This window comes from Ochotona princeps, chromosome 2 (assembly GCF_030435755.1).
Source record: "Ochotona princeps isolate mOchPri1 chromosome 2, mOchPri1.hap1, whole genome shotgun sequence".
NCBI classification, from domain to species: domain Eukaryota; kingdom Metazoa; phylum Chordata; class Mammalia; order Lagomorpha; family Ochotonidae; genus Ochotona; species Ochotona princeps.
Window position 1 is genome coordinate 122,771,703 of NC_080833.1, and position 288,358 is coordinate 123,060,060.

The 288,358-nt window shown below is 41.4% G+C and overlaps 7 protein-coding genes across 10 annotated transcripts; all 7 read right to left on the reverse strand.

The window, feature by feature from the left end:
* Window positions 1–22,683: 22,683 nt before the first annotated feature.
* On the reverse strand, window positions 22,684–84,518 carry F5 (coagulation factor V). The gene is made up of 25 exons (XM_004589313.4): window positions 84,028–84,518; window positions 80,538–80,629; window positions 75,822–75,944; window positions 68,355–68,567; window positions 66,770–66,913; window positions 64,276–64,497; window positions 63,384–63,549; window positions 61,848–62,025; window positions 59,336–59,435; window positions 57,474–57,685; window positions 55,860–56,010; window positions 53,639–53,851; window positions 50,815–53,044; window positions 48,150–48,324; window positions 45,713–45,949; window positions 43,867–44,077; window positions 42,159–42,338; window positions 39,010–39,126; window positions 38,101–38,172; window positions 34,207–34,310; window positions 33,526–33,681; window positions 30,632–30,776; window positions 28,595–28,746; window positions 24,303–24,485; window positions 22,684–23,183 (listed from the first exon to the last, which is right to left on the reverse strand). The coding sequence occupies exons 1-25, from the start codon at window positions 84,183–84,185 to the stop codon at window positions 23,037–23,039; spliced, it is 6,081 nt and encodes a 2,026-aa protein (XP_004589370.2). The 5' UTR covers window positions 84,186–84,518; the 3' UTR covers window positions 22,684–23,036.
* A 2,530-nt stretch (window positions 84,519–87,048) lies between these two features.
* On the reverse strand, window positions 87,049–128,354 carry SELP (selectin P). Of its 2 annotated transcripts, XM_058660612.1 has the most exons (19): window positions 127,879–128,247; window positions 123,564–123,654; window positions 121,652–122,038; window positions 119,973–120,080; window positions 117,902–118,087; window positions 117,167–117,352; window positions 114,185–114,370; window positions 109,655–109,840; window positions 106,665–106,850; window positions 104,929–105,114; window positions 102,446–102,631; window positions 100,924–101,109; window positions 97,960–98,145; window positions 97,113–97,322; window positions 96,012–96,197; window positions 94,748–94,867; window positions 90,435–90,465; window positions 88,354–88,409; window positions 87,049–87,406 (listed from the first exon to the last, which is right to left on the reverse strand). In XM_058660612.1, the coding sequence occupies exons 1-18, from the start codon at window positions 127,987–127,989 to the stop codon at window positions 88,355–88,357; spliced, it is 2,973 nt and encodes a 990-aa protein (XP_058516595.1). In that variant the 5' UTR covers window positions 127,990–128,247; the 3' UTR covers window positions 87,049–87,406; window position 88,354. The 2 variants fall into 2 exon arrangements, with proteins under 2 accessions (XP_058516595.1, XP_058516594.1); XM_058660611.1 differs by lacking the exons at window positions 97,960–98,145; window positions 127,879–128,247 and adding an exon at window positions 128,295–128,354.
* A 33,642-nt stretch (window positions 128,355–161,996) lies between these two features.
* Window positions 161,997–164,752, reverse strand: LOC101532782 (protein-associating with the carboxyl-terminal domain of ezrin-like). The gene is given in 3 exon segments (XM_058656312.1): window positions 161,997–162,779; window positions 162,782–163,079; window positions 164,717–164,752. Coding segments are annotated over 3 exon segments (1,116 nt in total). The 3' UTR covers window position 161,997.
* A 3,658-nt stretch (window positions 164,753–168,410) lies between these two features.
* On the reverse strand, window positions 168,411–189,330 carry SELL (selectin L). Of its 3 annotated transcripts, XM_058660624.1 has the most exons (10): window positions 189,186–189,330; window positions 188,350–188,431; window positions 185,939–186,325; window positions 184,487–184,594; window positions 180,879–181,064; window positions 179,531–179,716; window positions 177,951–178,079; window positions 173,929–173,977; window positions 173,196–173,214; window positions 168,602–168,655 (listed from the first exon to the last, which is right to left on the reverse strand). In XM_058660624.1, the coding sequence occupies exons 1-8, from the start codon at window positions 189,186–189,188 to the stop codon at window positions 173,946–173,948; spliced, it is 1,113 nt and encodes a 370-aa protein (XP_058516607.1). In that variant the 5' UTR covers window positions 189,189–189,330; the 3' UTR covers window positions 168,602–168,655; window positions 173,196–173,214; window positions 173,929–173,945. The 3 variants fall into 3 exon arrangements, with proteins under 3 accessions (XP_058516606.1, XP_058516608.1, XP_058516607.1); XM_058660623.1 differs by lacking the exon at window positions 173,929–173,977 and having other exon boundaries at window positions 168,411–168,655; XM_058660625.1 differs by lacking the exons at window positions 173,929–173,977; window positions 180,879–181,064 and having other exon boundaries at window positions 168,411–168,655; window positions 189,186–189,328.
* Window positions 189,331–207,038: 17,708 nt separating this feature from the next.
* On the reverse strand, window positions 207,039–259,113 carry LOC131478190 (E-selectin-like). Its single transcript, XM_058656326.1, has 12 exons — window positions 259,026–259,113; window positions 258,275–258,354; window positions 257,317–257,700; window positions 256,707–256,814; window positions 256,202–256,387; window positions 255,407–255,592; window positions 253,821–254,009; window positions 253,438–253,614; window positions 252,805–252,915; window positions 252,033–252,054; window positions 251,854–251,923; window positions 207,039–207,181 (listed from the first exon to the last, which is right to left on the reverse strand). Exons 2-11 carry the CDS (start codon window positions 258,309–258,311, stop codon window positions 251,869–251,871), a joined length of 1,455 nt encoding a protein of 484 aa, XP_058512309.1. The 5' UTR covers window positions 258,312–258,354; window positions 259,026–259,113; the 3' UTR covers window positions 207,039–207,181; window positions 251,854–251,868.
* Window positions 207,106–214,592, reverse strand: LOC131478186 (E-selectin-like). Its single transcript, XM_058656321.1, has 10 exons — window positions 214,524–214,592; window positions 213,566–213,949; window positions 212,955–213,062; window positions 212,450–212,635; window positions 211,654–211,839; window positions 210,074–210,262; window positions 209,647–209,867; window positions 208,273–208,294; window positions 208,093–208,162; window positions 207,106–207,181 (listed from the first exon to the last, which is right to left on the reverse strand). The coding sequence occupies exons 1-10, from the start codon at window positions 214,558–214,560 to the stop codon at window positions 207,106–207,108; spliced, it is 1,479 nt and encodes a 492-aa protein (XP_058512304.1). The 5' UTR covers window positions 214,561–214,592.
* LOC131479528 (E-selectin-like) lies at window positions 227,503–235,325 on the reverse strand. Its single transcript, XM_058660622.1, has 11 exons — window positions 235,257–235,325; window positions 234,299–234,682; window positions 233,687–233,794; window positions 233,182–233,367; window positions 232,406–232,591; window positions 230,820–231,008; window positions 230,437–230,613; window positions 229,802–229,909; window positions 229,030–229,051; window positions 228,850–228,919; window positions 227,503–227,955 (listed from the first exon to the last, which is right to left on the reverse strand). Exons 1-10 carry the CDS (start codon window positions 235,291–235,293, stop codon window positions 228,865–228,867), a joined length of 1,452 nt encoding a protein of 483 aa, XP_058516605.1. The 5' UTR covers window positions 235,294–235,325; the 3' UTR covers window positions 227,503–227,955; window positions 228,850–228,864.
* Window positions 259,114–288,358: the final 29,245 nt, after the last annotated feature.

The window sequence follows — 288,358 nt, forward strand, 5'->3', positions numbered from 1 at the left end:
CAGGAACCTGGAGGAATCTCTTGATTTAAAATCAGACAGAAAGGCCAGCTTGGCAGGGTTTTCAAGGGCAAAGCCTGGCAAGAATCCTGAATGCTTTCTTTCATCTAGAATGCTGGCTTTTTATCTCCGTAATGCCTCTTTCTGTCTGGCTCTCAACCTGACCTGACTAGTCCTAATCCTTCAGCAAATGCCACTTTGTACGAAGAGCATTAATAAGAGTGTTCCAGATAGAACAGGATACTAGCACATGGAAAGAATTATTTCTACATGCATAGAATAGGATGCACTAAAATTTGTGATGTAATTTATAAAGAAATATAATAGTTGGGATTACATGTTTATCAGTCTCAAAGCCATGGGTGTCTTTGGGACTACTTCATAACTCCTACAAGGTCAAAGCCATTTTCTTCTGTTTAAAAAGATTTCTTAAAAAGTTAGATATACAAAGAGGAGGAAAGGCAGAGAGGGAAGACCTTCTGCCGGTTGATTCACTCCCCAAGCAGCCACATTGGCCAGAGCTGAGCCGAGCTGAGCCGAAGCCAGGAGCCTGGAGCCTCCTGTGGGTCTCCCACACCGGTGCAGGGTCCCAAGGCTTTGGGCCATCCTTGACTGCTTTCCCAGGCCACAAGCAGGGAGCTGGATGAGAAACCGGGCCAGAGGGATACGGAACCGGGACCCTTATGGGATCCCAACCTGTGCAAGGCAAGGACTTTAGCTGCTAGACTACGGCGCCGGGGCCCAAAACCATTTTCACAATAAAACTTTATTTCCTTTTCTTTCCAAGATCTGAAATAACATGCAGTGGCATCATCAGTCTGGGCTGAAGCGTGGTTGTCTCTGCATTTTCTGCTGTCTAGAGGAAAGATAAAAATTGAAGTTAATTCCATTTGTCAAACTGAAGATTCCTTTCCAGAAACAGTCCAGTGTGTTACCTGAACTGGCTGTTCTGCAAGCTTGAGTTTGGTTGTAAATTTAATGCTTTTCTTAACAGGTAAGAAAAGGTATTGCATCAGGTTGAAGCAATGCAGCTGTGGATCATTAACAGTCATATTGAAAATCCAAGAAGACCTCCTTGAAAGTTGCATACCTGATAAAGTCCAGCAGGCTTGACTGACTACTGACCTGGAGGTAGATAACATTCCCACGTGACCTGGTATATCTATATTCAGGGAGAGAAAAACATGGAGTCATTAATCACATTTCTACCATGGCAGAGGAGGCAGATTTCACTCCTCCTCGAGACACAGTAAATGTTTCCTTGCCTGTTGGCTGACATTTCCCAGGTAACAGCAAAGGTTCCTTGCAAGGTCCTGTTCTCAGCGAACCAGTTCCAGGGTATCTTCAAGCAAAGGCAGCATCCTGGTTGGCTACAGCCTCTGTACAATTTAAGTTTATAACTGTTATGTTTTAAAAAAGGTTGCAGGTTGTATTAATAATATGGCAAATAGCAATATGTTAAAAAAACAAAACAACAACAACAGATATACCAAAGGTCATTAAGGTGTTCAATATCATTCCGCTTCTGGTCCAGCTCCCTGCTAAACATCTGGGAAAACAACACACAGCGAAAGATGGTCGAATTGCTTGTTCCTCTGTGCCCACAAAAAGAGACAGCTGCTGGCTTCCTCTAGTCTAGTCCCAGCCATTGAGGCCATCTGGGGGGTTATCAGCAGCTTATGGAGGACTTCTCTCTCCTCTTCTCTGCAACTCTGCTTAAAAAAATATGTCTTTGAGAAAATACTACACTTGTATCAGATATCTTACTTGCAAATGTGTTTTTCTCCTAGTCTGTAGAAGATGGGGGAGTAGAAGACTATTGAAGGAACTGTTGCTGCGGCATCTAGGTTAAACATCCACCTGCCGTGCCAGCATCCCATATGGGCTGGCTGGTTCAAGTCCTGACTGCTCCATCTTTGAGTTCCCTGCTGATGCTCCAGGGAGAACAGCTGAAGGTGGTCCAAGCCTTTGCGACTATGTGGGAGACCCGGAAGAAGCTCTAGGCTCCTGGCTTGGACCAAACCAGCTCTGGCCGTTGGGACCGTTTGGGGAGTGAGCCAGCAGCTGAAAGATCGGTGTCTGTATCTCTCTCTCCTCTGCCTCGCCTGTTTTTATTAGTCTGTCTTTCTAATACAAATAAATAAATGTTTTTAAAAATTGAAACTTAAAGAATGTTGAGGAATATAATTCTCTTCATATAAAAACATGTAGGGTGTATATATTTTGTAAAAGTTAAGATTGAATAGTGAATTACATTATGCATTCTTTTCTTTTTAAACGATTTATTTGTTTGGAAGGTAGAGTTATATAGAGAGAAGTGAGTACGGAGACAGAGTGGGAGAAACCTTCTACCTGTTGATTCACTTTTGAAATGACTACAACAATCAGAACTGGAGTCATCTGGGGCTAGGAGCCAGGACCTTCTTTCTTTTTCAGGCACATTAGCAGGAAGCTAGATTGAAAGTGGAAAAGCTAAGTTTTGAACTGGCATCCATATGGAGATGCCAGCACCTCAGGAGGCGACTTCATTTGCTTTTGCCATAACGCGGGCCATACATCCCTATGGCTCGTGATTCTCACTAAGGAAAAATTTTATGGAAAACATTCCATGTATTAAAGTATATCTCCAATTCTTTCTAATGCCTGCATAATGTCCCATATAGTGGACTACAATTATTCAACCATTTGGGGCACTGCCAACGTGTTGCAATTAACAGCCTAGCCCAATATTTGTTTATGCATTTTAATTTTACTTGTATAATCAGGCTTTTAAAAAGTTCTGCTTGTTTACTAGATGTAAATTAAAGCTCTTCAATCTATCGTGATTTCATTCCATAGTAGAAGCTGACAAGATCTACAATCATTTGTGACTGTTGACTGAGTGTGGGGAGGGACAGGTCTTCCACCCACTGATTCAGTCTCCATGTGACTATAACAGCTGAGGCTGTACCAGCCCAATGCCAGGAGATAGCTACGTCCAGATATCCCAGGGGAATGGCAGGGGCTCAACGGATTTTGACAATATCTTTTGCCGACAGTAAAATATTGCTGTACGTCATAAAATAATGTCTGATTATAAATGGTCATACTATGTCCCTGAATAGGACAATAGTACCATAAAAATGTCCTTTTGCTGAGCATGGGAATGTATTAATACAGTTCCAGTGGGAATCCAAACAGTACTCAATTAAGAATACATAACTGCCTTACAATTTATATATCATAATTAAAATTCCAAGAATAGAAACACAATTTAATTTTAGTGTGAGAATATTTGCCTCATTGGGTATCAGAATAATACTTTAAAGGCCCTAAAGTAAAATCTATTGGCAATAATTTTAGAATTGACAAATATATAAGTTAAACAGACCAGAGTATCCAGAAAATTTCTCATTGTATATGAAAATTTAGTAAATAACAGCTATTTTTCTAATTAAAGGTAAAAGATGAGTAATTTAACAAATGGGAAAACTGCCTATCCATATGAAAGAAATTAAATTTGGAACAATCTTATGTATAAAAAGAAATTCCAGAATTACAAGTACAATTCCCCAAATTTAGGGGACTACAAAAATATCTTAGATGTCAAAAAAGTCCTGTAATAATAAAACTCTACTAAAATAAAATTAATCTACCAAAACAAAAATGGTAAAATGGTCCTGTTTATTAATTTGATCATATTGAGATTGGAAAACTTTTCTTCAACTTTTTTGTTTTTCTAACACACTGAAGTCTAATATATCTTGGTGAGTGAATTTTTTTAAAGATTTATTTATTTTTATTGAAAGTCAGATTTAGAGAGAGGAGAGAGAAAGATCTTCACTCCCCAAGGGACTGAAATGGCCAGATCTGAATTGATCTAGAGTCAGGAGCAAGGAGTTTCTTCCAGATCTCCCACTTGGGTGCTGGATTCTCAATATTTGTGCCATCCTCTACTGCTTGCCCAGGCCACAGTCAGGGAGCTGGATGCGAAGTGGAGCAGCTGGGACATGAACCCGTGCCCATATTGAATGCCAATGCATGCAAGGCTAGGATTTAACCACTAGGCTCTGTGTGTGAACTTCTACTCACGACATCAATTTCTAATTGCCTTAATTGATCCATTATAACACCTCCAGGACAGCTTCATGGGCTGTAATAACCCACAGAGCATGACAGTCAAATATTTTTTTTAAAGATTTATTCATCTTATTACAGCCAGATATACACAGAGTGGTGGAGAGACAGAGAGGAAGATCCTCCGTCCGATGATTCACTCCCCAAGTGAGCCGCAACGGACCGATGCTGCGCCGATCCGAAGCCGGGAACCAGGAGCCTCTTCCGGGTCTCCCACGTGGGTGCAGGGTACCAAAGCTTTTGGCCATCCTCCACTGCTTTCCCAGGCCACAAGCAGGGAGCTGGATGGGAAGTGGAGCTGCCGGGATTAGAACCGGTGCCCATATGGGATCCCGGGGCTTTCAAGGCGAGGACTTTAGCCGCTAGGCCACGCTGCCGGGCCCGACAGTCAAATATTTTTAACCCGTGAAACAATGTGGCCTGAGCAGGAGTGTTGGTCAATACTCATTGTGTTACCTACAGAATTTTTAGAGTAAAGAATGAATTAAGATCTGCTTATCTGTTGCATTGTTTTTCAAAAGAAGACTTAAAGATACAGAGAAGTAAAGGGATATAGAGATGATAAATTGGAAACATGCATGTTCACCCAAGTTAGAACTTTGTTCTATACTAGTAACGACGGAATGTAAAAAATAATAATAGACAAATATTGACAATTTGAAGAGTATAGTTAAGTTGAAATCAAGAAATGTAAATTAATGTATGAGAGAACTAATGGCGAACTCAGGATAGTCTTTGGTTGTAAAGACTTCTAATCCAATCCTATTCCTTCATGCCAAACAACCTTATATGGTCTCTCCTAGATACTATTGACTTACTTTCAGTATACAGCTTGGGCTCCACACCCATGGGTATCACATCTGTGGGTTCAATTAAATATTTTTTTAAAAAAGAATTGCATCTGAACTAAATGTGTACAGACTTTTTTCTGATAATTTCTCCCAATCAATATGGTATAATAGCTATCTGCATAGTATTACACTGTATCAGGCATTGTAGGAAACCTGGTGATGATTTACATGAAATATTATGATTCTATATAAGGGACTTAACATTTTTGGTATCTGTTAGGGGTCCTGGATCCAATTTTCCATGGACACAGAAGGACAGTTGCACTGGACCACCAAGGGTTTTGGAAAACAGTTCAGAAATTCCTTTCAAATGTGTGTATAAGAGCTTGAATTCTTACTACTGTCTTGAAAGTTCATAGGTAAAATACATCATTCTCAGCTTCTACGCGAGAAATCTTGGGATTAAAAATCTTCGTACTTTATCACACAGGTCTCTTTATTAACAGAAGTTCTTTGTGCCTGTAGTATAAGGCGTTGCTTTTGTGTCATAGGAAAGAGATATCAGACATTCCGCAAACTGAATCAACAGTGGACCAGGAACCAAAGTACCACTCCAGGATTGAGAACCAGATATCCTTCCATTGATGCCCTATTTTACAAACAAAAGCAAAGTGTATATTGACAATACAATTTACTAAGCTGTGCCATCTAGTCGAGTGCCACTCAGCTCACAAGTTTCTTAAATATTTGACCCAGAACCTGTATACAGTCATCAAGACATGACTGCCGAGCTCAGCTGGGTCATGGTGCAAGCTTCCTAAAGGGCTGCAGACTCATCAGCCGCTCCGCCCCTGTGGGCTGGGAATGTTGCTCCATGTAGGCACCGCACAGCCACACCAAAGCCCTTCAGGAAAGTGCTCTGGGGTGTGGCCATCATTCCTTCCTCCTGACTATGCCTCTCCTCCACGTTGACACCTGAATTAGAGTGCCACCTTCATTCCTGAATATCAAGCAATTGTATCCTGGGTAAAAAGTTACTGTTCTCTACAAGAACCAGTCTGTTGTTAACTGTAATTCAGATTTCATTCAACTATGCTACCAAGTTTGCATTTATTTAGTTGTACTCTTCTTGCCTCTCTCTAGCCTCTCCCCACCTCAGAGTGGAATTCCTCAAGTCTAGCATTACCTTAGTCCTGATATGCTTGTTCAAGAATGTCTTGACAATAGGAGGCTGGACTCTGCCGTTGTCCACACCTACAATGTAAGGTACGATAGAATGATGGACATATGACTGTATGTGAAGGACTATACTACTGCAATAATATGGGGGAAATCAAAGGCCAGGGCACTTGAGGTGGGGGGAAGGGGAGACCCCGGAGCCTATGGAACTACATTGTAAAATAATTAATAATAATAATATTAATAAAGAATGTGTGATACTACCCAATAAAGTATAAGCAATTCTTCCTGATATTGCTAACCCTACCAATCTCATTCTCCAGTAATCTCCACTGATAACTGCTCCAGTGATGGTAGAAGTCTCTGCCAAGTCTCCTTTTTTTTTTTTTAAGATTTATTTTATTTTCATTACAAAGTCAGATATACTGAGAGGAGGAGAGATAGAGAGGAAGTGGAGCTGCCGGGATTAGAACCAGCGACCATATGGGATCAAGGCGAGGACCTTAGCCACTAGGCCACGCTGCCAAGCCCTCCAAGTCTCCTTTTATTGCTTCTTCACCTCTCCTTATATACTCTTTCCCCAAGTCCTAATTTAGCCAGGAAATTGGATACAGATGAGTTCAATTAGTCTCAGTGTTTTTAGCCACAAGCCCAGTTCCTGTTCCTGCCCAGCTTAAGGAGCACTAATCAACTCCTTAGCTCACAACAAATAACCAGTCTCTCAGAGTATCTTTCAGATGTTTTATCCCCTCTACCAACCTATTTGAAACCATCATTTTTCTCCAAGCTGCTAGATTCTCTAGCTCATTTTTTTTCTCTCTACCAGACTTCCCTACCACTTTAGTCTGTTTGTACATTACAGAAATTCCTCTAGGGCTTTTGCAACAAATTTGGGATTAAGTTTTAAGTTGTTACTGTGGACCATGTCTTAGTCCATTCCCTATTGCTACAATCGGATAACACAAGGTGAAGTGTGTGTGTGTGTGTGTGTGTGTGTGTGTGTGTGTGTGTGACTTAGCTCATACTTCTGGAAGTCAAAGAGCTTGGTGCCAGCATCTTCTTGGCATCTGGTGAAGGCCTTCTTACTTGAAGCAAATTCTCATTTTCAAGGCAGTATAGGTCATTATATGGTAAGAGGAGTACATTTAAGAGACAGAGGTAAATGGTTTTATTATTATTATTTATTATTATTGTTGTTATTATTATTCGAAAAGCAGATATACAGAGAAGAGGAGAAACAGAAAAATCTTCCATCTGCTGATTCACTCCGCAAGTGGCTGCAATAACTGGAGCCAAAGTTGATCCGAAGCCAGGAGCCAGGAGCTTCTCTCGGGTCTCCCACGCGGGTGCAGGGTCCCCAGGCTTTGGGCCGTCCTCGACTGCTTTCCAAGGCCACAAGCAGGGAGTTGGATGAAAGTGGAGCAGCTAGGACATGAACTGGCAACTAAATGGGATTCCAGTGGTTGCAAGGTGAGGATTTAGACACTAGGTTATCACATTGAGCCCATAAGCTGGCTTTTAGATTGATTTTCGTGTAAATCATGGATCGATTAGTTCATCAGGCTATTAATCTATTCGCAAGGCCTTTGCAATGTGATCATCTCTTAAAGCTCCACCTGGTTCTACCTCTTAATAACTCACAATGATGACTAAATCTCAACTTAGGATATGATGGAAACATCCAAATCCGAACAGCCTGTGAGGCCCTACCTGCTCTACTCATTCTTACAGCCTGCTGATGCTAGCTAGCCACACTGGCTTGCTCCTTGTCTCTTGTATGCACAAAGCAAACTCATACCTCAAGACCTTTGTACTCACTGTTCTCTCTGCCTACCATGAGCTCTTTCTAGACATTTACATAGTGCCCTATGTCACTGCTTTCAGATTTGTGCCTACTTATTCCTTTATTCTACTTAAATCAGCATACATCACCGTCCTGGCTACCCTCTGATTTTCTGCTGTACTTTATCTGTCCCAGCAGTTGTCCCCACTGGCTACCTTACATATTAATTCGCGATTGAATATTTCTTGGAATGAGCGCTAAAATAGGAGCTCCATAAAGTGAGCATTTCTATTTTTGTCTGCTGATTTAGAGCAATACCTGGCAATATATTCATACTTAATATGTGTATTTTGTTGAATGAATGAATTAAACATTATTTCTAGGCACTTCCCCCATTCCTCATGTGCATTCATTCTGCTCTCTGTTCACTGGAACTATGTATTTATCTCTGTTTTTTGTATATATTTTGTTATAACTTTTGTCTCTTAACCCTTGAAGTATATATATAGAATCCTTAAAAGTACATGTCTTGTTCATGTCCTGGCTGCTCCACGACCCTTCCAGCTCCCTGCTTATAGTCTGAGAAAGCAGTGGAAGATAGCCAAAGGCCTTGGGACTTTGCACCCATGTGGGAGACCTGGAGGAAATTCCTGGATCCTAGCTTCAAATCAGCCAGGCTCCAGCCATTTTGGCCTCTTGTGGAAGATCTTTGTCTCTCTCTTCTGTGAATCTGGCTTTCCAATGAAAGAATAAATCTTTTTTTTTTTTTAAGCAAAAAAAAAAAAAAAGCGCATGTCTTGCTCATCTTCATATTCTTTCTTGTATCTAAGTACAAATTTGGTGAAAACCAATAGAATGAATGAAGTTGAAGAATAATAAAACCACATGGAGATTCTAGTATGTTCATGTGTAAGCTCTTCATTAATCCATCTTCAGGATGGGATGCTACTAAATTCTGGCATTTTGTCTGATCAAAACAAAAAAAATTCCTTCTAGTCTAGTACTTCCCAAGTTTCCCTTCCTACGGATCTTTGGCCTTTTCTAACCTTGCAAAAACTACTTGGGTGGTTATTTCATCCGAATCTTTATAAACAAACTATTGTGTAACTATTATGCTACAAAGGTCATATCATGAACACGTATAACCTGTGGTATTCAATAAAGAAAAGACTTAAGTACATAGACTGCACTTGTATGGCATGACTCTATGGAACTTGTAATAGCCTCTAGGGACCAGTCCATGCAATAATATAATTATTGTAGTAAGAAGAAACATTAAATTTGGAGTTGGGAAACAAATTTTTACTCAAATATTGTTACAGTTAGACTTCATGGCTTTGAGTAAGTAGTTATGCGTGCCATCTGACATAGGGGCTAAAACAAAATGATTCATTAAAGCTTTTCCAACTGTGAAATTCTCAGGTTTTATGGATTAAACTGGGAGCTTGAATTCAAAGGGCAAGAACATGGATGGTGAGGATACAGTAATGAAGTCTGACACCTGGTAGAACCAGTTTTCAAATGCGAGTTTTATTCCTGTTCCGATCAACATGACCGCTGCCTTTCTTCCTCCTTTGCCTCCTCCTCTTCTTCTTTTTGAAGATTTATTTATGTGAAATGCAGAGTTACAGAAAAAGAGATTGGGAGAGATTTATTTATTGGTTCATCCTTCGAATGGCCACTAAGTCAGAACTGAGCAGGTTTGTCCAAAGCCAGGAGCAGGAAGCTTCTTCCAGGTTTCCCACATGTGTACAGGAACCCATGCACTTGAGCCATCCCCTGCTCTTTTACCAGGCACATTTGCAAGGAGCTGAATTGGAAGTGGAGTAGGTGCCGGCACCCGTATGAAATACCAGTGTTGCAGGCCATACTGCCAGCCCCACCACTACCTACACTAATAGCACAAAAGTTGTGCATCAACCAAGGTTGGAGAAAAGAGGGAAGAGATTAGAACAGTCCTCAATCCAAGTTTGAGACATATAGCTGAGAAGGATTTAATGGTGTATGGCGAATTTCCCCAACGCTGCTGTTGAGTTTTTCTTGAGAGGCAGAATCATGGTGGCCCAGAGTTTAAGGAATTCCCAGTGGCATTCCGGAGATCTTCAGAGGCACGATTGGAGCAGACATTGGGACACCAGTGGAACAGCCACCTTGGAGGAGCATCGTATGACTCAGCTGAGGCAGCTACAGATGTCTTCACATCAGACGGACTTCTACCCAGGATGGGTTTCATGTGAGAACAGAAGTGACTGGGCTGTTAGCCGTGCTGTGTGCTGAAACAATTCATGCTTTGATTTAATTTACGTCTTATAAGATGGAAATCAGAACTTCTTGGGAGAATGAACCAAGTCTTATTTGGTAAGAGCATAGAACCTCTTACACTAACCACCAAAAGCAAAATTCACAGTCACATGTGAATGAGTCAGACACTCTGAATAAACTAAAAAAAAAAAAGGCCATGTTGATTCTCTCATCAAATATTCATCTGTAGCAACATAACAGACCTAAGGTAGAGGACTCCAGTGCTTTAAAATTCTCAAAACCACAGAGATAAGCTGCATATATTAAAATTGTTCTGATCCGTCACTCTCGTCTTCCCCTCTTAACAGTGTATTAACACATCACACACTTATTTTCTCTCTTCCTATGTATTCTCCACATGGATTTGTACTTCAAAATACAAAATACAAAATAACTAAGGGTTCAAAATACTTAGTGTAAAGCCCTGCCAGATAAAAGAGCTTGGTAAATGTTAATCATCAAAGTTAGTTTAGGACCCCCTCCAGGAGGATCTTATAACTTTTTAAATGGAAAGCAAGAACCCACTATGATATTCAGCTAGTGTCTCTTTCAGTCATGACTCTGAGGGTGAGGGATTTCAGTGAAGCACTCAGGTATTATGAGAAATTACTATTCAAGTGTTGGGCTCTTGTTATATGCTGCTTGGTTAATGATTTCTGGTTGTTGAATATGTAACACCTCTTTCACTAACAATGGGGGCTAAGTATGAGCCGTACCCCTTCCTCTGTTTCCACTAGTATTTTGAGCTCGAAGATTGCTCAGTTCCATTATCTATGTTTCCAAGTCATCATGAGTTACACTTTCAATCGATAATATTACCATACTGTTTTAAGTAAATTTGCAAGAAATGTAATATCATCATATTTAGCTATAAAGGAAGCGTTCTATGTTCATAGTTGTTTTTTTTTTTTTTTTTTTAAGGCACAGTTGAGTGAGAGAGAGATAGTCCATTCACTGGTTAACTTCTCACATGGCCTCAATGGTGAGACCTCATCTGGTCCGAACCAAAGGAGCCAAGAGCTTCTTCCATGGACCAAACATTTGGACCATCTTCCACTGCTTTCCCAGGCACATCAACAGGGAGCTGGTCAGAAATGTAGTGGCCCTGACTCTAACCTGTGCCCTTATGGGTTGTGTGCGCTGTAGGCAGAAGCTTCCACCTCCTATGTCACATCATAGCCCAGTTCTTCTATTTTGTTGTAAAGGTCTTTAAGAGAAATCAACATGAAATCAAAACTTTAAATATTTGTGTAGGCAGCAGATGCAGATTGCATTTCTAAATTTAGCATTTGTTTGTTCTGTCAGAGCGTAGAGCGTATTCATGAACATAGGGAAAAGGGACAGAAGAAATTCTGGATTAAAAAAAAAAGATTTACTTGTTTTTATTGGAGAGGCAGATTTACAGGGAGAAGGAAGGACAGAAAGAAAGATGTTTCATCTGCTGGTTCACTGCCCAAGTGGCTACAACGGCCAGAGCTTAGCTGAACCAAAGCCAGGAGCCAGGAGTCTCCTTCAGTTCTCCCACATGAGTGCAGGGTCCCAAGGCTTTGGGCAACCCTCTACTGCTTTTCCCAAGTCACAAGCAGGGAGCTGGTGGGACACGAACTCGTACCCTTATGAGATGCTGCCACTTGTTGGTGAAGGACCCGCCTGCTGAGCTACTGTGCAAGCCCCTGGATATTTTTTAAGAAAGAAATTTTAATAATTTTATTGAAGTGTAACTTTCACTCAGTAAAGATCACTCATTTAAGCTATATGATTTAGTGAGCTTTGACACATGTATACCATCCCATCATTACCACTGTGAGACTCAGAGGTTTTTGAAATAGGCCTCTGAGGTGTGGAAACTGGAAATGCAACACAAGGTTTGGCCTTGACTAAGAAAGGGGGATCTTAAGATTGCTTTTCCTCATGGAAGGAAGTGAAGTAGGTAGAAATGTAAATAAATAGGCACTGAGTGGGAATAGGGTATTCCCTGATGCTATTAGAAAAATGGTAAATGAAGGTGGGACAAGTTCTGTCAGAGAACAGGGGAATAGCTTATGTGGAGAGTGAGTGATACGGTATGTTTAGTCAGTGTCCAACTAAACCTCTCTGTATGCAACCCATGCGTGGTTACGGAAAATGCAAGGTGTGCGCTAATCCGTGCTTGGGAGTTTCTCAAGGGGTGGAGATTAAGGCAGAAGGACACAGACAAGGATTTCTAAGGGACTTGTAAATGATGCTAATGAACCATGGCTACACTGCTTATGAGGAAGGAAAGCCAGGAGAGGAGTCAGAGGTACACCACAATGGAGGGGTTGACAGAATTCGAGCCCTCAGTGAGATCTGTGAGTGGCTAAAGAGAAAGTTTATGAAAGCCAAGATGCACAAGGAGTGTCTGCCCAGTTGGGCTTAGCACTCCACGAAGACTTGTTCTAAAGATGACAGCAGGGCGTGCACACAGGAACTGGCTGCTAAACCTGAATGGGACGCAGAGTCCTGTCTGCTAACAATCGATACAGAAGACACAAAAGAACTATCACTTAGACAATGCTGGGCTTTTAAGAATCATTGCTGGGCCTGGTGTGGTAGCATAGTGGCTAAATCCTAGCCTTGCATGTGCTGGAATCCCATATGGGGGCCAATTCGTGTCCCAGCTGCTCCATTTCCATCCAGCTCCCTTCTTGTGACCTGGGAAAGCAGTGGAGGATGGCCTAAAGCCTTGAGATCCTGCACCTGTGTGGGAGATCCAGAAGAAGCTCCTGGCTCCTGGCTTCTGATCAGCTCCGGCCATTGTGGCCATTTGGGGAGTGAACCAGCAGACAGAAGATCTTTCTGTTTCTCCTTCTCTCTGCAAATCTGACTTTGCAGTAAAAATGAATAAATCTTTAAAAAAAAGAATCATTGCCAATGTTTCAGTAGAGAGGATTTTGAGTCACAGTCTTCGGTGGACAGCTGCTGCCCATTTCAATGGCAAGCCCTTTCTGTTGGCTTTGCCTTCAAGTCAAGCATCTTCCCACGCTTCCCACCTTACTGCTCTCCCTGTGTATGTGGGTATCTGCAATGGCGTTTGTGTTCCTGTTTCTGTGAATATCCTTGCCTTTGCTGTAGTCTGGGCTCAACTTGTCACTGTCTGCCTTCTAATAGTTTCCCACCTCATTTGGAAAGCACAGGGTTTTCTAGATCTTAACCGCCTTCCTGTTTCACACCGCCATCTCTCTCCAGCCACTTTATTCTTTGATCTCATCATTCACTCTTTGCCTCGTTCAGTCTTTGTTTTTCCAGGATCATCTTCTGTGTTCTTTTACTGCATGAACTCTGTATTCTTTCTGAGTGCTAAGTTTTTCTCCACTTCTGTGCTGTTTACTTTCAATTTTTATGGCCCCTGCTGAACTGTAGCTTTCTTTTTTTTTTTTTTTTAAGGTTTATTTTATTTTCATTACAAAGTCAGATATACTGAGAGGAGGAGAGATAGAGAGGAAGTGGAGCTGCCGGGATTAGAACCAGCGGCCGTATGGGATCAAGGTGAGGACCTTAGCCACTAGGCCACGCTGCCGAGCCCTGAACTGTAGCTTTCTTACTCATTTGATCTTGACCTCCTCTGCTTTACAAATATCTCGTACTCCCTTTAAGTTGTTTTTGCTTTAGTACATATTATGTGATATGTCCTGCTTTCCACCTAGCAGAGTAAGAATTTTATTTCATTCCCTTTAGTACAGGGGAGAGTGCTTAGCACTTGGTAGACAATCAATAAATGAACTGGCGAAAGAGATATTTCTTCATAACGGTGAAATTTTAATCGAATGTAGGTTTAGATAAAGAGAAAAAAATGATAAGACAGTGTTCCCAGAAAAAATGCAAAAAAGAGGAAAAGTTAAGCTGTCTCTGACGTTTCCCAACAGATCATTCATGGTCCAAAGACTAAGACCGTTTAAAGAACAGAGATAGAAAATAAAGGATAGAGTAAGAAGTTAAAACATCAGTTGGAGTGATGAGAATGAAAGCTCATCTTGGTCAACTCTCTTGGCATATGTACATTGAAGTGAGTTCCTCGGTTTGAGTTCTGCCTCCACTTTAGAAAATTTTTTTTTTAAGATTTACTTATTTTTATTGGAAAGGCAGATTTATGGAGAGATGGAGAGTCAGAAAGAAAAGAGCTTCTATCCGCTGATTCACACACCAAATGGCCAGAGCTGAGCTGATCCGAAGCCAGGAGCGTTTTCCAGTTCTCCCACATGGGTGCTGGATCTCAAGGCTTTGGGTCATCCTCAACTGGTTTCCCAGGCCACAGGCATCAGCTGGACGGGAAGCAGAGAAGCTGGGACACAAAGCAGCATCCATAGGGTGCTCTTTTGGGGGCAGGGATCTACTTATTTATTCGAAAGGCAAAGTTACAGAGAGACATAGGGAGGGACGCACACAGAGATATTGGCCATCCTCTGATTCACTGCCCAGATGGCCACAGTGACTGGGGCTAGGTCAGGTGGAAGCCAGGAGCTTAAAGCAGGCCTCTCATGTGGGTGCGAAGGCCCAAGCACCTGGGCCATCTTCTGACGCTTTCCCCAGGATATTAGCAGAGAGCTGGAGCAACGCGAAGCAGCTGGGATTTAATCCAACAACCACAGCGGATGCCAGCCTCGCTGGTCTCGGCTTTACCTGCTACCTACAATCACTGGCCCCGTGACACCACTTCTGATCCCAGATCCTTGCTAATACACACCTTGGAAAGCACCACGTGACTCTAATAGTTTGATTCATCCTATCCATGGGAGATCTGGATTGAGTTTTGGGCTCTTTGACATGGCTGAGGCACAAATGTTGTGGATATTTGGAGAATAAAGCAGGAGATTTTTCTCTATGTACTTCAAAAAAGAAGAAACATTACAAGAAACAAATTAGGAACCTTTCTTGAATGTGCTTCTTCACACCTACGTTAAGTGCACATTCTGGGGAGAACCTTTAATTCAACATCTCTCCACATTCATACCAATTTAGATCATAAAGAACTGTTCATGGAAAAGGGTGTATTTGAAAGAATCACCGTAAGATTAAGTAGGAAAGTACTTTAAGGGGGACTAAACAGAAGAGGAAGAGGTCTGTTCTTGTAAAATATGTAATGAAGGTTACTAATTTAAAGAACTTCCGTTAATATGAAAAAAGAAAAGGCTTATACTTGTATTAGAAAATTATAGTAAAAGAAACCTTAGAGGAATTATGTATGGAAAGGAGGGAAAGGGGGGAAGGGGAATGTAGTTAAATATAAACCAGGTTTTATTTACAAAGCTTTCCTCTGGATGAAAGGTATCTTCTAAAGTAAATCTCTTGGTTAGGAAGTTCACAACATATTTATATTTCAAAATCTGGGTTATAGTCCAGATGATTTCAAATCTGGGAAGAACTAATTGTCTTAGAGTCTGCGGCACTGAATATATTCCAACAAACAACTATATAATAAGAAAGTAACTGATAAGAAGAAAACACGTGGTTACTAAAAGCAGGCCCTAACAATTGAAATGTGGCAAGTTTGTAAATTCCTTGAAGGCTCTACCAGGCATTGTTCTCCTCAGTATCTAAAACTTCCTTTTTCATAGACAATTAACCATAAGTGCATAATTGCACTGAAAGACTACAAAATAATTACATTTTTTCCTCAGGAAATAGTCTTTGTCGCTGTTTCTCCTTGATTACGCACAAATCAGTTTTAATTACACACTTGCCTGTCACAAGATTGTGACATTATATACTTTCAAAAAGGCTTTTGGGTCTTCAAGGAAGAAGTTCAATACTAGACTGTTGAGATAAACAGACTTAATTTCAATAACAAGGAGATAGAGGTATGGCATTCTCTACACCTCATTTGTGAAACATTGAGAAGTGGCTCCAAGTGTAAAACATGACAATGAAGAATAGGAACTCAATGTCATGGTCCAAACATCAGCAGTATTTCTCATTTTCCCATTGGTCAGTTTTCCACATACTTTTGCGCATATTCACGCTACTCCAATGCCATTCTCCTAACCCCTTAAGAGAATTGGAATCCTGTTTAAAGTGGACATTTACAAAAGTGGTTGTCTTATTTTTTTTAAGATTTATTTATTTTTACTGCAAAGTCAGATATAGAGAGAACAGGAGAGAGAGAGAGAGAGAAAAGATCTTCCGCCTGATGGTTCACTTTCCAAGCGGCCTCAACGGTTGGAGCTGAGCTAATCCAAAGCCAGGAGTCAGGAGCTTCTTCCCAGCCTCCCACGCAGGTGCAGAGTCCCAAGTCTTTGGGCCATCCTCAGCTGCTTTCCCAGGCCACAAGCAGGGAGCTGGATGGGAAACAGGGCTGTTGGGATTAGAACAGTGCCCATATGGGATCCTGGCATGTGCTAGGTGAGGACTTTAGCCACTAGCTACCATGCCAGGTCCAGTGGTCATCTTTCAATCTTGTCACTATCCCCTATTGTTCACAATTTTCCAATCAGGTGCATTTTTTTAAATCTATGTGTTATCCCATCCTCAGATCATAGATACACCAAGTGGCTATTATTTCTTTTGACATTTTAGACATGTTGAATTTATAGGCATAATGCAGTTGATGGAGGGAGATGAGTGGGTAAGTTACTATCATATTGTTTAAGAGAGCAGTGAGGGGGCCCCGCGGCATGGCCTAGCGGCTAAAGTTCTCTCCTTGAAAGCCCCGGGATTCCATATGGGCGCCAGTTCTAATCCCGGCAGCTCCACTTCCCATCCAGCTCCCTGCTTGTGGCCTGGGAAAGCAGTCGAGGACGGCCCAAAGCTTTGGGACCCTGCACCCGCGTGGGAGACCCGGAAGAGGTTCCTGGTTCCCGGCTTCGGATCGGCTTGCACCGGCCCGTTGCGGCTCACTTGGGGAGTGAATCATCAGACGGAGGATCTTTCTGTCTGTCTCTCCTCCTCTGTGTATATCTGGCTGTAATAAAATGAATAAATCTTTAAAAAAAAAAAAAGAGAGCAGGGAGAATGGATGAGTATGTTACAAAGCAGTTACAGTATCCTGAATCTGAGTATGAACTTCTTATCCTTCCTTGGTTTTCATTGATCCTTATCCCAATCTCCATTTGTTGTTGTTGTTTTTGGAGAATTAACATAGATAGATTGTTGATTCATTTAAAAGGGAGAGATATGAGAGAGAGATTCCATCCAGTGGTTCACTTCCAAATGCCTTCCCAGGAGTGGGCCAGGTTGAAGCCAAGTCAGGAACTCCCTTCAGATCTCCCTCATGGCTGGTAGGAACCCAAGCACCTGGGTCACTTTCTTTTCCATGCATATGCATAGAAAGCTGGATTGGAAGCAGAAGAGCTATGTCTCCAACCAGGTCAATATGAGATGGAAGTGTCCCGAGCAGTAGTTTAAGCTGCCACAACATTTGTCCCCAAACTGCATATTTGGGATTCTGCCCTAATTGCCTTCCTAAAGGTACAGTCTGCGTTCCCAAGTCGTCTAGGTTTCAGCATCTGTGAAAGCATTCACATTTCTTTTCCCACCTTGGGATAGTCCCTTAGTTTGCTTTTTCAACCCTGAATGTATACTTTATACCTACCATCTTCATTGTCTCTAATAATTTTTGTTTGTCTTCTCTTTTCAACTGTATGATTGATGTATTTGAAGACCTGCAGAAGTGTCCTTTATTTCCATCTTTAAACTTTCCTCTATAAGGCCTTTCATAGTTCCGTGTGGTCACAGTGACTTTAATATTAAAATAAATACGTAAATAAATAAAGGTGGTGAAGTATCTAAGAATGCTATTATTGTCTTTTAAAATCCGTTTTCTATTTTGTTTGAAAGAGAGAAGAGACAGAGAGAACTTCCATCTGCTCGTTCATACCCCACATGGCCACATTGGCTGCAACTGAGCTGGTCAGAAGTCAGGAGCCAGGAGCTTCTTTTAGATCTCCCCATGGGAACAGGGGCCCACGAACCCAGGCCATCTTCTGCTGTTTTCCCAGCAAAGAGCTGGATGGAAAATAGAGCAGCTGGAACTCAAACAGACACCCAGATGGGATGCTGGCAACACAAGTGAAGGCTTAACCTACCATGCCAAGGGATTGTACCATATTATGAAGTTTTAAATGCATGCCAAATATAAAACACATATATAAATTTTGGTGGGAATAGTTTATACAAACTAGAGAAAGCAAGATCTTAAAGCTCTGCAATCTGTCTCAGCAAAGAAAAACTCCCTGTTATCTGGGCATTGGCATTGGCATTGGCTTTGGCCAATGGGCATTGGCCACACACAGGGCAAGCAGCAGGACACAGATAAAATGATTATCTCTAGGCTATGAGGACATAACAACTTTGGAGAATTAGAATTTTTGAAAATTAGTCATTCAACATTTTCCATATAATACCTTTTAGAAAAATTAATAGAAAATGGTAACAAAAACTCTCAAATATTTTAAATGTCTAGTAAGTATACTGTATTATAGCTATGCTGATTGTAGAATCAAAATCTGCAGGCCTGGTGGCGTGGCCTAGCGGCTAAAGTCCTCGCCTTGAACGCCCAGGGATTCCCTATGGGCACCGGTTCTAATCCCGGCAGCTCCACTTCCCATCCAGCTCCCTGCTTGTGGCCTGGGAAAGCAGTCCAAGACAACCCAATGCTTTGGGACCCTGCACCCGTGTGGGAGACCCGGAAGAGGTTCCTGGTTCCTGGCTTCGGATCGGCGCGCACCGGCCTGTTGCGGCTCACTTGGGGAGTGAAACATCGGATGGAAGATCTTCCTCTCTGTCTCTCCTCCTCTCTGTATATCCGGCTTTCCAATGATAATAAAATCTTTAAAAAAAAAAATCTGCTCCATGAATTGCTACTTCTTGGTTCATCAGAGAATTTGATGGTGAGGTACTTATTGGTCTTGGGAGGACCATGATATTTGGCTAATATTTTCCCCCTGAATTTGTCAAAATGGTCATGAACTCAAAATAATGGTGATCATTCAAACTTATTTTGAAAAATTACAAAAGTTTGTGATTTTTTTCAAAAATGTTTCATATCTATTTAAAAGGCACAGTGATAGAAATGGAGACAGTTACTAAGAGATCTCCTGTCTGTTGTTTCACTCCCCAGATTGTCACAATGGTCAGCAGTGTGCCAGGCTGAAGCCAGGACCCAGGGGTGCCATCCAGGTCTTCCACAGGGGTCACAGAGGCCCAGGTAATTGGTCCGTCTTCTGCTGCTTTTCCAGGTGCGTTGGCAGGAATCTGTAAAGGAAGCAAATATCTGGGACTAAACACAGTGCTTTGATTTGCGATCCCAGCATCACAGGTGAACTGGACTCACTTCACCCAGCCTGTTATTTCCTTTAATGACTGGAAAACAGTTCTGGAGATAGAAGTTTATGTTTCTTCTGTCCTTTTTCTATTTATGGTACCCACTCAGCCACTCTTTCCCAACTTTTTATTAGAATGACTAATAATGTTTGGGATTTTGCCCGTTGTTTTCTCCAAGTCCATGATTCTACTGCGAGTCATTTAACTGCTTTCCATAGCAACCAGTTAGGAAATCACAAACAATGAACTCTTTCGCTACTGGAGAATATACTCTGTAGCTAAAGCTAGTGACTTCATAGAGAGGAATAAAAAGTAGAAATGCTTTTGTTTTCAAAATAACTTTTTTTGGTAATTAATTTCTGCACAGTGTTAGATACTCAGCAAACCAATTCCAGACAGTATGAACGAGTAGTCATTACTGATTACATTCATGTCTACCTGTGTGGAAAGATGAATCATAAGCATAAGTTCCATATTATGGGTGAGCAACGAGACTGAAAGAGAGGCTGGGGTATGATTTGGTTTCCGGTTTCAGCTCTGGCAGTAATAAACAAGTTGCTCAACCACTGATGCTTTCCCCCGGCCCCCACATACAGGCTAATAAATTGGCTTGGATCTTGTGTAGTTTGTTGTCTCCTCCCTGACCTATGACTACACAGATTTTCTTGTTCCTGTTACGCCTCAATAGATTCTACCCCTTAGAAATATTATGGCCAATTCTGTAGTAGAAAGGCCCAGAACCATCTGCTTAAGTTGTGGGCTTCATAATGAAAAGAAAATGCTGGATTCTTTGCCTAAACATTATTAAGCCTTTCTAGAGAGAAGAGCAGAGCACTGAATGAAGCACAGCGTGTTCTGAGCATGGTTAGCCTTCTGACCATGACACCCCCATGAGGACAGCCCCAGAGAGACCAGGGGAACGGCCTTTTTTTTAACCTTCAGACACCTTTTGTCCCTTAACACAATGAAAATCTTAGGCAGGTTTTGGTGGAATGAGGACACGAATCACTAAAGGGAGGAAATAATGGGAACAGAACTATGAGGAAGCCAGTGTGCTTGGATGCTTGGCTAGCTCCATAGGGCTCACCTCTCCCAGAGGAGCAATAGATAACTTCTGATAATTCTCAAGATGCTTCCATTGAACTGTGTGTCTACATTTGTACATAATTCCCTCCTACACTGATCTAGGCTTGTCTGTAACTTGTGTTACACATAGCAGCAGAATCCAGTTTCGGGCCTAACCTTCAAGAAGACTGAAAATATTATATACGTTACACTATACCATTCTCCCGTCTCTAAAGATCATTGTAACAAATCCCATGTAGTGTGGTATTAATATGTGTTTTTAAGAGAAAATTGTATATATGTATTTGTACATAACAGCTATGTGAAGTGGATGTGGCAAAAAGTTAAAAATTATTAAATCTGAACTTATTAAAATGCTCTTGGAAGACAAAGAAAAAACAGCAATATCACAACATACCTATATAATATATATAATAATTGTTAACAAAATACTTTTAGAGAAAAAATTTGGTAACTTCTGCTTCCAATCTCTTGAATACTTGCTTTTGGAATTCTAAATCGCCATGTAAGACATCCAACCTATCCCACTGGGGATGTCAAAAGGACAGAACACATGGAAAATTCTCGTAGTAAGGAAAGGACCTGAAACAAGCTGGAAAGAGAGAGAGAGAGAACAGCAGTTGCCTCTGGTCCCTGGAGCATCCGGAGAACCCTGGCACAGCCCTTGTCTGAGTGTAACTTCCTGAACTGCCAAATGGACCAGCAAGAAATCCATTCAGCTGAACCCAGTCAACCCGCAGCACCATGAAGGATAATAGATCTGTTGATAATACTGACTTTACGTTTGAAAAGCTCACCTAACAAATAAGGAATGTGTATATTTGGGATTACTGGAATCTTTTTATATACGCATACACTGTGGAGGCGTAAGATCATGCTGCCGGACATTGGATACGAAGTTCCCAGGGAAAGGATCAACAAAACAGGAAGTGCTTAGAGGTCGAGGTTCTGGAGAGAATGCAGTGACACAGCCTTCAACTACTTGTCAGCGTGGACAGCGGCCAGCTATACAGCAAACAGTTTTGCTTTGGGGCCAGCAGCTCCAATGCTCCATCAGAGGTATTATAGCGAGGTGAGGTCGGCAGCTAGCTCAGAGTCACAAGCTTGGAAGCCACTCCCCCCACCACCTAGGTGTTCCCTTCTGCCCACCTGTGACTCTCGCCATCATCCGAGAGGGGGCAGTGTTGCATTGCTGTGTAACCACTCCCCTCACAAGCCCCTATAAAGGCTCAGGATACAGAGGGGCTCGTTTCCTTGGTGGTGTGCTTCCCTTGCTCTGGCACTCCGACTCTTGGCCTCCCCAGGACCTCTGAGGACAGGTATCCCCTGAGCATGGCCCCTGTGTGTCTGTATTCCTCACCCTCTGTTTACTGCTTGGGTGGGACAATGAAGATAGCAATGTTAAGATGCTTGTATTCTGGTTTGTGTGCTGTCAGGAGTTCCAGGAGAGGTGACGCCTCAGTAGTGGTGGAGTGAGGCAGGCAGGGGTGCCGGGAAAAAGTGAATTTCTGCAGCTTTGTAGGTGTGTTTGGGTTATTCATTGCATGTCTCTTAGGATAACTTATATTGTTGGGGAAGCTGGGACATAGGTCTTCAGCTTAATGTATGGACTTGTGGGTAATGACCGTTTGTTCCTCTTAGGGTTATGATTGATTGGGTTGCCAAAAGGATTTGTGATTTGCTGTTTCTAGTGGGCCCTGTCATCAAACCTTAAACATGTCTGGTGTGATCTCATACCCTGTAACAGGATGAGCCAACCTTAGGCGAACGTGTATGCCATGTAATGCCAGCTAGAATGAAACACACACTTTGAGTCCATGTTCAGTTTTTCCTGTAGTTATTTTGGTTTTGTTTCATATCTAATGATCATTAACCTTAAGCAAGCGTCTGTGCAACCAGCCCCAAAGGAGACCAGGATGATCCCCAAAATCAAAGGAAGTACTACAAATGTGCTTGCTTGTCTGTCTACCAATGGCAACTCAGAAAAATAATTTTAATACCAGAAAGATGGAGCATTTTAAGAATTTTCATAACATTGTTTTTTCTCCCTACTATAAAAAAAACCCCACACAAATCTAATGTTTTTTTCCTTTGCTCTTTAATAATGGTTCTTTTAGAGAAAAGGTAAGAATGAAAGATACCCAGGTTTATAAGTGGTTTTTAAAAAGTAATATATTTTTATTAACATTTATAAGATTTTAAAAAGCTATAATAAAACATGGTAACTACATGAATATTATTTAATCAAGCATTTTAAATATCATGACTGATAAGCCACTTTCTTGTTGCTTTGTTATTTTTCATCTATATTTCAATTAATGTAGATATAATATAGTTGTCATCTCAGTAGTGCAGCGAGTTATACAATGTCTCTATAAAATTTTATTCTCTAGTAGAAGAAAAGAGAAATTGGGGAAAATCATTAGCATTTAAAAAAAACCATAAGATACATTGCCCAATCTAAATGGCTCGAGGGCTTAACAAGACTTCCTTTGGAATATTGATTTCTAGTAAATATCACAGCCAAAGAGTTCCAAGCGAAGTGCGATACTTTGATTCCATGTTTTAGGAATGATGCGGATAAACCTGGAAATGATCGGTGGGTTGAAAAAATTCTTCACATGTCCTTTGGAATTGCTATTTCCTTCAAAAATCTGAAATCAAAATATGAGAAAAGCTTTAATGATGATATCATAGAAATAAAAAAAATCTTAGTGTATTTTATCCTTTTAATTCAGAATGCATCCAGGATAACATACGGGAGCTGGTTCGGATCCCGGCAGCTCCACTTCCCATCCAGCCTCCTGCTTGTGCCCTGGGAAAGCAGTCAAGGATGGCCCAAAGCCTTGGGACCCTGTACCCAGGTGGGAGACCCACAGGAGGCTCCAGGCTCCTGGCTTCAGATTAGCGCAGAACTGACCATTGCGGCCACTTGGGGAGTAAATTAACAGATGGCATATCTTTCCTCTCTGTTTCTCCTCCTTTTTGTAACTCTGACTTTCCAATAAAATAAAATAAATATTTTTAAAATAAATAAATAAAGGGGGGTGGTGATTTTTGTCAGCCAAAATCCAAAGTTAACGTCTAGTACTATTGTTTGTGACAGTGAGAAATAAAATAAATGGGTTACCCAGCATTTCGGAAAGTAAACGATCATTTCATGTTCATTAATTATGATAAATGTTCATATCTGAGGGTAATTCAATAAATACAAGTTCCTTCCTCTATGTTGCATCTCCTACATCTTTAGTTCAATTCCCATTTCTTCAGTAACTAGGTTTATCAGCTTTGTCACTTCTGGCATTTTTTTTTTTTTTTTTTGACTACAGAGCCAGCAAGTATATGGATTTCAAAAATGGAGTTATTTATCTTGCAGGAACTCTAGCCTCCGTCAGTAGTGACAGCAAATGCTTTCTGTTTAATAACAAAATGACCAAAAGGCTTGTGGTCTCCAGTGCTTATCCATCATGATTAACCAGTATATGTAAGGCAATGCTAGTATAGTGGTACGTTTCCTGGATCCCCTGGCTAGCTTTCTCAATAAAGCTAATTAAGCCTCACCCCTTCCTTAGTGTGTTACCCTCCCTATTTCACAGATGGCTCAGTCAAGCTGGAAAGGTCGTGTGCCAAAGGCCGTGTTCCAAGACCAGGCAACTGTAAAACTGGGATTTGGAAGCCTGAAAGAGGTGGTCCATGTCAGGGCATGTCTGTCAAAGTGAGTTCATCAGAGTCACTTTGACATTGCTGTCTCCTTGCCACAAAGCCAGCCTTACCTGGTCCACCATGGAGGACTTCTGCCTATAGGCTTTCCAGCTCACTCCCTGGTCGCTGTAGTGAATGCTGTAGCTCTTCACAAACATTTCAGTGGAGAGAGACACGCAGCCTTGGGTTGCTATTGCCGTTATCTTCTTAATTCTGAGCAGATCAATTTGCAACCACTGTTTGTTGTTGTTTGCCTGTGGAAATCATTTTTAAAAATGTATAATAAAGGTGTTAAAGCCTGTTTTTTTTAAGATCAATACATCTCAGAAATGGACAAAACCCAAAGGCTTTATTTTTGTGTGTTTTTGATTTACTTCTGTCTTACCCATTAGAATTCGTTATCTTTTAGAAACCTTTGTTGTCTTTTATTGTTTGTTCATACAAGATATGTGTTGAGTTTCTTGTATTTTATGCATTATGCATCTATTGACTTACATGTTTGTATCTCATACTGCTGGCGGGAAGAGGCTCATTTAGTTTGTATCCTGGTCCTCATCACAGTGAAGGGAATGCGGTTGGTGTTCAATAAAGATTTGAAAAGAATATAGGAATTTCACTTGGGAAGATTATTAAGTTGTCAGATTACCAATTAATTTTAATCTCTAGATCTCATCCTGTAAGTTTGTTTAAATATAATGCTGGTGCAGAGTTTTCTGAAAAAGAATCAGATAGCATCCTCTTTCTATTTATTTTGGAAAAACCTGTGCCTAGTGCAGTGGCTTAACGGCGAAATCCTAGACTTGCAAGCACCGGGATCTCACATGGGCACCGGTTCATGCCCTGGCTGTTCTACTTCTCATCCAGCTCCTTGCTTGTGGCTTAGGCAAGCAGTAGAGGGTGGCCCAAAGCCTTGGGGGCCTGCACCCATGTGGAAGATCTGGAGGAGGCGCCTGGTCCCTGGCTTTGGATCAGCTCAGCTTTGGCTGTTGCAGTCACTTGGGGAGTGAACCTGTGGATAGAAGATCTTTCTCTGTCTCTCCTCCCTGCAAATCTGCTTTGCCTTTCCAAAATAAATAAACAGATCTTAAAAGAGAGAGAGAGAACAAAAAGAAAAATATCCAACTTCCTTCTCTATTCTTTCTACTTCTAATATCAAATAGCAGAAAAGTCTAATTTCTTTCCTAGGATTTCAAATGTAGCTTTGAGAGAAGTGCTAAAGAAATAGGGCTTGGCAGTGTAATTACCCTGTCTCTGGCCTAGCAGAACGCCTAACAATGTGTTTAGTAGCACGCATTTGGACGAAGAAAATCAGCAGGTCTAATCGAGCATTGGAGGTAATCTGAGATACATCTTCGCCTTTGGGGGATTTAACATGCCTCATAGTCTCATTCCCTTTATGAAATAATGACTATTCAAATGCTGTCTCGGTGATTTCTCAGTTTATCTTTAAATCAAGGTTGCACCAGTGATACAGAATATAGGGAAGTTTTCTATAAGCATAAAAGAGTTTGAGACAAGTTAGGCACACCGAGAGATTAACAATCTATATGTACACCTGCATGTATGTCTGGCTGCAATACTCAGCCTTCCTAAAGAAATTCTACAAAGACATTCTATGAAAGTCAAGCAAAGTTTATTTGACTAGCACTACATATTTTAAATAATAGCATTAAAAGTTAAGGTTGGGGGGCTTGGTGCAATAGCCTAGCAATTAAAGTCCTCACCTTGCACATGCCGGGATCCCTGCTTTCCATCCAACTCCCTGCTTGTGGCCTGGGAAAGCAGTTAAAGCCAGCCCAAAGCCTTGGGACCCTGCACCTGGCTCCTGGCTTTGGAAAGACTTAGCTCCAGCTATTGTGGCCACTTGGGGAGTGAATCAGCATACAGAAGATGTTCCTCTCTGTCTCTCCTCCTCTCTGTATATCTGACTTTGCAATAAAAATAAATAAATAAATAATATTTATAATACATAATTTATTTATTTTTATTGCAAAGTCAGATATACAGAGAGGAGGAGAGACAGAGAGGAACATCTTCCGTCTGAGGATTCACTCCCCAAGTGAGCCGCAACGGCCGGTGCTGCGCCAATCTGAAGCCGGGAACCAGGAACCTCTTCCGGGTCTCCCACGCGGGTGCAAGGTCCCAATGCATTGGGCCATCCTCGACTGCTTTCCTAGGCCACAAGCAGGGAGCTGGATGGGAAGTGGAGCAGCCGGGATTAGATCCCGGGGCGTTCAAGGCAAGGACTTTAGCTGCTAGGCCACGCCGCCAGGCCCAAAAATAAATAAATCTTTAAAGAGAAAGTTAATGTGGGGACCTTTATTGCATCATTCAAGCAAACTGTATAGAGGAAGCCTGAATTGGCAGAGCGATTAAAGTGCTGCTATGGCTGCTTGCATCTCCTATTGCCTATCTGGTTCCAGCTGTAGCTTCACTCTTGCATTGCTGCTTCCTGCTCATATGCACTGGAGCAGATAGGCAGTGATGGCTCAGGCACTTGGGCCTCTGCCACCCAATGTGAGAGACCTGGAGTTCTGTTTCCCATCTTTGGCCTGGCCTAATCTAGAAGGTAGGGACCAGGTGGGGCATGCACCAGTAGTGAGATCTCTGTTTTTCTCTTACTGTCAAACAAAACAAATAAAACGAGGGGAGCAGCATTGTGACATAATGGATACAGTTGCTGCCGACAATGTCAACATCCCACATGGGTGCCAGTTAGAATCCTGACTGCTCTAATTCTGATCCAGCTCCCTGAAAACGTGTCTGGAAAAGCAGCAGCAGATGGCCCAAGTCTTTGGGCCCCTACACCCACTTGAGAGGCTTAGGTGAAGCTCCTGGCTCCTGGTTTGGTCTGGCACAACACTGCCCATTTTGATCATTTGGGGAGTGAACCAAAATGACTAGTAGAAGATCTCCCTCTCTCTTTCTGCCTCTCCTTCTTTCTCTTCAACTCTGCCTTTCAAATAAATAAATCAATCTTAGTACCTAAGTGCATTCATAAATAATATGGAGAACACATTCGTTTTTAAGGTTGTAAAATAGAGGCTAGGGAGATAAGATTACACTATGAGAAGGTTTAATGTGTCACCTGGGAAGGAAGTGGGGAAGTAACTAGATGATATCTTCACTTACATAATTATACAGATTATACAAATTTATTTTAACTCCTCTGGATGTCAGTTCTCTCTCTTGTAAAATTGCACAATGGGGTATTTGGACTACTTCCAATGGTGGAAGGAACACTGGCCTATTGATTGGGAGAATGGAAGTGCAGCCCAGATTCTGAAGTCAAGTTAATCTAACATCACTCATCATCCTCTGCATTTAGACTAAAGGGGCAAGTGTGGCCCAGCTGCTTTGGCAGACCCCTCAGCACACTAGCATTCTGTGACCTCGTGTTGGACCAGGTGAGTCTCCAGACACAGGCTTCGTTTCCCATGACTATCTGAGTGAGGTCCAGGTTCTTCTGTCTCCTCGACTAGTGGCACAATTCTCTTCTCTTTGCTAGTGGTCTAACATAAGGACAGATTCTAGAATTCTGTAGCTAATGCAGGGAGTTGCAGTGAACATAACTTGAGAGAGAAAGGAAAGTAGGAAGTTGGGAGTTTGGGTTTAGTTGGGTGACAAAAAAATTCTTCATTTCTTAGGCCAATTGAAGAATGAATTCAAGTAAATCAACCGTAGTATTACCTTGAAATTAAGTCACAAGAATTACTCCATGGACTAAATATCAGAGGCAACAGAACTCCCTGGAAGATGTTCAACTTCCATTATTGATTTATAACCTTGAGCATTTTATCATGCTCAAATTGTCTGAAGACATCTCTCAACGTTTTTACAAATAAAAACAAAAGTTGAAATGATATGATATTTTCAAGGGAAGGAGAAACTATTAGGTTGTGACGGAAAAAAATGAGATAAAATCATTTGCTTATCACTAACATAAGTTGTATAAAGAAGGAATTGGCAAGCTACAGACCATGGGCCAAATCTAAGCACCAATTGTTTGTATACAAAGTTTCATTGGAGCACAGCTGTGCTCATGCATTTGCTTATTACTCATGGCTGCTCTTCTAGTACAATGAGAGAACTGAGCAGGTACAACAGGGAATGTATGGTTCATGAAGCCTCAAATATTCATTATCTGGTTCTGCAAAAACCATGCTTAATCCTTGTAAAATCGAGTCCCTCTGAGCCCAAGTAAGAGCTATGGTTGTTGAATCAACAGGCATCCTAGACTCTCAGATTTAGAATTTTAATAGAAAATCGCTTCCCAGACCACCTGTACTAACGTCCCTGTGGAGAGGGACTTTGTTTTCTTCTGGAGGGCTATGAAGAATTCTATTCATAGGGCAAACTTCACCTCGGCCTGCCAGGCATTCACACGACCCTGGGCATTAAGGCGAGCGAGACAGGGTTCCCAGTAATTTCCCCACCAAGATTTTTTAAATGAGGAAGCTGTTATTTGCTTGTTCTCTATCTTTCCATTTTCCATTCCCAGTGGTGTGGAGCATCCTGTCAAAAACAAAAACAAAAACAAAATTCTTGATTACCTATCACCAACACACCAACATTACCGGAATGGCATTTTGTACCACAGAGAGGGCAGAAACATTACAAGGTAACAACAGAAGTGACCATTACAACATCATAACAATGTAACAAACATTATTCTTCAGCTGTACATCTAATTCAGTGCTTATAATTACAATTAACTGGTGGGAAAATGGAAGTAGAGCAAGAAACAGTCATTTACCTAAAGTAGTATGATCAGAAATTGAGTTTGAACCCAGTCTGATACCAGTCACACACTCCAAACATTTAAAACTCTTCTCTACTTCAGAGACATGGACCCACGTGGTCTTTATGTTGAGATCTACAAAACTCTTGAATTATCTATAGATTCACAAAAAAATTATTGCTGCTTCTCCCAATAAAGATTTCGAAGCAGTTGCACTGGATTCCAGGTAATCACCACTTACTTGCTTTGCCAACTCTCTCAGTGTGATCCACTTTACAGCCTCTGGAATTTTGCCATGATATGTTTTGAACATTGTAGGAATCAAGGCTGGTCTGTGACTGTCAAAAATACATTTAACTAGCAACTGAGCTGCTTTGCTCTGTGGCTGTCATCTTCTGACATGGTTCGGCCAATAAATCATCTGGAAACTTTCTTGAAATGACACAGAACTTGGCCTATTTCTAATGTTCATTTTAGAAGTTATTAGGCAAGTGGAGTAAGAAGAAAACAGTGCCTCTGTATAGCAAACAGGTGTTTTGAATAAATTAACGGAGTTTGAAATTTAGGGTAGCTTGACTCCAAGATCTAACCACATCTGCCATTGAGTCCACGTATTATGTTTGAAAGAAAAGAAAACAAAAACAGTGACTCATGAAATTATTTCAAGTAGTGCTCCTGCCTAGGTAACATTTGCATTTCATGTGGGAGGTATTACAATATTGCTTTCCACATGCCGGCAAAATGCACACATCCATACTTTCATGTATGCTAAGGGAATGCTGTACCATCATTTGTTTTGATAGGAACTGCAGCCTGAAGCTCAGCTGTGTTTTCTGTTGTGAATCCCGAATCCTCTCCACCCCCAAAGAAGCTTGTGTAGCTCCCCAGCACTGTCCCACAGCAAGCGCCTATGCTGGGATATTGACACTTCTACCCTTTAGTCCTTGGGCTGCTGTGTAGTCTTGGACTGACCAAGCATTAAGTCCATTGTTTCATTCTTATGCCTCTAAATGCTTGCGTGATGTTTCTCATATATGCCTTGAAGTGAAAAATAATGGAAAGCACCGCTTTAGGAATCAGAATCATTGCTGTGACTATGAAACACTCTTGCTGCATATAGTAGGATTTTATGATGGCCATTTATAACTGCTCAGATTCATTTTTATGACAAGATACATTACGTTCCCTAAAAGGCAGCCACTTACCTAGAAAACACAGAGGATGCAAAAGAGAATGCAATGTATAATTATGGTTTTAAGAAGATTCAGATTTCAAAAATGTTCGTTGGATAGAAAAAATATGATCACAATTTTGCTATAATCTTTTATTCCATTGAAGTCTGAAAGGCCTGAAGGACTTTAGAAGAGGCGGGCCCTGTTTTAATCTCCCAGGTGTTCTTATTGAGAGTGGACTAACGGAGGGTCATGCTGATGTCCACATCAGCCAGGCATTGTTCGGGGTGTTGGGGCCTCTGCTTGGCTGGTCGGACCAGTCTGAGTATGATAGTATAATGTGTGCACAGGTGCGGGCTCTGTTTCACAAAGGCTCTCTTGGCACCTGCATCACTGAAAGCACTAGGACTTCTACCTGTTCTTCCATGTCTCCCACAGCATGACTGTCAGAGGAAGGTTGAGAAAAGAATGCATCTTTAGTCCTTACCGTTAACCTCACAACCTTGCAGCTCCATTCGAAGAGCAGGTCTGTTGTAGGACCTAGTTGGGGAGATCCTAATATACCTAGCCATGATAGGTGGGTCGAAATGATTCTGTTTTATTGTAGAAGCATCCAAGTTGCCATCAAAGTACTAGAAGAAAAGAGGAAAGTTTAGTTCTGAAACAATTTTCTGTAAGGTGATTTTTATGACACACTTTGATCTGCTTGAGTATTGTGTTATTACATATTCGTGAGTCCTGCATCAAATAATTTGACCTTCAATAACAACTGGGATACTTGCAGAGATGACGTAGATGTATTTTGCCATATTCATCCTGATAAAGATAATTAGGAACAATAGTCCTTACACGTAAAAGAAACACAGGAAGACCCTAAAGAGTCTACTAATCCTTCTCTACTGAAGAGTAGAGAGAAAATGGTTAACTAGCCAGGATTCTTGCGCCCCAGGCAACCTGGAACTACACCTCCTACTTAAAAAAAATTTTTTTTTGTTTTGTTTGCGTCAGATATCATAGTCTCAGAGATTCAAAAATCAGCAACCTGGAAACATCGGTAAACACAGGTGGAAATACAGCATCTTAACAAAAGTCACATTACCCAGCCAAAGCACTGGGAAAGAGCAGGTTGGCTAGACAGAAAACTTGTAAACATTAAAGGCTCTATTTTTGTAGACAACTGTGTCTCCTTTTCTACCCCAGGCAACAGAATTGGGTGGGGAGGTGACACGTCTGTTCCCCCAAGGCTGAAGAGGTCCCCAACATCACTGCTGGATCTGGGAAGGACAAGTGGGGCCTTGGGATCTTCATCTCTAGGCTCCACCCACCATGTTGGTTGGAAACCATGTGGGGAACCCTCTTCTCCACTCAGGAGAAAGAGAAACAGCCCTCCTTAAGGGGTCAGAAAATGCTCAACAGAAGACCAGAACCTTGACCTTCACCTGGCAGAAATATAGGTAGTTCTCCTTCCCCACTAGAACAATGTCAGGAAAACAGTGAAAAAAAAAAAAATCAGTGAGAGCAAGAACTGATTCTAGAAGATTTCAGAAAGTTGGCGTATCCATAGCAAAACAAAGAAAGGGCCAGCAGTGATTGCATCCCATGTGAAAACTTGGTTTACTGCCTGGCTGCTCCACTGCTGCTCTGGCTTCCTGCTAATGGCGTGGGGAACGCAGCAGGGATGGCCCCAGTGCTTGGGCTCCTGCTACTCGTGGGGAAGACTGAGATGAAGTTCTTGGCTTCAGCCTGACCTAGCCGACCTTCTCCCCACCCTCTGTCTCTCTCTCTCATGTGCATATGTCTCCTTCTCTCTCTGTAATTCTGACTTTCAAGTAAATCAATAGACTTTTTTTTAAAAGCTAACAAAGAAACGAAGAGATTCAAATTGCAGACAGTACCACCCCAGACTTTATAGGTATCCAAAGCACAAAATGGGGCTTCTGCAAGTAGCTCCATTTACATCAGCTTAACACCTAGAAAAAATGGATTGCTTTATTTAAAAAAAAGTATTTCAATTTACAAAGTATGAAATACATAATTCGAATAGCCCTATGATACTCTTAAAAGAAATTGAATTTGTAATTTTTAGAATCCCCGTAAAGAAATCCCCAGTCCTAGATTTTTATCAAATTTTTAGATTTAACATCATATTGTATTATGAAAATACTGTTACCAAAACAAAAAGCAGAAATAGGTATTAGAAGTTAAAATGCAAAAACGATATCTGTAATGAGTGCAAAAATCTTCAGGGTATGGCCTTAAATTACAGACTGTTTTCTCTCTCTCCTCATCCTGATTAGTAAGAACTACAATTTAAGATTTTCACAGCTTGAGGGCCCAGTGTGGTGGCCTAGTGGTTAGAGTCCTCGCCTTGAACGCACCGGGATTCCATATGGGTACCGGTACTTATCCCGGCATCTCCACTTCTCATCCAGCTCCCTGCTTATGGCTTGGGAAAGCAGTCGATGATGGCCGAAAGCCTTGGGATCCCGCACCTGTGTGGGAGACCTGGAGGAAGTTCCTAAATCCTGGCTTCAGATCGTCTCAGTTCTGGCCGTTGCGCTCACTTGGGGAGTGAATCATCGGACGGAAGATCTTCCTCTCTGTCTCTCCTCCTCTCTGTACATCTGACTTTGCAATAAAAAATAAATAAATCTTAAAAAAAAGATTTTCACAGCTTGAGCTAAGATATACTGAAATAAATTTTAGAATTAGCTAAAGGATAAAGTAGGAAAAATAAAACAGTAAGATTTCTGTAAAACATAATTGAAATACATTCAAAGATATTGGCATAATAATGGCGAAACAGATGTCTTTTGGTGGGGAGGGGTGTGGATGAGAAGGAAGGAAAAGTCAGGACCCTTGGCTGAGCCTACAGAAACTCCAGCAGGCCGCTGTCAGTCCTCACCTGCGGGCCCTGAATGAGTGTGTGATTCCCACTGCCTCAAAGAACTACCAACTCCAATATTAGCATTTCCTTTAGATGCACTGAAGTGAAGAACAAAATACAGCATAACAGTAAATTCAAAATTCTGGGTTGCCAATTTTTAACATAAACTCCTTGCAGCAGAACACCAGGTTTTCTAGTCGCCTTTGCACCCTCTGGCAGTTTGAGAAGTCTGGTATTTTGTTTGATGATAGAGTGATTTTGTTTTTCAAGTGATGTGCGTTTTTGAAGCTTCAGTAATGCTGCTTTTTTCCCTTATATTTATAATGTGCAGACTCAAAATGTTTCCGCGTTCCTCCATTAGGACCTTAGAAAGCTATTCGCATTTCCAACACCCAGAAATATGTAATTGTGATAACGAGAGACTTAGTCACAGCCATGGTTACAGTAACTCTAGGCTGAGTTGTTGAGGTTCAGAGAGAAACATGGACACGAACCATGACATTCCCCGCGCTGTTGCCCTTGAAGATCTGCCAATGGGTCTGGTCAGAACTGTAAGCCACGTTGAACTCGGTAACATAGTAGGACTTCAGATAGTGTTTTGCACCTTGGGTCTGGATCCCCGTGATCACCACCTCCTTCTGCATGTCCACCTGCAGTAAGTAGACAGAACTGTCTGTCAGCAAGTCACGCACATCGTTGCGCCTCAAAACTATCGTATGTACTTCTGTTCTTTGTTCATTGCGGTTTTTTTCCTTTGTATGTTAGAAAATTCTTTCCTCATATTTTTAAGAATATTCTAGAATTGCGTAGTCAGCTTCCTTTAGAACTAAGAGTTGCACCTATGATCTTAGCAAACTCTTAAAATGCTAGCTCAAGAGTAGAACACAAAATATCTGGACCTGAATCATTGTGTAACCCTAATTACCGATGTGTTATTTTAGGAAGTTACTAAACATCTTCATGCCTTGTTCTTTCTTCTATTAACTAGATTTTTAACACTAGAACCAACTTCAGGAGGATGATTTGGAAGATGTAAAGGATTGAGAATAGTATTAGGCATCTAGTAATTGCTATCTCCCAACAACATTGTAAGGGCAACAACAATAAGAACTTAGTAAATCACTGTCATTTTTACTGTCAATAGCAGTAGCTACTATCAAGTTAATAAGACATACTTGGATCCAAGGTCTTGGGGCATATTCTGTAGCAGGTTTTTCTACACTCCAAGCATTGTAGGATCCGACATTGTTTAATCTTGCTAATCTTGACTTCCAATAACCTACATTCAAAGCAAGATAAAAAAAGAAAGCTTGTGATTATTCTGAATTTAACAAGACACAAACAAACAAACAAACCCCAGAAAATCAACAATTTCTCCAGTGAGTTTAGGCCAACTAAAAACCAGGTCCTTGCAACATATGTGTTAGAATTAGCACATCAGGCAGCTGACACAGCCATGGTTGCTAAGCCTGATTTCGATGATGATGAATACTTCATGTCTATGTTTGGTCAGCTATCAATCACCCCACCATCCACTCCATTTCTGTACACTAGTCATGTGTATCTTTCTGAGTAGTGTTGTTGTATCTGTTGTTCACTGTGGAAAGGAGAGATTAGAGGAACGGATGGGAACTCCATGGTCCTCCCCATTCAAGGAAGGGCTTTGAGGGAGAGTGACTAACATTGGGAAAAGTCCTGTCATATACCCAGAGTGGGTGATCAGCGGAGTTTCTTGAATAGATGAATGGTTGGCGTAGGCAAAGTTCCTTATTCACTGGAACCACCATGCTTGGCTTATGAGGCCATGTGAGGGACTCGCATTGTGGCACATCAGATTAATCCCCTGCCTGTCATGTTTCCATCTCGTATTGGAGCAGCAGTTCAAGTCCTAACTGCTCCACTTCCAATCCACCCATTTGCTAATGAACCAAGGAAGGCAGAAAAAGATAGGCCATGTACTTGTAAATCTGCCACTCATGTGGGACTATTGAATGAGATTCTGGTGCTTGGCTTATGGTGAAGGTCCAATTGTTGGGAGTGAACCAATAGATGGGAAATTTTTCTTTCTAGCTCCATCTAATTATATCTTTAAAGTAAATAAATACAACTTTCCATTAAAAAAGGGACTCTGCTGGAGAATCAAGATGGCAGAATAGGGCAAGGACACATTTAAAAAGAGAAACATTAACCATGGTGAAGCAGAGAGGGCACACTCGAGGAAATAGGAGAGGACAGACTGACAGCAGAGAGGCACCTGGAGATCGACAGATACAGGAAAGCAACTGACACAACAGTGTGCTGTTGTGATGATCTGATACCCAAGTGACATTCAGCGAGCAGTGATCTGAATTCTATCAGTGACCTGAATTCCACCACAACCAGGTGGGAAGGGGAGTTCACTAGGAGCTCAGGAGGTGAACCCAGACAAAGAACTGCCCATCAAGCTGGCTTGTTTGATTTGACCAGGAGCAGAGACATAAAGGCAGATCCCAAACAGGCAGTGTGGGAACAGGGTGGATTTCACAGTCCAGATACCTACCAGAGCCGAATTGGGCAACATCTTGTGCAAGGGGCAAAGGCTACAGGACAGGACTGTGCATGCACTAAGCTGGGAGCAAACTAATATCCAGCTCGGTGAATTGCAATGACATGGCATGCTACAGGAAAAAGGTGGTACAGACAACAGTGCAACAACAACACAGTATCACAGGAGGTGGACAATGGTGGGCCAGGAGTTGGGGCTATAGAGATGGTGGGGGAAGTCTACCAAAGGAGCCCAGATCTGGAACTAGCTGGAGGGAGTGGCACAAGTGTCTGCAAACAAAGAGCCATGTACCACCCACAATAAGTAAAATCGAACTGTAGACCTGTGGGTAATACAGCTTAGAAACCTGCCCCAAGGAGAAGAATCTGCTAACCAGAAGTACAATGACCAAGAGCAAAAGAAAAGACAGAGCCTGAAAAAGGAGCAAAAGCTTTTGCCAACCTCAGAATTAACTGAAGAATACATTGAGAAAATGGGGGATACAGAATTCAGAAAACTCATTATAAATCTTATCGACAATGAGAAGCACATACAGCAGTTCAAGGAATTTAAGGAGTATGTCACACAGGAGATAAAAACACTGAAACAAAATCAAGCCAAATTATTGGTAATGAAGTAAGCAGTAGAGCTAAGTTAAAAATATCAGAGGAAAGTCTCCATAATAGAATGAATGAAGTAGAAGAAACAATCTCAGTTTGGAAGATATTTCCTGTCCCAATGGGGGAACAGTCAAAAAGCTGGATGCAGAGCTGGGTCAAGTTAAGAAAAGTATTCAAGTATTAAGAGACTGTTAAAAGGTCAAATATAAGAATTTTGGGAGTTCCAGGAGGCAAAGAAGGAGAAGCTGGGTTTAAAAATATATTTCATGAAATAATAAAGGAAAATTTCCCTAATCTGGAGAAAGAATTAGGAAACAACATCCAGGAGGGGCACAGTACTCCCAATAAGACTGATCAAAAGTGATCTTCACTAAAACACATGGTAATCACGCTCTCTTCAATCGAACATAAGGAAAAGATCAACTGACATATAAAGGAATGCCAGTTAAACTCACAGATCTCTCACAGGAAACTCTACGGGCCAGAAGAGGATGGAGTGACATATTTCAGATTGCAAAAGAAAAAAAAATTGCAATAATTCAACCTAGGATAATATACTCAGTGTAGCTTTACTTTGTCTTTGAAAAGAAAATAAAATGCTTCCACAGTAAAGAAAATTAAAAACAAGTTGCCTCTTCCAAACTTGCCCTACAAATGACATTTAAATATGTTCTCTGGACAGAGAAAAGGAATAGCACCAACCAAAACAAAAACAAATGTGAAGAACATTCCAGTAAAATAACAACAGAAGACTAAATCAATGAACAACCCATTGTTAAAATGACAGGACCAAATTACCACCTATTCTTATTAACCCTGAATGTAAATAGCTTAAATTCACCAGTCAAACATTATAGATTAGTAGACTGGATTAAAAACAAAACCCATCTATTTGTTGCCTACAGGAGACATATCTCACTAACAAAGACCAGCAGAGATTATATCTCATGGATTTTAATTTTTTTTTGTTTCATCTCTTCAAAACACTTTCTTTCTCATTAAATTATTTACTGATTCATAGCTCATACAGTAGCATCATTTTCTTTGAGAAGATTCTTGATTTTCTTCATTTTTCCTCAGGGACACATTAGTCATTCAGTGGCATGTATTTAACTTCTATTTAACTTCCATGGCATTGTGAATTTCTATATTTCTTCCTGTTGTTGATTTTGTATTGTGGTTTTTCATTTAAGAGGATGTAACTTTGTATGGAGACCATCATATCCAGATGTGAGGATACAATGCAGTATACATCTCTACTTCCAGACCAAAGATGGACTCCCAATGGAACTGTTTACTATATCTTGACAATAGGATGCTGGACCTTCTGCCGTTGCCCATGCCTCCAATGATGGACTTGTGGCTGTTTATAAAGAACTATACTATAGCAATAACATAGGAGAACTAGGGGAGGCAGGCGGAGGGCACTTAGGAAGGGAGTAAGGGAAATCATAGGGCCTATGGAATGGCATCATAAAATGATAATAATAATAAAGTCAGCGGAACATTAAAAAAAAGGACTGCAAATCTGATTGGAATGTTATATGAGTGATCAAACCCAGAAACGACGAATGGGAAGAGGTAGAAATGGCCACATGTCATAAGAGCAATCTGTCTACTTCTTGACAAATCTTTCCAAAGAGGTTGGACTGCATGGGTCACGATACTAGCCACCCCATCTCTTGGTTTTCCCTGGAAGACACTGTTTAGGAACATTTTACACTTGAGCGATGCCAATGACAAGATCATGCTGACAGGATTAGCACCTGCTCTGGTCTTCCTTCCCCTACCAGATAAGTACTCCAGATGGAACTCCTTGACTACCTTGTGGTAGAGAAAAGCCTAGAGGAGAAAAATGACCAGGCTGTTTCATAGGATAGATGCCGGACCGTTGTAGGTGGTGGGGTTCATCACAGGTTGCTTACCTAGCTCCTCAGAAGCTTTGATCTGTGAATCAGATACGGTTCCAGTGCTGAGTCCCATTGGCTGATTGCATTCTAAGAAATAACAGAAAATGAGTTCTGATTTAGAAAACACAAATTAAGTAAAGGTTCCATTTTAGAGATTATACATCTGAAGGTTGAGTAACTAAGTATTTTCACCTCCCACATGCGGCATTAATGTAAGTATGTCTGTTGATAAAACGGTAAATTTTCAAGACTGATACTTCAATAGAAATGGTGATACTAGAGGGAAATAACTGAAACCTTAAAATGCATTTTAACTCATTTCCATCTGCTTGTCCAAAATAAGCACTAATATATTAAGTATCATCCCTCCTAGTCTATGTTCCAAAAGCTTGGCTTGAAAACCACAGCTTAATCAGGGAAAGAAAGACCACCAGGCTGCCTGAATGTTGGCACAGTGCTTGCAACTGTAGGGACACTGACTGCAATGTGGATTGAGGAATGGATGGTTGGATGTATGAACAGTTGGAAACTGCTTCTTGTATATTAAAATGCAAAAATTCAGTGACTAAGTGATTGTGAATTTATGATTACCTTTAACTTCCTCTGTCTTTGGAACCTGGAGCATTTATCACCTATGCTTTCCCATGGGTTATGAGTCCTGAGAAGGGGTGCTTTAGATTGTTTCCCTTACTGGGAGGAATGCCTTTGTCTTGAACCATCTGGGTTAAATTTTCTCAATGACTGATAGTTTCCAGTGTGATCAGACCATTGGCCAGCATACAAACAGAAAACAAAAAAAAAAAACAAACAAAAACCATAGAAACCACGATAAAAAATTATGCCATTTGTCACATCAGAGTTTGGAATTGAGTGTTTCCAATCTAAACGCTGATCATAATAACAGACACATTTCTGAGACAATACCTTTGTCTATGATGAGAAATGGTGTTTGCATCCCCATTCTCTGGTTTTCTGCGACCGCTGTGTCTAGGAGCCACCAGCCAGGTTTTGATGCCTTCATTTCAAGGGTCTTAAATGAGCCTAAAGTTGAGAGTTTAGGACTGTATTACGTCTGCATTGATTAACAAGGACAGCTCTCCAAGAATCTGGAAAGCTTTGTGTCACAAAACACTTTAGAAAAAAAATCTAAGGGTTATCCATTTCTCTTTACATAGAACTAGAAGAGTAGCAAATTTGGAAACACACACACACACGCAAATTATTAAAAATAAGTTTGAAATCTCTACTCCCCTTATTAGAAACTCCGATTCATCTAAATACAATGTTGCAAGGTGATCCATACACACATAAGACTCAGTTTAACAGTCCGAAGTATTAAAGTGACTTTGGATCATTGGGCCAAAAAGCTACTGTATGCCTTTATATTCTGTCTTCACTTCAGTTTTTTCCTTTTTGTGGATGAAAAAAAAAAAAAAAACATTCTTCCCCCTCGCTTTTTCAAATGTTTTAAAAATAGCATTTATGTGGATAAAGATTTACATAAATTGTCTCTAAAAAGTTAACTGGAAGAATGGTATTTATAATCTTTGATGACCTCCTTAATATTTTAACAGTATCCTTTGCCAGCTAATAGTCTAATAATTTTATTGACTCTAGTCTGTGACCTTTTCCCATATTGGGATTCAAAAGTAATAATTTAATGATCATCTTTAAACAGATTGAATAAGACCTCCAGGGGGCCGTGTTTGTCCCCGAAATTAAGGTGCTGTTGAGGCACATGTGGTTCAAATCAGAGTGCTGGCGTGAAGGCTCGGCAGTTAGGTCCCTGCCACCCATATTGTAGGTCCAAATTGTAGTGTCAGCTCTTGGCTTCAGGCGGGCACTGCCCAGCTATTGCTAGCATTTGGGAGCTGGATCAGCAGATTGAAGAACTCTGTGCTTTGACAATAATTTTTTTAAAAAAATCTCTTTCTTTTGGGATTGGCACCATGATATAGTAGGCTGGGGCTCTGCCTACAGTACCAGTATCCAGTGTATGTGCTGTTTCGAGTTCCAGTGGCTCCACTTCCAATCCTGCTCCTTGCCAGTGGCCTTGGAAGGCAATGGAAAATGGCCCATGTTCTTTTCCCTTGCACCCACATGGAGACCTGGAGGAGACTCCTGACTCTTGGAGCTTGGTTTAAGATTGGTCTAGCTCTGGCTGTTGCAGTCATTTGAGGAGTGAACCAACAGATGGAAGAGCTCTGTAACTCTACCTATTAAAACAAAAATCTTTCCTAAAAATGCTTCCAGCTTTTCTCCTTTTATTGTGGATATTTAAGTGTGACAATTTCAATAGACAGCCAATGATAATTTCCTTTTTGCAAGAACATAGGAAGGATGACTTACCTGCTAATACTTGGGGCAAAGAAAGTCCCCTCAACCTCAGAGAGTAATAAAGTGGGGTTTTCTAGGTTTATTAGTGAGTCATTGGCACATGTGAAAGTAACAATTATTGTGGCCAGTGCGATGCCCAATTGGCTAATCCCCTACCTTGTGATGTTAACATTCCATATGGGCTCCAGTTTCTGTCCCAGTTGTTCCACTTGCCATCCAGCTCTCTGCTTATGGCCTGGAAAATCAGAGGAGGATGTGCTAAAAACTTGGGACCCTATATCCATCCATGTGGGAGACCTGGAAGAAGCTCCTGGCTCCTGGCTTTGAATTGGCTCAGCTCCAACTGCTGTACCTATTCTGGAGAGTGGACCAGCAATTGGAAGGTCGCTCTGCTTCTCCTCCATTTTGTAAATCTGCGTTTTCAATAAAAACAAATAAATCTTGAAAAATAAAAGCAAGGATTCCCTTCTTCCTTACTTTTAACCAAACCAGATGCATCTGGATGACTTCCTCTTCTTTTCTTCTTCTTCTCCTCCTCTAAGATGTATTAGTTTTCCTTGGAAGGACATATTTACATTGAAAGGGAGAGACATCCACTGGTTCACTTTCCATACAGTCATAATGGCTGGAGCTGAGTCAATCCAAAGCCAGAACTCAGGAGCTTCTTCTTGGTCTCCCACATGAGTGCAGGGCGCCAAGCCTGTGGACCATCTCCTCTGCTTTCCCAGGCATAAGCATGGAGTTGGATGGAAGTGGAGCAGCTGAGACATAAAACAGCACCCATATGGCAGCCCAGCACTTGCAAACAGGAGGATTAACCAACTGAGCCATTGTGTTGCTCTCCCCACCCCACCCAAAATCTGGACTTCCGTGCTTGCATTTGAGGCTGACTCACAAGATGACGTCCCTGCCCAAAGTTCTATCAGATGACTGCCTCCACTAGTTCCTCAGACACCATTTATGGTAAGGAGGCTGCTCATTATAAATGCAGATTCCTACCCAAGATCCATGCTGTAAAATCTCTGCTTTAGCTGTCGTGGTTGAACCAGCTTCATGGGATTTTATTATAGCCTCCGGAGAACGAGAGTCAGCAGATTCTAGCTCACAGACACTCATACACAGGAAGACACATCAACCAGTGACTCATTGGCATATTCAAATCTTTTCTGAAAGTTGGAGTTTATGCCTCTCAACCTTTGCATTTATTTTTCTAGAATAGCTCTAAACACTTTTGTTATTCTTTAGCTTTGCAATCATTAAAATATGTTTTTCTCTTCAAATAACCTCATAAGTTAACTCAAAATCATAGTTCCTGGAGTCACTTGCCACAATGTTTCAGGTAATAGAGTCAAGAAGAGTTCAAGAATCTAGAAATGCTAGAAAAGTTTTAATCTCCCTATAAATAAAAAAAAAAGTCTCCAGCTGCCTGAGCCAGTGGGATTTACTTTGCCATCTGTTGAGCCTTGGTATGTGTGACAAATAGTGGCTTGGGAATACCTGCATGGACATAGCAGGTCATGGCTTTAACCTAATGGTAGGCAGACAATCTGAACTTAGCTGACTTTCTCCACAGTCTGTATAAAATTCAGGGATATGGCTTTTCCTAGGACCTAGGCCAGAAACCTGTGTTCTGACCCCTTGGCAAATGAATACACAAACAGGGGCATTAGAGATGCTAAGATTTCTTTACTTCACTGAAGCCTGGAGAGACTTCTCGTTATTACTCAGATCCTTACCAGGCAGAAGGGGCCAGACCCCCAACTGGTGCTGCTGAGTGCCATTTTCCAGCAAGGTCTGGCCATGAAAGTGAACCACATGTATGTCTTTGGAGCTGCCCATGTTCATCAAGTATAATCTCACCCACTCTTGCTCGTACATTCTCAAGCCAGGCAAGTTGTAGATCATCCCATTAATGGCTGAAAGAACAAAAAATTGCAATCAATCAAACATTTGTATAGATTAGAGGGGAGGCTGGTAAGAAGATATGGGACTATCCCTCACCACCTATATTTTTAATTGTTTTGCATTCCTAGGCCCACTTCTTGCCTAGAAAGGACTTTCCAATATATCACCAAGCCAGGAAAAGGCTGAAATAGAGCCCCCAGCTCCTCCTGATGTCACTCCTAGCAGCCCCCAGAAGACGTACGGGTGAGCTCTGGTTCAGGAGTGTCACTCTTTCTTCAGATCTTACCCTTTGCCTGCTCTGCTCTTCCCCCAGGTGAGTTCATGTTACAAAAGTTGTTTTCCAACAAAAAGATGAAGACCAACACAAGCAGATCAAGCAAACTTCAGATGAATAGGATAAGCAAACCAGTGCTGTAGCATCCTACTCCAAGGCCTGCTAAATTCAGAGATCATTCCAGCCAAGATTAGGTAGCCAGCTCTGATCTCTGATACACGAGCCATATGTTGGCACCTCTTCCTCTTCCCAGATTAAATGGCCACCTGGGGACCCAACACTGTGCAGTGTCTTCTTTATTGTTGTTGTTGTTAAGCAATAGCAACTTCCTTCCTATTACACTGAGTCGTTGATCGATTACCCAAACCACAAGTCCTCAGGGACCAGAACACTCCCTCCCAATCATCAAACTTTACAAAAAAGTATTTCCTACTCACTCCACTTATTTTTTTTTAAGTTTCTACTCCACTGACACTTTTTGTTACCCACCAAATCCTATTAAAACTATTTTTGCAATTCAGTGGCCAATGTGCTAGTCAAATTCCTGAATGGATTTCCAAGTGGGCTTTTCCCAGTATAAACTCCCAAGTCTTCTCTTGCTACCATCTTCTCATTACCTGTGACCTAGTTTCCTAGTGTCCTGCCTCAGCTTCTCCTGCGTTCTGGTTGTCGCCTTGTAACTGCTGAGAAAACCATTTTGATTTTGGAAAAGTTGCAAGCTTATTTTGAATTGCAGGATTATGTGGATTGTGTCAGTGTAGGTTAGCGGCTGAGGCACACAGGTTTTTCTGTGTTGATTGGTTGCCTTGGGAGCAGCCTCTGTGTGCCACCTTTGAGACATTCCCCTCCTCCTTTCCCCTGCAGGGTCGCCTGGCAAGTTTCAGCAGTCTTCTGATGGGCCAAGGAGCCAATTTTAATGGCAGCTTCGGCTTCCTCAGAGGATCCGCCAGAATCAGAGATTAAAGTGAACTGGGATGATATTCTACCAGCTCTAACTTTGGACCAGAAATGGTCTCCCAAAGAAACTGTTCAACCCATCTGGACAATAAGTAGCTGGACTCTATGTTTGGTATATGTTTGCAAGGAAAGAATCTTGATTGAATTTGAACTGTAATACTGCACCAAGGTGGAGGAATCCACCAGGGGGGAGGGGCGTGGGGAGGGGTGGGGGGATTCCCAGAGCCTATGAAACTGTCACATAATGCATAATAATTAATAAAAAAAAAAAAACCAAGAAAAAAAAAAGTGAAGTCAAAAGTAAATACCATGAAATTCATGGGAGTTTCTTGCTTCTGAGGAGGTGACTCTCCAAGACCTTTTGGACTTCTTTTCATAGTACCAGCTTTTCTTTTCATCAAAGGTCATAAAGAGTAAGACAAATTCCCTCCTGTCCACAGGCATATTGCTCGACTTATGAAGTGTTCCTTTTCGGCAGATGAGAAGTGGCCCTATCAAGCCTGAGTGGATATCTTTTTCCTGGAAGACAGCAAGAGCACAATATAGGCACCTGACAAAGTTCCTGGAAATGGAATTAAAAGCTTATTGAAATTCATGCATACTTTTTTTTTTTTTGCAAAAGTACATTTTTCCATGAATATTTAAACATCCAGATCTGGCCCAGTCCAAAAGCAGGCACCAAGGAATCCATACTGTTCTTGTGTGTGCATGGCAGGAGCCTAATCACCTGGGCTATCTTCAGGTGCCTTCCCAGGTGCTTTAGCAGGAGGCTGGATTGCAAACCAACACTTCAGTGTGTGACGCTGGCATTACAAGTGGAGGCTTAACCTACGGCACCACAACCCCAGCCCCCTCCAGGAACTTTTCAAAGAACCCTGGAAGTCTTTCCTGCTCAGGATTTTCCTTGCTCATGTGATAAATATGAGACAGAATTAGATCTACAGATTATAAAGATCCAGGAACGTCTTAGAGGTTCTCAATTTAAAAGTTACAAATGAGTAGCCTAAAACTCCTGGAGAGTTATCATCTAATTTTGCTGCATTAGAGTCGTTGGACTTGTTCTTCTGTTTTTCTTTTGAACTGCATTACAGTACTGATGATAATATTATTGCTAATATGATGGGCACTGATTATTGAGCATCACTACTGTAATAAATACTTGGCCTATAGCATATAATTAAATTCTCTTATACTATGTGTGTGTGTGTGTCTATATATACATAGACATCATTCATTAAATAAATGTACTTGGGCCCAGTGTGGTAACCTAGTGGCTAAAGTCCATGCCTTGCATGGGCCAAGATCCCATATAAGTGCCAGTTTATGTCCCAATGGTCCTGCTTCCCATCCAGCTCCCTGCGTTGTAGCCTGGGAAAGTAGTCGAGGATGGCCCAAAGCCTAGGGACCCTGCACCCACTTGGGAGACCTGGAAAAAGCTCCTGGCTCCTGGCTTCAGAGCAACTCAGCTCCGGCTGTTGTGGTTACTTAGGAACTGAATCAGCAGATAGAAGATCTTCCTCTGTGTATATCTGAATTTTCAATAAAATATAAATAAATCTTTAAAAAATAACTAACTAAATAAATAAAGTACCTTCTATTATGCTTAGTTTTCCCAAGGTCATGTCACTACCTAAAGACAGAACAGAAATTTAAATCTATGCCTTGCTTTTCCAAGTATGCCTAAGACAAAGAGATTTTCCTGCTGGGAACAGAGAGGGAAAAGTGCATATATTTACCATGACCAATGTATTATTTTGAAATATAAATAATAAAAATAATTAGTAATTAGAATACACACATATAGATACACAGTATGCAATGAAACAAACTCTCAATTTTTCAGAAGGAAGCTAATACTTGTTCAAGACAATTGCAAATAACTGCCTTCTTTTACAAACATGGGCATTTAAACTTAGGGCCAACTATCTGAATACTCCTTCCTCCTGTTCACTGAAGAGGTGTTTGTCTCTCTGTCATTGGAAGAGATGAATAGACAGTCTCCGGTTATGGTTGTACAGGTGGTTGACCACAACTATTGCGCAATTCTCCTGAAGGACAAGACAGACACTTAACAAAATAGCCAGACCTTTCCATTTGATGGGTCCAGGCTATCAGATCAAGACAATGGCAGAAACATTCAATGGAGGTTCTTACCATGTTCACTGCTGAGTAGTAGGCCCAGGCCCGGCAAGCAGAACCAGGGCTTTCGGGTCCTGCTCGCTCCGTGGCATGCCATACATACGAATAGCTATCATTTGGCTGAATAGCATTATCGCCCTGAAACCAGTCAGGAGATTCATCTTCATAAGTTTTTCCCTCGGAAGATTTGTCATAGGAAAGACCATGGACATGAAGAGAATATGGTCTGGATGCTAAATTCTTAAAACGAACCTAGAAATAGGAATGATCCAAACATATAATTAACACAAATTCAAACCCCAAAATGTCAGCATTACCAGACCAAAGTGGGAACTAAAGAAATTAGCACTAAGATATAGTGACTGTTTACAATTATAAAATAACTTTATAGAACATTGCTGTAATGTTTCCTTTAATTTTTTATAGCCATCTCATTATATCTCATGATCCAAGTACCTTCGGAAACATCAAAATACGTTTATGCTTAGGCTGAAGGCTGGAAAATTGACATTGTCTATAAATGAGATGTTAGTGACAGGCACGGGAGGGTTGAAAGAGAATGAGGCTTGGTCGTGGCTCCTAGGAAGCTTCTAATAAGCTCCAGATGGTGAGAGATTTGCATATGTGAACCCAAGCTTCAGTATGTAGACAACAGGTGCTATTAAAAAAAAAATCCAAGGTGGGATTATATGGGGAAAGATTGGAAGAATTAAGGAAAGCTTTTTGGGGAAATAGAATTGGCCTTTATGAAGTGAATAGAAGTTCAGCAGAGACAGAAAAAGGAAAGCCAAAGAAGAACCAAAACATGCTGTGGGGAGGGATCAGCCAGAGCTGGGGAACAGTAGGGTTCTGGGTGTAGGGAGACGATAGAATGCACAAGGGTGGCTGAGACTTGGTGACAAACAAGATTGGAGAAGACCAGGTTGGAACCAGCTGCTGGAGGGTCTTAAAGGCCAGGTGAGAAGTTTTTATGTCTCTGTACCACCAGACCTATGGAGAAAATCCTTCTAGTTCTTCTTGTCAGTGACTTCCAAAGTTTAAAAACCCCATAACAAAAGAGAAAGAAGATTGTTGCCTCTTGTTGTTTCATGAATCAGTTACAATAATTAATTCTCATATCCCTATTATTTCACTTTTAAATGACAACTGCAAAATTTAGCAATGCCTCAAAAATGTGTTGGGGTCTCTAACACCTTATTTTAGGCCCAAGGTCATTTCCCTATCTTTTTTTTTTTTTTAAGTTTAGAAAGAACGATGAAGTCCATTTTTGTTATCAAAGCCAGCAATATACCTGGAACTGGATAGGAGACTTTTAAGAAAATGACCTGGACTGGAAGGACACTTAAGAAACTTGCTCAGGCTTGGCCCAATGGCTCATTGACTAAAATCCTTGCTTGTATGTGCCAGGTTCTCATATGTCCCAGATGCTGCACTTCTCTTCCAGCTCCCTGCTTGTGGCCTGGGAAAACAGTAGAGGATGGCCCAAAGCCTTGGGACCTTGCACTCATGTGGGAGATCTGGAGGAGGGCCTGGATCCTGGCTTTGGATAGGCTCAATTCCAGCCATTACAGCCACTTGGGGAGCAAATCAGTGGGTTGAAGATCTTTCTCTCAGAAACTCCTTCTATCTGTAAATATGCCTTTCCAATAAAAATAAATAAATCTTTAAACACACACACACATAGTTTGTTCATTTCTGGAGTAACGTGGAGACACATTTGCTTACCTTATTTATTTTCTATAAATTCATTTCTTTCTGTTTAAGGAAAACATCAGGAGATATTTTTAAATTTTTAGAGCTGCCATAAATTCATTTGTCGCTGCCTCTGTTGTGATGAAATCTAACTGAATGGCTCCTGAACATGTTAATTTTCTTATTCGATCTTAGATGGAAGTCACAGTGTGACCTCTTCTACATTATATTGTTTTCAGCACTTTTTGTTTATATTATAATAGATTCGGAGAGGCAGGGAGGGAGTGAGAGCTCCTCCATCTGCTGATTTACTCCTTTGATTCTTCCACACTATCTGAAGCTGATTCAGAAAACAGTAGAAGGCTAGGAATTCAATCTTGGTATCCCAGGTGAGCAGCAGGAACCGGAGATCCTGAGCCATCACCCACTGCCTCCCAGGGTGAGAAGTGGAAAGAAGCTGGAACCAGGAGTCACCGCTTTATGGGATGTGGGTGTCCTGGCAAGAACAGTCTTAACTGTGGGGCCAAGCACTATGCTCCTAATTTTCATCACTTTAAAAAAAATTATGAAATTTCGTAGGGGGGCTGAAGTTTATTGATTTGCTTGGCAAGCAACCTTTGAAAATGAATGGAATCATTTGTTAGTTCAAGAAAATAAATAAATCACTCCTAACTCTCTTGCTACTTTCACTCTCACAACCTGTGTGTTGCTTGTGGAAAAAGTCCCATGACAATTTTGGTAGAGTTCAAAAGATGCTTACTTGAATAACATCATCCACTTCAGCTCTAATGACAGGACCAAGAATGCCAAGATGTTCTTCATACTCTCCCTGAGGATCGCGTTTCGTAAACGTACTGTCTAGGTACTTTCGAAAAATTACTTTTTTATACACAGTATCCTTTGGAATATCATGCGTGTCTTCATTATCCATGTCACTAAAACGATAGCAATAGTATTTGCTTAAAGGAAGAAATCAAAGATGTAGCAAATCGACTCTGAATACAATACCTAATACAGAGAAAGTTTTTAGTGAGGTCTGGATGGAAAATGAAAAGAAACACAATCCAGTAAATATCTTCCAATGCCTCGCTTCAGTATCATTTCCTAGGTAAAGCTTTTTATCATTATTTGTAATAACAGATGTTATAGAGTGATAAAGTTATTTCTTTCAATACTTCTAAAGTGTATGTGGTAACTAAGAGTTTTGGCAGTTATCTGATAATATCTAACTCTTCTACCAGAGTATTAACCTTTTGAGTTTCAGCTGTTGTGCCTGTTTTCTCAAAATACCTTTCCTGCCTCAAATTATCCCGTACATAATACTTATATATTTTTTTACCAACATTTAGATTAATAAGTAAATATAATTGTACTTTAACAGAGAAAGCTAAAACATCAAAGGCATAAAAATGACTCAATGAGACAGTGCCTAAGTTTAGTTAACAAAATTCTGAGACCAATCCTGCAGTCAGATAAGGCACTTTCCTTATATTTGCTTTTGCTAAAAATCAAATTCCCAAGATTTATGACATTGCTTTGAGCAAGGATACTTTAAGAATAGCCTCAAAGCACAAGCAGGAGAAGTAAAAGTAGACACATGGGATTGCATCCAAATGATACATTTATGGAGAGTGCAGGAAATAACGGGACCACCTATGGAAGGGAGAAAACATTTTAAAATCATATATCTGATAAGTAATTATTATCTAGAATACAGTGAACTCAACACAATAGGAGAAAAATCCCAAATAGCTCAGTTAATAAAAGAGGGCAAAGGCTTTGAAAGACATTTTTCAAGAAATGAGATACAAATGACCAATAAATAAATGAACAAATATTCAATATTACCAATAATCAGATAAACAAGCTAAATCAGCAGGAAATACTTCTATCTCTCTACATCTGTTAGAATGGATGTTATAAGAAAGGAGATTTGTGTTATAAGAAAGACAGGAGATTTTTGAGAAATAGGAACTCTTACACACTGTTAGTAATAACATATGGGGGGTTCTCAAAAAAATTAAACATGGACCTACCTTGTGACAATCCATTTCTGGGTGTACAGCCAAAGAAAATGAAACCAGTATGTCAAACAGAAATCTGCTCTTCCAGATTCAGTATATCATAATTCACAATAATAAAGATATGGAATAAATCCAAACACCAACCAACATGAGCAGGAAAAGAAAATGTGGTACACCCTTCTATGGTAGAGCTAAATTTTAAGAAACTTAAAAATCAAAAACTTAGAAAGGAATGTTTATATCAGTATTACCGCAAAAATGGGTCTGACTCCATTTCCTCTGTTAAACTGATGTTTAAAAATATTACACTACTGTGCTTCTAATGATTGGTGGTTGTTCTATGTGAAAATGTCGATTTTTCCATTTGATTTTTGCTTATAGCCATTGTCTGCATTTTCACTAAACTAGGGGTTTTTGCTTGTTGAATGCTTTATTTACGGTGGCGTTAAGCCCTTGACTGCAATTTAAATTAATGGCATGTTATCAAAAGCGAAGGGTGAAGGAAATAGAGCCGGGAGAGAGAGTGGGAGGAGGGGAGGGAATAGTGTTCCATTCTCAGAAGTATATCTGTGAACTGTTTTGAATCTAAAAAATTTTAGAAATATTTTTTTAAAATATGTATATATACAATAAGATACTATTCAACATTAAAAAAGAGAATTCTGTCATTTGCTGCAACATAGATGCTCTTGGAGAACACGATATTAAATGAACTAAGCCAGGCACAAGAGTACGGGTACTGTATGAGCTCGCTTACACAGACTGAGTATCGAAAACACTTGGTATCGGAAATGTGTCAAAATACAGAGTTTTTCGTATGTTGGAATACTTGCATAGTTTTAATAGTTAAACATCTCTAACCTTAAAATCTGAAAGTCTCCAGAATCTGAAACATTTTGTGTGTCAGATTTCAGAACTTTTCAGATTTTGAATTTTTGGATTAGGACTGCTCAACCTGTTCATGGAATCAAGCGACATTGAACTCATACAAACAGAGAGCAGAATGGTGATTACTGAGGATAGCAGGTGAAGGAGGCCAGGAGAATGTTGGTCAACCAAAACAAAATTTTATGTCCTCAGAGATAGATCTAACATACAACATGGCAACACAGCAGCAATGCATTGCAACACTTGAAAATTGCTAAATGGTTAGAGTTTAAGTTCTTGCCACAAAAAATAAGTATGTGAGATAATACATATGCTAATATGCTTGCTTCAATCATTTGACAATTCATATCTACATTAAATGTGCTGTACAACTTCAGTGTACACAAAGCAAAACCCATGGTACACCCATACTGTGGAATACTTTTCAGCAATAAAGTGAACAGACTTGAGAAGCATGGCGGGATCTTGAAGAATTACACCAGTGAAATATAAGGCTATAAAGGGAAAAATTACCTAAATCTTCGCGCAAATTTTGAATAATCCCAGGATATTTCTTCAGCAGCAATGTAGTAATATCTCCTGTTTCCATTTTTGCTGCGAAGGAGATACCATGCTGCAATGTTGTCGGGATTTCTGGAGGAGCTGGTATCTGTCCTAACATCAGTTTTGTAAGGGTCATCGTACGTCACATACTCAGTTTCAGAATAGTCATATTCACTGCTCTGGACCTCCTGCTTTGGAATAATCTCAACATAATCTCCATTATCTCCACTGACACCCACCACAACCAGTGGGTTAAACTCACTAGACGTAGAAGTCTCATCGAGTGTAGGAGATGAAGGAGATGGCATGTGATCAAGGTCTGGATAAGGAAAAGCCTGACCAGATTCTGGAAGAGGTGATGACTGATTAAACTCGGAAGGATAGTGCATCTGATCAAAGTCTGGAAGAAATGACGGTACAGGAAGGGTGGTCTGACTGATGTTTGGAGATGGAGTCGCCTGCTGGCCAAGATCTGGGGAGGAAGTCATTTGGCCAAGGTCTGAGTATGTCGCCTGACCAAGGTCTGGGGGAAGGGCCACCTGGCCAACAAGGTCTGGGGAAGAAGTTATCTGTTCTGTGCACGGGGAAAGAGGCACCTGGTCAAACTCCGGGGAAAGGGGTATCTGGCCAAAGTCTGAGCAGGAGGAGGTCACCTGACCAAGGTCTGGGGAGGTGGCTAATTGGTCAAGGTCTGATGATGTGGTGGTTGTCTGTCCTCTTTCATGTCCCAAGGAAGGGGACATTTGACTATTGTCAGTAGGAAAGGACTCAAGACTAAGGTCATACTCAAGCATCTGTGTGACTTCTGGGGGAGAGGACCTGGGACTGGAGACTGTAGTAGAGTGTTTTGGTTCAGAGTCTTGAGTAGGGAATGTGGGATGGTGTTCCTCTGGGGAAACTGTGTGATGAAGATCTTGAGGGGAGCTTGTCTGCCCAATGTCATTTGGGACATGTTGATTTTGGTCAGGAAGTGTGGCTGTCATGTCAAGGTTCACAGAAGGGGATGTCTGAATGAGGTCCATGGGAAAAGATGTTTCTTTGGGCTCATGAGGCAACAATGAATGACCAAGTCTTCTGTCTGAAAATGTAGCGTATTCCTGCCTTCGAGGGTGGAATCCCCTGGGAGACAAAAGCACATGATGTACCAATTTCTCTTCCCTTCTCTTTTTTCGCGTCTTGATGGAAAAGGGGCTTTTCTTCAGTCCTCTGTGTCCATCCTGCTGTACTGGTAGAGATGTTCGTGGGACTCCAGAAACATTTCTGTGGCTGCTGTGGCTTCTAGGCTTGCTTGTGAGAAGGGTGGCCTCTCCCCCAGGCCTTGAGGCACCCTGGGAGCTGTTTAGCACTTTGTTAGGGGTCACGTCTTCATCAGGATCTTGGATTATTTCATAACTACCTTTCTCAGAAACCAAATGCCATTTCCCATTCAAGATCTTGGATGGAGTCTTTTGTTTTAAGAGTAAGGGATCACCAGGAAGCTTCTCCCAGTGCTCTATTCTGGAAGCAGACGCATTATTTTGGTTTACATGTCTCTCAAATTTATCTGCTAGTAATTTCTTCCAGAAGAACCTATGCTTTGTTGTGCTGTTTCTTCCTGCCTTGGATACCTTATGTTCAGTATGTTCTTGACGTTTGAATTGCTTTGCTTCCAATGGAAGTAACTGTATCCCTGTGATAATTGACTGTGAGTGGTTTTCCATAGGGTCTTCGGAATAAGGGCTGGCCTCTTCAGCAGAAGAAGTAATGGGGTCCTTGTCTAAAGCAGTATGGGGTCCCAGGGGGGACCCAACTGTAGTAGTTACTGAAGGGTCTGTGAGGTTATTGCTCATACCCGTAGTCATTTTATTTGTAGAAGAATTTGAACCAACAGCTATATTTGTGCTTGGAGGAATTAACTCAGAGCTATCCTGTAGGGCTAGGGCAGTAAGATTAACATCGTCTTCCTCCTGGTTCAGCGATGAATTTCTGAATGACCTAATTCCTAAAAGGGAAGCCAGATGATCAGATTCATCCAAATCCTCTTCATCTGCGTTTTCTGTAGAATCATGTATTTTCCGTGTATCCATGGGTGTAGCTGTTGGAGGCCGATAAATCTCATATGAGTCTGCATCATAATCCCGGATGCATTTAACATCCCTGAATCTCAGTCTTAGGTTTTTGCTTCTTGGACTGGAGTTCACAGTAGTTAACATCCAAGTTCCTACGTAAGAAGAACAAAAAAAGTAGCTGAAAGTCTGGGAAAAGTTAAGAAACACCAAGATTCGCTTGGTAAGTAATTTCTGGTGAGTTAGAATCAGGGATATCCAAGTGTGATGTGTTGTAGACTGCTCATCTATAAACTCCACAATTACATAGATGGAGCAACTGAAAACAAACATCTTGAAAACCTTTTATGCTCTTTGCTGTCTCCTCCTTCTCCTCCTCTAAGGTCATAATCAGAATAGTAATCTCATTAAACAGAGCACAGATCAAAGCTATTGTTCAATGGAGATTAGGGAGGCAAAAGAGCTCTTTCAGCACAGACACTCCACGCTTGTTAGAATATATAAACAGTTGAATCAAGAATAAAATGGACCTTGATAATCGCACATATCTTGTTAGCTGCAAGAATTAGAGGGATAATGGGCATATCTACTCCCTCAAATAATAACATTTAGTTATCCTGCAGCGACCAAGGAGATGAACTTGGGAAGCAATGGTACTCAGCAGAGCTGAAGCAGAAGTCCTTGTCAGAATTCCCTGTTGAACACAGAAGAGATTCCGTATCAGTGGCCTCTCCATAGTCGGTTCTTACCAACATTATCCATTGTGACAGTCACAGATTCTCCACGCATGGGGATGAGGGTCAAGGTATCCTCATGTCTCTTGTTATAGATGAAGGAGTGTCCAGTAAAATGAATGGTCAAAATGTCATCTTGCTTCCCCACACTGCAGAAGTGCCACTGGACAGTGTCATCAAAGCAGAACCCCAGAATGGGTATGCTCTCCGGCACATAACCATTGATGGCTGAAAGAGAAGGATGCGTTCAAGTGCCAGGCCTGTGTCCACAAAAGGGCATATGCCTGATCATACCTAAGATAATGTCCCAGGGGAAGTTGGGGATGTGTCAAAACACTGCTTATGCAAAATTAGCTTTCCCAGACCCAAAGTGTTGACCAAAAGATCAAACTTCCCAAATGAGAGCTTGTCTTCTTGGTTAGTAGGAAACAAATGTGAGTCTAAATATGATGCCTTTCACTTGTCCACATTTACTCCGTCCTGTGACAAATGTACATCAAATATTTTGCAATCTGTATTCTGCTTTTAAAGAGATGCTGAAGATTGGTTTAGATTATTATCGAGAAAATTTTATCTGCAGAAAAAGCACAATATGTAGAATTCTTCTTGACATATTAGTCATTGAGTAATGAAAGATGTCCCTAAAAATGAAGATTATTTAGCGTGTTTTCACATCTGTATATTTTAATCTAATCTATACCTTTTATTCAAGTGTCAAATTCATAAATTTTTTCTTTATCCATAAAGAGATACTGCGTTAGGCAATATTTTCACTTAGGTAGCAAGCAAGATAATAAAATCAGAAAAATGAGTATGGTATTTGACATAACAAATAAAAAGTTGACATATGCAATTTCTTTATCCTGTGTCAAAGTACTTGAATTTGAATTCTGACCACTCTGCCTCTGATCTAGCTGCCTTCTGATGAGTACCCTGGAGACAAGAGTAAAGACTCAAGTGCTTGTGTCCCTGCCACCCATGTGGGAGGTCTGGATTTAGCTCCCCGCTGTGACTGAAATCCTGGATGCTACAGACTTTTGGGTAGTGGATATGTAGATAGAAGATCAGTCTGTCTCTCTGATTTTACAATAAAATATGGGAATACTTTTTCTTTATTACAAAGTCAGATATACAGAGAGGAGGAGAGACAGAGGAAGATCTTCTGTCCGATGATTCACTCCCCAAGTGAGCGCAATGACTGGTGCTGTGCCGATCCGAAGCCAGGAGCCAGGAACTTCCTCCAGGTCTCCCATGCGGGTGCAGGATCCCAATGCATTGGGCCGTCCTTCTGTGCTTTCCCAGGCCACAAGCAGGGAGTTGGATGGGATTAGAACCGGCGCCCATATGGGATCCTGGTACGTTCAAGGTGAGGACTCTAGCCACTAGGCCACCACGCCGGACCCGGGAATAAATTTTAAAACATGGAAAATATGATGCCTGTGAGGGCATCGCCCATGTCTTCCTGGGTCATCACTGGAACCTTATCACCCTACAGTGTTGATGATTAACAAATATTCAAGTGGGAGCTTAACAAATGCAGGTTGGATCATAGATGTCTCATTTGTGCATTATCCTAGACACCTTCCTAAACAATTCATAGTTTCACTGTCCACATGGTGCAAGAGCATGTTGAATACTTCAGAAGTGGTTAGACAGGTTTGAGATGTGATACAAAGGTGAAATACACACTGCACGGAAAATGTACAAGATTCTCTTTACTTTTCAATGGGACCGTAAGAAAATTTAAAATTACAATTCCTCTAGCCGGAACTTCTTAATGCTCCTCTCGACTCTTTTCATGCATTGCCTTGCTAAGACTCTTGGGTTCCCATAGTCATTCCATTGGATTTTCAACTAACAAGCCTGCTTTGACTTAGTTGTTTTTTTTCCCCTGTCATAAAAAGTATTCTACCTGATACCCAGTTGAAGAGTTCCAGATACCCAAAACAAGACACTTCTTGTTCTGGCTCACCTGTGCCTTCATATACACACAGCAACACATATTTGGGTTAGGATACCAAAAGGACTCCAGGGATAATAATTTTGACGTCTCGTGTAGATCACAAGCCTTAGGTGCTACAAGGTCATTCAGGGGGTTGTGTCATCTAGCCCTTGGTTTGGAATTGAAGACGAGTTGATCTGTGCTGAGCATGTCCTAATCTACCCCTCGGCGAGTGGGCTCAGTCATTACTTCAACTCCAGGAGTGAAAAGTGACATGAACTGTATCAGACTTACTGCTCATGATATTTGATTCATAAAACTTGGGGTTGTCACGTTTCACCTCGTCAGGATTTTCACAAAACTTGTGGATGTTGTCCTCAAGGTACCAGCTCTTGTTCTCATCAAACACCGCGAACACAGCCTGCTGCTCAATGTCCGCCGCTCTCTAGGAAGTGAGAATGCTGTCAATGATTAATGGCTCGTGAGATTAGTTATATCACTGGGTACGTCTCAGAAACTAAAGGGACATAGTCTTTGAGTTCCTAGATGTCACATCAGGCAGTGATGTGAGTCCATTATGTGCTAAAATTCAAGGCAATATGTAAAGGCAGACAATAGCAGAACAGATCACTCAAAGACAAAATAAGGCACAAACAGAAAAAACCCACTTCATCACAACGAATGTGAAGTGTGCTTATACCTATAACTGGGCACCTTTCAGCACGAGCAATTCACTGACTAAGCTTAACATGTTTACAAAGAGGGCCTGGCGTTGTGATGCGGCCAGATTCTTAAGCTCTAGCTTCTGTTGCCAATATCCCACACCAGATCCCAGGCTTGAGTCCTGGCTGATTCACCTCTCATCCAGGTTTCCTTGCTAATGTTCCTGGGAAGACAACAGAAGAGGATCTGAATACTCCAGACACTGTTCCTCCTGGGAGAGGCAATGATGGAGTTCTCCACTCTCTGCTTCGCTTTGGTCCAGCCCAAGTTGTTGCGGACATCTGGGGAGTGATTCAGTGGATAGAAGATCTCTCTGTTTCTCTATCTCTGCTTCACTAAACACTCTGCCTTACAAATAAACAGATCTTTAAGGAGTTTTACAAAAATAAGAGTTGCAAAGAACGATACAGAAAGGTACAAAGAGGAGGGGCCTGCCTTCCTACTCATTTCCTTTTCTTGATAAATAAATCTGAATATTAGAAAAATCCATTTGAGATTAATCCAGGTGAATATTTGTATTGCTTGCCTTAGGATAAAATCTCTTTGATGATCATCTGGCCTAGCTGGAAATTTTAGGTTAATAATAGATTACTATTTCAATGAAGACAAACACACACCTAAGATCAGTACCTTTGTGCCTAATATTTATACAATTTATATCATTTCTTTTGTGATTTAGTCTCATTGGAAGTGGGTCACTGTGTGGATCTGGCTTCATTAGACATTATGTCTCCAAGTACGATGGTTTTCATGGTATCTCTCCTGTTGAAAACCTTTAACGTTTGCAGGTACATAGCTTGACACATTTTCTAGGGATTATTTCACTGAACCCCCAAGAATCCTTGTAAAAATTTGGGGGGGGGGACATTTCTCATTTGATAACAGGAGGGAAAATGAAGAGAAGTAATATGACTTGCTCATCACATAACTGATACCAGAAGACCTGGAATTTTCAACTAAAAAATGCAGTCATCACATTAGAGATCTGCCTCCTGCAGTAAGATTTCATACAGAGCCGACCAACGATGTAACCAATACAATAATATACAGTATCATACGCTCACCAAAGATGATAGATTAGTGTTTACTGTTATCTAGCAGGAAAAGCCCCATTTTAAAAATCAGACATATCTAATCTGCTCCATTCATAAGAAGATCACATGATGGCTTCCGGGATCCGCTCACCTGTATGCCTCGCTTGTCCAAGGATCTGCTCTTGCAGATGAGTAGCAGCCCTATCAGTCCCGAGGCGATGTCCCTTGTGATGTCCACATCGCTGTAGTACGGTCTCGTTAAACACTGAGCATCCTGTTCTGAGGGCTCATCAAACTCTAGGATGTTCCACTTGTACACATAGGTTTCCCCTGGTTGAACTGCTCTGAGCACAGTGCTATTGCCTAGAAGAAAATATAGTCAAGAATGTTTTCATTTAGAAAGGTATTTAATAACAAATTTCATGGAGGAAGGGATGGGTAAATGATAGATAAAATATGAAATTTCATTAGAACAATTAATATCAGGATAGGAATATTTTCATATTAAATGCCACTTGAATTGGGAAACAACCTCCAGGAGGGGCACAGAACTCCCAATTAGACTGAGCAGCACGTGATCATCAAGCTCTCTTCAATTGAACATAAGGAAAAGACCCTTACATGTGCACATGGAAAAAATCAATTGACATACAAAGGAATGCCAGTTCAACTCACAGGAGATCTCTCACAGGAAACTTTACAGGCAAGCAGAAAATGGAGCGACATATTTCAGATTGCAAAAGCAAAAAAATTGTCAGACCAAAATAACGTACCCAGTGAAGCTTTCCTTTGTCTTTGGAAAGGAAATAAAATGCTTCCACAGTAAAGAAAATTTAAAGGAATTTGCCTCTTCCAAACCTGCCCTACAAAGGATATTTAAAGATGTTCTCTTGACAGAGGAAAGGAATAGTGCCGCCCAAAACCAAAAGCAAATGTAAAGAATATCCCAGTAAAATAACAACAGAACACTAAATCAATGAACAACCTATTGCTAAAATGACAGAACCAGATTACCACCCATTCATATTGACCCTGAATCTAAATAGCTTAAATTCACCAATCAAACATCATAGATTAGTAGACTGGATTAAAAAACGAAACCCATCTATTTGTTCCCTACAGGAGACATATCTCACCAACAAAGATCAACAGAAACTATATCTCACGGATTTTAATTTTTTTTTTAGTTTCATCTCTTCAAAACACTTTCTCATTAAATTATTTACTGACTCAGCTCATATAGTAGCATCATTTTCTTCAAGAAGATTTTTGATTTTCTTTTTCATTTCTTCAGTGACACATTAGTCATTCAGTAGCATGTTATTTAACTTCATGGCGCTGTAAATTTCTATTTTTCTTCCTGTTGTTGATTTTGTATTGTGGCTTTTCATTGAAGGGGATGTATAGTAACTGTGTAATAGAGACAGACTATCATATCCAGATGTGAAGGTTCAATACAGTGCACATCTCTACTTCCAGACCAAACACAGACTCCCAGGTAAAAACCGTTTACTATATCTTGACAATAGGATGCTGTACTCTCTGCCATTGTCCATGCCCACAGTGATGGACATATGACTATAGTAATAATGTAGGAGGACTCGGAAGGGAAGAGGAGACTGAGGAGGGGGTAAGGCAAATCCCAGGGCATATGGAACTGTATCATAGAATGATGATGATGATGATGATGATGATGATGATGATGGTGATAAGAAGAAGAAAAATTTTTTAAAAGGAAAAAAAATTCCACTTGAATTCGAAATTGATGCCGTCATTTAATCCTTTCCCACTAGAGGGCGCTATTACATTAATAAAAGACACCGTATTTGAGCGGATCCAGCAGGATTCCTTCCGTCCAGAAGGTTTGGCTGTGTGACCCAGTAGACTGGATAGTCCTGCATGTCTACTATTGATTGCACTGCTCTGTCACTAAGGAACGAGGACTGCAGGAAAGCATGGGGGGTGGCTCTCAAAGCTCACCAGTTCCGTTCAGTAGAAATGAAATGTGCAAACCTGAGGTGAAGGAAGAGTTGACTCCAGCTTCATAGGGAGACAGTGTCACTCCGTGAGGGTAAATGCTATAGGGGCGGCTGGCCATGTTTTTGAACACGATCTACAAAGTTAAATCGAAGTTGTTATTCCAGGATTTAAGGTGGATTAGGACAGCTGAAACAGGAATTAACTTGGCATATCTGCTTATTGCGCTGGTAGGTGGTGTAGGTATGTGCACGCACGAGGCCCCTTATGTGAGTATGTGCAGGCTCTGGGGAGATTCTTTTCATTTGCATAGCAACCTCTTGCCATTCCCTGACAGGAGTGTCTCCGAGGGTCGCACTCACACATCAGCTGGCACTCTGATGGATAAAAGTCTTTGCCTGCGATGCTGCCATCACATATGAATACTGGTTCAAGACCTGGCTGCTCTATTTCTCCTACAGTTCCTTGCTGATGCACTTGGGAAAGCAGTAGAAGATGGTCCAAGGGCTCCTGGGACTCCTGCCACCCAGGAGAGAGAGGCCCAGAAAGGAGTTTCTAAATCCTGGCCATTGTAGGCATCTGGGGGTGTGAACCAGTGCAGGAGAGATCTCTCTCCTTATCCCTCCCTATCACTCTCTGTGTTCAAAATCAAGAAAATAAAATGTATTTTCTAAAAAGGTTGAAATAGAGGAATCTGACAAGAGAATAGTGATGGGTTGGAATTGGTCCCCTTCCTAAAGTCGGTCTCCACTCTCCGCCCGTTCTCTCAGCTTGAACTGCCCATCGCCTTGCATCTGTTTCTTCATTTTGTAAATGACCTCCTTGGCCTGCAAGCCACATCTCCTTGGACCGCTGTCTAGTGGGCCATCACAACGAGCTAAGTCCCAAGTTCTCAAAAGGAGATTTAAACCAGCCAAGAACACCTTGGAGTGGTTGGAAATAGGTTGGTAGCAAGAGGCATAAAGAACGAATGTTTTCTCACCTTCTTAGTTTTTTTTAATAAATATATATTGTTTAATTTGAAAGGCTGAGTTATTAGGAAGGAGTGTTGAGAAGGAGGGAAGAAGGGAGAGAGAGAGAGAGAGAGACAGACAGACACAGATAATTCTTCCCTATGCTGGTTCACTTCCTGGATGGCTCCAAAGGCCAGGGCTAGGGCAGGCTGAAGCCAGGGTCAGGAGTTTCACATGAGCACAGGAGCTCAAGCACTTGGCCCATCTTCCACTGCCTTCCCAGGCACAATCCAGGAAGCCGGATTGGGAGTGGAACACTCAGGATTCCAACTGCTGCTACGACGGAATGCTGGTGTCCCAGCAGCAGCTTAACCCGCTGTGCCATGACCCTGCTGCCTCGTTTCTTACGTTAGTTTTTAAATGGACAAAACTGGCCGCTTCATCATCATTGCTGACACATGAGTCTTAGTTAGATCCTTTAATCTTCAAACGAGAAATTATTACCTTCTGCTTTTTGATTGCCAAAGCATTGAATCAGTGGGTTGTCTGTATTCTAACACCTTAAGTTTGCAATCTTTAATTGTCTGCAGTGTAGATCTTGCACAACATGGATGTCCTAGAACATTGAAGGGGAATTGTAGGAAAACTCCTGGCTCCTGATAATATATTAAAAATTTACCTTCCTCAAGAATCAAGGATTAGAGAGCTGCAAAGGCAGCCCCATTCAAGAAATGTTTTTACCCAGCAGCATTTACTGTTACAGTCTCAGCTATGAAGGGAACCAGCAAAGAGCTATGCAGCTTTATATTATTGGAGTGCGCATGTGGCATAACTGCTAGAACATCTTTTGGGATGTCCACACCCCAGACCAGAGAGCCTGGTTGGAGTCCCAGCTGCGCTTTTCGTCCAACTTCCTGCTAATGTGCAGCTTGGGAGCTAGTCGGTCATAACTCCAGTACTTAGATACCTTTCATGTGTGCAGGAGATCCATATGGGATTCAGGGCTTCTGGTTGGGGTCTGGCCCTGTTGGAGCTGCGCTGGTCCTTTAGGGAGTGAACTTGTGAACAGGAAATCTCTGTCTCTTCCTTTCAAATTCAATGAAAGCGAATTTTGAAATTAAAACTCTAGCATAGCTATTATGGAAATTTTGGCAAGAATATCATCTGTTTTGTCACATAGCATCCCTTTTTGAAGCCTTAGGCCTCAGTGGAGGGAAACTTTCTTTCTAAAGTAGATATTGTAAATATTGCCCCTGTATGTTTAATTTTTCACCACAGCATCTGGCAACATCTGCAGATAGTCTTACACGAACACACGACATATATGAGTATTGCATAATATTTTACTTTTTTGTGACTTTACTTTTTCCACATATTATCTTTACCTTTGATTACACTCTTTTCTTTCTTTATATGTGATAAACTGTTTATATACACCATATTATTAGGTAGATTAAAACAAATACAAAGAGTTAATAAAATCTAAAGCTACATTTCTGACAGCTTTTCCACAGACGATTAAACCAATAACCAGGTACCCGTGGTGTGTCTTTCACAGCTTGGTCTCTGCCTTGCTCTGTATTTCTGTTACTTACTCTGAGTGTGTCCCTGACCTGGGCTCTGATAATAGGGCCCAGAATCCCATCTTCTTTTAGGTTGGTATTTTCCATGCGTTTGGTGAAGTTCTCATCTTGATACTGTCTATAAACAACTTTCTTATAAAGTTTTCCAATCTGGTTTGAGAAATTATCCAAGTGCATAGACCTGTATTTTCTAAAAAGGAAATGAATAACAACAAAATTAAAACACTTCCTCTAGCAGAATCCCTGGCAAACCCTGGTGCTGAGACATGGCACTTTTGCATTAGACAAAATGCTCTTTCTCTGCCAGAGAGAGAGAGAGAGAGAGAGAGAGAGAGATCCTTAGAGAGTTGCATTGTAGTTGTTCATTGAAAAAGCCACAGTTCATTAGCTAGAAGCAGCTACTTAGATCTTTCTAATAATCACTGAACAGCTGACTTTAGGTATCTTGAAGAGAAAGTCTCTTCAGGTTTCAAGGATAGGAAACAGTGCAAGTTTTCTAAAGTCCTTTCTATTACTTAATCTATGATACTCTTTCCAGATACTATTTCCAGATATTTCTCCATCTTCAAAAAGCATGCCATCCTCTTTTCATTCTCTCTCTCCCTCTCTCCCTCTCTCTCCCTTTTGAATTAAATGAACTACATCTTAAAAAAAAGGAAGGGGCACTGTTGTGGTGTGGAGGGTAAAGCCACCTCCTGTGGCGGCACAGGTAGGTACCAACCCCAGTCCTAGCTCCTCTGCTTTTAACACTGCTCTCTGCTAATGTGTCTGGGAAAGCAGTGGAGGATAACCGAGTGCCTGTGTCTTTACACCCTTGTGGGAGACCTGGAGGAATTTCATGAAAGTTAGTTTTCTATTGAAGGATATTTTGGGTTGTTACCAAGCTTCTGCAATTACTAAAAATGTGGAAGTGAATACCCTACAGATAAATCATTTCACCTTCAAACAAATCTATCTACATACTTAGTCCCAGAGTGAGATTAAGAGGAAACAACATACATATATTATAAATATAATTTTGATACATATTTCTGAAAGGTTTTACTCCTCAATCAAGAATGTATGAATGTTTTGCGACAATCATTTCAACAGATGATGTATTTGAACTTGTGATCTGATAGAAGAAAAACAGTATTCCAGTTCAATATGCATCTCTTTTAGTATGAGCGAGCTTCAGTTTCTTTGCAAGTGCTTAAGAGCTAGTTGAACTTCCAAATTTGTTATCTGACATATTCCCACATTGATTGTTTTTTTAAATGTAGCATCAAATGTATAGAACTGAAATTAAGCATTTAGAAATGTCTAAAACAGTGCTTGGTATGAATATATGCAACAAGTACTGACTTCTGCTGCTGCTGTTTTGTAGAATGCAGTATCTTGGCAAATAGAGGGTAAGCGAAGAGTAATTTAGACAAGAGTATTATGTATCTGTTAACTCATGAAATCTTACTCCTATACTTCTGGCACCCTAGAACATTTCTAGTGTATTTGTTCTGGACTAGAACGTGTCTAATGTATTCGCACAACAGTATGAACCGAACAACTCACCTGTCTATATTGGCTGGTATTATCGGTGCATAGTCCCAGATGACTTCCTCTGCAGCAATAAAGTATTCCCATCTCTTAATATACCGCCTCTGGTCACGAGTTAGTTTCTTGGGACTCCTGGTTTTCTTTGGGCAGTTCTTAATATTAAGATATGCCCGCATCCCAGCTGAGATAGAATACAAAGACAGTGAAAGAATTTGTGATTATGGCTGATCAACAACGCATTTTTAAAATATTCTTGTGAAAGACTTAAATAATTACAATGAAAGTAATGCTCAGGCAATTTTTACACCTTTTGAACACTTTGTGGAGTTCAGAATAAAAAGCTGGAAAAAAGGAAGAATTAGTGGAAAATCTTGGGGTGAGCCCCTTGGTTGCTTTTGGAGTGGGAAGATGTCTTCTGTATTCAGAGTCTTAAACCCTGTCTTAGCTCTTGATGAGTTTTCATTGTTTATGTTACCTATCCTTTTGTCTGTGAAATGAAGATAACGCTAGCACTTTGTGCGTTTGGTAACTTGGTTTCTCCACAAGTTTGTAGACATTTGTCTTATTCTAGCACAGGACTTTTCTCTTATGTCACGTATGCAGTTTCCAAAGAAAGATTAACTCTCTCGATGCACTTGTTTCCTTCCCTTTCCCCTCCTTTTAAGGAAGTAGAGGTTTCTTCAACTTTCATTTAATCAAAAACAAGTTTTGGCAATTCCTCTGCTTCCTCCACCAATAACCAATGTGTCATAAGACTCAGAGCAGTCTTTCAAATCTGTTTTTAGAATACAAAGCTTGATTATTTGGAGTGTTAGTGGCTTGAAAGGACCAAGGAGAAGGGTAGAGGTGTTACCTGGAAAGAGCAGATCCTGTATTTAGAATTCTGACTGTCAGAAGAGTTACCTGCCTTGGAAATGCTTAGTGATGAAAGAAGAGATGGTCCACCTTCCCTCTGAGCTCACAGTCATATTAGCAGTGGTAGAGGTAGCACTGACAAGAGTGATAGCTGAGACTTTGTGATGGTTCTGCTCCAGGACCTGGCCATTGAAATGAATGGAAAACAACTCTGGCCCCGAGCTCATGCCAATCAGATGCCAGCTGATGTGGTCATGGGCACAAACCGTTATATCTGGGGGAAAAAGAAGACGGTAACAGAAACAGGTTCAGTGCTCTGTAATCAAATTGTCATGCATCAACATGTATTGAACACCTACTATGTGCAGCAGGCACTGTACATTTTTTTCTTTTTTTGGAGGAGAGGCCAGTGAGGGTGGGGGCAGATGCTCCAGCTGTGGTTCTCGCTCTGCAGAAGAAGTCATCTCTGTGATGGGCAAAGAAGCATTCACAACATAATACAAGAAACGGTATGATAGACCCAAAAAGTGGCATTATGGAGATTCAAACAAATAGAACCAAGAGATCGGGGCATAGATTGAACGCATGATGGGATTAACGGTGTCATGACCAACCATACACAGGCTTGCTCAAACCTGAAGTATTTCCCAGGATATAGCACTTTCAGTGTTGGAACTGGAAAATCCCAAGACAAAATCATCCCAGTATGGCCACCCCAATCGGGCTTGGCGAGGATCACTGGACTCTCCAGCCCTAAATTCACAGGCCTAATCCTCTTAACACAGATCGAGGTCATAGGCCTGCCTAAGAGGAGACGTGAAGATCATCTGAAGACTTCGTGTTGCTTCTTTGGCCACACGATTTGGTTCTAGTAACAAGGCAATGAGATAGCCTACGGTTTATACCCTTAAAATGCAATGGACAAGTGTTCCTTACACTGGATCACTGGAAGCTTTTCGTGCAGGGAGTAATGAGAACTGAGAACATAAGCTTGGGTTTGTTATTTCTCTGAGCTGACAGGGACTGAAACAATGCCCACTGGGTCAGTGGTAGAGTAGAACCTTGTCTTGGATTTCAAATTTCAGATCTATTGTCTCAAGACACTCAATAATGGGGCTGAGATCACTCCCTTATGCTAAAGGGGCTTGAGAATACTTGTAACAAGGCATAAATTCCTGTTGTTGGTGGTGAGAACAAGTAGCTGGAAGGCAGAAAGTCTTCCGTTATACAAAGAAATGTTCATGTTTACTCCATTAATTTATGCATTTCTATTGGCATTTACCATATGCATTCAATCTGCACTGTCCCATAAGGCAAAATCTTATAAACATCAAGTAATATTTTCTTGGCTGACATTTCTCTACCCTATCCCACTTACTCCCAGTTGTTCTTTTTTTTTTAATCTAGAAATTCGTAAACTCTCTATAATGATCAAACTATTTTAATTCTTGCATAAACAGCTTACTGAAGGTTTTTTCCTTCTGAACGTTTGCACAATTCTTCACTCTGCCAGGATGCAGATATTAGGATAGGTGATCAATCAGTTCCTAAAAATAAGTGTGTTGAAACAACTAATAGCCAAGTCCTCTTGGCAACGTAGAGAAGTAAGTGAAATTGGAATTCTGACCTGTCAAGGTGCACATCAATTAACTGAGTCCCTACCATGCAATCTCCCGATTTTGGAAATTAGAATCAACGCTCACAGTCATAACCCAGGTAGGAGATGAGTCAAATGCAATAGATAGATTGCATAATTAAAGCAACATATGGGCCTCACCCCTTGGTAGTTTGTATTTTTTTAGTAGATGAAGCCGCTTGTGATTTTTAGTCATAGATAATGTATCTGAGAAGCTTTGTGTTTTGAAATGCAATTTGTTTAGCAAGTGTTTTTTTCCCCCTCAGATCATGCCACATGTTCTAGATTTTTAGCCCTAAGTCAGTTCTATTACAAACAGTACAAATGGTGGTCTAGGTGGAGTCTGTTCCTTCTCACCCTCAAGAGTTGCTATCACTCAGTTTTCTCACAAGAGACTTTCTACAGACACACAGAGGTAGCACACTCTGTGCCTTGGAAGGAAACTCACCCATCACCTTCCAAAGTGCTAACAGTATCTTTGTATTTGGGGATTTCTCCTGATTTTTTACCCATATCCCTTGCAAGTATCTTTATTTCATTCCTTCTCAGACCCTTCCTGCTGGGAAATGACCTTGAATTTTAATAGAAAAAGGTATGGTCACAAAGCAGCAAGGACTCAGCACTGGACGAGGCAGACTGAACTGAAATCTTGGCAGGTGTAGGTTGAGGTGAAGCACTATACCCGACAAGGCCGCACAGTTGTCTCTTGCCTAGCTTCTAAATGGTTGTAGTTCCTATTTAAGACAAGAGATAGCATCCTGGGAACTATTGCACCAGATGACACGATTTTCTTACTAGGAACTGAAAAAGGGTGGCTACTTTCAACTTCCCTAGCAACTTGAGGAAAACAACAGAAACAAAGGTGCTGGTCGTTCTACTGCTGTTGGGTGGTGCCCAGCTCACGTGTTACCTGGCATTGTCCCATTCACATAGCCATTGACTGTGTACATTAGGGATGATGAGTTGTTCCAGCTCTTGTTTTCATCAAACACAGCAAACAGCAGCACGTGTTGTCTATCAAACATCTTCTGAACTCCATCTTTAGTTAGAGTGCCTGTCAAAGAGAAGATGGACTTTCCAATAGTCTCTAGAGGAAGTATCATTAGTTATTCCTAGATGGCAAAGAGTGTAGAGCAAGCAATAATAACCATAACACTTGTTAAAGATAATATCTTTGCCAAACTGCAATCACTGGGGGCTTGGTAAAATCATTGTGCCCTATTAAGTAATTCCTCTCAGTCCCTACTGCCTTGAAGAATGGGACTTAAATCCCATCTGACAAAGAATGGAAACATTGCTGACAATCAAGAATGCAAAGGTATCCATTTCTTCCAGTTTCCATGGGCAAATACATAGAGATCTTAGCTCAGGTAGCAAAAGCATCACTCTCCAAGTTGGATACAATCATCTCGATGATTTGAGAAGTGGAACACTAGTGAATTGGTTGGAAAGACCAAAATTAATCCATTCTTACTTGAGGAAAAAAATTCTGATGGTGAGATGGAAAAATTCACTATTATAAGTTTTAAAACATTTTTCAGTGTCATCTCACTATCTCCTATATACCAGACCAAAAGAAGAAAAGAAAAACCTGTAATATGAAGAAATGAATTGACATTGGAGGTAGTTGATCCGTTTGTGTGGTGAACAGGTGACAAATGTATCCTATGGTATGTTCACTGTGGACATATAAACAGACGATGAATCCATCAGAGTAATTCCCATGGAATATTCCATTGTCTATTTTAATGAAAGGTTCTTGATCTTAGTATACAACCAAAATCCAAACCTACTCCTTTAAAAACCCTAACCACTGAAATGTCAAGTCGTGTGTGTGTGTGTATGAAATCTACTGCTCAAAGTGTTGACAAACAACAAAGTGAAATTTCTTATATTTAGAAATCAGATTACCACTCTGACCCTCAGACTTGTAGGCTATCTTATCCAATTTTTGTTCAAGAACTCTCTCAGCAGAATATAGGTTACTATATACTTTTTAAAAGGCTTTAGCATCGATATCAGTGTTGCAGAGCTTATAAGCATGGTATCAGAACAGACTTTCAAACAGTTTTACTTGGGAGAAGCTTTCAGAACTGAGATAAGAGTTAGAAGCAAGGGCCCAACGATGTGGTCTAGCGGCTAAGGTCCTCGCCTTGAACGCGCTGGGATTCCATATGGGTGCTGGTTCTAATCCCAATGGCTCCACTTCTCATCCAGCTCCTTGCTTGTGGCCTGGGAAAGCAGTCGAGGCCAGCCCAATGCTTTGGGTTCCTGCATCTGTGTGGGAGACCCTGAAGAAGTTCCTGGCTCCTGGCTTCGGATCGGCACAGCACCAGCCATTGTGCATTACTACTTTTCCTCTGGTCAAACAACGATCTGGACTCTGCACCTTTTCTCCCTTTTGGATGTACAAGGAGGTATCAAGATGTTCTGAGATTCTTACTACTCCCAACTTTCCTGTTTTTTTGTTGACTCTTTTGTTGTCATCTTTTTACCTTTCTTACAGATAAGCAGAGGTCCAATCAGCCCAGAGTTGAAGTCCTGTATCAGATCTTCGTAGGAGTAATAAATGTGCGTGAGGCATGGAGGGTCATCATGTGTGGGCCCACTGTCCTCTGTGATGTTCCACTCATAGATATATTCTTGGCCTGGGGCTACAGCGTCATCCATCTTCTCCATAGGGAATGTGTGGTCTTGGTAGGAAGCACCTGGAGAAGTAACAGCCATGAATACACAGGACAAGTTTCTGGGGACTTCATTATTTTCAAAACTGGGGAGGCCCAAGATGAGCTCTCTGAGTTGTGCAGGTATGTCCACAGTGAACCTACAGTTTCGAAAGGATTGCATAACATGTGCTTCTATCCTATTGTGGCTGTAAAAGTTCTGATACCACAGTACTCTGAAGTACACAAAATGGCTAGTAAATCAGTAAAAGTTAAAAAACTTAATTTTTTGAGTCATCTAAGCAATAATTATTTAAATACAGAGAACTGAATCACTTAGATCAGTCAAATATCAGAATAGGAAAAAGGATTCTCTTTTTTGTATGGAATCCAACAAGACATACTTCACTGCCTGCTAGCAGGGATCATGTATGCAGCTGTTCATGTAATGTTCTATTTACCCTATATTAACATTAATGTTTTATTTGCCGTATCTTCCCAACTGCTATCATCATCAGCCAGGTTTTATATCTTAATGACATTTATAATCTTGATTATTCTAACTTTCCCTCTCGAGTCTCAACTTCTAGCTCCAGTAATCAGTCTAAATGTCCTTGGGAGTGTGAAATGCATGCTGTAAAGTTGGATATTCTGCTTCTATACTGTGAGCATTCAAAGGCTCTTTCTTTCATGGCAGGAAGAGGGGAGGATGTTAAAAAATGGGAACTGAGATGCCAAGCATGAAATGCAGAGAATTGAGTGTGTTGATTAAAAAAGGAAGATGTGGAAGAGATGGAGCAATCGAGGGTAGGAGAGAGACATGTTTTTGTTTTTCTAAGTCTATCCTGTCTTTAGCCTTAACAATGTTCAATCCTCTCTATATTTTATTTTGGACACGATGTATCTTAAGTGTTCTCATGTTCGTATCTGAAAGTGAGGATTGTCTTAGTTTGAGCTACTATAACACAGTGCTCTATACTGCACAGCCTCTAACAGGAGACATTTATTTTCTTAATTTATGAAGTTGGAACTTGGAGTGAACTCTACTGAGGGCCCTCTTCTCTGTGCAGACTAGCCCATATTGTGTCCTTATTCACAGAGAATGAGATGGGAAGGCACTGTGGCACAGCAGGTTAAGGCATGGCATTCCTCATCAGAGCACCAGATAGAGTCGCAGCTGCTCCACTTCCAATTTGACTCTCTGAGAATATCCCTAGGAAAGAAGAAGATGGCTCAAGTGCTCTGACTTCATCCACAAATATTGGAGGCTGTGATGGAGATCCTGGCTTCTGGCGTCAGCCTGGCCCAGCTCTGGTCATAGTGTCTACTTGGGGAGTAAACCAGTACATGGAAGACCTCTCCCTCTGTCACCCTGCCTTTCAAACAAATGAACTAAATCTATTTTAAAAACAGACAGGGTCGAGGAAATCTCTTGGGTTCTTTTAACTAGGCATCATGCCATCATTAGTGTTCTATATCATGGCTTACGTACTCCAATAGCTTCATGTTGAAGCTTAACGTTTCAGTTTGGGGGCAAGCACAAAGGTCTTTTCCATCACAGTAATGTAACTTTTAAAGGTAATAAAAACAGGTAATAATATAAAGCACCTGCTTGCAACCACCAGCAAAACCCGTAAATATGAGAGCCAAGGGGAAAATAGCACGTGGGCCTTTTGTTCTGGCCCAGTCCTCCATCTCAGTTTAATTCATTAACTCCCTCCATCCTAACCACCACTGCCATCACCATCATGTCTTAGGTTCTGTGCTGGGGGTCAGGGTACAAATCTCTGGGGAGACCAGCCTCACAGCAGGCTGATGGATGTCACACCTGGATTTCTTCTAGGCCACTGAGGGAGGAGGACATAATTAGAACATTGTTTCACTGGAATGGGAACCAACTGTAGGAAAACATCTAAGAAAATAGCTAAGCTTCCATTATGCAAATGCTAGATACACCATTGTGGCTGGTTTTCCAGTGGTAATAAAAGTATTTGTAAACAGTGTTTCACATTATTGCTGTTCCAACACATACATGTTGCCACAATCTAACAGGTCAGTGGCGATCTAGTTGATCAAAGCACATTACTCAGAATTTCGTAATTAAATATAATTTCCATCTATCAAAACACAGATGATTTTCAAATAATGGAATACATTAAGCTTCCTACTTAAACATGATTTATGGATATTAGTTTTTATAGACATCTTGAAACAACAGTAAACAATGCACATTTGCACAAAGGATACATTCCATAATTATACTGAGTGAGGACTACTAATGAGTGAATTGGGGAACAACTTTATTAAAGCTTGTAGCACCCTGTGTGGTAGCCTAACGGCTAAAGTCCTTGCCTTGCACATGTCGGGATCCCATATGGGTGTCAGTTCTAATCCCAGCAGCCTCACTTCCCATCCAGCTTCCTGCTTGGTGGCCTGGGAAGATAGTGGAGGATGGCCCAAAGCCTTGGGACTCTGAACCCGAGTGGGAGACCCAGAAGAGACTCCTGGCTCCTGGCTTCAGATTGGCTCACTCTTGGGGAGTGAATCAACAGATGGAAGATCTTTTCTCTCTATCTCTCCTCTTTGTATCCAATTAAAAAAATAATAAAATAAATCTGAAAAGAAGTTTTCATTCTTTTGATCAGAATTATTTCATTTTCCCTTTATTTAGAATAAAACAGCCATGTCACATCTTTGATTTTGCCATCTGCATAATATGAGGTAGGATCCTAAGCAACAATTTGGAGGAATTATTTGTGAAATTTATTCTTGGTGAATGCGGTCATGACTTTGAATTCAAAATCAATACTGAAATTCCAAATCAAAAGGATGAGAAAATGGATAGGAACAACCATTGTGCCAGGACATAAAAAGTCCTTGTTGAACGTCTTGCTAGAATAAATTCTTTATTCAAAAGAAGTCCTTCCCTTCGTATTTACTCAGTTCAGTCTGCTTCCTGCTCAGTCCGTGTCAGCCTTGTGTTTGCTCATGCCCTGATGTCCTAATGATCTGCCAAAGAGTGCTCAGGATTCTGTCTTGACATAAAGTGCCTCATGCAAGTTATGGGAAAGGGAGGTTGCATAAACAGCCTTTTTAGTCACTCATCAGGGTGCTCATTCATTAAATCCTCCCTTGCCACTTACTTTTATGAACAACTCTTCCTCCCTCCATTTAATAAACTTAATGAATGCTTTAATGCTCCAAAGATCCAGAACATTCTTTCAGAAGCTATAATTTAGGCAGTGAGAAAATTAAAACACAGATGTTTTCTTAAGAGTCTGGTCCTGTGTGCACTGGGCATGCAAGTCACTTTTGAAGGGGAAGTTCAAGTTTTTGCGATTAATGAGAATTATTCTATTCGTCAGTACTATTTGTTTTGGATATTTATCTCTTGTTCAAGGAAATATCTTCATGCAGCCAAAATACGCAGTTCAAAAGTGAAAAATAAAACCACCTACATTATACCAAGTACTGGGAAACTTTGAAAAAAATCTTAAAAATTAGGCTTTCCTATAGAGAATTTGGCTACATCAAGATGCAAGGAGCAATTTCCAGTGGAAATTGTAACTGTTACTTGAAGAGTTAATTTACCAGCAGATGGATAAATATTATGAAACGAATTTTTCAGTAAAATGCTTCTAATGCCAATTATACATTTATGATATGAAGAAATAAATCAAGTAAAATAACAGTGCTAAGACTGACTATGAAACAAAGTTGGTGCAGATAATGAGCCAGCTGCTCCCGCCGGTGAGTGTGAGAGCTGAGATGGGGCAGACCAGGCCAGGCAGGGTTACCACACCTGCTGGTATGCATGTGAACTGGGTTGGGGTAGGGCTACGCTGGGCTAACTGACTGTATCCACTGGCGCACGCATGAGCCCGAGTACGTGAAGGCTCACTGAGCTTTGCCACAGCATTGGCCTGCAAGTGCTGGAACTGGGGGCAAACGCTGTCAAGCTAGACTGCAAAAACATCTAATGAGTGCTGGACCACTGGACTCAGAACTCCAACCAAGGGGAGAACGACAGGATCAGTGAACTGACCGTGGAGTGCATGTGTTGGAACTAGGCCTCCTCAGTGAAAAAGATGGAGCAGTGGCCCGCATGCCCAGATGCACATGGACGATACGGCAACCTATTGGAGCTTGCAAAAGGACATCTGGCACCATAGCAGAGGAAGCAGAACAGAACAAACTGGCCAACTACCCCAGCAAAGCTTGACAACAAATGTTTGGGTGAATGCAGACTCTAAGGTGGACGATGTCAGCCAATGGACCTTGGAAGGATTTCCTTGTATTTGGATTGGCAAGACCGACAGCATTTCAGAACCATAGAAACCACTTAAATAGAACCCTCAGAGCATGCTCCACACCGGGGACCCTGGGCTGATACCGGGTGGTCGTTCCCCATCCCTGGGTGCTGGGGCTGTTAAGAGGCTTGGTGCGGCTTCTCCAAGTGTCTCCCTCATTCTCCCAGATATAGAAGGAAGAAAAAGAAATTTTGGAAACAATGATCTCACCCGCTTTCCCATAATGCTCAATCCTTCCATCCATGAGCAACTATGTAAACATTATAAAAAGAAAAAGAAAAGGACCCAAATAAGCTTTAAAATTAACCAAAATTCGTTTGAGGGTTAACTTTTCAATAAACAGCTCAGTGTACATGCTACAATTTCTTAAATTTTGACCTCAAATTGAAATCCTTTTAACAGCAGAAAATTTTATGGTAAGGTATCAGTTACAGATTTAATTTTCTAATTAAAAAATTTATTTTACTTAATACTCTTACATTTCTAAAAGAAATATAAGCACTCTGTTTTTCAAAGTGTCATTTGGCCATCCTGCCCCATTGTGGGGTCTCAACATATTCTATCGTCTCAATCTCTCTACACTCATCTCCCAGCCAGCTAGTCTAGCACTGTATTCACTCCTAAAAAAATAGCTCAAATCTTAGAGGGCCATTATGGGTGAGGATGAGTGTCCAACATGAAAATCAGACATGTTACTTTAAGAGAATACATAATGAAATTAACAGAAGGCTTATCTTTTATGAAGAGCACTTTTATTTACATGCATTTGCCTCTCGTTATCATGATTACATTTTACTTTCCCTCCTCATCTGTATTTACCTTCCAAGGGAACTGGCGGCACTACACGTACCAATGATGCGCTCACCAGTGGAAGTGGTTGCAGCACATGAAGCAATTTTCTATAAATGATTGCTGGTTGTGGGGAAATATAGAGGCAAATAAACAGCAAAGCAGGAGGGATGATGTTGCGAAGGTCACTCCCTGTGCAAACAGACTAGCTGGGGTTCAAAGTTCTTAGTCCTCTCATCACTTCCAGTTTTTCAAAAGCAGTCTACCAGTAACATTTTGACATGGGGAAGGTCGCTTCCCTACTGTCCTATTTGTTAAACTCCTGCTGCATTGGCCTGAAATCCTCATAGATAGGCTATGTGGCTGCATTAAAAGGAACTACATGAACTGGGTCACATGAGACATACACCTGCGTGTGCATCTCATGAAGCTTGTCCAACTGGCTCTTGACAATGCATGAAATATCATACTCAATGCTATTTTGTTTTCTCTCAAGGTAAAGACTAGGTGCTGATAATATCACCCCTCAGAAGGCAGTTCATTGTTACCAGTCACCTTTACCTTGGTAGGAATGAATCTGACAATTTACATTAGAAGTAATAAGTGTAAAGCCAATTTTCTATCTCACAATTCATAACTATTAAATTATTTGAATATACTTCAGTTGAAGACTCACCTCTACTATGATAGCTCATATTTGTAGCTCTGACTACATGCTGGGCAGTGCTGCAAGATTTCATGGTGACAAACCTGTATGATTTATATATGACTGTTATGCTTAGTTTATAGATGAAGATGAGGCTCAGAGACCCTGTAGAGTCTTGTGAAAGTTACATAGCTGGTAAGTGTCTGGACTGAAATTTGCATATAACAATCTAGGTCCAAAATCTGTAGTACAAACCACTCAGCTACTTAATTCCTTTCTTCTGAGGTTCAATGGCTGAAACATGTGAGAGAAAGAAGTAGAGAGTTTGTGAACTGTGAAAAATGTGGAGTTATTAAAAAATGCTGCCATACCAGCAACAGCTCAACTGGAGATACCAGCTTTGTAAAAATACCAGTCTCTAACAAGGCTTGACTTTGTTGACTGTGGTTTGAACATCAACAGAATGGGAGTAATTAGAACATTAGCAATAGGGACTAAGTACCCTGTGTCTGATGCAGTCACTTTATCATCATCATCTTCAGAATTATTGTTATCATCATCATCATCATCAAGGGCTTGTCAGGTTCCAGGGACCATATTATTGCAGCTTTAAAGTTGCAGCAGCAAATTTATAGGGTTATTAAAACAACTCTTATTTTCATTGATGGCAAAAATTTGGGATCAGATTTACTAAGGTCACAGAACCTAAAGTGATGAAGCCAGAATAAAACCCTAAATCTGTCTTCAAAACTTATGTTCTTAATCACTTCATTATGTCCAAAATTCTTTTTGTACTTCCAAGTATCACCAACAGTCTCACAACCGAATACCACTCACTGAGTCTCATCCATGTGCCAGGTCAACTGTTTTGCCAGACTAGTGTTTATGTTAGTGGCTCATGGACCAAATCCGGCCAGGAGCTTCTTGTTGAAAATTAAGGTTTATTAGAATACAGTCATGGTCATTCCTTACACATTATTATCTCCAGCTCCTTCTGTTCTATAAGACAAAATTGAGTAGTTGCACAGAGCTCCTATGGCCATTGAGATGGAAAATATTTACCGTTTGGCTCTTTTCTGTAGAAAAGCTTGCTGACCCCTGATTTATACAATCAGATCCTAAGCTTTCAATTCTATAAATGTTTCAGTGATATAATATTTATCTCAGTTATTATCAGTAATATATTTGTCATTGTATTTTACAAGTGTCCTATTTCTAGAATAATGGGACATCATAATTTAAAGCATCTATCATTCTTCCTCCTTCATTTTAGAATGATCATATTGCAATTCAGAAATATTAAGCAATTTTTCCATCCAGTCATTAAGAAATAAGAATCTAGCAAACACCGAGGTCTATGTGACTGCAGAAACTCATTTCAGGGACCCTGAAACTTCCACATGAAGAAATTTTTATAATACAGTTTTATAAACACCAGTCACAGGAAAAGAAATTTTGTCAATGCTGGATATGGAATACCATTTTAAATGTTCTAAAACAGTGTATAAAAATTGCATATTTTCCCTTGTGAGAAGGATAGTTAGTTCCTCTTACCTTCTGAAAATTTGCTGTACTTAATTCCTTGAGGATGAATGCTTAAAGGTTTGTCTGCCTTGTTCTTAAAGTGAACTTTCATGATGTCTCCAACTTCGGCATATAAAGTAGGCCCAAGAAGTCCTGTGGAAACAAAGGTTTAAAATATGTCTGTAAAATAAGTTTTTTTTTAAAAAAAAATAAACCATATCTGTATTCAGAATTGTCAAAGGTAGAGCTACAAAGTAGAAGAGTCTCCATGTCATTGTCCTATCTCCTTGTCCTGAAGCTTCAATCTAGAAGATTTTATCAGCTCATTATTTCTACATTAGCTTAGTCGCAAAACAAACAACCAAACAAACAACCAAACAAAACACACACACACCCAAAAACATGAGGGCGAGTGCCCCTGACCTGGACCCAATAGTTCTGATTCTGTCATTGACAGAAGGCTTTCCTTAGAGACTAGTTCCTTTGGTCAAGAAAAGATCCATTTTCAATTGGATTTCTCAGGGTTTCTCAGAGGAGAGAGACGTCAGTGACTTAATGTAAGAGAAGAAATATCACAGACCTGGCTTTCAGGCAAGTTCAACCCATGAATCAGGAGTGACCTCAACATAGCCAAGAAGCAATAAGAAAAACTGCATGGGCTGAATGAGAAAAGGTGAGGGGCCTGGCATGATGGCTCAATGGCTAAATCCTCACCTTGCAATCACCAGAATCCAATATGGGTGCCAGTGCAGGTCTCAGATGCTCCATTGCTATGGCCTAGGAAAGAAGCAGAGGGTGGCCCAAGCCTTGGAATCTTGCATCTGTGTGGGAGACCTGGAGGAAGCTCCTGGCTCCTGGCTTCGCCTTGGCTCAGTTCCAGCTGTTGCAGCCATGTGGGGAGTGAACCAGTTCATGGAAGATCTTTCTAACTCTCCTTCTCTCTGTAAATCTGATCTGCCTCTCCAACAACAACAAAAAAGTCTTTAAAAAAGAGAAAAAAAGAGAGAGAAATGAGGTAGGGCTGGATATTATGTATGCAGATGTAGCAAAAGACTTTTTTTTTCTATGAAGACAGTAGGAAAGATAGATTTTGGCAGTCACCCAAATATTTCATTGTGGACTGTGATATAAAAGAAAAACCAAGCATGTTCTGCAGAGCATTTGGAAAAAGAATTTAGTTTAATCTTGGAGACAAAGCAAGGGCCAGAGTTGGGGCACACTTTCCTAAAGTGGTAAGACCAAAGCAGAGAGGTTTGCACAGACCCAAGCGATTGAGTCATTATCTGGGGTATACATTATGAGAAAGTTGAACCAAGACTTGAAATGGATTCTCCAGTAAGGGATGCAGGTTATCTTGAGTGGCAATTTAATCCTTGCGCTAAATGCCCACTCTCTTTCTTCTAGTTTCTAACCTGAATGACACCATTCTCCTGCAAGTCTCTGTCCAGTCTATACCTCACTATCTCTATGGTAGGACAATTTCCCAATTACACGAATTTGAACTTGTCTTTCTCCTGCTTGAATTATTTCAGTGACTTCCTGTTTGTTGCAAGAAAAGGTCTTAATGTGGTTCCTGATAGTCTGTGTGCCTCTCTAGCTACACTTTCTGCTGATGACTTCCTGGAAGTTTGTGTTCTGTTGCCTCTTCAGTTATGATTCTTCATTTGCCACCATGCTCTCTCACCTTTAAGTCTTTGTGTTACTTCCTTCATCTAAACTTTTCCTTCCTTCCCACCCCTGCAATGGAAATTCCATGATCCTTCTTTTTTTCCAGCTATCCACATAAAATAGGGAGTCTTTCTTGATTACTAACTGTCAGGTAGAGTGCCCGTGTCCTGCTATCGAATTCTCACTTAGTTCTTCCTTGTTACTGTACAGCGCAAAATATGTTTAAGTGAATGAGGAAAGGTGGATATATAGATATCTACAATACCAACATATGTGTGATGTAACAGAGGTATGATTTATAGCAGCAACAATAGCAACAATGCATTTGGCTCTGGAAGGCAGGGGTTAGCTTCAAGTACCGGAGGTGGACAGAATAGGGGAGCTTAATTCCACTGGCAGACAGCAGGAGTCAATAAAGACCCAGACAGGATCAGACCTCTGGTTTGGCAGAGTGAAAGCTGTGCTCATGGAGAAGCTTAGAAGCCTGGAGAGAGGGCCCTGTGTGATAGCCTAGTGGCTAAATCCTTGCCTTGCATGCTCCTGGATCCTGTATTGGTGCCAGCTTCTCCACTTCCCATGCAGTTCTCTGCTTGTGGCCTGGGAAAGCAGTAGTGGATGACCAAAGTCTTTGGACCCTGCTCTTGCATGGGAGACCTGGAAGAAGCTCCTGGCTTTAGATTGGCTCAGCTCTGGTAGTTGCGGCCACTTGGGGAGTGAACTCGTGGATGGAAGATCGTGGAAGATCTTGTTCTTTGTCTCTCCTTATATCCTCTGTCTGTAAATCTGCCTTTCCAATGAAAATAAATACATCTTTTTTAAAAAGAAGCAGCAGCAGCCTAGAAAGAGCAGACAAGGAAACTGAGCAGGAAAACCAGGGGAAGTAACACTATGGAAACAGATAAGAAGACAGAATTTGAACTACAATGCAGCAACGAGGTGGAGGAATCCACCATGGGGGAGGGCACGGGGAGAGGATGGGGGAATCCCAGAGCCTATGAAACTATGTCACATAATGCAATGTAATTAATAATAATAATAATAAAAAGAAGACAGGTTCAAGAAAAGAAAAAGCTAAATGTATCAGTAGTATCCAGTAGCAAAAGAACTGGGAAGGGATTGGCACTGTGGCACAGCAGGTAAAGCCAATGCCTGTGACTGGCATCACAGGAGCTGTGGTTGGGACCCTGATGTTCACGTGGGATGACTGGATGAAGTTCCAGGGCTCCTGGCTCCGGTCTGGCCTTGCTCCAGCCTTTGTGGCCATCTGGGGAGCAAACTAACAGATGGAAGATCACTTTTTCTCCCTCTCTCTGTCTAACTCTGCTTCAAATAAAGTGAGTATATTTTAATACTTAAAAAAAGAAAAAAAAAAACCTTTAAGGAAGCCATGTGCTCTGTCAGTCAGAGGTCACAAATGCTGTTCTTGAGGGTAATTTTAGTAGACTGGGTTCATCATCTAGTAGACAAGAAGGAATATCAGAGAAAGTGGAGAATGATACAGACTTCTCATATAGGAATTGGTAGTGAAGATAAGGATAGAAAAGAAAAAGTAGGCAGGGTAAGGGAAAGATTTGGTTGTTTTGTTTTGTTTTTTTTGTTTGTTTGTTTGTTTTTTTAGAGATGAGCCTGAACATGATTTGGTTTGGTTCAGTGTGGCTGTTGATTTCCAACTGAAGGAAAGATTCCATTCAACGAAAGCTGAAGATTCAAGGAGGTGAGAGAAGGCAGGGAAGAGTGGGCAAGACGGCAAAGGAGGGAGGCAATGGGCTGGTTTCCTGACACCTCGGGAGGTCTTTTTTGATGGTTTCCATATTGCTATGGAATGTGGTATCATAATTAAGACCCTGAATCCCATTTATCAAGAGATAGTAGAAGAGATTTTCCTTTAAAAAATGTGATGATTATGCACATTAAACAGAAAGTTGGACATTAGGGTAAAGCAGGTTTGGTATGCCAACATTCCACATTGCAGTGTTCATTCCAGTGTCCATTTCCGACCTCGCTTTCTGCTTCCGAGCCGTGGAGGCAGCAGATAATCTAGCCTAGTCCTGGCTGTGACAGGAAGTTGGGAAATGAACCAGTGAATAGAACACCTCTCTAGTTCTCATTCTGCCACAATGACTTTCACATAAATGAATGAATAAATAAATAAATAAATAAATAAATAAATATTTTTAGAAAATATTTTATGTATTTTTATTGGAAAGGGAGATTTATAGAGAGAAGGATATGAGGAGAGACAGAAAGATCTTCTGTTGCTGGTTCACTCCCCAAGTGGGCCCAACTGCTGGAGCTGATTCAATCTGAAGCCAGGAGCCTCCTCCAGGTCTCCCACGCGGGTGCAGAGGCCCAAATCCACGCGCCATCCTCTACTGCTTTCCCAGGCCATAAGCATGGAGCTGGATGCGAAATGGAGCAGCTGGAACACAAACTGGTGTTCATATGGGATCCCTGTGCGAGTAAGGTGAGGATTTAGTCATCGTGCCAGGCCGGTCAGTAAATAAATGCTAGAAAAATAAGTAGGTGAGTAAATGGGAAGAGAGTTGCAAACAGATCAGTCACATGCAGTCCGTTTTAATGAATCTAGGGGGCCCATGCAAACAAAAGCTAAATTTCTTTAGGCACACCTGTATTCATTGAACTGAACCATAAGCCACAGCAAGGCAGACTAGAAGCTTGCCTTCTGCACTCTGGAATCCACAACATATAGTTCAATGCCCAGCTCATAGCAAAGTGTATAATTATAATTTGTTCCATGAGTTAAAAAACGCAACATCTTCAAAGTTATGTTGAACCCTTTTAATCAAGGTTAAAATCAAAGTCACCTGCTTGAACTTGTTACCTGTGCACACTTTCATAGGGCCCCGTTCTCAGTAGGGCCTCCTGATTCTTTTAAAGTTTGCTACCATTTTTTTTTAAGTTCTCAGAAATGTGAACAAAGGGTTCCACATGAAATATAGCTTGCACTGATGAAAAATAACATTAACACATTTCGATGAAATATCACTAAATACATACCTTAGATAAAATTGTCTATACAATTCATATTTAAAGTTGAAAAATGAATGTTAGGCTTACCTGAAATACTAGATTGTGGCTTTTCTTTCTTAAAATATGCTTCATACTCTCTGTAGACTATTTTCTTAAAGGAAGTTGGAGAAGAATTCAAACTAGAAATAAAATGCAAAGCTAATTCGAAGGTATATATGACCCCTACAAACATAAAAGCAGAGCTTTCAAACCTTCAAATATCTAGTAAAATGATCATATATTTATTATAATTCAGAAACCAAAGGTTTTTACAGTAACCAAAGTAGCTTTCAGTGTCTAAAACATAATCTGTCAGGATTATTTCACAATTACTAGCTAATTTTTAAAATCTATTTTACTTGTTTGAAAAACAGAGGGGGAAAGAGAGTGAGAGGTCTTACATCTGTTGGGTCATTGGTCCTAATGGCCATAGCAGCTAGGACTGGGCCAGGCTGAAGCCAGGAAATTGGAGCTTCTTTGTTGCTTCCCATCTCCATGCAGGGACCAAAGCAGCTGAGCCAGTGTTTTCCCAGGCACAAAAGCAGCCCTGGCTAGGACTCAAATCGGTGCGTGCGTAGGAATGCAGATTTGTAGGCAGCAGCTTCACCAACTATGCCACAACACTAGCCCCTAGACTATTTAAGATTATGGTGCAAAACCAAACTTTACATTTAAGTGTTGAATGATTGAAAATAGGACCAAATCTTCCAAGGATAAATATGCAGGGCTCACTTTTGGTGTCACAGTGAAGGCATCATTTGGGATGCCTGCATCCCACATCAGAGTCTCTCAATTAGTGTCTTTTTTCCAATTTCCAACCCTGTCTTCCTGGCAATGTTCACTCCAGGGGATAGAATGTGATGACTCAAGTATCTTGGATTGTTAACACCTATGTGGGAGACAAGGCTGAATTATGGCCTCCTGGCTTGATCCTGACTCTACCCTCACTGTGTTTGGGAACTAAACCAGGATACATGGAAGATCTCTTTTCTCTCTCTCTCTCGGCTTTTTCAATAAATGAAAAGTAAATAAATTTAAAAAGTTAAATCAAAGTGGAACTCTTCAGCTAACCTAATCAAACACATCTTTTAAACAATTTTTAGGCTTTCAGATGAAAAATATACATATATATTTATTTTTATGGAATAGGCAGATTTTGCAGAAAGAAGGAGAAACGGGAAGATCTTCAATTCACTGGTTCACTCCCCCAAAATTGCCTCAAAGGCTGGAGCTGAGTTGACCGAAAGCAAGGAGCCAGGAGCTTTTCTTAGGTCTCCCACACACGTGCAGATCCCAAGGCTTTGGGCCATCCTCTAGTGCTTTCCGAGGCCCCAAGCAGGGAGATGGATGGGAAGTGGAGCAATTGAAACACAAACTCACACCCATATGCAATTCTGGTGCTTGTGAAAGGATCATTAGCCAATTAAGCCATCACACCAGGCCTTCACACACAGTACTAAGCTGCTAAGCAACACTGCAAACTAATATCAGCTGGCAGTAGTGTGTTTCTAGTTTAGAAGTTGGAGTAAGAATAAGTTGGATTAGAGTAAGAACTGGGAAATTTATATTGGAACCAAACAACCAAAAGGTGTGTTGGATTAGAGTAAGAACTGGGAAATTTATATTGGAACCAAACAACCAAAAGGTGTGTCAACATAGCTGATAAATGCTGATGTAGTTAATAAATGGCAGAACTGAGATATTAAAAGATTGAACTGAGGTGCGCATTTGGGCAGCTGGGTGGAACAACCAAACTCTATATTGGATTGCTTTGGTTCAAATCTCGTCTCCATTCCTGATACCGACTTCCTGCTGACTCACACCCTTTCAGGGAGCAGGTGATGTCAACGCGGTTCAGTACCTGCTACCAACATCAGAGACCCTGATGGAGTTCCGAGCCTCTGGCTTCAGGTGAACCCAGCCCCAGGCATTGCAGGCACATGGGGGAGTCACACAGTGACTAGGAACTACAACTCTCTCTGCCTCTCAAATAAGTAAAGCATAATATAAAAAGACAAAAAGGATTAAAGCATCATTTCGTCTCCCCACCAGCAAACGTGACCCTAATAACTGTTGTTGTCTTCTCTGCCTTTAGGTTGCAGGGAGTTCAGGATCCTGACCACAGTAACGTATTTCACAGAAAGGACAGAAGCCACTGAAGGCCAACTTCCTCCCGCTGGGGCCTTTTGTCAGGGCTTCCCTGAACATTCCTCTCTAATCAGAGGAAGCCGCAGGATGCCCTGAATAGAACTGTGGTGCTTGTGTTTCAGAGTCCACCTTTACTGTTCACCCTGCATGTCTGCCACTCTGCTGCCTTTGACCTGCCTCTCCAACTCCACCTAGACACAGAGCATGGCTACAGAAAACAAGCAGCCAAGTTGCTGTACTCAGCAGCAGGCAAGGCTGGCATTGGAAAGACTGTCATTTGCATCGGGGATTTGATTAAAATAAAATCAGTTAACATAAGTTTTACCTAGATTGTCACTTTGAAATGCAATGATAGAAACACTTTTTTTTTTTTAAAGGAGCGATTCCCTCTTATTCTAAGACCAGAGTGGCATGTAACACCTTCAACATAAGCCAGGTATGATCAAATGTTGAAAGGGTTAATGCTATGCAATGACAGATACAAAATATTGCATTCCTTCCTGACTGCCTGGTTTTGTAATTTTTAAGAGGAACAAAGCTTTCACAATCACTTAAACAGTGTTGTTATGTAAAAAATGAGTCACGCTGAGAGGTTTACTACTTAAACAATGTAACTAGTTAAAAAACATTGAATACATACACTGTGCTCTATTTAATTTCTGGAAAGTGTTTATTTGCCCCTTAGATTAGAAAAAAAGTAATTTAAATGGAAAGATTCTTTCATATCAGTTAAACCTCCTCTCATTTACATATGCCTCTAGATGGTGACCACACCAAACAGCCAGGATAAACCATACCCCAGGGAGTGATTAAGAGTTAAAGAATGAAGTCTGAAGTCACTTTGAGCAGTACAGGTGAGTCAGATGGGAAGTAGGGAAAACGTGAAAGTATCAAACTGATGCATTTCCATCGACTGATAATATTTTGACAGCCATAAGAAAGCAACAGAATACAATGATTTCTTAAAGTTCAAGCTGCACACTTCAGTCTTAGAAGATGCAGTTATTCAGGAAAAGTAACAAATACGTAACCTGAAGTTTTATAAAAATATTTGACACTAAAATCAGCAGAACATTGCTTGGAGACCAATAAAGGAACCAGGGACACTTTGAATCAATCAATATATTAAACCAACAACCAAATGTGCTGGCAAATCTGTGTTAAAAAACAAGCTCTTGAGAGCAGCATGTAACTGATCAAATGGAGTATGCTCTATATCCTCAGAGTAATAACTATTTTATTGGAGGCAAAATTAGCATCCACTATGAATTGCATTTACCTACCTAAAATCTTTTTAAAGCCATTTTAAGCCACTTGATTCATCTAAATATATTTTTACTAAAAATGATTTTCTCTATTGAAGCCCCAGCAGATACCAGACCTGAGTTACCTTAGGTTTGTGAGCTCAGGACGGTAGCTCCAGCTGATGTGCTGAGCAGCCACGTAGAACTGCCTTAGCTGTGCCGCTTCAGTCCCTTGGCTGCCCCAGCCTGCCCAGCTGGTGCCCAGGACCAGCAGGGCCCAGAGATGTGGGCAGCCTGGCATCATGATTCCTTTCCTGAGGCTGCTGACTACCCCAGCAGGACCCAAACAGGGCTTGCCTAGCAGCCCACTGTGTCCTGCGCTGAGCCGTCCACACTGCAGGGAGCTCAAGGGGCTGTGGGTGGCAGCATCCTCTCGCCTAGCAGCATCTGGCTCACTGTCCCTCCCCACTTCCTGGGCCTTTCCGGCTAAAGCCTGAGGTCACTGCCCTGTTGACAAGAGGAATTTATTTGAGACAGCAACCAGCTTAGTGACTGTTTTACTACGAGTGAAGCAAGGGCAGAGAGCAGACATTTTGGCAGACAAGACAATAATCCCACGTGCTTGGACAAAGCTCTGCTCCTCCTCTGGTACCTACCTCCCACCCCTGGGGCAGGAGCCAGCCACCACCTGTCCCCAACCCCCTACACCCTTCATCACATCCCTCTAAAGTGAAGAAAAAGATACTGTGCCCTGCTCCTAGGTGGTGACAAAAGGGACATCGCTGTGAATTTATTTTGCTGCCTGCCTGTGCTATGTCTTCTGTCTTGAAAGATCTGGTGGCTTCCCATTGCCGTAAATTGCGCTGTGGATGGAGGAGCTGAGAATGATGAGATCTGTCGCACTGTGTTGACTTGTTGTGGGCTCCCTGTATCTGCTGCCCTCAAGTTTCTCTCAGGCTTTAGATTGTAATGCAAATGCTCCAAAACAGTGCATCAGCTTCTTGACAGTCCGCTTCCCTCTCAACACCATCTTCTATGTCCTTGGCTGATTTTATTCTGTCAACTTAAAATACCCATTCTCTTTTTCTTTGTCATTCTTTGATGTTCATTGTTCTGTTTTCCTTGATTCTGGGCTCAAAAATGATGTTTCCATTTTATGGACTCTTATAACACCATTCAAATTATGTACTCATGTTGAATATACTATATCAGTTTATGTGAGTAATCTACCCCTGCTAGATTGTAAGTTATTTAAAAATAGGAACAATTCCTCATACTTCTGTATTGTCAACATTGGTGGTTCCCAAAGTTGACAACCATAAAGATACCCTAGGGAGGGGCAGGTGTTTGGCACAACACTGAGACCCCACTTGTGACACTCTCTTGGGTTCAAGTTCCAGCCCCATTTTTGATTTCATATTCCTGCCAGTGTGCACACTGGGGAGTAACAGGTAAAACCGCAAGTGCTCGGGACCCTGTCTCCCATGGGGGAAGCTCAGATTGAATTCCACGCCCCTAGATTTGCCCTCTGCCTCATATCCTGGGCTAGGAAATGTCTCTCTCTCTCTCTCTTTCTCTCTCTCTCTCTGTCACCCTCTGTGTGTGTGTGACTTCGTACCTTTCAAATAAATCACTACTTTTAAAAAAGCTTCCCAGAGAACTTTGCCAAGATGCAGATTATGACTTAGGGAACAGATAAGGCTGCGACCTTCAACCTACTTGCCTAACAACTGACACGGCTATGGGCAGTATGTCAGAAAAACCTTTAAAAGGCCCCGTGTCAGTGTCCAATCTACTATCTTAACCATTAGACCAATGACTCCACTCTCAAGAAGTTATTTTAAACACTTTTAAAAGATGTATTTATTTGAAAGGCGAAGTGGCAGATGCAGGGAGACCCCTCCATGGTAGCAGAAGATCCCTGTGTACTGAGCATCTTCTAGGCACCATTATTATACTCATTAGCATGTTCCCCATAGAAAAGTGCAGTTAATGATCTATACTTTTAAAATCGGATTACTGACTCTTAGAAGGAAACTACAAAAAAGAAACATTGCATGTCTCAGGAAGATAACAAGTCTCTGGGGTTGTAAACATTTCTAGAAAACAACAGGAATTCCATCTGTGCCGATTATAATGATGTGATTGCATTAACAGCGTAAATAAAAAAATTGTTAAAATTTCCAGCAACATCAAAAAAGGTCATGTGTCCCTAAATTCTAAGGTTACAACCAAATTTTCTGCATGAGTGTTGTAATATTTGGTTAGACTACTTTGCCATTTTTATTTATGTTCTTTTTTTTTAAAGATTTATTTATTCTTATTGCAAAGTCAGATATACAGAGAGGAGGAGAGACAGAGGAAGATCTTCCGTCTGATGATTCACTCCCCAAGTGACCACAATAGCCGATGCTGTGCCGATCCAAATCCAGGAACCAGGAACCTCCTCTCAGTCTCCCATGCGGGTGCAGGGTCCAAGGCTTTGGGCCGTCCTCAACTGCTTTCCCAGGCCACAAGCAGGGAGCTGGATGGGAAGTGGAGCTGCCAGGATTAGAACCGACACCCATATGTGATCCTGGTGTGTTCAAAGTGAGGAATTTAGCCACTAGGCCACCGTGCAGTACCCTACTTGTGTTCTTAATTTTGTGTATCAAAGCTATAAGAAAATATTATTGCAGCTATAATTATATTGTTTGATTTGTAATTTTTTGTGTGAGTTCTTAATAAGCACAATTTAGTTTTCAGTGACCTATTTACTAAATGTGTCTTTTGAGGAACACATCAAAATGCATCCGTTCTTCCTTGCAGAATATGATCGTAATTAAGAACTTCCCTACTTCTCTTTCTCTTGGGATAACGTTGTAGGATGTGTTTGCTCACTTGCTGACAACTTCAACATGTATTGAATTGATGGTGAACAGAGTCACACTGAAGGTGTTATTGAATAAAACTCTAATAAAGGAAAAAAATAGATAAGGGAAACATTTTGTTTATACATTTTAGTGCTGGTCTCCACATTTGATGCACTGACCAATGTCTTGATTCTTGGTCTTCCATAGTTTCTGGTACCCATTAGAGGCATTCCTGGGAGGTCCCAGGAGAATCCACAGAAATCCCTCCAAGTTAGGAGAGCACTTGTCTTCTGACAGCACTCTAAAGAATAGTCCAAGAATAAAGATTTGGTGATATTGCTCTTCAGCCTGTCTTCTAGTGATTCGGATGCTCCAGGCTTTGCCAAAGTCCACCAACCACTACAGAGACATTTGCCTTGGCTTCGGAGGCTTTGCTGGAGGAAGAGGAGAAGTGGAATAGAAAAGGGGTGGTGGGTGGAGAGCTTGGGAACGTGGTCAAATCCTTCTGCTCTGACTCAGAGCTAATCTAAAGGAAATGCCATGTCCTTCATTCACAAGTATTTACAGAAAGCTGCGACAAACACATTACAGTTAAAGTCAAGTCTGGCAGGAAACCCAATGTTCATAAACAGGAACCTGTGGAGGTTGAGCGAGATGACTAGAAGAACGGTCCCTGAAAATGAGATGCGAGAAATGAAAACAGTTATGTTTTCCTCAAAATATAAAATAAGGGGATCTCATGTCATATGTATCCTCTGAAGCTCATATGATCCTCTTTGCAGATTACAAATACTATGCCATAAGTATATTGTTCATAGCAAATTCAACCCTCACTGAGCTTTTTAGAAAATAGAAAGCATCAGACTTTTTTTTTTTTTTTTTTTTTTTTTTTTTGCTTTCCCTGGCAAGTATTGACTACATTAAAGTTTGGTTGAATTTTTTGGTTGAATTTTTTTTTCCCTGGCAAGTATTGACTACATTAAAGAGGATTGACTACATTAAAGTTTGGTTGAATTTTCCCAGCAGTCCTAATTTCTGCCTCTCCTGCAAGGACAAAGTGACGATGCCACTTAGCAACCTTTAATGGGAAGGTACTACATCCTGAGACCGCTTAGGACATAGAATATTTCTATCGCGGAAGGGGTGGAAACCCTGATATGAATTTATTCTCTGATCTGATATCTGCCTTTTACTACCAGTACTATGTTCTTCATGGTCTGAAAACGTAAGACATACTTAAAATTTAATACAAGCTTTATATTCTTCCATTTCTCCTTACTGACCTGTTTTTTTTAAAATATCTTTGAAGTGAGTGGTTATCTTAATAATTAGAACTGCCTGCATCACATGTTGGGTGTCTGGGTTTGGCGCCTATCTCAGGCATCCCATTCAAGCTTCCTGCTCACACAGGTCCTCAGAAGCAGCAATCAAGTAATTTTTCTGTGATGAATGTGGGAGGCTTGGCTTGAGTTAATGCTCCTGGGTCATCCCTGGCACTGCTCTAACTATTGCAAGTATTTGGGAAGCGAACCAGCCAGTACCAGAGAGCTCTCTCTCTCTCTTCCTCTCTTTCTCTAATAAATAAAGTTTTACAAATTTAAAATCTTCACAGTAACTTACCTTAAGAACTCTGGTCAAAGGCAGCATTTGTAAAAACTCCATATGTTCCTAGGTGACTGTAGAACAGAAACACTAGAGTGATTGCTAAAGAATAATTGATTCTCAGTAAAATGGATAATCAAATACTACCTCCCATAACCATGGATCACTGCCCCATCCTGCAAATTTTGCTATAAACAGGAGTGAAAAGGGCTAGCACAGTGACTCAACATGATAGGCCCCCGCCTACTGGTACCGGCATCACATGTGGACGCTGATTCATGTTCCAGCTGCTCCACTTCCAATCCAGTTCCCTGCTTAGGGACTGAAAGATCAATGGAGAGTGGCTCAAGTCCTTGGGACCCTGCACTCATGTGGGAAACCCAAAGGAAGCTCTTGGATTCTGGCTTCAGATCAACTAAGCTCCTGACATTTGGGAAATGAACCAACAGATGGAAGATTCTTTCTCTTTTAAAGAAAGGATTGATTTATTTTTATTGCAAAGTCAGATAAACAGAGAGGAAGATCTTCTGGTCAATAATTCACTCCCCAAGTGACCACAGTGGCTGGAGCTAAGTCAATCTGAAGCCAGGAGCCATGAACTTCTTCTGGCTCTCCCACGTGGGTGCAGGGTCCCAAGGCTGTGAGCTGTCCTTGACTGCTTTCCCAGGTCACAAACATGGAACTGGATGGGAAGCTGGGCTGCTGGGATTAGAACCGGCGCCCACATGGGAACCCGGGCAAGTTCAAGGCCAGGACTTTAGCTGCTAGGCCACTGCGCCGGGCCCTCTTTCTCTTTTTTCACCCTTTTTTAAAAAGATTTATTTTTTTATCGGAAAGTCAGATTTACAGAGAGAAGGAGAGACAGAGAGAAAGAATTTCTGTCTGCTGTTCATTTCCCAAGCAGCCACAGCAGCTGGAACTGGGCCGATCTGAAGCCAGGAGCTTCTTCTTTGTCTCCTACGTGGATACAGGGTCCCATGGCTTTGGGCAATCCTCTAATGACTCCCCAGGAGTTGGAAGGAAAGTGGAACAGCTGGGACACAAATCCGGACCCCATATGGGGTCCCTGCACATACAAGATGAGGACTTTAACTGCTAGGCTACTGTGCCTGGCCTGGAAGAGTCTTTCTTTTCCTTTTTTTTCTCTCTCTCTCTCCTTCTCTCTATCAATGTGCCTTTTCAATAAATAAATCTTCATAAAAGGCAAGAAAAGCATATGCTAAAGCAATTATCAGAATCCTGCTTAACAGCTCTGGGTGATTCTCATTGCCATACTTTACGTATGAAATACCTGCTGTGTCCTCTAGGGGGCTTCAGTTTCTTCTGTGAGAAGACATGCAAAATTCTCAGCATTGACGTTTGGTACTCTAGCAATAATTTTCAAAGAATGACAGCATTGACCCTAAAGGTGCTTTTGGTATTAATAATAACCAGGAGTTCTGTTAATATGTAGTGGGCATGGTCAGCAGTGGTGGATGTCCAAATAAGAAGAGCACACAAATAAATCGTCCTATACTACATGTAACCTTGGAGTGTATACTCAACATTCACACGGAAGTGGATTAAAAACCTCTGAGTTTGCAACTTCACTAATTCACATAGAAATAATCTGTTTGGCGTTATGTATAGCACAATCGGCATGTAAATAAAGGAATGTTATAATAGCCCTCTTGAATCATTGTCCTGAATTTGGATAATGACGTGGGCATTGGCCATATCTCTGGTTCCACTGGCTGGAAGCAGCCTAACCTGCGTGGCTAGGAACTTCATTGTGAATCTACGAGAAGTTACTAGCTTCTGATGGCGTCATGACACCTGTTAATGCAGCCTACAATGTTTAGCATTTTGTCTGGATTATTTATTACTTATTGCCACTTCCCTTTTACAGTATTCCTTGAGATTATAATAAACACATTTGTTGATTTAAAAAATTATGCAGATAGGATATATTGTCTGTGTTACTTAAAACCAGGAAAGAGGGTGTTACCAAATATTTTTTGTAAAAAGGACATGGGCTTTGCCCTTTTTATCATTCTGGCTTAGTACGTCAGAAGGTCAAATCAGCAAAATTTACCCCAAAATGAGCAATTTCAACTTACCTATGAGGGGTCAAGGGGCTTTTTCCTTCATCTGAAACAATCGAGAAATAATGAGTCATTAGTGATAGAAATTATTAGACATAATGACCTTCAGACAGGTGAGCTCCCAAAGGTAGGGCCTATTTCATGCTAAAGCAAACATCTGACAGTCTTTCCATCTTCTTTCTCTGATAAAAATCTCTTTGTACCCCTGGGTCCTCAGCCTCGTGGAGATGTATTCTATATCTGTTTTAGTTCAGTTTTTGTTTGTTTTTTCTTTTGCCTCGTTTTGTTCTCTTCTTCATCTGTTAGTTCTTTTTTTTTTTTTTTTAAGATTTTATTATTATTGGAAAGCCGGATATACAGAGAGGAGGAGAGACAGAGAGGAAGATCTTCCATCCGATGTTTCACTCCCCAAGTGAGCCGCAACGGGCTGGCGCTGCACTGATTCAATGCCGGGAACCAGGAACCTCTTCCGGGTCTCCCACGTGGGTGCAGGGTCCCAATGCATTGGGCCATCCTCGACTGCTTTCCCAGGCCACAAGCAGGGAGCTGGATGGAAAGTGGAGCTGCAGGGATTAGAACCGGCGCCCATATGGGATCCTGGTGCATTCAAAGCGGAGGCTTTTAGCCGCTAGGCCACGCCACCTGGCCCATCTGTTAGTTCTTACAACCCATTTCTTTGGCATTTGAGGGTGTTGTAACTGGTATTATACTCCCTCAAGCATCAGCTAGACAAACTAATTCTATAAACAGATCTGTATCAACACAACACTGTTTTCCTTTGTTAGTAACATGTATGATCCGGAACCTTCTATCTTAACCCAAACAACAGACTCTGATCCTTGAAACTTTAGACATAGTTATTGCCTGATGATCATCCGACAAGTAGATAAAACAGGGTAAAAGCATCTTATAGTCATCAATGAGTTTAATAAATATTAGACTACATGAAACGAATGAATACATTTTCCAGGTGATTATTCAGCTTCAATGTGAGAATGGTATGTACTTTGAGTTTGCAGGATCAGAACGCAATATGTATCATTTCCAATTATTTGATCACAGGATACTGGGAAATGTGAATCCAAGTTTGGATAATCCCAGGAAAATATTTATTCCCAATAAATCCATTTATTTCTAAAATTCTACAAGGAAGTCTGGCTGCTGGTACTTCTTCAGTATGCAGGGAGTTGCCCAGAAATTCTCAAAGAACGTGTTAGGGGACAGGAGTAGTTTGATTCCTACATGATTGTGGGAATTTTCATTTGTGTCTTAGCAGATCTTCCCTCTATCCTTTGTTAGGATCAAAACAAATTGTACATGGTGACTTTGTTGCAATTCTTGGTCCATCTCTGGCATCACCCACTTACAGGACAACATAAAAAGGAACTGTGGTAAAATACTCTCGATGCAGTGGTGGCTCTGCACACGGAGGAAGGGGAAGAAGAGAGAACAAGCGGTATGCCACAAGCTGTGGGAAACAGATGCTGAAACCCCTCAATTCAACGAGAACTCCATCATGTATTTTAACTTGGACATTTTCACTTACCTGGCCTTGGGCATTTATTTTCCAGGAGTTATCACCAAGAGTCCCACTAGTTTATAATCAAAGATTTGTGAAACTATGGGCATGGGCAGCATAAATGTCCTATCAGCTAAGGAAGGGTGTTTCAACCTTATGAGAGGTTTTGATTGGGATCACGTTGAGTTTGTATATTACTCTTGGTAATATGGACATTTTAATGATGCTGATTCTGCTGATCCAGGAACACGGTAATCTTCTCCATCTTTTAATGATTTCTTCTATTTCTTTTTTTCTTAATGTTTTATAGTTTTCATCAAATAGAGGTCTTCCATGTATTTGGTTACATTAATCCCTAGGTATTTAAGTTTCCTCTTTGCTATTTTAAAAGGGACTGTACATTCTTCTCAGAAATAGGAAAGATACAAAAGTTTATTTGGAAGCATAAGAGACCACCAATAGTTAAAGCTATCCAGAAAAATAAAAATCAAGCTGTAAGAATCACAGTTCCAGGCCTCGAGACATACTACAGGAAAATGGTCATTAAAACAGTCTGGTATTGTACAAAAAGAGAGAAGATCAATGGAACAGAATAGAAACCCCAGAAGGGAGCCCACACATCTATAGACAAGTCATCTTTGACAAGAAAACTGAAAACAATCCAGGGAAAAAAGCCTGGTTTCATCCACAAATGCTGTTAGGACAGGTGGTTAGCAGTCTGTAAAAGTAAGAAGTAAGACCCTCACCTGTCACCTTATATAAAAATCAGCTGTAAATGGATCAAAGACCTAAATCTATACTCAGAAACCATCAAATTATTAGAGGAAAATATAGGAAGCATTCTCCAAGATATAGGAACAGGGAAAGACTTCTTGCAAAAGCCAGCAAAAGCACAGGCAGTCAAAGACAAAACAAATGGGACTACATCAAACTAAAAAGCTTCTGTACAGCAAAGGAAACAATTGACAAAGTGAAGAAGCAACCAACAGAACTGGAGAAATCTTTGCACACTACAAAACTGATCAGCAACTAATATTCAAGATTTAAAAGACCTTCAGAAACTCAGCAACAGCAAAACAAACAACCCTGTGAAAAATGGGCAAAAGAAATGAACAGACATTTTTCAAAAGAACAGGTTCAAATGGCTAACAGACATATGAAAAGATGCTCAGGCTCCCTAGCCATCAGGGAGACACAAATGAAAACCACATTGAGCTTAAATCTAACTTGAGTGAGGTTGGCCTACACTGAGAACTCTACTAACAACACCTGCTGGTGTGGATGTGGGGAGAAACGTACGCTCTTTTACTGTTGGTGGAAGTGTACGCTAGTATAACCACTTAAAGAACTGCAAATAAACCTGCCATAGGACCCAGCTATCCCACTGCTGGGAATATACCCAAAGGAAATGAAATCTGCATATGAGAAAGACATCTGTGATCCTATATTTACAGCAACACAATCCACAACCCAGATGCCTGTTGAAAGAGAAGTGGATAAAGAAACTGTGGTACATTTACTCCATGGGATACTACTCAGCCGTTAAAAAGAATAAAACTCTACCATTTGCAATGAAATGGCCTTAACTAGAGACCCTTATGCTCAGCGAAACCTGTTAATTCCAAAAGGACAAAAATCATATCTTCTTTCTGATATAAGGCAACCTTTCTTGCAAATTCCAAGATGAATAATTTTTTCATTACTGTTTTTGGTACAACTCGTGGGTTTTGATATTGTTTTTACTTTCACTTCTTCAAAATAGTTTCTTTTCTCTTATTAAATATTTCATTGACTCATAAGTCTTATAGTAGCATCATTTCCTCCAAGGATGCTTTTTTCTTTCCTTTTTCACATTGGTTTTTTCACATCAACACGTTGGTTATTCAGTAACATGTTATTTAACTTACGCTGTTGTAAATTTTTTAAGACTTCATTCCTGTTGCTGATTTTTTATGGCTTTTCATTTAAGGGAATGTATGGTAGTTGTATAATACAGATTATCCTATCCAGATGTGACGATACAATGTAGTATGCATCTCTACTTCCAAATCAAAGATGAACTCCCAATGAAACTGTTGGATATATCTTAACAATAGGCTCCTGGACTGTCTGCCATTGTCTGTACCTACTGTGTCAGGATACACTTAAATAACAGGATGATGGACTTATGACTGCTTATGAAGGACTATCCTATTGTAATAATATGGGGAAAATCAGTTGGGGGAGGGAAACTGGGGAGGGAGTAAGGGAAATCCCAGAAGCTATGGACTTGCATCATAAAATTAAAAACAAAAGAAGTAGAAAAACCTTAATAGAGGGGCTACTCTTTTCTTTCGTTCCTAAGCTAAAATTTCTCTATGACTAAAAGTTCTTTTTTCCCCATACCAAATTTTTGTTCTTTTGTATACTTTTGTGCTTAAATCCTGCAGGAACTCTATAAATTTCACTGCAGGTCACTGGTAAAGCAGCTTTTGCCGCCTCCTTAAGTTCCGTTTGATGTAGATATGATGGGCTACCAAAGCTGCCTCTCCCAGGGTCCACTCGAGTACGAAGCTAGAGTCAGAAGACGGAGTCAAGCACTGACCTCTGATACTCTGACATGGATATCCTAAATGGCCTCTTAAAAGCTCAAACAAGTTCATTGCCTTTGTATCGTCACTGGTGATTCTGATTGGGCACTCAGTGCCTTAGATAACTTGCCTTGTTTTATTTTTAAGAGACTATTTTCAAGCATATACTGAATATCTGTTTTCACTGCCACACCCTATCACATGAAAAGAAGAAAGCAAGCAGAGTGTTTCTTATTTACCTTTCTGTCTGAAACGCTTTCTTAGTAGAGCCAGGAGTGTTCCAGCCGTTGCCAAGCCAGCTAGAGATGCCACCCCTCCACCAATGTACGTGAGAGCTTCCTGAACAGTCAGCGACCCTGCTGTAACACAAACACACACATAAACCTGTAAGACATAACAAGCGAACTTTGGAAGAGATCAGCCATTTCCCTCTGAGATGTGAGATCAGGTGGCATCATCACAGAACCTAGCAGTGAGGACAACCTGGCATGAAAGAAAATCGAGACATCAATCCAGTGGAACAGAATAGGCATCTGGATCCAATTTTAATTTCAAAGCTGAATTATCAAGTGCCATTTCCAAATCTGTCAAGTTAAGGGCCTGATACACGGAATTAAGTTGTAGGGGCCAAAAGTCTACATATGATAGCTTGGACAAATCAAATAAACCATGGTAGTTATTTTGGTAATTAAAAAATAAGTTACTCAATAAAAAGTGTTCATAACCAGCTTCTAGGAAGGAGATGAAGAGTAAGGGGTGGGACGAGACACACAAACCAGCACGTGAATAAGTGCAGATTGTGGTGTTCGTAGAGATGAGTGGTATACAAACCTCTTCTAAGATAAGTTAGGAATCTTCCTGAAGTAACTAACTCCCCATTTAGAAAAGAGAGATTATAAGGAAATTAAAGGATTCAGTTCACAAATCTAAATGCTGAGAAAGGAATGGTGCTTGGCTAAATTTTGTTCTCATTGCCACTTACAAGGCAATGAGAGTATTCCTGACCCATTGTGAAACATTTATTAAGAATGGAACTACTCCAGTGATGCGAAACAGAACCACTTAAGGAATAGGCATAAAATAAATAATGATTTGGGTTTTTTTTTCCACATTAAGGTGACTTCCTAAATGATATATACATGTTCTTAAGATTTGTTTATTTTTATTGCAAAATTAGATATACAGAGAGGAGGAGAGACAGAGAGGAAGATCTTTTGTGTATTGTTTCACTCCCGAAGCCGCTGCAATGGCTGGAGCTGAGCCAATATAATGCTAACAGCCCAGAGCCTCTTCCGGATTTTCCACGCGGGTGCAGGGTCCCAGGGTCCCAGGGTCCCAAGGCTTTGAGCCATCCTCCACTGCCTTCCCAGGCCACAAGCAGGGAGCTGGATGGGAAGTGGATAAGATCCAGCGCCCATATGGGATCCCTGCACGTTCCAGGCGAGGACTTTAGCCACTAGACTATCGCACCGGGCCTTCCTAAATGATATTTTAAAAATGTACCTTGGCAAGTTGGTGTGGGCGCTGACCATTGACCATTCTCTTGGCATTCTGCTCTCGCTGAGCCATTTAGTAACTGACCCTTTGGGCAATGGAAGGTGCAGGTTGATCCAAAGCTGAATTTCCCCCAAGGAGTGGAGCAGTTCATCTCTCCCGGCTTATCAATGTGCAGTGCCGAACATGTGACAGCTACATAACAAAAGGATGAAGAAGAAACACATATGTAGTGGCAAAAAGATCATGGGTCTTCCTTGTGTTCTAACTTACATTTTCATAAATGAGACATAATATATAAGTTCATACAGGGCGATGAGCAGTACTCAACACTACTCTTTCACTATCACAAGAGGTAAAATAGCCACTCCAAGAATGTGAGCCAAAGAATGAGGAAGAACGTTTGCTCATAGATTGGCAATCTTCCCTACAAAACCACAATCCACACAACTTTGCTTCTTACAAATAATCTTGTTATTGTTCTAAATGTCCTTATCATTACATTGGTGATTGTCACGTTGACATATGTGTATGAAAATGCTTAACCAAACATGGAAAATTTGAAAAAAAAAGACACCATCATCTTCCTTTATATTTAAAGAAATTTCAGGTTACTTCTCAAATTTATATGTGGGAAACTAAAGAATTAACTAAGAGTGTTACATTTAGGAGAAATAAAGATTATTCAGCAAGAATTACATTTGCAAAGTTCTGACAGTACTTTGTAGACAATAGAACGATGAAACAGAGATGGAATGTAACGCTTCTTGCCTAAGGTGACAGCTCTCTAAGACACTGCTCTACGTGATTAACAGAGCTGAAACTCGTGTTTCACACTCACATGGCTTCAAGTTTCCCATTCTTGCTGTTCTGAAACATTGTGCACCTCTCCACATGCTTGTCTTTTAGGTCTTTGAGTACCAGGACATTGGGTCATAACATGAGGGAGGGCAGAGGTAACATACCTGCTGTACATTACTTCCAAATGACAGTGCTGTGTGTTCATGGGTTTTAACATCCTTCAGGAGCTGTTGGGTTAGGTGGAATTGCAGCAGGCAGGTTTAGTATCTAGCAGGACAACAACACAGGAATGGCTCCTGAACACATTACCTCGGCATGTTGGAGTTACTGCTGTCCATCTGCCTGAAGGACTGCAACTGAGAATATTGTCTCCTAAAAGTGTGAATCCAGCTTTGCATCCAAAGTGGCAAGTGGTGTTCAAGCCAAAGGTTGCCAGATGGTGCTTGCAGGACATTGTTCCCTGACTGGGAATGGTGAGAGCGGGGCATTGTACTTCTGGAGTAACAACCGACACTGTGGCTGTTGGGAGAAAATGTTTCCAATTAGAAAAGTCCAGGCTGAAAGAAGAACAAACGAAATGACTGCTTTCCATTCCTTTTATAACAAGGGAGGCTCTGGAAATATCTATATAAGGAAGCTAAGCAGAACTATTAGTCTTTGATACAGAAAACAAGGTAATAAAAATTATTTAGAGGTGTCCTTGAAGAGATTATTCTTCTGGCCACAAGAAAATGGGGATCAATGCTACCAATATTACAATAGGAAAGAGAATCAAGACAGAAACATAAAAGACTTAGTAGAGAGCCAGGTATGCCCATGGGCTGATTGCCCGCTCCTGCTACTTTTAAAGATGAGCTCTTAGCACTCCTTCTGGCTCTGCCATTTATTAGCCATGTGGCAGTTGATTGGTCTTTACACCCTCATTTCCCTGTTCTAAAAACTTGGACCAAAGGCCTCCTTCTCTTTTGTCCTCTATTGGCACCAAAGCCAAGGAGACCGTTCAGATAATCTGACAAAGCAGTCTGAGAAAAAGAGTTCAGATGCATAATTCACAAATAATTCTGTCATCCCCTAGAAATTTTTTTAATCAGTGAAATCTGATGTGCCCAAATAACACTGTTACATACACCTCTCACAAGAGCTCATATTTTAATACCTTTGCAGGATGGCCGAGGTGCTGACCATCTTCCAGGAGCTTTACATTCCACATTGTTGGACCCTTCTAGCTTAAATCCCTTGCTACAGGAGAAGTGGCAGGTAGAGCCAACACTGAATTCTCCATGAGTTCCAGAACAGTCCATGCTGCCTTGCTTTGGGACAAAGAGTTCTGGACACTTGATGGCTGGAGTGAGAAATCAAGAGTGTCACCATCTCCAAGTTCATTCTGAAGTTCTGTCCCACAAAGTTCATGCAGTCAAACAATCAAGAAACAGCTATGGAGCATTTACTATACTTTTTCCTAAGCGCTTACTGTAATTTTTACAGATGTAAGACAGGTCATTTACCGCAGAGCGCAGTGGGAAGGATGGTGGGCTTGCATAGAGATACTGTACGTGGAGGACACAAAGATAATGAAGTCAAGGGTATAGGCAAACTCACTCAAGATTTATAATGTCATCATCTTTTCTCAGCACTCTGTTTTTCAGAAACCTTGTAGTATCTTATGCCCCTTCCCCCTTATCTAAACAAATGCAATCCAGGATTTAACCTCTGCCATTCTTCCTGCCCCGAATGACTTCCTTTAAATAGCCTGCCATCTCCTCAAATGCAAGGAAACTGCAACTGCAGAGATCACTTTCCGTTTCAAGCTACTTCCTCCATTTTAATCCCCACGCTGGTTTTTTGTTTGGTTTCAAATAACAAAGTTTCAGAGCAGAGGAAGAATCAAAACTTCCTGCGCAAAATAGATTAATTCCTAGAAATTCCATAACCTGACCCCGGAGTGCTGTTATCTCATGCTGCCCCAAGTTTCTTTCTAAAAGTATTTCTACTAATAAAATTCCAGTAATCCTTCATGACCAAACTCAACATAGCCTCTCACCTCAGCCTGAATTCTGTTCTCAATGTATTTACTTTTTGTTTGGACTCCAGTGCTACAGTGTCACATGTCATACCTTCCGTCCTTGTTACTGGACAAGAAATTCCCCAAACCTAAAAATTTGTCACTGCGTTTGCCATAATAACCACTGCATAGTGTCAAGAGGTTTTCGACAATTACCAGTTATGTGGACAAATAATGGAACACTAAATCAACTAACCACAATTTCTCCCTAACAGTGTTTTTATAAATCATTAGCTAGATGTTTCTGTAAGTATATGCATCACTAGTAAATTCTCTGACCCAAGTCTGATATTTATCAGTACATATTATATTGTTAATAAACCAAGTGACTATCTCTTCTTAAAAAGTCTTGTTATGTTGAAATCAATATGTTAGGTAAAACTCATTTTGCGTAACTTTTAAAGACCTCTTCAAATCTTGAGTGCTGCCTTACAAGAATATAATACATATATATATATTTTTGTGCACTGTCCCAAGCGCTTTTCAGTGATTGGCTATTTACAAAGTATTGTGACTCTTTTTTGCATGAATTTATTCAGACAAAATAGCATTGAATTTCAACTTAGGGACCCCAATCTGCTGAGTAACTAATCACTCCATGTCTGGCAAATTAATTTTATTTATCAAGCATATCTGTTTGTATAAACCTTAGACATTAAATCATTCGTGAACATTTGCACAAAATAACTGTTTTGAAAATCTCCCAGAATTCCATCTTAAAAACCGAAAATGTGGGTCACAGGATCAGCCGGGTGAAAACAGGAACCCTATCACTCTTCAAGCCTGAATCCCAGTGCACAGCGTCTGATACACAGCAGCAATTCTGAAAGTGTTTGTTGAATGGGTAAGCTAGTGAACAGTAAATAATTTAGATGTATAATAACAAGTGCTTTCTACCCACGTAGAGAGAGAAGCAAAAGGGATCACTCTCGTAAAAAAAACTGTACTAAAATAATTTCTGTTATAAAATGAGCACTTATATAGCATTAAATCCACTTAGGAATGTTGCTTTGGTCTATCTGGTCAGTCTTACTAAGCCACAGTGACTAATTTGGCCTTTTGCTTCAGTGGAAGTTTCTGAACCCTCTCAATCATGTCCAACCAAAATAAATATCTTTAAATAACTTTTAAGACCTTCATATTGATCATGTAGGCAAGGAGGTTCTTATCGGAGAAGTAGTGTTACTGACACACAGGGAAATTTAACACAAACCGGGCATATGGTAGGAGCAACCAACGTGGGCTGCATTAAACTTGTGGCTGTTTCAAGGATAGCAATGGTCAACGGATCTGTGTATAAAAGGAAATGTAGAACAAGGAGTGACCTATATCCATATGTGGTAATAGTTCCTTAACAACTGAGGCAAAGATTTTTGGGCATTGATCTAGTGCTCATTGCACAATGTAGAATACATACAATTTTTATAAACTAATGGATGTGTTCTATATAGTCTTTCATCTGACAACCAAGCAATATCATTTTTAGAGCTCTTTTCAACAGGATAAGTTTGTAGAGTGGAAGAGTATTTACCAGTGACAGGCCTGGAATTTAGCAGGCCGGCCATGGGGTGGCAGTGTAGTATATGGCAAAAACAATAGGCCTTCCAACAGACCAGGCCTACATTTCAATCCTGTGTCTATACTTCCAGCAATGTGACATTTAACAGCTGATTATTCTCTCAAAGCTTCAGAATCTTTACCATTCTTTATCATTCAAGCCTCACACACGTCATAGGTTTTGATAGGAAATGGTAGAACTAAAAGCCATCTATTGCTCTTCCAACATTCCATGCCGTTCCTCAGGTTTTGTTCCTTTTCCATAACTCCTACTTCCTCAATTCATTCCATGCATGTTAATCAAAGCAACTCTTAGCTGACTATGCTGTAACGAACATGCTTGCCTAGACTGGTTTTGCTCACCACATCATCCCTAATGATCTAGCACACAGTAGGTTCTTTGTGGATGTGTAATGAACAAATGAATGACAGTGTTACATACAGATGTTGATGTCTTTAGTGACCAGGAGGCAGAGAAGGAATGTTTCAATGTCACAGTACCTTGACAGACGGGGGCCGGAGCTGTCCACTCTCCTGAGTCGGCGCAGTGAACTGCATCAGCTCCTTGCAGCACAAAGCCCTCGGCACAGTGGAAGCTACACTTGGTGTTGTACAGAAATGCTCTTTCAGACGGGGAGCAATCCATGATTCCGTGTGCAGGACTCTCCAGTGGCTTACATGTAGTTGCTAAATGGAGAAAGTTGTCTGAAGTTGGGTAACAGAAGGGCCCAGGTCTTCTCCCTCTTCTAACAGGGAATCTACCTGAAACACCTCATAATTTGCTTTACCTGGCTCCCTCTCACTTGCCCTCTGGTCTGTACTTAGGGTTCCTTTCCTCAGCAAGCCCTCCATTCCCACGTTCATGGCGTTAGGAACACCTCCTATGGGTCCCATAGCTACTATCCCTGTGCTGTTGACGCATCATTGTGGTTCTTTCCCACTGTCCCACAGTCTCCTTGAGGCTGCTTGGTCATACAGAGTTGTCTCACAGAGCCTAGAACAGTGTTGAGTTTACGGAAGGTGCTCAGTAAATACTCAGCTTCAAGTGCCAGGAGAGTTCAGCCTAGGAGAGTTCCTGAACACTAAGATTAAGCCCCAAGTGACCTCAGTGCTGATACGCAGTTCTTCTCTAGGCTATTTTTGGAGTTTTGCAGGGAACAGATATAACCTAGGCTTTCCCAGGGATTTTCAGTTTTCATTTCGTGTGCTTTTGTGTGTCGATGTTTCTGTGTGTTTTGCTATTACAAGATCAGGTCATTTGAGGAACAGAAATCTTCCACAACCTCTATCTCACCTTATAGATGAAGAAAATATGATGTAGAGATGTTTTATGATTTCCCTAAAGTCTCATAACTACAAAGTGCCAGAATTGGGCTCAGAGTCCAGGTCTGAGAATTCACTGATTCAATCTTTTTAATTTCCTGCCTCTGCACCCAATAACCCTTCTCTCAGCCCTTCCCCCAGATACACTATGATTGAAAAAAAAAAAAAAACCTGAGGATATGAGGCAATAACATAGAATTCAGTTTCATGGAGTTATGTAATTAACTAGGATTGCATCAGCAGGTTTATCTTTTTAAGATCTTATAGGATTTTAAAGATTACTTATTTGAAATGCAGAGAGAGAGAGAGAGAGAGAGAGAGAGAGAGAGAGAGAGAGAGAGAGAGAGAAAGAGCACCACAGCTATGACTTGTTTGGAAGTGTGAGGTGCTAGCCTACAGCTTGTCTGTGCCAGTGGGGCAGGAAAAGAAACAAAACAGGCACAAAGTCAAGCTGATCGAGTGCCCAGCTTTTTGTTAGGTACTTTAGACCAGCTATTTTATCACAGGAGTTTTATACACCTTACTCCATATAAAAGCACCTTGCAATTCTTAACTCTGTTTCACAGAGGAGAAAACTCATGGTCCCAGAGGCTGTGCCACTTACACCAATGCCAGAACCTAGAGGAGATATCTCATCCTAACATTGGGAACCCTTGGTTTTTCTCCATTGTCATGACTGCTTCTTGAAGAAAAATCTTACCTTCACAGGTGGGCAAGGGTGAGGTCCACTGGCCAGCTCCAGTGCAGTATAGTGTGTCTAAGCCTCTCACTCGATAGCCAGTTTGGCACTCAAATTTGCAGCTGGAGCCATATGCAAAATCCACAAGTGGATGAGCACAGTCCATGGTTGCTTTGTTAGGGGTTTCCAGAGGCTGACACTGCACAACTGTAAAGGAGACCCAAAGAAAGAGAAAGGAAATGAGGAAGGAGAAAAACCAGGCAGAGAAATGAAATGCAACGGTGAAGAGCCACTCTGGAAACTGAGTGCTGGTGCTGTGGCATAGTAGATAAAGCCACTGCCAGTAACACTGAACATATGTGCATATAGTGTGTGTGTGTGTGTGTGTGTGTGTGTGTGTGTGAATATATGGATGCCGGCTTGTGTCTCAGCTGCTGCATTTCCATTCGAGCTCTCTGTTAATGGCCTGAGAAAAGCAGAGGAGAATGGCCCGATAGTTTGAACCCCTGCCACCCACATTGGAGACCAGATGAAACATCAGGCTCCTGGCTTTGGCCTGACCCAGAGCTGGCAGCTGTGGGCGTCAGAGGAGGGAATAAATGATAGATAAATGATCTCTTTCTGTGTTTCCTCCTCCCTCTGCAGGTAGGACTTTACACAGATATATATATCCGTTAAACTGAAAAGAAAAGGTCATACGACCCTAATGATGCTTGCCCAGCCCTGGAGTATCAAATCTTCAGATTGCCCAGATTACTTAAAAATACAGTGTGCTCCAAACTCAGTTCTTAAGATCTTCTGCGCACAAATCTCTGTAATCCTGTCCTGTCCTGGCAGATTTCCTAAAGTCTACTTACAGCTGGAGTGCCCTCTTCTCTTGTCTTATGTTAAATTTATAGAGGAGCCTATTCTAAAACTGCCTGTGGGGCCCAGTGTGGTGCCCTAGCGGCTGAAGTCCTTGCCTTGCATCTGCCAGGATCCCACATGGGCACCATTTCTAATCCCAGAGGCCCTGGTTCCCATCCAGCTTCCTGATTGTGGTTTGGGAAGACAGTTGAGGATGACCTAAAGCCTTGGTACCCTGCACCCATGTGGGAGACCCAGAAGAGCCTCTTGGCTCCTGGCTTTGGATTGGCTCAGCTTTGGCCATTGTGGCTGACCTGGGGGTCAATCAATGGACAGAAGATCATCCTCTCTGTCTCTTTTCCTCTCTGTATATCTCACCGTCCAATGAAAATAAAATAAATCTTAAAAAAAAAAGAAACCTGCTTGTGGTTGTGACTTCCAGTGAAGGAAGATTTTAAAATTTGTTTGTAATAAAATAAGTCTCTTGTTTTCCTAGAATCTGAAACCCTTCTCCCATCCCAGATATTTTGATTCTAGCTAAGGAACATAGTTAGGAATAGTTCAATTATGGAACTCAGTGGCCCACTGTATGCATATTCTCAGCAGGAATTTAGTGCTGTGAACAAAAATCTACATCCCAAGCTACCTGACACTTCCCTCCACACACTCCAAAGCTATGCGTTATACCTCTTGGGGCCCAGTTCATATAAATTCTTCTGCACAGGTTAGGTTAGAACTACCTGGTGCTGGATGCTTTTGCACTGCGCAGACAGATCATGTTTCATCATTCTTGAATCTTCGGGGATGGGCACTGGGTGGCTAGCAACAACCACAAAGCAATGTTGGGAGTTCTGCGGACAAATCCTATCCAGCACCTTGGAAAATTTCAGAATTCTTTCCACCCTCACATTTGCTTCTCTGTTTGAGAATCAGAGTTACATAGACAAGGAAAGACACACCGAGAGTGCTTCTGTCTGCTGGGTCACTTCCCAGATGTCCATGCTGGCCAGTGCTGGGCCGGGTTAAAGTCAGCCAGGCGCTTCATCTGGATCGTGTATGTGGTTGCAGAGGCCCTAACACTCTGTCTTCCACTGCTTTTCCCTGATCATTAGGCGGGAGTTGAATCAGGGGTGGAGCAGCCAGGACTTGAATCGGCACCCACTATGGGATGTTGCTGTTGCAAGGTGGAAGTTATACCCACTCAACAATGATGTCACCCTGAAGTCTTAGGGGTCTGCTGGGGCTCTCCCTTCCTAAAGAAGCAAGCAAGGCGATGCATTTCATTGGTTAACTGGCACTTTTCAAGCTGTCCAGAAAGCTTCAAGCACCCCTGTTTTCCATTGAAAGCAGCAAGGGTAAACTGATAGATTTGTAATACTTCACCCTTGAGTCCAAATCATTGTAGTTGTTCAACTTGTAATTAACAGAGAGGAGTCCCGTTAGAATGATTTTGCCTGAGATACAGGAATTCATTTGACTGCCTTACTTTACAGACACAAAATATAATTAATATGAGTATATTTGATAGGTAATAATATCTAAAGTTTCCCACTTAATGTAGATCCTCATTATTTCCCACTTTTTAAAATTGAGACAGTCCAGTCCTCACCTCCTAATTCTGGCTCATCATGAGGAGGGAAAGCTTGGGATCCACATACCTACACACTGTGGGAGCTCATTGTCCCACAGTCCAGAGGCCAAGCATTGCAGCGTGCTGGGTCCGCTCAGGTGGTATCCTTCAGTGCAGTGGAAACTGCACTGTGAGTGGAGGGAGAATGTTTGCAGAGGGTGGCTGCAGTTCATGAGGGCATGTTCTGGGACATCAAGTGTTCCACATTCTCTGACTGTAGGGGACAAAATGTTGGTGTTTACCATTTTCTTTTTCATTTCAGAGTTGAAGACAACATGGAGATATTATTTATTTGGATGGGAGTGAGAAAGCGAAACAGATAGACAGACTGATTTTTCATGTGCAGAAGCCAAGGTTGGACCAAGCAGAAACCAGGACCCAGGAACTGCACACTACTGCTTACGTGCGTGGCAGGTACCTGAGTAGTTGAACGTTTACCTTTTGCTTCCCAGAGTCTAGTTCACAGGATGTCAGAATTGGGAATTGGGTCAGGACTTGAATCCAAGTACTCCAGTGCGTGATGCAGCAATGCTAAATGCTGTTGGAATCACTGTGCCAAATACCTCCCCTTGGACATTTGTCTCTGGTTTACTTTTTAATTGGCAGGATGATTAGACAGCTTTGTCAAGTACAGTGTGATGTTTTGGTAAATGTATACTTTGTTTCATGATCAAGATAACTGGATTATACATTATTTCAACTATTTATAATTTATTTGTAGTTAGAACATTCAGAAGCATGTCTTCTGGCTGTTTTGGGGCTACTTGATACAGTATTTAATATGCTGGGTCACTCTTCTGTGTAGTAATATTCCAGAATTTACTCATCATTGTACCCAGCAACCAATTTCTCTCCACACCTGCCTGTCTCTTAAATTCCTTGGTCTCTGTAATAACCACCACTCTTCTCTCTACTTGTAGGGAACTACTAGGGTGCAAAAAGTTTATAAAAATATATGTTCCAGGGCTGGCATGGTGTTACAGCTAATGAAATAAAGACACATTTATACTGAATAATAAATTGGGAATATGGTGCACTTTGATACAAAATATGAGCTCCAAGTTCATGAATTCAGTGTGTTTCTATTTCAGAACACATGCGATATTAGATAGTGTGCCAACCAAATGCCCTGGTTGACTCAGGTGAAGTCTAGCCGCCTCCCTTAGCATCCCACTCATTCACTGTCAGCACAGTGTGTGCTTTCATAAAATCTGTATTAAATGGTAAGTTCATATTCAACAGATAATGGCTACCTATGTACTTTTATCTGTCTCATTGCTACCAGGTACATTAGTGCGCAGCTTTTGCCCTCAAGTAGCTTAGAGTCACCAAGTACGTTGAGAGAATACATAAGGAGACTAGGTCTAAGCCACGTCAACCCAAATCAACTCAACAGTGTTTGCTGAAGGTGAATGGAGCAGGTTAATGTAGAAAAAAAAGGGTCGTAAGGAAATAAATTTCAGGGACATAATTGAACATCACAACTCACTGTGTGACTTTGGGCAAATGGCTTACCCTCTCTGAGTCTATGCTTCACCTTCATCTACAAAATGGAGAAGATAGTGCTTTCCTTTGTTATTTCAGAATTAACTTTATTAAAAGGTTATCAAGGGGAAAGAGTGTTTTTAGATCTAGATTTGTTATTTTGTGCAGCGAATGCCATCTGTTTTAACTCTAGAGCACTTTTAGCAGAATCTTCAATGCTTCTCCAGTCTGCTTATGTCATCTGAAAAGTCATAAGGAAGAACAGACCCACAAGCTTACCTTTGCACGTCGGGGCAGAACCCGTCCACTGTCCAGATGGAGTACAATCCAATCTTTCTGGTCCAGATAAAGAAAATCCCTCATCACAGGAGAACTGGCATGTGGATTTGTAACTAGCATCTCCACGAGGTTGGACGCAGGTCAGTGTTCCGTTCTGAGGGCTCAGTAAAGGTGTGCAGGTGATGGCTGTGACGGCCATGGCAGGAGAAGAGAGCAAAGAGCATTGGGAAGTGAGCAACGGGAATCCACTGAGAGCAAGTATGTGCAAGCGCGCACACACACACACCTTAACGCACAAGGCACCATTCAGTCAGAACAACGGTTTGCATTTTGTGATGTTCTGTCACTCTCACAGATGTGGAAGTGCAGCTTAGCAGTGGCTCACAAAGAACTAATGTCCTGTAATAATGCTTGCCCATTATTAAAGATTTGAAAGAAGAGGTGGGGCTTGTGGGTCAGAGCAATTGCCCCTGGATGGGAGCGGAAATGTTTTCTTCCTTGATCCCGTCTCAGAAACACTTGTAATGACACTGCCAGAAGGCAATAATAAGAAACTTGAAACAGGAAGATAGAATAAATTTCCTTCTCACCCTTTGCTCGACCAGATAGTAACCACCCGAATCCAAATTCTGGCTTTGTCTTTGTTGAACAAAACATAATCTTTACCTTGCAGTGTGCGATGCTACATAATGTGAATTAAATCATTTGTAAAGTGAAAGAAATGTAATTTTAAAATCCCGTGTACAAAGCAGGCCCATCAAGTAATCCACTGTCTGCAAGTGTTCATTTCTTATCTCACCGAGAGCCAGACGCTCATCACTCTAGTGTTCATGTTCCAGCCCCCCTGAGGTAAGGCGGGTGCTTTGGTTGACTGTTGCAATGCGTATATTTGAGTCTGGGGACTTGAGTTGGAGGCAAGTTACTCCACCTCCTGGGGCCTCATTACCTTCACCTTTAGCGTGTATAGACGAGATGCTCAGCATTTTCACTGTGAAAAAGGGCACTCTACATGCAGAGGGTCAAGATGCTCCTCTGCCAATTAATGACACAGTAAAGCCAAGGTTAAATATGTGGAGATTAAAAAGAAGAGAGTAAATTTAGAGTGTCTCATGGTTTAGAGTGTTGCTTCTTTGCTGCCTGACCTGGCTGAACGAGCTTGGCTTTAGACCAGAGATGCGGACACCATGGCGCATGAGGCCATTTTTTTTTTCAGCTGCTCACTTGAACAGCAAAAGCTTTCAAGAGCATTTCCTCAGTCTTCACTTCTTTTTTCCTCCAACTCCATTCCCTGCAATCTGATCCCCTTGTCCAGAGACCTGCTGTATCCACTGTTGGGGGTGGAGGAGGAGATAGGAAAGGAGACAGTTCAACAAGTTACAAACTGAGAGGACAAATGGTGGGAAAGGTGGGTGGGAGGCCCTCGGTTCACTTGAGTCCCTCTCTGTCTTTACTGTGACTTGACCTCTGACAACAGTGTGTTTGGGAGTAGGGGGAGGAGGGAACATGGGACTTTAAAAAGGGAAACCATCTGATAACGCTGTCAGAAGTGTTTCAACAGCTAGTGGATTGCAAGTTTCGTGATACCTTCCCCTCCAGCCCACACTTGGGTAGTGTTCTTGATGTGAACCCAGCAGCAAGAAGAGAAAGTTCCGAGTAAACTAAGAACCAAAAAGCAGAAGGGAACTGGAAGATCACAGGAAACTGTGGTAAGCAGCAGCCACCTTGTAACGAAACACCCTTGGGCAGGGCAGTGTGAAGCAATGCTCCTGACGGTTGCAGTTCATCCCTGTACAGTCCAGGCTTGCCTAGAAGGTTCTGGTCATTGAATAACCGTCCTCAGGGCCTTCAGGCACTTCCCCGAAGCAATGCGAGGAGTCAATCAGACTTCGAGTAGCCGTAAGTGCTGAGGGCACAAGGTCACATTCCCACCTTGTGCGGTCCAGGTGCTCTCAACCTGGTCCCCAGTGGTTTGCCATATGCACTGGTGTCTGCGGATACAGGACATCCATCCGATTCTTCTGAGCTCTGTCATTCATTCACTGTTGACCGTATTTAATGATAGTGTGTGTGTGTGTGTGTAATTGCACTTGTGTGTGACCAGAATAAAAAGTAGCTTTCTCATCACAAAAATATATGAATCTCCCTACGCAGGTTCACTCAGATGTTGAAAGCCTTTCGTGTGCAAAATGAAAGACATGGCAACTGATGTGGAAATATCCACACCATTTAACTTTATCATTGTAAATGTATGTATATCACAAAAACACAAACCCTATAGTAGAAAACTTTAGAATAATTCATAGTAAAAACATAAGAATGTCTATTTTAGGTGAGATATTTAAGGGGATTTTTTTCATTTCTCTATTTTTAAAAATTTTTTCTGTGTATTTTATAAATGAGAATCCTGATTGCCAGAAGCAGTATTAGCCGTTAAGAAAATAAAATGGTAGACTCAGTGGGTGGATGAAGGAAGGAGGGTTATAGGAAAGCACAAACAATCCTTCGATTCACAAACACACATGATCAGAATCAGTTCTATTTCAGAGAGTGTGTTGCAGATATAAATATAAATATAAATATAAATATAAATATAAATATAAATATAAATATAAATATAAATGAGTCTGCATTTCTTTCTTCTGAAAATCCCATTAACCTCCAATTATTGAAATACTTTCTTCCTCTTTCCATCATTCTCCACTTCAGCCCAGGAATATTTCCTCATCTGTGTTTATATCAGAGTATGGTATAACGACGCACTGTAAATCCTCCCTCCCACGTCACCACCATTGTATCTTTTGTGCCCCCATGCTACCACTCTGCCCAATGGTACCCAGAAGTAGGCTGCCAGGTCAGCCTCATGACCACCTTCCCTCTTCCGTCTTTCTTTCCAGATATTGCTTTTAGCCGGCAGGGAAGAAATTAAAACACAGCATCTTCAACAAGTGCCTGTGGGCATTTCTATGATGGTGAGAAGAATGAGCTCTTACCTTGGCATTCTGGAGGACTGGCACTCCAGTGGCCAGTGTCCAAGCACTCGAGCACACTTGCTCCCACCAGGAGTGAGCCTTCATCACAGGAGAAGCTGCAGACAGACTGGTACCTGAAGGCACCGAAGCGGTTGGAGCAGTTCAGCTGGGCCTTCTTTGGAAGTGGAAGATCCTGGCACTGCAAAGCTAAGAGGAAAGGACATGAGAAAGTAAAGCAGTATGCAACATTCAGTCACTTAGAAGTACTCATTAATTTTTATTTCTTTAACCCTTTCTAGTGTTGGAACAGAGGTACCTGAATTGAGCTTTTTTTTTAAGCTAGGAAGTTGCGAAAAATGTCACTTAATTACAACAGCACATTATCAATTTTATAAGGAAAATGCTCCGCCATTTTTGAACATTTTTGCTAATAAGTAGCAGTAATTTTTAAACCATCTTTCCTTTAGATACAAGAACCTGTGTTACCAAGATGCAATTTAAAAAATCAATCCAGAGATTTCTGTTAAAACATTATTTGTAAAAGCAAAAGTATCAAAAGTAAGAAAAAAGTGCGCTGAATCTAAGGCTTAAAAAATCATAGTAGACCCATGAAAACAAGATGAATGATCATATAAAATGACATATTGCACCTTGGAAACATATGGGAAATGTTTCAATATATGTTATTAGATGAAAATATAGAATAAAAATTACTGTAAGGCATATTTTAAACGTATGAAATATACTCTTGTGTATAGAAAGAACATGAATTCTATATTTTTCAAATCTGTTCTTATCTTTAATATGAGGCTGAGTATCTCCTATGTGAAACATTTAGGACATTAAGATTCCACAGTTTGGGGGATTTTCAAATATTTTCATAGTTTTTATTGGTTGAGCATCCCAAACTCAAAAATTTCAAACATTTCAAATATCAAAACTTCTGGACAGTCACATCCATTGTCAAAAGTTTCAGACTTTGGAACATTTCAGCTTTAGGATTATCACATTAGGGATACTTGACTTTAACAAACATTCCTGTGTCACGGCATGAAGCCAACAGGGTGACAGAAGTGTTCAATCAACATGAACTGCTGTGGGAGTAACATCAGCTCCGAGAGTTAGTAGTGACATCCTCCAGGCTAGGCATCAGAGGCAGACCTTGCTCCTCAGAAGGGAAAACCGTAGCAAAAGATTTCAAAGCAGCTTCCGAAACTATGTTTCTTTATGCCCAATGGGCTAGCAAAGCTTGTCAATGGTTAGACATCTATTTGCTTGGAGATAAGAATGACTCAAGGAATCCCTGCTACCTCTTTTAAGTATGTCAACTTTGTGTTTTTCACCCAGAAGATGCATCTACACTGCCGTTCATCACACTGACTTCACCATCTTGGAATGTGGACACCTATTGTTCTGCTGATTTTTTTTCAATTTCAATTATATATATATAGAAATATATATATATAGAAATATATATATATATATAGAGAGAGAGAGATACACACATATGTTCTTATATAATATATATATAGTATTATATAAAGAGTTTTATATATTATATATAACACATATATAATATATAAGTCAACTTTAATTTTATGGTTCAATAATAAATCCATTCATATTGTTATGTAACCATCATCATTATCTTCTCTAGGATTATATTTATCATATCGGTTTGAAATTGTATGTCATTATGAGCCGTGGCTGGACAGAAACATCCAACAGTAAGAACCAGATTGGGTTGAAGGCCAGTCAGGAAAGGCCACTGTTCCTAGCAGGACAGGAGGTGAACTGAGTAGGGCTGGCTCATGGACCCACTGGTATGTGCAAAATCTGGCATTGGGAGAGGTTCTGATGGAGAAGCCTGGGCAACTCCTCTGGCAGGACACAGTCCCTGCAGGTAAGCGCAAGAAGCATAATAGGAAACAGCCCAGAACAGGCCATGGAAAGTTACCCACTGGCATACATTTGGCATGGGTCAGGGGCAGACCAGACTGAACCAGTTCACATTACCCACTGGTGAATCCAAGCACCAGAACACAGTGTGGGTCAAGCCAGGCTTGGTTGTGACAAAAACCAGTGCACATTATGGAATGCCAAGGTGAGGTTACCTGTACTGGATGTGACAGCAGCACCCAACCAGCACACATGAGAACCAAGGAGGGAGGGGGCAGAGCCAATAGGGGATCTGCGGGGGGGAGGGGGGCTCTCATACTGGAAAGCTACTCCCACTGGAGAGCATGAGCTGCGATGGGGGCAGACCAGACTAGGTAGGGCTACAACACCTGTGGGCCTCATGTGGACTAGATCAGGGGAAAGCCAGGCTGGGCTGATTGTTCCTACTGGTGCAAACAAAAATTAGAGTGGGCGAGGGTTGGCTGGGCTTTGCTGCAGAATCAGCTGGCAGAAGCTGGCACTGGGGCCTAATTCTGTCAAGTTAAACCACAGAACCACCTGGAGAGTGCATAATCCAGGAGTGGGAGTAGAAGGGAAATAGTGGGCTCCTCCATCTTGGGTTACCACTGTCACTGGAGGGCACAAAAACCAGGACAGGGGCTGGGGTGGCTAGACAGGCACTCAGCAACATCTGTGTGGGCTGGATAGTGGAGCTGGTTAGATGGAATTAGGTTTCAATGCCCATTGACATGTATGAGAGCTGAATGGGATGTGGGACAGACTGGACTAGTCTGCTGCACATACTGGCAATCATGGGAACCAGGGTAGGGGGCAGACCTGGTGGGGGTTATTTTGGGTCACGCTGACTAGGCTGCAGCTCACACTGGTTTATGTGAGGGGTGAGTGTGTGCTGGGCAGAATCAGGCTGGACTATAACACCCACTGGTTCCAGTGGAAGACAGGGCTGGAAACAGAATCCACCCAGCAAATGCAACCTCCAGCTGATAGGGGCGATGGACTGTATCGAGCCCTGTACTTGCAAGTACACACAAGAATCTGATCTGGGAACACCTCAGACAAAGTTTGTTTGGAGATCTCCCCTACCGAACTGCCAGACTCAAAACCCTAACCATGAAAAGACAGATGACAGAACATGTCAATCAACTACCCTAGCCATATGTTGGCAGTGAAAAATTGGGCAAACGGAGACTCTAAGATGGACTATGTCAATCAGTGAATTCTTCAGCGACCTCATCATGCTTGGAATGGCGAGATTGGCAGCAATTCATAACTGTTGAATTATCAAAACCACTTGAGCAAGACCCTTGGAGCATGCCCCACATTAGGGACCTGGGATGGGTGGGAGACTGGGTGGGACTTCTCCCTATATCTTCCCTTTACCCCAGATACATGAAAAAAAAAAGCAATATGGAAATAATAGTCATACCAACTTTCCTGTAGCCCCTGAACATTTTGCTCTAATTAACTAAGTAAAGATTGTCAAAAATAAAGAAAAAGGAAAGAAAAAGAAATTGTATGTCATTAAACTCATTCTTCCTCATCCTATTTTATTTGTGAATGATTTTTTAAAATTCTTCATTTTTCATGACACAATTCCTTAGGCTCTGGGATTGTGAATGATTTTTAACTATCCTAAGTACCTCATGTATGTGGAATAACACAACATTTGTCTTTGTGCCTGGCTTACTCTGCTTAACATAATGTCCACAAGGTTCCTCCACATTTAATATGTATCTGAACTCCCTTCCTTCTAAGGCTAAATAATATTCCATTGTTTGTATATAGCCATTTTACTTACACATTTGTTTGTGAGTAGATACCTAAGGTTCTTCTTTACTTTACCCATTGTGAACAATTCTGTCATAAACATGTGTGTAAAAATAGCTTAAGATCCACACAAAAGCAATTACCTCTGTTTAAAAATCAAGCTATACTAAGACCTAGCAACTCACATAAGTTTCCCCAGGGTCTCAGTAAATCACAACATGGAATGAAAACAATTTACTTCTGGAACATGAATTCTTTATGTAAATCATCATCATCATCATCATCATCATCAACTTTCCTTCCTCCCTGTGCCTTACTACTTACATATGAGCAAAACATTGAAAACATGAAATATTGAGAGAGTATCATTTTGACAAATCTAACCAATGCTGTTTAGGTAATGTTGTCATAATCATTATGTTTCTTATGAAACTAACAACAGTTTTAAAGTTGTTTTTACATACACTAATTCAAAAGTACTAATGAAGTATGTACTAGTATTTTGCATTCAAGCCTCACACACTTTATAGATTAACGACAGGAAATGGTAGAACTGGACTCCGTCTATTGCGCTTCCAACATTCCATGCCGTCCCTCAGGTTTTGTTCCTTTTCCATAACTTCTGCTTGTTACTGGACAAACAATTCTTTCCATGAATGTTAATCAAAGTAACACTTAGCTGATTATGCTGTAATGAACATGGTTGCCTAGACTGGTTTTGCTCACCACATCATCCCTAATGATCTAGCACACAGTAGGTTCTTTGTGGATGTGTAATGAACAAATGAATGACAGTGTTACATATAGATGTTGATGTCTTTAGTGACCAGGAGGCAGAGAAGGAATGTTTCAATGCCACAGTACCTTGACAGACGGGGGCCGGAGCTGTCCACTCTCCTGAGTCGGCGCATTGAACTGCATCAGCTCCTTGCAGCACAAAGCCCTCGGCACAGTGGAAGCTACACTTGGTGTTGTACAGAAATGCTCTTTCAGACGGGGAGCAATCCATGATTCCGTGTGCAGGACTCTCCAGTGGCTTACATGTAGTTGCTAAATGGAGAAAGTTGTCTGAAGTTGGGTAACAGAAGGGCCCAGGTCTTCTCCCTCTTCTAACAGGGAATCTACCTGAAACACCTCATAATTTGCTTTACCTGGCTCCCTCTCACTTGCCCTCTGGTCTGTACTTAGGGTTCCTTTCCTCAGCAAGCCCTCCATTCCCACGTTCATGGCGTTAGGAACACCTCCTATGAGTCCCATAGCTACTATCCCTGTGCTGTTGGTGCATCATTGTGGTTCTTTCCCACTGTCCCACAGTCTCCTTGAGACTGCTTGGTCATACAGAGTTGTCTCACAGAGCCTAGAACAGTGTTGAGTTTACAGAAGGTGCTCACTAAATACTCAGCTTCAAGTGCCAGGAGAGTTCAGCCTAGGAGAGTTCCTGAACACTAAGATTAAGCCCCAAGTGACCTCAGTGCTGATACGCAGTTCTTCTCTAGGCTATTTTTGGAGTTTTGCAGGGAACAGAAATTACCTTTCTCCCTGGGCTTTCCCAGGGATTTTCAGTTTTCATTTCGTGTTTGTATTTATGTGTGTCCGTGTTTGTGTGTGTTCTATTTCTAGAAAACCAGGTCATCCTAAGCAACTTGGAAAGGGGGTGGGAGAGCAGTGAAATCTTCCACCCCCTTAGTAGGACGGAGGAACACGTGAAGTATAACCTATCGGGAACATAACAGGTAACTCATAGACAGCAGACTCGAATCAGTATTAGACAATAGTAAAACTACAAAGACATATAGGGGCAATCAGGAGCGATCCTGACAACCTCTTAACAGGAGGTCATGGGCACAGTGCAGGGGGGCACCCCAGAGTGGAGCAGGTGGACAGGAGGTGGCTAGTATCCCAACCCTGGAGACTCCCGGATCCTCACCAAGGACTATTAGTACGGCCATCAAGGAATACGTCCCAACTGCCAAAGAGATCACGGGAAATTGGAGTGCCTACGGAGGTCAAGAATTCTGAGGTCACTCCCCATTTGGATCTACCACATGGGATGGAAAGAGCCCAAATCCTTGCTCGCAGGATCCAAGGGCATCGGAACAACAGTCAGGAGCCTTGAGCGGTCCACAGAAACAGAAGAACAGTAAGCTTCCTTCGGAACTAGGGAGAGGAGCTTTCTCTGGTCCTTACTTAGTTCCAACTTTGGATCCCAACTCTCCCTGGCAATGACCATCAGGGTAGCTCCAGAGCCCCCGCCCCAAAACACACGCACACACACACGCACACACACCACACACACATACACACATTAGAATAGATACACAGAAAACAACAAGGAAAACCTAGAACCAGACAGGAAACAGTCAGCGTGGACACACACATACCTTACTAGGTGGGACACAAAGATTAGTTACTCCGCCCTAAGGTATTGAAGATTTCTCTGCACACCCCTCCTAAAACTGGTCTGCACTTCATCTGTTGACAAATGCCTTGTTAGAGTTATAAGCCAGTTTAGACTATCCCAAAATCTGCCAGATTCAGTAAAATTATGATTTAACTCTAAAAACTGCTAAATACTAAAATGAAAATAGACACGAGACAGCTGAATAGTACCCTATAGCCATTTTAAGGCATATAGAAGCCAGTTGTATATAAACTAAAATTGAAATGTCAGTGAAGTAGTCATAGGATGTGGTTAAGAACTTGCATTTTTTAAAACATATTTGTTACTCAATATCATGTCAAATAATTCCACAATGTTGTAAATTGTTGTTGATGTTATGTTGGGTCTTTTAATTGATTGGGAGGATATTCTGCCAGCTCTGCCTTCAGACCAGAGATGGTCACCCCAAGAAGCCATTGAATTCATCTGGATAATAAGATGCTGGACTCCATGCTTGATATATGCTTGCAATGAAAGAATCTTGACTGAATTTGAACTGTAATATTGCACCAAATTGGAGGAGTCTACCATGGGTGGAGGGTTTAGGGAGGAGTGGGGGAAATCCCACAGCCTATGAAACTGCGTCACATAATGCAATGTAATTAATGTAAATAAATAAATAAATATAGAAAAAAGAACAGAAAAAAAAAAAGAAAACCAGGTCATTTGAGGAACAGAAATCTTCCACAACCTCTATCTCACCTTACAGATGAAGAAAAAATGATTTAGAGATGTTTTATGATTTCCCAAAACTCTCATAGCTACAAAGTGCCAGAATTGGGCTCAGAGTCCAGGTCTGAGAATTCACTGATTCAATCTTTTTAATTTCCTGCCTCTACACCCAATAACCCTTCTCAAACCCTTCCCCCAGACACACCATGACTGAAAAAAAAAGTTGTGGATGTGAGGCAATAACATAGAATTCAGTTTCATGGAGTTATGTAATTAACCAGGATTGCATCAGCAGGTTTATCTTTTTAAGATCTTATAGGATTTTAAAGATTACTTATTCGAAATGCAGAGAGAGAGAGAGAGAAAGGGAGAGAGAGAGAGGAAGAGAGAGAGAGGGAGAAAGAGCGCCACAACTACGACTTGTTTGGAAGTGTGAGGTGCTAGCCTACAGCTTGTCTGTGCCAGTGGGGCAGGAAAAGAAACAAAACAGGCACAAAGTCAAGCCGATCGAGTGCCCAGCTTTTTGTTAGGTACTTTAGACCAGCTATTTTATCACAGGAGTTTTATACACCTTACTCCATATAAAAGCACCTTGCAATTCTTAACTCTGTTTCACAGAGGAGAAAACTCATGGTCCCAGAGGCTGTGCCACTTACTCCAATGCCAGAACCTAGAGGAGATATCTCATTCTAACATTGGGAGTACTTGGCTTTTCTCCAGAATAAGAATCCTACCTTCACAGGTGGGCAAGGGTGAGGTCCACTGGCCAGCTCCAGTGCAGTATAGTGTGTCTAAGCCTCTTACTCGATAGCCAGTTTGGCACTCAAATTTGCAGCTGGAGCCATATGCAAAATCCGCAAGTGGATGAGCACAGTCCATGGTTGCTTTGTTAGGGGTTTCCAGAGGCTGACACTGCACAACTGTAAAGGAGACCCAAAGAAAGAGAAAGGAAATGAGGAAGGAGAAAAACCAGGCAGAGAAATGAAATGCAACGGTGAAGAGCCACTCTGGAAACTGAGTGCTGGCGCTGTGGCATAGTAGATAAAGCCACTGCCAGTAACACTGAACATATGTGCATATAGTGTGTGTGTGTGTGTGTGTGTGAATATATGGATGCCGGCTTGTATCTCAGCTGCTCCATTTCCATTCGAGCTCTCTGTTAATGGCCTGAGAAAAGCAGAGGAGAATGGCCCGATAGTTTGAACCCCTGTCACCCACATTGGAGACCAGATGAAACATCAGGCTCCTGGCTTTGGCCTGACCCAGAGCTGGCAGCTGTGGGCGTCAGAGGAGGGAATAAATGATAGATAAATGATCTCTTTCTGTGTTTCCTCCTCCCTCTTCAGCTAGGACTTAAAAATTACACACACACACACTCATTATTTCCCACTTTTTAAAATTGAGACAGTCCAGTCCTCACCTCCTAATTCTGGCTCATCATGAGGAGGGAAAGCTTGGGATCCTCATACCTACACACTGTGGGAGCTCATTGTCCCACAGTCCAGAGGCCAAGCATTGCAGCGTGCTGGGTCCGCTCAGGTGGTATCCTTCAGTGCAGCGGAAACTGCACTGTGAGTGGAGGGAGAATGTTTGCAGAGGGTGGCTGCAGTTCATGAGGCCATGTTCTGGGACATCAAGTGTTCCACATTCTCTGACTGTAGGGGACAAAATGTTGGTGTTTATCATTTTCTTTTTCATTTCAGAGTTGAAGACAACATGGAGATATTATTTATTTGGATGGGAGTGAGAAAGCGAAACAGATAGACAGACTGATTTTTCATGTGCAGAAGCCAAGGTTGGACCAAGCAGAAACCAGGACCCAGGAACTGCACACTACTGCTTACGTGCGTGGCAGGTACCTGAGTAGTTGAACGTTTACCTTTTGCTTCCCAGAGTCTAGTTCACAGGATGTCAGAATTGGGAATTGGGTCAGGACTTGAATCCAAGTACTCCAGTGCGTGATGCAGCAATGCTAAATGCTGTTGGAATCACTGTGCCAAATACCTCCCCTTGGACATTTGTCTCTGGTTTACTTTTTAATTGGCAGGATGATTAGACAGCTTTGTCAAGTACAGTGTGATGTTTTGGTAAATGTATACATTGTTTCATGATCAAGATAACTGGATTATACATCATTTCAACTATGTGTAACTTATTTGTAGTTTGAACATTCAGAAGCATGTCTTCTGTTTTGGGGCTACTTGATACAGTATTTAATATGCTGGGTCACTCTTCTGTGTAGTAATATTTCAGCATTTACTCATCTTATCTGATTACACCATTGTACCCAGCAACCAATTTCTCTCCACACCTGCCTGTCTCTTAAATTCCTTGGTCTCTGTAATAACCACCACTCTTCTCTTACGTGTATGGAACTACTGGGGTATTAGTACAAAAAAAGTATTTAAAAATACTATAGAGAAGTTTATAAAAAACATGTTCCAGGGCTGGCATGGTGTTGCAATTAGTGTAATGAAGATATATTACAATATGTATCGCTACTTCTGAATAAAAAGTAGGCTCCAAAGAAGCTGTTAAGTATGTCTTGACACTAGGATGCTGGACTTTCTACCCTTGTCTATACCCACAATGTCATGATACACCTAAACAGAAGAATGATGGAGTTGTGACTTTTGTTGAAGGATTCTACTATTGCAATAACATGGAGGAAAACGGGGGTCGAGGGGCTGTAGACAATGGAAAGAACCTAAGAAGCTCTATCATGAAAAAAATTGTTTAAGTTAATATAAAATTAAAATAAATGAGCAAATGATGTTACCTGTGATGTTGGCATCCCATGTGAATACCTAACTTGAATCCTAACGATGTAAATCCAGTTATCTGATAGTGCATCTGGAAAAGCATGGCCCAAGTACCTGGGGTCTTGCAACTGATGTGGGAGACCTGGACGGTTCCTGGCTGCTGGCTCCAGGTTTAAGCATAGTTCAACTATTGTTGTGGCCATTTGCAGAGTGAACCAACAAAAAATCTCTCTATGTTTGGCTCTCTCTCTTCTCTCTCTCTCTGTCTTTCATATATATCAATACATCTTTAAAAAGTATTTACATCCAAATAAACATCCTTTAATTCTTTTTTTCATGAAGTTCTTGGGGGTACCCTCTTACTTGTTTGACATCTTAATAATTCTGTTTCTAGGCCTCCAACCATTTTCACTTCAGTTAATTTACTGTCCATCTTTACTGCAGTTTTTGTATCAGTTGCCTCCTGAGAAGTCATGTTCTTTCACTAGTTTTATTTCAAACAATCAAAATTAACATGAAAGGGTTTCCTTTACCTTCCCATTTTCCCCTTTGAAATATTATCTTAAAGAATAGAATATTTTTGTCCAGAGTGTATATAGGGACAATCTGAAGGATTCAGAGAAGAGATGGTGGAGGGCAGGGTTTGGATTCAGAGTTTTTGCTCACTGGGACTAGGACAACTCTTATCTCTCTGGTAAGTCTCCAACATGAACTTCAAAGCATCATCTCTTACAAAAGACCAATAACTGAAATGTTATCAGCCAAATGGAAACCTCACCATGTTCACATTCTGGTCCATAGAACCCAGGGTAGCAGGAGCAGGTGTAATTCCCAATAGTCTCAATACACTCCCCTTGATGGTTGCAGGATGTTTCCTGGCAGGAAGCTGCATAGATACACAAGAATCAGAAACATAAGGATTCAGAAAAGAAAAAACTTGAGACTCAGCTCTTTAGTGTAGGAATGAGCTGGCCAGACCACAGAGAATTGCAGTGTCATTGACAACCAACCTGTTTTCCACAAAAGACATTACGGCAATTTGCTGGAGTACTGCTCTATTTAGTGTTTCTTAAGAAGAGCTGAGAATGTGTGTCCACCGAGGGACAAATGTAACCATGAATGGATGTGTGGACAGAGAAACTCCTCTGTCTAGTAAAAATGAGCTACGGTTTTCCAATCAAGAGTACTGAAAGAGTTGTGTCATTGTGGAAGTCCCCATGCCAGATATTAGAGCATGGAGGCTAGAAACCAGATGTGAAGATGGGGCAGAGTCATGCCTATCTTCTGTGTGAACTTACGCAGGACATTTTTCTGATCCTAGATTCCTAATGTTAGGGTCAAAACTACGCCACCTTTGCTTGCTTCAGATAGATGCTCAGTACGATAAGGTACAGGAACGAAGGAGCCACATGAGACATTTAAGACCTGCTTAAAGAAGAAATGTCCTATGGGAAGCTGTTTTGTGAGCCTCACTTTCCCAGGTTTAAATGGTTTAAGAGCACCACTGCTCTTTTAGGTCCTTGTCACTAAATCTGTGACACTTGTGTGACAGAATAAGAAAGACCAGAATTCCTTCCCTACAAAAAGAGCCTCAGAGAGCATATTAAGTTATTGAAGGATTAGTATTTCAATAGATATCATGACAGCACTGAGATGTTTTTACCGACATTTCTATTAATAAGGTTAGAACTGGAGGCAAGATGTGCTGGACTTCTTTCTGTTGGTCATCTCCTCTATGCTAAGCTGTAGGTACATGTTGATCCATCTTGGCATATTTTACAAAGAGAAAATACATATGATACATAGAAGATTGTGTTAGTTTCTACGTTCCTTCTCACATGTACATGCCTACTGACTCTGAACCAGGGGAACTGAGACGCAAATAGTCAACAGCATCTCACCTTCAGTTCCTTCTTCCCTTTGCTACACTATCCAATAGTTCACCGCATGAAACTCCGGTATTGAAGATATGCTGTTGCTGAAAATCCGTTCATATTCCGCAGTCCTTAGGCTTGTATTCAAACTTTCTCACGAAAACATGGAGTAATGAATGTGGTAGCATAAATAATCAAAAACATCAACTTTGGAGTTTTCCTGAATTTGCAACCATCTCCACCATCAATAAGCTTAGACCTTCGGCAGATGACTTCATAACTCTGATCCTTGACATTATCATTAAAAATAGGAATAATAGAAGAATCTGACTGATGGGGTGGTCATAAAGAATAAACCCAATCAATACTGAATAAACCAATGGTGCATTCACTACAAACATTCAATAAATGACAGTTATAGGTCAAGGATAAATTCCTTTTCAGCTGAGCTCTCTCTTACGTTAGGGCAATGTGCTGCAAATGCCCTAGGTCTAACATTTTGGCGTTGACCCTGTGGTGACAGTGACCAACCAGGGCAGGCATCTGCTCTAACAACAAAGATGCAGTGTGAAGAAGGTCTTACCTGTGTAGCACAGTGCCCGCTTTTTTTTCCTGCAGGGATCATCATTCCACTTGCCAGGAGCAGTCGGACTTTTGATGTAGATCTCCACACAGTCTTCGTTGTTCTTCTTGTTGTTGGGCTCATTGTCAGCCCAGTTCTCAGCCTCTATGGTGAGGGGTTTTTTCGTTCCCACCCACATCCACTTATCATGGATTTTTCGGATCCCAATCCAGTAGTAATATTTGTAGTAGGGTATGATGTCATTGAGGTGAGCAATTTCATTTTTATTCTGGATGGCCACTAAATCTGTGTAATATTTCTGGCAGAATGCCCGGGAGTAATTCCATGAGTATCCTTTTACGCTATAATTATAGGTCCATGCTTCTACTTCTTTCCAATTTGTTAACTCTAGTATAAAGAAGAGTGAGGGCCAGATTAGCATCTCTAGCCAGAAGGAGGCTATGAGCCTAAATATATATCCATGTAATCAGATAAATACCCAAAATATAATTATTGTTCTCTATTATGATAGTTTTACTGAAAAAGAGTGTTTTTTATACTTCAGTTGTTAGTGCATTCAAATTCAGAATTGAAAAGCTTTTTCCTTTGAGAACTTTTCGTGTTAAAGATTCAGAAACGTAAGATTCCAGAGTTGAAGAGACTGTTGAGGTTGTTTGATTTGCTCATACTGATTTATAAGTGAAGGAAAGGCCAAGCAATTTGCCAAAATCCAACTTAATGGCACAAACATGTCTTGGTGGCAGATTCTTCCCCTTCTAGTGAAAACTAAAATGTTTTCTGAGTTAGAGCCTGTCCAGTGTTCCAGCTTCATACCTACTATATTTATTTTATTAATAAGAGAAAACATCTGCTTCTGTGCCCTCTCCCATGCTGTCTCTGTTATCCTCGCTCTTCTCCCTTCTTACTCTCCCTACTCTCCATGACATCTTCAAGAAGGTTGTGGGCTCCTTCCCTAGCCTTCCATTGCATCGCATCCCAGCTTCTGTCATTGTTAATAGCCACATATACCGTCTATTTCTCTGCTAAATTCCAAATGTGCTAGACTGTGAATCCTTCATTATGATTTCTTTTTAAGCACTGGATTCTTAGCCTCCAATATAGAACTACTTCATGCGCATTCAAGATAGGTAGTTATTGGATGAGTGAAACATAAAAAGTTTGGGGCAGGAATAGATACCAGATATATTATTCTATTCCTCTGTGTCTTATGACTCACTGTTAAAACCAGAGTTCAAAACAGTCTTTCTTTACAAATATTTGTGACATCAAATGCAACAAAGAATGTGCCCTTTGAAAGGCTAAAGACACTATGATGCAAATTACTGTTATTGTAACCTGTGGCAGTGCAGTGAGCAAAAGAGGCTAGTTCCCATGTGAGAAGATATACAATGCAAGCAATCAAGCCTGGAAATTGCTGCCTTTCCTGTTTATAAAACCTGTTGCTATTCAACCCTTTCTCATCTGCTGTTCGCCTAAGGATCAGTTGTATTTGTACCTTCCTCACAGATACCTGTACAAAATTGTTTTGCCATAAAACTTCATTCTGATTTAGCCAGGACCACATTTTGACTTTACGTTGAACAATGTAAAAATGAATACATTCTGTATTAAAACATTTCCTTGTGACTCCAAAGAATGTGGATTTTTAAAAGAAATTAAAATGTTTTAGGGCAACTCTAAAAGCATTGTGGGACTCTGCCTATTGTGCCTAATAGAACAGTTGTTCTTGGATGTATCTGTGCATATTCTTTCTGAAGCCTTTTTCTACCAGCATATTGGCATTAGGTGTTTATCCTCCAGGAATCTAGGCTTGGCTGGTTTTCCCATGCCTCATGACTGCCTGCATTCCTAAACTCCTCCTGTTTGCCTCTAGCGTACAGCCCATCTGCTCAAAAGGTAGCACAACATTTACCGGTGATCAAAGCACTAAAGTACAAGAGTTGGGCAGCTCCAAAGATCACACTCAGGATTCTCTGGCTCCAGATGGCTTTTAGGCAGCTGGCCTGAAACAAGAAAAAGAAAAGCCCTATTATTACCGATGTACTACAAGTACGGCCTACAAAATTATCAACAGTAACAGCTATGCTGAGCTAATATTCAGGAGTGGCACAAAGTCTCTGCTTTCCCTTCTCTCTCCTTGTTATGCTTCTGAGTCCCAAATGGGCGCTGAACTGGATGACAGTAAGAAGAGAGCTGTTTCTGTTGATGTTGCTCATGTATTCAACACATTTTGAGTAAATTCTTTGTGTCATCAATACATTTCTTTCATGGTATGTTTTTAATATGCTTAGGAGAAAAATAATGACATGGGATGGGCATTTGGTTTAGTGATTAAGTTGCCAGCTAGCCACATCCCACATTGAAAGGCCTGTGTCAATATTGGCTATGTCTCCTGATTCAACTTCCTACTAAAGTGAGTATGGAGCAGGAATTCCAATGGATCTAGGAACTGGTTCTCCTGTCATCCATGTAGGAGACCTGGATTGAGGCTTTGGAGCCCCCTCCCTGTCTCCTTCAAGCACTTGCATAATAAACCAGCAGATGGGAGCTCTGTGGTCTCATTGACTCTGTCTTTTGAAAAACATTTAAAGAAAAACACTGAATATGCGAATATGACTGTCATTATTACACAATATTCTCCTTTTAAAAATTGGTGTATCAGGGACATTGCAATGGCTCAACTGCCTAATCTCTCAGCACAAGTGCTAGCATTCCCATATGGGTTCTGGTTCACGTCCTGTTTGCTCCATTTCCCTTAAACTCAGTGCTTATGGTCTGGGAAAACAGCAGAGGATTGTCTAAAGCCTTGGAACCCTGTGCCCACAAGGGAGACCTGGAAGACTTTCAAATAACAATAAGGAATAAGAGGAAGTCACATGAGAACTTGATTCACAGAAATAATATCAATAATATCAAACATACATTTTGATGTACAAAATACTCATTAATTATGCATACAGTGCAATCTATTTTGTGTTGATCTGTTTTTTCTGCTTGTTTTACCTTTTCGATATATATATATATATATTTGCAAGACTATTTAATACTTAGTATATATTTAGAAGTTATTCATGTTTATACATATTTAATATTTCGTTGACTATATAGTAAACTTATGCCCCTTGGATCTGTACCTACTTATTTTTTTCATGAGCTCCCCTTTGTTGGGATTTTTATCAAGCTCAACACTTGAAAGCCTTTTAAATAAATATGCCTTAGAAATGTTTATCTTTCCCAATTTTCTCATATTGCACATAAAAATGTAGAAGCTTGGCGCATCTTATACCACATGTTCAGAATGACAGCAGCAGAACCTGACTTTGAATAAGAGTTCTGTTTATTCTCCCATTTTGCCTCAATAAATATCCAGGCAAATTCATGCTGTGTTGCTGCTGTGGACCACAAAGTGTCTGACATGTACTTTCTTCACTTCTTTATCTTATCTTCACTCTCCATCACTCTGCCCCACCAACCAAAAACTTCTTATGTAAATCTTATCACTCATCTCAAAATTGCCAAATCAAAGAAAGGTCAGGCCTTATTTGCCAAGCCTTTAGTGTAGCAATGTAGACATCTGGCCACTTCCTCTTCCATCAGCTCTCTGCCTTGACAGCTGAGGTAAGGCATTCCTTGGGTTCCCACCTCTCCTTGTGCCTTCTTACAGCCATTTGTTTGCCAACTGCCCCCGAGAAGTAACTCCCTTTCTGACCTTCCTCCTGAACTTGAGGTTCACAATGTAAACCTATAAATATACAGCTGGAGGGAGTTACCACCAGTCTCACATTTGCATCTCCACCCATTGTAGAATGCATGCTTAATAACTGACAAATATTCTATGCATAGACGGGTGACTGTGCGGCATATAGTTATTTTAATATTTCTGTATAATATTAAGCATAAGTGAATGGATGAATAAAAATTAAATGATGAAAAATAATATAGAAAAGTATTAAATAGGACAATAATTAATAAATATGACTAAGTACCTTAGAGTGACAGTAGTCACACAATCTAAGTAAATTGTCTTATGCTTATAAGATCATAGAAAAGATGTTAAATATATTCTTGCTAGTTCCTTTCCCCCATACAAAGTAGTAAATACACAAGTTCAATACGTCTAGAAATTTAATGTGCAGCATGGGAACTACAGATTATAAAACCATATTTTATATGGAAGTCAGGATAAATGAGTACATTGTAGCTTTTCTTGCCACACAAAGTGAATAGCAAGATGTTACCTATATGTAATGATAGGTATATTAGTTTGTTTACTTTCTGTTTGTATCCCTTAACATATTGTGTGTCTTAAACATGTCCAGTCAAATTTATTTGACTAAATACAATTGGGCCTTTGAAGAATTATATATACCTACAATTTCCTGGCACTTGGTCTCGTTCTATTTGAATGTGAGAAAAATAAGGGCATAAGATACAATGCCTTCATTCTTTAATAAGAGATTAAATTAGCAATAGTTACTCTCTTACTTTTAGGTATTGGGTGCAGGGGAAAAAAATGGAGGACAAGAAGGAGAATCAAGGACTGTTCCATAAGTGGTATACCTCAGGAGGCCTGGAGGCATCAGACAGAAGATGCTCTTAGAAACAGGGGAAGAGAAAGCAAATTTCAGTCTCACCCTCCGGACTGTGTGTGACTCTGAGAGGCTCTGACATCAGAAGGATCGTACAAAGGATGTGTGGCACCACTGATCCAGCCCCCTCCCCAGCCTGCCCACAGCGACCCTGCAATCTTTCACCAAGTGAGAGCATGCAGGGAAAAGCAAGGATCTCCCCCTCACCTCATAGCTTCTTCCTGTTCAGCCATTCCTGTCTTCTGCCATTACCCCTCAACCATTCTGTTTCCCTCATAATTAAATAATGTATTTACAAGAAAGCATCTTACAGTTCCCCAGAAAGCGCTATTTGTGCCCTGTGCTCTGTGCTCACGTCATCCTTTCCTTCTGTATCTGCCCAGCTCTGAGAGTCATGCGTCTCATCCTCAAAGGAGCTGATCTACCTCCACCTCTTCCACCCCCACAACAAAAGAGATTCTCTGTTATTTCCTATTATTTATTTCAATAAATGTTAAGTATCTACTGTTCCAGGGAAAGAGGCTAAAATGATAAAAATGGATGAAATCCCTGTCCTCATAGGGTGCTTCGGCAGTGAAGAACATTCAAATTTAAAGACATTTAGAAGCAAAATATAAAGCATTTAAGAAACATAGACGTTGGTGTGGCTGGTGTAGAATCAGCAATGGAAAGAAAAAGCTGAAGCCAGTAATAGATCACTACAAGGTAGATATTGAAAGCATTTATGTCGTCTGATTGGTGCTGAAAATTAGGAGGCCCTAAAGGGTAATAGAAAAGGATGGTAGGGGTTAGATACTTCCATGATTTTTACTCAGAATCTAAAAGAGCTCTATGATTCAATATTTTTATATCTTTAAAATAGAGAAGTACGACAAAGAGAATAAAAGAGGAGAGAAATAATTGCTTGTTCGTTTAGCTTGGCAGTTGAGAAGTATGACATTCAAAAAACTTAGACTAAAGAAATCCACATTCCTGTGTCATTGTGGTCCAAACTTGGGACAGACTTGAACTCCTTCCTCTTCTTTCTTTGTTGTCCTCTTGTCCCCATTTTCCCCAATACAGAAAACACCTACTTGAAAAATGCTTTCATATATTAAGCAGGTGGGATGAATCAGGTATATGCACTAGTTTCTTCTTGAGCCCTTAGAAACAAGCCCAAGAGCTAGGACCTGTTTGACTCTTCCCTGGAAGATTTTGGACCCTGGGACACTATGGATTTCTCTGCCTAGTTGATGCAGAGCAGGGATAGAATTAGAGTTGGCCTCTCCTGGCATGTCTCATTTGGGGCAACATAATTGAAGCTGAAAAACTTCATTACCTTTCCATCTTCCCTGGCTCCTAAATCAGCTATACCCCAATTTCTTTTCCTCCCTACAATAAAAACAGCTATCGTTGACTAATTATGCCCCATGCTCAGGTATCATTGGCCTTTACTATCATTCTAAATTAATCCTCACACTAACACTGTGAGGTAGTGTTCCATTTCAAAGTAGAGTGCCATTTCAGAGAGATAGAAATGGAGACATTATAAGGCTTTAGGCTTAGGGCAGAAATTCGAATGATACGAAGATGGACTTAGAGAAAAAAAGGAGGAATGGACATGAGAAACCAACTGTAGGCTTATCGGAGGGCACCCACCAGACTTAGGCTTATCCCAGTGAGAAGAGCAATCCTGGAAAAGGGGCTGACAAGCTTACCAAAATCCACCCAAAAGATCCCAAAATATTCTGCTGAGAAGAACAGCAGCATTAGAGCCAGAGACCGGTGTCCAAGTCCTGAAATAACTTAGCCTGACAGCAGAGACAGGTAAACGAAGGTAGCTTCTGTGAGCCACACAGCTTCATGTATCAATGCAAATAACTGCTTCAACTCACAAGGATGCTTAGAGGTTCCAAGTGAAGAGCAGGTTTAAAAGTGCTTGCCAATCCTAACATAGTCTTCAGTACGAAATTATGATTGCTGCTGCTTTTGACTTTCTGAACCTTTATCTGTCCGTTTCAGCCCCAAACCACATCAACTCATCTACTGCCCATACAGAAGAAAAGCGAACTTACCATCTCCTGTGTGATTTCACTGGCGTTCTGCCCTCTACCTAACCCAAGCTTCTTATAGCCTCATTGCCACGGCCACCACCCGCCCTCCAACCCCAGTGCTGGGCTGTTTAGAAAGTCAACTTCCTATCCACTTTCCAGAATTTCGCCACAGCCCTTCCCATGACTTTAGAATGCTGATAATGCAGCAGTACTGTTGGCAGCTTGGAAAGATCCGTTGCCAAGAGGGTGGGAAATTGCCCCCTCCACGGTGAGTGTGTAGACATCCTAAGATAAGCAATACCCCAGGAAGCAGGGTTTTCTGAATCGGAGATAAATCCCCAATTGAAGGTCATTATTTTGGGAAATATACTTTATATTAATCATCATGCCCCAGAGTCAATGTTCCAGTCAATGTAAAATGTCTGTGAGTGATTACTATTCTAACACCTTTCTAAGGGAAAATAGCAAAGCAGTAATAAGATGAAATTGGGTAGGAAATAAAAAGACCACAAAGATTTGCTGATACTTGGGATAGATTAATGAAAATAGTTTTGAAGTGATATGGTTCATCAGAAAGAAATTCTTGCAGCAGAAAAAAGTATAAAATTGGAAGGGTTGATATTCCTGTGCCCATGGATTGCGTGAAACTGAAAAGCTATTGAAACAATAATTAATACATGGGCTCTGATATGAAACTGTGGGGGCTCATTCTGGCTCCATCTCTGGCTACAGATTATGCAAATTACTAGTGTCTCTACTTCTGTTTTCTCAGCTGTGCCATGGAATAATAATCACTACTTAACTCACAGGATTTTACTGAAATAAATAGTATGTGGAGAAATAAACAATTTAATAATTGTTACTGGAATAAGTAGTATGTTGACACTCAATAAATGCTAATATTATTACTTTTCATATTTGTCTCAGATAACAAAATCAAGTATCCAGCATTTATATTAAATCAAAAATTCCATTTTATCCTCCTAGAATTCTAGTTGCAGAGTGGAAGATGTTATTTGTTTATTCCCTCCATGAGAGTTACCACTTATAAACAGACAGCTCATAGATGAACAAAAAGTGGAATAAAACAGAAAGAAAGATGTGGAAGAAATTTGAAAGGTGAATTAAAGGACACTAAGCCACATTTTCGTATTAGAATTTGAAGGAGGTGTTAATGAAGGAATGAATTTAGTAGAATAACGGGAACAGAGTGAGATGAAAGAGTTGGAAACTTTGGGGACACATTGATGAATAAACAGTTCAGACTACAAACACTGCAGCCAGACTTCTTGGCTCCACTACCACCTAGATGTCTGACTTGGAAAAGTTATTCACCTTTTGATGACTCAGTTTCCTCAGCCATGTGAATAAGTAAGGTTAATAACCATAACATGACGTAAGTATTAAGACAGTTACATGAAGTTAACATATTTAGAACAACACTGGGATACTGTAAGTGCATTGTTAAGAGCTACTTATTTATTGTTTTCATTTAATTCCACTCTCACTTTTCTTCTCTGACTCCTGTTTTAGAATTGTAAAGTATTTGTTATGCTTAGTTGAGAGACAGAAAGAGTTAGGGAGAGATCTCCTATACCTATTTGTTGTGGGTTCGTTTGTCAAATGCCCAAAACAGCCAGGGTTGGCCAGCATGAAGCCAGAGGTCAGGGAATTCAATCCAAGTTTTCCATGTGAGTGGCAAAGACTCAAGTTCTTAAGCCAAAACATGTTGCATCCAAGAGTGTGTATTAAGATCTTCTATTGGGGCCCGGCGGCGTGGCCTAGCAGCTAAACTCCTTGTCTTGAACACCCTGGGATCCCATATGGGCGCCGGTTCTAATCCTGGCAGCTCCACTTCCCATCCAGCTCCCTGCTTGTGGCCTGGGAAAGCAGTCGAGGACGGCCCAATGCATTGGGACCCTGCACCCGTGTAGGAGACCGGCTTCAGTTCGGCGCGCACCAGTCTTTGCGCTCACTTGGGGAGTGAAACATCGGACGGAAGATCTTCCTCTCTGTCTCTCCTCCTCTGTGCATATCTGACTTTGTAATAAGAAAAAAAAAGTATTAAAGACTAACAAAAGCTAAACAATTGTATATCAGTCCATTATATAACCTTGAAGATATGATACGTTTCTAGAAATGCACAGTGTAATTATGAAAAAAAAATCATAGCATTTAAATATATGGAAGACAAGTAATGAAATGAGTCAGCAGTAAAATATATTCCATCAAAGAAAATGCCAGGATAGATTCAAGCTTGCTGAGTATGCGAAATACACGCTGACTTTGATCACCTGAAAATGTCGAAGAAACAGGAAGATCTGTTTTCTGGGGAAATGGTTGGAGAGAGCTTTTTTGAAACCTACAGTAAGAGGAAGGACTTTGTGTAGCAGCAAGGGTTTCATGGACACACAGCATATTGTGGCTCTCGTGGCTAGTGGGCTTGTTTGAAGATGTGAGCCAGGAACTTCCTCTGAGTCTCCCATATGGGTGCAAGAGTCTTGGATGATCCTCTGCCACTTTCCCAGGCTGTTAGCAGGGAGCTGGATTGGAAGCATAGCAGCTGCAGCTCAACAAATCGCCTGTATACAAATGAGATGCCAGAGCCACAGGCAGAGGCCTAGCCTGCCAATCATGCTGCCAGCCTCTGAGACCCTGAAAAAATAAAATGGATACACTATAGACCTCAATTTGTTCTATCCTGTGTTGTGGCACCAAGTGTCCTCTGCAGGTTCTGATGTATTGTAATATCTTCCATGTGCATCTGGATATGCTGTCCACTGCTCTGTCTGAGCTTCTGAGGAGGCGCAGCCTTGACAGATACACTCCACGATCTGACCATGGAACCTGCAATTCTCTTCATGGATGGAGTTCTGAGTCCAGCAGTTTAGTTGGGGGATCCCCAAAGAAACCTCATATGAAGTGATCCCAGACCTGATTCTTGTGTGTGCTTGCCAGTGCAGGGTCTGCCACAGACCGCTGCCCCAATCAACCTATGTACATGCTGGTGGTTACAACTGCTGATTCAGTTCTGCCTCCAGCCCTGTCTTCCACATGAACCAATGAGTGTTGCAGCTCAGCTCAGTCCTGTCTGCCATACACTGGGCCCTCACACAAACCAGTGGGAGCTGCAGCCTAGTCGGAGCAACCCACAATAACCCCTGCCAGGCCCGCCCCCTGCCCTGGTTCCCATGCTTGCCAGTATGTATTGCAGACTTGTCCAGTCTGTCCTACATCCCATTCAGCTCTCCTACATGTCAATGGGCATTGAAGCCTAGTTCAACCAAATAACCTACTATCCACCCACACGTGTGCCAGAGGATGTCACTCTCTGTCTAGTCATGCCTGCCTCAGTCCTGGTTCTTATATTCACCAGACAGAGTGATAACCCAAGAGAGAGGTGCCCACTATTTCTCTACTGGGCCCATTCCCACTTCCGGATCTTGCACTCTCCAAGTGGTTTTGCAGTTCAACTTGACAGAATTAGCCCCCCAGTGCTAACATCTGCCAGCTAATGCTATGGCAAAGCCAACCATCCCACACCCAGTCTGAGTTATGCTTACAACAGTGGAAATAGTCAGCCCACCTGATTTTTTCCTGATCCAGTTCACATGAGGCCAAAAGGTGCTGTGGCCCTGACCAGTCTGGTCTGCCCCCATCCCACCTCACACTCTCCAGTGTGAGTGGTGGTCTAGCAGGGGAGCCCCATGCCACCGCCCTACCAGTCTTACCCCTCCCCCTTGGTCTCACATGTGCTGGTTGGGTGCTGTGCTCCACTCTGGCATGGCCTGCCTCTCCTTGATATTTGCCAGTGGGTGCTATAGCCTGTCTGGGTCCAGCCACCTCTAATTCTAACTCTAGCCCAGCCCAGCCAGCATCCAGTCCCAGCCCTCATGTGTATGGGCATGTGTTGCGACCCAACCTGGCCCTACCTACACTCCATTCTGCTGTTTGGATTTATCAGTGGGTCATGTGGACTGGCTCAGACTGGTTAGCCCTGTCCTGTGCCAAAAGTATGCTGGTGGGTACTGTTTCCTGGCCTGGTCTGGGCCGCTATCTGGTTCCTGTGCTCACCTGCAGGGATTGTGTCCTGATAGAGGACTTGCCTAAGCTCCTCCATCAGAACCTCCCCCAATGCGAAATCTTGTGTACACTGGTGAATCCATGGGCCAGCCCTATTTAATCCACCTCCTGTCCTGACAGGAATCGTGGCCCTTCCTGACTGGCCTTTAACCCATTCTGGTTTTTATTGTTGGGTATTACAGCCCAGCCAAGCTAGTCCACACACAGACACAACTCACACATGGCTCTCAGGGGCAAAAATATAGCCTAGCTCATCCTGTACCTATCCTGGTTCTCATGAGCACCAGTTGTGGCTGGAGTCTAGTCCAGTCCAGTGCACCCATCCCCAGCCCACACTTGTGCTGAAGGACATGGCAGCCATATCCAGACCAGAATGCAGCTTTCACTCTGGCCCTTGCACTCACCAGTTGCAACCCCAACCCAGCCAGGGTGTCCTCTGAGCACCCCAACTAGGCCTATTCCCAGCCACAGATTGTGTGCCTGCTAGTGGTTGCTCTGACTCAGCTTGGCATAGGCCCTAACCAGTCATGACCTTTGCTTTTGGATGCTGTAGCCTGGCCTGACCTTGCCTACCCCTAGTCCTGACTCTCACTGGTGGGTGCTGGAAACTGGCCCTGCTCAGTCTGCTCTCAACTCTGGCTCATTCAAACCAGTAGGTGTGACAGCCTAGCCCAGCATGACCTGTACTCCAGCCTGGTTTCTGCTGTTGCCAGTGAGCTAAAGTTTGTTCAGCCCTGCCTGATCAACCCCCCTCCAAAACCACCCACACATTGGCTAACAGTTGGAGCTAACTAGCCTAGCTTGCCCGACCCCCAGGCCTGGACTATTTGATCACCAGTGGGAGCTAGCTATGACCCATTAGGGGAATTTCCCACATTTCCCTACTCAGCCAACTTCCAGACCCAGAGCTCAGGTATGCCAATGGGTGTTAGACCCTTGCCCATGATAGCCTTCCCCTCCATCTTGAACTTGTATGAGCTGGTGAATATTGCGGCCTGGTCCACCCCACACCCTGTTTTAGGATGCACATGTAGGTGCTGCAGCCTGGATCTGCCCAGACTGTTCTTACGTGATGGCAGGTTCCATAGTCATTCAGCCCATCGCCACTCCAACTCTGGAACTGACCAACAGGACTGGTATTTCTACAAGGTTGGGCGCACTTATCCCCCACAGAGTCTACCCACAGACCTGGTTCTCTTGTGTGCTGGTTAGTGTCATGGCTTGCATAATGTGATCCATCCCCTGTTCCGACATTTATTCAGGTAGTTGGATCTAGCCCTGTTAGACAGGCCCCCAGTCCTAACTTTCACTTTGGAGAGGCGTGTGGTGGTCAGCAATGATTCGTGAAAACAAACCTTACTCAGAACTCCCATGTAGGCTGATTTATCAGTCTGACCCATACAGATCTTCAGGTTTCTCTCCTCCAAACCACCAGATCTCAGTCACCTCGCTTACCTGAAAGTACTGTGACCCTGTCTCTGGGAGTCGCTCAGGATTCATTCCTTACCTACATGCACAGTGGCCTTATCCATGGATGTCACTAGGCAACAATTCTACAACCCCAAGACCCCAGAGCTTACAGTCAGGTGGCCAGCAGGTAGAGCTCAGAGCCAGGTGGCACTCTGGCCGCCAACAGCCTAGGAACCAATCACTGCTTGGCAGCGGTGGCTGTGGCTAGGGTCCCAAGCATTGAGTCTGACCTGCCTCAGGTACCCCCAGCAGCTGCCACACTGCTGGAAGCTCCCACCACCCAAGCCCTGAGGTCCTCTAATTTCTTAACATACGCATAGATTGAGATGAACTTTCCTCTTAGCACTGCCTTGATGGTGTCCCATAAACTTTAATATGTTGTGTTGATGCCTTCATTTGTTTCAAGCAATTTTAAATTTCTCCTTTGATTTCCTATCTAACCCACTGTTTATTTAGTAACACATTATTCACTTTCCAGGTATTTGCATGTCTTCTGGGATATTTTCAGCTGTTGGTCTCCAGTTTCACTCTATGATGGTCTGAGAACATGCAAATCAATTTCTAAGAGTTTTCAGAGGCTTGTTTTGTGGCCTATAACATGGTCAATCCTGGAGGAGGGTTCACGCACTGATGAAAATAAGTGTATTCTCTGTCTATAGAAGGAAAGATTTGGTAGATATCTACTAAGTCCAATGCTCTAGTGTCTGGGTGAGTTCTGTTGTTTCCTATTGAGTTTTGTCTCATCAATCTGTCCAGTGATGTTAGTGGCTGTTAAGGTTCCCCTGTTATTATTGCTTGGAAGTCTAATTCTCCCATTAAATCCCATTAATATTTGTTTCACGTAGCTAGGTGCTCTGACATTTGGTGCACATACATTTATTATGGTGATTTCATCTTGCTGCATGGATCCTTTGATTGTTATGTGGGGTCCTTCTTCAACTGTTTTAATGTTTTTCATGTCAAAGTCTATATTATCTGATATAAGAATGACTGCAACAGCTCGTTTTACTTTCCATTAGCCTGGAATATTTTTTTCCATCCCTTCACTTTCAGTTTCTGCTGATCTTTGTTGGTGAGATGTATCTCCTGTAGGCAACAGATAGATGGGTTTTGTTTTTTGTACCATCTACTAATCTATGACATTTGACTGATATGTTTAAGCCATTTACATTCAGGATTAATATGGATAGGTGGTAATTTGGCCCTGACATTTCATCAATGGTATGTTCTCTGTTTGATTTAGTCTTCTGTTGTCTTTTTACTGGGATGCTCTCCACATTTGCCTTTGTTTTTGGTGGGTGCTATTTCTTTTCTCTGCCAAGAGAATGATTTTAAGTATCATTTGTAGTGCAGGTCTGGAAGAGGTGAATTCTTTGACTATCATCTGGTGCGGAAGAATTTTGCTTCATGTTTAAAAACAAACGAAAGTTTTGCTGGGTACCTTATCCTGGGCCGAAAATGTTTTGTTTTTAGAATGTGGAATATGCTGCTCCATTTTCTTCTGGCCTGTGGAGATTCCTGTGAGAGGTCTCCTGCGAGTTTAATTACAGTTGACTTTTTTCACATGCACATCTAAGGATCTTTTCCTTATGTTCGATTGAAGAGACCTTGATTACCATGTGACATGGTGAAGACGGTTTTTTGTTAAGGCTTTTGGGAGTTCTGTGCCCCTTCTGGATGTTGTTTCCAAATTCTTTCTCCAAATTAATGGAGTTTTAACTTATTATTTCATTGAATACAGCTTTAAATGCAGCTTCTCTTTCTGTGCCTTCTGGGACTCACATAACTCTTATATTTGGCCCATTGATAGTGCCTCTTAATTCTTTTTTTTTTTTTGCTAAGAACATTTTAAATCATGATAATCTTTTTTAAACATTTTTTTATTATCATTATCATTTTATGATACAGTTCCATAGGCTACTGGGATTTCCCTTATCCCAGCCCCAATTTAGCCCCCCCCACCTAGCTCCTCTATATCTTTACTAAATTATAGTTCTTCATACACAGTCATATGTCCATCATTGCGGGCATGGACAGTGATAGAGAGTCCAGCATCCTATTGTGAAGAAATAGTAAACAGCTTCATTGGGAGTCCATCTTTGTCTGGAAGTAAAGATGCATACTACATTGTATCCTCACATCTGGATGTTAGTCTCTGTTTTACAGCTACTGTACATCCCCTCAAATGAAAAGTCATAATCCAAAATCAAAAATAGGAAGAAAAATAGAAATTTACACTGCCATGAAGTTAAATAACATGTTACTAGATATGACAGTCTCCATTACACAGCTACTATACATCCCCTTAAATGAAAAACCACAAAACAAAATCAAATCAGGGAGAAAAAACAAATTAACAACACCGAAAAGTTAAATAACATGCTACTAAATGACTAATGTGTAGCCGAAGAACTGAAAATCAAGAACCTTCTTGAAGAAAATGATGTCACTGTATGATCTATGAGTCATTGAATGATTTAATCAGAAGAAAGTATTTTGAAGAGATGAAACTAACAGAAAACATCAAATCCCATGAGATATAGCTTCCGCTGATTTTTGTTGGTGAAATGTGTCTCTTGCAGGCAACAAATAGATGGGTTTTGTGTTTTAATCCAGTCTACTAATCTATGACATTTGATTGAACTTAAGCCATTTACATTCAGGTTTAATATGTATGGGTGATAATTTGGTCCTGTCATTTAGGAATGGGTTGTTCACTGGTTTAGTCTTCTGTTGTCATTTTACTGGGATGTTCTTCCTGTTTGCCTTTGGGTTTTGTTGGGTGCTATTCCTCTTCTCTGTCAAGAGAACATTTTACTGGTTGTAAAATGTACCTGGTTCTTTGTTTCTAGTCGCTTGTGCTTCTCCCTCTAGCGAGTTTCATGCCTGGGCTCTTGTGTTAGGCTTCCACCACAATCTCCCTCTGAACCCAATCCTGAATCGCCAGTTTCCACTTCCTGTAATCACATGCTGTGGCTGCATCCTTGCCTCTACAGCCTTTCTCTCACTTCCGGTTCAAGCAGTGCCCAGGTGTAGGTAGGAACCAGCTTTCTAAAATAACTAGATTGTTGATGGTGCTGATCTTGCCAGAACTTGCTGGTCTTTATGTCTGAGGGACACCTGGACTTATTTTGGATGGAGCCTGTATAATGCTGCACTGGTACTGTTTCCCCTGGGTGACCAGGACAATGCACTGAGCTGGAAGTGAATTCACTCTCCGGCTCAGCAAATGCACAAACTGCTATTTTCCCTCTAATCCCACAGCCTTTGACATAATATACAAAATGGCATCTGACATGGCACTGATGTGGTTCTGGGGGCCACCCGAACCCGGACCTGTTTTGGGTGGGAATTGTGCAATGCCAAGTCTTTACTGCTTTCCCTGTGGGATTAGTTTAATGTGCTGAGTCAGAAATGAGTTTGCTCCCAGCTTAGTGCATGCACAGCTCACTGTTGTCCCTCCATTCCCCACAGCCTTTTCCTCACTACACAAAATGGTACCCAATGTGACACTGGTGGGGATCTGGTTGTGAAATCCAACCTGTTCCTGCACTACCTGCTTGTGGTCTGCTGCTTCATCTCTTCGTGTCATCAAATCAAACAAATCAGTAGGGCACGGAGTTCTTTGCTTCGGTTCACCTTCTGAGCTCCCAGTGAACTCCCTTTTCCCACCTGGCTGCCAAGGGAGCTCTGCCACTGTTGGAGTTCAGACCGCTTCTTGCCAACCACTGGTGGGGTACCTGGTCCCTGCAACATCGCTTTATTGTCTCTGCTGCTCCCCCATGTCTGTAGGTCTACAGGTACCTCCCCACTGTTGGAGTGCCCTCTGCTATTTCCTGGAATCTGCCCTCTGTGCTTCACCCATGATGATTCTCCATCAGTTTAAACCTATACATACCCTATACTGCCATCTTGCTCCTAATTGACTTTTAATGCCCAGATATTTCTAACACACCGAGAAATCAACAGAAAGGGATCAAAAGGATTCTTCTTTTTCATAAAACACTGTTTAATACATTTGCAAAACAACCCCACTTTTTTGCATCTTACATCATTTAAGTGTACTTGAATTTGCAACCCCACTTTTTTTGCATCTTACATCATTTAAGTGTACTTGAATTTGAATATCATCTTTTCGACTAACCTGGTGTGTCATCTTGAAAAAAATATTTAATTTTCAATGCTCAATTCTCTTTTTTAACAAAATGCAAGTCAAAATAACCTCTAAGTAAACGAATCAGCTGTTTTTGAGGGTGTTTTGAAGATTAGAAGAAATTCAGCTTTAAAAACACTTGGGACAGGATCTGGCCAAGGAACTCTTGCTCAGTAATGGTAACCTATAAATACACCACTATCCCTGCTTCACGTCCTCTGTGACTTTGAAATAGTCTGCCAGAGGTGTTCAGTTATGAGCACTTTGCCCATTTAGTCGTTTCTATTTCTCCAGTGTAGGTGGTAAGACTTCTGTGGTTATTAAAACCTTCTAAGAAAAAACACTTTCTAATAGCTTTGGTGCATTTCTAATAGCTTTGGTGCACATGCATAACCGCTGGGCTTGCACACAAGACTGGTAGTCCACTCAGTGCAAACTCATCTCATCTGGCAGCCTTACAACTAACTCTCCACCCATACCATTAGGCCTCCGATGTCCTCTTCCGTCTCTCACACAAGACCACAAGCACACCACCACCAGATCAGTTTATCAGTCAGCCCGTTGCTCCACTAGTCTCTGGCTCCCACAAAGACAGTGACTGTGTTGTTTATCTTTTCACCCCAGAATAAAGCTTAGATAATAAAATCAACCCTCACAGAAAAGGATAGGATGAGTAAATGAATCCCTAACTGGGGCTTGGAGGATGTGACTATGGGAATGTGTAGTACCCAAGAACTCTATTCCCAGTTTTTCAATTTTCAATTAAAATTATTTTATTTATATAAGTGGACACATTTCACACACTTGACAATACAGATTTAGGAGCCTTGTGATGAGTCACACCCCCTTCTTTTCTGTTTGCACACTCCCTCTTCCTCTCTCATCCATTCACTTCATTTTTTAAAATGGCAAACTCTCAGTTCACTTCACAACCACAGAGCAACACTCCACTAGGTAAAAAATTAAACAAATAGCAGGTAGAAAAAAAAGTCCAACGTTTCTCAAGAGTATAGACAAAAGCTTATAAGAAATAATCAAGTCTCAAAATGTTCATTTTGCTCATATAGGTTACAATTTTACCCCTATTTTACTTGAAAAGTCAAGCAAGTGACTCTGTGTGTGTGTATGTGTGTGTGTGTGTGTGTTTTACACTCATTGAACCGTTCCCAAAATGCCTGCAGCAGTCAGAGCTTGACCCAGTTGAAGCCAGGAGCTTGCAACTCTACCACAACTCCAACATAAATGAGAATGACCCAAGTTCTTGAGCAGTCACCACTGCTTCCCAAAGTGTGCATTAACAGAGCTGAAAGCAGAGCGGAGACCCGAAACCAGGTGTTCTAATGTGCAATGCAGTCATCCCAAGGGATGTCATAACTTCTGTGTTCTGCCTGCCACCACCCCCATTTCTATTTAAGGTTGTGTGGGTAGATAGTTTTGTGAAAGTTCATATTTACTCTTCGGGACCTTTGCCAAACTCACCAAGTTCTTGCTTTTCTTTCCTTTTTCAAAACTGCTGGACAAAGATAAGGAAAAGAAATTCTTGAGGTTAATACCACAGATCAGTTTAAGCAGAATTTCAGCAGAAAGAGAAGTTCAAAAATTTATGTGTGTTACCCTCCTAAACTTCGATGAGGAAAACCAACATTTTTGTCCCTGATGACCAGGAAGGAACATTGGGGAAAGGACAGATACTTCAGCAAGTATCTCAGAAGTGTTCTACATACATTTCTCTGGAAAGTTTGGATAAAGACATTCAATCTGCAGGGAAATTGAATTTTATCCTTCAGTCTTGATCTTTCTGTTTTATCTCTCTGTATAATTATATGTAAATGCTGCTAACATTATTCTTATCATTGCTTATGTATTTGAGCAGTTTCTTAGTCACAAAAACCACAAATGTATTTTTTTCCTCATTGAAAGAAGAGAAGAAAATTTTAAGAGTATACACTATGATTCCAATTCAGTTAACGACAGTTGACTTTTTTGGCTTCTTTGTGCTTTTCTGATTTTTCAATTGTTTTACAGTATGTTTCATGAGTTATACTTAAACTGTACAAAGAAAAATAGTTTTCCCTTCCTTCCTTCTTTTAACTGTGATAACTTGTCATTATACAGTCTATCATGTATTATGCACCCTAGGTCCCTCTGAGGTTCTCTCGGTGCATGTAAGAGCCAGGCCTGGGAACAGGCCTGGGCACAGGCTTGGCTTGGCTTGGCTATGCTGTAAAACATACCAGTTTGTATGAGCCAGGGCTGGGAGTAGGACTCACCAGGCAGCTGTACCCGTTGGTCCACACTTTGGCTGGTGCAGGTAGAAGACTAAGCCCAATCCCAATCCTGCTGGCACATATAAGAGCAAGGCCTGAGAATCTCCCAGGTAAGATTTCATAGGAGGATCCCCAACTAGACCACTGCTTTCTAACCTCAGTGTCAGGGAAAGTCACATAGATATGTACTCCAACCTCAGAACAGGACTGGGCCATTTCAGTAGCTGACTTTCCTGTAAGAATGGAGAGCATACATAAATGAAGGTGAGAAAGAAAATACCCAGCTTATTTAAGCCAACACAAGTCTTTGAGTACCTCAAGAAAATGTGGAAAGAAGAACAAAACTCCAGGCAAGGATCTATATCCAGCACCTAGTCTGTGGGCACACTAAGGAGACAAGGTCAGCCAACGTATCTTAGAAAGAATTTCTCATCTCTGGTGAGTAAAGTCAATAACTTTTCAGAACAATCAAGATGGAGACCATCCAAGCCTGCCGAAATATTGGCCAAACTTTTAACTGGGTGGCACAAGCATTGCCCATCCATTTCCTAACTGGTTAAGACAGCATCAGTGAGGAACCTTTTACCTGTAAGTTCCTGCCCAAAAAGGAGCTATCAGGGAAGACTTAAAATCTCAAGACCCTTGCTCAAACCTTTGATGCTTCTCTCTTCTTCCAAGAGGCATCCCGCCTTCCAGCTTTCTCTCAGAACATGCTTTCCTCTTCCCTCTTCTCTTCCCACTCACCTGGTTCCTTCACAAATAAACTTTTCTGCCTGCAACTTATTCCCAGCCTTTCATTTATTTATTCAAGATTCATTTCTTTTTATTGGAAAGTCATATTTACAGAGAGGAAGATCTTCCATCCACTGATTCACTCCCCAAGTGACCACAACAGCCAATTGAGCCAATATGAAACAAGGAGCCAGGAGCCTCCTCTGAGTCTCCCACACATCTGCAGGTGCCCAAGGCATTGGGTTATCCTCTACTGCTTTCCCAGGCTGCAAATAGAGAGCTAAAAGGTAAGTGGAACAGCTAAGATAAGAACCAGCGCCCATATGGAATCCTATCCTATGCAAAGTGAGGACTTTAGCTGCTACGCTGGGCCCCTGACTTTTTATTTCTATATTAATCTGAGGAAAGAACCTGCTAAGTTTTTCCAGTTACAAAGATCACTCAAGCAACATTCTCAAAACATTCTCCCCTACATCCAGGCCTCAAAGGCAGTATCAAATGACCATCTCCATGCCTGGGTTGTAATGTAGCCTGACAGTAAAAGTAAAGCACTTTGCCTTTACCTTCGTCCTCCTCCCCATGGATACAAGAGGGAAAATGGAAACATTTATCTCACCCGCCTTTCCCAACCCAACCCTACCCATCCTAATTGGAGGCCCACATGGGTCTCCAACTTCTTCATCCTTGCAATAAATATTGAAATAAATAAAAATAAAATCCTCCACCTGCAAGCAATGGCATCTCATTGCAGCCACTTGAAGAGTGAAACAACAAATTATTGATTTCTCCCTCTCTCTGACTCTTCTCTCTGTAAATCTTTCAAATAAATGAATAAATAAACGAATAAATAAATAAATCTTTAAAGAAAAAGATCACTCTGGCTGTTTGGATTCTCCTGTGTTTCCACATGAATTTAACATCAAATTGACATATCTTCATAAAAATTCCTTTCCCATTTTGTCAACACCTCAACTTTTAAGGTGGGTAATTTTCCATGGAGTAGATGTACCACAGTTTCTTTAACCACTCTTCCATGGACGCACATCTGGATTGTTTCCATGTCTTTGCTATTGTAGATTGTGCTGCTGCAAATATAGGATTATAGATCCCCTTCTCACATGCAGATTTCACTTCTTTTGGGTATATTCCTAGGAGCAGGATAGCTGGGTCATATGGCAGGTTTATTTGCAATTTTCCAAGCACTCTCCATACTGGTTTCCACAGTGGTTGTACTAACCTACACTCCCACCAGCAGTGAAGGAGGGTGCCTTTCTCCCCACATTCATGTCAGCAGGTATTGTAAGATGAGTTCTGAATGTAGTCCAGTCTCACTGGAGTTAGGTGGTACCTCAAGGTGGTTTTCATTTGAATCTCTATTATGGCAAGGGAGCCTGAGCATCTTTTCATATGTCTGTTAGCCACTTGAATCTGTTCTTTTGAGAAATGTCTGTTCATTTCTTTTGCCCATTTTGTTGCAGGGGTTATTTTTTATTTTTATTATTTATTTTTTTTTTGCTGTCCCTGGGTTATTAAGAAGAATGAAATTATCTATTTACAACCAGGTGGTCCCAACTAGAGACCATTTTGCTCAGTGAAATGAGTCAATCACAAAAGAAAAAATACCATATGTTCTCTCTTAAATAAGGAAGCAAACATGAAAAATGTAACTCCAACAGTCAAATTCATACTGTTTTTTGATCGTTTGCTTTTTTGGCTGTATCACATGTGTTTTGGTGTTTTATTTCAGTTTGGTTCCTTCCAAATAATCCCTTTTCTCTAGTAGAATTCATCACGGGCTCATGGATGGCATCATTTTTCCCAAGAGACTTCTATGTTTCTTTTTAGTTACTCACGTGTTGGTTACTCAGTGGTGCACTATTTTTTCAAGGTGCTATAATTTGTTGTTGATGTTTTTGTTGTTGATGTTATTGTAGTTGCTGATGTGGTTGTTCTAACTCATACTGGTTGTTGACCTTGTCTCATGGCTTCTCACTTATGGTAATGTATAGTGATTGAGTACTGGGGTCTATCATATATAGTCATTGGGGTACAATGCATCCCTGCATCCTGATGAAAGATGGATTCCCAATGAAACTGTTAGACATGTATAGACAATGGGATGCTGGACTGTCCGACGTTGTCTCTATCAACAATGTTGGGATACACTTAAATAAGAGAATGTTTGAATTATGATTCCTTATGAAGGACTACAACATTGTAGTAAAATGGGAAAAATCTGACGGGGATGGGAGTTTGGAGGGAATCTGAGCCTATAAAAAATGTACCACATATTTCAAAATTCAAAGTAAAAATGTTAAAAAAATAAATAAATTAAAAAATAATAAAGTGGGTAATTTATTGAAATACATACAAACTGCAAGTTGTTAAACAATAGGTTATAACTAAATACACGGAAAAGTAATAGCTGGGTAAAGTTGCTGGGCTGGAAGTAATCAAGACAAATCCGTTTTTAATCCCCAAATCATTGTGTGATTCTGGCTCCTGATAAGAGGGAATTTTCTTACTAAGAAGAATAGCCTCCTGTAGCTTCCCCCCCACCCTCTTGAACAATAAAGAGGCAGGAAAAGACATCTTTGAAGATCAGGATTTTGGTGACTTCTTTATACTTAAATTCTACTTAACGAATGTTCTATTTGCAACAAGCTTGCTTTCACTTTTTGGTTTAAAAAGAAAACTTGTAAATTACGAAAGTCAACCTGCCAATATATTAAATCTGTGAAATCTCATCTGGTGGTTTCCCACTCCACAGGACCAGCTGCTTTGGCTCTACTTGTCTTAGGAAGTTTCAAACACATAATTTAAAACAATAATAAGCTTAAAACCATCTTGTTCAGTCTGAATGATAAAAAAAAAATTATCAAGTTAAAATTATGGAACCTAGGGCCCGGTGCCATGGCCTAGTGGCTAAAGTCCTCCCCTTGAGCGTGCCGGGATCCCATGAGGGTGCCGGTTCTAATCCCAGCAGCTCCACTTCCCATCCAGCTCCCTGCTTGTGACCTGGGAAAGCAGTGGAGGACAGCCCAATACCTTGGGACCCTGCACCTGTGTGAGAGACCTGGAGGAAGTTCCTGGTTCCTGGCTTCGGATTGGCGCAGCACCGGCCGTTGCAGTCACTTGGGGAGTGAATCATTGGATGGAAGATCTTCCTCTCTGTCTCTCCTCCTCTCTGTACATCTGACTTTGCAATAAAAATAAATAAATCTTAAAAAAATTATGGAACCTAAATGGTAGAAAGAAGTGTGTCATAATAAGGAAAAGCAAGCCATAGGGTGAGAAAAGCCTTTCTATCAAGGATTAATTTATGAATCTGAAAGGCTATTTCAGGCACCTGGCAACTTGCCAGACTCAGTGAGGCAAAACAAAATACGGCATTAGGAAAAGCGATGACTAGGTAATGAGATACGTGATACTTAGAGAAAATAATAATTAAATCACTGAAAGAATTATTACAGCATAAAAGTAAATATACAACTCAAAACTGAGACTTTGTAGTGTAATGATTGAGCACTTAGGTCTTAAATCAAATAGATTTGAGTTTTATTGAATTAAAATTTGGTTCCCTTATCAGCTCTATGTCTTTAGAACATTATTTGATCTCTACTACTTATCTATAAAATGAGAATAATGAGAAGGTTAAACAAGGTGTTTAACATAACACCTGGCACATAACAAACACGTATAAAATAATGTATTATTGTTTTCAACAATAAGCTATGTTTATTCTTTGGATTGAGGCATTCAAGACCCTCTGCTACAAATCCAACACTCCAGGAAAGGTGGACTTTTTTTCACTGTAATTATTTTAATTTAGTATTTTTTTATTTGAATTATTAGTTTTTTTTTAATAATTATTGTTTTCATTACACAGTTTTGTAGGTATAGGGATTCCTCCTTCCTTCTTTACTCTTCCTTTCCCCTCCAGAGAGGTAGATCTTACAATATTTGTCTTTATTGTTGAGCACTTGATTGTTCAAAACAAATCTATCAAACACCTGCTTAACGTCTTGTCCAGCAGATGCCAAGAGATTAAGAAAAGGGAAGAGACAGCAAATATCCTGGAGAGTCAGACGGGCCGAATTTCCTCATGTCGAGAGACTGACAAAATGAAGTACTAAGTTTTTTGTTCCATTCCTTTCACACACACGACTGTCTTCTCCATTCCCTAAGAACAGCGACAATAGCAGCAGACCCCAGGCTTTGGTATGGAATTAAAAATTGCTTTCCAAAGTCTTTAGGAGATGCCGGTAGGCTCCCTATATCTTGCCAGATTGGTAAATTCACATTCCTCTCCTTTGGAGATATTTGATCTCTAGCTATCTCTGATATGGAGGCACAATCACATAGTAGGGGTCATAGCTCTTCTGGAAAATTCACCATATTCATATCACCTCTAAGGTGCCCAAAGGGTGAAAGTAATGAAAACCAATCACAAACTTAAATCACTCTTAAGTGGCGTGTCTCTATCGATGAAAAAGATAGCGATCAGCACTGGCTTAAGAACAATAGGGGACAGCAGCCGGGGATGTCAAATGAGAATGAGGCATCCTTAAAAATCATTTAAAGCCACTTTGCAATTGGGCCTGACCTAAGCTTTGGCGTAGGTCCTAGGACAGGAGCAGCCAGACAGCATCATCACTTCCCAGGGAATTACACAGGAAGTCAATTAATGGGAAGACCTTTCCCAGACAGCATTTTTCTTCTGTTACAGCTCCCTGTGTGGTAAAATCTAAACAAACCCAAGTTAACGGGAATACAGCACCTTTTTATATAGCAAAAGTAAGTTTCCTTGCTTAATTCTAAGTCCTCCACTTTGAAGGACTAGGAAATTATACAGAAAAAGTCTCCACCTCAATGCATAACTACTAAAAACTCTAAGTGTTGAAAGTGAGTATCTTGATCAAAAATCTTAGGCAAATCCAATAAAGCAAGGATGGTGAACAATCTATATCATATGGATGAATCTCACCAAGATAATGCTGAATGAATGAAACAAGATCAGGAAAAGGAAACATTCTTGGTATAATGACATTAAAAGATAAGTTCATTTTGGAGTAAAAAAAATTGTTCAGTCCATGCAGAATTTTTTCATAATAATTTTTTAAGAAGCTCTCACATATGTCTCCACTGCTGGTGGGACTGCAGACTTGTACAACCTCTATGGGAATCAGTATGGCGAATACTCAAACAACTGAAAATCAGCATTCCATATGATCCAGCAATAGCACTCCTAGGAATATATCCAAAAGATCTCCTACACAAGAAGCCAACATGCACGCCTATGTTCATAGCAGCACAGTCTACAATCGCAAAAACATGGAAGCAACCAAAATGCCCATCAATAGAAGACTGGATAAGAAAGCTATGGTTCATCTACTCTATGGAATACTACTCAGCTACTAAAAAAAACGAAATGCAGTTCTTTGTGGACAAATGGGCCCGACTGGAATCCATCATGCTAAGAGAAATGAACCAATCCCAAAAGGTTAAATACCACATGTTTGCCTTAATCTGAGATGAAAAGATGACAACTTGGAAGATAGTACCTGTATATTGTAATATTAGTGCAATCTCTAACAACCTGTATCCAATGCAATAAGATAACGCAATATAATCTATAAACCAACAATTAATGTCAGAATATTTAAGATCTACATCAAAAAACTGTAAAACCTACTATACCCTCAATACGCTATGTTAACCGGTAATGGGGAGGGAGTGCAGGGAAATCTTTCAAGACCATAAAAAGAGTGAGAGAAAAAAAAAGTACAATATAGCTTATCAAGGTCAAATCTGGTAATTCATAGACAACAGACTCAAAGCGGCACTAAACAACAATAAAACTACTATACCAATGCATGAGTGGGGAATCGGGTGCGATCCTGACAACCTCTTAACAGGAGGTCATGTGCGTGGAGCAGGAGGGCACTCCAGGGTGGAGCAGGTGGTAAGGAGGAAGCTTGGATCCCAACCACGAAGACTCCCAGATCTTCAACACAAACTACTAATACGAGCAACAAGGACTATATCCCAACTGCCAAGGAGGCCACAGGGAATTGGATGCCCTCGGAGGCCGAGTACTCTGAGGTCACCCACCCCCAACCGGAGCTTCCGCAGGGGATGGAAGAAGTCCAAACACTACCGCGCAGAAACCAACCTCATCGGAAAGACAACCAGAAGCCCTGAGTGGTCAGCAGACACAGAAGAACAATTAATGTCCTTCGGGACCAGGGAGGAGAGCTTTCTCTGGTCCGAGCCTGGCTCCACCTCTGGACCCCCGCCCTCCCTCGCAGTGACCATCGGGATCGCTTCAAAAACCCCTCACAGCAAACAATCATACAAACTAAAAAAAAACAAAAACAAAAACAAAAAAAACCCTAAAATAAATAGACAAACAACAGAAAGTAGAGCTTGAAATCTGACAGGAAAGAGCTGGCATGGATTGGCTCATGCCTTGCTGGGTGGGACACAAAGATTAGTCACTCCTCACCATGGTGTTGAGGTTTTTTCTGCACACCCCACCCCCCAAAAAAAAAATGTTCTGCACATTAAATGTCGACAAATATCTTGTTAGAGTTAGAAGCCAGTCTAGATTATCCCAAAATCTGCCAAGATCAACAAAATTATACTTCAACACAACAAATGGCTAAATACTAAAATGAAATAGACATGAGACAGCTGAATGGTACCCTATAGCCTTTTCAAGGTATATAGCAGCCGGTCCGGTCCTGTATATAAACTAAAATTGAGATGTCAATGAGTTAATCATAGGTTGTGGTTAGGACTTGTTTTTTGTTTTTTTTTTAACATACTGGTTACTCAAAACCATGTCAATTCCATAATATTGCAAATTGCTGTTGATGTTATATTGTGACTCTTAATTGACTGTGATGATATTCTACCAGCTCTGACTTCGGACCAGAAATGGTCTCCCCAAGAAACTGTTCAACCCATCTGGACAATAAGTAGCTGGACTCCATGCTTAATATATGTTTGCAAGGAAAGAATCTTGATTGAACTTGAACTGTAATGCTGCATCAAGGTGGAGGAATCCACCAGGGGGGAGGAGAGGAGCGTGGGGAGGGGTGGGGGGATTCCCAGAGCCTATGAAACTGTCACATAATGCTAAATATTAATTAAAAATAAATTTAAAAAAAAAGATAAAAAAAAAAAAAAGAAACCATGAACAGTCTTAAGAAGGAGCAACCTGGGTATAATTTGTTGTGTAAGACTGTCCTTACATCACGACAACCTAGGTTTATTCTTTGATTCCTGCCTTGTGGAGTCTAAGCATTGCATTACATTGTCCTGTAAGATGAGAGTCTCTCCCCGTAATATCTGCTACACACATTAACCTACATGTGGTAAGTAGGGAAATGATCAATTCCCCATAGGACAATGTGGTACCTCTTTATCGCTAAAAGTATTTAAAACTTGGCAGGGGAAAATTCTCTAAAAATAAGATTGATGCTATTGGAGGGAAAATCCAGGCCTCCTTCTTTGTTCCAAAGTCAAGCTTTCTTGAACTCCTAGAGATGGTGGCACATGCTGTTTTCATTCCTCATCTCTACACGAAGCCACAGGAGTAGAATAAGCCAGCAAGAATCTCCCTAAAACATACCAAAAAAAAAATCGTGTCATATCTGTGGATTTTTGCTTAGAATGAATTTCCCTAAAATGGGGTAGGGGAGGGGGGCTGGCATGCCGGCATGCTCTGTGATGTAAATCTAAGAATTTCTGTTATAACAAAATCTTTAACTTATTGGAGTTATTAACATTTACTTAACATGGGCCTGACATGGTAGCCTAGCATCTAAAACCCTTGCCTTGAATGCGCTGAGATGCCATATGGGCACCAGGTTCTAATGCTGGTAGCCTCACTTTCCATCCAACTCCCAGCTTGTGGCCTGGGAAAGCAGTCAAGGATGGCCCAAAGCCTTAGGACCCCTCAGCCACACGGGAGACTTGGAAGAGCTCCTGGCTCCTAGCTTCAGATCAGCTCATCTCCAGTCGTTGCAGTTACTTGGGGAGTGAATCATTGGATGGAAGATCTCTGTCTCTCCTCTTCTCTATGCATCTGACTTTGTAATAAAAATAAATAAATCTTTTTAAAAAATTCGCTAAACAGAGTCAAGGGTCTTAAAAGATACTATTTAATCTTACAATAATTTTTATTTTCATTTTATGTATATGTGGGAAATTTGAGCTTTAAAGCTTTTTTAAGTGCTGGGTAAATCCTTGCCCCTACTGTAAATCCTTGCCCCTATTGTTACTTACTCAACATTTAGTTGAAACATTTCATAAATGTGTCACTTTCAATGAGAGTTTTGTTAGATTTGTTGTTAAATTATTTCCCGTAAATACCAGCTTTTCAAAATTTTCTCAACTCCGCTGAAAACTCATGTTTTAAATCTTTTTCATAGCACATGGATCATTTGTTTCTAAATCGAAAGCAACCTTTTTTTAAGTTTATTTGTTTTTATTTATTTGGAAGGCAGGATGACAGAGAACGGAACAACAAACCTATCTTCCATCCAATGTCCCAAATGCCCACAGGCACTGTGTCTGAGCCAAGTTCATCTGTGACTCTCATGTGGGTGATAGGTATCCAGGTCCTTAGGCCACCATCCGCTTCCTCCCAGGAAACACATAGCAGGAAGGTGGATCCGAAGCTGAGACGGAGCAAGCATTTCAAGCAACAGCTTAATCCATTGCACCACAGTATACGCCCTATCATATTTTGAAGGGATAAAATAAAAAAAGTATTTTTAATTTTTATATAAGCCATAAAGAACATCTGTAAAAAATTGCTTAAAATTCTACCTTCCAGAGATAACAGCAGTTTAAAAACTTGATGTATAAATAAGTATACACAACGATACACACAGATAGACTTCTATGCAAAAAGACTTCAAAAGCTCATGAGAAAATTTAATTGAAATATATGTTTATTTCGGTTTATTTTGCTTCAATTTTGAAATTCATGCATAGTTTTTTCATAATTTGCATTTTGGAGACTCCTGCTTTCATGTATACCATTCTAAACTTCTTTCTGTGTATAAATGTACACATAGATTTTAATCTAAAAGAAGGCAATTTTCCCTGGTTAAAAGTAACACAATGTCATATGATTTACTTTCTAGTATTTAGCACAGAAGTTATCAAATAATAACTGATAGAAGTAAACAAATTCTGGAGTCATGTCCCTGGGATTTATTTCCAATTTGTCATTAATCAGCATTCCTGGCAAATTACTCTTACCCATCAGTTTCTTCAAGTAAAGATAAAATAATTAAAATGTACTGGCTTTTGTCTTACTTGCCTATTACCTTTCTTTTCCTAAATTTCATGCTTGCAGGATCCATATTACCCTTGCTGCACATTCGATCTTCAGCTTGGTATATGGTATATGTTTAACAGTTATTTACAGGGAAGTTCATTTGTCATAGCAGTTAAGATGCTGCTTAAGACCCTCAAATCCCATGTTGATTTGGTCTTAAGTCCTAATCCCACTCCCAATTCTAACTTCCTAATACCATGTCCACTGGGAGGCATCAGGTGCTGTGCAAGTGTCAACCAGCTAGGAGACCTGGATTGAGTTCCTGGTTCCTGGCTTCAGCCTGATCCAATCCCAGCTGTCATGCTTTGGAGGAAGAGGTGTGTGTGTGTGTGTGTGTGTGTGTGTGTGTTTCTTCTATCTTTCAAATGAATAAAACAAATTATTTTAAAATAATTGCATCTTGAGTGACATTTCATAAATATTGTTGAGTAAGTGAAAAAATAACTCATTTATTGCTAATGTATCTAGTACTGACAACATAGCGGGATAAACTAGGATGTGGGGGTGAGACAGATTTCAAAACCTTATCCACTCATGCTCAGCTATTACTAACCTTTTTTTTTTTACTCACTTGAAAATAGAAACAGAGGCCAATGTCCAACTCAGACAAGGTTTATGGGGTCTTATGCTTTAACATAAGATAGAACGAGCTTCTGCTGATTGGCTCCCATGTTGTGAGCTGAACAGCTGTGTTTATGGGATTGGGGTAGTGTGGTGGTGTCCATTCGGTATACATCACTTGATCTGTACCAAGACCACAGTTGTGGCTTGTCTCATTGGGCACATGAGCCTTTGGTTAATACCCAGTTCAGTGTTTTACACAGGTACTGGTGGGCATTTTGCACAAACCTCACTCAGAGTGGTGGTGTTTCTCATCAGTACCACCCTGGCAAGGTCACATCATGGCCACATGTATTCAGATTGGCAAAGCCTGTAACAGGACAGTAGGCAGTCTTCAGCAGGAACGCTCCTTCCGCTTGATTAGTTCTGAACTAGAGTTAGATTAGCAGGTGGGTTTGTGTCAGGCCAGGAGGGGCTTGTTTGAGTCCTCTTTCTATCCTTACAGGATAGAAACGACTGTGGAGAGGAATAGAATGGAAAATCTAATGAACTTTTCTGAACATCCAATTTCCTTTCAGAAATACAATTTACAGTGTAGAGATTGGAGCTAATTATGTGATTTTTTTTTCAAAAATTGTAGCTATGTTTTGTTCAACTATTATATTAGAGTATCCAGAGCCATTGTCTTGCATAACTAAAAAGGGTTGTCATTTCTGGTGAAAGACAAGATATTTACTGTCCCCTGGAGTAGCGCAGTGTAGAATCCTAAGAGTATCTGCAGTGTTTCATTTCTGCTTACAAAAATTGCAATGTAGTTCTCTATCAGAATCGCTTAGATTTGAAAATGTTTGAAGTTTGTATGAGCAGTTGGGTTAATATTATATTAGAGAGTCAGCATTTCAGAGATATCTTCATTCTAAAGTCATGTAAATGAGACATCGCTCAAACTCAGACATTGGATTTTAGGCTCAAGCCTTCTAAATTCCAAATTCTCCATTCTCTGAACCCCAATACAACAGAAAGAGAGAAAGAGAGAGAGAGAGAGAGAGAGAGAGAGAGAGAGCGAGCCAGCTGGAAGACCAGTTCCAGCTAAGTTCAGAGCTCATGAAAAATGTATGGAGATGGTAAGAAAAGAGACACTGACACTATAATCTGGTGCTCATAATGGATAACTCAAGAAAGCTTTCTTGGGCCGGGTGTGGTAGCGTAGTGGTTAAAGTGCTTGCCTTGCACATGCCAGGATCCCATATGGATGCCAGGTTCTAACCCCAGAGGCTCCGCTTCCCATTCAGCTCCCTGCTTGTGGCCTGGGAAAGCAGTCAAGGATGGCTCAAAGCCTTGGGACCCTGCACCTGAGTGGGAGACCTGGAAGAGCTCCTGGCTCCTGGCTTTGGATTGGCTCAGCTGCAGCCATTGCGGCCACTTGGGGAGTGAGCCATCAGATGGAAGATCTTCCTCTCTATCTCTCCTCCTCTGTATATCCTCCTTTCCAATAAAAATAAATAAATCTTAAAAAGAGAGAGAGCTGCCTTCTTTATTTCCACAAAAATCATCACAAGCTTCTACACAGACATTTGTGCTAGTTTTACTTCATGCTTAAGCAGATGTTTTCAAAGATAATTCTGCAAAAATACTATAATCACTTTACTTCAAAGCAAGTCATTATTCATTCCCCAGTGGTAGTCACTGGACAGCAGCCAGGAACTCCAAGGCCGAATCGTGTGCAGTTACATATTAATCAGTAACACACTCCTACTCCATTTCTATTTCTATAACTTATCTATCACTTAATGAAAGAAATATGTCACAAAGAAAAAAAACATTTCTATATCTACAACTTATCTATCACTTAATGGGGGACATATGTCAGAAACAAAAAGCTTCAAACATTAAATCCCGCTGTAACTATGGACTTTACAACCCCATAAACAATCAATTAAAAACATGTTTCTATCATGTTAGTACAAGCGTCCTTTAACTCCTCTAGCCAAAGGATCATGAAAGCAGCTGGGACAGATACATTTTCTGTGCTCAAAAGAAATTGCAAGAACAGGGCAAACCTTAAGGTTACAGTAACTATATTTATCACCACAACAGTTTTAGCTTATGCTCCTATAGTTCTTATTCATTTTTCGGATACTTATCAAGCCATTTTCCAGAAGATGAGCTATGTATCTGGGCCAGGCTGCAGGGCAATAGTTACGAACACAATAAGGTGTTCAGGAACAGCACCGGCTCAATAGTACACCTGTGTGCATAAATTCTTACAAATTATGAAAGACCCACTCACCAAGACATTATCAGTAATATTATTTCCTAAGCTCACAGCAGTTACAGAAACCATCTTATAAGGGCAACTAACAATGCCTCAATAGACTTCAGAATATTTTAAAGGGGTGGTTGAGTGTCCATGCAAAGGGAGTGAAACCGCGTTGAGGTGATTAGAGAGACATCCGCCAGGCCCCGCCATCCATCTGGAAGCTCCTCACCGCCTTGTTAACAGGGGAGCTCTTCTCCTTACATCTTTGTGTCATTCATCCCAACTGCACGCCTCCCAGCAAGAGGGAGAGAGGAATAAGGAAGGGCACGGGAACAATCTAAATGCGCCAACTAGTGTCAGTGCCTGCATGTTTACTTAGTATTCATTCAGCATCTCTCAGTTGGCTATAGCTAAGAAATAACTGATTTCAACTACACTCTGCTTCTCTCCTGAACCCTAGAATTGATTCAAGTCTATGCATACTGACCAAGAAGCAGCAGTCATGTTAGATGAAGTCGAGGAATTTAAATATATCCTCCTGTATTTGATTACCGTTAGATGAGACGGTATCCAAACAGATAAGCAGACTGTTTGGCAATCACATGTAACCTCTGAGGGAAAGGGAGTGACTTGGCAAGGTCCTTATCAGAATTACAAAGCTAAAAACCAAGTTTATTTGCACACCCTGTTGCACAAGTGCCTTCCTTGTCTGTTTCCCTCTGCTATTGTTGCTGCCGGGTGCATGAATCAGAAGCACCTTCCCAAGTTTCCCCAGGACTTTCTCAGTGGGGAAGAAAGTGATGAGCTATCCTCAGCACACAAAAGGACCTAACTGGAGGATGACTCTAGACAAGGAAACATTGCCCAGGCATTGTATTTCAGAACAGGAAGGGGAAGTGGCTGCTTTTTAACCTTAGGGAATTTTTCCAATTGACCCATTCTGCTCCGGATCTCCTGCATTGAGGAGGTAAGCAGCCTAGAACAGCACCACACATGCAAACCATGATCAGGATAAAGATTCTTGCTTGAGGCAATGGTTTGGGACCATCACCAGCTCCTGTCATCATTTTCAAAAACACTCAATATTGACAGAAATAAACAGTCTTGGGTTAATTGTAACAAGCATTATTGGCTCTCCCTTTGTGGAACAGTTGCCCAATTATGTCAGTTATACCAGTTTTGCCAAAAGAGAAAATGCATGGCATTGAAGCAAGAGAAATTTAGGTTACATTTAAAGAAAGACTTACTGGATTCCAAACTGATTATAAAGGACATTTAGGGAACGGTGTTATGGTGTAGCGACTCAAATCCCATTTGCAATACTAGGATCCCATATCAGAGCATCTGCTCAAAACTCAACTGCTCTGCTTCCAATCCAGATTCCTGCTAATGTACCCAAGAAAGGGTACACCCAGTTGGTGACCTAAGTATTTGGGGTCCTGCCACCAATGTGAAGGATCAGACTAGGATGTAGTTCAGGACTTGCCCACTCTGGGACATTGTGGCTTTATACTAATACGGTGTATTCTTATTTGCAAGGCATGAAAAGGTGGATTAGTGTGGATCTTAATTCAAACATTTATTGAGCACAACAGTGAGCAGTTTTCAGGAGTTGACTATCTAGTGACAATCAGTTTTTTTTTTTTGCACTAAATTGTTGGGTGATTTATTAATCTATGGGAATTTGCAGAGGAATTGTCAGGTATGGGTAAGAAAGAGGTCATTTAGTTAATATGGAGGGAGTGATTCCGGATAGGATCTATCAAGAATAAATGAACAGAAATATTACTCAGTGCTAGACATAAATGAGCTATCTAGACATGGGGGAGAGTTAAATGCATACCTCCAAATGAAAGATGTCTGGGGCTGGTATGGTAGGGCAGACTGTGATCCTGTAGCATGCAATGCTACCTCCCCCCACCCACAAGGCTGCTGGCACATGTCAGGCCTTACCACTTCCCATACAGGTTACACACTGCTAGTGGCTTTTTAAAAAATCTTTTAAAATTTATTATTATTATCATTTTATGACACAGTTAAAGAGACTCCTGAGGCTTCCCTTATCCCCTCCCCAATTCCCACCCCCCCACCTAGTTCCTCTATATCATTACTGAAGTATAATTCTTCATACACAGTCATATGTCCATCATTGCGGGCATGGACAATGGCAGAGAGTCCAGCATCCTATTGTCAAGATATAGTAAACAGCTTCATTGGGAGTCCATCTTTGTCTGGAAGTAGAGGTGCATACTACATTGTATCCTCACATCTGGATGTTAGTCTCCATTTCACAATTACTGTACATCCCCTCAAATGAAAGGTCATAACAGAATCAAAAATAGGAAAATAGAAATTTACACTGCCATGAAGTTAAATAACATGTTACTAGATATGATAATCTCCATTACACAGTTACTATACATCCCCTTAAATGAAAAGCCACAATACAAAATCAACAACAGGAAGAAAAATAAAAATTTACAATGCCATGAAGCTAAATAACATGCTACTGAATGATTAATGTGTCACTGAAGAAATGAAAAAGAAAATCAAGAACCTTCTTGAAGAAAATAATGCTACTGTATGATCTATAACTCACTGAAGAATTTAATCAGAAGAAACTGCTTTGAAGAGATGAAACCAACAAAAACAAAAAAAAAATCAAAATCCATGAGATACAGTTTCCGCTGATTTTTGTTGGTGAAATGTGTCTCTTGTTGTAGGCAACAAATAGATGGGTTTTGTTTTTTAATCCAGTCTACTAATCTATTACGTTTGATTGAGCTTAAGCCATTTACATTCAGGTTTAATATGTATGGGTGATAATTTGGTCTTGTCATTTTAGGAATGGGTTGTTCACTGGTTTAGTCTTCTGTTGTCATTTTACTGGGATGTTCTTCCTGTTTGCCTTTGGGTTTTGTTGGGTGCTATTCCTCTTTGTCAAGAGAACATCTTGAAGTATCATTTGTAGGGCAGTTTTGGAAGAGGCATATTCTTTTAACTTTTCTTTACTGTGGAAGAATTGTATTTCATTTTCAAAGACAAAAGAAAGCTTTGCTGGATATGTTATCCTGGGCCGACACTTTTTTTCTTTTAGAATCTGGAATACGTTACTCCATTCTCTTTTTGACTGTAGAGTTTCCTGTGAGAGGTCTCTCGTGAGTTTAACTGGCATTCCTTTATATGTCAATTAATTTTTTCATGTGCACATGTAAGGATCTTTTCCTCAAGTTCGATTGAAGAGAGCTTGATGATCATGTGTCTTGGTGAAGATCGCTTTTGATCAAGCCTGCTGGGAGTTCTGTGCCCCTCCTGGATCTTGTTTCCCAATTCTTACTCTAGATTAGGGAAATTTTCCTTTATTATTTCATTAAATATATTTGTAAAACCAGTTTCTCTTTCTGCACCTTATGGGACTCCCATAACTCTTATATTAGGCCTCTTAATAGTGTCTTTCAATTCTTGAATACCTTTTTTAGCCTGATCCAGCTCTGCTTCCAGCTTTTTGTTTGTTTCCCCCTGGTGACAGCAAATATCTTCCAATTCTGAGATTTTTTCTTCTGCTTGCTTCATTCTATTTTGGGAACTCCCCACTGTACTTTTCTTTTGTTCTACTGTGTTCTTAATTTCTGATATATCAGTCTTAATTTGTTTTATTGCTGTTTTTCCTGTTTAACATATTCCTTAAATTCTTTGAACTCTTGTATGTTCTTCTCATTGTTGATCAGAAGCTTTAAAATGAGTTTTCTGAATTCTGTGTCCCCCATTTTCCTGATGTCTTACTCAGTTAACTCTGAGATTGGCATAGGGTTTTGCTCCTTTGCAGGGGAGTTTTTGGTAATAATTCATTTTTGCCTGTGTCTCTTCTTTTGCTCTTGGTCATTGTACTTCTGGTTAGCAGAGTTTTCCCCTTAGGGCAGGTTTCTAACCTCTGTCACCCACAGGTCTACAGTTTGATTTTACCTATTGCCGTTGGTACCCAGTTCTTTGCTTTCAGCCACTTGTGCCATTTCAGTTCTGGGTTCTTATGTTAGATTTTCACCATGGTCTCCACAGCACCAACTCCTAGCTCACCAGTCTCCAGCTCGTGTGATACCGTGCTGAGGTTCCACTGCTGTCTCTGCAACCTTTCTCCCACTTTCGGTTAGAGCAGGTCCCAGGATTAGGGAGACACCAGGTGTCCTATAAAGCTATGTTGTTGGTGGGGCTGATCTTCCCGGAACCTGTTGGCTCTTAGCTCTGGTGCCACACGGACCTATTTTGACCCGTATGATGCCACAGTCGATATTATTTTCCTGCAGGACCAGTGCAATCCACTGAACTCAGTGAGTTCGCGTGAGCTCAGCACATGCACAGGTCACTGTTGTCCCCTGCAGGCCTAAAACTTTTGCCACACTGTACAAAATGGTGCCTGACATGCCACTCCTAGAGTTCTTGATCTGCTGGCCATCTGATCTGAGGGTTACCCAGACCTGTCTTGGGTGGAACCTGTAGGATGCCACGTTGATGCAGTTCACTGAGTCAGAAATGAGTTCACTCCCAGCTCAGTGTATGCTCAGTCCTTCCCCTTGTCTTTGCCTCCTTATGCAAAATGGCGCCCAATTCGGCTCCAGGGGGCTGACTGGGCTGTGAAATCTACTCTGCTCTTGCACTACCCATCTGGGATCTGCTGCTCTGTCTCTGCTCCTGATCAAATCAAACAGACCAGCAGGATGGACAGTTCTTTGGGTTAACCTCCCAAGCTCCCAGTTAAAGTCCCTTCCCACCTGGTTGCTGCTGGAGTTCCGGCTGCTGGTGAAGTTCAGATCGCCATTAGCTGAATGCTGCTGGAGTATTAGTCACTGCAACACCACACTGTTGTTTCTGCTGCTTTCCTGTGTCTGTCAGTCTCCAGGTACCCCTTTGCTGCTGTTCTGTCCTCTCCTATTTCCTGGAACGTATCCTCTCTGCTTCATCCTGATTAAATGTTTCTCCATCTGTTTAAATGTGTCCTTACCCTATTCTGCCATCTTGATTCTCCTGGACAATAAGTTTTTAAAGAGTTTGTCATCTGGTAGATGAATCATGCAAAAATAAGATCTTAGTGACTGGTTGTGCTCATTACAGTAATGTGACACAAACCTGTAGAATCTTTGTAGATGAAGAGATTTCTATAATTTGGGAAATCAGAAGAATTTCATGAGGAAAATAGGTCTTAAACTGGTCTTGTAGCATAAGTTACACTTCAGCAATTGTAGAGGCCACAGCCCAAGTAGCGGTTCAGAAAGAGGGAAGCACACGGACTGTTAAACAAAGACTGACACTCTGCTATGTCTGAAACTTTGGATTGGGGCTAAGCAACTAGTGCATCTATACTGATGGGGATCTTTGCTCCATGCTGCAGTGCTGAATGGAAGGGGTGACAGTATAGGTTTTCCAAGAAAGAGGAACTCCCCAGCTGCCCAGTTGTAGGTAATTGCCTGGCTTGCCTTGCACTTAGCCAAGTGTTACACTGCAGGGAGAAAAGCAATGAATAGCTGGAGGGCATTTTGGGCCTGGCTAGTGCCAATTTGTTTTAACTATACCAGCATGTCAGCATAGTCACCTATTCTTCTTCTGTTTTTGTTGTTGATTTTGTTGGTTTTTTTTTGTTCTATTTTGTTTTGTTTTTGTTTGTTTTTTTGTAGTTTTTTTTTGTTTGTTTGTTTTTTGTTTTTTTTTTGTTTTTTTTTTTTTTTAATTTTATTTTAAGTTCATTAATTACATTGTATTATGTGACACAGTTTCATAGGTACTGGGATTCTCCCCACCCCTCCCCAAACCCTCCCACCATGGTGGATTCCTCCACCTTGTTGCATAACCACAGTTCAAGTTCAGTTGAGATTCCCCCATTGCAAGCATATACCAAACATAGAGTCCAGCATCTTATTGTCTAGTCAAGTTCAACGGCTTCTTAGGTATACCCTCTCTGGTCTGAAGACAGAGCCAGCAGAGTATCATCCCAATCAATTAAAAGCTCCAACATACCATCAGCAAAAATTTACATCATTATGGAATTAATTGACATAGTAATGAGTAACCAATATGGTAAAAGTAAATGCGATTTCTTATCCACCTTCTGTGACCACCTCATTGACATTTCAATTTTGGTTTATACACAACATATAACATTCATAACATAACTTGTTATACATAACATCATATCAAATTAAGGCAAACATGTGGTATTTAACCTTTTGGGATTGGCTGTAGTTTTTTTTTAAAGATTTATTTTTATTACAAAGTCAGATATACAGAGAGGAGGAGAGACAGAGAGGAAGATCTTCTGTCCGATGGTTCACTCCCCAAGTGAGCCGCAACCGGCCAGTGCGTGCCGATCCGAAGCCGGGAACCAGGAACCTCTTCCAGGTCTCCCACGCGGGTGCAGGGTCCCAATGCATTGGGCCATCCTCGACTGCTTTCCCAGGCCACAAGCAGGGAACTGGATGGGAAGTGGAGCTGCCGGGATTGGAACCGGCGCCCATATGGGATCCCAGGCGCTTTCAAGGCGAGGAGTTTAGCTGCTAGGCCACACCGCCAGGCCCTTTTTTTGTTTTTTTTTTCAAGATGGGGAAGAAGGGAAGCCCTGGGCCCGACACAATACATTCTGCCTGCAGGCAGGGGGCTGTAGATTGCCCAGGGAAGGGAGTCTTGGTATATATTGGAGTGAGAGCAGCTGAAGACACATTTGAAAGAGGCTGAATCACTTCTCAGAGCTTTCACAAACCCAGCCACTGCACTCATAGGTAGGTGAGGGAGCTGAGATGGAGTGGTTTATAGGGGGGGCAACAGGAGGGCATGTATGGGTCAAGTCAAGGTACCACCCCTGTGGGAGACCTCAACTAGGCTAAATAACATTGTCCTCCAGCCACTGGTACTTGCAAATGCCAGGACTGGAGATTACACTTGGCTGGACTAGGTTACAGCAACTAGCAGAGAGTATTGGAGCAGGAGGTGAGCCATCTCAGGTTAAGCCACAACACTCACCAGAATGCAAGAGAACCCAATCTGTGGTAGAATCTGTACAGGACTTGCGGGCTTTCTGTGTGGCTGCAGGATCCTCTGGTTTGCACAGAGAGCTGGGGGTGGTGATGGGCTTAGCCAGGCTGGTCTACACAACTAACCTGAGAGGAACCCACTTGACACAGGAGCAGGGGATGAAAGGAAGGCTGGACCAGCCAGCTTGCAGCCCCTGCCAGCATATGCAAAGGCCAGGACTGAGGGCAGACCATGCAAAGCAGGTCTGTGGCACCAGCCAGCACACATGAGATCCTGGGCCTGATAGGAGAACTAATGATACTCCTTTTTTTATTTATTGTGGGGAGCACAATATTGTGGCTGAGGGAAACCAGACCAGGCAAGGTTGCAGCATTTGTCAGCATTTCTATGCGCCTGATCTGGACCTGGGAACAATCTAGATGCCCATGGAAAGAGGAATGGATAAAGAAACCATGGTTTATCTACTCGCTGAAATACTACTCAGCCATTAAAAAGAATGAAATTCTGCCATTTGCAACAAAATATCCTAACTGGAGACTATTATGATTAGTGAAATAAGCCAGTCCCAAAAGAACAAATATCATTTGCTCTCTCTGACATAAGACAGCATTCATGCAAAAACACAAAAGAAACACATACATACGTATATTCTCATGGACGGACTGTATAATGGAGGCTAGTGTAGTGGTAAGTGAAGATTAATTGCAGCACATGTTTCTACTCCAGAATAAAAGGAGGACTCCCAATAAAACAGTGTAAACATATCCTGGCAGTATGATAGTAGATTTTCTATTTTTGCCTATACATACAGTGCCATGATACACTTAAACAGCAGAATGTTAACCTTGTAATTATTACTAAAGGACTAAATTTCCATGATAATATGGGAGAAAAAGGTGGGAGGCAACAATAGGAAGGGATGAAGACGAGGGAGAGGAAGGAAGATCTATGCCTACAAAAATGCATCATGGAAAAAATAATAATTCTTTTCTGGTGAAATGGTCTTTATTTGACATTTAGAGAACAGGGTTGTGTGTGTGGGGGTATTTCTCATTAAGAGCTTTGGTACAACGTCATACACGTGGAACAGTTACTGCCCAGACCCTCACAGTACAACTGTAAACAAATAAATAAGCTGCCTAAGGAAACCGTAGCAATTTAAAATCATTTATATCATTTATAACAAATTTATTCAGCAAGTTGTATGTCATAATAGAGCTTCTCTGCTAATAAAGAAATGGCACAAAATTAAGCTCAACAGCTTGATGTTTTGCATTTCTTTTCTTTACTTCCAGAAGTTTCTGGAGAAAGCGTCAGTCCAGCCTTTGCTCAGCTCCTTGTGTCGAATGCACGCAGGCTTTCCCTGTGGAGAGCAGCAGAGCCTCTGGACGTCCAGAGCTTTTACCCAGCCCTTGTCACACTCCACTTGGCACGCCTGGAAGCAAGATCCCCTGGGATGGGCCAGATGGGCTGCTCTGGGTCTAACTGTGCACGTGGCCTGTTGTTGAGGTATTCATTTGACTTTTCCTTGAGTTTAACTCATGTCCATTTGTCGCGGCTAGCTGAGCCGGCATAGTAGGCACGGCGAATGTCCGAGCGAAAAGCACCGACACATGGAGACCATGATGGTGTTACAAGTGCTGGGAGCCGTCTCTCCACAAGCCTCTTTATTACCATATTATCTCCTCTTTCCCCCAAGCCCATCAACAGGACAATAGGACGCCAATGAGTCTGCAAAGGCTAGGTGCTACTGCCTTAGGCCCGGTTCCTGAGTGCTCAGCTTAAGGAATGTAAATCAACTCCTTAGCCCACAACATCCATTGTCACCAGCTATTGTCTTCCCAGTTCAGCTCCCCTTCTTCTCCCCAGCCTTCCGCTACCCCCTCAGTTATTTCTGCTGCAGCAAATTTGGAGGAAAACTGGCTTACTGGTGAGGCATCATCCTTGTCAGGGACCATCATTGCTGTCCTCAGTTCAGGTGAAATAAGCAAAGCCGCTGAAGGCTTAATGTCAGGGGTCATATCAGCAAACCAGTCCACCTCGGGGTCCAGAACTGGCTTCTTTTTCACCTGAATGGTAAACTCCTCTCCCAAACCAAGTTCCGATGGCATCCTCAGTGGCCTTTCCTGTGACAACACTCTGGGTAGCTGCATTTGGTTTGGGTCACCCCCACTTGGAACTAGACTGGTCTCTTGGGGTAGACTTGATTTCCGGGTCTTCGACTCTTCAGTGAGTGACAGTGAAGCAGGAACAGGCGACTGGCCCCCTGGGCTAACCGGTCCTGGAGCAGAGATGCCAACGCCCGGGTTTGATTCCGCCTCTCCACTGCTGGGCTCACAGGGGGACTCCACAGCCACACCAGGACACCGGGACCCTGCCCCGTCGTGTGCTTCTCCCGGCCACATCTGTGTGCCCTCAGTTGGGTCCTCTGGCTCACTCCAGTCAGGCCACTCCTCAGACTTCTTAGAACCTGATGGGCAATTGTCACTATCCTCTGGAGCATTTTTCACATCTGAGATTCCATTCATGGAAAGCTGATCTCCTTCTGGAGAAAGGTCAATCGTTTTAGTAAAACTTGGGGCAATTTGTTTCAAGATCTTAGTTCTCCACCTACAACTACCTCGGGTCCAAGCAGAGAGACCAAAACTGCGAGGCTGTGAAGGGTAATCGCCACGATGGAATCACTGGTGTCTCGCAGGCCCAGTAACGCCTGTGGCAAGATGACCTTCTTGAGCTGCTCGTGGGTGAAGTGCTCCACGTAGGCCTCGATGTGGGAGAGCAGCACCATCTGCACATGCTCCTCGTGGACCTCGAAGAGCTGCAGGAGCACCGGGATCACCCGTGACCGGAACAGGGCTGGTGAGAGCAAGCAAGGGGTTTCTCCCTGCACGTCGTATAAAAACAACTAAAGTCACTGGATTTGTTTGTAATGTGGAGACAGCTATGTTTTTCTACTCTAACGTTAGTATAGTGTTTTATGTTCAGAAATTTTTCTAATGGTAATTCTACTCTTTATTGCAAAACAAAACTACACTGAGCAACTCCGCATGAGGTTATGTTTTTTCTTTTTTTACCTTGATTCAGTATTTGGTTCGCTGATATTATGTTTAAGATTTCTTTCCATAGATTAATAAGTAGATTTGAACTATAGCTATTTTTCTTTGCCAAATACTTATTTTTTAAATCAAATGTATTTTAGCCTGATATTACGTGGAAGGGATAACCTACTGTCTTGTAACACAAGCATGTTAAATAGATTTGGAAATCTGTTTTGTTAGAAATTAGTACAGATTATCTGAGTCTGATGTTTTCTTTATGGGAAGAATTTTATCTCCAGATTGAAATTCTTTAATAGTTGTAGGAGACAATTGAGGCTTTCTCTTTCTTGAGTAGTAAATTTGGCAGGTAGATTTTAACAAATTTATTAAATTTTTACCAAATCTGCTTTATCTGTTCCATCTTCAGGGACAGCTTTCTGTTCTCCGCTCGTTGTATATGTGTACTATGTTTCTCTTATTCTTGACCAGTCTTTAAAAAGTTAGCCTACTTTTTGATCCTCTTGATTCTCTCTTGTTCTTTGTTTTTATTTATTAAGTTCTATTACTAAGCTTACTGTTTACTTCCTTTTGCCCTCTTATCATTTGAGTTATCATTTTTTAATTTTTAAGATTATTTTATTAGCATGTAACACTTGCATATTGTTATGGAACCACAGTGTGATATTTCTATCTCTCTTTCTTTTTTTTTTTTTCTCACAGTTCAGTACTTCAACAGATACACAGAGGAACTGATCCATTCAGGCAACCAGCATCTCCACCTCCCCACCCTTCCTCTGCGTTCAGAGCCTACCAATTCCTCTCCTGTTGTTTATAGAATGTCTAACCTGTTACCTGTAGCTGCTCTCCTCTGCTAGGTAATACTAAAGCCTATTGTTGCGCTTATTTCACATCATGTAATGGCCTCCAATTCCATCCATGTTCTGTTATTTAAATTGGGTATTCAAATTGAACTTCAAAGGGATAAAGCAGATACTTAAAATCAGTCATTAAGACTTAGAGCTAGAGCTAATCTTAGATCTAGCCTTCCCACTTTCCAGTCAAAGTTGGAGATTCTGGGCTACTCCAAAGCATGTTCACATATCAGTTACATGTGAATACAACCTGCTGAACAGAGAGACATCTTTAGAATTAGACTCTTTAAAGAAATTGCAGAGTATAGAAACAACCAGTGGTTTCTACGTACTCTCAGATACTTAAATTTTCTTCCAACAAGGCATATATGCTTTTTAATCTATAAACTCCTTTGTACTTTTCTCAATCAACCAAAATCACTACCCTCAATTTTTTTACTTTAATATGTTCCTCATGAGGGAAAAATATGAAAATTATCACTGTGGGCCATGTACTTCCAAATAAGATACTGATTTCTCCAGATTATGACTAGTAATACTCCAGAATCAATTAGGATAATTGTACAAGCCACGTGTATCATCAAACATGCATTCTTTTTGTTTACTTCAAATGCACACAAAGACAGCCTCACAGTCAGGGTGAGGTCAATGGCCAGTCGTTTTCTCATACTTGGCCAATTTGTATCAAGATCTCTACCAAAATTGCATTTCTGTAATGCAACCCAGAAGACTTTTTTTTAAGGAGATCAGAATCAAACCCACATGTTCTAAGAGTACTTCAGTCTGGGGATTTTTCCAATTCCCAATCTCCTCTACTTGTTTTTGTGATTCTATAGAAATTTTGATCATGTCCTTGACTCAATCCTAAATTAAGAATAAGGGAGATAAATTCTTGCAAAGAAAATATAACAAAGGAGGGACTTTCCTACAAGATCTTTGAAGAAGGACCATTTGCATAGCCATATTTAACCAGAATCGTCATTTCATGTTTTTCCTTTCTAAATGCTTTGTTATGCATCTGCCCTCCCAGGCACCCCAAGCCCAGCAAGTCAAAGACCAAAGACTTTACACTGGAACTTTCCTGACCACACCCTTGTCATCGCAACCAAATAATGACATGTACAGACTGCTCTCCCCTGCTTCCGTCTCTCTCCACTCCTGAACTCTGAGGCACGTTAATCTTGTTAATCTTCCCAGAATACCATTGTGATCCTGTTCCTCTCTTGCTCAAGTTTCCCAGAAACTCCAGTATAAACTTGATAACATTTAGCTTTAAATTTAAATGTACTCTTTTTCACTCCTGCTTCTCAGCTAAGCTAATAGAACGCTTCTGACACCTCTGAATGAATTCTTCTCAATGTTGCTGTCTAACATACATGACTCTTCCCTCAAAATTTTACTAAAAACTGGAATCTAAGTCTGCATCTGAATGTTGCTCCCGTTTGCCAAACAACCCCCCACCACCTGCAGCAGAGCATCTCTGATCAGGCATACTCAGCTTGGTCCTCCACTTTGGGTTAGGGTTGGAGACACTCCTTTCTCTTCACATGCTGGTTTCTGAGGAAAGGAACTCTGCCCCCCTTTGTTTCCATAACCCCTGTTCATATTTTTGGCAATAGTAAATCTCTAATAAGCATTTAATTGGTCAGTTGTAAACCATTGCCCCGCATCTTGGGCCTCTCTTCTTACAAGGCATGCTCATACCCCTCACTGCTCAACAACCTTGTTAATTACCCTCAGTCCTACTGATCAAGAGGTCGGGTCTGAGGGCATCTTGATGCCAAGATGCATGGCTGTACCGACTGCTTTTAAGTGTAATTTTGTTGTGATTGGGAAATGGTCGCATACTCTGGACTGCCCATGTTAGCAAGAGTTCATGACATCAGATCTGGTCTATGTAGATTTGTACTTTCTTTTCTCTCTAGTATTAGACACACAGCCCTTCCAGAGTACCTTTTCTTACTAGCTTTGTAGACACCATCTTGCCATGTAGACTTCAATTATGTAACATTTGATCCTCTGTTTTCTTCAACTGAAAATGGGGATAATATCACATATATCCACATATTAAATGTTAAAATCAATGCAGCCTAGAGATCTCTCTTCTAAATGACAGATACAATGGATTAAAAACATCGATAGTTGTGGAAGCCACAAACCTTAAGAGTTTCCCTGGGAGCTTAATTTTCATGCTTAGCCTGACACAAATTTCCTTTTAAATCTTTTGTTTCTGCTGAAATACTTTGTCCCAACATTCTCCTTTGTGATTATTTCTTCATTTCTATTATCCTCAAATAAAGGAAGCAACACTTTCACCTCAAGCTTCTTCCTCAAAGAGGCCTGAATGTAGGGCTATATGCAGAGTTTGAGGGTTCTGGAAGGCCGTGGAACCACACAGCTTAGCATCCATACTGTTCCCATCAGGCCATGCTGCTTTCACGGAGCTCCTCAGCTTCCAGTTTATTCTCCTTCAACCCCCAAGACTTCCCCTTTGTATTCTCCTCGTGTCTAGAGGAACAAAGAAAACCAATCTCCCTGTATTTTCTAACACAGAGCATTCTCATTCTATATTCCTGCTAACACTCAGCTTGTAGGGTCTTACCTTTTGATGGCTTTAGAGGCTTATCAAAACAAGGAGTTGTCTCCCAGAAAGCAATCTGGATGCCAGCTAAGATAACTGAATGTCAAGTAAGATCAATTTATGGCAATAAACTTGGGGAAAACCTAATTATTCTCTACCAGTATCATCATCATGGCTGCTGCTACCAATGCAACAAAACTGAAGCTCCTTCTGGTAGATCTGTAACGTGAACCAAGTTTCATATCAAGATGCTGTGTAAAGATCACTTTCAACTAAAACTTCTCAGAGTTATACAGGAAAGACTGCAGGTGCTAGGAGCTGACTACAATAAATGAGACTGATATAGCCAAAGAAAAGTGAAGGTCTCGTTATTTTACTAGTAATTTCCCTATGCCTTGCCATGAGTGGTGGGCAGTTTTGTTGATTGCAGTTTTTCTTTCCTGAATGGAATATGTGAACAGACAGAAAGAACCAATGGAATCAGGAGAGAAAATTCTTAGCAGAATTCTGCAGAAAAGGGGAGGTGAAGAGAAACAATGGGTAGAGAATAGGAACTTTGAGGTGAAGGGCATAGGTGCCTAGAAGATCAATTTGTTTGTTTCCCAGCAGCTGATTTGAGAACAAATCCTCTTGTGTATCTCATCTTATGTATCTCACTAAATCGTCAGAAACCTGGGACTATGTAAGACATGTGTCCAACAAGAGACCACAGCTTCAGAGAAGCCCAGGGTCCAAGGTGGAGCCACTAAGGGGGTGTGACAGACATTCTTATCCAAGCTACAACAATACAATGAGATTGAAAATTGTCAGGGAACTCTACTAACACAACCAAGGCACATCGATAAATGGCAAACAAATCCAGAAAAACGTAAGACTCTCTATTCCTTGGACTCTGTTCCTTTAATGAACATTGTTGTTTTGATTAATGAGAAAAATGAGTTCTTTCATCTAGAGCATGATTGCATGAGAAACAACATGACATCTCCCTTTCATAAATAATCTGAGTTTCAGAAACAGTAGTGACTCACCTAGAGGTCAATCAGGTATCTTTGAATCTCCCCCACATTCCCTTCCACCACACGCCAGGAGGAATGTATCTGACAGAGACAACTTTCTGCAGTGGAATGTGAAGGTTTGGTTCCTTTCTGAACAAAGGGTAAAGGCCCGGTTGGCTTCTAATTTCAGGCAAAATCCCAAGAACTGCTCGTGCTCCAGTCTGCAGGTAAGACTCACAATCCTATGCTAACAGAGCATGAAAGAAAGAATTGGCATGTGGAAAACATATCTATGTTTAATGTTTGGTTCACAAATTGATTGAATACCTGATACAACATCACGAGGGCTCTGTAAGGTGAGCAAGGCAGATTTCATTCTTATGTTGGAAGCAAAGAAACTACATCTCAGGATGTAAAGCCCAAAATCTTTGGAGAAATTTGTCCCATGAATCTTTACTGGAGAGATGCAACATGGCATAATTCCCAAGATCATGTAGTTAACTTTGGTGCTTGAATATTGAATTTCATTTTTAAGTGTATGCAAGTGTCACAGCCAAGAAATAGTGTGTGCATGAATTGCATGGAATTAGTGGTTCCAATGTCTTACATGAGTGAGACATGTAATCAGGGCTGCCATCCAAGTCTGTGTAAGTGTACATTGTACGAAGCCCAGAGGTACACCACAAAAGACAAGATGGAGCAAAATCAGAAATCTTTTTATTTCACAGTAATCTTTTTTCCCCCATGGTCTTTTTCTTTTCACAGGAAATAGGCTAAAAGACTAAGCTATATAAGTCATTCTGAGGTGGGGCTAGGTGATGGATGAGAGGAAAAGCAGGAACACAAAGAACTGTTGGTCACACGGAACCTTTTCCAAGTGCAATGAAGAAAACACATTTCATCTTCTCTTGGATGCCTTTGAGGGATCCAGTGATTCCTTACCATATACGCCAGGAATTTTCATTCACAGAGGTTGAATTAATATGTCATCTTTGCTGCAAGAAAAGCAAGAGGTTATGCATTAAAATCGACTTTAATAATGTAAAAAGTAATGGTAGTAGCAAAGGCAAGTATTTACCGAAGATGAGAAGAGGAGCCAGGCAATGCTTCCAGGTGGAAACCTTGGACAAGCTGCAGCACATTTTAAGGCAAATGGTCCCTGAGCACTACTTCTCAGTCTTGTGCCTGCCACCCAGAGGTTGTGGTCAATACAGGCAGCCTACGACTCCACAGAGCAGGGTGGCTTATGCCTCAAGTTCACAACCATACTTACAGAAATTTCTCAAGTACAGCTTCTGTTTCCAGACGTAATGTATTTAAAGGACAGTGCATATTGATTTTTAACAACAGAAAATTAAGAAACTAGAAGACTTACTCAAAGGGAAAGTGTAATTGGAGAAAATCAAAACTCATGAAAGGAATGGCGGTTGTTCCAAACGCCAGATTGTGGTGGGATGTGATTTAAGGGAATTACAAGTTTAGTTTTATGATGCAAATGCCTGCTTTGGGTTGATACAACGGTTTTGTTCTTAGAAACAATAGGAGAACCAAATACAATGTGTTTTAATATCATGTTTCAAAGGCAGAACTGGGTTCTGACATTTTGGTCTCAGAATGAACTGCCAGCGTAAACCACAGTTCAGTAGCTGCACTCTTGGCAACACAGAGATAAAAACATTTCTCAAAAATCACATACACCCTCCTCTGAGGTTGGCACCATATCTTCCTGTGTATCTTGGGTGTAGCTTTTACCCAGGCAAAATTTAGAAACTAGAAGCCAAATGAGGTGATAAACAAAAATCTGTTTGCAAAAGTGTCGAAATAATCCAGCAGGAATTGAAACCACAATTACCCAAGCAGTCATTCATTCACTAACCAAAAGCTAATAGAAATTAGCACAAAGCTGTCTGGTGGTTAGCTCAAAGGCTTTAAAAAAAACACTGACACATTGAATTTAATGTGGCAGTTTTCATTTGACCTTTAACTTAGTCTAGAAACACACCCTTCTTCTTCAACCCCGCCTTTTCTCAGTGCCTTCATACAGCACTCTCAGTGAGAAAAAAGATCATGTTACTAGAAGAGGAGATCATTACGACTCACAACTCTAACCTGGGCATCACAAACTCCCAGTGCCAGACACCTGGCACTGTGCCAGAATCCCTGGAACATCTCTGCCATTTGTTCAGTGGCGTCACGCCGGGCACTTTGTTCCTCGGGGCCTCTGATTTCTTACCGAGAAATGGGATATTAACAGCCCCTCCTCTCTCAGGCTTATAGGCAATGTTGAATTAAGACACGTATGATAGTCACAACAATGCCTAGCATGTAAATTACACTTGATAAATGTTTATTATGAATATAACCAATTCCAACATTGTCTTGAAGGAAGGCATTTAACTGTAAAAAGCAAAAAATGTTGGAGCCTTTTATCCACCACCAAGATCCTTTCCAGCTTTATGACTCAATCAGTTAAAATCATCTTTGCCAACAAATGAGCGATATCCCAAGATAATTGAGAAAATAATTCTTCATATTTAGATACTTCTGAACCATTCAAAATCTATGCTTGCCTTCCCTTGCAATTGCTATTGCATAAATCTTTAGTAACTGCCCATTGACTTTTGAACATGCTTGCAAGCTCCAGCACCAAACCTTTTTTTTTTTTAATCAATTTTCCTTTCCAAATTTCCTTTCCACCTTGCTTCTCTCCACACAACTCAGGCTTATCCATCCGTCAAAAAGCAATTCTACCTTCCATGTAGGAATTTTTATGATCACGAATGACTTTTCTTCAATATATAATCTGTCCTCGGTTTTTCTATCCGGCCTCATACTTTTCAGGTTTTATACCTATATTTCAACCTGATCAATGACTAGGGCCTATTCCTCTTGGTGGTCTCAGTAGAATTTAATATTGTGCTAACACATAATCCCCAATAAGCAACTACCAACTGATTTAGTGTGAAAAATCACTGAGCACTAAAATTAATAGGACAATTTTAATATGGCTAATATGGTAACGAATGCTTATGCACGATCAACCGAGTCACATCTTATCCCTCTAGGACATTTTTAAAAATAAAACCGAGTTGACCTGCTCACATCTAGTGGCAATTCAAGCAGATGATACTTGTGGCCAAAAACAGCTCTGGGTAGATTGTACCAGAAAACTTTCACTTAGTGGGTGCAAGTATGAAAGAAATCTTTATAATATCTTGTGGGTTTCCTGCCACAGAGATAGGGAAGCTAAAGCAGGAAAGTGATCCTTTCTTTACCAGGACCTCTTCCACCCCTCAGTGCTATTACAGAAAAGGCAGGGTAACAAACAGAAGAAAATAATTTCCACAGACCTCGAGTGCCCATCGAATTATCCCTTCTCCTTTGTTGCTGAACTTCTTAAAAGACATGATGATATTTTCTGCCTCTACATTCTCATCTTTTTTAAAGATTTATTTATTTTTATTGGAATGACAGATTCACAGAGAGAAGGAGAGGAGCCAGGAGCTTATTCTGGGTCTCCCACATGGGTGCAGGGTCCCCATTCTCGACTGCTTTCCCAGACCCAAGCAGTGAGCTGGATGGGAAGTGGAGCAGCCACCGGTGCCCATAACGGATCCTGGCGGTGCATGCAAGCAAAGAATTTAGCCACCAGGCCATCACTCTGGGCCCTATATTCTTATTTTTATTACTCAGCCCTTAGCCTTCTACTTTCTGTCTCGGTTACTGCACTGAAAATGGTCTCCCCAGTGGTAACTTTGATAGGTCCAGTGGAAACGTACTGGTTCTCCTGGCAACACTGGAAATTCTGTTTCTTTTATCCTTAATATTCATGATCGCCCAGGCTCCATCGCTTCCCTTCTAGCTCTCCGGCAGCCTTTCCTCATGCTCCTTTTCCCACGCTGACTTGTTCGATGTTATTCCTTGGAATCCTTCCCTGATCTTCTGTTCTGGCTTTCATTCTCCCTGGACGACTGCAGCCCCTTCTGGGATGGCAGTGACCTCCTACATCTACGTCTTCCACCTTCATGTATTTCCTGTGCTTTGTATAAATTCAGTGAATTCTGACACCTGATGCTCAACCTGTACAAAACTGAACTCATGACCTTCATCTCCAAAATTCTCCTTTGTTCACTGTTTTCTTCGTTTAATTTGTTCTCCTATGCCTCGCTCAGCAGTAAACCCTACTACCGCTTTCTGTTTTCAGGGAAGAAACATGGCGATTGCTCTGACTCATCTCTTGCACTCTGAACCCACTGACAAACAGATTAAGTTGATCCGACCTCCTCTTATCGCCTCGAGTCCATCCTCACTGCTTTTTTTCTGGACAAACACCATCAGCTTCAATCTCATACTTTAAAATGGAATCAAAATGGATCTCTCGGCTTTCAGACTCACCAACAACCAATATATGCCATGCTTCTGTGCAAGGTGATCCTCTTGAGAAACACAATGAAAGACGGCATGTCTGCTAAACTCCTTTGGTAATATCCCAAAGACCTGAAAACAAAGCTTGTATTCCTCTACACAGGTCTATGAGCATTTTATGATTGAGCATTTAGTGTCTCATCTCTCCACAGTTTCTTAACAGTGCTCTAAGCCACAGCCCACTAAACCACTAAGAACTTTTCAATAATAATTTGTGGTTGACTCAGTAACCATCTTGAATTTCATTTACATTTCAGCAGGACCTCGGTTTTCCAGCTGGGTATGTAATATGCCACCAAAGTCTTGTCTACATTGTTTCTTTCTTTTCTCCTTCTCCTTCTTTTTTTTTTTTTTTTTTTTTTGCTGACACTCTCCCTCCTAAAATTTCAAAGTCATCAGTAAACGGAAACTTAGAAACACTGTGCAATTTTCATTTCTGCCTGATGAACCAAGCTCTTTCACGTGACTGTTATCTCTTCTTGGTATGCTTTGTCTGCAACTAAAGAAACTTGAGCTTCAAGGCCAAACTGTAAAAAAGTTAAAATTCTCTCCTTGGGGAAAATATAGGTAACATTTGCGCTGCTTGCCTTTTACACATATCTGAAGGTCAATTCTGATTAGAGTATTAGCCCTTTGCTTCTCTGTTAGGCACTGAGGGTCTAGAGACTGGAGACATACCTCTGCATTAACTTTTCAAATGTTATTGCATCAAATGTTTCTTGAATACTGTATTGGGGGCCTCATGTTCACTCAGGATGAGAAGAGACATACAAGAGACAGTTTGCAAAGCTTCTGTCCACTAAATATGTACAACAGGGACAATCAGAAAATCTTGCTTTCCATAAACCTCTCTTTCCTTGTAGGATAATACTTGTTCATTCTTTCAGGTCCACTAGTACCAAAATAAATACGTAGGTATATAAAGAAATATAACATAGCTTTTCAGGGAAGTTAATATATTGGTCACTTCATCTGGAAACTTCAGTTGGACTGGAATTTCACTTTTGTAACTCTTTAGCAGTTGATGTGACTATCCTGTAACAGGAAGTCCCTTAACCCAGTAACAGAGGAAATCAACAGGTGTAGCATCTTTTTCAATGGTTACCTTACCTTTTCTGAGATTTCTTTCCTAAAAAATAGAAAAGAAAATAGAGACATGGCATGAATAAAAAGTACATATTTTCAAATTTTAAATATAATCCTTCCCTCTTATAAAAATTTTAATATAGTTTTTTTGAATTTTGAATTATGTGGTACAATTCTGTATAGGCTGGGACTCCCCCCCCCAAACTCCCACCCCCCATCAGGTTTTTCCCATTTTGTTACAATAGTGTAGTCCTTCATAAGGAATCATAATTCTATCAATCTCTTATTTAAGTGTACCCCAACATTGTTGGTGCAGACAATGTCAGAGAGTCCAGCATCCCATTGTCTACACATGTCCAACAGTTTCATTGGGAATCCATCTTTCATCTGCAAGCAGGGATGCATGTTCCATTGTTCCCCCACATCTGTATATGATAGACCCCAATACTCCACCACTATACGTTTTCGTGATTGAGAAGCCATGAAACAAGGTCAATAACTGGTATGAGTTAGAACAGCCACAACAGCAACAACAGCAACAACAAATTACAGCACCATAAAAAATATGCGTCACTGAGTAACCAACACATGAGTGACAAAAAGGAAGGATTATCATCCTCAAAATTGTCTTCTGAAGTGTAGCCCATATAGATAGACCCTGGCTACGTGAGATATTGGCTGACCCAAGATAATGGGTTGTTAAGATACAGACCTAATGCACTGGTTAAAATAGTGGCACCCACATTGGAACACATACATTCATTCAAATAGCGTTTAGGGTTCCCTTGCATCATCCTCAGTGCTCTCAGGAAGACAGATGCCTTGGCTAAAGTGCCTGGTGATCACATTTAATATACCTTCCAAATCTGCCATCTTACTCCACGTGCAACTTCTTCCCAAGGCACTGGCCACTAACACAGTAAGAATATGTAGCAGTACAACTCATGACAGCTCCTATGTGTGAATTCGTAAGAGATTTTCACTCAGGTTTCATGGTTAGGAATGGCACATCTTCATCGCAACAACTCCTGTGTTTTCATCTTACGAAACACAGTGATGTCACACCGGTTTAGCTTCTTCCTTTGGCTGCAAGAAAATTCCGAGCCAGATCTGAGATCACTTCTATAAATTAAATGCTTAAGACTTGTGTCCAAACTTCAACCTCGGATCTAACTTATTTCCCTTTCTTGAACAGTGACTTTATTTTTCTTACTTTTTAATTTGATATGTGGAATGAATTTTGTAAGTTGCTTCATGTTCCCTTTTTAAAAAGAAATCTATAAATAAATGAATTGTAAAGTTGGGGTCCAGAGGAAACAAAGTTAAAAAAAATGTTTTTAAGGGAAAAGAATCATTTGAGACATAGCATTTTGGTATTTCATTGGCTGTAAGCTAGAACACTATACCAGACAAAGGTGAAAGCCAAGCCCTATTTTGCCGCCTGTTATACAATGTGTCTGAACATTTATTTATCTTCTCTAAACGACAACTTCTTCATCTATACAAAGGGAATAATAATTGTACTCCCTCACGAAGTAGAAAAAATGCAAGTGTATTTAAAGTACTTAAATCAAGGCCTAACATTTAGGCATAGTGCTAAATAATTGCTTAATCCTCTAAAGTGTTGGGAATTACTATTTAAGATCTTTTCTTCTGGGACAGGCATTCAGATAAGCATAAAATCCCAATTAGTGTGTCCACATCCCATGTCAGTGTTTTGAGTTTCAACTCCTGCTTGTCTCCTCTTAGAGTAGGTAATACCTCAGGTACTTATGTACAAGAGCCAGACTGAGTTAGCAAGTTTAGCTTGGCATAAACTCAACAATGAAGGGTGCTTGGATAATGAAGCAGAAGATGATCTCTCTCTCTTGCTCTCCCTATCTCTCTCTTTCTCTCATTTCTCCCTGCTTTTTGAATCTAAAAATGTAAATTAATGCACAAAATTTAATTAAAAATCTTTTCTTCCAAAATTCAGCCTGTTGATGACATGAAACAAATGTAATTGAGCAGAGATAACAAGTTGAAATGAATTAACTTCAGGTTCAATCTGCTTTTCTTCATATATTTGTATTTTATTTTTTGAGGAGCAATGAAACAGATCACAGTAGATGAGCAAGAAGCTGTTCTCACCAAGAGGAGCTCTTTTTTTGGAGAAAGAGGAACTAACAGTGGCATGCGTTCAGTTTCATGCCCTGTTCTAACCCCTTGTGTTGGTTCAGGTGAAAAATGCTCCCAACTGAGGAAAACAGAAGTCTCACACATCTGAAGACCAGTGGTGTTAGGGAGCATGCCCACTTTTACTCCCTGCTCCTACAGAAGTTTGATCCTGTAAACAAAGCATGGTCAAAGCAATGGCTACCAGATGATGGAAATGGTCGAGTCAAGGAAAAGCAGACAGAAAAGGGCAGAAGTCATGGCAACTGTGTCTTAGGGTGAGAAAGGCATTCTGCTTGCTGACTTTGTACGGGAACACAAATGGTAACATCGTGGCCAAAATGTTGCTGCTCATTTTTCTTATCAAGCAAGGGCAGCCTCATAATAATTTTGAGAAGTCATTAGACACCCAATTCCATGTTGATTTGATTTCTTTTGGGTTCTTTCTGTTTCCTAATCATTAAAAAAAATCTTTAGACGGCAACCATTTTACTTCTTTTAGTAATGTTGATAAGACTAGGTAGATAAGGTTAATTTTTTAAGGACCTTCAGTTCTTTAAGAATAGGTTAAATGGCTGTTGTGACACAAGGCTGCTTTGAATTTACTGGAGCTTATGTTGGGAAATGAAGTCTATTTTTGAATATTTAATTTTATTTCCACATTTTGTAAGTCCTTTATACACACTGATTCATTAACTTTAACTTTTAACCTTGTGAATGCATCAGAGACATACTTGTTTGACAAAATCCCTGTCTAATAGCCTGGGAACCTAGCCATTATTATTAACACAATCTCTGTGGGGAAAAATAATCTCTACATCTTAAAGACCAACCTAGGACTAAAATTTTTGGAAGACAAAGTCATTTATTTCAAAGTTAGAGATATTGGTCGATGTCTCTCAAATGTATCTAAATGTTACATTAAAGACACATCAACTTCCCTATATAGTCAGTGATACTTTGGGGCTTCTCTTCTCTTTGTTGGCACAACCGTAACCAACTGCCCGCTCTCTATTTCCTGTTTGCCCCACATTGATTCCCACAGCAGGGGTATGCAGTTTTCACGTTATCACGTTGAGATCTTGTACAGAAATGACTCCAAGGTAAAAAAATGCAAAAACAACCCTACTATTTTTTCTCATCCTTGCCCATGAAACAGTCTTACCCAACAAATCCCTCACAAAATACACACATCTTTGATTCTCTTCTGAATATATAAACATTTACTGAGGGATTTTGGAATTTAAGAATAAAGCCTCCTTATTAAGGTAACTTACAACTCATAGATCCTTCAGGTGATGTAGGGCACAGTGGGCATATTGGTACCTCCTCTGTTTTCTACTGCCTTAGTTCTGTTACCACCGGAGGAAGTCAGAAGTATGGGAGGAGGAGAGGGTTTCTATATTAGGGTCAGGCTTTAAGTTTCAGTCTTTGCAGAATATCTAACAGCAGGGTTGCCGGTGTTTTCCCAGTACTGTAATCACCTTAATGAAGTTCTTGCACTTGAACAGTGCCCTCACCGTTTGTCTTTCAGGGTCATCTAGAACATTAACTTAACACCCTTTATTCTAAAATGCAGAACTATCAGATTATAGGGGGAAGATCTTTCAAGATGGTAGGTAATAATTCTAAACATTGTATGCCATGTTCAGCAAATGGAACACACACTGGCAAATATGACAGAAAGTTAAGTTAATGTAGTATTAACCGACCCCACATGAAAGCAGTGCAGGTCAAGTGGTTAGTAGTTTTTTTGAGGTTATCCGTGACTCCAACCCTTAAAATCTGTATCCCAAAGGATGCCCCATGTCCATGAATTTCAAGTCTTGAATGGCTCCACATGGTAAGTTTGGGCAAAGAGGACAACACATGGCCCAGACCTGCTATGGACTGTGGCTCTGCACTGGTAGGTTTGTCCTACTTTAAGGCTTGGACACACTCAGGATGGAGGTTAGGGGGGAGTGATGCTGTTTTCCCTGAGAATACTCTATTATTATTCCAGGCAACAGATAGTAACTCCTCAAGGAACTCTTAATTTTCTCTGTCTTGCACATTCCAGGAGGGAGTAGAAGGTGTATACAGTGAATTTGAGTGGAGTTGTGTGCTTGGTGAATAGATACAAGGAATAAAAGATGGACATTTCTCCCAGAGACAATGCAACTCCCACATCAGGTGACAGACAGGTATGCGACTCTTATAAAGGTCAGGTATTTGGAAGTAGTCCTTGGATATCTCAGTTAACATTACATTCACTTCTCAATGGAACTGCAATTCTGAAATCGACAACATGTCGGCTATAAGAGGACAGAGTTTATGCATCCATTGCCTCCATTTGAGAAAAGGATCATTAGACTAGCTCATCAGCTGGAACTACCCCCAACGAAAGGTATTCTGAAGATAACAGATACTTCTTAAATATCTGACAAGGAACAAAAATCAACCAGCTTTCTTCAATGAAGGTTTGCAGTGGGCTGACTAAGCCTAAGTCCCAAGGACTAAAGACACAGAACATAAGGCTCAGAATTGTGCTTCAGTTTATTTTGACATTTAACTTTCTCTGAATTTCTTTTTTTCCTTTTTCCCTTTAAAGTTGTATTACTTTCATGTAAAGTTAAACTTACATACCTTTTCTGAGTCGCCTTGCCAGCCAAATGATAAATGCCAGCCCACAGAATGCAGTAACCACGACTGCCACAGGAATGAAGAGGGGGTTATAACTGCCCTCCTTGATCATGGAGAAACTTCTGTCCACCTCTGCAAGAAAAATCAGTCAGGCACATAGCATGATCTCCTTACGCTGTCTTGGCATATTTGACTTTTTCTACCTTATGTTTTCCAGCAATAGCTCATATGATGCCATGTGACAGATTAGAAAACAGACATGGGAGGGCCAAGAGAGGTCCACAACAGGTTCTCTATGCCTACAAAACCCCAATACACAGATTTGTGCTTCATGGGATTCCTGGTAGCATTTCTAAAATGCTCGAGAAGTAACCCTGATTGCCATTTAGTTCCATGGTCTTGTTAAGTGATTGGAATTGTGAAACACAAGACAGAATCTGGAAAACTGAATATCACATTGGAAAAAAGTGAAAGTCAACAATATGAACCGAGCATTTTTCAGTAATGAAAGGAACTGTTAGTGCTTTTAAATAAAACCAATTATTCAGTTAAGCAAATATGGTTTACCTGTCAAGACTTGCAGTTTCTATCATTCAAATGATACAATCTTACCATTTCCATGTATCCATTAAGAACACATCTATATCTCTTCTTACAAACAAAAACTAAGTTAATTTGGAAGTCATCACTAAAAAGGCAATAATACAAAGAAAATCTGTCTTCTGATACCAGTAGCCAGAAAACCTTGACTTTTCATTGGTCCTGAGTCCATGTGCTTTAATTCTCCATATTACTTTAATGACCTCTTGACTGTACATCCACTCCTACACCCTAACTCCATAATGGAAAGAATTTGTGGGCTCTTAGAGGATTCATACATAACATGAAGAAATAGACACTAGCCAATCATTAAAAGAAAATGCCCCCAATAAGCTTAACAAATACTTCTCTACTATCAGCTGGCCTGATTCCACTCTACTCTACTATGGTTACACAGAAGGCATATTCTGTTGGTGCTCACACAGATCCTGTCGCTTAAAAGCTTTTATCATCCAAGCCAACGATCTCAGGGAAACACATTGGTCATCATTCTTTCACATGAAAATGTAGTATGCTTTTATTTTAGCATTTACTTCCAGGAACTGTGTCAGTTATTCTAACATGTGGAAGATAAGTCACTTCTTATGCACTGATTTGGAAGTCACAAGCTGCCACTGATAATTAAGACATAACCACTATTTGAAGAACTAGGTAGTTATTGGCTAGTCACCAATAGTCTTGCTGAAGTAGCTAAATGAACTGACAGAGAAATCAGATGATAATAGAATAGAAACCCAGGTAAGAAATGAATCATGAAAGACAGTGGGTTAAGATTTTTAAAGTTTTGAGTTGAAAAGATAATGAGTAAAGAAACAAATGTCATTAAAGGATGAAACGTATTGTGGTAATTTCATGCATGTTTTTATTTAGTCCATGTATATTTAGCAAAATAAAATTTTGAAGTTTAGCATGCTTTCCCCACAACCTGTTTCTTCTTCAGCTCCACCTGTAAGTTTTTGATGTATGAGGACAAACTTACTCACTTTGACATTTTGGGCTAGGACTATCCCAGAGTCCAGATGATCCACACACAGTTTGGTTATTCCCAATTAAGTCAGATCCTTCTGAGCAGTCGAAGGTGCATGTAGAAGTAAATCCAAAGACAGCCAGAGGATGATGACATTCCATGGTCCCAAAATCAGGTGCTGAGAGCGGCTCACACTGAATCACTTCAATGCAAACAAAACAAAGAGTACTTCTGAATAAGACACTCCATTGACCAAATGTTTTTACCCAGATCTGACTGACGCAACTGTGGAACTATCTGTAACATATTCCAAATTTCTGACTTCTTGAAATTACTCCCAAAATTCATCTTCTTTGATAATTTGCAAGTGATGGATCAAGGAAAAAGACCAGAGGGGCCCGAAAATACACTTGAAGAAGGATGGCAATTCAAGGTTGCTGTATGATCTCTGCCTCAAGAGTGCTTTGCAAATATTCTCAATGATTATAGAGAATTTTCATTCTGTACATATTTAAAGTTTGCTCAAACTGTTTTGAAAAGAATTACAAAGTTCTCTGAAGCAAGTCCAACTTGCATAGATTTTAGCAGGTAGGTTAGTTTAGTTGCATCATTTCAAAACAGGATTTGGATAGTTCTTTCACTACTTAAACTAAGTGAATCAGGAGCATAAACATAGAAAATGCAATCAAAACTTCACAAACTCACAAGCTACACATTTTCTACTAAGAGGATAAACTTGGCAGTCAAAAGAAAGAAAGAAAACACATTTTTTTCAAACAAACAAAAGACAACAAGATTGTGTTTTTGTTTTTCATGGAAGCTATTCCTGTAAAGGGTCATGTGGAAATAAAGTGAAGGTTGATTTTAAGAAGAAACCACATAAAATAATCAAGAAAGACCTCTAACCCCTTGAAAAGGAAATTGGTTGGTGTTAAAGAAGATGCCACATGACATAAGTGTTATTGAAGGGAGAGGAACAAAATTTGACCAAGATTCAGTAAGACTATTTATGCCCTGACAACAAGAAAAATAAAATGTGAAATAAAGAAGAAAGGCAGTACCAACACACTCACTGTATTGCTGTAAATCATGTTACACACTATAAACTTGAAAGACATTAGGTTGAAATTTTTATTTGGAGGTTTTTATTCTTAATTTTAATTAAGAATAACCTAAATAAAATTAAAAAGTAAGAAAGAAAGAGCAAAAAGAACCTCTTTGAAAAGCATCATAGCATAATCTAAATTAAGTTAAGCTGTGCTCCAAAAGAGGAAACAGACATTTGGGCAAGACTTCACTGCATTTTCTCAGACTGTGAACACATAACAAAGCCAAGACAAAATCTCTAGTCCGAGATTACTCACCTTGGCAGGCTGGTTCTAGAGATGACCAGTTTCCAAACGGTCCACAAGTGGTCTCTTTGACCCCAATTAACTTTGTTCCCTCAGAGCAGTTGAAGTCACACTGAGAGTAGAAGCTGAAATTCCCCAAAGGGTGAGTGCAGGCCATGGTACCCAGCATTGGGGTCTCCAAAGGCTCACACTGAATCACTTCAATAAAGAAAAAACAGCAGTTGGCTCCTTAAGCAATCCTAATTATACATTAGCTAGTCTTCAGATGATTATTTTTGGAATTATCTGGAGAAAGAGCTGTTAAATAGATAGAAATGTTAGCTGGAGTGACCAGTTCAGGCAGGAAGTAACTCTGGGACCAGAGCCCCTGAAGGTGAAGGAGTCCTGGGAGCAGGAGATAGAGAAAAGGTGAGTCTCCACAATGGGTCTTTACGAGAGAAGGTGAAGCCTAGGAAGGATCTCAGCTTCAGTTCTATCTTCCTCCTCCACTCTTGCTCAGTTCCAGAACTTTAGCTCTTTTGCTTTCACTAATCCTCTCCAAAAACTGTATCTATTTCTCCTCACTGATTGGCAATAGACCAAAGGGATGCAAAGTCTTTACACTTAAGTCCTTCCATGCTATTTGAGGAAATACTGGAAAATTCACACTTAATTTTTTATCAATAAAATGCAAGTGAGAGAAGTTGGTTTTGTGATGCAGTGAGTTAAGTTGGACGTAAGAAACAAGCATTTCATATCAGAGGGTTGGTTGAGTCCTAGCTCAAGTTCCCAACAAGTCCCAGTTGCTCTGCTTCCAGTGCAACCTCCTGCTAATTTGACTGGAAAGGTAGTAGAAAATGAATAAAGTGGGAGCCAGGATGAAGTCCCTGCACCTGGCTTAGGTCTGGTCTAATCCTATCTGTTGCAGGTATTTGAGGAGTGAATCAACAGATGGATGCTTTTATCTATCTATCTTTACATCTAACACCCTGCCCTAAAAATCTTAAATAAGAGCCAACCTTGTGATTTTTACTCCTGAGATGTCAAAGAATAAATAAATTCAAGGAACAAGACAAAATTTATATCATCCATATACAATAAAAGTCTAAATTAAATTAAATTGTCTGACTCAGATCCCCAAACAACTTCCTGATGTAGAATAAAAATAGTCCTAATCCCACAGATTCATTAATAAATGGGACACATATCAATCTTAAGAAAAATTCAGCAGCTGTGGAGATAGACAAGTAAATAAATGACCTCAACAAATGTGGAGGAAAAGAGCAAGAAATACATGAAGTTTTAGAACACAGAATAGGGACATTTATGCCATCCTGTGGACCAAAGAATGATTTATGAAAGAAAATGTCCCTGAACTTAAAGATGGTGATATAAATTTTTTAGGTTTATTTCTTTATTCCTTTATTTATGACTTTATTCCTTTATTTATTTTGTTTCATGGCTTTTCATTTAAGGGTTTGTAGATGTGAAGATAAAATGCAGTAAGCACCTCTACTTCCACATCAAAGACGGACTATCAACGAAACTGTTGGATATATCTTGACAATAGGCTGCTGGACTATCTGACATTTCTGTATCCGCAATATCACAATACACTTAAATGGCAGAATTATAGAGTTATAACTGTTTATGAGGGACTATACTATTGTATTATATGGGAGAAATCAGCTGGTGGGAGGGAAATTGGGGAGCACGAAAGGAAAATCCCAGAGCCTATGGAATTGTATCATAAAATTAAAAATAAAAGAGGATGGAGAGAGAGAAAGATGAGCAAATCAGGTCCCCTAACAATCAGGAAAATACAAATAAAACCACATTGAAGTTCCACCTAACTCCAATGAAACTGGCCTACATTCATAATTCTACTAATAACACCTGCTAACATGGGTGTGGGGAGAAACGTATCCTCCTTCACTGTTGGTGGGAGTGTAGGTTAGCAAAACCACTATGGAAGTCAGTATGGGGAGTGCTAAGAAAACTGAAAATTGACCTGCCGTATGATCCAGCTATCCCACTGCTGGGAATATATTCAAAGGAAATTAAATCAGAGTATGAGAAAGAGAGCTATAATCCTATATTTACAGCAATATAATCTAGAATAGCAAAGACAAGCCATTGCCTGTTGAAAGAGGAGTGGATAAAGAAACTGTAGTTTATCTACTCCATGGAATATTATTCAGTCATTAAAAAGAATGAAATTCTATCATTTGTAGCCAAATGGTCCCAACTAGAGATCATTATACTCAGTGAAATGAGCCAATCTCAAAAGGACAAATATCATATGTTCTCTCTGATACAACACAATCTTCATGCAAAACATAGGATCAGTAGATACACAGGCAAACATGCATGTACATATCTTCATCTAGAGGAACTGTGCAGTAAAAACTCTCATATCAAGAAGTGGAGATACATTGCAGTATGCATCTCTACTTCTGAATCAAAGATGGACTCCCGATGAAACTGTTAAATCGATCCTGACAATAGGATGCTGGACTTTCTACCACTGTCTATACCAACAATGTCAGGATATACTTAAATAGCAAAAAGATGGGCTTTTGACTATTTCTGAAGGCCCTTGCTATTTTAATAATATGGAGGAAATTAGTTGACGGGGAAGAGGAGAAGGAGAAGGAGAGAGGAAAATCCCTGAGCTTTTTTTTGGAGGGGGGGGGAGAACCCAAGTATCTATGTAACTGTGTCACATAATACAATGTAATTAATGAAGTTAAATAATAAATAATTAAAAAAAAGATTTAGTCAAATGAAATAAAGAAGAGCAAGTATGCTAATCATGTGTGAAATGATAAACAAGGCATCTGTGGAGTCAATATGATACAAAGAACAAATGACAATTAGGGAGAACTACAAATATGATGATGTTTCTGGAAGGAAAAAGAAAGTAGGGAATATTAAGAAATGTGATTTGAGAGAAAAAAATTAAAACAAAAAACTGCTTCAGTGAACATCGATTATATAGCAAACATTACCCTAGGCCTTGAGGTGCTTAGATTTCATTGTGTAGGCCAAATGATAAGCAGAAATGAAAGGGTAGATAGTTACGAATGCGTGTTGTGTTTTTGTTCTTTTTAACTGATCAGCCTGCCAAAATAGTATGAAAAGTGTATTTGAGGAGAGCTAATTTAAATTTGTGGAACTCATCTAGGAAACTATTGCAAAAGCCTTCAATAAAGATAATTAAGCGAAGGGTTGGCAAGTAGGAGACAAACTGAAAAGTTATGAAAATGTATGGTATTGTTGCCTTACATAAATGTTATGAGAGGCTCTCACTCCAGAGTCCTCATATAAATCACCCACGTGGTGATGCCACATATTCCGATTTAAAAAAAAACATTGAAACAGAACGTTGGATGAGCACTTGCTTTACCAGCTCCATGTTCCTGTGGTACACAAAAACATTTGTTGAGAAGTGAATTGAAATGTCATGCTGAGTTACCAAATATTTACGGAAAGATAACGTTGTGAAAGAACAGCCTTCTGATCAAAACTTCCCATTTCTCAAGGACAGCTAGTATCGTTTCTGCACCAACCAGTTTCAATGAGCTATAATGATTCCTGTGACTTTACATAAAAAAGAAACAATGAAACAAACTGCTCACCAAACTGGCACTGGGGCCCATAGTACCCCTCATCACAGCTACAAGTGTAGTTATTGATGACTTCCACACATTCTCCATGGCCGCTACATGATTCAGGCTGGCAGGAAGCTTTATGGAGGTCAGGGAAAAAAAATAATGTTAAGGTGAACACATCTTATGATTAAGAGCAGACATAAATAACTTTGTGCCTGATACTATTTTAATATGCGAGAAAGGTTCAATTTGTACATTCATAGCATAAAATTGTATACTAAATATCTATATTATGGAATAGACACATAGCTACAGACTTCCATTTTATTTTAGAACAAATTTACTGACACTGAAACTGCATAACATTTTGGAAAACAGCAGTATACATCAAAACCATTGAAACTATTTGTAATAAACAGTACACCCAGATGACCTAACCTCATTCATTTTTGCAGTCTTATTTGGAATCCCATTTCTTTATGGAAAGTACTAAGATTTAAAGATCCAAACTTGATAAAGTAATAATGCATCCAATTTAGAAGAGACCCAATTAACTATATTTCACGGGGAAAATGATCTAAAAAAACAGCTTTTGAAATCTTCATATATTTTTTACAGAAATTTTCTTCTTTCAAAGTTTATTTATCTAAAAGCACAGTGATAGAGAGGGAGAGACAGAAAGGAGAGAACTTCTGTCTGTTGGGAGACTCCCCAGTTGGCTTCAACAGCCAACTGTTGAATTGGAGGCTGTAACTCCAACATCATCTCCCACACAGTGAAAGTGGCCCAAGTACCCAAGACACCTCTGCTGCCTTCCCAGGTGTATTCTCGGGGAGCTTGATAAGGAGCAGAGATGGAACTTGAACTCTCCTTTGATATGGGGTAATACCATCACAAGTGGGAGCTTAACTTGTGCACGACAGCTGCCCCCCCCCCGCCAAAACTTTCATACACAAAACTATTCCAATGTTTTGTTGTCTACAATAATGTAAAATTAGACTAAAGAAGAAATAGATTTGAGGGGGGACGAATCCCAGCCTATCCAAAATTGTTCCAAATAATTCAAAATAAAAATATATTTTAAAAAGAAGAAGAAATAGAGAATCTCAAGCCCCACTTCACAGTGAAGAAACTAGGGTGCTACAGATATAAGTTCTCCACTGACCCAGATTTCAGCTCCCATTCTGTGCCTTGTTGTTAGGGCTACTAATATCTAGTTCTTCATCCTCAGTTTCTCTAGGTGGTGATCAAACTTGATGTAACTTGATTTAGGGGTGCAGCCTTGGGAGGTGGGGAACAGCCTTACATACCAAAAATGTTCAGAAATGACTTGACTGAAACTTAGACAGATAGTTGGAATAGTTATAGATTGAATTAGGAGCCTCTACCACTCTCCAGGGTTCCACTGGCTCAGACTAATCATTTTGCTAGCCTGGTTGCCCCCATCCCTGAGGCAGCACTGCAGACTGCCCACCCTACCTGTGTAGCAAAGGGCTGCCTTCCGTTTTTGACAGGAGTCATCATTCCATTTCCCCGAGTCTTTGAGCCTCTTGATGTAGATCTCCACACAGTCTTCCTTGGACTTCCTGTTGTTGGGTTCCCCATCTCCCCAGTTCTCCGCTGCTTCAGTGAGAGACTTGTTGGTTCCCACCCATGTCCACACGTTTCCTATCTTCCGGATTCCTATCCAGTAGTAAGAGCGACTAAAGGGCAGCATGTTTTCCAAATACTCAATTTCCCCCTTGTTTTGTATGGCGACTAAATCCGTGTAATTTTCTTGGCAGAACTTTCGAGCCCTTTCCCAGTTCATGGGTTTTTCAGAATAATGATAAGTCCAACAGCTGATTCCATGATATTTCAGAAAATCTGAAAGACATCAGTGTGACCCACATAAATTGCCTAATATCCCAGCTGCAAGGAACCTAGCTCCAATGCAGGCTGAGCCACCCAACATGAGGAAATCCAGAGCCCGAGAGTATAAACAATCACTTCGCCAACACTATTAGTTGTTACCAGATCTAAAGTAGGATCTATGTCTCTGATTGAATGAAGAACATTTGTATTCATAATTCTATTTTCCACAAATTTGGTTATAGATTTACTGCTATACATATATATAGCATTATATATATATAATGTTTTATATATATAGTGTCTTTTATAAATAAGTAAAAATCTGTATAGATTTACTGCTATATATATAGCATTATATATAATGTTATATAGCATTTTATATATATATATAAATCTGTATAGATTTACTGGTATGCAATAATTTTTGTCAAAATTCTTGTAAGTAAAATGTAAGGACTATAGTTTGGGGATACCCATCTTTTTCTGATTGGTTAGCACTGACTTAGAATGATTGAGGTGAAAATTCAGCTAATTTTAAAATGTGTAGTCCATATAAATTTCTTTAGCTCTTCTGTTAGGCAAGAAGCAAAATAAACAAAAGGATGGCATATTAAGTCACCAATTTCATATAAAATATAACATTTTGTTGCAGGAAAAGCATCAATCAATAGAACAAGTCTTAATTATCTAAACACCACATAGCAAAGAGAAAAAAATTATAAAACAAAATAATGTAGGATTATTACATCAGTTACATCATTTTCTTAATATAAAAATATTCAATGGTTGGTTTTTAATTAACATATGAAGATTTCAAAGATAATGAATTTGAAACTGAATTAAACACACAATTGCACAATAACCCTATAATACGTGCCATTGGAAGTACAGCATATGAACTATATGAAAAATAATAACATGGGAGAGTAAAAAGCTTTCAAATCTGTCAATATTTATTGAGTCTTCACAGTGCAAGATAAGCACCATGAATAAATACCCAAAAAAGATCCAATTCTTAAGGTTTTGTAATAATTTTCAACAAGAGACAGCAGTTGTAAACAAAACAGCAATGATCTGAATTAAATGAAATATATAAAAATGGAAGCAGGAAACAGATATGGCTCATGGATAAATAGCAGCATGTTATAAATGTTCGCCCTAAGTTTTGGTGGGATATCCTGCCACAATGTAAGTTCAAAGGCAGAAGAAAAGTGTTGTGACCACTGCTGCTTCCTCAGTGCCTCGGGTAGTGTTAACCCATTGTAGTGTCTCAGAAAGAATATTGAATGAAACAAGCGTTTGGTTCCCAGCTTGCACAAGACACATATGCCGGATCCAGCGGAGTGGCCTAGCAGCTAAAGTCCTCGCCTTGAACACCCCGGGATCCCATATGGGCACCGGTTCTAATCCTGGCAGCTCCATTTCCCATCCAGCTCCCTGCTTGTGGCCTGGGAAAGCAGTTGAGGACGGCCCAATGCATTGGGACCCTGCACCTGCGTGGGAGACCCGGAAGAGGTTCCAGGTTCCCGGCTTCGGATCGGTGCGCGCGGGCCCGTTGCGGCTCACTTGGGGAGTGAATCATCGGACGGAAGATCTTCCTCTCTGTCTCTCCTCCTCTCTGTATATTTGGCTGTAATAAAATGAATAAATCTTTAAAAAAAAAAAAAAACAAGACACATATGCCGTAAGACACTTGTGTTAGGGCACAGTAACAGTACTTCCTTGGCCAGAATTGAAGAATCTGTACAGCCTCTGAGTGCCTTATCAGAGATTTCTTGGTTTGCCTAAATCCTGCATAACTGAAGGCTGTTGTGGGATTTGACCCTTGCAGCAAGGAGGGTAGTAGGCAAAGACAAGGTTAAGAGGCTTCTAACAAAGTACTAAAGGGAAGAGGGAAACTAGGGATGTTTCCAGAAAAGATGGAATCAACACCCATCTACCTTATTCTTCTTGTGATTATGTACCCACTGGGTTTTTAAGAAAAGTTAACATGGGGTTAACAAAGGTTTTCGCAATATACAGTTACCACAACATACCACAAAAGAGTGCTACCCAGACCCACAGCTTGAAGATGTTCCACAATGCCCTCTGAGGGTTCTGACATTTCCACGGAAATATCTGCAAATAGACAAAGTTACATTTAGATCGTACTGCCACAGTACAAATTCACTCTATGAGTTCCTTAAAATTCACAATAAATCACCCGTGCCTGCTAACCCTGTCCAAAGGCAAGAGATTTCTCATATGTAGATTAATAAAAGTAATCTCAAATATACCTCAAAATTGGTACATAAATTTGTCATATTTTATTCTCAAGTTGCAATCATGGTTTCCACCATCTTTTTTTTCTACATTTCAATATTTTTTAGTACTTGCTTTTCTACTGAGATGTTAGATCAAACTATGTAATATTTAGTGTGAATTGAAAGTGTTCTTCGTCATTAGTGAACCAGTGCTGTTAGCTCACATTTGATTATTATGTGTCCATACCCTAAATATCAGAAAAAATTAAGTAATTGAATAGTCATCAGGAAAGAAAAGCAGCTTATTTTCCCTAAATATTAAGAGACACACTTTTGTGCAGCTCAAATGACAAAACCACAGACTACTGTCTATCTTAAAATTACGTTTTCTGAAGCCTGTGAGCCACTGAGTTTAGTTGAAAGATTACTAATCTCAAGAGTGCCTCTTCAAGAATCTTTACCTGACACCAAAAAGAGGAAATCAGTACCTTTGGGACAACCTAGGTCCCTCTTTTGAGACTCTGAGAGCATTTTAAGTTTCTATCTGTGTTCAAATCAAACACAAAACGAGCTCCTCCTGTGCCTTTTCCACCTGCGAAGCTGGAAACCTTTGAGACTGAATGGCTCACCATGGCTTTGCTTGGTCCTTCTTGCGTTCTTCTGCAGCCCTTCAGCCTTGCAGCGCAGCCCTGAGGATCTCTGAGTCCTTTCTCAAAGGCAGCCTGTTGTGCTTCAGAGTGCCTGGGCAGTGTCACCACAAAAACTTAGTTTTTCATTTCTGTTACCCAGTCTCAGTTCTCCCTCCCCCTTCCCCAACCCCTTCCTCTTCACCACCCTCCTCTTTCACCATCCCTTTCCTAGACTGGCTTGCATCTCCTTACCACTTAGAAAATACACACTGATGGTTATCAGGCTATTGCTGCTCTGTTATCCCTTCTTTCCCTCCCTCCATCTTTCCATACTTCCTCCTACCCTCCTGTGCATTCTCCCTTCCACTGGCTCCTTCTCCAACTTTCTTCCTTTTTCTTATTTGTGCTGTCTGCCCACATTGTCCTCCCACATTCTTCTGTTTTCCATAACAGTAGACCAACTCTTGCCTACATGTGATAGATGCAAATAGTATGAATCAAAACTATATTTTGGGCAAATTTGTGATCTGCCAAATTTCAGCAGAGCTCACCAGCATGTTGACTGTTTCAGTTCCTTCTCTTCTTTCTTTCCATGCTCACCCCCTAGTGGAGGTCCTTGTCAATGATCCTTTCTAGAGTTCATGTTAAGAGAAAAATTGAAAGTGCTACAACAATCACCAGATTTATATTTTCAGAAGCTAACTACTGAGCTGTTGAGCTCAGCAACCCATATTCATCATCTCATCCTAGCTTCATAACATTCCATTGAGTACAACTATCTGAAGTTTTTAGAGTTTCTGAAAGGTTTAAGAAAGTTACCTTAGTCATTAAGTTATTAAGGAGACACAATTTGGGTTTTGAAGGAGTCATTCTAAAGCCTGGGCTCCCAAACATTAAGCCGAATTGCTTAGAAAACACAGCAAGATGAGAACCAGTCTGCAGAGAATGAGACCTGTGAAAGTGCCAGTGATGCTCTTATACTCCAAAACAAATGGGTAAATCATTTCCTCCAATTCTTTCTTCTTAAAAAATTTGTCCCCAGCTGCAGACAACTGCCTAGGTTGTCTTGTACCTTGGCAAATGTTACACTGCTGGGAGAAAAGCAGTCAGTGGCTGCTGGGCATTCTGGGCCTGAATGATGCCAATTTGTTTTAATTCCATGATAGTTCTATAAACTCCAGGATTTCCCTTCCCCCCCCCAAGTCTACGCCCCTGCCGACATGCAAAATTTCTTACATGTCATTACAATAGTATAGTTCTTTGCAATCAGTCATAAGTCCATCATTCTGCTATTATCCTTACATTGTAGGCATGGACACTGACAAAGAGTCCAGCATCTATTGTCAAGATACATTCAACAGTTTCATTGGGAGTCCACCTTTGATTTGGCAATAGAGATGCGTACTGCATTGTAGCTTCACATCTGTATGTGATAACCTCTACTATACATGCCAGCAAATGAGAAGCCATACAACAAAATCAACAAGAGAGAGAAAAATAGAAAATTTATAACAACATGAAGTTAAATAACATGTTATTGAAAGACTAATGTGTTGCTGAAGAAATGAAAACGAAAACTGAAGACCTTCCTGAAGCAAATGATGCTATTGTGTGGCCTGTGAGTCAGGGAGGAAATTAGTAAGAAAAACAGAAACTTTATGTTGAATGAGTAAAAAAAAAAAATAGCAAACCCCAAAACAGTAGTGAAAGGGCTATTGATCTCGTATTTTCCAAGGAGGCTGCATTATATCAGAGAGAACATATGATAATTGTCCTTTTGAGATTGGCTTATTTCACTGAGTATAATGATCTCTAGTTGGGACCATTTGGCTACAAATGACAGAATTTCATTCTTTTTAATAACTGAGAAGTATTCCATGGAGTAGATGTACCATTGTTTCTCTATCCACTCCTCTTTCAACAGGCAATGGCTTGTCTTTGCTATTGTAGATTATATTGCTGTAAATATAGGATTACAGCTCCCTTTCTCATATGCAGATTTCATTTCATTTAGATATATTCCCAGCAGTGGGACAGCTGAATCATATGACAGGTTTATTTGCAGTTCTCCAAACACTCTCCATACTGGTTTCCATAGTAGTTGTACTAGCCGACACTCCCACCAACAGTGAAGGAGGGTAACTTTCTCCCCGCATCCAGACCAGCAGGTGTAGCGTTTTGAATGTAGGCCAGTTTCATTGGAGTTAGGTGGAACTTCAATGTGGTTTTCATTTGTGTCTCCCTGATGGCTAGGGAAGCTGAGCATCTTTCATATGTCTATTAGCCATTTGAACTTGTTCTTTTGAAAATTGTCTGTTCATTTCCTTTGCCCAGTTCTTCACAGGGTTGTTTGTTTTACTCTTGCTGAGTTTCTGAAGCTCTTTGTAAATTCGGGATATTAGTTCCTTATCAGTTGTGTAGTGTGCAAGGATTTTCTCCAGTTCCGTTCATTGATTTGTCACTTTGTTGATAGTCTCCTTTGTTGTACAGAGCTTTTTAGTTAGATATAGTCCCATTTGTTTATTTAGGTTTTGACTGCCTGTGCTTTTGGTAACTTTTCTAGCAAGTCTTTCCCTATTCCTGTATCTCGGAGAGTGCTTCCTATGTTTTCCTCTGATAGTTGGATGGTTTCTGGGTGCAGATTTAGGTCCTGGATGCATTTACAACTGATTTTTGCGTAAGGTAACAGATGACAACTTCGAATCTACTTTCCATCTTTGTGAATTGGCCTACTTCTATACATTTCATGTGAATAGAATTATATATTATGCTGCTGGCTTCTTTCAATTAGTATGTCACTTTAAGGCTCATCTACACTGTAACATGTATTAATAATTCATTCTTTTTATGATTAATGTTCCACAGTACAGACAACTGTACACTAAATTTTGACAGAATCCCCTCACTGTGTTCTCAAGAATGGTTGCAATAAGCACAAGATCAATCCTTGCAATTATAAAGCCTGTATATAAAATCTGTCATGAAAGAAAAGTAAGTAACCAAACCATTTGGGGCCAATGTGTTGTAGTGGATAAAGTCATTGATTTTGAATCCCAGCTGTTCTGCTTCTCATCCAGCTCCCTGAAAATGTGCCTGGGAAAGCAGTGAAACATGACCCAACCGCCCCTATCACCAATGTGGGAGACACAAATGAGGTGGTGACCCCCTCACTTTGGCCTGATCCAGTTCAAGACATGGCAGTCATTTAGAATGAACTAACAGCTGGAACTTATCTCTCTATCTCCTCTACGGCTCTGCCCTGCTAAGCAAATACATAAATAGTAAGTATATGAATAGTTTTTAAAGTTTTGTGTTTTTTTTGTTGTTGTTTTTACTTGAGAAATCAGCGTTGCACAAAGAGTGGGAGACACAGAGATCTTCCATCCACTGGCTCTCTCCCCAAATGGCCACAACAGCCGGAGCCAGATCTCCCATGTGGACTCAGGGACCCAAGGGCTTGTGCTATTCTCTGTTGCCTTCCTAGACCATAAACAGGTAACTGGATGAGGAGGCAGAGCAGCTGGCTCACATGGGATGTCAGCATTCATGGATGGAGAATTACAACACCATGCCAGCCCCAGTACATAAATACTTTTCTAAATATGAAGAATGTTGTGATAAAATTGAAAAATCAGCATTCGTTGAATCAGTGATATGAATTCAGGAGCTAAGTTAATGTGGTCCAAAGATGCTAGAAATTTGATATGAGAACAGAACTTTAAGTGTACAGAAATGTGAAGAGGGTGTACATATATTTGATAATGTTCACAAAATTTCCTCCTTCTGCTAAAATAAAATGACTTCAGAGGGTATCTATTTCCTTTTCTCTGACAAGGGTCTGAATTGCTGGCATGTTCTGGGGATATGATGCAGTCAAAGGGCTTGTGCAAACTTGACTGAGCGTCACTTTCTCAACAACAACACAAAAACCCCTCTGAATATATCTGTAGTTTTAAAGCACGGTAGAAATGCCAGCGGTGACTAGAGTAACAAAGATAACAAAACATAAAAAATAAATACAGAAACAAATAGAAAAACTGAAACATTGGGGAAATTAGTGCTGGAGAAAAGGGGTTGGGGAGGTGGTGAGGGAAATCCCAGAGGCTAAGGAACTGTATCACAAGATAACTATACATACGTGTGTGTGTATATGTATATATTATATATATATAATAAAATTGTACACAAACATAAGAATAATTCAGCAAGTTGCAGATAATGGAAGGATTTTGTATTAAACGAATCTGCATGTTGCTTCCCAGCTTCATAATCCTGATGTGCAGATACACATTAGCAAATGTTCCGAAGACCGTGTTTACATTTAGTTTTCCAAAAAAAAAATCTTTTTTTCTCTTTACGTTGTAGGTGAGAACCAGGACAAAAATCACTTTTTGCTCTCTATACCAATAGTACATTGTTTGTCATTTGGGTTCATTTTAACTAAAGTTTCACATGAACAATTAAAAAAAAAAAAGAAAAAGAAAAGCCTCCATCCAAACATAGTCTTCTTTAGAAAATAAAAACACCATGGATAATTTATAGCCAAGTCAGTGAGGGGGAGACAAAAGACAGGAAGTGATCCCTGAACTTTGCAGAGGCTTGAAGGATGCCGGAGTGACGAAGAGTAGAAAAGAAGGGGTGGTTGGTAAAGTAAGAGGCAAACCAGGTTAAACAAAGTGAAAGTGGAGAATTGGTTATCAGTGCCAATGACGAGTTAGGCCTCGGTGAAAATCATCTCAGGGAACTGCCATGGTTGAAAATTTAGGTGGCATTTGGGCCCGGCACCGTGGCCTAGCAGCTAAAGTCCTCACCTTGAACGCCCCGGGATCCCATGTGGGTACCGGTTCTAATCCCAGCAGCTCCACTTCCCATCCAGCTCCCTGCTTGTGGCCTGAGAGAGCAGTCGAGGACAGCCCAAAGCTTTGGGATCCTGCACTTGTGTGGGAGACCTGGAAGAGGTTCCTGGTCCTGGCTTCGGATTGGCGCAGCACTGGCCGTTGCGGTCAGTTGGGGAGTGAATCATCGGACAGAAGATCTTCCTCTCTGTCTCTCCTCCTCTCTGTATATCTGGCTTTCCAATAAAATAATAAATCTTAAAAAAAAAGAAAAAAAAAAAGAAAATTTAGGTGACATTTAACAGAGAACCTGGGGGCGGGGTGGACATTAGGTGTAATCCTTACGTTCTACTTGGTTGGGATGCATACATTCTTTATCAGACTGCGTGGTTGGAGTTTCAGATCTTGTTTCTGATCCAACTTCCTGTTAATGCACACCCTGATGTGTACCCCCTGGGATGCAGCAGATGTTGATTCCAGCGTCTGGGCCACATGGAGTTGCAAGCTCCCAGCTTCAACTTGGCCAGCTCTAGCTGTGCTGGGCATTTAGAGAGTGAATCTGTGGATGAAAGATCTTTTTTTTTAATCTATATCTCTCTTGAATCTGTCTCTCTCTGCCTTTTAAGTAGAATAAAAATAAATAAATATTTTTTGATTTTGTATTTCCTTTTTGAGGGGGGTGCATTCCCCCGTAGCCTCTGATTAGGGTGAAGAGGATCGGGCATAGAAGAAGGCTGGTGGGACAAAAGTTTCAGGTTTTCATTTTTTTCTTCTTCCTGTGACCACAGGGGAGGGGTGGGGGAGAAGCCACTCTTGCTGTTAAACTACATCAGCACCCAGGAATGGGGGATGGTCACTCAGACCAACCCATCCCCAAACACCTAGCCCTACATATACAGACAGGTGCCACCATCTTGTCTAGCCTCGCCTCCCTCCAGCCCTGGTTCTTGTGCTCAGCAATGATAGGTACACCTAGCAGGGGAGTGCCCACAGTTTCTGGTCAGGCCTGCTTCCAGCCCTGAATTTTACACCTGCCAGGGGATACTGCAGTCCAGCCTAAAATGACTCACACCCAGCTCAGGCACTTGCCAGTTGGTACAACAGCTCAGCTTGGCTGACCCACACCCATACTGATTCTCATGCATGTCAGTGCGTACAGAAGCCTAGCCCAGCTGGACCTGTCTCCAAATAAGCCCACCCCTAATGCCAGTTCTCAAAATTAACCGGTACAGTAGCAGCCCAGAAAGAGTCCCTGAAATTCCCTTCATGGCCCACATCCATTTCCAGGTCCTGCATTTGCCAGCAGGTTCGGTGGCTCAGTCTGAGATGGCCTGCCTCCAGTCCCGGCATTCATCAGCAGGTACTACATATAGGCTCAGCATAGCCCACCTGCAGTACCAACTCTCACAGGCAGCTGCAGCAGTTTAGCCCAACATGGCACACATCTATCCTTTATGTGAACTGGTGGGTGTTACAGTCCAACCTGGCCTGACCTACACCCTATCCTGGCTGTCACTCATGCCAGTGTGTGCTGTGGAATGACCCTGCCTGGCCAACTCCTAGACCTATCTCACACATGTGTCAACAGGTCCTGGAGCCCAGCCTAGTCTAGCTTGCTCCCAGCCCTGGCTCTTGTGCTCATCACTGGGAGCTGTTCCTGGCAGGGAGATTCCCAAGTTCCTATCAGGTCCGCTCCAAACCCCAGAGCAGGTGCCATCCCACATGCCATCCCACGTGTGCCATCAGGTGCTGCTGCCCAAACTGGCATCATCAGCTCCCAGTCCTGGCACTCATCAATGGGTACTATGGCGTAGCCCAATTGGCCCACACTCATGCTGGCTCTCACCACAGGATGCTCCAGCCTAATTCAGTCTGGCACACCACCATATCCAGCTCTCATATGACCCAACGAATACCATGGTTTATCCTGGCCTGTCCCACACCAGTTCTGGTTCTTGTAAGCACCATCAGATGCTGGAGCCCAGCCCAGTTTGGCCCACCCCCAGACCCAGCTTACACAAATGCTGATGGGTGCTGAAGCCTTGCCCAGCCATGTCTGCTTGCAACCCCAGCTCTTATACCCACCATGAGAGCTCTGGCCCAGTTGAAGGATTGCCAGAGTTCCTTTACCACTCCTAACCCCACCCAGTTCCTGCATGTTCTGATGGATGCCTCAATTCATACTGGAGGGTGCTGCAGCCTTGCCCCACCCAGCCTTCTCCCAGCCCCAGCCTCTGAGTGTCAGGTGGGTTCCTGTAAGTTTCACAGTCCATCACCATCCTCAGCTCTCCTCATAAACCAGTGGATGTTGCAGTCCCACACAGGTGAGCCCACTAGTCCCATAAAGAATCCACCTCCAAATTGAATTCTCTTGCAGTCTGGTAGGTGCTGCAGCCCAGCCTGACCTGGCCTACCTCCTGCTCGACTCAATGAGTGGGTACTTTGGCCTAGTCCAGATAGGCATACCTCCAGCCCCAGATTTTGTGAGCACCAGTAGTTGGCAGGCAATGCTATTTAGCCCAGCTCGGATCTCCCATGTTGGGTGGGTGCCTTGGCCAGGCCCAGACATATCCTCCAGTTTCTCCCCCTCTAAACTACTCTATCTCAGCTCCCTTGCTTACCTGTGAGTGCAGTGGTAGGGCCTATGGGAGACCTCAGAGAGCTTTCCTTCCCTGTCAAACATACCCTCAGCCACTCCCACTCCAATACATCTTGGACCTCTCCTCGGACAATCTAAACCCCCCTGCTTGGGGACCTGGGTGGGGTGTCCCCACCTGGTATTTCCCACTTCCTCACTTTAAAAAGGAGAAGGAAAAGAAGGAGGAGGAAAAGAAGGAGAAGGAGGAGAAGAAAAGAAGAAACAGCAGCTGCCACTATGTTGGCATACTGGTATAATCAACATTGAAGTTGGCATTACTTAGGACCAGAATGCCCATCAACTATTGGCTACTGTTCTCTCAGCAGTGTAACACTTGCCCAGGTAAAAGGTAGCCACCTAGGCAGTTGTCAATGAATGGGATCTTTCATCTTCTTTTAAAACGGAATATGAGAGATGAAATAACCTTGCGCCTGACAGTAAAATAACCCATCTTATCACAGGCTTCATTGGAGCAACCTCACAGTTCCTCATGCTGCTCCTGGAAATCCCATCCCTATCAGCATTTCCCATCTGTGAGTTCCTCATCCATACGCACAAGCCAGCCCACTGCTTAAATTCTCAGTTCATCCACACCATCTGACCCTAAACAAGAAGCTACTGCTGCAGCATGGACCCACACAGCAGAGGGCTATAGAATGCCCAGAGAAGTAAATTTGGGGATATGTAGCAGTGGGTGCCACTAAGGGAGTGTTTGTCAATGTAGAATGACTTCTGGGGAAATCTAAGACCTGGGCTAATGCAGATGAAGAAAGACTTTAGGGGGCTTCCATGGACCAGGCCACTACACTGGCAGATTAATGAGGGAGTTGAGGAGGAGTGATTTAGAAAGGGGAAACCAGAGGTCATGACTGGTTCAGATCAAGGCACCCATCCATCTGGGAGACATGGACTGGACTATGTAATACCACCACAGGTACATAAAAGCTAGCACTGGGAGGTCTGCTTGGCAGAGCTAGGCCACAGTTCCCACCAGTGAGTTTCAGGGGGGGTCATGTGAGGTTAAGCTGTGGCATCAATTGGCATGAGAAAGAACCAGATCTGGGGAGAAATTGTATAGGGTACTTTTAAGATCACCTCTGTGGAATTGCAGTACCCATTGCTTTGTGCAAGAGCTAGGGATGGTGATGGGCTGAGTCAGACATGACCATGGACCTGGGGTAATTGCAGGAGCTGAGGTTGGGAGAAGGCTAGGATGGTCCAGGCTTTAATACCTACCAGCTCATACAAAGGTTGGAACTTGCTGCAGACCATGTTGGGCAGTGACCCACCATCCACCAACATACACGATATCTTCAGGGCTAAAAGTAGGCCTGGTAGAGGAGCTTCCAGGACCCTCCTGCTAGACCACTGTTTCCACTGCTCAGTGTGAGAGCCTAGCCTGGAGGCAAGCTGGGCCAGTTGCGGTTGCAACACAAATCAACCTGCATATAGGTTGGACCTGAGGGAAGGCCAGGCTGGGCTAGGTTGCCACACCTGTTAGCACACACAAGAACTAGAATAAGTGTGGGTCACCTGAGCTTTACCACAGCATTTGCTGACAAAAGCCAGGACAGGGTGCAAGTTGTGGTAGGCTGGGCCACAGAATCCTCTGGCAAGCAAAAGATACAGGGCTAGGAGCAAGCCTGGTATGGGAGCTGAAGGCAATCCATTACTGAGCTGCAGGTTTCAATGGTTAGCGTGAGAGCCAATGTAAAGGATAGACGAGGCCGGACAAGTCAACAGTACCCATTAGCATTCATGTGGGCTGGTTCTGGGACATGGCAAGCTAAACCAAGCCACAGCACCCATGGATGTGTACAGGAGTCAGGGGTGGGGTTTGGGGATACAAGATGGACTAGACTAGACCACAGCATATGCAAACACCAGGGCTAGAACTGGGCCTGGTGGAAGTTATTAGGGATCACCCCAACAATACCTACTGATATGCATGAGGTCTGTGGTGAACTGGGCTTGGCTAGGCTGCAGCACCAGTACAAATGTTTGCTTGTGAGACGGGGCTGGAGGCTGAACTGCCCAGGCAGCTACATCCACCAGTGTATGTTTTGGCTGGTGCAGGTGACAAACCAAACCCAACCCTGCAGTAGCTGGCACATGCAAGAATGAGGTCTGAGATCATCACAGGCAAGGTTTCTTGGCGAACTCCTCAACTGAAGTCTAACCCTGGCCACAGGTAAAATTACAAAATGCAAGATCTGACCTTTAAGTACACCTATCATGGGTGTACCTCCCCAGCTGCTGAAAGCCATGCATGGGAGAGCATATACAGAAGTGTGCTTCATTAAAATGTATGCTTTTGCAGCTTTCTGTAACTTTTCTTCAAATATTTCCTGTGTGCAGTTTATTGAGTCTATTAATATAGAACCTTTAGATCCAGAACCTACAGGTAAGAAGAACTGGCTGCCCTCAGCACAATGCATGAAGTGACTCATCATGTAAATGTGGAAGAGAGGGTTCCCAAGCAGCTGTTTACATATTCCATACTGCACCTGGCTTATACCCCAACCCGAAAAGAAAAACCGACACATATTGTATGCTTTCACTCATTTACAATCGAGAGTGGAATCAAGGTTACTAGAGGCCTAAGAGGGGGAGAGAGAAGGCTGGTAGTGAAGTGATGGGTGGGGAGTACCAAGGCACACTTGCAGAAGTGACTCTATTGGTACCATAACTCAATTTTACATTTCCTATTTACCAATTTTGATGATTTTTTGTACAGACCTGATTATATTTGAAGAGGTCAAAATGCTAATATCTTGATTAGGTCATTAGGCAGTGTATGCATGCACTGAGATACACCATGTACCATCAATAAATAAAACATTTTAGGTAAATTAAGATAAAAAAATAAATTTTACAAAGAAGCATTTACCTACATGTAAGGGACTTTTCAAACTGTTCAGTGTATAGGCCATTAACAGTGATTTCCAAACGTGTGTGTCAAAATAACTTCACAACCGCTACTAAATAAATAAATAAATAAATAAATAAATAAATAAATAAAATGTAATAAATATATGCATATAAAAAGACCTCATTAAGGGGTACAGTGGCTTGGTTGGATGATTTTTCCCCTTCATGCATAGGGATCCTCTATGCTTCATTTCCTGGTTGCTCCACTTCCCTTCCAGCTCCCTGCCTGTGACCTGGAAAATCAGTGGATGGCCCAAGGCTTTGAATCCTGCACTCAGGTAGAAGACCTGGAAGAGGCTCCTGGCTCCTGGCTTTGGATTGGCTAAGCTCCAGATGTTGTGGCCACTTAAGGAGAGTGAATCAGTGGGTTAAAATCTTTCCCACAGTCTCTCCTTCTCTCTGTAGATCTGCTTTTCCAATAACAATAAATAAACATTAAAAAAAAAAAGCATTCACTCTAAAACCTACTAAACACAATATTCTGGATTGGTCAGATAGATTCAGAACTTTACATGACCTGAAGTATATTTCTGAAGCAATTTCTAGGTTTCTCTTTAAGAAAGGAATATAAAAGTACCTTGCTTTTACAGATGTTACAAAATGCATCACTATGTAACTTCATTCTAAGATTGAGGCCTTGTAATATCAAGGTCTGCATAAGTAATAGGCCGTAAGGTTTAATTTTAATTAATGTAAAATAAAATACCATCCGTGAATTTCTACTGTGATTTTTAAATTATTTTTATTAATATAAAGAGGACAGATTCTGTGCCCCACGCATGAACTTATACTTGCCTGCCTTGTTTTGTTGCATCCAACCCAAGCCTTTCCCCAAGAAGTATAGACCAGACAGTTCTGCAAAGTAGCAAAGTTTATTGACGAGGCAAGCAAACAGATCAACTGACTGGGGTCAGCTCTCCTTCCCATTAACGTGACCCCAAGGGGAAAGTTAGATGGGATTTTATAGAAAGACTGAGTATACAGTGAGTTATACAGCAATGGGAAGCAGGCAAATTGGGCAGCCACAGGATGCTGCCATAAGGACAATGAGTGGGTTGTAGCAACTGCAGGAGGCTGCCATGGGCAGAATGGGTGGGCTTAGCAGCCACAGGAGGGGGTTATAGGAATAATAGGGGAATAAATCATGCAGTATTGATTCTTGGAACCAAGCAATGCTAACAGAGCATGCTCACCTAGTGATCTGGTCCAAACAGCAGGAGAATGGCAAGCTATTTTGTACAGAAGCATAAAGAGCAGTTTAGCAAACGTATGCAGGCCTGAACCAAAGTCACTCCATTTTGTGATTGGATTTCACAGTTGAAACTGTCTCCTGTGGGCAGATCCAGAACTCACACTTTTTTTTTCAATATCTGTGACTTTTGTCTCTTTGTGATTTCCCCTTGTATTCTTTTCCAACTCTTATTCCTTTAAATCCTCACTCCCACCTTTTTTTTATCCCCTTTTTGCTCATCCCCTACAATGATACCTACTGTATTTATTTCAAATAATTGCCAGGAAATCTAGGCTATGGAAATATTAGATAGTAAACTTTCCATTAAGGTGAGGGGGAGGAGATTCCATGTGTATGAGGGGTCTTCAAAACTTCATGAAAAAAGAGGTATGACTCCCTAGGGGAGAGGAGGCCTAGCAAGGTCCCAGGCCCTCCAGCCTAGGTGTTTTCTGGACTGGCACAGGGGCAAACAGCCAGGCAGCATGACTCTCCAGGGAAGGGGAGGCCCCGGGCACCTGCTCATGATCCTGGGCCAAGCCCTGGTGCCACCCAACAGCGCACTCTGGGGACTTGGTGGTATGGAATTACATTTTGTCTGAGAGATGGCACAGGTGGGGGCAATAAGGAACCTGGGGGTTCATGTCCAGATGAGGAGCAACTTTCTGAGGGTCTTCCATGCACAAGGCCACTGTATTTGCATGGCCAGATCATGGAACCCACCAGTGAGAGTCAGAACAGGGAACAGGTAATGTGAGGCTGGTCCATGACAAGAACCCAGCGCACATGAGTGAATTAGGTCTGGGGGCAGAATCTGTGGGGGAGTATGTGGGCTCACCCATGTGGAAGAACAATCTCCCCTGGCATGTACAAGACCTGTGGTTAGGAACAGGCCTAGGCAGGGCTACCTGTAACTCCCACCAGCATGAGCTGGAAATGGGGGTGGGTCAGGGCAGGCCAGGCTACAGCACCCACTGGCAAATGCTAAGGTAAACTGTTCCTAGCAGGACAAGAGGTGAATTGACAAGAGCTGGCTCAAAAACCCCCTGGTATGCGCAAAATCTGGCAATGGGAGAGGCCCAGAGGGAGGCGCCTGGGCAACTCCTCTGGTAGGATACAGACCCTCCAGGTTAGCGCAAGAAGCATGATAGGAAACAGCCCAGAATAGGCCATGGAAAGTTTCCCACTGGCATACATTTGGCACGGGACAGGGGCGGACCAGGCTGAATCAGTACATGTCAACCACTGGCAAATCCAGACACCAGAACGGAGTGTGGGTCGGGCCGGGCTTGGACGCGACAAAACCAGTGCACAATATGGAAATGTCAGGGCGAGGTTGCCTGTACTGGATTTGACTGCAGCACCCAACCAGCATGCGTGAGAACCAGGAAGGGAGAGGGCAGAGCCGGCATGGGGATTTAGTGGCTGGTCCCCTCTCCGGACAACAGCTCCCACTGGAGAATGTGGGCTGGGTAGGGGACAGACCACACTAGGCAGGGATGCAACACCTGTGCGCCACATGGGGGCTGGACCAGGGAAAAGCCTGGTTGAGCAAATTAGCCCCTGCTGGGGCAAGCATAAATTAGAATGGAACTAAGCTTTTAAACCCAGCGACAAAAACGGGGGCTAAATGGGATGTGGGATAGACTGGACTAGTCTGCTATACACACAGGCAGGCCAGGATAGGGGCCGGGTCTGGTGGGGGTCATTGTGGGTCGCCCTGACTAAGCTGCACCTGCCACTGGCTGATGTAGGTGCTGAGTACGTGCTGGGCAGAGCCAACCTGGTCTGCAACACCACCTGCACTGGTTCCAGTGCAGTGCAGGTCGGGTCTGAAAACAGAACCAGCCCAGGAATTGCAACTACAAGCTGATTCTGGCGATGAACAGCTGGACTCAGGACCCTAGCCAAGAAAAGACAGAGGACGGAATGGGTCAATCAACCACCTCAGATATATGTTGGCAACGAAAACAGGGCAAATGGGGACTCTATGATGGACTGTGTCAACCAGTGAACTCTGCAACGACCTCATCGAGCTGTCAGCAGCGAGACTGGCAGTGATTTATAACTGGAGAAATATTAAAACCATTTGGGGTTGATCGCAGCTAAATAGTCTCCCCAAGAAACTGTTCAATCCGTCTGGACAATAAGTAGCTGGACTCTATGCTTGGTATCTGTTTGCAAAGAAAGAATCTTGATTGAATTTGAACTGTAATACTGCAACAAGGTGGAGGAATCCACCATGGGGGAAGGGCGTGGGGAGGGGTGGGGGGGATTCCCAGAGCCTATGAAACTGTCACATAATGCAAAATAATTAATAAAAAAATGATGATAAAAAAATGAATTTGGAAAAAAAATGCTAACGCAAGGCAGACCATGCTAAACTGGGCCGCAGCACCCAACGAGCACACATGGGAACCGCTACAGCCGTTCGGGGAGCGAACCAATGGATGGCAAATCTTTGTCTCTCCTTCTCTCCATAAATCTGATCTGTTTTTTCAATAAATTTTTAAAAGCAAAAATATATTATTATAAGCCTCGATGCAGCATAAAATCAAAGTCAAACTCACCCTCACACATCAGGATGCTACAGTAACAAATTCTTCATCTAGATAATAAAGCCAAAGCTTTTTTCACAGACATTTCAAATATGCTAACTCTGACCAAAAAAATTCTTCATAATTTTTAATGTGATACACACCAATTCTGGGACTGACACTACCTCAAAATAGAAAAGATAGATATTTGGAGTGATAAAAAAAAACTACTCTAGAACTGTTCTTGGAAAACAGATGATGTCTGTGCTATCAAGGAAGAGCAGGTTAACTCAAGCAACTTAGAATTGAAACCGACATGAAGCAAAGACTCCAGGATAAGGCATTTGTTTCATTGGTCTTAATGATCTTCTGGAATAACCGACAAGTTTCAGGCAATTTTACAGTACCAATGCAAGAGCCTATTTTTGCACACCAAGTCATACCCTCTAAGAAAAGCAAAACTAGAAACAGTAGCAAGTGTCTGCCGGGGTGTGGAGAAACTGGAAATCTTATGGGTTGCTGGACAGTAGGACGGGATACTCTCAAAAAAAAAAAAAAAATACAAGGAAGTACTTCCTCTCTGTCTCTCCTCCTATAAGAAAGTACTAACACTTTAGCATGGATGAATCTTGAAAACATTATGCTAAGATGGACACAAAGGTCACAGAGTGAATGATTTTACTTACACAAAATGTCCATAACAGAAAAATTCATATAGACAGAAATTAGATCAATAGTGGCCCAAGGGGAGAATGAAGAGTAATTGCGAACAGCTGTAAGATTTCTTTTGGAGGCGATAGAAACCTTCTGGAATGAGGTAGTGCTGGCAATTGAACGATGCTGTAGAATTTGATTAATTGGTTGATTTGTTTTAATTTAAGAAGCCAGGAGACATCTGTAGATAGAAGCACACTCGAGGAGAGAAAGTTTCCATTTGCCTGTTCACCACAAGGATAAGAGCCTTTCCCAATCTTGTACATTTTAAAAGGGAAATTTTTATGGTGTGTGTATTTCATCCAAATAATTAAATCATGCAAGCCTGCTAAAATGCTGTGTCAAGTTTCTGGGGAAACCTTGTGAGGCCATTTTCCATGAGCCACCATCTTACTGCCCCATGCGTGTACCTGTCAAGAAACTTACCATTTGTTTGCCACCTGTTTGTCTCACCAAGTGACTAGGAAAATAATGCCTTCAAGAGGGCAACACAGGAATTGTCCAGCCATTCGCTAACTGGTTAGAGCATACCAATGGGAAAGGTCTCCTACATTTTCCTGCCCAGATAAGGAGGAGTCAGGAACCCTTAAAAACCTAAGACACACTAGCCTAGCCTGGTAGCCCAGTTGCTAAAGTCTGCTCCTTGGACCTATCGGGATTCTATTTGTGTCCTGGCTGCTTCACTTCCCATCCAGCTCCCTGTAAGTGGCTTGGGAAAGCTGTCAAGGATGGCCCAAAGCCTTGGGACCCTGCATCCACGTGGCAGACCCAGAAGAAGCTCCTGGCTTTGGATCAGCTCAGCTCTGACCGTGGCAGCCACTTGGGGAGTAAATCAGTGGCTGGAAGATCTTTCTCTCTGTCACTCCCTGTAAATCTAACTTTCCAATAAATAAAATCTCTAAACAAACAAACAAACAAACAAACCCTGACACTTCTGGTAACTCCAGTATCTTGCTCTCCATTCAAGATACACCCATCTTTTGTTCATGTTCATTTGTTCACTTTGCAAATAAAACTTCTCAGTCTGCAACCAATTTCCCACTTTTTCTTTCTATACTAAGCTGAGGAAAGACCCCAATAACCATTGCCAGTACAATGTTTTAAGAACAAGCCTACACACAGAGATAAATATGACCCTTTATTGTCAAATTCTGTAGTGCTAAGTTAAATACAATATGCCTGACATAAGCTTAAATACATACTTTTATAAATGCAACAACTTTTAAATCATAATTTAAATAACTTGTTAAAACCCAAGTGCAGAGTATATTTTATTCACACAATTATTTATGATACTGCATGTAAAATATTTATACCATTTGAACATTTCAGAGGAAAGAAGAATTCATTCTATAGGCAGCATGATCCCAGCACAGTCAGCCCTCAGTGTCCACAGATTAATGTCCATGTAGTCAACCAACCATGGATATAAAATATTTTTAATTGTGTGTGTGCTGAATGCCTGCAGAATTTTCTCATTGTAACGAATATTTTCATCACATTTTTAGTGCACTAGGTATTATAATGTAGAGATGACTTAAAGCTTAAGGGAATATGCGCTATAGATATTACATCTCAAATATTATGTCATTGTATGGAATGGACTTGAGTATCCAAAATGTTGCTATCTACAAAGAATCCTAGAACCAATCTCCGGTAGTACCAGAGACAATTATACATTTTTAACTCTCTCTTGTTTCCCAGAGTTAATCTGATTTTCAAAACAAAAACAAAGAAAAAAACTCCTCTGCCACTGTGATACCTACCACACTTTCCTGGTTATCGTGGACTTTGTTATCGTTAATGTTTAGCCAGCCCTGCTCTGAAACTTTTATTCTCCACACAGAAAAGCATGGGAAAGCGTGTGCTCTTATCCACAGTTATGAGGCTGGGCAGCTTTGTTAATTACTAACCCAAAATACCTCATTGAGAGTGATTGACAGCTGGAGATTCTGTAGGCATTGGAAGTCTATCAATAAGCATGCTCACACAACATTTCCTTTCTTTCAGAAAAGCCTAAAATGCAATACAAAATAACTAGGGAATTATAACTACACATCTTCATTTCATACAAAGTCAATAGAACTTTTATGTTGTGAATTTCTGTCCAGTCTTGTGAATATACAAGGAACACCTGTTTACACATCACATCGGACAAATATCTGTGGACTAACAAAGCACACCATATCTCAACATGTTTTCTCAACAAAGACACTCATAAAATTGTACCTTCTTTACATCAGAACATTTGGTCTCATGTTTTCCAATCATAAAAGCACACATATTTCTGAAAAAAAAATTGCTGACAATATGCAAGCTCTCTACTAAGTTTCTGTGCTCCTGTTACTACCATATTTTAAAAACAGATATATATATATATATATATACATGTATATATATATATATATATATATATTTTCATTTGAACTGCAGTCTGGTTAACATTATGTAATCCTAGAAGACAATGTTTTTCCTTTTTTAAAAGAAATTTGCTATGGATGTAGCATCAGATTTTGTTAATAAACCAAGAGGTGGTGATCTAGGGTAAATACCTTCTCCTACTACAGTCCACAATATGTTAGAAATTTTAAATTACCTATAACACCTCTACCAGATTAAGGGTTATGCAAGAGTGCAGGCTGTAAGAACACTTCAAAAAACGTGTTGAATCCCATAGGGATAAAGACGATAACCACTGTTTTTAGTAACTCTTACATAGAGCATTAAGTAGAATTTGCACCTTGCACCATTAAGTTGTATCATTTTTCAAGTTGCAATGCAATATTTGACCAATTTGCTGCCTATTGAGCAGAGGACAGCGTTAGCAAAGGAACACTGAGGTTCCAGACCCTGGTCCCTGCATCTTTGTTCTAAACTTTTCATTGAGCAGCCTTCAAATGCTTGGTCCTGAGAACAGAGAAGAGAACTCTGAGTCCTGTTGGTGGAAGGATGGCCGTTTTACTGTATTTAGGTCCATTGAAATCAAGGGTTCTCATAGCCCTGTTGTAAGGGCAGTGCTTACAGTAGATGAGAAAGGTTAAAGACCATAAGGAAGTTCTTCATATCTGCCATCTTCACATATTGCTCTAGGTTCTTGGATATGCTTCTTATTCCTATAAACATAAACATGCATGTTAACATCACACGAAATATACTGGAAGCATTAATAAATATACATGCTAGCCCAGACTGCTGTATTCATGCTCATGAGGGTAGTCCAAACATGAACTGTTAGGACAGTACTCTGTATGACACTGTAGTGGAGATATGTATCATCCGCCAGTCATCAAAACTTGTATAATGTACAGCAAGAAGGGTGAGTCCTAATAGAACCAGCAGATTTTAACGATAAAGTGTTGATTTGAACCCACCAATTACAAAATAAATGAACCATACTAACACAAATTGTCGATAATAGAGGGCATTAGAGGGTGTAGTGAGGACATATATAGAAATTCTTTGTATTTCCTGCTTAATTTTTCTATAATCCTCAACCTTCACACACACACGCATGCGCATACACCACACACACACACACACACATATACACCACACACACACATTATTTTTTAATGTTTAAGGGAAATACAACGCTTTCAAATTCCCACAAAGCTCAGCTAACTGGTTAATAAAATCATCTCAAACCAGGCAGTCTGGATTTGAATCCTGATTATGTTGCTGACTAACTCCAGTGGTTAGGCAGTTACTTAACTTCTCTATGCCTCATTTACATTGTCTGTATACTGCAAAATTCAGTAACTGCCCCCATTTTCAGGCTTAGAACAGTTCCTAGAAATAATGTCCCGTAAAGGGGTGACTATTGTCACTCTCATCCTCTACAAACACAATGATTCCATGAAACCAGATCTCAGTTTCTTTCATCTTCTTCTGAAAAGAAATGAATTTTTTTTTATTTCAAAATACCATGCAAATGCTGATGCCTTCCTTAGAGATCAGCAGATTTAGAGAGTCCAAGCGGAAACAAGAGCCTGCATCATAGCCATGCCTGATTTTAAGATCTCACCTGATGCTCTGGAGCTTAAATGAGGTTGGAAGGCACTGGGCAGCTTTCTTGTGATTCAAGGGCTGCATAGCTGCCAAAAAAATGCATGAAAATACTAAGTAAAGCATTGGTTTTCAACATGAAGAGAGAATAATGTGTAGAAGATTTATAACATGCTTTTTGTACTGGAATGCAGCTTACCTGGCAGGAACAAATTTCTTTGCTACAAGAAAAAGAAAGTCATTAATTTAAATAACTTTTGAGAACAAATCAAATCCAGATACAATGTGACATGACTCATAAAGGGTTACAAACTCAATGCCCTTGGGCCTTACAACCAAATTTGGTGGGGCAAAAAAATGGTAAAATGCAAAGTTCACACCCTTCCAAAGGGCACAGCCACTGCCCAACACCAGCAATGCTGCACACTCAGTTTGTCGGGTTCACCTTCCAATCTTTAATGAGTTCACAGTCTGGATTTTTACACGAAATTTTCCATTCTGAACACATGAGAATTTAAATCAGAAAATTTAAAATATCTATAAGCTAAACAAATCATGGATGTGGCTATAAGAAGCATTTACAAATTCCTTATGGGATATTTCAATCTGTGTTCCAAGCCATCTCTTTCGGAAGCATCTTATTCATTTTCGTTAGAACACTGAACATAGCAGCCTTGTTGCACTACTCCAGGGACAGCCTAGAATTCAATGCAAGTGGCACCTCTTTGGGCAGCATCATTGCAATATCTCATAAAGCTTTTCCCACTCTGAGTTGTACTCTTTCCCTAAGATTTCTGCTTAATTATCGTCAGTTTATTAGTGTTTGTCTAATAAATATGTCCTGCTTACTATTTAAACTTGCAAGAGAGACTGCCATTCATTAGATAGATGTACTGATAGATGATAGATAGATAGATAGATAGATAGATAGATAGATAGATAGATAAACAGCATTTTTGGAGCACATTCAAAAATCCCTCACCTTTTTTCCGAAAGTACTTCAGAAACCAAAGAAGAAATAAACTTAATGTCAGGAAGGAGGTTCCACCAACAGAAAGTCCAACTGCTAGGGAAATACCAGGCTCAATGGCTGCTAAGAAAATAAGGAGAAAACCATCATGAAAGGAACCGATTTCAAAATCTTTCTGTCCTATCCACTTGACCTTTGTCTCTATACAGCAATTATTAAGAGCAGAAGAGTCATCTAGTTCCTTGTGAGGCACAACCATGACAGTAGAGTCCCTTGAAATCTTTCCCATTTACCTTTGAGCCAATATCTCACTACTGCCAGACTGAATTCTAACTGATCAAGCTCTTTCATAAAAACCATGGCCCACCTTAGTCTCTTCTCTCTTTTATCTCTCTCTTTTTCTCTCTCTCTCCTTCCAATGTCACTCCTGCTACTCACTCCCAGATCATCTCTTACCAAATGTCAGAATTCTACTCACTTCACTACCTCTTAGTTTTTCCCCTCTATTTCTGTATAGCTAAACATCTATCAACTTGTTAATCTTACCAGGTTTTCTGCTTTGGACATAGGGGCAGTTAACTATTACAGCCAAACAACTCATACTGTCTCTAGTCCCCCCAGACAATCATCATCAAGCAATTTATCACCTTCACAGGTAGGCAGCATCCCAGACCAGTGTCCTGTGGCATCACACAGCAACACAGAAGAGCCATTTAGGGTCCATCCTTCAGGGCATGTAAAATTGCACACAGTTCCAAACACAGATTCGCTGCTGCAGTTCGTGTTGATCTTTCCCAGAATAGACAGGCTTGGACATTGCACTGCTGCAAATAACAGGCACATGAATAGTATTTACAAAAAATACATTGCAATTTTTAAACTGGCTTAAGGGTCACAGGTCAAGGTATTTTATGAGCACTGCTTGATTTTCAGCATGAAGGAAATGAGGATCAAGCCCTTTGGACTAATGTAGGTTTAGGAAATTAGGAAGCATTTCACCTGTACTCCACAAGTCTGTCCTCAACCTTACCTTGGCAGGAGGGGAGCTCCTGTGTCCACTGTCCTTGAGATGTGCATTTGAGTTGAGTGGGTCCATGTAATTCAAAGCCTTCCTTACACTTGAAAGTGCAACAGGACTGATAGGTGAATTCCCCAGTGTGGGGATGAGCACAGTCCACCAAGCCATTCTCCAGTGTCTGCACAGGATCACATTTCACAGCTGGAAACCAAGAAGCAGAACATCAGAGCTTGGTTTGCAATGAGAAGCAAAAGATTTCTCAAGGTAGTCAAATGCCCAAGCTCACCAATAATTTCCTCTTATAAACAAGACTATGCCTTCACGTGTTGGCTTCTCATTGTCCTACTCTCCTATGGAGTACCACTGGCAACTTTTGGGTGTCCAATACAATCTATGCTCACAGGGGAATTCACAGCTGGATGTACTTTGCAAACTTCCAGAAGCATAAAGAAGGCAATTCAAGTAGCCTTGCTTTAGGCTGAACAAGCCTATGCATTGGAAAGCTGTGACTTCCAATGGAGAATCAGAAAATATTGCTGTGGAACTGGGGAGTACTGGGCATTTGAAGAGTCAGTCCAGTTCACTTGGGACAAAACAATGATCAGAGAATTGGAATTTTTCATTAATCCCTAAGCGACTTGGCTATGGTTTTGTCACATTCTAATCCTTTCAATGATGATGGCACACATCAAAGGATAGCTTGAACAGGAACGATGGTTCCTAAGCATTGTTCTTCTGACATGTGAAAGCATGAAAGTTATGGTCAAAGGAAAGACTTTATGCAGCAAGAAAGCAGATTTTGGATCCCAAATGCCTAAAGGTAGCACAAAAACTAAAGGAGCTATGAAGACGCTGTATCAAATTCATCTATTTTGCATTTTAGTTTTGGTGCTGTGGCTTTTTGCCATTGCAGCTCATTCTAGATGATGGCTGAGTCAAGTAATACTGGTGCCTACTAAGACAGGGGCTTACTTGCAATATTCTTTCTCTTGCTTTGGGATGATGTAAATTTCATGATATGTATATATCAAGACTCCTCTGTAACTGACACCAAGTTTGATATAGCATCATTACCATTAATTAAAATGGTAATTTCAAAAGAAAGAGGTGAAAACATTTTAGATTCATTGAATGTTTTAATTATTTCTATTTGCAAATGCTCTAAAGCTATCTGTTTTAGATTAATAAATCTATTTATTCTATACCAATATCTGTCAAGCTCTATTAACATAGCACAGTTAAATCAGCAAAGCATACATTCCTTTCCCTGGACAAACTTTAGCTTAAAATGATGTGAATCGTAAATATGCGAATCTGATTTCTATGGTTAAAGTTGGACATTTAGTTTCAGGTTCACTGCCCAAGTTTGAAGATCACTGCACTTCAAGAAATGGAAGGCTCAAGAAGAGACTGCAAGACTACCTTCACATACTGGCTACAGCTCTTTGAGCCATCCTGAGGCTTGTGGATAATGCCACAAGATACAGCTACTACCCACTGGACACATCCCATTAGCCAGTCTGGCTTGGCCATTTCTAGAATTAACTGAGAAAAGAATGTTTACAGTAAATCTTGATGTGGAGCAACTCTACCTGTACATGTGGGCTTCTCATCATTCCAGCTCCCAGATGAGGTACACTGCAGGCTCTGGGGTCCCTGTAGCTCAAATCCTTCCTCACAGTCAAATGCACAGGTTGTGTTCCATGGGGAGCTTTCTTGGCTTGGAGAACATTTTACATCTCCATTGGTAGGCCTTCCAATAGCATCACATTTGACCACTGGGGATGTGAAAGAGCACCATAAATTTTACAGAACAGTAATACATTTGCTTTCTATTGAATTTAAAACTTAGATCAAGGTAAGGAAGTTACTTCCAGAGAGTAGACTCTGAAGTCCTATGTCAATTCTTGGGGATGTGCACAACCACAATAAAGCTCTCCCTCTTTGTTATTGAGTTTTCATCTTCTAACATTTTTACTTTGACTAGGCTGGGTAGGCTATGATATGCTTTATTGTAACACATAGGCACAAATGAAAACAAAAAACAGATTCTACATCAGTACTTGTGATGGATTGTGATAGGAACAATACTGACGTGCCCAATACTTTTAATCTTCTATCATGGAAGGACCTCAAGGTTACTCAGGTTCAAAAATATAGACTTGAAAGAGGAAAAAAGAGACTGAAAGTGTCTTTTTGTCATAGCCAGGCTGAGAATAAAAATCTCACCCCAAGCATATATCAGATTTGCCAATATGTTGGCTGTTGATTATTTAAAACTTCACAAGAAGAACTTCCCCTGGAGTTTTGAAAACATTACAAATTGAACAGAAAGCGAAGACAAAGATGGATGGGCTAGCCAATGCCCTGTGCGCTTCGAAGATTTACCGTTGCAGGTTGCAGTGGGAGCACTCCACTGTCCTGAAGATGTACACCACGTGGTTTCCGTGCTGCTTGGCAAGTAGCCCTCCTCACAGGCAACAGAACAGGAAGAGTTGTAGCTGAAGGTCCCCAAAGGATGAATACAATTCAGGTTCCCATGCTGAGGTTTAACCTGAGCTTCACAGGTCACAACTGAAAAAACAACATTGAGATCAGGTCTGTTTATCTGTTACCCCATACAGGTGAGAAGAACACTGGAAACAGTTATTTCCTGCATTCCAGACACTGAGTAACCGTAAAGCTACAAAGTCAGCAACATTTCATCTTCATTTTACAACAAGAAATCTGGGACCCAGAGAGCTTTCTTACCTTGTCAAGATACCCTAACTCAATGAATGACTGAACGTAGGACTTAAACCCACATGCATCTGACTTCATCATCTCCCACACACACCAGGAAAAGGGCGCACATGCCGACTCTGCCAAAGGAGGAGGTGAGGACAAGACTCACCCTGCTCGCACGTGTGTCCACTGAAGCCAGGGTAGCAATTACAAGTGTAATTATTTATGGTCTCTACACATTCACCATGGCCACTGCAGGATGCTTGGGTACAGGCAGCTGTGGAAAACACGATCCATGAGGAGGAGGGTTGCTACCATGCTGATAACGAGTTGCATTGAATTTACAATCCACACTATGCAACACACATATTACTAATGCTTCAAGCTGCCAGATATTTTTAAAAATGCCAACTGTGAGGATTCAGGATCATCTGTTTCGAACTTTTTTTTGTGAGGGTCCATCCAGACCTCAGAGTACTGCTGTCACTGGCATTATGCTTGAAAAAATTTTATAGACTAAAGACAGATAGCCTACAATAAATAAAGCAGTAACCAAAATACACCTTACAGATGAGAATATACATTCTACATAGCCATAGAACATAGACAGACACTCTTGCCTGCATTCACTGAAAAAAATCAGACTCTTGCACAGTTAAGCAAAAGATTTTAAACACTCTCTTTGCAAACATACAGTGGAGACTAACTCGTGCATGCTACAGATTTGTCAAGAGACCCAGAGGGTGGAACTGCCTCTGACTACTGCTTCAACCTTCCTACCTGTGTAGCACAAGGCAAGCTTCTTCTTGCTGCATCTCTCATCATTCCACATGCCCGTATCCTTGGGTCTCTTGATGTAGATCTCCACACAGTCTTCATTATTTTGCTTATTGTTGGGTTCACCTGGAGCCCAGTTCTTGGCTTCTTCAGTGAGAGGTTTTTGGGTCCCTACCCAGATCCACACATCGTTAAATCTTCTGATTCCAATCCAGTAACAACTTATTGAATAGTCTAATATGGAATTTAAATAGTCAATCTCTTCTTTATTTTGAATGGCAGCCAGATGTGCACATTTTTGCTGACAATAAGCACTGGCCTCATCATAAGTCATGTTTTCTCCAGAGAAGTAGTAAGACCAGGTATTGCTCTCTTGAATGAGAAGCACTAGGGCAGAAACATGAAAGGAATGGTAGAGGTTAGTATCACTACGGTTTAATTCTGCTAGCCAGGCTTTTTGCTGTATTTCTGACACAGTCTGGACTTCCAACGACATTTTTAAAATTTTTTCTAAAATAAGAAGAGGTATGTAGGAAGAAACTAGCGTTTATTTTGCCTCTTGTGACTGCCCTTCCACTGGATACTTTAGCACAGCAGCCACCATAGCCCAATAATATACTCACTTTGTGATTGAAAAGTCAAAATAACTGCTTTTCTGAGCACTCAGTTCAGATCACTGAGCATTGTGTGATGCGCTGTGTCTGAGCCAAGATGTTTAATCCTCACCAGGCCTCTGAGAAACAGATTATTTGTGACCAACACTGCATTCAGAGACTATTAGAAGTAAAGAAAATTGCCCCTTGCCAAGGGTGGAATATTGCAGAGGGCAGGAATGCTACTAAATAGCAGGCAAGTCGCAGCATAGCCTTGCACAAAGAATAATACTCGGATCCCAAACAAGAACAGTACTAGGATGATAGCCTAGTCTATTAGCATGGTCTCATTCATGATCCTGACTTACCAAAAGTGAGAGCAGAGAGAAAATGCATGGCCATCATCACAATCGGTTCTTTTCACCAAAGTTGGATCTGAAAATCTTCTCTGGGGAGAAAAAAAAGAAAGTACAAAATTCATTTTAGAAGGAAATCCTCAGGAGCCAGATACTCAAATGAGTCAACCATGATGTGTACGGCAGCATCCTAAGACTTTGGGGATGGGATTCTGGTACCTCAACCATTGTGTACTTCATAAACACTAACCTGAACAAAATTTAAGATTTTCATAATGTCAAAGTAAAAAGACAAGTGTTGATACAATACAATAGCACTTGGGCCCAGTGGTGTGGCCTAGCGGCTAAAGTCCTCGCCTTGAAAGCCCCGGGATCCCATATGGGCGCCGGTTCTAATCCAGGCAGCTCCACTTCCCATCCAGCTCCCTGCTTGTGGCCTGGGAAAGCAGTGGAGGATGGCCCAATGCATTGGAACCCTGCACCCGTGTGGGAGACCTGGAAGAGGTTCCTGGTTCCCGGCTTCGGATCGGCACACATCGACCCGTTGCGGCTCACTTGGGGAGTGAATCATCGGACAGAAGATCTTCCTCTCTGTCTCTCCTCCTCTCTGTATATCTGGCTTTGTAATAAAATAAATAAATCTTTAAAAAAAATGCAATAGCACTTGCAGAAATCTTTTACAGGAAAGATTTTTGCACATTCATCGATATTAATAATCCATGTCTCATAGCCCAAGCCCACCTTTGAAGCGAATTCTGTACTTACCACTTTGGGAAGCACTAGTTTGGTAGGCAGATTTCTCAGATGTATTGCCACCCCGTTGTCCTGTGCTATGCTAACAGTTTGATGCAGCCAAGCCCAGGACCTCTGAACACTGCTTTAACTGCCCAACTTTTATAGGGTGGCCTGCTTCCTGTGAACAATAGCAGGAAGTTGTCCAAATCCAGTAGAAAGGAAATCCCCAACAGCATCCAAAACGTTTCCTGGGAATGTCCACAAACTAAAAGTTACAGTGATGTCAGATGCTCTGTCCCTCAAAATAACTTTTCCTTTGCCCATACCTTAACATGTAATCTTTATTAACATACCACAAATGCATGATTTTCCATTGTAATGACATAAAGTCTGTATCTTTAAAAAGTGTTAAAACTTGATTTTAATTGTGTAATTACATGTAATTGTGGCCATAGTCAGAATTTCATAAACATGGAAATAAGCTGAGACTAGTTTAGTCATCCATCAACTACTGTTCAGTGTTCTCATCAACTCACTTTTAATTTCTCTTTCACTAATTTACGTCATTCTAATATGTGCTATCACACAAAGGAACAAATCACAGTTGAACGTTAATCCTTAACTTCTACATACCACTTGTGCTTAAATCACTAAAAACAATATCTTCCACTCAGCATTGAAAACAATACCTCTCCTTGAACGTGCCCGGATCCCATATGGGCGCCGGTTCTAATCCCCGCAGCTCCACTTCCCGTCCAGCTCCCTGCTTGTGGCCTGGGAAAGCAGTCCAGGATGGCCCAAAGCTTTGGGACCCTGCACCCGTGTGGGAGACCTGGAAGAGGTTCCAGGTTCCTGGCTTCGGATCGACATAGCACTGGACATTGCGCTCACTTGGGGAGTGAATCATCGGATGAAAGATCTTCCTCTCTGTCTCTCCTCTCTGTATTACTGACTTTGTAATAAAAATAAATAAATCTTTTTAAAAATCCTATCAAAAAAAAAAAGAAAGAAAAGAAACTCCTGGCTCCCTGCTTTGGATCGGTTCAGCTCTGGTCATTGCAGCCATTTGGGAAGTGAACCAGCAGAAGAAATATCTCCCTCTCTCTCCTTCTCTCTGTAACTCTACCTTTCAAATAAAATAAGTCATTTAAATAAACAAATAAATTACAATCTACAATATGCTGTTAAATTTTGAAAAAGCATCATTAAAAACACATTGTAGCCAAATATTGAAACAAATATATATGACATAGTAAAGTAAAACACCTAATAATTACTTTGAAATAGAGATCAGTCATAAATAACCCTTGATAACTATTTATTATTATGAAGGGTACAGAGGAATCGGGCCGGAGTCATTGACAGTCACTCCCTGGACACTGAAAGCTGCTTTATTCTTCAGTTAATTTTTGTAACAGAGCATTGTCACCAAGGCCAGCATGTCCCCAGCGATGCCTCTGACTTGTCTTACCCTTGGTCCCCTCTAGCAACTTCCAGCCCTGCCAGCCTCGGGCTCCCGGCAACCCAGGAAATGGGTCCGCTTTGTGCTTTGTTTGCATTCGGAGAACCAGAACTGGCCATTCCAAAGGCCCCCGTTCCCTCCCCGCTCTCCCCAAAAAAGTGGCAAAGAATTTTTCATAAGTACGTTTCTCTTTTCCTTTTCCTTTTCCTTTTCCTTTGAATGCAAAGAAACAAGGTGCTCTAGATCGTCAAATAATTCATGGAAATATGCATTATGAAAAAACGGTGCATCAAATTCAAATTTCCTTGCACCAAAATAAACATTTTTAATTCCATCCTTGCATGACGGGCTTGATCCCCATTTGTTATCTCCAACATACCTGGGCTACTTTGTTACTGTATCCCAGATTTGCTGAGCACTTTGAGTGTTCATCTTCATAATTACTCAAGCCTCACAGTAGCCTAGGTCATTGGTACTTTTACAGGTGAAGAAACCAAGGAGCAAGGAATTTACCTATCTCTGAAAGTACGGAGTTGAGGTCTGAAACCCATAGCATTACCTTAAAAGTTCGTTTTCTGAGCTGCTGTCCCAAACCTTGACTGCTTTTTTGGCTACAGCCTAGGCTGAGGTTCCCTGTTCTGCCCATCTCCACACCTCTCCTTGCTTTCCTTTCCTGAGATCACTTTGACCCTCCAGCTCTGCACAGAGAGGGGCAGTGAGAGTCCCCAGCACACAGGGAGAACAAGGCCCAGCCAGCTCTCCTGGGCAAGTGCTTGACCCCTAAACCACACTCCCGGAAGCTCCTGCCTCCAAAGCAAACTTTCTTGTGAGGCAAAAGGGTAAGATGATTGTTCTAAATTTACAACTAGGAAAAGAGTTATCCAATAACACAGAAATAGGGAGTGAAAATAATGGGTTGGTAAAGGTAAAATGTGTGTGAAAGAGACAGAGAGAGAGAGTGTGTGTGTGTGTGTGTGTGTGTCTGTGTGCCAATCAGGTATGTTGGTGTAAATCCACTTACCCTTACAATTATTCTGCATTTTTTACGTCCCTTCCTATGAGGTTGTGCTCACAGTTCAGGTATATGGATATTCAGCGCTACTAGGCTTTCTGAAGGTGACCCAGGTTGGCCACAGAGGCCCTGGAGAGACCCTGTCATGAGGCCTCAGGACAGCAAGGGGCAAACAAGCGTGGAATTATGATGGGACTGCAGCTTCTTCACCTGCTCTTCCTGTCATGATCTGATGACAAGGACTTACTGGTTGTGGGAAATTGGAACCAAGAGGACCCAGGTGAGGTGCAAAGCATGAAGTGAGCAGCTAAAGTCCTTGCCTTGCACGCCCAGGAATCTCTGTCCGATGATTCACTCTCCAAGCAGCCGCAACAGCTGGAGCTGAGCCAATCCAAAGTCAGGAGCTCTAAGGAAGTGAACAGAGACAGTAAGAGCATGTCAGAGACACCCCCCAACCCCTGCCAACAAATGATGGAATTTTAACTAGGCTACCCATCCACAAGAGTGTACTGGATGTGTGGAAAACAGCTCTGGCCTTTCTCAACTGGAGCAGAAGCATCTACTGAGATGTGAACTTCTGCTTGGCTCCCCATGGCTCAATGTAGCTGGGAACTATGAGCAGCAAGCCTCTCCTGTCTTCTTGGGTGCCACAGATTCCTCACCCCTGGGAAGGATTTAATTCTCAAAAGTCTTGGTCCTTCTTCCTTGTTCTCTTCCCACCCTCACTCAAAGTCTGTTCTGCTGAAATATAGGTTTTGCATTATCTTGGGCAGAAGGAAGAAAACTCTAGTAAAGACGGAAACCTATTTGCCAAATGTAAGCACGGTATCGTGGAAGAACATAGTGATAAAGACTGGCATTTTTTCTTGTTTCAACACATGAGGAAGTGTACTTGATGGGAACTTGGTCTGGTTTCCTCTGACTTGGAGTCCTAGGAAACATGCTCACTCACTTGGAATTCACAGATATTGTCTCATTCTGCTTTCCCACATGCTAGGGAAAAATGATCCTCTTAGATTCTGGCATGGAGAAGAATTTCCTGGGAGATGTATGTAAAGTAAATCTACACCTTTGGATCGAATGCTCAGAGGTTCTGACTTAAGGCTTTAGGGTTGCATCTGGTATGACTTTCTCAGGCAGTTTTGGTACAGATGAGTGAACCCTGCTGTACTTTCAGATATCATGCTCAGAGAAACCTGGCTTTGACAATATCAGAAGCATCGTTTGTTGGTCTTGAGGTCTAGGTACCAGAACTGCAATGGAAAGTTTCATTACAGTTAATCTAGAATATTTTCTTTGGGACTAGGAAAATCAGGAGGCTCTACTTGTTTGCTTACTTTTAAAAAATGATTTGTTTTTATTTAAAAGGCAGATCAGATTTATAGAGTGAAGGAGATACAGAGAAAAAGATCTTCTGTCTGCTGATTTACTCCTCAAGTGGCTGCAATGGCCGAAGCTGAGCCTATCTACAGCCAGGAGCCAGGGACTTCCTCTGGGTCTCCCACATGGCTGCAGGATCCCAAGGCTTTGGGCCATCCTGTATTCATTTCCCAGGCCACAAGCAGGGAGCTGAATGGGAAGTAGAGCATCCGGGTCATGAACTGGCACCCATAGGAGATCCCAGGGTGTGCAAAGCAAGGATTTAGCCACGGAGCCATTGTGCCAGGTCCAGAGGCTCTACTTGTAATGGTACCAACCAAATACCACTCTTAATTTCTAGCTACAATGAGCAATGGGGGAATCAAATACAAATTCACATCAAATAGATGCATCTACCATAAATTTTCAGACATGGGAAGTGAATCATTTTAAACCAAAGAGAGAGAAAGAAAACATTAAAAAGGAACATGGTAATATATACATATCTTCTTTTTCCCTTTGATTAAAAAATGTCCCTAGCCTCTCCAATGCTCATTCTTCAGCCTTCTTAGACGGTTCTGAGTCACAGTTTCAGTGCGTTCTTCGCTTCCTCTTTGGCAGCATCTTATCTTAAAGCTTCCGCTTTCCGTTTCAGGACCTCAGAGCTAATGGGAATATCTCCCAAATGCACCAACTTTGGTCAATTCCCAAAGCGGAAGAAACAAGTGAAGGGAAGCAGGTTAATTAACAAAGCTCTTCCTGAATGCAGCCTGACTGCTTTGGAGATGTTGCTCATGGGGGAGGGAGGAATATCCCCCCAAGATTTTTTAAAAGCTCCCTTACTTGTTTTCCTTGGCCACCTGCACTGCTTGTTTTTTCTTAAGTCAGAATTTTCCTAAAGACTATTATTAGCTTTGTTCCCAGTACAGCACATCTGAAAAATTCCAGGCTCGTCACTTTTGAAAATGTAACTGATTATATGGTATGAGAATACAATCCATGAGAAAGAAAATGTAACCATTACAGATAGCTCTGAAAGGACGCCAAGTGACTAAGACAAGACTCTCTTTTTTCCCTCCAAAATATACATAATTGCAGAAGAAAAGAGCAGAATGAATTTGCTAAACCACTTCACAGATCAATAAGTGACAGCTAATTAGAAAAACATCCATAGTTGGAAATGATGGAATTAGCCTGATAACAGTGAGTTTCCATTTATATTTTAACCATTTAAACAGTGATTTAGTGTAAGAGGTTCCCCTTTTATATCATATTTCCTTGCCTCTTTAAGTATCAAATTTCTCACCCATAAATCAAGCATACTTGATTATTGTTGGCTGTGACATGTCATGGCAAAAATTATACAGGAAAAGACACTGCTTTAAATCAAATCAAAATTTCCATTATTTTTTCCTGATATCGAACTTTTAGGTAACCATTCATAATGTGCTAAGTAGAATATCTACTAAGAGACAGGTAGACATTATTTTTCTCCAAGAGGAGAAAAACAGACTTATTTAATCTCTCATTAAATAATTGGTCTGTGCTTTGTAGTTAATGAACGGTGGAACTGGAATTCCAGCCTGTATTTGTGTGGTTCTTAAGCTCTTGAATCCTGCTGGACTCAAACTCTGGCCAGAGGGAAAATCACACAATGTGTGGTCCTACCTTGGCGTGCATGTGCCGGCACTAGGTCTCCTCAGTTGCTAATGCCTGTGCAAGGAACAGCACATGGGGGATGTAACAGCCAACTTGCCTAAGCCAGAAGAGGACAAGGTCAGTTGCCTCATAAGAGGATAAAAGCAGAGCAAATCTGACAGTTCCCCTGGCCCTGAATCTATACATGCGCTGAGGTGGACTTTGTCAACCAGTAGACCCCGGAAAGATTTTCTCAACCCTGATGCAAAAAAAAAAAAAAAAAATGACAACATCTCAGAACTATCAAAAACCACTCAACACCCTCAGAACATTCTTTCTCACTTGGAGATCTCTAGGACATCATCAAACCTCTAAGTGGAGATTTGATATACAACGCGTCACAGTCAGTGTTGGTGTCTCTCCATAACCGCTTACCACTCACCTTTCCGATTAATAACCCAACTCTCTTTTATATCTCACTTGTTGCAGTACTCTGTGAACTGATAGCCCATAAATGGTTGCTTCATTTGCAAACCTTACTAATGAAGTGTAATTAAATATGCAATGCTTGAATAACGTGGCCTGAGGAGTTTTAGTGAGAAACAGGAATACTGCTGGAAAGCATAATAATACTTTCTTCTTCTCCAATGCTATTTTATGCATTATAATTATAGTCCCTGATTCAGTCTTTCAGTGAATAATCAAAAAATTTGCAGAATGATTACATGAATAAAGTCACTTGAGCATGAAAAATATTTGTAAATGTGTGCTATAGATTTATAATCGCACATTCCCCACCTGCAGGCAAGGTTGCCTTGTACCTAGGCAAGTGTTACTCTGCTCGCAGAAAATCAGCTAATAGCTGGCAGGCATCCTGGACCTGGTAAATGCCAAAATTGTGTTAGCTATACCAACGTGCCAGCATAGTTGCCTATTCTATTTTTTTAAAGATATGTGGGGGGCAGACGCTAGCATGCAAGCAGAGTCTGAGGACATGCGCCTGAGCCTGAATGGGCCCTGAGTAGGAGGGCTGGGTCCCAACAAGGCACAACGCACCAATGGAGGATTGGGCTTGAGGATCTGTGCATTTGCAGACATGTGGGGCTGTGAATTACTCAGGGAAGGGAGGTCTGGGGATGTGTGGGAGGTAGGACTGCTGAGAGAGTATGTGACAGGTGAGAAAGGACTTCTGAGGGACTTCCACTGCACTTGCAGTTAAATGAGTGGGGCTGAAACCAGGTGGTTTGGAGGAGGGAAACTGGAGGACTGTTCCACGCCAAACCAATAAACCACCTACATGGGAGATCTAAATTGGGCTTGTTGGTATCAACCACTGCCTAGCAACACACATGAAAGCCTGCCTGGTGGGACTAGACCATAGACCCAGCCAGTGAGTGTCAGGCAGGAGGTAGACCACAGTAGGCTGGGCCACAACACTCGGCAGCACAAAAGAGAACCTGGTCTGGGGACAGATTCTGTGGGGGGAATTTGTAGGCTCACTCCTTTGGGACTGCTATACCAGCTGGTTTGCTCAAGAGCTAGGGGTGTTGACAGGCCAAACTAGGCATGATCATGGAACTCACCAACACTCCTGTGTACTACGGTTGGGAACAGACCAGGTTGGTCCAGGCTGTAGCACACACAGCACCCAATTCTTATGTGTAGGGTGGGCTGGGCCTCAAAATCCATCAGCACAAATGCCTAGACTGGGGGGCAGACTGTGCCAGGTAAGGGCCTACCACCTGCTGTCGCACATGAAATCGAAGTATGGGAGTGGGCCTGGTGGGACATCACTGCCTCTGGTGAACATGTGGGTCGGGTATTGCTAAGGTCAGGCAGGGATTCTGCACTTGCCAAAAGGTGTGTGGGCTGGCTCTGTGGGGTGGGTGGAGAGCAGATAAGGCAGAGCCAGACCAAACCATAGCACACTGGCATGCACAGGAGCCAGGATGGGGTTTAGGCCATGCTCGGCTAGGCTATGCTATCACACCTACAGCTTTGCATGTAAGCCAGGGATGGGGACAGGCTGAACAGGGTTAGGCTGCAGAACCTACCCGCAAGACTTGGGACTGTGGACTGGCTGAGCCAAGCCAGGTAGCATCATCCAATTGCAAAGACCAAGCCAGGTGATGGATTATGCTAGGCTGGGTCAGAGCAACTAATGGCACATGCAAAATCTGTGGATCAGGCCTGGCTGGGAAGCTAAGGGGTTACTCTGGCTGGGCTGCTGAGTGTGAGAGTCCTAAAGGGGGCAGCCATCCTGTATTCATTTCCCAGGCCACAAGCAGGGAGCTGAATGGGAAGTAGAGCATCCGGATCATGAACTGGCACCCATGTGGGATCCCAGGGTGTGCAAAGCAAGGATTTAGCCATGGAGCCATTGTGCCAGGCCCAGAGGCTCTACTTGTAATGGTACCAAACAAATACCACTGGACCAGGGAAAAGCCTGGTTGAGCAAATTAGCCCCTGCTGGGGCAAGCATAAATTAGAATGGAACTAAGCTTTTAAACCCAGTGACAAAAACAGGGGCTAAATGGGATGTGGGATAGACTGGACTAGTCTGCTATACACACAGGCAGGCCAGGATAGGGGCCGGGTCTGGTGGGGGTCATTGTGGGTCGCCCTGACTAGGCTGCACCTGCCACTGGCTGATGTAGGTGCTGAGTACGTGCTGGGCAGAGCCAACCTGGTCTGCAACACCACCTGCACTGGTTCCAGTGCAGTGCAGGTCGGGTCTGAAAACAGAACCAGCCCAGGAATTGCAACTACAAGCTGATTCTGGCGATGAACAGCTGGACTCAGGACCCTAGCCAAGAAAAGACAGAGGACGGAATGGGTCAATCAAGCACCTCAGATATATGTTGGCAACGAAAACTGGGCGAATGGGGACTCTATGATGGACTGTGTCAACCAGTGAACTCTGCAACGACCTCATCGAGCTGTCAGCGGCGAGACTGGCAGTGATTTATAACTGGAGAAATATTAAAACCATTTGGGGTTGATCGCAGCTAAATAGTCTCCCCAAGAAACTGTTCAATCCGTCTGGACAATAAGTAGCTGGACTCTATGCTTGGTATCTGTTTGCAAAGAAAGAATCTTGATTGAATTTGAACTGTAATACTGCAACAAGGTGGAGGAATCCACCATGGGGGAAGGGCGTGGGGAGGGGTGGGGGGGGATTCCCAGAGCCTATGAAACTGTCACATAATGCAAAATAATTAATAAAAAAATGATGATAAAAAAATGAATTTGGAAAAAAAAATGCTAACGCAAGGCGGACCATGCTAAACTGGGCCGCAGCACCCAACGAGCACACATGGGAACCGCTACAGCCGTTCGGGGAGCGAACCAATGGATGGCAAATCTTTGTCTCTCCTTCTCTCCATAAATCTGATCTGTCTTTTCAATAAATTTTTAAAAGCAAAAATATATTATTATAAGCCTCGATGCAGCATAAAATCAAAGTCAAACTCACCCTCACACATCAGGATGCTACAGTAACAAATTCTTCATCTAGATAATAAAGCCAAAGCTGTTTTCACAGACATTTCAAATATGCTAACTCTGACCAAAAAAATTCTTCATAATTTTTAATGTGATACACACCAGTTCTGGGACTGACACTACCTCAAAATAGAAAAGATAGATATTTCGGTGATAAAAAAAAAACTACTCTAGAACTGTTCTTGGAAAACAGATGATGTCTGTGCTATCAAGGAAGAGCAGGTTAACTCAAGCAACTTAGAATTGAAACTGACATGAAGCAAAGACTCCAGGATAAGGCATTTGTTTCATTGGTCTTAATGATCTTCTGGAATAACCGACAAGTTTCAGGCAATTTTGCAGTATCAATGCAAGAGCCTATTTTTGCACACCAAGTCACACCCTGTAGGAAAACCAAAACTAGAAACAGTAGCAAGTGTCTGCCGGGGTGTGGAGAAACTGGAAATCTTATGCGTTGTTGGACAGTAGGACGGGATACTATACAAAAAAAAAAAAAGGAAGTACTTCCTCTCTGTCTCCCCTCCTACAAGAAAGTACTAACACTTTAGCATGGATGAATCTTAAAAACATTATGCTAAGATGGACACAAAGGTCACAGAGTGAATGATTTTACTTACACAAAATGTCCATAACAGAAAAATTCATATAGACAGAAATTAGATCAATAGTGGCCCAAGGGCAGAATGAAGAGTAATTGCGAACAGCTGTAAGATTTCTTTTGGAGGCGATAGAAACCTTCTGGAATGAGGTAGTGCTGGCAATTGAACGATGCTGTAGAATTTGATTAATCGGCTAATTTGTTTTAATTTAAGAAGCCAGGAGACATCTGTAGATAGAAGCACACTCGAGGAGAGAAAGTTTCCATTGGCCTGTTCACCACGAGCATAAGTGCCTTCCCCAATCTTATACATTTTAAAAGGGAAATTTTTATGGTGTGTGTATTTCATCCAAATAATTAAATCATGCAAGCCTGCTAAAATGCTGTGTCAAGTTTCTGGGGAAACTTGTGAGGCCATTTTCCATGAGCCACCATCTTACTGCCCCATGCGTGGACCTACACTGTTTTGTGAAGAAACTTAGCATTTGTTTGCCACCTGTTTGTCTCACCAAGGGACTAGGAAAATAATGCCTTCAAGAGGGCAACACAGGAATTGTCCAGCCATTTTCTAACTGGTTAGAGCATACCAATGGGAAAGGTCTCCTACATTTTCCTGCCCAGATAAGGAGGAGCCAGGGAACCCTTAAAAACCTAAGACACACTAGCCTAGCCTGGTAGCCCAGCCACTAAAGCCCTCTCCTTGGACCTGTCAGGACCCTATTTGTGTCCTGGCTGCTCTACTTCCCATCCAGCTCCCTGTAAGTGGCTTGGGAAAGCTGTCAAGGATGGCCCAAAGCCTTGGGACCCTGCATCCACGTGGCAGACCCAGAAGAAGCTCCTGGCTTTGGATCAGCTCAGCTCTGACCATGGCAGCCACTTGGGGAGTAAATCAGTGGCTGAAGATCTTTCTCTCTGTCACTCTCTGTCACTCCCTGTAAATCTAACTTTCCAATAAATCAAATCTCTAAAAAAAAAAACATAAACAAACCCTGACACTTCTGGTAACTCCAGTGTCTCGCTCTCCATTCAAGATACACCCATCTTTTGTTCATGTTCATTTGTTCACTTTGCAAATAAAACTTCTCAGTCTGCAACCAATTTCCCACTTTTTCTTTCTATACTAAGCTGAGGAAAGACCCCAATAACCATTGCCAGTACAATGTTTTAAGAACAAGCCTACACACAGAGATAACTATGAGCCTTTATTGTCAAATTCTGTAGTGCTAAGTTAAATACAATATGCCTGACATAATCTTAGATACATACTTTTAAAAATGCAACAACTTTTAAATCATAATTTAAATAACTTGATAAAACCCATGTGCAGAGTATATTTTATTCACACAATTATTTATGATACTGCATGTAAAATATTTATACCATTTGAACATTTCAGAGGAAAGAATTCATTCTATAGGCAGCATGATCCCAGCACAGTCAGCCCTCAGTGTCCACAGATTAACGTCCATGTAGTCAACCAACCATGGATATAAAATATTTTTAATTGTGTGTGTGCTGAATGCCTGCAGAATTTTCTCATTGTAACGAATATTTTCATCACATTTTAGTGCACTAGGTATTATAATGTAGAGATGACTTAAAACTTAAGGGAATATGCGCTATAGATATTGAATCTCAAATACCATGCCATTTTATGGAATGGACTTGAGTATCCAAAATGTTGTTATCTACAAAGAATCCTAGAACCAATCTCTGGTAGTACCAGAGACAATTATACATTTTTAACTCTCTCTTGTTTCCCAGAGTTAATCTGATTAAAAAAAAAAAAAAACCTCCTCTGCTGCTCTGGTATCCTATCACACTTTTCTGGTTATTGTGGACTTTGTTATCATTAATGTTTAGCTAGCTAGCCCTGCACTGAAACTTGTTCTCCACACAGAAAAGCATGGGAAAGCGTGTGCTCTTATCCACAGTTATGAGGCTGGGCAGCTTTGTTAATTACTAACCCAAAATACCTCATTGAGAGTGATCGACAGCTGGAGATTCTGTAGGCATTGGAAGTCTATCAATAAGCATGCTCACACAGCATTTCCTTTCTTTCAGAAAAGTCTAAAATGCAATACAAAATAACTAGGGAATTATAACTACACATCTTCATTTCATAAAAAGTCAATAGAACTTTTATGGTGTGAATTTCTGTCCAGTCTTGTGAATATACAAGGAACACCTGTTTACACATCACATCGGACAAATATCTGTGGACTAACAAAGCACACCACATCTCAACATGTTTTCTCAAAAAAGACACTCATAAAATTGTACCTTCTTTACATCAGAACATTTGGTCTCATGTTTTCCAATCATAAAAGCACACATATTTCTGAAAAAAAAATTGCTGACAATATGCAAACTCTCTACTAACTTTCTGTGCTCCTGTTAGTACCATATTTTAAAAACAGCTATATATACATATTTTTTTTTCATTTGAACTGCAGTCTGGTTAACATTATGTAATCCTAGAAGACAATGTTTTTCCTTTTTTAAAAGAAATTTGCTATGGATGTAGCATCAGATTTTGTTAATAAACCAAGAGGTGGTGATCTAGGGTAAATACCTTCTCCTACTACAGTCCACAATATGTTAGAAATTTTTAAATACCTATAACACCTCTACCAGATTAAGAGTTATGCAAGAGTGCAGGCTGTAAGAGCACTTCAAAAAACGTGTTGAATCCCATAGGGATAAAGATGATAACAACTGCTTTCAGTAACTCTTACATAGAGCATTAAGTAGGATTTGCACCTTGCACCATTAAGTTGTATCATTGTTCAAGTTACAATGCAATATTTGACCAATTTGCTGCCTATTGAGCAGAGGCCAGCATTAGCAAAGGAACACTGAGGTTCCAGACCCTGGTCCCTGCAGCTTTGTTCGAAACTTTTCATTGAGCAGCCTTCAAATGCTTGGTCCTGAGAACAGGGAAGAGAACTCTGAGTCCTGTTGGTGGAAGGATGGCCGTTCTACCATATTTAGGTCCATTGAAATCAAGGGTTCTCATAGCCCTGTTGTAAGGGCAATGGTTACAGTAGATGAGAAGGGCCAAAGACCCTAAGGAAGCTCTTCATATCTGCCATCTTCACGTATTGCTCTAGGTTCTTGGATATGCTTCTTATTCCTATAAACATAAACATGCATGTTAACATCACACGAAATATACTGGAAGCATTCATAAATATACATGTAGCCCCGACTGCTGCATTCATGCTCATGGGGGTAGTCCAAACATGAACTGTTAGGACAGTACTCTGTATGACACTGTAGTGGAGATACGTGTCATCCTCCAGTCATCAAAACTTGTATAATGTACAGCAAGAAGGGTGAGTCCTAATCGAACCAGCAGATTTTAATGATAAGGTGTTGATTTGAACCCACCAATTACAAAATAAATGAACCATACTAACACAAATTGTCGATAATAGAGGGCATTAGAGGGTGTGGTGAGGACATATATAGAAGTTCTTTGTATTTCCTGCTTAATTTTTCTATAATCCTCAAGCTTCACACACACGCATGTGCATACACCACACACACACACACACACACACACACATTATTTTTTAATGGTTGAGGGAAATACAACTCTTTCAAATTCCCACAAAGCTCAGCTAACTGGATAATAAAATCATCTCAAACCAGGCAGTCTGGATTTGAATCCTGATTATGTTGCTGACTAACTCTAGTGGTTAGGCAGTTACTTAACTTCTCTACGCCTCATTTACATTGTCTGTATACTGCAAAGTTCAGTAACTGCCCCCATTTTCAGGCTTAGAACAGTTCCTAGAAATAATGTCACATAAAGGGGTGACTATTGTCACTCTCATCCTCTACAAACACAATGATTCCATGAAACCAGATCTCAGTTTCTTTCATCTTCTTCTGAAAAGAAATGAATTTTTTTTTACAAAATACCATGCAAATGCTGATGCCTTCCTTAGAGATCAGCAGATTTAGAGAGTCCAAGGGGAAACAAGAGCCTGCATCATAGCCATGCCTGATTTTAAGATCTCACCTGATGCTCTGGAGCTTAAATGAGGTTGGAAGGCACTGGGCAGCTTTCTTGTGATTCAAGGGCTGCATAGCTGCCAAAAAAATGCATGAAAATACTAAGTAAAGCATTGGTTTTCAACATGAAGAGAAAACAATGTGTAGAAGATTTATAACATGCTTTTTGTACTGGAATGCAGCTTACCTGGCAGGAACAAATTTCTTTGCTACAAGAAAAAGAAAGTCATTAATTTAAATAACTTTTGAGAACAAATCAAATCCAGATACAATGTGACATGACTCATAAAGGGTTACAAACTCAATGCCCTTGGGCCTTACAACCAAATTTGGTGGGGCAAAAAAATGGTAAAATGCAAAGTTCACACCCTTCCAAAGGGCACAGCCACTGCCCAACACCAGCAATGCTGCACACTCAGTTTGTCAGGTTCACCTTCCAATCTTTAATGAGTTCACAGTCTGGATTTTTACACGAAATTTTCCATTCTGAACACATGAGAATTTAAATCAGAAAATTTAAAATATCTATAAGCTAAACAAATCATGGATGTGGCTATAAGAAGCATTTACAAATTCCTTATGGGATATTTCAATCTGTGTTCCAAGCCATCTCTTTCGGAAGCATCTTATTCATTTTCGTTAGAACACTGAACATAGCAGCCTTGTTGCACTACTCCAGGGACAGCCTAGAATTCAATGCAAGTGGCACCTCTTTGGGCAGCATCATTGCAATATCTCATAAAGCTTTTTCCACTCTGAGTTGTACTCTTTCCCTAAGATTTCTGCTTAATTATCGTCAGTTTATTAGTGTTTGTCTAATAAATATGTCCTAGTTACTATTTAAACTTGCAAGAGAGACTGCCATTCATTAGATAGATATACTGATAGATAGATAGATAGATAGATAGATAGATAGATAGATAGATAGCATTTTTGGAGCACATTCAAAAATCCCTCACCTTTTTTCCGAAAGTACTTCAGAAACCAAAGAAGAAATGAACTTAATGTCAGGAAGGAGGTTCCACCAACAGAAAGTCCAACTGCTAGGGAAATACCAGGCTCAATGGCTGCTAAGAAAATAAGGAGAAAACCATCATGAAAGGAACCGATTTCAAAATCTTTCTGTCCTATCCATTTGACCTTTGTCTCTATACAGCAATTATTAAGAGCAGAAGAGTCATCTAGTTCCTTGTCAGGCACAACCATGACAGTAGAGTCCCTTGAAATCTTTCCCATTTACCTTTGAGCCAATATCTCACTACTGCCAGACTGAATTCTAACTGATCAAGCTCTTTCATAAAAACCATGGCCCACCTTAGTCTCTTCTCTCTTTTATCTTTCTCTTTTTCTCTCTCTCTCCTTCCAATGTCACTCCTGCTACTCACTCCCAGATCATCTCTTACCAAATGTCACAATTCTACTCATTTCACTACCTCTTAGTTTTTCCCCTCTATTTCTGTATAGCTAAACATCTATCAACTTGTTAATCTTATCAGTTTTTCTGCTTTGGACATAGGGGCAGTTAACTATTACAGCCAGACAACTCATACCGTCTCTAGTCCCCCCAGACAATCATCATCAAGCAATTTATCACCTTCACAGGTAGGCAGCATCCCAGACCAGTGTCCTGTGGCATCACACAGCAACACAGAAGAGCCATTTAGGGTCCATCCTTCAGGGCATGTAAAATTGCACACAGTTCCAAACACAGATTCGCTGCTGCAGTTCGTGTTGATCTTTCCCAGAATAGACAGGCTTGGACATTGCACTGCTGCAAATAACAGGCACATGAATAGTATTTACAAAAAATACATTGAAATTTTTAAACTGGCTTAAGGGTCACAGGTCAAAGTAATTTATGAGCACTACTTGATTTTCAGCATGAAGGAAATGAGGATCGAGCCCTTTGGACTAATGTAGGTTTAGGAAATTAGGAAGCATTTCACCTGTACTCCACAAGTCTGTCCTCAACCTTACCTTGGCAGGAGGGGAGCTCCTGTGTCCACTGTCCTTGAGATGTGCATTTGAGTTGAGTGGGTCCATGTAATTCAAAGCCTTCCTTACACTTGAAAGTGCAAGAGGATTGATAGGTGAATTCCCCAGTGTGGGGATGAGCACAGTCCACCAAGCCATTCTCCAGTGTCTGCACAGGATCACATTTCACAGCTGGAAACCAAGAAGCAGAACATCAGAGCTTGGTTTGCAATGAGAAGCAAAAGATTTCTCAAGGTAGTCAAGTGCCCAAGCTCACCAATAATTTCCTCTTATAAACAAGACTATGGCTTCACGTGTTGGCTTCTCATTGTCCTACTCTCCTATGGAGTACCACTGGCAACTTTTGGGTGTCCAATACAATCTATGCTCACAGGTGAATTCACAGCTGGATGTACTTTGCAAACTTCCAGAAGCATAAAGAAGGCAATTCAAGTAGCCTTGCTTTAGGCTGAACAAGCCTATGCATTGGAAAGCTGTGACTTCCAATGGAGAATCAGAAAATATTGCTGTGGAACTGGGGAGTACTGGGCATTTGAAGAGTCAGTCCAGTTCACTTGGGGCAAACAATGATCAGAGAATTGGAATTTTTAATTTTTCATTAATCCCTAAGCGACTTGGCTATGGTTTTGTCACATTCCAATCCTTTCAATGATGATGGCACACATCAAAGGATAGCTTGAACAGGAACGATGGTTCCTAAGCATTGTTCTTCTGACATGTGAAAGCATGAAAGTTATGGTCAAAGGAAAGACTTTATGCAGCAAGAAAGCAGATTTTGGATCCCAAATGCCTAAAGGTAGCACAAAAACTAAAGGAGCTATGAAGACGCTGTATCAAATTCATCTATTTTGCATTTTAGTTTTGGTGCTGTGGCTTTTTGCCATTGCAGCTCATTCTAGATGATGGCTGAGTCAAGTAATAGTGGTGCCTACTAAGACAGGGGCTTACTTGCAATATTCTTTCTCTTGCTTTGGGATGATGTAAATTTCATGATATGTATATATCAAGACTCCTCTGTAACTGACACCAAGTTTGATATAGCATCATTACCATTAATTAAAATGATAATTTCAAAAGAAAGAGGTGAAAACATTTTAGATTCATTGAATGTTTCAATTATTTCTATTTGCAAATGCTCTAAAGCTATCTGTTTTAGATTAATAAATCTATTTATTCTATACCAATATCTGTCAAGCTCTATTAACATAGCACAGTTAAATCAGCAAAGCATACATTCCTTTCCCTGGCCAAACTTTAGCTTAAAATGACGTGAATCTTAAGTATGCGAATCTGATTTCTATGGTTAAAGTTGGACATTTAGTTTCATGTTCACTGCCCAAGTTTGAAGATCACTGCACTTCAAGAAAGGGAAGGCTCAAGAAGAGGCTGCAAGACTACCTTCACATACTGGCTACAGCTCTTTGAGCCATCTTGAGGCTTGTGGATAATGCCACAAGATACAGCTGCTACCCACTGGACACATCCCATTAGCCAGTCTGGCTTGGCCATTTCTAGAATTAACTGAGAAAAGAATTTTTACAGTAAATCTTGATGTGGAGCAACTCTACCTGTACATGTGGGCTTCTCATCACTCCAGCTCCCAGATGAGGTACACTGCAGGCTCTGGGGTCCCTGAAGCTCAAATCCTTCCTCACAGTCAAATGCACAGGTTGTGTTCCATGGGGAGCTTTCTTGGCTTGGAGAACATTTTACAACTCCATTGGTAGGCTTTCCAATAGCATCACATTTGACCACTGGGGATGTGAAAGAGCACCATAAATTTTACAGAACACTAATACATTTGCTGTCTATTGAATTTAAAACTTAGATCAAGGTAAGGAAGTTACTTCCAGAGAGTAGACTCTGAAGTCCTATGTCAACCACAATAAAGCTCTCACTCTTTGTTATTGAGTTTTCATCTTCTAACATTTTTACTTTGACTAGGCTGGGTAGGCTATGATATGCTTTATTGTAACACATAGGCACAAATGAAAACAAAAAACAGATTCTACATCAGTACTTGTGATGGATTGTGATAGGAACAATACTGACGTGCCCAATACTTTTAATCTTCTATCATGGAAGGACCTCAAGGTTACTCAGGTTCAAAAATATAGACTTGAAAGAGGAAAAAGAGACCGAAAGTGTCTTTTTGTCATAGCCAGGCAGAGAATAAAAATCTCACCCCAAGCATATATCAGATTTGCCAATATGTTGGCTGTTGATTATTTAAAACTTCACAAGAAGAACTTCCCCTGGAGTTTTGAAAACATTACAAATTGAACAGAAAGCGAAGACAAAGATGGATGGGCTAGCCAATGCCCTGTGCGCTTTGAAGATTTACCGTTGCAGGTTGCAGTGGGAGCACTCCACTGTCCTGAAGATGTACACCACGTGGTTTCCGTGCTGCTTGGCAAGTAGCCCTCCTCACAGGCAACAGAACAGGAAGAGTTGTAGCTGAAGGTCCCCAAAGGATGAATACAATTCAGGTTCCCATGCTGAGGTTTAACCTGAGCTCCACAGGTCACAACTGAAAAAACAACATTGAGATCAGGTCTGTTCATCTGTTACCCCATACAGGTGAGAAGAACACTGGAAACAGTTATTTCCTGCATTCCAGACACTGAGTAACCGTAAAGCTACAAAGTCAGCAACATTTCATCTTCATTTTACAACAAGAAATCTGGGACCCAGAGAGCTTTCTTACCTTGTCAAGATACCCTAACTCAATGAATGACTGAACGTAGGACTTAAACCCACATGCATCTGACTTCATCATCTCCCACACACACCAGGAAAAGGGCGCACATGCCGACTCTGCCAAAGGAAGAGGTGAGGACAAGACTCACCCTGCTCGCACGTGTGTCCACTGAAGCCAGGGTAGCAATTACAAGTGTAATTATTTATGGTCTCTACACATTCACCATGGCCACTGCAGGATGCTTGGGTACAGGCAGCTGTGGAAAACACGATCCATGAGGAGGAGGGTTGCTACCATGCTGATAACGAGTTGCATTGAATTTACAATCCACACTATGCAACACACATATTACTAATGCTTCAAGCTGCCAGATATTTTTAAAAATGCCAACTGTGAGGATTCAGGATCATCTGTTTCGAACTTTTTTTTGTGAGGGTCCATCCAGACCTCAGAGTACTGCTGTCACTGGCATTATGCTTGAAAAAATTTTATAGACTAAAGACAGATAGACTACAATAAATAAAGCAGTAACCAAAATATGCCTTACAGATGAGAATATACATTCTACATAGCCATAGAACATACACAGACACTCTTGTCAGCATTCACTGAAAAAAAATCAGACTCTTGCACAGTTAAGCAAAAGATTTTAAACACTCTCTTTGCAAACATACAGTGGAGACTAACTCGTGCATGCTACAGATTTGTCAAGAGATCCAAAGGGTGGAACTGCCTCTGACTACTGCTTCAACCTTCCTACCTGTGTAGCACAAGGCAAGCTTCTTCTTGCTGTATCTCTCATCATTCCACATGCCCGTATCCTTGGGTCTCTTGATGTAGATCTCCACACAGTCTTCATTATTTTGCTTATTGTTGGGTTCACCTGGAGCCCAGTTCTTGGCTTCTTCAGTGAGAAGTTTTTGGGTCCCTACCCAGATCCACACATCGTTAAATCTTCTGATTCCAATCCAGTAACAACTTATTGAATAGTCTAATATGGAATTTAAATAGTCAATCTCTTCTTTATTTTGAATGGCAGCCAGATGTGCACATTTTTGCTGACAATAAGCACTGGCCTCATCATAAGTCATGTTTTCTCCAGAGAAGTAGTAAGACCAGGTATTGCTCTCTTGAATGAGAAGCACTAGGGCAGAAACATGAAAGGAATGGTAGAGGTTAGTACCACTACAGTTTAATTCTGCTAGCCAGGCTTTTTGCTGTATTTCTGACACAGTCTGGACTTCCAACAACATTTTTAAAATTTTTTCTAAAATAAGAAGAGGTATGTAGGAAGAAACTAGCGTTTATTTTGCCGCTTGTGTCTGCACTTCCACTGGATACTTTAGCACAGCAGCCACCATAGCCCAATAATATACTCACTTTGTGATTGAAAAGTCAAAATAACTGCTTTTCTGAGCACTCAGTTCAGATCACTGAGCATTGTGTGATGCGCTGTGTCTGAGCCAAGATGTTTAATCCTCACCAGGCCTCTGAGAAACAGATTATTTGTGACCAACACTGCATTCAGAGACTATTAGAAGTAAAGAAAATTGCCCCTTGCCAAGGGTGGAATATTGCAGAGGGCAGGAATGCTACTAAATAGCAGGCAAGTCGCAGCATAGCCTTGCACAAAGAATAATACTCGGATCCCAAACAAGAACAGTACTAGGATGATAGCCTAGTCTATTAGCATGGTCTCATTCATGATCCTGACTTACCAAAAGTGAGAGCAGAGAGAAAATGCATGGCCATCATCACAATCGGTTCTTTTCACCAAAGTTGGATCTGAAAATCTTCTCTGGGGAGAAAAAAAAGAAAGTACAAAATTCATTTTAGAAGGAAATCCTCAGGAGCCAGATACTCAAATGAGTCAACCATGATGTGTACGGCAGCATCCTAAGACTTTGGGGATGGGATTCTGGTACCTCAACCATTGTGTACTTCATAAACACTAACCTGAACAAAATTTAAGATTTTCATAATGTCAAAGTAAAAAGACAAGTGTTGATACAATACAATAGCACTTGGGCCCGGCGGCGTGGCCTAGCGGCTAAAGTCCTCGCCTTGAACACCCCGGGATCCCATATGGGCGCCGGTTCTAACACCGGCAGCTCCACTTCCCCTTCCAGCTCCCTGCTTGTGGCCTGGGAAAGCAGTGGAGGACAGACCAATGCATTGGAACCCTGCACCCGTGTGGGAGACCTGGAAGAGGTTCCTGGTTCCCGGCTTCGGATCGGCACACATCGACCCGTTGCGGCTCACTTGGGGAGTGAATCATCGGACAGAAGATCTTCCTCTCTGTCTCTCCTCCTCTCTGTATATCTGGCTTTGTAATAAAATAAATAAATCTTTAAAAAAAATACAATAGCACTTGCAGAAATCTTTTACAGGAAAGATTTTTGCACATTCATCGATATTAATAATCTATGTCTCATAGCCCAAGCCCATCTTTGAAGCGAATTCTGTACTTACCACTTTGGGAAGCACTAGTTTGGTAGGCAGATTTCTCAGGTGTATTGCCACCCCGTTGTCCTGTGCTATGCTAACAGTTTGATGCAGCCAAGCCCAGGACCTCTGAACACTGCTTTCACTGCCCAACTTTTATAGGGTGGCTTGCTTCCTGTGAATAATAGCAGGAAGTTGTCCAAATCCAGTAGAAAGGAAATCCCCAACAGCATCCAAAACGTTTCCTGGGAATGTCCACAAACTAAAAGTTACAGTGATGTCAGATGCTCTGTCCCTCAAAATAACTTTTTCTTTGCCCATACCTTAACATGTAATCTTTATTAACATACCACAAATGCATGATTTTCCATTGTAATAACACAAAGTCTATATCTTTAAAAAGTGTTAAAACTTGATTTTAATGTAATTGTGTAATTACATGTAATTGTGGCCATAGTCAGAATTTCATAAACATGGGAATAAGCTGAGACTAGTTTAGTCATCCATCAACTACTGTTCAGTGTTCTCATCAACTCACTTTTAATTTCTCTTTCACTAATTTACGTCATTCTAATATGTGCTATCACACAAAGGAACAAATCACAGTTGAACGTTAATCCTTAACTTCTACACACAACTTGTGCTTAAATCACTAAAAACAATATCTTCCACTCAGCATTGAAAACAATACCTCTCCTTGAACGTGCCCGGATCCCATATGGGCGCCGGTTCTAATCCCCGCAGCTCCACTTCCCGTCCAGCTCCCTGCTTGTGGCCTGGGAAAGCAGTCCAGGATGGCCCAAAGCTTTGGGACCCTGCACCTGTTGGGAGACCTGGAAGAGGTTCCAGGTTCCTGGCATCGGATCGGCATAGCACTGGACATTGTGCTCACTTGGGGAGTGAATCATCAGATGAAAGATCTTCCTCTCTGTCTCTCCTCTCTGTATTACTGACTTTGTAATAAAAATAAATAAATCTTTTAAAAAATCCTTTCAAAAAAAAAAAGAAACTCCTGGCTCCCTGCTTTGGATCGGTTCAGCTCTGGCCATTGCAGCCATTTGGGAAGTGAACCAGCAGAAGAAATATCTCCCTCTCTCTCCTTCTCTCTGTAACTCTACCTTTCAAATACAATAAGTCATTTAAATAAACAAATAAATTACAATCTACAATATGCTGTTAAATTTTGAAAAAGCATCATCAAAAACACAGTGTAGCCAAATATTGAAACAAATATATATGACATAGTAAAGTAAAACACCTAATAATTACTTTGAAATAGAGATCAGTCATAAATAACCCTTGATAACTGTTTATTATTATGAAGGGTACAGAGGAATCGGGCCGGAGTCATTGACAGTCACTCCCTTTACACTGAAAGCTGCTGTTTTCTTCAGTTAATTTTTGTAACAGAGCATTGTCACCAAGGCCAGCATGTCCCCAGCGATGCCTCTGACTTGTCTTACCCTTGGTCCCCTCGAGCAACTTCCAGCCCTGCCAGCCTCAGGCTCCCGGCAACACAGGACATGGGTCTGCTTTGTGCTTTGTTTGCATTTGGAGAACCAGAACTGGCCATTCCAAAGGCCCCTGCTCCCTCCCCGCTCTCCCCAAAAAAGTGGCAAAGAATTTCATAATTACGTTTCTCTTTTCCTTTTCCTTTGAATGCAAAGAAACATGGTTTTTTAGATCTTCAAATAATTCATGGAAATATGCATCATGAAATAACGGTGCATCAAATTCAAATTTCCTTGCACCAAAATAAACATTTTTAATTCCATCCTTGCATGAAGGTCTTGATCCCCATTTGTTATCTCTAACATACCTGGGCTACTTTGTTACTGTATCCCAGATTTGCTGAGCACTTTGAGTGTTCGTCTTCACAATTACTCAAGCCTCACAGTAGCCTAGGTCATTGGTACATTTACAGGTGAAGAAACCAAGGAGCAAGGAAATTTACCTATCTCTGAAAGTACGGAGTTGAGGTCTGAAACCCATCGCATTACCTTTAAAGTTCGTTTTCTGAGCTGCTGTCCCAAACCTTGACTGCTTTTTGGCTACAGCCTAGGCTGAGGTTCCCTGTTCTGCCCATCTCCACACCTCTCCTTGCTTTCCTTTCCTGAGATCACTTGGACCCTCCAGCTCTGCACAGAGAGTGGCAGTGAGAGTCCCCAGCACACAGGGAGAACAAGGCCCAGCCAGCTCTCCTGGGCAAGTGCTTGACCCCTAAACCACACTCCCGGAAGCTCCTGCCTCCAAAGCAAACTTTCTTGTGAGGCAAAAGGGTAAGATGATTGTTCTAAATTTACAACTAGGAAAAGAGTTATCCAATAACACAGAAATAGGGAGTGAAAATAATGGGTTGGTAAAGGTAAAACGTGTGTGAAAGAGAGAGAGAGAGTGTGTGTGTGTGTGTGTGTGTGTGTGCCAATCAGGTATGTTGGTGTAAATCCACTTACCCTTACAATTATTCTGCATTTTTTACATCCCTTCCTATGAGGTTGTGCTCACAGTTCAGGTATATGGATATTCAGCGCTACTAGGCTTTCTGAAGGCGACCCAGGTTGGCCACAGAGGCCCTGGAGAGACCCTGTCATGAGGCCTCAGCTCCACAAGCAGGGAGCTGAATGGGAAGTAGAGCATCCGGATCATGAACTGGCACCCATGTGGGATCCCAGGGTGTGCAAAGCAAGGATTTAGCCATGGAGCCATTGTGCCAGGCCTAGAGGCTCTACTTGTAATGGTACCAAACAAATATCACTGGACCAGGGAAAAGCCTGGTTGAGCAAATTAGCCCCTGCTGGGGCAAGCATAAATTAGAATGGAACTAAACTTTTAAACCCAGTGAAAAATACAGGGGCTAAATGGGATGTGGGATAGACTGGACTAGTCTGCTATACACACAGGCAGGCCAGGATAGGGGGCGGGTCTGGGGGTCATTGTGGGTCGCCCTGACTAGGCTGCACCTGCCACTGGCTGATGTAGGTGCTGAGTACGTGCTGGGCAGAGCCTACCTGGTCTGCAACACCACCTGCACTGGTTCCAGTGCAGTGCAGGTCGGGTCTGAAAACAGAACCAGCCCAGGAATTGCAACTATAAGCTGATTCTGGCGATGAACAGCTGGACTCAGAACCCTAGCCAAGAAAAGACAGAGGACGGAATGGGTCAATCAACCACCTTATAAGCTGATTCTGGCGATGAACAGCTGGACTCAGAACCCTAGCCAAGAAAAGACAGAGGACGGAATGGGTCAATCAACCACCTCAGATATATGTTGGCAACGAAAACTGGGCGAATGGGGACTCTATGATGGACTGTGTCAACCGGTGAACACTGCAACGACCTCATCGAGCTGTCAGCGGCGAGACTGGCAGTGATTTATAACTGGAGAAATATTAAAACCATTTGGGGTTGATCGCAGCTAAATAGTCTCCCCAAGAAACTGTTCAATCCATCTGGACAATGAGTAGCTGGACTCTATGCTTGGTATCTGTTTGCAAAGAAAGAATCTTGATTGAATTTGAACTGTAATACTGCAACAAGGTGGAGGAATCCACCATGGGGGAAGGGCGTGGGGAGGGGTGGGGGGGATTCCCAGAGCCTATGAAACTGTCACATAATGCAAAATAATTACTAAAAAAATGATGATAAAAAATGAATTTGGAAAAAAAAAATGCTAATGCAAGGCAGACCATGCTAAACTGGGCCACAGCACCCAACGAGCACACATGGGAACCGCTACAGCCGTTCGGGGAGCGAACCAATGGATGGCAAATCTTTGTCTCTCCTTCTCTCCATAAATCTGATCTGTCTTTTCAATAAATTTTTAAAAGCAAAACTATATTATTAGGGTTCTGGAAAAATGGCCCACCATGAAGGGTTGATGTAGGGGGAAGACAGAGAGAGAGGGCCAAAAAGCGCCAGAGGAAGGAGCAAGTATAGTGAAAACTAGTAGAAACAATGTGGGACCCTCCCAGGACGCTGCGGAATCAACAAGGTCCACGCAGTCTGGAGAATCAACCAAAAATAACAACAACAGAAAGACCAAGGCAGTGTCTGAGATGTGGCTTGCCAGCTCAAAAGTGGTTAGTTGGAACTCAGCAGGGGAAAGGCTGGTGGGAGTTTTAACTGAAGGATACAGAGGCAACCTTGGGATGTCGTTGCACAAAGCCCCTCCAGTGGTGGCTAGAAGCTGCAGGAGTGGTGAAGCCTCTAGCACTGGTGGCGTTATTAATAACCTTGGCGGGACCCAGGCAAAGACGGGGACGGCTGCCTGACAGGAACTTCCCCATAATGAAACGCCGCGGTTCCGGGAGGACGTTAGGACCCTGAAGTGCAGTAGCTGGCAGCTGAGGCAGCTAGGGTGGAATTCCCAGGATCCCACCTAATCTAAATTCTGGGCCAACCCAGTCTGGGGGAAAGAGGCATCTGAGTGGGTCCTTCAGATCCTGTGCCTCAGATCAAAAAAACAAAGCAACAACAACAACAACAACAACAAAAAAAAAAAACCAAGAGACAAGTCCTGGGATCCTAGGCGCTGAAACCTGAGGCCCTGAAACCTGAAACTCAGAAGGGAAACAAGAAAAACCCAAAAACTTCCTGATCCAGAAGCAAAACAAAAACCTAGGCCAGCTAGACTGCAGGCCATCCACTAGGTGGCAACAGAGGTCAAGGGTGAGAATCCAGCAACACCTGGGGCCACAAGCATGAGGTGCAATAGGAGAGCCAGTGAGGTAGATGCAGCTAATGCCATCCCAAAAAGCCACCATAAAGCCTGGTCGATCGCAGAGATTACAGATGAAGAAACTGAAGACGTCTCTGATAAGGAGTTCAGAAAAATAATTATAAAACTCTTCAGAGACAATGAAAAATGATGAGACGAGCTCAAAGACTTCAAAAACCACATAATCACAGAAACAAAATTACTCAAAAACGAGATCCTAGACTTCAAGAACAAAGTTGAGAGCTTAGCCAACAGAATTACAGCAGCAGAAGACAGGTTATCCAACTTAGAAGATTCCCAGAATGAAAGCAGGCAGATTGTTAACCAACTAGAGTCACAACTACACAAGGCGACCAAGACGATCCAGGAGATGAACGACAACATCAAGAAGTCAAATATCAGAATCATGGGGCTCCCAGAAGGAGTGGAAAGAGAGACAGGCATACAACCAATACTTGAGGAAATTATGCAGGAGAACTTCCAAAATACCTGGAACATGAACCCAATCCAAATTCAGGAAGGCCAGAGGACTCCCCACAGGGTGGACCCAAAAACGATCCTCCCCAAGACATGTGGTAATCAAGTTACCCTCCAATGAATACAAAGAAAGAATCCTAAGGTTAGCACGAACCAAAGAGAAGCTTACATTTAGGGGCAGGAAAATCAGAATCACTGCCGACTTCTCAGAACAGACGCTCCAGGCAAGAAGGGAGTGGAACAAAATCTTTCAAGTACTGAAAGAGAACAACTGTCAACCAAGAATACTGTACCCAGCAAAGATTTCATTTGTATACGAGAACGAAACTAGATACTTCCACAGCAAAGAGAAATTAGAAGAATATGCCAACACAAAACCAACCCTACAAAAATCTCCTTAGAAATGCGCTACTCCCAGAGAAAAAGGAAGCAAGCCATAAGCAAGGATGGCAATCAGGGAGATCTCAATAAAGTCCATCCTCAGAAACAACAATCAATCACCAACAACCTCAAAAACACAGGCATATGTCACGGCAAAGTTATGATTTCTCAATATTAACCCTCAACACAAATGGCTTAAATTCATCAATCAAAAGGCACCGAGTAGCAGACTGTGTTAAAAATCAGGACCCAACTATATGCTGCTTGCAAGAAACACATCTAACCAGAAGGAACTTCAAGAAACTGAAAGTGAAAGGGTGGAAACAAGTATTCCATGCCAATGGAAGAGAGAAAAAGGCTGGCGTGGCAGTCCTATTCTCAGATGATATGGACTTCAAAGTAACGAACATCAAAAAGGACAGGGAAGGGCGGTACATTTTCTTGAAAGGGAAGATCCAACAAGAACCAATTGCCATTCTCAACATTTACGCTCCTAGCCCAGATGCACCCAGCTACGTGAAACAACTACTTTTGGACTTAAAGGGAGACATAGATGAACATACGATAATTCTGGGAGATCTGAATACCCCACTAACACCAATAGATAGATCAACGCAGCAAAAGCTCAACAGAGAAGCCACAGAACTCACACAAACAATAGAACAACTGGACCTAGTAGACATCTATAGAATATTTCATCCTAAGGCCACAGACTACACCTTCTTCTCAGCAGTGCATGGCACCTTCTCCAGGATAGACCACATAATAGGACACAAAGCAAGTTTAACTAACTACAAAAATATCAGAATCATACCATGTACCTTCTCAGACCATCATGGAGTGAAACTGGAAATAAACAACTCAAAATGTCCCAGGAAACACGTAAACTCCTGGAGGCTGAACAATATGCTATTAAACAAACAATGGGTCAGAGAAGAAATTAAAGACGAGATCAAAAAATTTATGGAAACCAACGAAAACCCAGATACAAACGTCCAAAATTTATGGGACACTGCCAAAGCAGTGTTACATGGTAAGTTTATTGCAATTAGTGCACACGTCAAAGCACAAGAAAGACAACAAATGCAGGAATTAAGTACACACCTCCAGGAATTGGAAAAGCAACAGCAGAAGGACCCCACAAACAAGAGGAAACAAGAAATTATCAAAACAAGACAAGAACTAAATCAGAAAGAAATTAAAAAAACCATTCAGAAAATAAATGAATCAAAAAGCTGGTTCTTTGAGAGGATAAACAAAATAGATACCCCACTGGCCTGATTGACAAAGAAAAAACAAGACAAAGCAAGAATCAGCAGCATCAAAGATGAAAAAGGCAACATAACAACAGACACTACTACCATTAAGGAAATAATTAGAAATTATTACAAGGAACTATACGCCAACAAATCCGATAACCACCTGAAATGGAAAGATTCCTAGACTCCTACCACTTACCAAAACTCTCCCCAGAAGCAACAGAGACCTGAATAAACCCATTACCGAATCAGAGATAGAATCAGCGATTAAAGACCTCCCAACAAAGAAAAGCCCAGGCCCAGATGGTTTTACCGCAGAATTCTACAGAACATTCCAACCAGAGCTAACCCCAATCCTTTACAAGCTCTTCAAAATAATAGAAAAGGAAGCAACTCTTCCAAACTCATTCTATGAAGCTAATATCACCTTAATTCCCAAACCGAACAGAGAATTAACAGAGAAGGAAAACTACAGACCGATCTCCCTGATGAATGTTGACGCTAAGATTCTCAACAAAATCCTAGCCAATAGAATACAAAAAAACATCAGACAGATCATTCATCCAGACCAAGTAGGTTTCATCCAGGGAATGCAGGGATGGTTCAACATAAGGAAATCCATAAATGTGATACATCACATCCAAAAACTGAAAAACAAAAACCATATAAGAGTATCAATAGATGCAGAAAAAGCCTTCGACAAAATTCAACACCACTTCATGTTAAAAACCCTAACCAGGGTGGGGATAGAAGGAACAATCCACAATATAATCAAAGCAATATATGAAAAACCCAACGCCAGCATCATGCTAAATGGAGAAAAACTGGATCCCTTCCCACTGAGATCTGGAACAAGACAAGGCTGCCCACTATCACCACTGCTATTCAATATAGTCCTAGAGGTACTTGCAGAAGCCATAAGACAAGACAAAGAAATCAAAGGAATCCAAATTGGAAATGAAGAAGTCAAGCTTTCACTATTTGCAGACGACATGATTCTTTACGTAGAAGAACCAAAAAACTCAATACAAAGACTCCTAGAACTCATACGAGAATTTGGCAGAGTGGCAGGATACAAGATAAATGAACAAAAATCAACAGCCATGGTGTATGCAAACGGCCACAACATGGAAGAAGATCTAACCAACAAACTGCCGTTCAAAATAACAGAGAAAAGCATGAAATATCTGGGAATAAATTTAACCAAAAGTGTAGAAGACCTTTATGAAGAAAATTACAAGACACTCAAAAAACAAATAGAAGAAGACCTCAAAACATGGAACAACATCCCATGCTCCTGGATAGGCAAAATTAATATCATCAAAATGTCTATACTACCAAAAGCAATATATACATCCAATGCAATCCCAATCAAATTACCCACAGCATTCTTCATCGAACTGGAAAAAAGGATACACAGATTCATCTGGAAACACAAAAAACCACGAATAGCCAGAACCACTCTGAAGAACAGGAACTTATCAGGGGGAATCACAGTACCGGATCTATGGACATACTATAGAGCGGTGGTTATCAAAACAGCCTGGTACTGGCACAAAGATAGAGAGGAAGATCAGTGGAACAGAATAGAAACAATAGATGGAAACCCACACAGATACAGTCAATTAATCTTTGACAAAAAGACAGACAACAATCCAAGCAAATGGGAAGGTCTATTTAATAAATGCTGTTGGGACAACTGGTTGATAGCCTGCAGAAACAAAAAGATAGACCCACATCTCTCACCATACACTAAGATCAAATCTAAATGGATAAAAGATCTAAACCTACATCCAGAAACCTTCAAACTTTTGGAAGAAAATGTTGGAAACACCCTGCAACATTTAGGAGTAGGCCCAAACTTCCTAAAAAAGACTCCAGATTCAGTAGAAATCGAGACTAAAATAAACAATTGGGACCTCATCAAACTAAGAAGCTTCTGTACAGCAAGGGAAACAATCAACAAAGTAAAAAAACAACCTACAGAATGGGAGAAGATCTTTGCACACGACATAGGAGATAGAGGGCTGATTTCCAGAATATACAAAGAACTCCAGAGACACCAAAACACCAGAACAAACTGCTCAAGAATTGGGCATGGGAAATGGGCAGACATTTCACAAAAGAACAAACCCAAATGGCAAACAAGCATATGAAAAAATGCTCAAGTTCCCTGGCAATAAGGGAAATCCAAATGAAGACACCAATGAGGTACCACCTAACTCCAGTAAGGATGGCGCACATGCATAATACCACCAATACTTGCTGGCGAGGATGTGGGGAAAAGGGAACCCTTCTCCACTGCTGGTGGGACTGCAGACTTGTACAACCTCTATGGGAATCAGTATGGCGAATACTCAAACAACTGAAAATCAACATTCCATATGATCCAGCAATAGCACTACTAGGGATATATCCAAAAGATCTCCTACACAAGAAACCAACATGCACGCCTATGTTCATAGCAGCACAATCTACAATCGCAAAAACATGGAAGCAACCAAAATGCCCATCAATAGAAGACTGGATAAGAAAGCTATGGTTCATCTACTCTATGGAATACTACTCAGCTATTAAAAACAACGAAATGCAGTTCTTTGTGGACAAATGGGCCCGAATGGAATCCATCATGCTAAGGGAAATGAACCAATCCCAAAAGGTTAAATACCACATGTTTGCCTTAATCTGAGATGATAAGATGGCAATTTGGAAGATAGTACCTGTATATTGTAATATTAGTGCAATCTACAACAACCTGTATCCAATGCAATAAGATAATGCAATGTAAACTATAAGCCAACAATTAATGTCAAAATACTTAAGATCTACATTGAAAAACTGTAACACCTACTTTACCCTCAATACGCTATGTTAATCCGTGATGGGGGGAATGCAGGGAAGTCTTTCAGGACCATAAAAAGAGTGAGGAAAAAGTACAATGTAGCCTGTCAAGATCAAATCTGGTAATTTATAGACAACAGACTCAAAGCGGCACTAAACAACAATAAAACTACTGTACCAATGCATGAGGGGGGAACCGGCTGCGATCCTGACAACCTCTTAACAGGAGGTCATGTGCGTGGAGCAGGAGGGCACTCCAGGGTGGAGCAGGTGGTAAGGAGGAAGCTTGGATCCCAACCATGAAGACTCCCAGACCTTCACCACAAACTATTAAGATGAGCAACAAGGACTACATCCCAACTGCCTAGGAGACCACAGGGAATTGGATGCCCTCGGAGGCCGAGTACTCTGAGGTCACCCACCCTCAACTGGAGCTTCCACAGGGGATGGAAGAAGTCCAAACACTACCGTGCAGAGGCCAACGTCATCGGAAAGACAACCAGAAGCCCTGAGCGGCCCGCAGAAACAGAAGAACAATAAATGTCCTTCGGGACCAGGGAGGAGAGCTTTCTCTGGTCTGAACCTGGCTCCACCTCTGGACCGCCACCCTCTCTCTCGATGACCATTGGGATCGCTCCGAAAACCCCTCATAGCAAACAAGCAATCATACAAACAAAAAAAACCTAAAATAAATAGACAAACAACAAAAAGTAGAGCCTGGAATCTGACAGGAAAGAGCTGGCGTGGATTGGCTCATGCCTCGCTGGGTGGGACACAAAGATTAGTCACTCCTCACCATGGTGTAGGGGATTTCCCTGCACACCTCCCCAAAAACAAACAAACAAAAAAATGTTCACCACCTTAATTGTCGACAAATGTCTTGTTAGAGGTACAAGTCAGTCAAGATTACCCTAAAATCTGCCAAGATCAGCAAAATTATACTTCAACACAACAAATGGCTAAATACTAAAATGAAATAGACATGAGACAGCTAAATGGTACCTTATAGCCATTTTAAGGTATATAGCAGTCGGTTCTGTATATAAAACTAAAACTGAAATGTCAATGGGCTAATCATAGGTTGTGGTTAATAACTTGGTGTGGTTTTTTTTTATTTTTGTAACACACTGGTTACTCACAACCATGTCAATTCCATAATGTTGCAAATTGCTGTTGATATTATGTCGGGACTCATGGTTGAATGGGATGATATTCTGCCAGCTCTAACAACGGACCAGAAATGGTCTCCCCAAGAGACTGTTCAACCCATCTGGACAATAAATAGCTGGACTTTATACTTGGTATATGTTTACCAGGAAAGAATCTTGATTGAATTTGAACTGTAATACTGCATCAAGGTGGAGGAAGCCACCAGGGAGCAGGGGCGTGGGGAGGGATTCCCAGAGCCTATGAAACTGTAACATAATGCAAAATAATTAATAATAATAATAAAAAAACTATATTATTATTATAAGCCTCAATGCAGCATAAAATCAAAGTCAAACTCACCCTCACACATCAGGATGCTACAGTAACAAATTCTTCATCTAGATAATAAAGCCAAAGCTGTTTTCACAGACATTTCAAATATGCTAACTCTGACCAAAACAATTCTTCATAATTTTTAATGTGATACACACCAGTTCTGGGACTGACACTACCTCAAAATAGAAAAGATAGATATTTGGGGTGATAAAAAAAAAAACTACTCTAGAACTGTTCTTGGAAAACAGATGATGTCTGTGCTATCAAGGAAGAGCAGGTTAACTCAAGCAACTTAGAATTGAAACTGACATGAAGCAAAGACTCCAGGATAAGGCATTTGTTTCATTGGTCTTAATGATCTTCTGGAATAACCGACAAGTTTCAAGCAAATTTTACAGTATCAGTACAAGAGCCTATTTTTGCACACCAAGTCACACCCTCTAAGAAAAGCAAAACTAGAAACAGTAGCAAGTGTCGGCCGGGGTGTGGAGAAACTGGAAATCTTATGGGTTGTTGGACAGTAGGACGGGATACTCTCAAAACAAAAAAAAAAAAAAATACAAGGAAGTACTTCCTCTCTGTCTCTCCTACAAGAAAGTACTAACACTTTAGCATGGATGAATCTTGAAAACATTATGCTAAGATGGACACAAAGGTCACAGAGTGAATGATTTTACTTACACAAAGTGTCCATAACAGAAAAATTCATATAGACAGAAATTAGATCAATAGTGGCCCAAGGGCAGAATGAAGAGTAATTGCGAACAGCTGTAAGATTTCTTTTGGAGGCGATAGAAACCTTCTGGAATGAGGTAGTGCTGGCAATTGAACGATGCTATAGAATTTGATTAATCGGTTGATTTGTTTTAATTTAAGAAGCCAGGAGACATCTGTAGATAGAAGCACACTCGAGGAGAGAAAGTTTCCATTGGCCTGTTCACCACGAGGATAAGTGCCTTCCCCAATCTTGTACATTTTAAAAGGGAAATTTTTATGGTGTGTGTATTTCATCCAAATAATTAAATCATGCAAGCCTGCTAAAATGCTGTGTCAAGTTTCTGGGGAAACCTTGTCCATTTTCCATGAGTCACCATCTCACTGCCCCATGCGTGGACCTACACTGTTTTGTGAAGAAACTTAGCATTTGTTTACCACCTGTTTGTCTCACCAAGTGACTAGGAAAATAATGCCTTCAAGAGGGCAACACAGGAATTGTCCAGCCATGTTCTAACTGGTTAGAGCATACCAATGGGAAAGGTCTCCTACATTTTCTTGCCCAGATAAGGAGGAGTCAGGAACCCTTAAAAACCTAAGACACACTAGCCTAGCCTGGTAGCCCAGTTGCTAAAGTCTTCTCCTTGGACCTGTCAGGACCCTATTTGTGTCCTGGCTGCTCTACTTCCCATCCAGCTCCCTGTAAGTGGCTTGAGAGAGCTGTCAAGGATGGCCCAAAGCCTTGGGACCCTGCATCCACGTGGCAGACCCAGAAGAAGCTCCTGGCTTTGGATCAGCTCAGCTCTGACCATGGCAGCCACTTGGGGAGTAAATCAGTGGCTGGAAGAGCTTTCTCTCTGTCACTCTCTGTCACTCCCTGTAAATCTAACTTTCCAATAAATAAAATCTCAAAAAAAAACTAACAAACAAGCAAACCCTGACACTTCTGGTAACTCCAGTGTCTCGCTCTCCATTCAAGATACACCCATCTTTTGTTCATGTTCATTTGTTCACTTTGCAAATAAAACTTCTCAGTCTGCAACCAATTTCCCACTTTTTCTTTCTATACTAAGCCGAGGAAAGACCCCAATAAGCATTGCCAGTACAATGTTTTAAGAACAAGCCTACACACAGAGATAACTATGAGCCTTTATTGTCAAATTCTGTAGTGCTAAGTTAAATACAATATGCCTGACATAAGCTTAGATACATACTTTTAAAAATGCAACAACTTTTAAATCATAATTTAAATAACTTGATAAAACCCATGTGCAGAGTATATTTTATTCACACAATTATTTATGATACTGCATGTAAAATATTTATACCATTTGAACATTTCAGAGGAAAGAATTCATTCTATAGGCAGCATGATCCCAGCACAGTCAGCCCTCAGTGTCCACAGATTAATGTCCATGTAGTCAACCAACCATGGATATAAAATATTTTTAATTGTGTGTGTGCTGAATGCCTGCAGAATTTTCTCATTGTAACGAATATTTTCATCACATTTTTAGTGCACTAGGTATTATAATGTAGAGATGACTTAAAACTTAAGGGAATATGCGCTATAGATATTGAATCTCAAATACCATGCCATTTTATGGAATGGACTTGAGTATCCAAAATGTTGCTATCTACAAAGAATCCTAGAACCAATCTCTGGTAGTACCAGAGACAATTATACATTTTTAACTCTCTCTTGTTTCCCAGAGTTAATCTGATTAAAAAAAAAAAAAAAAAACTCCTCTGCCGCTCTGATATCCTATCACACTTTCCTGGTTATCGTGGACTTTGTTATCATTAATGTTTAGCTAGCTAGCCCTGCACTGAAACTTGTTCTCCACACAGAAAAGCATGGGAAAGCTTGTGCTCTTATCCACAGTTATGAGGCTGGGCAGCTTTGTTAATTACTAACCCAAAATACCTCATTGAGAGTGATTGACAGCTGGAGATTCTGTAGGCATTGGAAGTCTATCAATAAGCATGCTCACACAGCATTTCCTTTCTTTCAGAAAAGCCTAAAATGCAATACAAAATAACTAGGGAATTATAACTACACATCTTCATTTCATACAAAGTCAATAGAACTTTTATGGTGTGAATTTCTGTCCACTCTTGTGAACATACAAGGAACACCTGTTTACACATCACATCGGACAAATATCTGTGGACTAACAAAGCACACCACATCTCAACATGTTTTCTCAACAAAGACACTCATAAAATTGTACCTTCTTTACATCAGAACATTTGGTCTCATGTTTTCCAATCATAAAAGCACACATATTTCTGAAAAAAAATTCCTGACAATATGCAAACTCTCTACTAAGTTTCTGTGCTCCTGTTAGTACCATATTTTAAAAACAACTATATATATATATATATACATATATATATATATATTCATTTGAACTGCAGTCTGGTTAACATTATGTAATCCTAGAAGACAATGTTTTTCCTTTTTTAAAAGAAATTTGCTATGGATGTAGCATCAGATTTTGTTAATAAACCAAGAGGTGGTGATCTAGGGTAAATACCTTCTCCTACTACAGTCCACAATATGTTAGAAATTTTTAAATACCTATAACACCTCTACCAGATTAAGAGTTATGCAAGAGTGCAGGCTGTAAGAACACTTCAAACAACGTGTTGAATCCCATAGGGATCAAGATGATAACAACTGTTTTTAGTAACTCTTACATAGAGCATTAAGTAGGATTTGCACCTTGCACCATTAAGTTGTATCATTGTTCAAGTTACAATGCAATATTTGACCAATTTGCTGCCTATTGAGCAGAGGACAGCATTAGCAAAGGAACACTGAGGTTCCAGACCCTGGTCGCTGCAGCTTTGTTTGAAACTTTTCATTGAGCAGCCTTCAAATGCTTGGTCCTGAGAAGAGGGAAGAGAACTCTGAGTCCTGTTGGTGGAAGGATGGCCGTTCTACCATATTTAGGTCCATTGAAATCAAGGGTTCTCATAGCCCTGTTGTAAGGGCAATGGTTACAGTAGATGAGAGGGGCCAAAGACCCTAAGGAAGCTCTTCATATCTGCCATCTTCACGTATTGCTCTAGGTTCTTGGATATGCTTCTTATTCCTATAAACATAAACATGCATGTTAACATCACACGAAATATACTGGAAGCATTAACAAATATACATGCTAGCCCAGACTGTTGTATTCATGCTCATGGGGGTAGTCCAAACATGAACTGTTAGGACAGTACTCTGTATGACACTGCAGTGGAGATACGTGTCATCCTCCAGTCATCAAAACTTGTACAATGTACAGCAAGAAGAGTGAGTCCTAATCGAACCAGCAGATTTTAATGATAAAGTGTTGATTTGTACCCACCAATTACAAAATAAATGAACCATACTAACACAAATTGTCGATAATAGAGGGCATTAGAGGGTGTAGTGAGGACATATATAGAAATTCTTTATATTTCCTGCTTAATTTTTCTATAATCTTCAAGCTTCACACACACGCATGCGCATATACCACACACACACACACACACACACACACATTATTTTTTAATGGTTGAGGGAAATACAACTCTTTCAAATTCCCACAAAGCTCAGCTAACTGGATTATAAAATCATCTCAAACCAGGCAGTCTGGATTTGAATCCTGATTATGTTGCTGACTAACTCTAGTGGTTAGGCAGTTACTTAACTTCTCTATGCCTCATTTACATTGTCTGTATACTGCAAAATTCAGTAACTGCCCCCATTTTCAGGCTTAGAACAGTTCCTAGAAATAATGTCCCATAAAGGGGTGACTATTGTCACTATCATCCTCTACAAACACAATGATTCCATGAAACCAGATCTCACTTTCTTTCATCTTCTTCTGAAAAGAAATGAATTTTTTTTTACAAAATACCATGAAAATGCTGATGCCTTCCTTAGAGATCAGAAGATTTAGAGAGTTCAAGGGGAAACAAGAGCCTGCATCACAGCCATGCCTGATTTTAAGATCTCACCTGATGCTCTGGAGCTTAAATGAGGTTGGAAGGCACTGGGCAGCTTTCTTGTGATTCAAGGCCTGCATAGCTGCCAAAAAATGCATGAAAATACTGAGTAAAACATTGGTTTTCAACATGAAGAGAGAATAATGTGTGGAAGATTTATAACATGCTTTTTGTACTGGAATGCAGCTTACCTGGCAGGAACAAATTTCTTTGCTACAAGAAAAAGAAAGTCATTAATTTAAATAACTTTTGAGAACAAATCAAATCCAGATACAATGTGACATGACTCATAAAGGGTTACAAACTCAATGCCCTTGGGCCTTACAACCAAATTTGGTGGGGCAAAAAAATGGTAAAATGCAAACTACACACCCTTCCAAAGGGCACAGCCACTGCCCAACACCAGCAATGCTGCACACTCAGTTTGTCAGGTTCACCTTCCAATCTTTAATGAGTTCACAGTCTGGATTTTTACACGAAATTTTCTATTCTGAACACATGAGAATTTAAATCAGAAAATTTAAAATATCTATAAGCTAAACAAATCATGGATGTGGCTATAAGAAGCATTTACAAATTCCTTATGGGATATTTCAATCTGTGTTCCAAGCCATCTCTTTCGGAAGCATCTTATTCATTTTCATTACAACACTGAACATAGCAACCTTGTTGCACTGCTCCAGGGACAGCCTAGAATTCAATGCAAGTGGCACCTCTTTGGGCAGCATCATTGCAATATCTCATAAAGCTTTTCCCACTCTGAGTTGTACTCTTTCCCTAAGATTTCTGCTTAATTATAGTCAGTTCCTTAGTGTTTGTCTAATAAATATGTCCTACTTACTATTTAAACTTGCAAGAGAGACTGCCATTCATTAGATAGATGTATAGATAGATAGATAGATAGATAGATAGATAGATAGATAGATAAACAGCATTTTTGGAGCACATTCAAAAATACCTCACCTTTTTTCCGAAAGTACTTCAGAAACCAAAGAAGAAATGAACTTAAGGTCAGGAAGGAGGTTCCGCCAACAGAAAGTCCAACTGCTAGGGAAACACCAGGCTCAATGGCTGCTAAGAAAATAAGGAGAAAACCATCATGAAAGGAACCGATTTCAAAATCTTTCTGTCCTATCCACTTGACCTTTGTCTCTATACAGCAATTATTAAGAGCAGAAGAGTCATCTAGTTCCTTGTGAGGCACAACCATGACAGTAGAGTCCCTTGAAATCTTTCCCATTTACCTTTGAGCCAATATCTCACTACTGCCAGACTGAATTCTAACTGATCAAGCTCTTTCATAAAAACCATGGCCCACCTTAGTCTCTTCTCTCTTTTATCTCTCTCTTTTTCTCTCTCTCCTTCCATTGTCACTCCTGTTACTCACTCCCAGATCATCTCTTACCAAATGTCACAATTCTACTCATTTCACTACCTCTTAGTTTTTCCCCTCTATTTCTGTATAGCTAAACATCTATCAACTTGTTAATCTTATCAGTTTTTCTGCTTTGGACATAGGGGCAGTTAACTATTACAGCCAGACAACTCATACTGTCTCTAGTCCCCCCAGACAATCATCATCAAGCAATTTATCACCTTCACAGGTAGGCAGCATCCCAGACCAGTGTCCTGTGGCATCACACAGCAACACAGAAGAGCCATTTAGGGTCCATCCTTCAGGGCATGTAAAATTGCACACAGTTCCAAACACAGATTCCCTGCTGCAGTTCGTGTTGATCTTTCCCAGAATAGACAGGCTTGGACATTGCACTGCTGCAAATAACAGGCACATGAATAGTATTTACAAAAAATACATTGCAATTTTTAAACTGGCTTAAGGGTCACAGGTCAAGGTAATTTATGAGCACTGCTTGATTTTTAGCTTGAAGGAAATGAGGATCGAGCCCTTTGGACTAATGTAGGTTTAGGAAATTAGGAAGCATTTCACCTGTACTCCACAAGTCTGTCCTCAACCTTACCTTGGCAGGAGGGGAGCTCCTGTGTCCACTGTCCTTGAGATGTGCATTTGAGTTGAGTGGGTCCATGTAATCCAAAGCCTTCCTTACACTTGAAAGTGCAAGAGGACTGATAGGTGAATTCCCCAGTGTGGGGATGAGCACAGTCCACCAAGCCATTCTCCAGTGTCTGCACAGGATCACATTTCACAGCTGGAAACCAAGAAGCAGAACATCAGAGCTTGGTTTGCAATGAGAAGCGAAAGATTTCTCAAGGTAGTCAAATGCCCAAGCTCACCAATAATTTCCTCTTATAAACAAGACTATGCCTTCACGTGTTGGCTTCTCATTGTCCTACTCTCCTATGGAGTACCACTGGCAACTTTTGGGTGTCCAATACAATCTATGCTCACAGGTGAATTCACAGCTGGATGTACTTTGCAAACTTCCAGAAGCATAAAGAAGGCAATTCAAGTAGCCTTGCTTTAGGCTGAACAAGCCTATGCATTGGAAAGCTGTGACTGCCAATGGAGAATCAGAAAATATTGCTGTGGAACTGGGGAGTACTGGGCATTTGAAGAGTCAGTCCAGTTCACTTGGGGCAAACAATGATCAGAGAATTGGAATTTTTAATTTTTCATTAATCCCTAAGCGACTTGGCTATGGTTTTGTCACATTCCAATCCTTTCAATGATGATGGCACACATCAAAGGATAGCTTGAACAGGAACGATGGTTCCTAAGCATTGTTCTTCTGACATGTGAAAGCATGAAAGTTATGGTCAAAGGAAAGACTTTATGCAGCAAGAAAGCAGATTTTGGATCCCAAATGCCTAAAGGTAGCACAAAAACTAAAGGAGCTATGAAGACGCTGTATCAAATTCATCTATTTTGCATTTTAGTTTTGGTGCTGTGGCTTTTTGCCATTGCAGCTCATTCTAGATGATGGCTGAGTCAAGTAATAGTGGTGCCTACTAAGACAGGGGCTTACTTGCAATATTCTTTCTCTTGCTTTGGGATGATGTAAATTTCATGATATGTATATATCAAGACTCCTCTGTAACTGACACCAAGTTTGAAATAGTATCATTACCATTAATTAAAATGATAATTTCAAAAGAAAGAGGTGAAAACATTTTAGATTCATTGAATGTTTCAATTATTTCTATTTGCAAATGCTCTAAAGCTATCTGTTTTAGATTAATAAATCTATTTATTCTATACCAATATCTGTCAAGCTCTATTAACATAGCACAGTTAAATCAGCAAAGCATACATTCCTTTCCCTGGCCAAACTTTAGCTTAAAATGACGTGAATCTTAAGTATGCGAATCTGATTTCTATGGTTAAAGTTGGACATTTAGTTTCATGTTCACTGCCCAAGTTTGAAGATCACTGCACTTCAAGAAAGGGAAGGCTCAAGAAGAGGCTGCAAGACTACCTTCACATACTGGCTACAGCTCTTTGAGCCATCTTGAGGCTTGTGGATAATGCCACAAGATACAGCTGCTACCCACTGGACACATCCCATTAGCCAGTCTGGCTTGGCCATTTCTAGAATTAACTGAGAAAAGAATTTTTACAGTAAATCTTGATGTGGAGCAACTCTACCTGTACATGTGGGCTTCTCATCACTCCAGCTCCCAGATGAGGTACACTGCAGGCTCTGGGGTCCCTGAAGCTCAAATCCTTCCTCACAGTCAAATGCACAGGTTGTGTTCCATGGGGAGCTTTCTTGGCTTGGAGAACATTTTACAACTCCATTGGTAGGCTTTCCAATAGCATCACATTTGACCACTGGGGATGTGAAAGAGCACCATAAATTTTACAGAACAGTAATACATTTGCTGTCTATTGAATTTAAAACTTAGATCAAGGTAAGGAAGTTACTTCCTGAGAGTAGACTCTGAAGTCCTATGTCAATTCTTGGGGATGTGTACAACCACAATAAAGCTCTCACTCTTTGTTATTGAGTTTTCATCTTCTAACATTTTTACTTTGACTAGGCTGGGTAGGCTATGATATGCTTTATTGTAACACATAGGCACAAATGAAAACAAAAAACAGATTCTACATCAGTACTTGTGATGGATTGTGATAGGAACAATACTGACGTGCCCAATACTTTTAATCTTCTATCATGGAAGGACCTCAAGTTTACTCAGGTTCAAAAATATAGACTTGAAAGAGGAAAAAGAGACCGAAAGTGTCTTTTTGTCATAGCCAGGCAGAGAATAAAAATCTCACCCCAAGCATATATCAGATTTGCCAATATGTTGGCTGTTGATTATTTAAAACTTCACAAGAAGAACTTCCCCTGGAGTTTTGAAAACATTACAAATTGAACAGAAAGCGAAGACAAAGATGGATGGGCTAGCCAATGCCCTGTGCGCTTCGAAGATTTACCGTTGCAGGTTGCAGTGGGAGCACTCCACTGTCCTGAAGATGTACACCACGTGGTTTCCGTGCTGCTTGGCAAGTAGCCCTCCTCACAGGCAACAGAACAGGAAGAGTTGTAGCTGAAGGTCCCCAAAGGATGAATACAATTCAGGTTCCCATGCTGAGGTTTAACCTGAGCTCCACAGGTCACAACTGAAAAAACAACATTGAAATCAGGTCTGTTCATCTGTTACCCCATACAGGTGAGAAGAACACTGGAAACAGTTATTTCCTGCATTCCAGACACTGAGTAACCGTAAAGCTACAAAGTCAGCAACATTTCATCTTCATTTTACAACAAGAAATCTGGGACCCAGAGAGCTTTCTTACCTTGTCAAGATACCCTAACTCAATGAATGACTGAACGTAGGACTTAAACCCACATGCATCTGACTTCATCATCTCCCACACACACCAGGAAAAGGGCGCACATGCCGACTCTACCAAAGGAAGAGGTGAGGACAAGACTCACCCTGCTCACACGTGTGTCCACTGAAGCCAGGGTAGCAATTACAAGTGTAATTATTTATGGTCTCTACACATTCACCATGGCCACTGCAGGATGCTTGGGTACAGGCAGCTGTGGAAAACACGATCCATGAGGAGGAGGGTTGCTACCATGCTGATAACGAGTTGCATTGAATTTACAATCCACACTATGCAACACACATATTACTAATGCTTCAAGCTGCCAGATATTTTTAAAAATGCCAACTGTGAGGATTCAGGATCATCTGTTTCAAACTTTTTTTTGTGAGGGTCCATCCAGACCTCAGAGTACTGCTGTCACTGGCATTATGCTTGAAAAAATTTTATACACTAAAGACAGACAGCCTACAATAAATAAAGCAGTAACCAAAATACGCCTTACAGATGAGAATATACATTCTACAAGGCATAGAACATAGACAGACATTCTTGCCTGCATTCACTGAAAAAAATCAGACTCTTGCACAGTTAAGCAAAAGATTTTAAACACTCTCTTTGCAAACATACAGTGGAGACTAACTCGTGCATGCTACAGATTTGTCAAGAGACCCAGAGGGTGGAACTGCCTCTGACTACTGCTTCAACCTTCCTACCTGTGTAGCACAAGGCAAGCTTCTTCTTGCTGCATCTCTCATCATTCCACATGCCCGTATCCTTGGGTCTCTTGATGTAGATCTCCACACAGTCTTCATTATTTTGCTTATTGTTGGGTTCACCTGGAGCCCAGTTCTTGGCTTCTTCAGTGAGAGGTTTTTGGGTCCCTACCCAGATCCACACATCGTTAACTTTTCTGATTCCAATCCAGTAATAACTTGGTGAATAGTCTAATATGGAATTTAAATAGTCAATCTCTTCTTTATTTTGAATGGCAACCAGATGTGTATATTTTTGCTGACAATAAGCACTGGCCTCATCATAAGTCATGTTTTCTCCAGAGAAGTAGTAAGACCAGGTATTGCTCTCTTGAATGAGAAGCCCTAGGGCAGAAACATGAAAGGAATGGTAGAGGTTAGTATCACTACGGTTTAATTCTGCTAGCCAGGCTTTTTGCTGTATTTCTGACACAGTCTGGACTTCCAACAACATTTTTAAAATTTTTTCTAAAATAAGAAGAGGTATGTAGGAAGAAACTAGCGTTTATTTTGCCTCTTGTGACTGCCCTTCCACTGGATACTTTAGCACAGCAGCCACCATAGCCCAATAATATACTCACTTTGTGATTGAAAAGTCAAAATAACTGCTTTTCTGAGCACTCAGTTCAGATCACTGAGCATTGTGTGATGCGTTGTGTCTTAGCCAAGATGTTTAATCCTCACCAGGCCTCTGAGAAACAGATTATTTGTGACCAACACTGCATTCAGAGACTATTAGAAGTAAAGAAAATTGCCCCTTGCCAAGGGTGGAATATTGCAGGGGGCAGGAATGCTACTAAATAGCAGGTAAGTCGCAGCATAGCCTTGCACAAAGAATAATACTCGGATCCCAAACAAGAACAGTACTAGGATGATAGCCTAGTCTATTAGCATGGTCTCATTCATGATGCTGACTTACCAAAAGTGAGAGCAGAGAGAAAATGCATGGCCATCATCACAATCGGTTCTTTTCACCAAAGTTGGATCTAAAAATCTTCTCTGGGGAGAAAAAAAGAAAGTACAAAATTCATTTTAGAAGGAAATCCTCAGGAGCCAGATACTCAAATGAGTCAACCATGATGTGTACGGCAGCATCCTAAGACTTTGGGGATGGGATTCTGGTACCTCAACCATTGTGTACTTCATAAACACTAACCTGAACAAAATTTAAGATTTTCATAATGTCAAAGTAAAAAGACAAGTGTTGATACAATACAATAGCACTTGGGCCCGGCGGCATGGCCTAGCGGCTAAAGTCCTCGCCTTGAACACCCCGGGATCCCATATGGGCGCCGGTTCTAATCCCGGCAGCTCCACTTCCCATTCAGCTCCCTGCTTGTGGCCTGGGAAAGCAGTCGAGGACGGCCCGATGCATTGGAACCCTGCACCTGCGTGGGAGACCCGGAAGAGGTTCCTGGTTCCCGGCTTCGGATTGGCGCGCATCTACCCATTGCGGCTCACTTGGGGAGTGAATCATCGGACGGAAGATCTTCCTCTCTGTCTCTCCTTCTCTCTGTATATCTGGCTTTGTAATAAAATAAATAAATCTTTAAAAAAAATACAATAGCACTTGCAGAAATCTTTTACAGGAAAATTTTTGCACATTCATCGATATTAATAATCTATGTCTCATAGCTCAAGCCCATCTTTGAAGCGAATTCTGTACTTACCACTTTGGGAAGCACTAGTTTGGTAGGCAGATTTCTCAGGTGTATTGCCACCCCGTTGTCCTGTGCTACGCTAACAGTTTGATGCAGCCAAGCCCAGGACCTCTGAACACTGCTTTCACTGCCCAACTTTTATAAGGTGGCTTGCTTCCTGTGAATAATAGCAGGAAGTTGTCCAAACCCAGTAGAAAGGAAATCCCCAACAGCATCCAAAACGTTTCCTGGGAATGTCCACAAACTAAAAGTTACAGTGATGTCAGATGCTCTGTCCCTCAAAATAACTTTTCCTTTGCCCATACCTTAACATGTAATCTTTATTAACATACCACAAATGCATGATTTTCCATTGTAATGACATAAAGTCTATATCTTTAAAAAGTGTTAAAACTTGATTTTAATGTAATTGTGTGATTACATGTAATTGTGGCCATAGTCAGAATTTCATAAACATGGGAATAAACTGAGACTAGTTTAGTCATCCATCAACTACTGTTCAGTGTTCTCATCAACTCACTTTTAATTTCTCTTTTACTTATTTATGTTATTCTAATATGTGCTATCACACAAAGGAACAAATCACAGTTGAACGTTAATCCTTAACTTCTTTTTTTTTTAAAGATTTATTCATTTTATTACAGCCAGATATACAGAGAGGAGGAGAGACAGAGAGGAAGATCTTCCGTCCGATGATTCACTCACTCCCCAAGTGAGCCGCAACGTGTTGATGCACGCCGATCCGACTCCGGGAACCAGGAACCTCTTCCAGGTCTCCCATGCAGGTGCAGGGTCCCAATGCATTGGGCCATCCTCGACTGCTTTCCCAGGCCACCAGGCCACGCCGCCGGGCCCTTTAATCCGTAACTTCTACATACCACTTGTGCTTAAAATCTAAAAACAATATCTTCCACTCAGCATTGAAAACAATACCTCGCCTTGAACGCGTCCGGATCTCATATGGGTGCCGGTTCTAATCCCGGCAGCTCCACTTCCCTTCCAACTCCCTGCTTGTGGCCTGGGAAAGCAGTCGAGGATGGCCCAAACCTTTGGGACCCTGCACCTGTGTGGGAGACCTGGAAGAGGTTCCAGGTTCCTGGCTTCAGATCGACATAGCACTGGACATTGCGCTCACTTGGGGAGTGAATCATCGGATGAAAGATCTTCCTCTCTGTCTCTCCTCTCTGTATTACTGACTTTGTAATAAAAATAAATAAATCTTTTTAAAAATCCTTTCCAAAAAAAAAAAGAAAAGAACCTCCTTGCTCCCTGCTTTGGATCGGTTCAGCTCTGGCCATTGCAGCCATTTGGGAAGTGAACCAGCAGAAGAAATATCTCCCTCTCTCCTTCTCTCTGTAACTCTACCTTTCAAATAAAATAAGTCATTTAAATAAACAAATAAATTACAATCTACAATATGCTGTTAAATTTTGAAAAAGCATCATCAAAAACACATTGTAGCCAAATATTGAAACAAATATATATGACATAGTAAAGTAAAACACCTAATAATTACTTTGAAATAGAGATCAGTCATAAATAACCCTTGATAACTATTTATTATTATGAAGGGTACAGAGGAATCGGGCCGGAGTCATTGACAGTCACTCCCTTTACACTGAAAGCTGCTGTTTTCTTCAGTTAATTTTTGTAACAGAGCATTGTCACCAAGGCCAGCATGTCCCCAGCGATGCCTCTGACTTGTCTTACCCTTGGTCCCCTCGAGCAACTTCCAGCCCTGCCAGCCTCGGGCTCCCGGCAACACAGGACATGGGTCCGCTTTGTGCTTTGTTTGCATTCAGAGAACCAGAACTGGCCATTCCAAAGGCCCTCGCTCCCTCCCCGCTCTCCCCAAAAAAGTGGCATAGAATTTTTCATAATTACGTTGTTCTTTTCCTTTTCCTTTGAATGCAAAGAAACGTGGTGCTCTAGATCTTCAAATAATTCATGGAAATATGCATTATGAAAAAACGGTGCATCAAATTCAAATTTCCTTGCACCAAAATAAACATTTTTAATTCCATCCTTGCATGAAGGTCTTGATCCCCATTTGTTATCTCCAACATACCTGGGCTACTTTGTTACTGTATCCCAGATTTGCTGAGCACTTTGAGTGTTTGTCTTCACAATTACGCAAGCCTCACAGTAGCCTAGGTCATTGGTACTTTTACAGGTGAAGAGACCAAGGAGCAAGGAAATTTACCTATCTCTGAAAGTACGGAGTTGAGGTCTGAAACCCATAGCATTACCTTTAAAGTTCGTTTTCTGAGCTGCTGTCCCAAACCTTGACTGCTTTTTTGGCTACAGCCTAGGCTGAGGTTCCCTGTTCTGCCCATCTCCACACCTCTCCTTGCTTTCCTTTCCTGAGATCACTTGGACCCTCCAGCTCTGCACAGAGAGTGGCAGTGAGAGTCTCCAGCACACAGGGAGAACAAGGCCCAGCCAGCTCTCCTGGGCAAGTGCTTGACCCCTAAACCACACTCCCGGAAGCTCCTGCCTCCAAAGCAAACTTTCTTGTGAGGCAAAAGGGTAAGATGATTGTTCTAAATTTGCAACTAGGAAAAGAGTTATCCAATAACACAGAAATAGGGAGTGAAAATAATGGGTTGGTAAAGGTAAAACGTGTGTGAAAGAGAGAGAGAGAGTGTGTGTGTGTGTGTGTGTGTGTGTGCCAATCAGGTATGTTGGTGTAAATCCACTTACCCTTACAATTATTCTGCATTTTTTACATCCCTTCCTATGAGGTTGTGCTCACAGTTCAGGTATATGGATATTCAGCGCTACTAGGCTTTCTGAAGGTGACCCAGGTTGGCCACAGAGGCCCTGGAGAGACCTTGTCATGAGCCAAGAGGACCCAGGTGAGGTGCAAAGCATGAAGTGAGCAGCTAAAGTCCTTGCCTTGCACGCCCAGGAATCTCTGTCCGATGATTCACTCTCCAAGCAGCCGCAACGGCTGGTGCTGTGCCGATCCGAAGCCAGGAGCCTCTTCTGGGTTTCCCACACAGGTGCAGGGTCCCAAGGCTTTGGGCCGTCCTCCACTGCTCTCCCAGGCCACAAGCAGGGAGCTGGATGGGAAGTGTAGCTGCCAGGATTAGAACCGGCACCCATATGAGATCCCAGGCTTGCAAGGCGAGGACTTCAGCTGCTAGGCTATCACTCCAGGCGTAACAGAAGACCTTTCTGTCTGTCTCATTTTCTCTGTAAATCTGCCTTTCCAATAAAGAGAAACAAATAGTTAGAAAAAAAATAGAATGTAGCTGCCATCCCAGGAGTGCTGGGTTTTCAACTTGGCCTCACACAACCCCTGTGGCAATCCCCATCATGAGGGAAACCTGGGCACACCCTGGGCTCCACTGCCAGGACTGGTGCCCTGTTGAGGCGCCACACTTTCCGGCCTTATCATCCCTTTTCCTGGAAGTCCCTTGTTCTCTCCTCCACGCCCTTTCATTGAATTTCAAAGACTCCAACTTTGTGTCTGTGCCCAGACCCACTCATTTTCATCTCTGCGGCCAATGGGCAGCTCTAAGGAAGTGAACAGAGACAGTAAGAGCATGTCAGAGACACCCCCTAACCCCTGCCAACAAATGATGGAATTTTAACTAGGCTACCCATCCACAAGAGTGTACTGGATGTGTGGGAAACAGCTCTGGCCTTTCTCAACTGGAGCAGAAGCATCTACTGAGATGTGAACTTCTGCTTGGCTCCCCATGGCTCAATGTAGCTGGGAACTATGAGCAGCAAGCCTCTCCTGTCTTCTTGGGTGCCACAGATTCCTCACCCCTGGGAAGGATTTAGTTCTCAAAAGTCTTGGTCCTTCTCCCTTGTTCTCTTCCCACCCTCACTCAAAGTCTGTTCTGCTGAAATATAGGTTTTGCATTATCTTGGGCAGAAGGAAGAAAACGCCAGTAAAGACGGAAACCTGTTTGCCAAATGTAAGCACGGTACCGTGGAAGAACATAGTGATAAAGACTGGCATTTTTTCTTGTTTCAACACATGAGGAAGTATGCTCGATGGGAACTTGGTCTGGTTTCCTCTGACTTGGAGTCCTAGGAAAGCATGCTCACTCACTTGGAATTCACAGATATTGTCTCTTTCTGCTTTCCCACATGCTAGGGAAAAATGATCCTCTTAGATTCTGGCATGGAGAAGAATCTCCTGGGAGATGTATGTAAAGTAAATCTACACCTTTGGATCGAATGCTCAGAGGTTCTGACTTAAGGCTTTAGGGTTGCATCTGGTATGACTTTCTCAGGCAGTTTTGGTACAGATGAGTGAACCCTGCTGTACTTTCAGATATCATGCTCAGAGAAACCTGGCTTTGACAATATCAGAAGCATCGTTTGTTGGTCTTGTGGTCTAGGTACCAGAACTGCAATGGAAAGTGTCATTACAGTTAATCTAGAATATTTTCTTTGGGACTAGGAAAATCAGGAGGCTCTACTTGTTTGCTTACTTTTAAAAAATGATTTATTTTTATTTAAAAGGCAGATCAGATTTATAGAGTGAAGGAGATACAGAGAAAAAGATCTTCTGTCTGCTGATTTACTCCTCAAGTGGCTGCAATGGCCGAAGCTGAGCCTATCTACAGCCAGGAGCCAGGGGCTTCCTCTGGGTCTCCCACATGGGTGCAGGATCCCAAGGGTTTGGGCCATCCTGTATTCATTTCCCAGGCCACAAGCAGGGAGCTGAATGGGAAGTAGAGCATCCGGGTCATGAACTGGCACCCATAGGAGATCCCAGAGTGTGCAAAGCAAGGATTTAGCCACGGAGCCATTGTGCCAGGTCCAGAGGCTCTACTTGTAATGGTACCAACCAAATACCACTCTTAATTTCTAGCTACAATGAGCAATGGGGGAATCAAATACAAATTCACATCAAATAGATGCATCTACCATAAATTTTCAGACATGGGAAGTGAATCATTTTAAACCAAAGAGAGAGAAAGAAAACATTAAAAAGGAACATGGTAATATATACATATCTTCTTTTTCCCTTTGATTAAAAAATGTCCCTAGCCTCTCCAATGCTCATTCTTCAGCCTTCTTAGACGGTTCTGAGTCACAGTTTCAGTGCGTTCTTCGCTTCCTCTTTGGCAGCATCTTATCTTAAAGCTTCCGCTTTCCGTTTCAGGACCTCAGAGCTAATGGGAATATCTCCCAAATGCACCAACTTTGGTCAATTCCCAAAGCGGAAGAAACAAGTGAAGGGAAGCAGGTTAATTAACAAAGCTCTTCCTGAATGCAGCCTGACTGCTTTGGAGATGTTGCTCATGGGGGAGGGAGGAATATCCCCCCAAGATTTTTTAAAAGCTCCCTTACTTGTTTTCCTTGGCCACCTGCACTGCTTGTTTTTTCTTAAGTCAGAATTTTCCTAAAGACTATTATTAGCTTTGTTCCCAGTACAGCACATCTGAAAAATTCCAGGCTCGTCACTTTTGAAAATGTAACTGATTATATGCTATGAGAATACAATCCATAAGAAAGAAAATGTAACCATTACAGATAGCTCTGAAAGGACGCCAAGTGACTAAGACAAGACTCTTTTTTCCCTCCAAAATATACATAATTGCAGAAGAGCAGAATGAATTTGCTAAACCTCTTCACAGATCAATAAGTGACAGCTAATTAGAAAAACATCCATAGTTGGAAATGATGGAATTAGCCTGATAACAGTGAGTTTCCATTTATATTTTAACCATTTAAACAGTGATTTAGTGTAAGAGGTTCCCCTTTTATATCATATTTCCTTGCCTCTTTAAGTATCAAATTTCTCACCCATAAATCAAGCATACTTGATTATTGTTGGCTGTGACATGTCATGGCAAAAATTATACAGGAAAAGACACTACTTTAAATCAAATCAAAATTTCCATTATTTTTTCCTGATATCGAACTTTTAGGTAACCATTCATAAAGTGCTAAGTAGAATATCTACTAAGAGACAGGTAGACATTATTTTTCTCCAAGAGGAGAAAAACAGACTTATTTAATCTCTCATTAAATAATTGGTCTGTGCTTTGTAGTTAATGAACGGTGGAACTGGAATTCCAGCCTGTATGTGTGTGGTTCTTAAGCTCTTGAATCCTGCTGGACTCAAACTCTGGCCAGAGGGAAAATCACACAATGTGTGGTCCAACCTTGGCGTGCATGTGCCGGCACTAGGTCTCCTCAGTTGCTAATGCCTGTGCAAGGAACAGCACATGGGGGATGTAACAGCCAACTTGCCTAAGCCAGAAGAGAACAAGGTCAGTTGCCTCATAAGAGGATGAAAGCAGAGCAAATCTGACAGTTCCCCTGGCCCTGAATCTATACATGCGCTGAGGTGGACTTTGTCAACCAGTAGACCCCGGAAAGATTTTCTCAACCCTGATGCAAAAAAAAAAAAAAAAAAATGACAACATCTCAGAACTATCAAAAACCACTCAACACCCTCAGAACATTCTTTCTCACTTGGAGATCTCCAGGACATCATCAAACCTCTAAGTGGAGATTTGATATACAACGCGTCACAGTCAGTGTTGGTGTCTCTCCATAACCGCTTACCGCTCACCTTTCCGATTAATAACCCAACTCTCTCAGCTTTATATCTCACTTGTTGCAGTACTCTGTGAACTGATAGCCCATTAATAGTTGCTTCATTTGCAAACCTTACTAATGAAGTGTAATTAAATATGCAATGCTTGAATAACGTGGCCTGAGGAGTTTTAGTGAGAAACAGGAATACTGCTGGAAAGCATAATAATACTTTCTTCTTCTCCAATGCTATTTTATGCATTATAATTATAGTCCCTGATTCAGTCTTTCAGTGAATAATCAAAAAATTTGCAGAATGATTACATGAATAAAGTCACTTGAGCATGAAAAATATTTGTAAATGTGTGCTATAGATTTATAATCGCACATTCCCCACCTGCAGGCAAGGTTGCCTTGTACCTAGGCAAGTGTTACTCTGCTCGCAGAAAATCAGCTAATAGCTGGCAGGCATCCTGGACCTGGTAAATGCCAAAATTGTGTTAGCTATACCAACGTGCCAGCATAGTTGCCTATTCTATTTTTTTAAAGATATGTGGGGGGCAGACGCTAGCATGCAAGCAGAGTCTGAGGACATGCGCCTGAGCCTGAATGGGCCCTGAGTAGGAGGGCTGGGTCCCAACAAGGCACAACGCACCAATGGAGGATTGGGCTTGAGGATCTGTGCATTTGCAGACATGTGGGGCTGTGAATTACTCAGGGAAGGGAGGTCTGGGGATGTGTGGGAGGTAGGACTGCTGAGAGAGTATGTGACAGGTGAGAAAGGACTTCTGAGGGACTTCCACTGCACTTGCAGTTAAATGAGTGGGGCTGAAACCAGGTGGTTTGGAGGAGGGAAACTGGAGGACTGTTCCACGCCAAACCAATAAACCACCTACATGGGAGATCTAAATTGGGCTTGTTGGTATCAACCACTGCCTAACAACACACATGAAAGTCATGGCTGGGGGGCCTGCCTGGTGGGACTAGACCACAGACCCAGCCAGTGAGTGTCAGGCAGGAGGTAGACCACAGTAGGCTGGGCCACAACACTCGGCAGCACAAAAGAGAACCTGGTCTGGGGACAGATTCTGTGGGGGGAATTTGTAGGCTCACTCCTTTGGGACTGCTATACCAGCTGGTTTGCTCAAGAGCTAGGGGTGTTGACAGGCCAAACTAGGCATGATCATGGAACTCACCAACACTCCTGTGTACTACGGTTGGGAACAGACCAGGTTGGTCCAGGCTGTAGCACACACAGCACCCAATTCTTATGTGTAGGGTGGGCTGGGCCTCAAAATCCATCAGCACAAATGCCTAGACTGGGGGGCAGACTGTGCCAGGTAAGGGCCTACCACCTGCTGTCGCACATGAAATCGAAGTATGGGAGTGGGCCTGGTGGGACATCACTGCCTCTGGTGAACATGTGGGTCGGGGCTGGGTATTGCTAAGGTCAGGCAGGGATTCTGCACTTGCCAAAAGGTGTGTGGGCTGGCTCTGTGGGGTGGGTGGAGAGCAGATAAGGCAGAGCCAGACCAAACCATAGCACACTGGCATGCACAGGAGCCAGGATGGGGTTTAGGCCATGCTCGGCTAGGCTATGCTATCACACCTACAGCTTTGCATGTAAGCCAGGGATGGGGACAGGCTGAACAGGGTTAGGCTGCAGAACCTACCCGCAAGAGTTGGGACTGTGGACTGGCTGAGCCAAGCCAGGTGGCATCATCCAATTGTAAAGACCAAGCCAGGTGATGGATTATGCTAGGCTGGGTCAGAGCAACTAATGACACATGCAAAATCTGTGGATCAGGCCTGGCTGGGAAGCTAAGGGGTTACTCTGGCTGGGCTGCTGAGTGTGAGAGTCCTAAAGGGGGCAGCCAACTGGGCTGCACATGGCTATAATATCCCTTGGCATGGGTGTGAACTGGGTCTAGAATGTGCCAGACTTGGCTAGGCTCCATCATTCACTGATACTCACAGAAGCCAGGGTGGTTGTACGACAGGCAGGCATAGCTCTCTGCACCCACTGAACCATACAAGACCTGGAGGTCTGGAGGTGGATCAGGAAGGGCTGTGCTGTGGCACCCAACAGTAAAAGCCAAAATTGGTGTGAGTTGGTTGCCCAAGGCCGCTATACCTGATAGGAAAAAACCCAGTGGCCTGCATGTGAGCTAAGTTAGGAGGAGAGTCAGGCCAGGCTAAGTGACCGTATTTACTGGTGCATGCATGAGCCAGAAGTAAGTGCAGGCTGGTCAAGCTTTGCCACAGCATTGGTTAGCAAATGCTCAGGGACTGGAGGAAAACTGTGTCAAGCTAGCCCACAGAACCTCCTGGAAAGTGCAAGACCTGCGGCTGGGAGTGGGCCTACAAGGGAAATTGTGGGCACACCTCTGATGGGCTACAGCCCCCACCATTGAGCATGAGGATTAGGGCTGGGGTGAGCCTGGCTGGACAGGCAGTAGCACCCACAAACATGAGTGTGGGCTGAATAGTGAGGTTGGTTGGGCTGAGCTAGGCAACAATACCATTGATGTGTACAAGAGCCAAATGGGAAATTGGATGGAAAGGGCACCCATTGATGTGCACGAGAGCTGAATGAGATGTGGGATGGATAGAATCGTCCTGCTGCACACAATGATATGTGCAGAAACCAGGAATGGGGGCAGACCTGGTGGGGATTTACTGGGGGTCAGTCCAACTAGGCTCTAGTTCCAACTGGTATATGAGGGCTGAGTGTGTGATGGGCAGGGTTGGACTGGGCCACAGCATCCATTGGCTTACGTGTAAGATGGAGCTGGGGACAGAACTGACTGGGTAATTGCAATCACTGGTATGTGTATAGGCTGATGTGGGTGACACACACAGGAGTCACCTCAGGTGAAGTTTATTTGGAGAACCCCTGAATTCAACTGCTGGACTCAAATCTCCAACCACACTGAAAGTCACAGGATCTGCACTCTGACCGTGGAGTGCATGTGTCAGAACTGGGTCTCCTCAGTTGCTGAAGTTAGTGTGATGGATGGCATGCCAAGATGCACATGGGGGACATGACAGATCATTGAGGCCTGCAAAGGACATCTAATACCATGGAGGGGACAACAAAATGGACAACATTCCTGGTCAAGCTTCAACAGTAGGTATCTGGGTGAGTTGAAACTCTGAGGTGGACTATGTCAGTCAGTGGGCTTCAGAGGGATTTCTTCAACCTTGCAGCAATGAAATCAACATCATCTCAGACCTATAACAACCATTTAAGCAGTAGTCAGGAATATGCTCCACACTGGGGACCCTGGGATGACATGAAATGGCGTTCCCCCATTCCTGAATACTGATGCAGTTGGGTTGCTGGGAGCAGCCTTCTCCCCATCTCTCACTAATTTCCCCAGATACAGGAAGAAAAAAGGAAATTAGAAACAATTGCTCATCCACTTCTACCCATTCCTCAACCCTCCCCACCATAATCCATGGTCCACATGAGCATATATCCTTTTCAACTATGGAAGTTTCATCAAAAATATAAAAAGCTATTATTTAAAAATAGTTGCCTATTAAGAAGAAAGCATGCATGCTGTTCTTTGGATTTCCCAAAATATAAAAAGGAAATGCATCTGACAAAATTCCCACATCCTGTATTTCCTAATACCAAGTTGACTGTGGGTTTTGAGAAGCTAAGTATAGAGTTAGTGGGTTCTGTCTACACCCCTCACCATATGAGAGCCCAGCGGGTGCTCGGGTTTCAAGAGAGCAGAGGTACATTTCCATCCCTAGAATGAGAGTCAAGTATAAATAAAATGGTGTTGTGGGAAGTGACGATGGATTTTCTCAATAAGAAAACACTCCTACTGATAGCATTTGCAGACTTTCTTTAAAGTATCTTTAAAAAATACTATGAAAAGCTTAAATTGAACCTTTCCAGCTAATTCTAGGAGATTATCATCTTTACACCCAAATTGAACAATGCTAGCGCAAAATGAAGAAACCAACACCTGTTAGGGTGAGGACATCTAAAACAGAGGGTACACACCAGGCCCAGTGAATTCTCACCTGAAAACTCCATTTGTGCCAGCTCCCCAGGCACTGACTGTGCATGGGGGTAAGCATGCCTTATCCCAGGTTCTGTCAGATACACAGAATTCAGGGTGGTCAATGGCCTCCCTTTCACCTTGCTTAGCAACACCTTGGGTTACAAAGCCAGTGCTTGTATGTGCAGCCTGGAAGCGGGTGAAAAGATGCATGTCACAGAAAGGGCACTTTGCAAGATTCTGGTCTAATGTCCAAACCAGAATTTCCTTGCTCTAGGTGTTGACTTACTCAGCCTTTGATGTGTGGAGGTCTTTTACTCTGGTTGAACAATGTTGGTTTTGGAAAGAAAACAGAAACTCTGCAAGTAATTCTCCAGGGAATGTTACAGGAATACACAAGGCAATTTCACTAAACTCTCATCTCTTCTCCTAACAGAAAAAAAAAAAAAAGAGAGAGGAAGAGATGAACAATAGCTTTCTTTAAAGGAAATATAGCTTTATCGTCTTATCTCATAAAAAGATGCCTCCAGTCAGTCTGACTAAAGCTAATCAGCATGGAAGACTTTATGCTTCTAACAAGTGGAGTGTTTCCCTTAATTAAAAAAGCTGTGTCTCACATGGGAAATGAAACTGCATTTCCCCTTATTTGCAGGCCATAGCCTCACTATTGAAACACCAAAAGGGAAAAAAAAAAAGACTACTATGGAATAATCATAAATTAGTCACTTACCGCTCTTGACATATTTAAAAAATGGACTTAAAAGCACATTTTGTCTGGCTTTTCTTTGCCCAATAGACTGCGGTCTGCCTTTGCAAAACTGCTGGGAAGTAGCATGAGATAGAACAAAAAATTGGGTTTTGCAGTCACACCAGTCTGCAATTCTCATTCAGTGTCACCACAAACCATCCGACCTTGAGTAAGGCATTATGTCTGTCTAAACTTCAGATTTTCGTCTGTACAATAACATAGCATCAAAATGATGTTATATAAGTGCTAAATGAGAATTTTTTTTACATTCTACTGTGATAATTATATGAAAAATGACTTGGCGTATATACTCAATAAATAGACGCTTACAGAGATATGATTATAAATGTTATTTTTATTTTTCATATGAGAGACAGAGCAACAGAGACAGACAAAGAGAAACAGTGGTCATCTACCAGTTCACTTCCTAAATGCTGCGAAGTCTACCCTTTCACCTCCCCCTGTGCAGGGACCAAAGCTGGGTCAGAAATTCAATCCGAGACTCCTCTATGGATGGCAGGAACCCAGTCACTTCAACTACCCCTGCCCAGTCTCAAAAGCTACACTAGCAGGAAGCTAGAATCAAGAACAAAGCTGAGTATCCACCCCAGGGACTCCTACATGGGACATGGGCATGTTAACCACAGGTCAAGTGCCTGTCCATAAATATTAATTTTAGATGTAAGCATTGAGAGATGATCCTCCAGAACTGGTTACCTTAGAAGCCAACTGAGAATGTATCTGACCTGTAGAACCCTAAGAACATTGTATCAGTCCTAAAAACAGCTTTGGGAGATAGAATATTTTCAGGATAATGTTGTGAACCACATTCTTTGAAGGATTCTGGGTTGAATAAAGGAAAACTAGTAAATACTGCCTGCAATAAAGCAACAAGGCCCTCTAGAGGCCCTGGGGAGGATAAACTGAATTCTGTAAGATGAAAAACTTTTTGACCATCTTATGAAATCCTACCAGACTTTTCAGAATCCCCAATTGCTTAAACAGTTCATAGCAGCAGTTTATAAAGTATATTTCCTTGAGTGGCATTTCTCAGACATCCTCAGATAGGGAAAAAAAACTGTATATGCGATATAACACATATAGCCATTGCTTACAGTGCCTGCATCTCATATAAGCATTGGTTTGAGTTCTGGATACTCAACTTATGATCCAGCTCCCTGCTAATGCGCCCAGGAGCAGTGGACGATGGTCCAAGTGATTGGGCCCCTAAACCCTTGAGATATATTAAAAAACAAAACCTGTGGCTCCTGGCTTTAGCCTGGCTCAGCTGTAGCCATTGCAGGCATTTGGGGAATATATCAGCAGATGGAAGACTACTCTCTTGCTCTCTCCGTATCTTTCTGTAATTCTGCCTTTGTAACAAAATACATAGATCTTAGAAGAAGGAGGAGGAGAAGGAAGAGGAGGAAACAATGCATAGTACAGCTCTCTTCTTGAAGAGTCTTCCACATTAACGTGCTAAAGACTGTGAGAAGTCCTGCAGAGAAGTCTACAACTGTGTAACTCAGTATTCTTCCAATACTTTGTTGCGGACTATCTTCCTTCACTCCTACCATTCTGTGATGTGATTCCAACAATATGAAAACTGTAGGTCACTCATTAACCTAAGAAGAAAATATCATAATTCATTTGTAAATGCTCAGACTTTTTCTTCCATGTCTATATAATTAATATACTAAGAGTCCCAGAAAAAAACAGTTCAATTTGCTAGCTAAATGACATTCTCAATAATATACATTTACTCTATGCTCTGCATACAATTTAAATTCTAGTCTCAACAAAATTATAAATGATAATATGCTCATCCAACACTTGAAGTGGGAAATGTTAACTCTTTCTAAGGTGACAGTCTACCGTATATACAAGTGTTCCTAGAAACATTGATTCCCATCCAAAGAAAAGTACCCAACTGATAAAAGTTGGAAAATATTTTGTGCAAGAATGGGAGTCTTTCTACCTCTTACCTACATAAACAGAAATGTAAGAAGTTTCCTATAGTTCTTTCCTCTCTGTGTTTCAACCTTTGGTGCTGGCTTAGACATTTATTTTCCCTTTTTGCACATAGCCATGTAAAAGTTCAAGGTAAGAGCAACTTATTTTGAGCTTGTTTTTGCTGAGTGATGGAGCCCTTAAAGAAATCTGGCTTTGTTTTTGCAAAGTTCAGCATAACATGATGTTAATTGTTCACAGCTAATCATTTTTAGAACTTTTGTTGTTCAGCAAGATGTTTTAAGAATATGAATAAAACTTTCCTGTCTTAAAGCAAACTAATTCCAAATAAGAGGCTCCTCTCTCTCTCACTCTTTCTAATATATATATTAAATATATAATATGTAAATATATATGCAATGTTTTATTTGTATATTTGAATATTTAATAAAATATTATTGTTTTATATGTATTAAATATATATTTAAAACGTATTTATATTTATTTATTAAAAACAAGAGTTTGAAGTTGAATGGAAGAAGGAGCATAAAGACCATCTGAGAACAAACTCTAACGAAGGGAGAATGTCTCTTAATGGTTAACAATACTTTTAGTGAGACTAAGGAGAACCAGAACGTAACATAATAACACTACTATAAAAAGAAACTTAGTAATCTATAGCTAAAATGCATATGTGTTTAATTCTTTACTTAAAAACCTTAGGAATCTGTGCTGCAGATACACTCCAACAATATAAAATATGTACACACCATTATTCATTATGGTCTAATTTATAATAGGAAAAATATTATTAACAACTTAGATGGACAAAATAAGAGTTTCCCTGAACAAGCTATGATCACTCTATGCATTCAGTTATGTTGTTATTTTTTTAATGGGGAAATCATAAAAGAGGAAATATGGTAACTGTATCTGCCTATTAAAAAAAAAAAGCAGGATAAGCAAAAACCTAACAAAAGTGGTTGCATTTCAGTGTTGACGGAAATAGAGTAGAAGACAATAAGGTTTCTATGAGATGTGCTTATGAAAGTTTTAACTTTTGTTCCATAGTCATGTTTACACAGTCACTAACAGAAATAAATTAGTAAGACTAGTCAAAGAAAAAGGCAGAAGACAGCCCCCAAAGTCGAAGGCAAACAGAATAGTTGAACCTAAAACTTCAAAATTCAAACATAAACTCAGAGAAGAAAAAATAATCAAACACCAGCAAAACACAGTACTCTAATTGAAGCCCACCTAGTGGTGCATTCTAAATGAAGACCATTCATTATTATGCATACAAATGTCCAAAGAACAGGTATTCAGAGCCTAATACCTAAAGCCATCACCCTACGTGTAACTTATCAATTACAAATAGAAATGAAGCTTAATGCTGGAGAGATCCTGCTCAAGCTGACTTAATCTGATGATTAAACTTAGCACTGTCCTGACGGATTACACTGTGCCTTGTGACGTGACACACTGGGACAGAAACAACATCATGCATCTGATATTCTGCATTCAGCAGACCACCTAGGGTGAAGTCCAGCTGTGTGAGCTGCACACCAGTGTGGCTCATCTTCATTATTTTGAGGGATCTGAGACATCTTAGTTTCTTATCAGCTTAGATATACTTGGGCATATAATTTTCCCAATATTGACTCAATATTATGGTTATTTTAACTCGGAGTTCACTTTAATGGTTTCTGACTCGTGTTGATACTCTCCTGGAAATGTCTAGCTGCGCACCCTCTGTGTTCTCCACTTAGATTTAGACAGTACTTTCGCCTACTAGCATGTGGCAAGGGCTATAAAAATGTTTATAGCCTTTTACTTCATAATATGACTCTTGAGGATTGATTCCAGGGAAGCAATTTAATAGGAACAAAACACTACTAGCCCAAAACATAATTACTTGAGTTAGGTAACCAAACACTGGAAACAACCTAAATGTCCATTGGGGAAATCATTTAATCTAAAACCTCTGAAACACTCACTACGAAGGCTTTGGGAATCCGGAAGATGGTGTTGATGTTTAAAAGAATACAACAAAATGTATATATAATCCAATTGCAACTCCTAAAAATGTTGCAGATAAGGATAATAAAAAAAATTAGTGCCGACTGGAAAAATAATGGCAACTTTTTCTGTTTTAAATTTTTTCTTTTAACATTTTGAAATGTTGTTCTAATGTTCAAATACAGACGAATTTATTATCCGTTCTTTGCAACTTTAAGGGGAAAATGTTCTTTCTGCAGTTTTGACAGTTTGGTCATATGTAAACGGAGGAATATTGATTCCAAGTTCAATGAGATGATGTGGAAGAAACTAGCTCAGTAACTTCTTCCCAGGTTCCCAGGTCTCCTGCATGGGTGGAGGGTCCCAAGGCTTTGAGCCATCATCTGTTGCTTTTCTAGGTCATAGGCAGGAAGCTGGATCATAAGGAACACAAACCAGCACCCATTTAGGACGCCAGTACTGCAGGCAGAAGATCAGCCTGCTATGCCATCACACTGGCTCCCCCATATATTTTTTTAATTTTATTTTTAACTATAGATTTTAATTATTTTTTAAAATATGTGATGGCAAATATCTTGGGCCACCTTCTGCTGCTTTCCCATGCACATTAGCAGAGAGCTGGGTCACAAGTGAAGAGGCCAGAAATTGAACCAGTTAGCAGCTACCATTTTAACCCATAGTGCCATGATGCCATCCCCTATATTTTTAACTTTAAAGTTGTAGAATCTTCACATTTTAATTAGTTTACCCATTTCTCTATTGCGGTTACATATTTATTCAGTATAAAAATATTTTCCTCTACGTTTTAAGTATTATCATAATAAATATTCTAAAATTTTTATACATTCCAACACCTGATTTATTTTAGAGTTATCTTTCTATTACATTGTCTTAAAAAGTATAGGTCATGTTTATTTCATTATAATAATAATATCTGATTATACATTGAACATTTTGAATTATTCAGACTATATCAAGACTCTGCTTTCTTCAGAGGAACTGAAGTTCACGGATCAGCTAGTTTAGGGTACATGACATCCAACATCTATGCTTCCCTTTCTCCGGTTGTTTCCTTTCTTGAGTTTCTTCTTTCACTTTCCAACAGCTGTGGCTACCCTGAATTCTGGTCCTCTGGCTTCAGCCTTCTCTCAGGCCAAAAGCAAAACAAGGAAAGGGAGGGAGGGATCGGAGTGGAGAGAGAGAATAAGTCATGATTGGGGAGGTTGTACATCTCGGAGCCGTTACTTTCTTCCAAGTGCAGGTCTGTCCTCATGGTCCACTCAATGTGGTTGGTTGCCCTGCAGAGTCGAGAGTACACAATTATTCTCTGTAGAGACTTGTTCTAACAGACACACTTCCAACATTGGAAACTGGAAACCTCTGAGAGTAAGTGGCCTTTTAGCAACACTCTTCTTTGGCAAGGGCTTAAGGCTAGGTCCTGTGTACCTCTTCTCTCTCTTTTTTTAAATAATTGCTTTATTTTGACAATCTTTACATAGTTGATTAGGGCACAAAGGGTCAAGGGCTACAGGAAGGTGGCTAAGACTATTATTTCCACAGTATTGCTTTTTTTTTCTGTATCTGGGGTAAAGGGGGGGCAATAAAGGGAGAAGCCCCACCTGGCCTCCCACCCATCCCAGGTCCCCGATGTGGGGCAGGCTCCGAGGGTCCTGCTCAAGTGATTTTGATAATTCTACAGTTCTGAATTGCAGCCAATATTGCCATTCCAAGCATGATGGAATCTGCGCAGAATCCACTGGTTGACATAGTCCACCTTAGAGTCTCCGTTTGCCCAGATTTTCATTGCCAACACGTGCCTGAGGTAAATGATTGATTTGTTCTGTCCTCCATCCTCTGTTGTGGTACCAGGTGTCCTCTGCAGGTTCCGATGGACTGCCATATCCTCCATGTGCACCTGGATGTGCTATCCACTGCTCCGTCTGAGCCTCTGAGGAGGCTTAGCTTTGACACATGCACTCCACGGTCAGACCATGGAACCTGCAGTTCTCTTCATGGTTGGGGTTCTGAGTGTGGCAGTTCGATTGGGGAGATCCCCCAGAAACTTTGCCTGAGGTGATTCAAGATCAGATTCTTGTGTGTGCTTGCCAATGCAGGGCCTGCCACAGACCGTCGCCCCAATCAACTAATGCATATGCTGGTGGTTGCAATTGCTGGGTCAGTTCTGTTTCCAGCCCTGTCTTCCACTGGAACCAATGGGTGTTGCAGCCCAGTCTGATTCTGTCCACGTCACACTCGGCCCTCATGCAAACCAGTGGGAGCTGCAGCCCAGTCGGGGCAACTCCCGATAACCCCACCAGGCCTGCCCCCTTCCCTGGTTCCCGTGCTTGCCAGTATGTAGAGCAGACTTGTTTAGTCTGTCCCACATCCCATTCAGCTCTCCTACATGTCAATGGACATTGAAGGCTAGTTCAACCCAACCAGGCCCACCATCCAGCCCACGCACATACTGGTGGGTGCCATTCTGTCCAGCCAGGTCTGTCCCAGTCCTGGTTTTCATGCTCTCCAGTGGGAGTGATAACCCAAGAGGGATGTGGCCCTCCTGGGCCACTTCCAGATCATGTATTTTCCAGGTGGTTCTGCAGTTCAATTTGACAGAGTCAGCCCCGGCAAAGCCCAACCAACCCTCACCCATTCTGATTTATGCATGCACCAATAGAGACAGTCAACCAAGCCTGGCTCTTCCCTGATCTGGCTCTCATGAGGCCCACAAGTGCTGTAGCCCTGCCTGGTCTAGTCTGCTCGCATCTCAACTCACACTCACCAGTGAGAGTGGTGTTCCAGCAGGGGTGCCCTCCACATTCCCCCTACCAGCTTTACCCCCCTCCCTCCCTGGTTCCTACATTTGCTGGTTGGGCACTGCAGCCCGGTCTGGTATGGCCCCCCTCACCTCAGCATTTGCCAGTGGATGCTGTAGCCTTATCTGGCCCGGCCCACCCCCACTTCCAGCTGACACTGGTGAGGGTTGCAATCTAACCCAGCGCAGCCAGCACCCAATCCCAACTGTAATGTGTACTGACATGTGTTGCAACCAAACCTAGCCCGACCCATGCTGTTCTGGTGCTCGGATTCTCCAGTAGGTAATGTGAACTGGTTCAGCCTAGTCTGCCCCCGACCTGTGCCAAATGTATGTCAGTGCGTACCTTTCCCTTGCCTGGTATGGGCTGCTCCCTATTGTGGTTCTTGCACTCACCTGCAAGAACTGTGTCCTGACAGAGGAATTGCCCAGGCTCCTCCATCAGAACCTCTCCCAATGCCAGATGTCGTGCATCCTTGTGGGTCCATGAGTTAGCCCTACTTAGTCCACCTCCTGTGCTGGCAGAAACAGTGGCCCTTCCTGACTTGTCTTCAACCCATTCTGGTTCTTACTGTTGGATGTTTCAGACCAGCCAAGGCTGGTCCATATCCAGACACAGCTCACACATAGCTCAGTAGGGGCAGAGAATTAGCCTAGCCCATTCTACATCTACCCTGGTCCTCTGGAGCACCAAATGGTGCTGGAGTCAAGCCCAGCTTGGTGTGCCCAGTCCCAGTCCACAGTTGTGCCAAGGGAGACCGCAGCCATATCCAGACCCGAACACTGCCTCCACTCCGGCCCCCACACTCACCAATGGGAGCCCCAACCCAGCTAGAATGTCTTCTTAGCTCCCCAACCAGGCCTGTTCCCAGCCATAGATCGCGCATATGCCAGTGGTTGCTCTGACTCAGCTTGGCATAGCCCCTCACCTGTCTTGGCTTTTGCCTTAGATGCTGTGGCCTAGCATCCCTGGCTCAGGCAGACCAGTAGGTGTAAGCCTACTTCAGCATGACCTGTACTCCAGTCTGATTTCTGTTTTTACTTGTGAGCTAAGGTTTGCTCGACCCTGCCCAGCCCACCCCCTTCCATAACCAACCCACACATTAGCCAGCCATTGGAGCTACTTTTCCCAGCTTATCTGACCACAGGTCTGGAGCATGTGATTGTCAGTGAGAGTTGTAACCCATTAAGGGAGTTTCCCAAGTTCCCCCACTTGACCCATTCCCAGAACCAGTTCTCATACATGCCAGTGGGTATAAGGCCAGTGCCCAGCATAATCTGGCCTTCCAATTTGGCCTTGTATGAGCTGGTGAATGTTGCAGCCTAGCCCACCCCACACCTTGTTTTAGAATGCACATTCGGGTGCTGCTGCCTTGACCAGCCCATGCTGTTGTCGGTTCCTTTACCCGTGAGCAATGGCAGGTTCCATGGTCATACCTAGATCAGCTCGTCACCACCCCAACTCTTGAGCTAATCAGTGGGATTAGTATTTCCACAGGGGTTGGCCCACACATCCCCCACAGAATCTACCCCTGGAAATCGTTTTCTCATGTGCTGGATAGTGTCATGGCCCTGCCTAATGTGACCCATAACCCTGATCCAACATTCTGTCAGGTACCAGGTTCTGAGCCTGCTAGACAACCCCCAGCCTTAGCTTTTGCATGGACTGGTGTGTGCTGGTCAGCATTGTTTGATGATAACAAGTTCTACACAGGACTCAAAAATAGGTTGGTATATCAGACTGACCCATAAAGATTGTCTAGTCTCTCCCAAACCACTAGGCCTCAGTATTCTCGCTTACATTCAAGGAAAAGTTACCCTGTCATTGGGATTCCTTCAGAATTGATTCACAGAGCACAAGCACAGTGGGCTCAACATGGACGTACCTAGGCAGCAGTTTCACACCCCCAAGAGCCCAGAGCTCGCTGCTGTGCAGCCAGCAGACAGAGCCTGGCACCAAATGGCATACTGACCGCCCAGACTCAGCTCATTGTGTGGTCATGATGGCTGGAGCCAGGGCCCCAAGCATGGAATCTGACCCAGACCAGGACCTCCCAGCAGCCAACAGGATGCTGGAAGTTCTCCCACCTACACCCCAAGGTTGCATCCTCCTGGTTCTACTCACTGCACAATGCTGGTGGTTGGTGGAGCCCATGCCCACCCAATTCCCCAGAGCCCCCCACTCAGTGTTCTCACAAGGAAGGAGAAAACCTCTGGATTCCAGGCAGGTGTGGGCTCAGCTAACCGCGTAGTCACAATAGCTGGAGCCAGGGCCCCAAGCATGGAGTCTTGAGCTTCTTGACTTGATTTTTTTTCCACAACCATTACTTATTTCCCCAGTCAGACAACTTCCCTGTTTTAAGATTCAGTGGCCATTATCAATATCTCTCCAATTGTTAAATGCGATGCCCCCAGACTATATAAACAGAAACTATATTATTAAAGAACAGTAACTTAGTATCATGAAAAGGTGCTGGGCTTTACAGCCAAATAGACAAAATCAGACTCCCCAGATGTCACTTCTTAACTGGAGAGTCTAGACAAAGTCACTGGAGAAAGTCTGCAAATACAAGGTCTCCAATTCACAAACCCAAAATAGTAGGACCAGCTTTTAAGGGATACTTGATGAGGACAAGTCCTGATATAGTGTCTGGCACAAAATAGGCACTCTAAACTGGTAGAAATCACTTTTTTTTTTTTAAAGAATGGTCCTTATGGGCCCAGCCTGGTAGCTTAGCAGCTAAAGTCCTCACCTTGCATGTGCCAGGATCCCATATGAGCACCAGTTCATGTCCCAGCAGCCCTGCTGCCTGTCCAACTCCCTGCTTGTGGCCTGAAAATGCAATAGAGCACAGCCCAAAACCTTGGAATCCTGCATCCACGTGGGTGACCCAAAAGAGGCTCCTGGCTCCTGGCTCCTGACTGGCTCAGCTCTGGCCATTGTGGCTGATTGGGGAGTGAGTCATCACATGGAAGATCTTCATCATTATCTCTCCTCTCTCTGTACATCTGACGTTCCAATACAAATAAGCCTTTTTTTAAATAGTCCTTATTTCTTTCTCTTTTTAAAAAAGATTTATTCACTTATATTGGAAAGGCAGATATACAGAGAGAAGGAGACACAGACAGAAAGATCTTCCACCCACTGGTTCACTCCCCAAATGATCGCAATGGCCAGACAAACCAATCTGAAGCCCGGAGCCAGGAGTTTTCTCCAGGTCTTCCACGTGGCTGCAGCGTCCCAAAGCTTTGAGCCATCCTTGACTGCTTTCCCAGGCCACAGGCAGGGAGCTGGATGGGAAGTGGGGCTAGCAGTATTAGAACCAGCACCCAGATGAGATTCTAACAAATGCAAGGCATGGACCCCATCCTCTAGGCTACTGCGCTGAGCGCAAAAATAATCTTTATTTCTTAGAGGAATTTTATGTTCACAGCAAAATAGAGCCGAAAACACAGAGAATTTCCATCATTCACCCACCATCATGTGTGAACAGACTCCCCTGCAATGCCCTGCAGCACTGGGCACAATGCTGTAATCTGGAACTTAAAATGATATGCCATAGTCACCCAAAGTGCAGTTTACTTTAATGAACACTTCTCATGGTACACTTTCTGTGTGTCTTAATAAATGTATGATGTGTATCCACCATCAGTGGGGCCTGAGCTGTAGTATAGCAGGTAAAGCCATGGCCTATAGCACTGGCTACCCATATGGGTGCCAGTTCAAGTCCCAGCTGCTCCACTTTAGAAGCTCCCGCTCACTCTCTCTCTGTCTCTCTCTCTGCTTGTGTGTGTGTGTAACTCCACCTTTCAAAAAAATATATTTTTCTTAAAAAAAAAAATGTACCAGGGCTGGCACATTGCCTCAACTGATTAATTCTCCACCTTCAAGTGCCAACATCTCACCTGGGCACTGGTACGTGTCCCAGGTACTCCAGTTCCCACCCAACCCCCCTCGAAAGCAGTCGAGGACGGCCCAAAGCCTTGGGACCCTGCACCCGCATGGGAGACCTGGAAGAAGTTCCTGGCTCCTGGCTTTGGATCGGTTCAGCTCCGGCTGTTGGAGTCATTTGGGGAGTGGAGGATATTCTCTGTCTCTCCTTCTCTGTGTAAATCTTGATGCCCATCAACTGATCACATATTACTGTTTAAGTAAGATCTTATAGTTATAATGGTGCAGCATGCAGCCTTTTCTCACTGGAGTATTTAACTTACTAATCTACGTATAGGTTTCCTCCTTATGTTTTCATGACTTGATAGCTCATTTCCTCATAGCACTGAATAACATCCTATGGCCTGGATGCACCATGTTTATCCATAGGCCTATACTGAAAGACACCCTGCTCACTTTTAAGCTTTGGCAATTACAAATAAAGCTGCTATGAACATGTATGTGTATATTTGTCTATATTTCCTTTGGATACATACCAAGGAGCATGCTTACTGAACTGCATGGTAGAAATACATTTAGTTCTTAAGGAAACTTTCAGACAGTCTTCCTAAGTAGCTGTATCATTTTACGTTCCCACCATTCATTGGAATGTGATTTCGTGTTTCCACACCATCCCCCAGTAGTTGGTGTCATAAGTGTTTTGAGCAACAGCATTATGATCTTTTTCTGGATTTTGTTTTCATAGGAGCTAAGCTAACACACAATTGAGAAAGGATGTAGAATGAGAAAGCTGTTTTTCACTTGCACCACAGCATGTGATGTTGTGCCCTGGCCACACTAGGCACCTTTAACTCTAATCCTCCATCCTAGGACACCAACACTTTCCACCCCCACTACCAACAGAAACCAGGGGGGAAAAAGAATTTTTCTGTATTCCAGCTCACAATTATTACAACCTTATCAAGCTCCAAGAGCTCTGGAGCATGACTCTTACTTGATAACATGAAATATTTTGCTGTATTGCTTTCTAATGGCCTAGGCATCATATTTTCTGCATAAAATTGTAAGTCCCCAGACACAAAAAGCATGCTTTCATATGCTAGTATGACATCAGCACACATAGCAATACCCCCTCTAAACTGGCACATGAATGATTCTTTCTGAATTAAAGGTAATTTTTACAGTAGCATGTTCACAACTTCTCAAAGCTATCTAAGCCACTGAATGAACACCCTCAGAACTCTTGCCCACACTGAGCAGGGAGGTCTCTCAGGCACCATCAAATGACCATTCCCTATCCTTGGGAGGTAATGTGGTTTGACAACAAGGAGAGGCTCTCTCCCTCTGCTCCCCTGGGCATACAGAAGAAAAAAAGACTGAAACATGTCCTACCCATCTTCTTCCATCCCTGACCCTCCCCACCTTAATCAGAGGCCCACATGTGCATGCATCCCTCTCAAGTATGTAAACAATATTTAAAATAAAGTTTTAAAATGAAGAGAGACACTGCAGTGTTCAACAGACGATTCAATAGGTGTTATTTCTGCATGCAAAAATTCTTTATCACCTCTCAGAGTTCACAAGTGAGATAGAGTCCTTCACATCGTACGAATATAATAAACAAATAAATGCCGGCTGAATGGATGAATTCTTATTCCTTTAGATTGTATGCGAAACAGAAAATTGATTCCCAGAGACAACCAAATTCTAATTCTTGAAACTTCTCAGTGTGTTACATTCCACAGTACAAGAGACTTTTACTAACATAACTCAGGGCACAATCCTGAGATGCTGTCATCCTGGATTATCCACATGGTGCAATCTAATCACAAAAGGCATAAAAAGCAGAAAGTCTGTTCTAAGCGGCCTAGGGAGAAATGAGGCAAAATAAAAAAGGAGAGAGATTCAGGCGTAAGAATGGCTTTACCAACCATTGCTGGCTTTCAAGATGGAGGAGAGTTATACAAAAAGAGTTATCCAAAAAGGAATATGGGTGACCCTGAGAAACGTGGAAAAGCCCATAACTGATAACCCCAAGGAAGCAGTCCCACACCTCCCCAAGCTAGACTGCTGGAATCAAATCCCAGCCTCAAGAAAAATCGCAAGAAATGTGGTCTAACCTTGAAGTCCATGCGTCACGACTGAGACGCATCAGTTGCTGATGCCTGTGCAACAGAGAACATCCGCAGAGTCACTGGAAAGACGTGACAGCCGGCTCATCTGAGCCAACAGAGGAAGTTGACTACCCCGTCAAAACGTGGAAAGCACAGCAGGTTAAACAACTCTCCAGCCAAACTTCCCAGCCAATATTTGGGTCTGTGGATATATTAAAGTAGAAATGGTCAGCAAATAGACCTTAGAGAGATTTCCTCAGCTCTGATGCAACAAAGACAACAACATCTTAGAAATATCAAGATCACTCAAGCAGCACCCTTGGAATAGTCTTCCCCATACTGAGATCTCTAAGGTGACATCAAATGGTAATCTCTTTTCCCAGGCTTGATGCAGTTTTATAATAAGGTATGATACTTGTCCCTTACCTTCCCTGACCCAGGAGGAAAAAAAGTTGAAATATTTAGCTACTCCACCTTTTTCCACACCTCAATCCCCCCCACCCTAACCAGAGGTTCACATGGGCATGTATCCCTCTCAATATTTTAAAAATCATTAATAATTTTAAAAAGAAAGATCAGTTTACTACTTATATATTAGGTGAAGTGGTAATGTTGTCAAAAATCAATCAATTACATTTTGCAGGTCTGTTTTTAGGTTCTCAATGATGCTCCTTGTAATTCCTCTAAAATGTCCCTTTGAAAATTGGATCTAAATGAATGCTAAATGTCATCATAAACAATTAAAATTAAAAGATAATAGGATTTAAAAAAGGAAAGAAAGCAGTCCCTCATTACAAAGAATTGAGTTCTGCCAGCAACATAAATGACCGCGCAGACAGAACCTCCGTAAGGAGGCGGAGACCTGTGCGTATCAGATTTCTGACCCACAGAACCAGAAGATGTCAAATTTGTGTTGTAACCTGCTAAATGTGTGGAAGTTTCTTAGTATACTAATGGAAAACTAAAGGAACTGAGACAGGAGGAGGGAGTGAGGGAGAAAGAAGGAGTGAGGGAGAAAGAAGGAGGGAGAAAGAGAGAGAGAAGAGGAGAGGAGAGGAGAGGAAAGGAGAGGAGAGGAGAGGAGAGGAGAGGAGAGGAGAGGAGAGGAGAGGAGAGGAGAGGAGAGGAGAGGAGAGGATGGGGAGAAAAGAGAAGGAGGGAAAGGGAAGGGAGATGGGGGAAGGTGAGAGAAGGTGAGGGAAGGGAAGAAAAGGGAAGGTCCGGCGAGGTAGCCTAGTGGCTAAAGTCCTTGCCTTGCACAGGCCAAGATCCCATATGGGTGCCAGTTCGGATCCCAGAGGTCCCGTTTCCCACCCAGCTCCCTCCTTGTGGCCTAGGAAAGCAGTAGAGAACAGCCCAAAGCCTTGGGACACTGCACCCATATGGAAAACATAGAAGCTCCTGGCTTTGGATGAGCTCAGGTCTGGCCATTGTGGCCACTTGGGTGTCAGCAATGCCCACGTCACCACGTACCCCAAGCCGAGTGGAGTGACTAGGGTTACAAAAAAGACAACCCGTGGTGGGTCATTCTTGTAAAGAGAATGCCATTTATTTTAACTTGGCCTGCCTTTTTATGGTCTGTCTAGTTCCTCCCAGTATTTTCCCAATGCTCAAGCAACTCCTAAGATCCTCCTGGGGCATCTTGAAAAGGGGGAAGCCAAGACTGTACATCCTGTTAGCCCTTAGAAACAAGCTAAGCTGTGGAGTTAACCCCTGGGAGACCGGGGACTGCACTTGGGGAGTGAACCAGTGGACGGAAGATCTTTTCTCTCCTCCTCTCTGTATAGCTCACTTTGAAGAAAAAAAAAAATCTTTAAACAGAAAAAAGAAGAATAAAAGAGAAGATGCTCTTTTTTAAACATTTTGCAGATCTCTGGCTCTATGCTAAATGACCCTCACAGATTAGCCGTTTCTCACACAAATTATTTGGGCCATTCCTGCAGCCCCGCTTTGGCAGACTCACCCCATGTCAGCCCCACACAAAGGAATGTTGCACCCCTAGTAGCTGAGTAGTTAGCACTAGAACTGAGTTGTGATCCAGGCCAGAAAACAGGTGGAAGGGAACTGGCCTCTCTTTCTCATGTTTCAGATTCATTCTTGTGTTCTCCCAGGGAGGCTGTCACTATAACCTGATAAAGCTTGGGTCATAATCACAGCTTAAAAAAAAATAATAATAATCACAGCTTCACTGGCTGCAGTCCCACGTCCCAGCGCACCAGCTGAATACAATACATTCGAAATAAGCCTAAATGGGGGGATTTCCTGTATATTTTTCCTATTGTTAGGAAACCAGATTGGCTTCCTTACTTGCCAAATGGTCACACTCAGCAGTCCCTGGGGATGTGATATTAGTGGTTTCTTTTAACATGAACAACTTCTTTAAAAACAAACAAAAAAAAATGTATTTTGAGTCCGGCAGGATGGCTCAATGCCCAAATCCTCACCTCGTAAGTGCTGGGATCCCATATGGGTGCCAGTTCATGTCCCCGCTGAACCACTTGCCTTGCTGCTCCATGCTTGTGGCCCAGGAAAGCAGTAGAGGAAGGCCCAAAGCCTTGGGAACTTGCAACCATATGGGAGACTCAGAAGAAGCACATGGCTCCTGGCTTCACATCGCCTCAATTCTGGCCTTTATGACGACTTGGGGAATTGAAACACCTTTCAGCTCAAATATTTCAATAAATAAACATAAGAAAAAAACTTATTTATGTTTATTTGGAAAGGCAGATTAATGGGATAAAATTGATTGTAGTGGATAGATTTGTAACAATTTCTTACAAGACTATTGAAAATGGTAGTTAAGCAGATAAGACCAAAGAACTGCCCCCTTTCTACGTGAGAGAAGTATGAAAATGAACCAGTCAATGCCAGTAGCATTGAAAACGGGAAAGGCTCCTGTGGCACATTAGTACATCAGGGAGTTCAAGAAGGGCTCATCCAGAAACCAAGACTCCTGCATGAACAAAAAGGAAATTCTGATGTCAGTTTCAGTGTCCACTCTCAGAACGATGGATACACTCTTTCTCACCAGGAACTTTCCTTATTTCATTGGAATGAGACTGTGACGTGTTTCCCCAGCCAGAATGATTGCAAAAGTCATAACCAAGAGACACGTTGTGAGTGTGTAGAAAAGTGTCCTACTGCATTACTATGACAGACAAGTAGACCAAGCTGTGGTGAAGAATGAAGGGTATGGTGTTGTATCGAAGCCACATCCTTTTGGAACGCAGCACAAAATCCAAGCAAAATGTATTATTTAATAATACCCTTACCAAATTTTAAAAAAAATTCAATTTTTTTGCCATTCTTTGATATGCAACCTAACTGTTTCATCATAGCCAAGTTATGGTAAAGATCTAGAACTAAAACACTACTACAAGGAATGTAAAGTGGCACATTTACTTTACAAGTCAATTTCTTATCCTCTGAAAAGTTAAATATATATATATATATATATATATATATATATATATAGTCACTGTACTACTAAAAATTTATTCATTGGAAAATCAGATTTACAGAGAGAAGGAGAGACAGAGAGAAAGATCTTCCATCCACTGGTTCACTTCCCAAATGACTGCAATGGCCAAAGCTGAGCCAATCTGAAGCCAGGAGCCAGGAGCTTCTTCCGGGTCTCCCACACAGGTGCAGGGTCCCAAAGCTTGGACTGTCCTCCACTGCTTTTCTGGGCCACTAACAGAGAGCTGGATAGGAAGTAGAGCAGCTGGAACATGAACAGGCTCCCATATGGTATCCCAGCATATGCAAGATGAGGATTTTAGCCACTAGGCTATCACACCAGGCCCTGCACAAAATATTAACTTGCATTTGAATGTGATAGTTAGTCTTATTTGTCAACTTGGCTAGGCACAGAATTTCATTACTTAAACACTAAACTTGGTGCTATGATAAAGGTCATTTGTATACATGATTAACAGACACAACCTGCTGACTTGAAGCAAAAGGTTACCCTTGATAGCATAAATGGATCCCAAAAAAACAAACAAACAAAAAATCCTGGAGTTTCATGTAAAGATTAATGTCTCAATATCTGTTACTGTTCCTTTGGCCTCCATAATATATATAAGATATGTTAGTCACTTTAGACATGTGAGTTGATTTGTCAGGACAAATCTCTATAAATCTCTTCCAAAAAATTCATGGAAACTGCTTATTATGGAACGTTATATATTAATGTAAACAAAATCATATCAAATTAAATTGATGCTAACTTGTGTCTGAACAGTGCCTGGTTTGGGGCACTAGACAAGTTAAGGCATCAATTTGAAAAGAGCGCCTATGAAATTCTGGTAAAGCAATTGAGAACAACTTCCAGTTTATGTGGAAGCTGGGTGGAAGGATGGTAAAATAACTGGTCCCTTACGAAAACGTGTAAGGCAGCCTGGCACGATCAGGAGAGGAGCAGCCAGGAGTCCAGTGGGCACCAATATGGACTGTTGGCACCACTGGTTTTCCCACTACACCAGGGCACCAGCCCCCATAACAACAGTTATTCTGGGGATACTCAAGGCATTTTCCATATGATTTTTCTGGAAGGAATGTAACATCTACTGATGTTAAACACTCAGTATTTTAAGAAAGCAGTCAAAGCTTTACCTAAGAAATACAGGGAGCTTCATCAGAGAATTGTCTACAACAGCCGTGTTCCCATTCATTTTTCTCATTAAAGAAGCACATTTTTTTCAGATCAGTGGCAAATCATCATCACGCATCACACTTCTGTTTTGTTTTCCATTGATCTATTTTCCCCTAATCTAAAAATAAAACAAAACAAAGGCAAACAAACAAAGGAAACACTGTATTTGACAGGGTTGAGGTCTCAAGACCCTCTGGTTTTTCAGTTTTATAAGGATGAACTAAATGATCACATCATCACTTCTAAAGTGTCTGAATGTCAATGGAGCTTAGTTGAGAAATAGAGCTTAATTCTTTTTTATTGTTTAATTTAACTTTCATGTGAACTTCATCAACTCTGTTTATATTGATTCAGTGAATGAGTATAGAGTCCTTATTTGCAATTGCCTCAAATTGGAAATGGACCATAAATGTTTATCAAGAAGTAAATGCATGGGACCAATGCAGTGCCTAAACAGACTAGTCTTTTCCAGTAGTACCAACATCCCATATGGATGTTGTTTCTACTCCCAACTGGTTCGACTGGCTGCTTTGCTTAAGATCCAGCTTCCTGCTTACGGCCTGAGAAAGTAGCAGAGGATGGCTCAGGTCCTTGGGCACCTGCAGCCACATGGGA

Bases quoted from the DNA above. Each gene is read 5' to 3' on its own strand.
- LOC131479528 (XM_058660622.1), bottom strand. From the start codon at position 235,293: ATGATGGCCATGCATTTTCTCTCTGCTCTCACTTTTG. The intron at 232,592-233,181 runs GTAAATCTTCAA...TCACATCCCCAG, and splicing joins TCCCACTGCAACCTGCAACG to TGGTCAAATGTGATGCTATT. The intron at 228,920-229,029 runs GTAAGCTGCATT...TTTTTTTGGCAG, and splicing joins AAGAAATTTGTTCCTGCCAG to CTATGCAGCCCTTGAATCAC.
- SELP (XM_058660612.1), bottom strand. From the start codon at position 127,989: ATGCTGCTGTTCTTCTCAGCAGAATATTTTGGGATCTTTTGGGTGGAT. The intron at 123,655-127,878 runs GTGGGTGCCCTC...TTCTTGTTTCAG, and splicing joins CTGGGATAAGCCTAAGTCTG to GCCAGCTGCCTAAAAGCCAT. The intron at 118,088-119,972 runs GTGAGGTTTCCA...TGTCCCCTACAG, and splicing joins TGGACCAGAATGTGAACATG to TCAGAGAATGTGGAACACTT.
- F5 (XM_004589313.4), bottom strand. From the start codon at position 84,185: ATGATGCCAGGCTGCCCACATCTCTGGGCCCTGCTGGTCCTGGGCACC. The intron at 63,550-64,275 runs GCAGGTAACTCT...ATTCTATCTCAG, and splicing joins CATCACTAAGCATTTCCAAG to CTGGGATGCGGGCATATCTT. The intron at 23,184-24,302 runs GTAAGGCTGGCT...TTTTGATTTCAG, and splicing joins AGTCCTCCATGGTGGACCAG to ATTTTTGAAGGAAATAGCAA.
- LOC131478186 (XM_058656321.1), bottom strand. From the start codon at position 214,560: ATGATGGCCATGCATTTTCTCTCTGCTCTCACTTTTG. The intron at 210,263-211,653 runs GTAGAGTTGCTC...CTTGGTTTCCAG, and splicing joins TGAGAAGCCCACATGTACAG to CTGTGAAATGTGATCCTGTG. The intron at 208,163-208,272 runs GTAAGCTGCATT...TTTTTTTGGCAG, and splicing joins AAGAAATTTGTTCCTGCCAG to CTATGCAGCCCTTGAATCAC.
- LOC131478190 (XM_058656326.1), bottom strand. From the start codon at position 258,311: ATGATGGCCATGCATTTTCTCTCTGCTCTCACTTTTG. The intron at 257,701-258,274 runs GTAAGTCAGCAT...TTTCTGCCCTAG, and splicing joins TCTCTCTGCTCTCACTTTTG to GGCTTCTCATTCAAGAGAGC. The intron at 251,924-252,032 runs GTAAGCTGCATT...ATTTTTTGGCAG, and splicing joins AAGAAATTTGTTCCTGCCAG to CTATGCAGGCCTTGAATCAC.
- SELL (XM_058660623.1), bottom strand. The intron at 181,065-184,486 runs GTGAGCAGTTTG...TCTTTATTGAAG, and splicing joins TGGGCCCCAGTGCCAGTTTG to TGATTCAGTGTGAGCCTTTG. The intron at 179,717-180,878 runs GTGAGTAATCTC...TTTGCATTGAAG, and splicing joins TCTAGAACCAGCCTGCCAAG to TGATTCAGTGTGAGCCGCTC.